Raw genomic sequence first — 288,358 nt, 5'->3', positions numbered from 1 at the left:
AGATTGAACAGTATCAAATACATGAGATTTTAATGTCAAAATCATATCTAAGTCTCTATAAATTTTAAGGTGAGAGAGTGTTATTCCATTAATGCAGGATATAGAATAACCAAAGAAGATAGACAGGGCAATAAAACCAATAGGTCAGAACAGGGAGTTGTTCTGACCACTGACACAGAATACACACGTACCAGTGTACAAGTCAGGTGACGGTGTCTATTGTGTTCTCTTCAGCCGTGCTTAAAACTTTCCTGATGTCTTAATAACAGAAGCAGGGGAGGATAAGAAAAACCCCAAATCTTTCCAAGATTGTTCTGAAAGAGAGCTCTGTAAATCTTGAACTTTAACGTAGTTTGCAATGACAGGTGTCTGCAGGCCCACTCAAATAACTGTGGACAGACACCTTAATTAGATTACAAATGTGAAATGTACACAGTGTGGAATGTATCTCGTAACTTTTAAAATCACCATATCAGAGTCCTGTTTCTCGTGGGAGAAGAAGATTAAGGGGTAGTCATCCCAATTTTTTCATGCTGCTTCCCCTCCTGTTCAAAGATGAGTTCTGTTTAAGAGCGGGAATACTTCTATTTGCTAACTTTCCTTTAGTAGTGGCGTTTAGCCGTTCACATTTGACAGTGGAATAGATAAGAGTATCAAAGATCCTCTTTGATAAGACCTTTAGTTCCTCAAAGACCTTCAGTTTATTTCTGGAGTTCAGGAGGATGTCTAGAAGAAGACAGCTTTCTTCTCCAACATGGATGTCTGGTGGGGCAAAAGATATCATTATCACTAACCCTGTAGTGTTTTGTCATAACACACAGAAGCCCTGATTTGAGGTGTTCAGCGGTGGTCTTCAGGAAACTGCACCCTAGAGAGGTCGAGAAAGAGCACACAGGTCAGTGTGATTTTTGACTGTTTGATCTTTTTGAAATAATGTGTGCAGTCTCTAGCTGAAAATAATAGGTATGATGATAGATCTGGATGCTCCTAATAGTTTGACAAATACCTTGAAAATCAAAGTCTGTTTTTCTTTGTCACCTGTATTGTAGTAGATCACTGTGTTTGTCTAAAGACTTGCTTTCTGCTGCAGTGTAACACAATCAAGCAGAAAGATGCCGCAGTGGATCTCGTGTTTCCAAGTGCCCCAATGCGTTAAAGTAGGTCAAAAATTGCATAAGATGCCATTACTGGAAACTGCTGTAGGCTGACTCGCATATAAAAACTCAGCAGTGCAACTAGCAAATGCGCTCTGACAAACAGAAATGCAGCCATGACTTAAAATATGACAAGAGAGCGCTCTGAAATCTCCCTAGGACATGAATGGCTGTTGGAATCGTGAGATGTCTTTGCCCCTTGAGTCCATGTTCCTGCGATCTGCTGAGCCAGAGCTGCCTGCCTGCGCTTCTCAGAGGTTTCACATTGTTCTTGTCTGCAGGGAGCTCAGCCACGAGGCTCCTTAACTCATTCTGGATCGCAAAAGATGTATTCTGTATTTTCCTGCTTACCGAGCTCCTCTTAAGAACAAACATACATAGCACAGTGAAAATCATGTAAGGTTAAGAATCTGTAACAGCTCTTCCACTGACTGAACAGTTGCTGGTGATTAGTAATGACCAATGGAAGTTTATGGAGATAAGAGCAAAAGTCTTTTCGGTTTCTGCACACAGGAGCAGCCATTGCTGTTCAGTTTAATGCTCATATGCCCTGTGGAGCACTGAGCCGAGTACGGTGCTTGCGTTTTCCCTCTTTTGAAGCACTGTTCCATAGCGTCAGCCCAGAGGGGTAATACATGCCTAGGGAGCCAATTTATGTAGTATTTTACAAAAAAGTGTAAATGGAGAAGGAAAAAAATAATTCTGGAAATACATAGTATCACCTTCAAAAGCCCGTCAGTGTGTATTCTCTTTCTCGTGCATGTGCATCCTGTACCCATGAAACCAGCAACGTCTGTTGGCCCACTCTGTTTCCATGCCCTTGTACCTCCGCACTACACTGGGCAGCGCTGAGCACAGAGCATCGGACGCTTGCCTTCAGGTTTTGTATCTTTTTAAGAGTCTGCCCACTGGTGAGGGCAGTCTTCTGTGTTGTTTTTTTTTTTTTCTTACTACCGGTATTTTCATATCATCGTTTTCTAACACAATTTTAATTAGTTGAATAGAAACAAGAAAAACCTCACAGTTTGAGGGTTTGTATCCATTAGTAATCAGAGCAGGGTATGTTTGGCTGTAATTACCTTTTTGTGCAGTATATTTGTTTTAAGTGTGAACAGTTTATTAGTCATAAAATGTACCATTTGATGGATGCATTTTTCCAAAGGTTTGACATGGGGGTACTCCCCTATGAAATGAATTCATGAGACCTATTCTGAGTCCAGCAAGAATTCTTTGGACCCTGCAGTTATTTATGAATAATCTTCGGCAACCAGTACTGCTTTATTTCCCGAAATTGTTGTGTCTCTCATGATGTGCCCACGTGTTATCATGCAAATCACACATTTCCTGTATTTAAATAGACAAGTGGATGGCTCAATACCAATCATCTCAGGGACACACACAATCGTACAGTCACAGGAGCTGGAAGGGTCCTCAGTTAATGTACAAACTGATCAGGTCTCTGCCAGTGCAAAAGTTTCTGTCCCTTATTTGCTGTTCAAGGGCCAACAAAACCTGATCTGATAAATGGTCTAATATAGTTGACTCAGTCATTTGGCGATGGACTCTAGACACAATAGACCTATCAGCCAATCTTAGTCTTAATATATTGCCTTATGTCAGAAAACTGTAGGTAGGAGCTTGGCAGAACATGAATAAGGTTTGTAAGCCTAGAATGTTTCCAACTTGGCTTTAGTCATGCTAATGAGATGATGAGAAAATACCAAAGGTGAGAAGGTTCAAAAATAAATAAAAATCCTGGGCTTTCCCTGAGCTTACATCAGAATGGCCAGCCTGGCTGCAAACAGCCAGCAGCTGTATTCATTTAGATCTCATACAAGGTTATCTTATTAGCAATGGGTGTAGCTGCTCCTTCTACAGTTTGGTTAATTTACTATTAATAATACTTAATTCTTTGTTATGGTAATGTGAAAATGTTATCTTAGTATGATTATTAAAATGAAAAATTAAAAAATTATGATAATTAAAAAAAAAATGGTCTCCCTCAAAGGGTGTTTTGCAAGCACTGGATCTTTTTCAGTCTTGAAGTTTTTTGTCTGCAGATTCTCCAGAGCTGTTTGTATTTCTTAACTCACCCATGTATTTAAAAAAGTTAATTTTTTTTTCCACCTTCAGAGGTTCGCCACCTATTAGGTTTAAGTGTTTAGCTGAATCACTTATTTTTTTTCCCCAGTTAATGCCATAAGGATTTCACAGACTTCATACTCTCCCCGTCATGATTATTCTGTATTACGCTGATTGTACGTTCAGAATTTTGTCCTCTTCCTGGTGAGAGGCTACTTTCCCCGGGAGTGGCTCCCTGAATTTCATGAATCCAGGCAGGGAGTCCATCAGGGAGTCCATACAAGGAGAAGTCCTGAGCACTGCTGTGGCAGGCTTTAAAAGGAGAATAGGTTAAAGCCTATTGGGGTCTTGCCACTTTTAATTATTTTTAAATAAAAATAAACTCCCATTCTAGCAGCTGAACGCTGCTGACCTACAGCACGCTTCAAACTCTGGAACTTCCTATAAATTCCTAAAATAATTCTAATGGATGCTTGCGCCGGGGCTTGTTTGGAGCGTGGCTGGTGGCAGCCGGCCCCGCTGCGGGCAGGGGAAGGGGCTCTCCTGCCACCTCACCTGCCGGCCCTGCCGTGCCGCCGGACGCCGTTCCTGCGGGGCCGCCATGAGCTCCTGAGGCCGTTTTTCTCCTTTTGCCGCAGCACGGGGCCTTGCGCGCAGCGGCGGCCCTCACAGAGACGGGGCACCGCGCTGCGGCCTCCTCTGCTACTCCTTTCTGTTGATTTTTCAATGGAAATTAAACTGGACGTCAAAAAATGTATGTTAAAACCCCTCGCTGCCCGCCCCCACCCCGCACCTGCCCGGCCCCGCCCCCGGCGCGCGCGGCGGCCGTTAGCCCTGAGGGATCGGGGAGGAGGCGGCCGTTGGCCCTGAGGGAGCGGGCGAGGGGCTCTCCCGAGCGGCCACCGCCGCCTCCCCGCCGGACCGACAAGGGCAGCGCAGGTAACGGGGGGCGGCGGGGGAAAGGGAGGGCTGGCCTAGCTGGGGGGGTGGCGGAGCGCCCGGCGGTACGGGAGCTGCCCCCCGCCGGGGCCGCGGCCTCGGGCATAGGAAGGGGCCGAGCAGGCCAAAGCCTGAGTGTACTTGGTAGAGCTGGGGGAGAAGGTGGTCTGTCGGTGGTTACAGGTAGTGCGGTGTGTTTTGACCTTATTCTCTGCAGGTGTGGGGAAGATGTGCAAAGTGAGTATAGCTACGTGATTCCACAGGTGTGAAAACTCTGGGAAATGAGTGCAAAAACAACTTTGAAAGTGTTAAGGCAGTGGCAGGTGGCATTATGTTGCATTGGGTGGTTGGAGTACGATGTGGCTGTCCTGCCTTCCTTAGGTCAACAGCCTGATACGCCTTTATGTTTCTTTATTGCCTGGGGTTCTCCACTGGACCTTGCTCTGTGGGGAGGACAGAGGTGCCTGCAAGCCAGCCTTCCCCAGGGGCTGCAGGAGCTCTCTCATCCTCGTGCTGCTCAGAGCAGACTGAGCTGGTGAGCATGTATTTGTGTGTCACTGAAACAGGAGCAAAACAGATAGAAGCAAATAGGGGAACCTGGCAAATGCAAGATACATCCTAAAGAGAGGGATATAGGTTTTTGGAAAGGAGAATAATTCGGCTGGTTTGGTCATAAGTCACCGTTCTCCAACAGTAGATTTAAAGCACAAGAACTGTCTCTTAACAAAATACATGAACATGCAAACACCTCTTTTTCTGATGCTTACCTAAGGTGTGGCCTTAAAACATGCCTGCGACTGTGGAAGCTCCACTTCTTTTTTCTTTAAAAAAAAAAAAAAAAAAAGTCTTACCTTTGCCATAGAGAAGCTTTCTGTGGGGTGCAACATGGGCAATTACAGTGTGGGAGCTATCTGCGGTGAGTTCACACCCTTCCTTACCTTGCAGTAACTTGTACTTGTCCATGCCCTAGACCTAGTCCTGTTACTGAGAACTCTGAATGCTGTTTAATTGCATTCTGGAAAGCCGGAGGCTTAAATTTTACACAGGGAAATGCTAGGACATTTTCCCATCATCTGTGTGGTTTACTCATTTGGAATGTTTTTTAACTCCTAAATGTGCCAAGAAATTTATGTCTTTGTGGTCCTTATTTATTAAAAATAACTATCTTGTTGATGCCAGCAGCTGCTGCAAAAATATAGTCTGCTGCTTTTACATAGTATGGTATTAAACAGGATTTTTGTTATTTAGAATTTGAAAAACAATGTTCAATTAATGATGATAGATTAATTAAATGTAATATCTGTGTACTGTCATTGCTGCATAACTTGGACTTTAATGTCAAGATGATGAAAACTTGCGTTAGGACAGGCGATTTGAACCAAAGGAGTATTGGTTTCATGTATTCTAGAACAATGGTGCTTAGATAACTTTGCCGTTTTGTAACTGTTTGCTGCCTTATGCTGGAAGAACATGAACCCTTCTGTTTGCCAGTACTTCTTCCTTTTGATGTCATCTCATTGTTGCAGGGTTACATCACTTCCTGCTCAGCTATGCCTGGTACAATGGCTTTTAGTTACGGTTCATGGATCTGTAAGTTCTCTGACTGACTGGTGAGGGATTCTCAAAATGGAAGAAAATCAAGCCTGTGATCTGTCGTCTAGGTGGCAGCTGTAAGAACCAATAGGCAGGAATGCAAATCCTTCCACAACTTCTGTTTTCTTAGTGTGACAGATGAGTACTGTTTATCCTGTGAAATATACAGGAACAATTTCTTAGGTTTTGTTACCCTTGACCAGCGGTTTCAGCAAGGAGACAATCCTAATGACGTTAGGCTTTTGAGCCTTTTCTGTTGCTCCTACCGTAGATCATTTAATAGGAATTCGATATTAAGTAGGACCCCAAGAGCAAAGATGTGTTGTTCAGACGAAGGACAGGCACACTGCAGTAAAGCTGAACTGTGTTTGGGAGCAACCTACACGAATCACACGCAGTCAGGGACGTTTCTCGTGACAGTGGACTTCCACAATGAAGTATTGTTCAAATTTATCTCCTTTCCTACACTTGGGGTTGAGACAAAGTTTAATGAATAATAAACCTACACAAATTTGGTGGTTTTATTTCTCTGGTTTCCCTGAATGTTTTGAGATCTTTTTGCTTTCTAACAGAATGTGTGTAATTCTGCAAAATACAATTTTAAAGAGTTTGTTAGCCAAGGAAAAAATTTCTTGTCTTAATGTTTCTGTTGTTGGTGTTAGCACAGAGCACCTTAATGCTGCAACTGTTGCCATTCCTTTTGTTTTTTTAGAAAACATGCAGATTTATGGGAAGAAAAGTATAAAAGAGTTTGTATGATACTATCTTATTGGACAGACAAAGAAATTCTAACCAAAAGCATTTATCATTTCAGAGAGCTATTTGCAGACTTCTCCATTCTTAGAGAACCATGCTTAGTACTTCCTTAGAAGAAAAAGAACAAAAGGGCTTTTATGCTTTAACATTTTCTCAGTTTCTGTGTTGGGTTCTTTAGGGGGAGATCCCCAGGTGAAAACAGGGCACAAAGAAATAAAGTAGCTTACAACAAAACCCTGTCATTTTAGATTCTTTAGAGGACAGTATTTATTCCAGCCAGCTTTACCATTAGTTCAGTGTTCCAGAATCCTTCTGGCAGCAACTTACATAGCACTGACACAAAAGGACATACAGTTTTTTACCTTTTTTTTTTTTTTTTAAACTAGCAATATCTGTATTAGTGAGATAACGACTGTACCCTCTAATTTCTTCAGTTGTGTTTCTTGCCCGTAAAAACCACGCAACAGGAGTTTTAGCTAGTTATTTGGGGCTAACTGGAGCCTGCCAAATTTATTTGTAAAAATGCCATCCTAAATATGCCAACGCATTTTAAATGAAAGGGATCTGTTCTAGAGTGTCTATTTATTACACAAGAATGAATTTACAGTTTTGCAAGTTGTTTCCTATTGTCTTTTAACCTTTACTTTCAGCTGGTTTGAGATTAAAAACACTGAGTCATGGGTCTTCTGTGCACGTGGGGAGCAAGAAGTACTGTGAAATTACTTGTGTTTTTGGTTTTGGTGGAGTTGGAAAACCCATACAGACAATGAAAAGAGACAGTATTTTATGTTCCCTAAATGCTTATCATTTGGATTCTTGTTAACAAAGTATGGGAGAGGGGGTTGGAAGGATGTATGTTCAGAGCCTATAAACGTTTGAAGGGGTTTAGCATGAGACACAAGAGTAGCACACAGAGTACTGGAATACAGTGTGCTGAGGAGAACGCTCTGAACTCCTGCCTCGAAACCTGACTGTTAATAGAAAGACCTAGCACTTTTAAGAGAATAGAATGAAAAAGCCTGTGTCAAACATGCATTCAAGTTGATGTGCACATTGGTTAGCTGTTTCTGAGGCTTTTTCTTAGGTGCAGATTGGGTGCAGGTCTTGATGAGACAGGGACAATAATATTCCTAAACATTTTGTGAGTTTGTCAAAATGTAACAATTTCAGCAGCCTGGCATCTTTCCCTTGATAATGACATACTAAGTTTCTGAGTGGTAAATTAACCAATGAGGCCACAATTGCTAGATTTTTATATTTATTTTCAAAACACCAAAGGATGCAATATTTCATGGACATGAAATTGTAAAGTAGGGCGTTTCCTTTTTTTTTTTTTTTTTTTTTAAAATGCGGTACATGTACTGTCAACATCAACCTTGAACAACTTTTTTCCACAATGTTTTTCTGAAAAACAAGCTCAGTCCCATTGCCTTGAAATTCTTTTATTCAGGTCTTCTACAGTTAAGCTTTATGTTTCTGTTCACAGACAACTGGATGTTTTTCTCCAAAGCGTACAGTTTTCACTTCAGTCAGACTTGTCTGCTCCCCACCCCCATTTTGCAATGTACAATTCCCACTTGCAGCATTTTCAGTAAACATGGGATCATTGAGTATACAGAAATAGCTTCTTCTATAAAATTTCCATTAAAAAAATAACAAGTTTTTATTTACAAAGTGTTTGCTACTACAAAGTAATATTTCCTATTGGTTCAAATATACTATTTGCTAGTGCCAGTGTTCCTATTAGGAAAGTAAAACTTTGTATATGCATTTTTCTTTATATCTTTGTCAGTGTTTAAAGCACATATGATACTACCACATTCTATTTTACACTACTCCTAGCAATGTACAATGTGGTAGTAGAAATTAACACTATTTGATCAGGACAAAAAATCAGCATAGCTTAATAGCAGTCTTTCTGCAAAAACAAAACTTTATAATTTAAAGGTATTTGGAAAGAAAGAAATCTATGGAGAATTCAAAAATACACAGCAAATTGTTTAAAAGATGAATGGGCGACTTGGACTTCCCCAAAGACACAAGGAGTTTAGCACAAGAAAAGGGAGAAAAATTTCTGTCAAAGTGTTGGTGTGACACTTTATGCCAATACATATGTTGGTGGAGGGGGAGAGTAAGATGAGCGGAATAAAAAAATTAATTAAAACTTCAAATCCCATATAGTTAGCATCCTCATAAATTGGATTTGTCAATGCGTCTTTTCTTCCCACCCACCATGTTTGCAAACCCTCCTTTGAGTTCAGCATTGAAAAAGGTCATAAAATAGCTTTGTCCATGACTGGCCTTGTTCTTTGAAAAAAAAAAAAAGAAAAAAAAAGAGGAAATATCTTATTTCATTTAAAAGTTAATGGATTTTCAAGGGGTTTCTGCATTTTAAACATGACAAAGAAGTGTCTCTACAACTTACTTCCATGTAGATGTTAAAAAGTGCTACTGTAATGGGGGCCGGATGGACCTGCCTTTTTTATCCTCTACTGCATGTTGCAGCGGCTCTGTAGCATTGGTTGATGCATGCGTCAGCATTAACTCATTGCCCAGGGACTGATCTATTGCCAGATCATCTAAGAACTGCCAACAGACATGTACTGTTATAAGAACTGTGCCTATACTTGCTGGCTGGTTACTCCCGACGCCATGTAGGGTATGTAAATACAAAGGTTGGTGCCTTGGTCCCAGGGCATGACTTACAGTCAGGACCTGAAAAAGGAGGATGAACTCACATCATCATTCTTACAGGTTTGTTCAAAGTAGGATTAATTTTTTCACAGTAGGTGCTTGCGAGATACAGTGTCATAACATTTGCATATACTTTTCTGAAGTATTTTTCATATATATAGCCTGGCTTTAGAGACAAGGGAATGTGCCAGAAACTTCTTGTGTGATGGGTTGTGATTCAGCTGGTATTTTCCTAAGGAAATTTTGGAAGATCCACTTAATCCCTGCATTAGCACAACAAAATCTACTAATTATTCAAGTTAGATTAAGATTTAACAAACCCACCAAAAAAAAATGGAGACTGATTTTGTGGACTTAACCTTTTCTGGTCAATGTTTTAACTTTCGTGGCTGTTCAGAATAATGGTATGTTACCTAAAAATGTCAATGGGAAGGGATATGGATATGTGGTGGTTTTTTCCTCTTTGACTGTCTTGGTCTTATGGGTGTGCCATTGCTGCTTCATGGAAGGCACAAGAACAAGATAGTGCTTGGTATTAATGTCTCTGTTTCACTCAGCCTGGATAATGAGAATAAGCTAAAAAAATTCCCTGTTAAAGACTCATTGTCTCTTGAAAAAAGTTTCCTATATGTACTGCATAGGTGAGTTTGATTTACACCTACAACTGGATTTAAATTTTACATAGCTTTATCCTGCTATCTCATGGTGTTAATTTATCTAAATGCTTACACCTGGAGAGCATTAAGTATTTAAGAATGGCATTTAGAGAAGTCAGAAGATTAAATGGTTGCTATGTATTCTAGCCAATACTAAGAAGAGATGCAAGTCTGGGCTACTGGGAGGTTCTTGGATCTGCTTGGAATTGTTATGGTCCTCTACAGATACCGATCTGAGCCAAGTCAGCCTGCTTTTCTTATTGAAGAAAGGAAAAATTAAGTTATTCATTTACTCTATATTGTTCCTAAGCAGGAGGCTTTCTCCTGGGATTTGGCTAGTTAGATGTTTCTTCTGCAAAATTTTGAGCAATGATTTTTGGTGTCCTGCAGCTCAGCGGGTATCCTAAATGTTGGAATCTTGGGTACTGTCAAAAAGACCTAAGCAGGAAGAAAACATTTTGGTTTTGGCTGATCTTTGGGGTAGGCCAGACAAGGTAGGAGTATTAAAGATATGGAATGAATATGCACTGTCTAAACAGCTGCAATAAACAGCCTCTTTAATTGTAACTGTCAGATTGCTTTTATGAGCAGTCCCTTACCAGTCAGGGCCAGCTGGGTTAGGTATCCATGGATGGCAACTACATGGTAATTGGGTTGAATGAGTTAGGAAGTACTTTTATGAACAGTTCTACAGTGACTTGAAAGGGAATGAACAACTGGGAGTAATGTTGGTTGTGGGGATTTTTTTGGCAATATAGCTGGGTCCAGGGGAGAACAGTTGCTCACAGCCTCTTAAAAACACTCACCAGACTAAATTCTAACAGCTAAATAGGAAAGCGATAATCTGATTTGGGAATTTATTAAGTTCCCAAAGGAATGAGAGTTTTGGGAAGTCTCATGCTATCAGGATTTGGTTATGTGAACACCTGCCAGCAGATAATTAAGTATTAGAGCTGTTAACATGCTTGCAAGGGCGGGTGTGTGATAATCAGAAATTACGAATGATTTATTGGCATATTATTTCTAGACATAGGTCAGAATTCAAAAAGTGACATATTTTAAAATACAAAAACTCAATCAGCAGGCCAATGGTCCTTAGCCTCTTCCCTGTTCATCAGTAATGCTGCACTAGGCATGTTTCCAAGTGCTGAAGGCTGAGATGCCTTCAGACACAGAACATACCAGGCCTTGGACTAACTCAACTGCAGCATTTCTTTCTTTAAAATTAATTAAGCTTGTAGTAAGCAGAAGGGTATCACCTCCAAGTATGACTATTACTAGAAGTTTTAAAATAAAAAAATCTAAAACCCTCATATAGCCTTTTCCCAGCTTCCATTATATCTGGTTATTTAAAATACTTGTGTTCATGAGAGAGTCTTGTAATGGAAAGATATAAATTAGGTGGGTCAGTCAGAAGATAACTTGCTTTGGTTTGTTTACTATCTACTATACCCTGTGGTTACTAGCTTTGTTTTAAAATTAATCCAAAACCCACATGCCTCTAACTCATTAAAAGGAAGGTCTTCTCAATAAACTGCCTGGATTATATTCAGCTGAAAAGAGACAGTTAATTATAAAAAACAGTATTGCCCCATGTTCAAATGTGATTTAAGTTTCAGCCATGCTCTTGAATTAAAATGGTGGATATGGTCAGAAGAGCGAGCACTCGACATTTGAAACCTTAACTGTGGAATTCTAAATTCAAGCATCATTTTATGTGTGAACTTGAGGGTTTTGTTTTTCTTTTGGGGAAGGAAAAAAAAAAGGATTAAAATTTGGTTATTAGGCCTTTTTACATTATGTTACTTCAGGCTGACTTAGTTGATAAGCACAAAGTTCTTCTGTGGGTATTCTGTGTACTCAGCAATTTCCAGCATCTCAAAAGGATTAGGAGTATTTGCAAGCTATAGTTTAAAAAACTAAACAAAACCCTTAACCAAAATGGAAATAGCTACAGTGTGGCTTGTAATATGTTTAATAGAAGTTTGCTAAAATCATACCTTCGGTTAAACTGGTATAATTTGCTTTAGCGTTTACTTAAATATACACACTTTCTTAGATTAGGTGGATTGCTGCCATTAATTCCAGTGATGAAATGAGAAGACTGGCGCACTTTAATGCAATTTTAAAAACCAAAATGTCAAATTTCCACATAATAGAAAAATGCTGTCTCCCACTCATGCTTTTTCATCTAGTTTGTGGTTTTTCTTAGTCAAATTAGATTTTTTTTCAAGCACTGTAAAGTAAGTCCAGAAATAAAGCTGTTTTCTGCAATATATATAAAAGCATTTACAGATGGCATTATATTGCTTGCAGCCAAGTGCCTTCTGAATGTGTAACCAAGAAAGAGTTCCAAGACACAGAAATGTGTCACACATGAAAATTTAAATGTTAACTTTGTCTTCTAGAAGCTATGATCTAGTACCAGTTGCTACTTGTTTCATACCAATGAACGTCAAGGGTATTGCGTGAGACAGGAGAGGATGATGGTAACTGAATAGAAAATGAGAAAACAAGTCTTGCTAATGACAGTTTTAGCCTGGAAAGTATCTGCTGCTGGCTTTCAGAGAGAGGGAAGGTCTGCATTTTGAAGCAACTGAGCACAATTACTGCCATTAGCTTAGTGGGAGCTGTGTGGTTGCTTAATATTCTCAATCCTCTTGTTATTCATAATTGCTCAGAGCTCAATTCAGGTGCAACAGCTGCATTTTGTGAGCTCCTGCATTTACCTGTTTTGTTTTGGTTTTGTTTTTTTTTTGGTTCTGATTTTTGTTTTTTGTTTTTTGTTTTTTTTTTTAAAACATGTCAGCTAAGATCAACAAGAATAATAGGAAGGCTGCCTGAAATCATACATGAGTTACTATGGCTGGATAAGGCTCAAAATTCTCCTAGTTCCCAGACTTTAGTGTAACCACAGGACCACAGTACTTTAGTTGAACTTCATCCTCAACTGGAACTTGGCACAAAGGATCCCAAGGAAAGAATTTCCTTTTGAAGTCTCTTCTAAATGTTCTAACTTGTTTTGGCCTTTGTATTCAACTAATACAGGAGAAGTAACTTTTAAAGTCTTGGTTCAACTGTCTAAATAAATGTTATGTGCTCCTAGATTATTACTATTTTATTTTTTTTAAAAGTTGATAGCTTGAAGTTTGCCAGAAAGCAAGTAGTTGTGCAGTCTGCTGCTTTGAAGGACGTGGACATCAATGGAAGGAAGATATCACTGAAGATCTTCCTCCTGTAAAGCAGAAAGCACACTGACTGCTAATAAAATACATTCCATTTCTGGGCAGGAAGCCATTTTTTGCCAGGTTCTTATAGTTCAAAGTGCTCCTCTTTAGCAATTGTTGAGTGTTTTTCTGTTTTTTTCTTTTTACACAGATCTTGAGTGGGAAATACGAAGAAAGTGTGAAGTTAAATCTGCCCCTAATGTGGTGGGGGCCGGGGCATAATAACTGTAGAAAATGTTCCCCTCTTAAAGGAGTTCCTTAGGATCCTGCATATATCAGGTGTCTTTGATCTGCCCTCTCCAATGAAAGCTGACATGACAGTTTTTGAAAAAACGATGGGTTTTTAAGAGTAAAAGCAATTATCTGTTTAAATGAAGTGTCATTCATGAAGCTGACAATTCCATCTGTTACCTTCTCCTCCTCTTATTTCAAAAGCGAGCCACTTCAATCAAGTGCCTTGACTCTCTCAGAAAGAATATTATTTCATATTTGTAAAGCTTTTCTTCACAGAGAGGTAGTGTTACGGATTTGGTTGAAGTGAGGTGGTGTAAATCCCTCAGTCTGCTTTTGCCTGTGAGCCATGAGCACAGGACAGTCTTAACAGTCTTGCCCAGAAGGTGAATGATGTGGTAGGCATGTAAGAATTCTTTTAATTTGTGCATTTGCAACTCATTTGTGTAAGCTAGATAGCTCTGCTTGCTCAGTCAAGAGCCGTACCTAAATAATACCTGTACCTCAAATGCAGGAGTTCCAACTATCTATGAAAAGTTTCCAAATTTTTAACGTAAACATGCAGGTGTGCTTGTTCACTCCTCGCAGTTTTAGCTGTCTTGTATGTAGTTAGTCGTGCGGTAACTCCTGTACAAGAGACAGGTGGCTTTTTAGCTGGAGCCTCAGTTTACCTCACTAGCTCAGGCTCAGTGCTTTTGGATCTTGTTGGCGTGAGTGCAGGTTTGTCTGTAAAAGATCATGTGGAGGTACCCCAGTAGAGCTGCAGTAGTGGTCACAGCAGCCAAGGGCTACAGTTTGCTGCCGCTGCTCAAGGAAGTACCAGTATTACAAGCTGCCTAATCTCGTAACTAAATAACAGAGCCAACCTCCTTGAGCTCTGACAGCTAATACACTGGTATTTAGAAACAGGTCAACTATTTACAAAAAGAAGTAACACCATTTTAAACTGGATTTGCCTACTTGTTAACTTTGAGACTAGTTAAAGTACTGGACGTTAGAACACCACGGGAAGAGTACATCTACGGTGTATTTTGCTCTGTTATTCAAGTTTTGTTTTTTTAAAAAGGTCTTTATGATTGGAGGTGATGTTAACTGTAGAACATGGAGCCTCCTGTTGCAATTCTAATTTAACAGTTCAAATGGGATTCATGTTTTGTAATTTTAACCACAAATTATTTTAAGAAGTGGTTCAATACCACTATTTTTCAAAGGCGCATCAAGGTGAGTGCAACAGAAGTTCATTTTAAGAAAGTTACTCAATCATAATCCAAACTGACCAGAATGCAAAACATGAAATGATGTATTGTTGAAATTTAATTTTTTTCCGAAGAACCTCAACCTATGACTTTAGAAGTTATGTGACCTGCCCACCCTGAATTTGAAAATACTGCCTTGAAAACATGCTGCCTGAGATCCTTAACTTAGAGGCGTTTTTTTTTTTTTTTTAAAAAAACCCCAACACATGCTATAAAATCAAAGGGATTATAAAGTTAGAACAGTAAAGGAGAAGCTACACTGGATACACTCTAATCTAGAAATACAATTTTAAAACTTTTTTGCCTTGAAAAAAGCTGGTGCAGAGAATACTGCTGTTTTCATCCTGACTGTTTAATAATGGCTAAGAATAATCACTTATTTATAATAAATTAGGTCTGCAGTATAAATGAACATATGAACCTTTCAAAAGAGACATACTATTGTTACTTTTAGAGTATCTAAAATGGGTTTAAACTATTTTAAGATTCACTTAATCACTTGCAATTTATATTACTTTAAGAATCTTCTATACAGCAAGTCGAACAGAAAAAAGCAAACATTCTAACAGCCCCTTTTCCCTAGAACAATTTCCATATAAGATAGTTTTAAATAGCTATTTTAGGGCATTCGCACGTGCGCTCTCTCCCCCTTTTTTCTAAAGGTAGCACAGCCAAAAGCCAATGCAAGAATTGGCATTTGTTGACTGACTGTTTTCTTCTCCATCTGGTAAAGATAAGGGGAAGACAGAGACTTGAGGCAGAATGTCCCAAAATGGAAGATGTTTACTTTGCCAAATCTCCAGGGACTTTGTTCTTTTCCTTGGTTATAGTTGATAAAAACCACTTTGCTCTGTGTCTGCATGTCACTCTGTGTTCAGTTACAAAAAGTTTTGAATTTCAGCTGTGGATGAATTTGTTTTGAAGCATACATTTTGCTTCACCGAACACAGTGCAAACCAAGGCAAGAAACTTAAGTAAAATCCAAACAGGAGCTCCCATTAAGAATATTTATGAGCAGCATTTTGTATATTCTGTTTTCTACTGTCCTTATTCTGGGGAGGAAGAATCCTCATCTTCATCCTCTTCATCTTCATCATTGAATGAGCATGGAGTTTCTCCTCGTGATTCAGAGTAGCGTGACGTTGCGCTGCTGGACTGCTGACTGCTAGGGGCAAGAAACTGCCCAGTTGCTAAGGCCACTTCAGCATCCAAACACAACCCTGGATTCTCACTATCAAAACAACAGAAATGTTGAAGTTTAGAGGATTTCTCATGAAGTTTTAAGCTTTCTTTTTGGCCTTAGCTTTTCCTTTAGTTAAAGAAATGCTGCTAACAAGGAAAAACCAAAAAGCTTTACGTTCAGCACAGTTAATAGCTATGCAATTGGCTAAAATACTGGAAGGTTGCATGAAAAAGATTATCAGATGGCCTTTTTTTCCTAACCAACTAGTAGAACTGCTCAAGCTGAAGAAAGCTTAAAGAAGAATAAATCCATCACAGTTTTGTCAATACACAGAAATGTTTGCAATGGGAAATTAAGTTACTAAATGCCACGAGGAAGAACTTGTTCCAGAATAATCCATAATTACATTTTTTTTAAGGCACAGGTAACTTCCAAGCAAAGTATGGTTGTTGAGGTGTTTTTTGGATAGGGTTTTTGTTGGTGGTGGTTGTTTTCTGGTTTGTTGGTTGGTTTTTAATTTAAAATTACAATTAGACTGTGTGGACTAAACTTCTTTCATGAGAGCTTAAGCAGTAGTGTATTTGGACACCAAACATTCTTTTGTATTTTTCAGGCTTTTTTCCACATGTAATTACCTATTTGTAGTCCATGCCCAGGCAGGAATTTAAAGTTAATCAGGAAAACTCTATCCTTATAATAAGGGCTTGGAAGCGATTCTATTCTTTTGAAACATAGATACAAAATAGCTAGTATGTTCAAAATGCAAAGCATGTTCATTTGACCTTTCAAATATAATTATCAAAGAAGGCAGAATAAGAGACTTTTTCACAATCCGAAATCAACCATAACAGAAAACATCTAATTCCCTGCATGTAAATGGTATAAAATAGTGAGGTTACTCAAAGTACCACAAGTATATATCACTATCCTTGAATAAAAAATTATTTTATTTACCTTGATTTAGCACCAGAAGTGCCTCCTGCTACCTCTAAATGTGAAACTGCTTGTGCTGAACTTGAAAGTAACCCTTGATTTATCCATGAAAATCCTGCAGACATATCTAGAAGAAAGCATAATTGCATTTGTCATAGTTACTTAAATTTTTTCTTCCTTTTACAATCTTAAACTTTGCATTTTCTTTGCAGTTGGGATTCCTTAGTTTAGAAGAGAAGGTACCAGTACTTGAGGTAGATGTATCCTGTTTAAATCAAGATGAAATTTTATATACACATGTATATATATATATATATATACACACACACACATATATATACACACACCAGTGTTTGTGGATGCACTAAAGCCTTGCACACCCTCACACTCAGAACTGCAGTTATTTCTATGAAGCTTTTCCCTGTGTCTGATGAGAATTCAAACTGCAGGTGACCCTGGCTAGTAGCCATATCCAATCACAGGTACCTGAAATAGTTTTGGAGTCCTTCAGGGAAACTTATTGCTACAGACTGACCCTATCAAATGCCCCAATAGCTCTAAGTGCCTTTGCTGTTGCGCTTGGTGAAGGTATAAATGGAGCTGTACTTGTCAGGATTGGAGATACTGCAATGAAGCCACCAAGGCAGTACGTGTTTCAGTCGTGTGTGTTCTGATGGCCAAAGGCAGTTTCACCTTGGTGGTCTCATAGCTGGCTGTAATGCAGCCTCCTAACCCAGTCTGACACTGACTAGAGACAGCCATCAGCTGTGGACATGAACAACCATGTCAAAGGTCTTGTGCCAAGAGTATGAAAAGTGAGAGCCTGTTGTAAGCTGCATGTGTGATGTGTGAGTCAGGCTCCTCCCTAGGGATAGGAAATTTTAGGATTAAAATGGTCTTGCAATAATGCTGAATTCCTTGAGGTAGTAATTTGTTAAAAGCCTTCTGAGGGATGTGAATGGATTACTTACAACCATCACAGTACTTGTTTTCAAATTGCCTAACAAGTAATGCCTGCCAGTTGTTTCCAGTTACATATGTTTCTGCCAAGAGAATCAGCAAAAACGAGTCCATCGACCCAATTACACTTAGGGGATTTTTTTTTTTTGGGGTGGTGGTAATGTTTTTAATTTGTTTCTTAGATAAGGCATTTCTATTGAGCTACCCAAATTCCATCTCAACACAAAGCTAAAATCAAAATCAAGTTATCAATCAGGACTGTCTAGTTTTTTTTCACAGTGCTGGCACGTGGTGCCAGCTGGATGTAACCAGGAGTTACAGTTCTTACTATTATTTTCTATGCCTAACCAAACCTCTCTCCTGTACAGCACAACAGCAGTAAAATGGGATTTTACTGATCATATTCTATCTAGAATTGTTCTATAATAGCAGATAAGAGGAATAACTAAATGTGTTTGTTACATACGCTTTCTCATTTGTCCTTCTGTGTTCTTGTTAAGCTTTGGCTCCTTCAGATTTGCCAGTCCCTAGCACAGGAACTGTTTAAAGCAGGTTGTCACAGCCACGTAAATTGGCTCACCATCACTGGGATTCCTTGATTTGTGCTGTGGGGACTTGTTAGCAGCAGGGTATTTAAATGATGTGCCACAAAGCAAGGCTGGCAAGGTTGATGTTCCTGCCAGCAGAGTCTTTGGAACATGACAGAAAACATTAATAAGTGGCAGCTTTAGGGGGATCTGTGAGGATGGAATAGATGAGAATAGCTGAATATGGACATAGCTGGATGGCTTTCATTAAGACAGCCCTAAATGCAGGTTCGTTTGTACAGAGAACGTGTTCCGACAGTCTCCTCCTGTCTTTGCAGGAGGCGGCCGAACCATTTGGAATGACTGCATTGTATTTAGATTAATAAAGTGGATTAGAGATGTATCACACTGTTGTTTCCTGGTCTTTTGAAGGGGTGTACTTGTGTGTACATGCTTAATATTCCAGAAGAATAACAAGTCACTGCTAGTAATGTTGCGTTTTACTAACAGTTTGGGATAATAGCTAGTTAGCTTTCCTTTTTGAAGAGCAATGTGAAGACTGGTTTTACTCAATAAATAGTGTAATGACAGAGGGGTTTTTTTGCAAGTGTAAAGAAACCCTATTCTCTGAAGATACATTAATGCAGGTTTAAAATGAAACAGAAATTGTAGTTTGCTTCTCGATACATGGGGACAATTGAAGACTGCAACGCTATTAAAAGATGTGGGTTCTGCTCCTTTCTCCTTTTTTACATTGGCAGTAAATTATGTGGTAAATAATTTTTAGTTGAATGAACCTGCAAGGAACAAGTCAAGATGTCTTTCAGACTCTCTTTTTGGCACCAGAGCAGCCTTATGAAGACTTGGTGTATAATTTCAAAATTGACCAAAATTAAAATCTTAGTTTTAAAACCCACAGAACAAGGGGACCGGGAAAATACAAACAAGTGTTGATAAACAAGCACATTTGATGTATCTTGAAAAGTTAAGCCATTTAAAATGTACTAATTTTAGTGAATGTAACTGAATTCTAATTTATATTGAGCAATGTTTTGACATCACAAATTTTAAGAAACTGTATCATTCTTAATTCTCTCACCTAATAAAATGAAGTATACAAAACCACATGTTCAGCTTCCTGACGACTTAACTATATTTTTCTTAGCAAAACCAAATAGCATTTTTAATATAAAGCTTGCATTTAAAAGATCCTGACATGAAGACTGAACGTTGCCAACAGAAGGGCATCAACTTTAGGAAAGTTTAAAAAAAAAAATTAAGCCAAATGTTTGAAGTTTCTAACCTCCCTGTGTGAAAAACACAGTTTTACACTACCGTAAATTTAAACAAGACCAAAGCCTGATTAGTAGAGAAGTCAGGGCAATAGCTTTGTTCCCCCTTTCCTCAAAAATGAAGGTCTGTATACAGTAATTCGTTGGGTAATACTTCCTTTACAGATTAAGTCCCTCCAGAAACTTGAGAAAATGCTGGGCTAAATTTAAGCTTTGGGGAGAGCAAGAAGAATGCAGCCTGACAATAACTAAAGGAAGTGATTATAAATTTTAGCAGCTCTAGTCAAATGATGCAACAGTGAAGGAGATCTAGGTTCGAGTCTGTCTAAGTGTGACTCATTCAAACAGTATGACTAGCGGGGGTAAAAGCCTCTGCATAGGACACTCTTGGTTTACGTAGAGAAGCTCAGTTCTCAGATGTCACCTGCTGGCCATGTGTTTTATCTAATTATCGCTGTTTTACATGTTAAGTAAGTGTGAAAATGACTGGACAGAGGAGAGCCTACCATCCATCTATTGTAAGTACACTCAGCATGTCTACATGGACAGAGATGTGGAGAATTCTTAGCAGAGCTCACCTACCTCAAGCGAAGTAAAGAGCGAATGCAGCTGGGTCACATATGGATTAACACTCAACCAGTTCAAGATGCTCTTTTTCTTTCCTTTTTCTCCTCGCCTTGGGAAGAGCTGCTTTCTTCCAGTTTGCTCCTCCACATATCCACAGTTATTCAAAATTAATACTAACCCCTGAAAACCTGTTCTTGGGTGTCAATTTAGTTATTTAAGAAATATTTTTTTTCATAATGCAGCTCACTCAGAAGTGAATTTACGTTTACAGGACAACTATGATAAACTTTCCAAAATTAACTGTAAAACAACTTGTTTAGGTACCAACCCTACTAGTTCCTACTTAACTTCAAATGTTACATAGTTATGTAGGTTATTATAATTAAATTTGCTTCAGTTGACTAATGTTATGAATTTGGTCAGAAACAATATTTAAAAGTCTCATCTAACTTACCTGTGATGTAGCCTTCTAAAGCTTTTGGCACCAGTGATTTTGCCGTTCTTAGGTCCTCATCTGAGCATTTGCCTGCCTCAAGCCCAAAGGACATTCCCATTCTCTTCAGCACCTCACTGTCATCATGAATCTCAAAAGTGTTATCAAAATTGAAGAGGTATTCAAATCTGCATGTAAAAAGTCAAAGTGAGATGGTTTTGAAAAGAGCACAGCTATGGTTTTTTTGCTTATTTTTTCCTCTTTTTTGGTATGCACTGAGGTAAGCATCTAGATTCCTCATTATCTGTAAAGGGTCCTTAAGGAAAAAAAAAAGTGCAGCAAATGCTTTTTCTCTTCTGCTTGTGTGACTGGCATGTCTACAGGGTTTAAAATGGCACTTTCTCAATTAAAGTAACTTCACCACTGCATGAAGAAAGTCTAAAATTTTCTACCTCATTACACAGATTCAAAGGGGAAGAGGGAGGCCTTACAAAACATGAACCTTCACTTGTACTAAATCCAGTACTTTTAAAGGTCACCTGCAGCCCTGTCACCAAAATAACTATTTTGGTTTTGCTTCTTTTACATTTCATTTCTGTTCTAATGTGCAACACTCCTCCTGTGAACTGACCTATTTACCTGGGTATAACTGTGCTTTTTGGATGCATTTGGATGCTGCTGGCAAAGCAGTCTGTCCAGAGTCCTGTAGTTCACAACCTACCTTTTCTGATGCAGGACTCTCAAAATGTTTTTCATTGCAAATACAAATGGAAATAGTGATATAAACTTAATAGAGCTTTAAGAAAAGCAGGGGCAGCTAGACTGGCCTTATGCTGTGATCACAGGCTATGAAAAGCCTGGACAGCACTGGTCCAGGGATTACAATATAAGGCCTTGCTACTCATGCGGTATTACTTGTAAAACCTATTGTTCATGCAGCTATATTTACTTAAGCATAACCACATTAAAAGGGAAAATAAGATGTGTCACTGTGCCTTTAATTGGTACAGTTACACTCCTGCCACCTAGACTGGGGCAGCTAAAGTCAGGTAACTATGTTTACGCAAACGGGATGGGAGACCAGTGTCATACTAAGTTACTATCAGCAAGCTGTGTAGTTAACTAATAGCTGAATTCAGCTGCTATGGTACAGGATTAAAGGCTGTATTTATTGATAGCTCTGCATTTCTCCTCCCATGTGTTGTGGTCACACGCTGGATGCTAGAAAGGAGCATAACTCCTCTTTTCCCCCCGGCAAGTTTCCAAACAAAGAAACTTACAGTCATATTTCTACAGTATAGTTTCTAGCAACCTGCAGCCTCTGACATAGGAAGTCCCTACACTTGTACCTTTGCCGTTAATAGCTATTTCAGGCATTTCTTTCAGGGATTGGACATGACCCCTTTTTGAACCTACATAAACTTTTGGCATGAACAACATCAAATGCTATGATTTGCATAGAGTAACCATTACAAACCCACTTGTATTTTTTTGTCTAAAACCTGTCACATGGTATCTTCTCTTAATGTCTCTTAATTTTAACTTCAGTAAGCAACTGTGTACAGCTGTTCTCTATGCACACTCCCCATGTCATCCATGATTTTACAGACACCTGTGAATCCACTGTTCTCTCCTTTTTAGGCCGAAGAATCCATCTGTTCCTTCTGCGAAAGCCTTTTTATAGCTTCAGGCATTCTCTGTGCCCTCCTCTGTCTCTCTCCTGGTAATGCTATACTCTTTCCAAGAACAAGACAGCATGCAGTATTCCAGATACAAAAGCACTATACATACCTTGTTTTACATTGTATTTCTTACTGTTTTTCCTAGTAACTCCTAGCATTATTTTGGCCGTTATTGAGAAATCAACTTTTGTTCTCAGAGTCATCTACTAGGCTGCCATCTTATTACTCAGTGCCAAAAGCTAGGTCCAGAGGCCAATACTGTGTATGCAAAGTTTGGGTACGGCTTCTGTCCCTTCCCATGGTAAGTGCAAATTTGATCAACAGTGAATTTAATCTGGATTTTCTGCTCTTGCAGGCAATTCTTTCGCCAAGGGTACAAGAGCCTACTTCCTACGCATTTTCTCTAACATAGCACTGTATCTCCAAACACCCGCATTTCCTATTAGATGTTCTAATTTTCCAAGTTTCTGCTACATCTGTTGTGTCTGAATGCTTGTTTAAAACGAGGTATTCTGGTTCCTTTTTTTTTCTTTTTCCTAAGACATATAGCATTTACATAGAAGCACCATATACTCTAAATAAATTTTTCCTGTTCAGGTACCTCATCTTTTCAACATATTTTTTAACTTCTTTTTTATCTAAAGTCTCTGCTTTTCCTTACTCCGGCTTCAGAAATGTCATTCCCAGTACGCTGCTTGGCACCCATCTGCCTTCTCAAATACTAACCAAAACTTGCCCAATAACCTCTTTGTTTTACATGTGAGAAACTTTATTCTGTTTTGGCTAGATAAAGCCTGTTCTTGCAAAGGAAAAAACTTAGAAGCCACAAACCTATGTTCCTCATGATGCTAAATCCCCCTTAAATGTACCATTTTTCCAAGCAATTCTTTTCTTTTTGGAAGATCCTCTGTAAATACAATTTTGATAGCTAATGCTGTGAGCTTATCTGTTCACTGGACCTTCTAAAATCACCTGCTCTTGCATCATGAATACAGAACAACCAATGTTTTATATAAATGTTATTTGTGAGAAGAAAGGAAAACGACAGTCCATTACAACAGTGGGTTATTAACTGAGGCTGAAACCAAGTGAAGGACGGGCACTCAAGTTGACCAGTAATGGGGTTAGGCAGCACAAACACTCTCCAATAAACTACAGAATTTGAATTCTTCAAACTGAGTGACCACTTTTGCCAACTGCCTTATTGAGCAGATCAATGTAACAGTGCTTTAAACACTAGCAGTTTCTGGCACTGTTTGTCTACATACTGCTGCTGCGACTAATCAGTTGCACAAATAACCACAGTGGAAAGCTTGCTTAATTTGGGATCTACACTTAATGATCTCCAGATGACAGTAATATTGAAGCTGGGTTTTATAAACTGAAATATCAACAACTTAAATAATTTTGGTGTGCTTATTTTTAGTAGTAGTGTTTTCTTACAGTTTGAGATTGCAGAAGTGTGTTGCACTTCACTAGATCCCAAATGCCAGTTTATTCTCTCGCTTCAAAGCAACTGTTCTGAAGTTTCAGTATGGAATTGTTAACTTTTTAACAACTTCAAAAGTAAATATAGAACATTGTTTAGAAGTGCTGTAAGAACTGTAGAGTATGCCTACAAAATAAGGGTATGGTTAAGCTAAATCAATATTGATCCTAAAAATCCCAACTTGCTGAACCACAGTGCTGATGGGAGTATTCCAAAAGTTTTGTCACAGAATGTACTGGACTTCAGTCCAATTTTCTACAAAGGTTCAACTTTTAATGGTATTGCTTTTTTGCATGTTGGTGCTTAGGTCACTAAAGACCTTGTCTATTTTTGTTGTATGTTAAATTGACTTGAATCCATATGGGATTTGTTATCACAGAGATTTGAGAGCTGTAATCTACAGTATTAAGGCAAAGCCAGCTATTTTCAGCTAATAAACGAGTTGTGATCTGATTAACAGTTAACATAATAGCACCTCATACTTTCAGCCATATTTTCACAGGATGAAGAGCATGAGCACCCAAAAAGTACAGAAATGGAGATTTTCACATTACTATGAGTGCAACTCTAGCAGTTTGCTTACAAAGACAGTATTTCAGATTTCTGTAAAATTTCCTTCCTTTTTTTCCTTCAAAGAGCTAGATGCAACCTTTTTGCTATTAAAAGACACTTTCAAAGTTGTTATCACCTCCAAAATGTTACTTCTGTGTTACATGGTTCACCTTGTGTTTCTGGCTAAATACATTTATGGCATATTAGGAATAAGAATTCAGAAGCACTACCACGTGGCTTCATTAAAAGCTAGCACTGTCCTAGTATATAATTTCATTCAGTTATTTCTTCTGTGCGGTGAGTCCTCTTTGAAACATCAGTCTGAAGTGCCTTTTCTAACAGTGAAAGTTGGCCTGTTTTATCTAGTGATTGTAAAGCAGTGTTGATAAACTTATTGCTGTTACTACTGTGGTTGCATTAAATATTAAAAAACTAAACAATACACACCCCTGATGTGACAGCAGCATATTTAAATTTAAATACATAATTTCTTTTAGTAATCTAGAAAAATTTATCTAACTTGTTCAAAGAAAAATTCCAGTCCACAAAGAACATAAAATTCTAAAAATCGATTCCATAACACTCACTTATCACTTGATATGCTGCAGTCTATAACTGTTCTTTTGCTTGTGTTGACTATTAAGAAAGGCAGCTGTATTGTTGAGTTCAAAGCTGGAGGGCCTTGATTTCGTTGTTCATTTTGCTGATTTCTTTGTACCAAGTTTTTGAATGCTATTTGCTGTAGAAAGAAAGAGAGAAAGAAAAGGAAAGAAAAAGAAAGAAAAAATGATCACTGACAATAAAAGAGAAGACATCAGTGTTTCCAGGGAGTGGCACTTCATAGCTTTTATTTACCAACTCTCAATACCTCCAGTAATTTTCTGTCAAAAAGTTGTGGCCTGACTTTGTGTTTGCACTAGCGACGCTCACCAGGAACAGAAGTTAAACACAAATTTTTCACACATATCCTAATGGCTATGCACCCCTCACAATCCCTGGAGAAGAAACAAGAACGGAGCAATAAAGCTTGGTGGAGAATGATTCCCCGTTCCTTTGGAAAACACATTGGAGCCACAGGCCTTCTCTAGTATTTTATATACATAATTGCCTCAGACTAGGAGCTAGTTACACTGAAACAAAAATTAACAGTATTCCCCCACTTCCCATGATCCATAGTCTCTTCCCCTTCTCATCCCACACCCTCTTTTCCTCTCTCCAAAGAGTGAGTTTTGAAACTCTCCTCTGCAAGTTTTTAAACAGGTGCCGTTCAACACACCACTCGCTCTCTACTGAACTCTTCTGACTGCATATGTATGAAACGTGTGGTTTTAGGAAAAGTAATTTGAGGGATTGGAGGTCAGTGTTCTTATGTACTTTGACTCACTACTTATTCCACTTATGGGGGCGATGGACAGACAGAATCACAAAGGACTGGCAAACCAGTTGACAATTAACGTAATCAAGGAAATAATGACAGTTGTTGATAGTAAGGGAGTGCAACTCTGTCATTTTCAGACTAATAGTTAAGAGGGCCTCGGCTGCCTTATTTTCCCCAGGATAATTTCATGTTACTCTTGTAGAAGCTGCCAATTTATTAGGTCAGACAGAATAAGAATTGTGCCCTAAGTAGTAAAACAGGTTTTGCTAACAAAAAAAATGAGAAGCATCAGATATTTAAAAGTGTCAGTGCATATCTAATTATATGAAAATTGTATCAATATAGTTACACCAGAAAAAAAAAGCCTTACTGCCTGTAACCTCTTAAAACGGTTTGATCACATTTAAATTACTCAAAGTCTGCACAGACCAAGACACTTAATAAGAATATGTAGCTGTGTTTAAAAATGTTACTTTATAAGCAAAGATGCATTTGAAATATATTTCTGCAATCAAAGCCAAAACTCGAGTCATCTCAAAGGTGCATGTCAGAATGTAAAAGAGCTGGATTTGCCAGCCTTCCATTCTTAGGATCCAAAAATGTCTGTCCTCCCCAAAACAACTCCGTACGTATTTATACAAGTTCAGCTGTAAATTTCATACTTTAGAATCAGAGAGAAATTTTCCAGTAGGAACTACTCAGAGAAGGTAACTGGGGGGACTTGGAGTCAACGAAGGGGACTCGTGAGTTGTTCCCATTCCCGCTAATAATGACAAAGCTTCAGCAGAACCCTCGCAAAAGCTTGTGGCACCCAGACGCAGCATGCTGTTTTACAAGAGGCAGAAGTGAACCAGAAAGTGAGGGTAAAGAGGTGTCCCCGCCCCAAATCCAGAAAGGTCCCAAGCATGAAACTTTTCTCCCTAGTATATCATAACTGCTAAGTACATCTAGAAAGAACTTCAGACATTCTAACATGTCAGATTTGCACTTGATAATTTAATTTATAGAAAAAATAATTAAATATACCTGCAGCAGCAGTTCCTGTAGTTGCGCTCGCTTCTGTTTTATCCTTTCAATCCGCTTCTGTTTTTCTATCTTAAAATATAAATGTAAATGCATCAAGATAATTAGTTACCGTGTTTGTTACACTGTGCCAAACTGTTAGAGCTAAATCGTGTGCTAGCACTGTTACAAAAATCCATACTTTCTTTGTAAAGGGTGGTGAATTCCACGGCATGTTAAGTAAATGGCACAAGTCATTTTGGCCCTACCCCTTTGACATGTATTTTCTTCTTTTTCAAACAGACTAATCACAGCCACATGAGTTTCTCCACAAAACAGCTCTGAAAAGCTGTAATTTCTTTCTTTGTCAACAATTTAACTTCAGTAAAGAATCACTTATTACAAGAGGCTGCATTATTTCCCCACCCATTCCTCCTCTTTTATATTGTGCACTGAGAGCCGATTAGCACCAAATTAAACACTTGCTTGAAGGGCTGCTTCGAGTTGGTGCTTGTTTTTCCCTCCAGCCTTCCACTCTTTTGGAATTGTGATGTCCCTTCTGCTGTTCCAGCTGCAAGCTACTGGACATAAATGTGTGGACACTGGGCTCAGGATCATCACCTCCCTCTTTCCAGTGACCTCCACTTTTTGTTTGGACTACTCATTTAAGCCTTGATTAAACTAACAAGATTTCAGCAACAAAAAGGGGGTAGAAGTAACATTTTCTACACGAACACAGAATCCGTTTCTTGTAACAGTTTTGTTAATGCCAGTTTATGGGGCAAAGCTGTCTTCAACCTGGGCGTGCAGTGTTTGGGACAGCAACGGTACTGGATGCCGAATGACACTGCAGATATAACCAGCAGTATTTTAAATAGTGTTCTGAGACAACGCTAAAGAACTGGACAGTAGTCATCATGTTTAGAAGGTGCTTTTCCTCATCATCTTGTTGGCGCCAGCACCGTATGACTGCTCCCAAAATTATTAAACTCTTAAATTACCTTTTAATTCAACCACTGAAACTTAATGATGCAGTCTTTTAAAACTTAGCTGGCCTAACCCCTCCTGTTTTATTTACAGTGTTGCTTTGTGGCGGTGTGTCCCCCCTGCCCACTTTAATGTTTAAAATGCTTCCTTCAGAGCACAGTAAATGACTTTCTTTGCTGGGACAAATATATAACTCTTAAAACAGATATAATTTAGACACGGTTTCCATGTAACAAGCTTTTTTGTACTCATTTCTCATTTTTGTACTGGTAATCTTATTATGGTATTACACTGTAAGAAGAGTTGGCACTTTATACAGCGGTAAAAGCAAAATTAATTCTGATTTTCATACCATGAAAATGCAGCTTTATTTTCTAGTCTTTTCTCTATGTCATAGGAAGCAACATTTTAAGAAAATATGCCTGGCTTCCATTCTGTGTGTATGTAATTAGAGCCTGAAACAATGAATAGCATATGATCACTGTAGACGACACAATGGAATTCAAGTTCTGTATTTGTTAAATAACCTACACTGAAGATAATGCATTCACATGAATGCATGTAAAATGTAGATTTATCCTTTTTAAAAAAAAAAAAAAAAAGAATCCTGGAGTATAATGGTTGAGCATATACATACTCCTTGGGCGGATGTATTTTCCAAGTTGCTGTAATGGACAAGGACAGTAAAAGCTTTTTTCTTACCACATCTAGAAAGACGATGTAAATGAACCTGCACAAAAAAAATTGTTCTCTACCAGAGAGGCAGCCCACCCACCTTTTAGGGTATTTAATGTCCCAAGTATCACAAATGTAATACATATTAAGGCGTATTTACAGACAGTCATTACAACATGCTGCAGTAAATACAGTAACTTGTGCTTTTTATTTAAAGAGCATTTGGCCTGAAGGATAAGCAACATTTGTGCAGATAAATTCTGGCATCCCTGCAAAAACATGGTAACTCTTAGGCTGCTGGAAAAATAATGGAAATAACCAATGAGTAGAACTTCATTTTTTCCCTTGCCAGTTCATCACTACTATTTAACATCCTAGCGGGAATTATTTTTCAATTAATTTCCTTTGAATGGCATTTCCAAATACAGACATTAATAGAAAATTGGTCTCCTTTCAAATGTATCACGTTTTTGTCTGGTTAATTCAGGCTACTGCGGACTTTAGTCTTAAAAGTAATCCCCGATTTAATCAATGTCCATTTTGGTAAGGTAAACAGTTTTTTTTTTAAACTTCATGTAATATATACTAATGTAACATATACTGAGTAAAACTGAACTAAGCATAAACAAACATATCCTTTCCGTTTATTCAAATATCAAAAGTTGTATTTTCATAGTGTGCAAGAATCAAAACCAATCAGGTTCAAATTAAGAAAAAACCCCTCATCTGAAGTAGAGCAGCTCCACTCTCACAACCTGTGAACTGCGCAGAATTTCCCATCTACCCCACTTTACCTCTAGATTCTGACATTCCTGAGCTGAGTTTGTAGGAAGGCCGATCCATCTGATTTCCTTCTTCTCTTTTGAAATTATGTTCATTGCCATCAGGACATTAAGGGCATCGTAAACTCTCCGTCTAATATTTTTCTGATCATAAGCCTGCTAAGAAAACAATGGAGCAGTAATTACAACAAAAGAATTTGAAAAGAAAAAAAAAGACTGAACACATCCTTCATAGATATGTAGGCGATAAAAAGCCAAAATGGCAGTTCAGGTCAGAACGGTATTAAAAGAGGGTGCCTTCATCCATGCCACTACCTGGGTACCACGCAGTGGTATTTCCTTTGGTTGCAAATGGCAGCTTCAGACCTGCCTGAAGCCTCTGCAGTAAATTCCCATCATGGCAAGTGTGTTACAGGTGAAAAGCCTGACAAGACCACATGTGGTGGGTACAAGGGTAACCTTTTTTTAAAGATATCTTTTGGCAGACTTCTCTATTTTGTTTATAACTTTGACAGAGTTCAATTCTTCATTTTAATTCTAGATTTTTAAATTTCAGAGGGTAAGTCTTCATATTTGGGAAGTAGTAAAGTAAGTGAAGGAGAGTATGGAGCGTGGCACGACAGTGCAGAAACAGAAGGGACAGAATTCTGTGATAAACCAGACAATTTTGTAATGGTACAACAAATTTCGACACATATTTGCTTACCGAATCTGTAGCTAGGTGGCTGTTAGAATTTGTGAATTCTGATACCAGCTCATCAGCGACTTCATTGTATGAAGTTGTTCCTTTACGTTGAACTTTTTCACATACTTTCATTGAAAAATGCCTCAGACCCTTCCCATTTTTATCTCCTTTTTTGCTTCTCTTACTAGAAGGAGAAAAGTAATTATTTTAACACACTGAATGTTAATAAGATACTTTGTTACATAGCAAAAGGTCTACCTATTGCAACAGGAATCAGGACTCATGTCATTATATACTACCTAAATGAAAAATAAAACTGTTCTGCTTTTTAGAATCAGTTTCTTGTTTCTTACAAGTTGGCAAAAAAGTACACTGGAACCCTTTCCCCTCCTTTGGCGATTCCTACACTGACAGTATGTGAACACATGCTACTGGGCAGATGCTTGAAAAACTGGATTTGTAATTCACCTACAGGGAGTTTCACAAAAGAGCAACCAAAAAAAGGGAGAAAATCTCACAGGCTGTTTATGTGCCTGGAAGCCAGATTTACAGGGAACTCTCATGTTTCTGCTTAAAATAGAAAGGCAGAGACACCCTATTGACAATACAGCAGAAGATACCTTAGTTCTCCTCACAACCAAGTTTAATGTCTGTGACTGAGACACAAGAATCTCTTTTGTGAAGAGTAAGTACATATTCATTGGGTTTTATGGTGCCAAATTACTAACTGGCAACTGCCAGGATTATTTTCCATTCACTTTCTTCCTCCAGAAATGCAAGAGCTTAGATAATGGTAATGGAAAAACCAGAAGCAATTGGTTTTATCACACAAGCTAGATTTGGATGCATATTTCAACAGAAGCCTTTAAAAAGCTCAGCTGTGTTGGCTTTGGGTTTGTTGTTGGTTTTTTTGTTGTTTTTTTGTTTGTTTTTTTTAATTACCATTTTACAAGTTGTTTTTATAATATGTTTCAGGGAGATCTATTATTTAACAGAAACAGGCCTAGTTCTGTCAACAGTAACAAGCTAAGGAAAACATTACAATACAAGAATGCTTTTCGAAATTTTGAATGTATTTAAGGAAACATAACACTGGAAAGAAAGGCAGAAGAAAAGGAAGAGTGAAAAGGAACACCAGAACATTAAAAAAAACCAACCCAACACTCCTAATCCCTACACAGTAATTAAATTTGACCAAGCCCTGACAGGTAAACAAATAAAACCCCCTTGAATGCACTCAAAGAACTTTTGGAAGCAAAGGTCTGTTTACAAGTATTTGTCACACCGAAAACTAGAACAATCCTGTTTCTGAAGATGTGTTGTGTTTTTCACAACTCCCAGTGTCATCTGTAACAGCAAATTTATTTATCAGGAAGTGACAGAGCAAAGAATGAATGTGAATTATAACTACAAGGAATAACAGACAACATAGCCTTTACACAGGGGGTGAAAACTGCTGAAAGTGGGAACTGGACACACATTTCTCTGAAGGGCAGATCTGAAGAAGTAAAATGAGTATGACTGTATACATAAAATGTATATGTTCAATAATACTCACCTTTCTGAAAAATCTGATTCTATAAATTCTCGAGTCCGCTTTCTGTCCCTAAGAAAAGACAATTCAAACTTAGATGAAAATAACATTATATATTTAGACCAACAAAATCAAGGTATTTGGGGCCTAGCTAGGTACTAGTGTTTGCTGTTACCTGCTCTGAAAGGGGACAATAGCACACACGCAGCCTGACAAAATTTGAGAGGTGGTGGTTAGGACTCTGGAGGTTGTCTGAGCTCGCTGACAGACAAGTTCTATTCCCAACTTTACCTTGCTTTGCTCGTATGATTTTAAGGAAGTCACTTCATCTGGAACTATAGGAAGTGCTGATGTGAGTTAGATAACCAAATCCTATCAAAAAGGAGAAGCTGGGCTCCTTTGAAAATTCCTATTAAAAATTCCTCCATGTGGAAGAAAAACACCTTTAAACAGTGCATAAGATATATTCTATATTTTCAGGACATTGAATGTTTTGGTATCTTTAAACAAAAAACAAGGTAAAACACTAAACATGTTCATATTAGAGCTGATGCACACAGAGCTGAAGAGAGACACTCTGAAGAAGTAGTTGACGTTATTTTGCAGAGGATTAGCAGTCACCAGTTGTTGCTCGTTTCCTTATCATTCTGTTTATTAGCTACAGCAAGCTGACTTCAGAAGCTGTATTCCAAAATCGTCTTCTATTCTTGCAGCTAATACAATGCACAGTGCTTGAGAACTATCAGTTAATTACTTCATATGGTTACCCTGCAATTTCAAAACCAGGGCTCACAGCCGATACTTACGCAGCTAAAAACCTGACACTGTTATGAAGGGAGCTGAACAAAACCGATGGATTTGCGGGCCTGTGCCGTGAGAGCCGCGTGTTTGGCTGCGCGACCCCGAACCCTCCGGTAGGCGCTTCCTCGCCGCCACGGCGGGGCCTGTCCTGGGCGACCCCTGTCCATGGTGCTAACCCGCCCGGGCGGCCTCGGGCCCGCGGGGGGCTGGGGAGGGGCTGCGGCGGCAGCGGATGGAGACCCCCGGTCTGTCAGCCGGACTGACGGGGGCTGAATGGAGCCCCGAGAATGAACATGCTCTTGTCTCATTTGATTTGGGAGACAATTTGGCATCTGTGTGAAAACGGGTAAAGCAAGGAGTCTGGACTTGCAGTCCTCCAGAACTGTCTTCAGCAAGGGGCTCGCCGCTTAGGTTCAGCCGTACCACAGACCCTTCCTCACTTTTCTTCGGATGAAAATATGATCTGTCATATGAACTACTGCAGGGATCAATACTGATTGGCCAGTCTGGAGAACATCTTGCTCCTTCTTATTGGCGAAACAATACTTAGGCTCATTGGAAATACTGTGTCTAGATTTTGACAGTATACAAACAAAAGGATGGTGCTTCTCCTTGGCTGTGGTTGCTGCACTGCAACTAGGCTTCTCTCTGGGAATCTTCATCGCCTGGGTTTGGATGAAGCTTAAGGAAGCTAATGGGCATTGATTCTCCGCTTTAGCAGGCTGGGAACAGACACTATAGCTTTTCCATCCTCTGGGTACTGAAAGAACTTCTGCCTGGCCTCCACATGACACAAATTTTGCAGAAATAATCTTTGACAACTCCTTTTTCAAATTAAATCAGAACGAAACGTACTTAAAAGATATTTGAGGAGATAAACACATACTCAGCAAAAAAATCAAACTTAAAAACTGCTCAGCTGGGCAGGCAGTTTACTGACTCTATGGCGGGAATAGAGCAACTGGGAAGTACAAGCCTATGACTGTCCTTGTGTACAGCACAGAATGAGCAAAGTCAAGGTACAAACGTTATACTCAGAGCAGATCCTCAAACATCTTTAAATAAAACAAAAATCTTACCCTGGTACCCAGCCAGAAGCTTCTGTTATGTGTGTCTGTGTGACCATTGTTGGAGCTGGGTTATATGGACTCCCAATCAGAACACTCCCTGAATTGGTCAGTCTTTGTGATGTGCTTATGATCTATGGCATTTAGAAATAAAAACATACAGTTGTCTTAAGAAAACAGAGGTTACCACAGCCCAAAACTCATACTAAGCATGGTACTAAGAAAGTAGTAATAATTCTGTAGCAGATGCAAGCTGCAGTCAAAGTACACAGTGGAGATGTCATCACAAGATCTTCATACATGAAAGTAATTACAATGCTGTTAAGTTTTCCACTAATTGTACCATGTTACTGTGTAATTCATAGGGGCAAGATCTAGACAAACAGAAATAATTAGTAGGTATGGCAGATAGGGTCTGTGCCTATACACATTTAATTGTTTCTTCAAGAGTACATCTAGGCAATTTCTTGATCACTGTAATCAAAAAGCCTCCTTTCCAATGGATTTGTCTCTTGGAATTGTCTGTCTTTGGTACCAAAGACAATCTGAGGTACAGGCAAAGTATTCCCTACAGTTTCTAGCATTCACAAGATCTCAAAGCACTCCAGGACATTGTACCTATGGAATTAAATGTAAAGCCTGTACAGAATAGACAGAATTTACATTTATTCAAACCTGGTGAAATGTATGCATAATGGTTGTTAACACTAAGACACCTGGTTTCAACTTTTAAATCGTATCGACGTTCACTCTTTAAAGTAGGTCACCAGAAGAATTTAGATAGTATTTAAAAATGAAGTAGTATTAAGTAGTTATTCTTTAAAATAAAACACGTTATGCTATTTTGATTACAGTATGGTAAGATTCATATCAAGGCTTCTTGGACTATGCTTTTTACTCATATACCTTATTTTGCTTTTTTAAACTTTACTTTTACTTTACTCCATTTGTTAGTGACATTTTGAGTACCTACTGAATTAAACTTTGCAGTTTCCTTTACTTCTTAATTTACCCAACACCCATGTAAGTATAGAGCAGATAATTTGTTTGGTATCCATAAATATTTTTTAAACAAGTAGAAAAAAAATGGTATCTGAAGAATTTTCTACTTCCTTAGCTTACTGAGCATTACTTCACATCCCTCCTGACAACACACTGTGATTGCACATATGTATTTTTTATCTTAAAGACATAGATTTATCTTATTTATTTTTGCAAGTGGATAGCTTGACAGAAACAAGTGAAAACAGAAATTTAGGAAAACCAAAAGAGGTGCAAGTTAGATATTTACTGGTTGGTACTGGAGAACAAAAGATCCCTGGCTGGCTGCTTTACACACGGCATGCAGGCACAGGAAAGGGATCAACTTTTGTCAACTTACTGCTACATTGGCTTAAAGCCAGAAACATTTTGTGATAGAATGATTAATTTTTAAAAGCTTGCTTAAGTTCAGCCCTGGTGTAACATCAGTATGTATGTAATGCAATGTTTCAATTAAACATCAATCCAATCCAGTAACTTTTTACATCCATTTCTTCCAACACTATCAATAATGTTTATTTGCAGTAAGCGTATGGTTCTGCCAGCATAAGGCAGGCACGTGCCAGGGAGAAAAGATTTTAAATATTTTGAAAACTGAAATGCATTTCAGCACATTCCCTCCTCTCTGAGGTTTCACATCGCTCTACTGATGTCTTGCAAATCACAGATCAAGCGTGTCATTAAAGGGTATTTTATGTGCAATCTCCCGGTAATTTTCCTGTGACACGTGAAGCTGGCACCGCCACCTCCGGGCGTCCCCACGCCGACCCGTCCGGTCTCCTCCTGTCCCGCGGTGCCACCTGCTGGCGGCGGCACCGGAGCGGAACCCACCGCCGGCAGCTCCCGGAGAAAGCTGCGCGCCCTCGGGGTACACAAACCGGTGTAACTTCACTTCCACTTCTACTTTTACCAGTGAACGTCTGCTTTCACAAAAAAATGCTACACGGAGTATTTTGAGAGGACTAATTCCACCTTCTCTTAACGGCAAACAGTTTTTTCCAGTGTGCCTGAAGTAATCACAGGAATTCCCTACGCAACATAAAGCAGGAAAAGAAAACCTCACCCTACTTTAGCAAATAGAGCATCTGTAGGATGTGTTTAATCCCTGTAATTAACCACCAGCATTTTATCAGTGATATTTATGCTGTTAAATTTACACCTACAGACTGAATCTAAAGAAATTGTAACAAACACCCATATGCAAGAACGCAGCCCCAAAAACCTGTGCTGACATCACTGTTTGCGCAGCCGTACCCCAGGGGATTCCAACTGACTCCGGGGGGGCCGTGTGCTGCTGTGAAGGGCCCGGAGCAGCCACGGGGGCTGGAACCTGCAGTGGTTAAACACAGCCCAAACCCCCTGGCGGCAGCAGGATGCTGCCAAGGCGGGTGCGATGCCAAAGGAGTGCTAACATACACACTATTGAGAACTTGGGAACAATTCCCTTTTAAATGGTCTGGGGCACAACACAGCTGTACGCTGGGTGTCTTAGGAGGCCTAACACCTTAGGAGGAGGTGTTAATGGCTATTTAATAATAAAATGTTTTCTGAATATAGATCTATCCTTACAAAGCAGCAAATAAAATAATAAAAAAGAATTTAAAAAAATTCAAATAAGAATACAAAAGAAAAATAAATCAAATGCATGTCTCACACCACGCAGTAGCTTTTCCAACTTCTACCTGCTATAGAACCTCAACTGTAACTGGGGCTCACGTAAACCAAAAACAGGGCCTTGAGAAGCCACTCGTAAGAGCAGGAACCGCATTAGCTGACTGCTCCCCCCGTTCTTGGCTATTATTTATTGCCCTCACAAGATACATCTTTTGTGGTGGAACCGTTCCAGTGAAACGCTGCAGGGCACGTGCTCTGGCAACACCTGCATGAGTACCGATGCACTGAGGAACACGATTCCCTGGTAGATGGGGCACTAGCCTGTGGCTAGTACTTCAGATGCAGAGCTCTGCACAGCGGAGATGCAGCTCGGGGCAGAGGGGGCTGGCTGCAATGCTTGTGCCCATCTGTCCAACTGGGATAAAAGCCATTGAAGAACAGGAATAAGTGCCGATGTGAAAAAGACCCACCACAATTACTTGGCAAGTAGGCACCAGGTTACTAGAAGCAGTTCACTGTATTGCCTATTTAGTTCTTTGGCCACTAGAAATCTGAAAATTTTTCTCAAACCCAGATCCAAAATCCTTGAAACAGCAATATGCTCTCACATACAGGAAAAGACAGTTTTAAGAAGAGTAGCTTCAACAAGTTAAATATCTAGTAACACATCCAAGACATTTAGTCTTTGGCAATGCTGGAGATTTACTGGTGAGAACATGACTCAAAATATTCAGAGAGTCCCAATAACACTCTTCGTGAGAGTTTTCTTTTCTTAATACCGTTTTGAATAATAGTTAAAATGTCAACTGGTAAAGTTGTTTCAGTTTCTATTTCAAGCCAGGAAACGAGTGTCCCCTAAGGTCACCCACAAGACGGCTGTTGGGAGTGGCGATTCCAGCACGTGGAGCTGCTGCACCCACAGGTCAGGGCCTCTGCAGCCAGGTGGGGCCCCGCAGCAGCCCCCGCGGCTGAGGCGGGAAGCGGCAGGTTCCCAGCACTGATCACATCTTGGTTTTTCATGTTTCCACATCACATCAACAGGAAGTCAGGCAGGTAGTTACATAAGGCCGCGTTACCGGAATTGCAAAACTTACCATTTGGGGTCCAACATTCACATTGATTGGTCCTAACGTTTTTGGCAAAATCTTAGTTGGGGAGTTGGTGCTGGAAACTGGTAACGTGATTATTGAAATATTACCTGAAGAGACCAGTAAAAAGAGAATTTTAAATTACTTCCTTAGTAACCTATGAATAACAGTTTGGCAAATTTTCACATTTTAACGTATTGGAATCAGGTTAGCTTTTTTGTCTCATAAACTGCAAATACACCCTCCTCACACAACTGCCTCCAGACCTTTTAGCAGATGTCAAAGACACCTCACAAAGCTACACCTTCACTATTTTACCTTTAAAATTACGTGTTAGTATTTTTTCCAGAAACAATTTCTTCTTGCCTAAGACAGAAAGCACACAGCCTGCCATAAAAGTTAAAATGAGTATGCTTCTAGAGAGAAATCAGCATACAAATGCTATTTATTATAATCATGAGTACACATACAAAATGTGTATCCATCTATCTTCATAGCCTTAACCATTTTTCACCTGACTATACTAAAATGTTGTACAAACACGAGTGAAGTAAGCCTGTCACAGCCTACCACTCTACACATGCCATGTACAGAGTAAACAATGCCTCTGTCACTGCACAGATGGTGTAAATAATGCCTTTGCAACTTACCGGAATTAACAGAGCAGGCAGCTGGAGGTCAAGATAAAGCCAACCGTGCCATCTCTAACCCAGCGTGTTCTCATCCCAAGATGTTTATCATCCTTCTGATCCCAAACTGCTTATGGATCTACCTCATCCTGCCTTCGCACAGAGAAGCCCAGCTCTATGCTGAGAGCCTCACAAATGCTGCTTCTCCTCCTCTATTCCAAATCTTATTTTATAATCTTGATCCAAGCAGTGAACACATTTACCTATGGACACTGTGGTGGCAGCAGCTCCTGGCTCTATGGCAGTTTCAATGTAAGAGAGCTGGGACTCAATCAGTCAAATACCTCCCCCGATTCTTATGCCCAGCCTTATTCACAACGGGGAATGACAGTGGTGGGTCTGGAGGCAGAATCAAATACAAGGAAGAGCTGCCACTGCCTCGTAATCCAGAGTCAGCTTGGGTCTAGCTGGGGTCAGGAGCCGTAAGGACAAGGATTGGCTCCTGAAGAGCCACTTACGCTCCCTGGCACTAGCAGACAGAAAATGAAGGCGTCTGAGGCGACAGGTTTCTTCGGACCAGCGCAAACACCAGCCCTCACCACTGCCCTGCCCTGCTCCCCTCCTCCCACAGCAGTTGCCCCACAGTCAGCTTAGCCCGCACAGTCCCACGCTGACCCACTCGTGTTTGACAGCTCTCTTCCCTGGTCTTTTCTCATATAACCTGTTCTCCCTCCACTGCCCGCTCTTCTCTTCTCACTTGCTCCTGAACCATAGTCATCTTTTTTCTTTTTTTTTTTTTTAAATTTCAGTACACCTATGTTCTGCCATGAGGTAACTGGAAAGTCACAAATTCAACAGCGTAACTTCTCTGCAATATGAAGCAGAAGCAACGCAATCGAGAAAAAAAGACCACTTAAAAAAGGATCTTCTGTAGCTACAGCATGGAAATAGAAAAAATGAACAGATATGAGAAATATTTACAATTTGATGTAATGTTCTGTGTAAATTCCTGTGGCATCTGGACTAACACTTCTGCTAACACTAACACTATTGCTGATTACTACTACTACTGACAGTATTAATTTTCCAAAAGGCAAATCTGTATCTGAGAACATCTTCAGAAGCAGCTTGCTTCTTCTTTATTCAATACGTTAAATAATCTATTCAGTCACCTAACTCATCTAGGGAAAAAACCTTATAAAACCCACACACTTGCAAACCCACCCCCCCAGTAGATCCTTGCTCTATTACAAAATACCTTTTGTGAGGCAGTGCCAGAGAGCACAAGACAGCAGTAATTCATGATTTACATACATTGTGTTCACATTTTGAGCTCAAAATAATTCTCTAAACTGGCCGGTTACTTGTCAATTTTACTTTTGCTACAGGATTTTGCCCAGGATTTGCCAATTTGTGCTAGCATGTTCTCATCAAAACCCCATCCACCCTCTCCTTGCAGGCTGTCATCGTCAGGGACGTGCCCGTCACTTCCCAGTACTGCTGCAGCTGAAACTTTTTGACTCCTTTTCTCCAATATCAGCTCTCATACTATTTCTCCTTGTCCCCCTTCTTACCAGGGAAAAGAAATAAATTACTTTCTCTGGTGCTGACAATATAAAGTCACGTGGCAAAGTGCAGTAAAATTCTGAAATGTCGGCATTTGGCTGACAGTTCTTTCACCATAGGGCTACATCACAGATTTGTCTCCAGCGACACTTCCTGGTCTGCAAGAGGCAACAGTAACGTCACATTTCACAACGTAAGATTGAGACCTCTCAGACATACTGTACCATACCATTAGCACAGTCCACTGTACGCATCTACCCACTGTCCCACATCAATCGCTGTGCACACCGTTTGTTTCTTCCTCAGCATGTGGCATGTGGGTTGTCATCTATTTGCACTGGCAATAGTTTTTAATGTGTGTACCCTCCCTGGAACACACACGCAAACTCTCTGAAAACTGTAGCTTAAAAATACAATACCCATGGCCAAAGCCACGCACGGCCACCAGATTTACTGTAGCAGCCCTGGAAAAAACATTAAAAGCTACTGCTGAACCATGCCTTCGTTCACAAGGCTACCTAGATAAATGTATACAATCACCATTAGGGCAACTCTAGTAATTACAAGGGTCATTCAAATTACTTAATCTTGATTTTAACAAGACGGTTGCTTACATATGACATATGTTTAAAAGTCTTTTTTGGCTACAGTTACTGTCAGTAAGAAAGATCTTCATCTTCTAATCCCTGCACAAACGCCCCATTTGGCAGCAGCAGCAGCAAAGTGATCTTAAGAGTTGATCAAGTTTTCAAAGAAATGCTTCCCTGTCCTTGTCGTTCCTTTTAAATTTCTTTATGGTTAAATATAAATATGCGAATGCATAGACTTTAAAACACAGATAGGGACCGGTTTCTTTTTATGAGCGAGGTCTCACTCATCCACCACATACAGAAGGAAAGAGCGACCAAATTTGTCATGATTAGAGTTCATTCTGTGTGTTTGTCAGCAGTTGAAAAAAATAGTAAACAAAAAGTTTTATCACTTATGAAAAAAATACTCCCTCCCTCCTGTTTTCTTTTTTTTTTTAAAAATAGTATCATAGTCCAGATACTTGTGTGACCTCAACTGCTCCAAATATTTAGTGGTGGAAACACCACCTTCCCATCTCTCTTCACAGCAAACATGACAGTTGGCTCAGTGAGTTGCTGCAAAAAGTTAATGTGTTTCCAAGTAGGCCACATGAGGACCCCAACCTGAAGAGACAGATTTTGCAGTCAATATCACCAGCGTCACTACTCTCCTCTAAACAAAGAGAAATCCAACTTCCAAGAGCATCCTGTCCTGCCCGTGGCCCTCACGCAGCAGCAGCCGAGGTCCATGGGACTCGGGCCTCTGAAGCACCTGGAGGTGGCCAGGACCCATCCCAGCGCAACCAAAACATCACCACAAACTGGAAACTGCCGACACAAGTACAACCAGCTCTGAGAGCGGGCACTTGTTTGCTAAGGTGACTAGCTGTATTTTACACCAACTTTTCACCAAACAGTGCACTGCTGTTTGCTGCAGAGCTAGCAATTTCTGAAGTTTTGACGGCAAGGTGGTATTACAAGCCAGCAAGCGTCAAGAGGAAAAATTTCTTCAAGTCTTATTTATAAAACAGCATAGAAGAAGTCGAAGGAGGAAGGAGATGTCACGCTGTTTGTAGATCATCTAAAAAATATTCAGAGACTTGTAAAAAATATTCAGCAGATTTCTGTATTCAACTTTAAGCAGAAATATAGAAATATCACAAAACTAATTACATATACTTTACCACATAACAACTGTAAAGGCTTTAAACATGAACAAATTCCAAATAAATGCCAAGTGTTAATAACGCCCATCATTTGGGGAAAAAAAGATTACACTGATTTACGTTCCACTGAAAAACAGCAGTGCGTACAGTTGTAAGCTGAACACAATGAGACCCATCAGCCTCCTAGTCACGGTAATCTTACTGCAGGGATGAAAAAGGTCAGCAGAGATGGATCAAACTAGAATGATTTGTATAATAATACTCAATTCTTATATAATGTTTCTCAGCAGTGCTTTGGAAGCACAAAGGAGGTCAGTGTCATTATTCCATTTTACCTACAGAAAACCAAGCACGTGGGAAAGAAACCCACTTACAACTCTCATAGAGAGGCTTTAACTGCAATATATAGAAACCCACCACAAACGGAGCACATTCGTCACTGATGCAAATTCAAAATAAAAATCTGTCGGTGAACATATGTATGTTTCTCTTAGAACAAAACCCCTTTGCTTCTACATAAATTAGTTTTCCATCCCTCGGTCACCACTATTGCTGTTTCTCATGGAGAAAAACCAGCCTTGCTATTCTTTCATACTTAGAAAAACATGATCACTACATAACTATTATTCTTCCTGGCATTTGTGAAATATTTTTACTTGCACACACAAAGAAAAAGTCAATTTAAGTGATCTTCAGCTTCAAGCAGTCACAGAACAGTTATTCATGTTTATGTACACGTATGCTCACATGCACACACTAACTAGCCATCCCACAAAACTAACTTTAAATGGTTACATGGCATCCTAAATAGCTTAACTTCACACAACAACGTGGAGTCCTACACGAATATGAAGCTAAAGAGGTTTCAGTGATTTTTCCCTGTATAACTAAATCTGTTAGGGCTGCAGCTTGGCTGCAAAGATAATCAGAAACAATGTCAATCGGAGAACCTATAGAATCTGTCACGGCCAGTCTGAAGGAAACCATAGCTGACAGGAAGCACAGACCAACCAGCTGGGGTCACACACAATGTGTATGTCAACAAAAAAAGTCTTTGAATTTTTAGACAAAACACCAGGGAAGTGCTGGTAACTTGGATTTCATATTGTGAGCTCTGAAACAAATGTCCATATTTTTTAAAGCGTATCAATGAACAGTCATTTTAAATAATACAGCCTATGGCTTGATGGTAATGGACGGTAAAGAAAACAGTTTAGAGCTGGGAAATATCGGGAAGTCCATTAGGGTATTTTGCAATAGCATGTGATGTTTCCTCAGGATCCTCTATTACATTAAATTGATCTCCAAGATCAGGATACCGTATTATAAAAGCATATAGAAACCCCAAATTATTAACATGCTATTAATAGGCATGTATTTTCGTGGTACATTTCTTCATTTGTTTATTGCACAAACTTACTTGGCTATAAACTTAACTTTAAAAATTGCATAGTCTGTAGATGCACACACATATCTAGAAATATATGAAACCAAAGACCTCTGTAGAAAAGGAAAAACAAAATCACAGAATCACACACAGAATGGTGCGGTACATGGAACAATGGGCATTTTGGGGCTGAATCTGTTCCTGTGTCCAGTGAACTGCTCAGCTACCTGCACAGCTACACTGGCACTAAGCAAAGGACAATCTAAAAGCAGCTGTGAGGTGACCAGGGACAACTTCACCGACACTGTTGCCCGAGAAGATGTCTGGCATCAAGCAAAAGATTACAACACAAGGAAAGGCAGAAAACGGTAAATATGCTAATTAAAAAAAAAGAAAGAAAAGAGAGACACCTGCCTTACTGCTTCCATTACAGTACCACAGCCAGATGGCAGTCCTGTGCACTGCGAAGTTTCTAAAACGCCAGCCCTATCAGGACTTAGTAAAAATTAGATACTGCATAAAAAAGGACGTACCTAAACAGTTTCTTGTGAAGTTCTATTAAAAGTTAAGATTCCCACCGAAAGCAATCTGTATTGCAATTTGATCTGATTAAGGGATCCTCCCTCATGGAGACTGTTGCAAGATTGGTGGTCTAAAGCTGGACTCCCTTTTCCCTCCACAGCAATAAACAGAGAATACCATGTAAATTCTTAGAATTTAAGAATATAGTAATAAAAAAGTATTAAATAAGGACAGTGTGATCTACATTATACATTTTGAGATGAGAATCAAATATGTCACTCAGTCAACCAGTTGAAAACTGTTGCTTCTTTCTTCCACACCCTATTAACTAGTAACTGTCAATTCACTGGTCATAGAAAAAAGTGGCTCAGTACCCAGTGTCTTCACTCGGATACAGACACACTGGGTCAGCCAACAGATTTTGTTTAGGAAGCAAACACAACAGTTAATCTGTGAAATGAACTCATTTTTTACGTGCAAGAGTATTCCCCATGAAAGATAACAAAATACGGTTTCAGTAACTTTTGTAATTTCTTTTACAGGCACTTAGAAATTTAGAATTCTTTAAATTTTCAGGACATTATTGAAAATTAAGCTTGTGCTTTAGGTGACTTCTCTGTGTATTTAATTGACCTGATTTACTTTTCGGAATATCCCTTACTTGCAGGTCACGTACATCAAGTACTTTTACAATAAGCTAAAAGCATGCCAAAACAAGACCTTGGAAAATAATTAAAAATGCAACTTATCAAATAAAAGTTAATCCTTACTAGACTTTTTTTCTACTTACATCAGATATATTACCTCTTCATTCCTACCAGCAGCTACGAGTTTTGAATGAAACAACCTTGTTACAGACGACAGCTTGTTTGTTTTGGAAACAAACTCTCATTGGGAGTTTTCCGTCTCAAAGTCTGGTATGCCTTTTTTTTCCCACCAAACCAAGACTTCCTGATCATTTCTACTGGTTTTGCTGTTGTTTTTGGTGAAACTGTAATAATTACAATCAAATCCCAACTTCTCAAGTTTATGAAAAACATTAACCCCTAAACCTAACTATTCTTGGTAAAATAGGTACTTAACAAGCAAACTTACAAGAATCTGCAGAGAGAATGACAGGATGCTTGGGAGGGTTGTCCAGGGGTCATCTTGTCAGAGCAGGCTGCCCAGGACCATGTCCAGATGACTTCTGAGTATCTCCAAGGATGGAGACTCCACAACTGCTCTGGGCAACCTCTGCCAGTGGTCAGTCACCCTCACAGTAAAAAAGTGTTTCCTGATGTTCAGAGGGAACCTCCTGTGTTTCAGTCAGTGCCCACGCCTCTGGTCCTGCCACTGGGCACCACTGGAAATTCCCTGGCTCCATCCTCTATGCACCTTCCCTTCAGGTATTTATATACATTGATAAGTTCCCCCCTGAGCCTTCTGCAGACGACAGTCCCAACTCTCTGAGCCTTTCCTTGCATGAGAGATGCTGCAGTCCCTTGATGATCTCCACAGCCCTTGGCTGTACCCTCTCCGCTATGTCTGTGTCCCTCTTGCACTGAGGAGTCCCATAACTGGACCCAGCACTCCAGCAGTGGCCTCACCAGGGCCGAGTGGAGGGGACCTGCTGTCACCTCCCCTCCCCGTACCGCCCAGGACACCATTACCCTTCCTCCTGGCAGGGCCCGTGGCTGGCTCATGGTCACCTTGCTCCTCACCAGCAGCCCCAGGCCCCTTTCTGGAGCCTGTACTGGTGCAGGGGCCGTTTCCCCCGCCATGGCTCTCCCCAGCCCGCTGGGGTCCCCCCGGACAGCAGCAGGCCACTCTGTGGCCCCTCATCCCGGCCATTCCCAGTGCCGCTCCCTGTCACACCACTGGCGCTCCGCTCCCGCCGCTCGCCTTCAGTCAGGGGCTCGGACCCTGCGCTCCCCCCCCGGCCTTGGACGGCGGCGCCGGGCGGCCCCCGCCCCCCCGGAGTACCACGGCGTTAAGCTTAAACCAGGCAGGCCGAGAGCGGGGCTCCTGGGCGGCGATGGCGGCCCCCCCTTGTCACCCGGGGGCGGCAGCAATGGCACAGGCGCGGCGGGCCCGGGGCGGCCGGAGCGGGCCGCGGCATCAAACCTGCCTTAACAAAGGCTGTCCTGTCCACCGGTGCAGACTGTCATCCACGGGGATATTCCCAAATTTACACCGACAATGTTAATTCAGGCGGTCCCACACAGCGGTACGGCCAAGGGGGCGCCTGGAAACTGAAGGAGTTGGAAGAGATTTTGCTGAGGCTACAGAGTCCTGATGGAAGAACGGCCAGTGTCTCTTGGGGGCAAAGCAAAGACACAAACCCCAAACCCACCGCTGGTTTGCCTCACGGACAGACTGCTTTGCTGGAGCAGGGCCAGGTCCCCCCCTGCCCCCATGCAGGGTGACCAGCAATGGCCCCTCGCCGAGGGCCACCCGGCTCCATCTCCACAGGGCAAGCACGAGCCTTTCACATCTGCACGTGCTTTCAAATCGGAGTTCTCTGCATATCTTGTTTTGTTCCAAGGAATATTCAGGACACGCTGTCCCTTCACCTGTCACTGCAGAAGGTAACGAATTAATGCACTTCAGGTGTGTTCAATTAGAGTGCTTACCTGGTGGCACCACATCTCGTTGAATTTACAGCTGAGAAGCTCCTTGACTACCTGATTGCAAACCTTGATTTTATTACAGAGCTTCATACCTAGGCACCTCTGACACTCAGTGGCTCAGGTAGCCTTAGGACTACTCCTCAAACTAGAAGGGAGCCCTCAAAGCCGCAGACATCCAAGGGATGCACCGAGGGCAGGTGAAGTGGCTCTATGGGACAAGTGACCAAGTGGTAATACAGGTGTGCCCTCTGCCTGGAATCAGCAGGAGATTTGATTTTCCATTTTTATAATCTCTATGAACAGGATTACAAGACTGGAAGTGTTTAATTTACTGACTGGGAATGTCTCCCAAACAGATTAAATTTTAAATTCTCCTGCTTACACATGCGACTTTTCAAACATGAACTCTACAGTATGTCTGATTTAATTCATTCACAGCTTGAAACAATCACCCAAAAACTGTAACTGAACTGTCACTATACAACTCACTTACAAACCTAATTGTACCTGTTTGAGAACTAACTTGAAATATTATACTTTATAATATTAAATTATTATTATTAAGTTAAAATTATTCTTAATAATCTATTTTAATGGGCCAACTCCACAAAGACATTTTGCCACTTAAACCAGGATTTTGCCTAAATAATGGAGTACCTTAGTTGTTGTCAACTAACTTCATTAGGCACCAAAGTTCTGCCTACAACCAGGAGTGTGTCGGTCTTGTTAGCATGGACCATACCAGGAGTTTCTCCCAACGGGCACAATCCATGATAAAACACTAGTAGAATACCCAACACATCTGTACAGGTCTCTCCCCAAGGCTAAGCACAGACTCCGGTCTCCAAAACCTGTGAGGAACATCCCTTCTGTATTCAGTAACCGAAGAGTATTCATTCACTAAAGAACGAGAACCAGGGCCAATTTCTTCTGCCTGGGAGAATTAAAATGCAGGTCTCCTACAGGAATAGTTTTAATCACTAGTCTGCCAGGCATTTTCAGATAAGGAAATGAAGCACAGTCAGCCCAGTTTGCCACAGCTGAACAGTTTTGACTGTAACAATAAGAATCTATTACGTGAAAGACTGAGTGAAAACACGAGTGAAAATGACTTTCAGAAAGGAGATACCCAGACTGTGCTGCGTGGACTACTTAAAATATTTTACCAAATGCCTTGGAACAAGCGGTCCCTGGCATTAGACGAGTACCCTGGCCATTAGTCAAGAGCCATCCGCACGTGGCATTCCCTTTCAGATCCACTGAGTATTCATTTCAAGAAGAGGAGAAAGAAGCTCCAAATGGAGATCCTTTAGCCAAAAAAGCCTGTTGCCTATGTGCAAAACATGTAGGAAAGTAAATTGGCTGTTGAACGGGAATTGTTCACTAAACAAAGTGAACAACATTCTGAGTTAATGCTCTGCTGAGCACTGTGAATTTCTTCTATGCACACCTAGAAAGAAAAATCTAGCTCCCTTCAAAATTAGGCAGCAAGTCTTTTCATAAGGATTACAAATGTGGAGGTATGTGCTCTGATTCTACAATCATCACATTTAAAAGATGAAATTCCTTAGTAAATTTGTATTGCATTTAGATACACCAGGTGCCAGAAATGCTTCTTTTTCCCAGTCATTATCTATACAAGGAATAAAAAAAATACTGTAAGTATTCTAAAAAGCCTGCATCAAAAAAACTACAGCAAGACCATAGTATTCACTACCAAGCGCAGGAAACAAGCAAGCAATAAGAAAACTGAACACCCAAATAAACCAAACAACCTGCCAACCTACTTAGGAACAGTAATTCAGATTTAAAAATCATCAGAAGTGACACAGCATGTACTTTAAGACTTACAGATTAGATTGCAATACCTAAGCAGTCTGTGAGCATTAGCTTCTCCTGTAGCAAAATAAACCTGGAAAATATCCAGAGGTTGTGTATGGACACTACAGGTCATGGTGGGAAAGATAAATGGAGCCTGATCAAACCCACGCTGGAACAGCAGCAACAGAGTAACTGCTTCAGATGGTCCGGGGGAGAAACTTGGGGAGAATGAGATTCTGAAAGGTAAGCCTCTGACCAGAAAAAAAAGCAGAAAAAGTAATTTTAGAGCACAAAGGTCAAGTGAGCTATTTTGATTATGCATTTTTAGTGTTGAAAAGCCAGAAGACTTCCCCTAGCTAACTATATATACTGGTGCTAATGCTACAGAATGAGACTGCAGCTCTATGAGTACATAAAGAGCAATAGCTGATTCATTAAGTATTTCAAGACATTGTCTTGAAATTTGAAACAGCATCCTCAAAGATCCAGGCTGCAGTCCACTCTTATTAGGCAAAGTGGCAGAGCTGTGGGTTTACCTAGAACAGTCCAGCATTTTTCAAAATTAAACCCAGTGAAACCAGGATTACACAATAGATTTCATAGTATAATAAAAGATTAGAGTTCATAAAAAAAAAAAAAAAAAGGAAGAAAAAAAATTTGCAAGGAATTTTCTATGTGCTCATGGCTTAGCACTGGAATCTGAATAGTGTTCCTTTAATGTGATATTGGTACGAAATTAGTAAGTTTGTACTAGAAGCAAACAAGTAAACGCACACCACAAATAATTATCTTTTTGGAACAAAAAAAATTAAATTAAATGCAACTTTTCTAAACATAAATTTTTAGCACTTGGAATCTGATGCTTTCAAAAGATCCTTATTTGAGCAAAGGGCCTCTCTCACTCTTGAACATATAAATTCATCATGCTTCAGTCTAAGAATACTGTGAAGGCACATTATGAACTTCAATGCCGGATAAAACAATAAAAACTGTATTAATTGGGAAGTTCACAAAGCTGTGTGAAGAGATAGTGGATCTGAATGCCTGTTTGGAGTTTCTTCTCCCCTCAATTTGCAGAGTTCAACAGTAAACATGCCAGAAGAAGTAACGGATACTTCAGACTGAAAGGAGGAGACAGCTTAGGCACTGGCATTCAAGTTTTTCCAGCTTCTGATTAAATATTTTTGATGAAATATTTTGAGAATATCTGATTCTCCAAGCCAGTGTGAACAAGAGGTTATACTTCAACAGAGATGTCAGTGAGTTTTAATTATACCTCAAGGTTAAAAAAAAAATGAAAATAATTAGAGCATAACATTTTAGAAAATACAGAAGAATGGAGGTAAATAATACATCTATCAGCCCAGAAGGAAAATCTAATAAAGACTGGGACCAGGATGACTGAGGTATTACTACTAACAGTAATGTTCTATACTTCATAAAGTTATTCGAGTCAGTTATTCTCTGAACAAATCAATAGCTTGCCTCAGAAATTATTTGAAAACGTTGCATGTATTTTAGTCTTTTTCTGTAGTATCATGACACAATCACAAAATAATGAAACACAAAGGGCAATTATCTCACCAATGCACAATAAATTAATTCTTAAAGGCCTAAAATGAATCTGTAATGTTCTGCATAGTCAAGAAAACTAGGAAGATACCGTAGCTCTAGACCTTGTCTGTTTAGTGTCTCTCATTTTTTCAGACTCCGAAGTCTGATGCACCTAAACTGTCATAATGAGCCAAAAATCATTCCTCCAGCTGGTAGATGCATTTGTTTATTGCAGTAGATAACAGCAAATCTGTATTTCCTCAGAAAGGTTGATTGAAGCATTTCCTGAATTGTAACTCCTCAAGTTTTGTAATACTGATAAGGGGCTGCAGTTTTATTTTATTGGAATCCTATAGCTGTTCTGACTGCCACCACACTCGTTTAGTCAAAAGTGATTAATCTAGAAATGCCAAGATGAACAGGATATGACAAAATATAATTATTATTGTAAATTATCCAGAATGCTTATAAAAGTACCACAAGATATCACTGACCATGAAGTCTGGCTTAACCTTCTCTCCCATTTGGACAACAAAAGAGTCTGGGAAGTTTAAAGGTGGGGTGGAAATCAGGAAATTCAGCACATTATTCACCATCAAGGAAAGAAAAAAAGGGCTTATTTTATCCTCTAATTATTTTTACTACAGTCTCCTTTTCCCTCTGAAAACCTGAAGACCAGCAACACTTGCATGTCAGTTACAAAACATCTACCAGTGCAGGTGTACGAAATAAATTTTGAACATCTAAGTTCTGAGTCTCCCAAAACCGAACCAACCATATGCAGTGAAATCAGCAATAATACTGATTTAGTAAACATAAGAGAGAAATAAGTCTTAACGTATCCTCCTTTTCTATGTATACAAATAGAATTCTCTTACCTTTTGTTGGACTCTGGTTCTGATCTATAAATCCTTTCAAGTCTCCATTTGTGGAAGTCACACCAACCTGAACAAAACATTTTTGAAGTCTTAAAATATGATAAACCTTTCTATGTTTTCTAGTACACAACTAGCAGTATTATGAAAGTAATCTGCTCTGCATTTCTGAAACATCATAATCCTATGGATAGCAGTCTAACAAAAGCATGAGATTCAAAGCAAAGAATCCAAGACATTTACTGTGTATATATGAAGACAAACTCTAATTTTTAAGTTCTTACATAAAAAAACCCCTGAATATTCTGATACTGTGCTATACACGACGCAAGCAGCACATTCTGGCTGTTGCGGTGTAAGTCACTGGCCCCTCCAAGTCAGACAGAGCAACTGCCACCAATAGCACAGCAGAAATCTGCCTGATGTCCAGTACTGTCAGTGCTAAGCTACACGGTCTACAGGTCTGAGGAGGTGTGACTCTTGATGCATTTTAAATACATTCCCTAGGCTTCAGAGATAAACTGATTTACACTGAGGGTCAATTACCAGAGACATGGGGAATTTAACTTATAAACAGAACAGTGCACCTCAGATTTTGGCATGTACACAAAGCATAGAAAGGTGGAGTTTGTATAGAAAAATGCAAGATCACTGCTCCTGGATAAGGGAGAGAAGAGATGGAAAGTCCCTCAGACCCCAGCTAACAAGGGATGGGCCCAGCAACAGCAAGCGATGATAAGGCATTCTGCAGTTTCAGAGCATTATGCTTGCACCACCTTAGTAACCCCTGCTCAACAAAGCATTTTGGTTTGCTTCCAAGACGGAAGCTGTGATAAGCACTGACTGAGCTCCATTGGAGCAGTAGGCAATTAAAATAAATACTACAAAATCTCTTTTGAAAATATTATAAAATGTGAGTACTTTGTAAACAATTGGGACAAAGGGTTCAGGTATCCAAGTTAAGAAAAACCAATCATACAATCAAGGATCAAATATTTGCTTTATTTTACAGAAATATGGAATAATAATGGAACATATGCTAGGGCCGCTCATAGAATTTTAATCATATCAAATTAGAGAATCATTTGACTGCAGGCAAATTAAATGTTAGCAACATAACACTAAAATAGACTACACAAGAACAAAAAGTACCTATTACAAGCATTCAGTCACTTGGTTCCGCTAGAGAGCTTGTGTTTGGCAAGTAGTTTTTGAAGGGGAAAATCTGCACACAGCATTGTGACAGATGCTTTTGAAACTACTTTTATTGAGATTGTTTTCACCATCAGAAGCAACATACAAACATTAATTGTTGCTGCCCTGCCCTGATCATGAAATAATCTAAATGAGCGAAGTTACGTGCTTCCGTAAACAAGCCCATAGAGATGTTCAATATAGTTCATCAATTTATCTCAAGTGTTGTCTGTATCAGACTTCCTCTTTCCTATCACACCCAACTAGATGGTCATATACTATTTCCAATGGGCAAAGAAGTGCTTTGGTCATTGCAGGCTACAGTATCAGCACAAGTTGCTTTTGAAACAGAGCAAGTCTGCCTCATTTTTTCCTCCCCGTTTTCCCTTTTTCCCCCGCAGGTGGCAGCGGTGCAGAGGCAATGCAGCAGGGCTGGGGAGGACCGAACAGGAACGCCTGGATTTGAGCAGGGGAAAGAGCAGGAAGACATGAAAACAAACGCAAAACATCTCCTATCGCTTTTTGGTAGCAGGTCCGTACAGAAAACGGCAGCATTCTATATTCTTCCCCCGAATGCTTGGGCAGAAAGGAATGCTCATGTTAGGGTTCCTTACACTAAAAATGTATTCTTGAGGAGATCTTTAAAATAGAGGTCGGAAAGGGGAGTAAATTGCATAGCATATAGCATTGAAAGGGCATTATGACTGCAAAGTCAAGATGAAGAGCCAGCACTCTTGGATCATACTACTGCTGCCTTTGCACAATAAATAACAGTACCAGCTTCTCCCTAGGACCTCTGCCTCTGCGAGAAATGGAGAAACACAAATAGGGGAAAATTTTAATTCAGAGAATGAACAGGGAGCCACAGGGATAAATATCAGGTATTAGATATAAGGGCCTTAACTTGTTCCAAGAGAAAGGGTATGAATTAGGATTCCCATGAACACCTTCAAAGACAGCACTGCAATTGTTCACAATTGAACCTTTAGCGCTAGATTTACAACTGTACATTTCCCTATTGATTCATATTGGTGCTTCAGTTAAACACTGAAGATGATATACATATGCACCGTCAGCCCAAGATGACTCTCCAGCCATTAAGAAAATTCAAACATTTACATTTAATTCTCTGAAAGATTTAGATTATTTAACTGGTTCAGTATCTAAGGAAGTATAACAAAGTACTTGAGTCCTTTTTTTTTGTGTGTATCCTGTACTTCAGTGGTCCAAATGATATAAAATTACATCAAAATTTGAGTTTGTATAGAAATATGTATTTTCATTATGATGGTCCCAGTAACACATTTATAAAAGGCATCCAATGAACAGGATAACTTCTCTCAATTTTATAATCTTTGTATCTAAATTTAGAAGAGCTTGAAAACAAACTTGAATTTCATGAGAACTTAAATGAGAAGTGCAGCAGATCTAAAGGGATTTGTTAATCTAACAGAAAAATTATCATAACTAAGTCCTCAGAAGCAGCAAAGTGTGATGCAATATTACAATACTGCAGCAGAACGAGAACTTTATAGTATTGCATTTTGATGTCACAAAGGTTCCAGGCCATGTTGTTAGCTGGAGACTGTACCACCCACAACTTCGGGGAATCTTGTCATTTAACCACTCCTAAACTGAAACCAGCCAACAATCCAATGCTTACATAGGTATCATTTATTACTTCTTGTAAGGCTCGCCTGATATTTCTGCTTTATAACACTGTCCCAGAGTGTCTGGATTACTGGGTATGGCAGGAGCTGGACTCTTGCTTCTGTGCATCTGCAGCAAGATTAATCCAGCCATGAAGAAAGATGAAATAAGCACTTTGCAGGCTTTTGCATCCTAATAAATATTTTCATCAAGTTTTTTCCCCTCTCCTGGCAGGTGACTAAGAAGTTTCCAAATGGGATAAGGGGAAAGAAAAAAAGAATCACAACGAGAGTCTTGGATGGGGCAAACCGTCAACGAGCTGCTCTTGTAGCTTATCAGCCTTCTCCATTGCTTGACATACTGTTCAGATAGCAAGTCTCCACCTGCAATCCTTCCATTTCCTTACAGAAATTAACTTTCCAATTAACATGAAAAGATTTTGTTCTCTCTGCCCTAGAATTAATCCAGGTTATAGCATGCAGAAGTTATAAATGGGTAGGGAATCCACTAACCGGTGTTTTCTTATACCCACAAGCCCTAACAGACTCATTTGTAGACGTAGTGTAGTAGTATCACTTACAGAAACAACTCAGGATCAAAAAAGGGCACTCAGGATCAAAAAAGGGCACTCTCACCATAAACTAAAAGAAATCTGCGTGGACTATCACTGCAGAACAACTAGTGTCCTTTACATTGTTTTTCAAGAGTTTCCTGTGTAAGATAGGTGTTAGGGCTTGTATAAGGCCCTCTTGATCAACTCAAGCAGTTAAACTGTTTTCTGCCACATTGACGTGTGAAAGGAGAGCTATTACAGCCATTTAACTGACCTCATCTATGACAAGACAACCACCCTCGGAGAAGCGGTGACAAATAACTTCACAAGCATGAGTATATAAATTCAGATCAGATAATCAAAACTAACAGTCTTATTCAAATAATCTGCTCGAGTCATATTATTTACTTTGTCCTAAAAATAAGTTACCATGAGTATTTACTCATTTTTCCTCTTTCTAAATACTGTTTTGGTGTCTTCTTACCTGAAGGAAAGATGGGAACGGAAGTGCAAAACAGGCAAGAAAAATACATGTTACGATATAAGCAAAGAATGAAACAACCCATTATGACAGGGTGATTTAAATTACATCTGGGTACAATGTGTTTGGTAAGCATGTAAACATCTCATCTCCAAGAGAATCTGTAACTTTTATTCAACATTTTATTATTCATAGCTGGTTTTGGTTGGATTTATTTTCTAAGGAAGGCCAAATTACCCATAAGCGATATTCCACAAGCAGATACTAGAAAGTGCCCTGCATTTACAGAAAGCAAGCAGTGAGCCCAGTCTTGATAATTCTCCCATCATGTACTCAAAAATTAGCAAGGAAAAACAGTGATGGTGAACGTTATTCATCTTACATAAACGTTCAATCTGTGGAAACATTTTTGCTATGCGCTTGAAGTGCAAGCTTTCTTGGAGACAACATTGCTCAACACAGCTTATGGATGTGAGATGCAAAGACATTTTAGCCTAAACTCACAGCACTTCGCTTTTGCGATGCATCAGGTGCACAAACATCCGTAGACTACTGCATCCCAGTTGAGGGGCAGTGATTTCAGACCACAGACGTGACAGTTTCTTGAGGTGTGCATGTCTGATGAAAAATATGGGCCCTTTAGAGTTTCCCAGATGTCCAAATTCCAGCACTTTAAAGTTCCCTTTCCTTGACGCTTCAATAGGAAGCAAAAAAATGGAAATACTTCTGCAGAGAAGCTTTCCCTCAACTCACTCGGCACATCATTAAAATGTTTCAGATAGCATAACAGACAAACACTAACCTTACATTTGAAACAGGTTTCAGACTGCAGAAACCCATAGCCATATGCTAAACCCTGGAACTCTGCAAATTCAGAAGCATTTTTGGGCCTTCTAATAGCGATAGAAAACACTAGCGCTGACACTGTTGGCCCAAGTGTGCAGTTCTGAGTAACAAAGGTTGCGAAATCCTAAAGAAGTGCTACAACTAAGGACAGAAAGCATATGACCATCCTTGTTTTTACACATTTATTTTGCAAATCCTTTGAACAGGTATATTTAACAAACGTGGAAACTGAGTTCTACTCATTTGCAAAACACAGTAACTGATTTTTTAAAAATAAACCCACAAACATTAGCTAAATAGCTAGATTTGCATAGTTTAATATGCAAATTTTCAAAACAATAAAATATTTATTCTATAAAATAACTATAGCCTTGTGTTAAAGTGAACAACAAAAAACCATATTTCTATACTCAGCACAAGAGTAGGTTGCCCAGACTGAATGGCATGTGCCTATCCTCAGAGGTTTTCAAAACCCAAAGCCCTGAGCAGTCCTGAACAAAGCACCAAGTAACTGGTTTCTGAATTCAAGTATCAAAGAGCTTTATGCAAAGCACCACAGTAGATGGCCTCCTGAGGTCCCTTCTAACTTACGTCACTCTATGACTATCACACAACACTCCATGGATGTTATTGGCATTGGTATTTATCCTTTGACTGCACGGAACAAAAGGTCAAAACTACATATGATTTGGATTTGTGCAGCTGCTCCACAGACATCCATAGAATCACCTATTTATACTACAGTTGAATACAGCTTATGAAATAAAGAAGTCAAAGGGTTTTGCATATACACATCAATTTATTTTCTGGCTTGGTCAGCTTGAATCAAACAGTCAGACATAAGACTTCTGAAAGCCTTACCTGGACCTACATATCAAATGCAATTATTAATAAAGGCAACAGAAAAGAAATTTCAAAGACTTGAGAATTAATTTAGCCAAACTATGCCCTTGGCATCAATCTAACCAAATAGGCACAAAAGCTTTTGCAGTTACTGAACAGCCAGCCATCCTAGGGCTACCCACAATTTTACTGTGGGGTACTTTGTTAGTCATGTTGCTTCTTAAACCTATTGAGATTTAATTAGACTGCAGGATGCCCTATCAAAGGCAGTCAACTTTGGGCCCAGGGCTCAAAGTCACACTCAACTCACTGACCACCAAGCTTAATCCAAACTGTTCTCTATACAAATTGTGTACCTCAGGAAGCACAGCTAATTAGGCAGAAAATTAATGTCAGGATGTTAGACGTTTCATAAGCTTCCTCATAACTAAGGATAGAGAAGTCACATATAGAGCCTCTAGACACCACACTACAGGCTTGTTAAAGGGGCAGATGAAGAAACAGGAAGACCCTCAGCCTTCTAGAAACCAAGAGCGTACCAACACGAGTAAGGAACTATGCTGTCTTTCTGTTCTTTCTTGAGTTTTGAGACTCAGACTCAGTAGAAGGATTTTACTGTGATGCAAAGGTGAGATGCTACAACAAAATGCAAAGTGCTCTGATAAGTTTGAAACAATGTTAGAGGAATCACAGTATATCTCAAGTTGGAAGGGACCCATAAGGATCAATACGGAAACAGCATAAAGCATTGCCCCAGTTACCAACCTGACCTATAGCTGAATAAACTTCACATCCTTAAAGAGCTTCTAACCAGTTTAAATTTATCAAAATACTGCAGAAGATGATGGGGAACATATTTGTGGTACACAAAAATCAGACAAGATTTTTGAATTTGAAGTTCTTTGTGTTTGATTTCTTATATGGACAAATACAAGAAATCAAAGACCTTCAAATTCTGAAAGCCAGAAGTGCCAATATAAAAAGTAATACAAGTTGTAGAATTATACTTACATTTTTTGCCGTCATGTCAGACAATATTGCTTTATATTCCGTAAAACCATAAGATATCCCTTTTCATGTTCACAGAATCTTTAAAATGAACATCCTGTAAGAAAGTTAATAGAATATCTTAGTTAAAATGTATTTTCAGTTACCTCTCTAGCTGAAACCCTGCATCTCCAGAGGACAGACTTTTTTTTTTTTTTGCTTTTTGATAAAATCAGTCACCACAATAGTCAGGTTCTGTATGCATAGTAAAAATGTACATTGCTTGGATTAGTCAGAGATGTAATCTTATATATAAAGGGCCAACTTACATAGAGGCCTAACTATATTAATGTGCTAGAGAAGCATGTCATGCCATTACTAAAGTCTTGTAATTAAAACCATGCAATCATTTGCAGATTGACTCTAAAAACTGGAAGTGAATTAATTCTCTCCATCGTCTCTTTAGCCTCCAAGAACAGAGAGAGCTTCTAATTCCATCACTGCAGACATCCAAAGATCTTGGTAGAAAGTAGGAAATACTACGAAATGCATATACACAGCAAACATTAAGTACTTTTAGGAAACATCCAAGAAAAAACATTCCAGTTCAAACTAATCTTAATAATATTTTCAGGCTTTTTTATTAATCCTATGTAATTAGAATTATAATATTATAATTCCAGGAAAAGACAAACATTTTGGTATACTGAAAAATACTAAAAGCAATTTCTTTTTTAAATCAAAGCTTCCAGAAGTCTTACAGGAAACAGAAGAAAACAAGTTACAAATCAATGCTGGCAGCACAAATCATTTTAAAGACAGAATTAACTTCACAAAGCTTTTAAGTACTTTGAAAGTACTTTATAAGTAGTACTAGCTGTTAAAGAATGAACTACAAAAGACATCTGAATTGCACTTGGATGTATAAGAGAGGAAGAACTGTTCACACTTTCAAGTGTGGAATCAATTCAGCAAAATCTTTTGGAAGACACCTGAACTAGTTACTAAACATGAGTCACAACCATTTTCCGTAGAACTCACCAACTACAAAAGCCAGGTGCAATTCATGCAATCTCCTCTGTATTCTAACCTACACAAAGTTCGAGAACAGCCAGTATCTTCACCTCCCTTCTAGAAAACTGACAAAAATTGTTTCAGTAGTGTGCATAGCTAATAGGGAGCTCTACCATCACTGCATTATTGTTTTGGGCAATCCAGAATAATTTTAAATTCTAGGATGTTTGTATAGATGTCTTGGTTTATTCACACATCACATCAATTAAACTGTTATTAGAGTTAGTGGTAAAACATTTTATTCAACTTAGATGTGTTCTCCATTCCCTTTTGAATGAGTTGTATTGATCTTCCTTAGTGCCTCAATTTATCATAGCCATAATTAAGCAGCCACTCCAGCACATGAACACCACACAATTCTACCATGAAAACTTGTTTTAGTTTCACAACAAAATATCTGAGAAAATAAGAAGTGTTTTTCTCTGCCTTCAGAGAGGACACTAGAGAGAGGAATATATTCACACCCTGGGTAAAGAGGCTACTGGATCTGTGCAGCAATCCTGAAACCCAAAGAAGAGCCACAGAAAAACCATAAAGCTATGCTGGTCTTGGTAAAGAGCAAATACTGAACCCCTGCATCATGTCTGAAAATTACGATCTATGTGCCTCTTCTTTTTCCACCTTCCTCCTCCTTCCACACAAACTCTCCAAATACATCATCTGGAGCTCTCGCCAAAATTCATGATGCAGTTTGACCTCCCTCTCTTGCTTCAAGAGGCTTTACAAGTAATTTACTCAAATAAAACATAGTTAAGAACACATTTGCTAAGCAGCTTTAACCCATTTACAGATAAGCAAACTAGTTTCATCTTTGACAAGTTATTTGCTGTCAGGCTTAGCGATCCAGAAGGTATTGGCTATAAACCATTGCAGTCCTTTGCCACAATGCTCTCCAGCCAGTATGAACAGTTGGTATTCTTCCAGCTTTATGAACACATTTTCTCAAGCTCGAGAAGCCAGACTTTGTGACCCCACCATCTGCCATGACCTCTTGTCAGGTTCAGACAAAAGAACCTACACAGATGGCCTCAAAATGGAGATTCTCTTCACTCCCGATTGCTGTTTGACAGCTTGCACCACACAGATAGAGAAACATAAAACTCAACCTTTTTGTTCTTTAGCTAGTTTCTACTGAAACGAACCTGCATAAAGACAGGTTTAGAGCCCCAAGCACACAAGGCACAAAGATTGCTTTATTCGAACTAAGGTTGTCCCTTCATAATCTAAGAATTGGTTTATAATCCACTCCCATAATTTTGCCTTTTGGCCAAATACCATACAGTACAGGGAGCCAACCCAACTGTCTGACTTCGTAAACTTTGAGCTGCAGTTTCTTCTAGAACATATGTTGCCTAATCACTTATACCAATGACATTAAAAAGCCAGTTTGAGCATTAAATTAACAAAACCCCAGATAATCAAGCTCTAATTACAACAAAACAGTACAACAGTGTTTATCTGTACCTATTCTTGTTACAAGTTAAAAGCCAGATCTATTCTGAAGTTTCAGTGATACTGAAGCTGAATCCCAGTACAAGAAACAATGTAAATCAGAAAACAGTTATCTGCTGAAAAATACTATATTCCTTCACAGGTTTATTTTCTGTGGTCCCAAGTCTTACTTTTAAATTATCCCTTTAAGATACACACATTTGCTAAAACCTAATAGTAGAAAAGAATAAAGCCCCTTACCATAACACTCTATTTTCTGCCCCCGAAAAATTAAGCTTTACCAAACCTATCCTGGTTTTCTTCAGCTTTCTCAAATTCTTATCAGTACTTCGCATATCACACATTCATGTAGACCAGCACCACACAAAGATTCTCCCCAGTCCCAGTGGCCACTTCCACTTCACAACAGAAAATGCAATTTATGTAAGTATTACATCGGTATCAAGCATCTACAAATTAAGACAACTATTGGACAGTTACCTAAATTGTTATGATGAAAAGTCCTCACGGAACACAGAAAAAACTGCAGAGATATCTTAGTATACTAGAATGATTTTTATCATCGCCAAGGAGGTTTTTCTCATTTACTTGATCAAGAGTATGGCAAAGTGAAAATTATTCCAATTAACTGCGTCAGCTAAGAGGAAAGAAAATGTCATCAGTTTCAAGAAAAAGAAACTCGTGTAATGCCAGCCTTTCCACTAGAAATTAGTTTATATTCTTCGCATCCCTCTCCATAGTACTAACTTTCAAGCTACAGTACTACAAGGCTGTAGTACTACAAGACAGCAGTAACAAAAAAGATTCCTTATTAATCAGTAAAAGCTCAGTTTTAAACCACTAATTTATGCAGAGCATCTACATGGATTAGACCACCTGTTATACATATGTTGCTTCATTGTGTCTCAGTTTTCATACCAGTAAAATTTCAAAATTACAAAGTACTTTTCAGAAGTCCACCTGCTCCCAGGAAGTGTTTCCTCATCTTGTTCCTAAAAAAACATTTCAACATCCAACTCCTTTTCGAAGCAACTGAGACAAAAAAGGACCAATTTTAGTGGAAATATCTGTATGTACTAGACAGATTAATTTCTTGGTACCCCAAGAAACATAAATACAACTTTGTTATCAAATTTCTGAAATTTAAATTACAGATTTTGCATCTCTATCAGAAGATTCTATTGATTTGTCAACTTTTTTTCCTGAATCCTCTTCAGATGACTTAGTCCCAGTTTTATCCTTTATTTACATATACAAGAAATAAACTTGGCCTACAAAATGCAAAAGGCAGGAATACACATGTCCACATAACATCCAGCTTGTCACTTAATGAAGAACTTCAAAAAGCCAACCAAGGTGTGTATTCAACAAGTTGCATACAGAGAGTGGGAAATAAGTCACCATCTTCAGTTATCACACAGTAATTTTTATTTTGAGGATAATATTAGAAAGTAGCTCTTAGGAATCATTTGAAAGGAATTCCCACCATGATATGCATGATGACGGTCTTGCAGGTACAAGTTATTTTTCCAGCTTTAACTGTGTGCAACTCCATACCTTCAAAAAAGCCCTAGTGGATAACAGATGCTATCATTAGACAGACTGAACAAAGGAAATCTAGGTGACTTGACTGCTAAATTATATGACAAGTTTTTAACAAAATAATATAACTTGAAAAGAGTAGTGAGTTTAAAAGCTTATTTTTTTTTTACATGACTTAAAAGACTGCAACTTATGAATCCAAAGTACAGAAGTTTTCACTACTACATGACACAAAACCGAAATGAGCATCACTACTTTAAACCAAGATGCAAACGGCAGATATAACTACCTGAACGTAATCTGAAAGTGAAGATCTCATCTTGTAGTTTGTGGGAACCAGCCGACACACAAGAAATCAGAAGGAACAAAACCAAGTAAGTACCTAAAATTGACCAGGTTCTCCCAAGTTATTGTGATTGAGCAAAACACCAAGGTATCATCAGAACAAATTAACCAACAGCTCCTGACAACAGCAGTAATTATGACTCAAGTTTACATGGTACTAAGAACCCAGAAAAACAGACAAGGCCTACATGCAAGTTCAGTTAGTATAAACTGTAGCACTTAAGCTATATAACGGACAACCAACATTGAGTGTGGTTTGCTAAAAGCATGTCAGGGGAAATGTCCCTTTATGAACCTCATGCAGCATATATTGAGGCAACAAATGAATCGGATCTTTTCAATACTCTCAGACTCGATCCCAAACGCAACATCCCCATTACTCCCACTATTTGCTATATTTACTCACTGTTGTACATGTACATGACTAGCAAAAGCACTGTTGATGAAGGCTACTGAATATCTTGAATCCCAGGGATGAAAACAGGTCTGAGTGGACAAGTAACAAGAACACACAACACAGGAATAAAATCCAAAGCTGTAATCAAACTCTCCCCTAGATGAAAGTGCCCAAAGTCTCCATGCGCTTAACTGCACTGCTGAGGCTCAAGTTCTGCTGCTTGTCCAGTCCCGACAGTGATGAGACCCAAATCCCATCAACCTGGAACTAGCTATTCCTTCCCTCAAGGGACTCAGTTTCTTAGGCATGCTCTTATGCCCAATGTCATGCAAGTACTAGTGGTAAACTGTATGTCTAAGAATAGGAGCAGCACTCCTGGCTTATTTCAAAATCAATGAGGTGAAGCACATCCCTTATTGCTTAAATAAGGAGGACGTTACATTAAACATGTAGAATAATTCCCAAGTACTTGAACCTTTGAAGGCTCTTTTTAATTCCCCAGACCAGCTTACTGTCAGTCAAGATAAAGTACGTAGGGCTTGACAGTGGATAACACTCACACAGCACTTAAAAAAGTAAGATGATCTAAAATTCCTTTTGAGTTTTGCAGACAACTTTTATCAACACAGATACGCACAGATACACTTGGAATTAACAGAAATTTAGCTGCAATTCTTTTAAGTAGACAATCTATTTTATAAGCTCAACTTTTGTTCTCTAACTAGGTTTCTAGCCCAGGGTTTTTTCCATAGCTGACTACTATACAGGGCACAACATTTGGGACTCTACTGCTTCAGTGGGAAGAGGCAGGTACAACTTCCTTTCAGAGTAAAGAGCACGCTGTATTTTCACGAACATATTTTTGCCTTGAGAAATTTAATTTTAGCAACAGACTGACATTTGAAAAAAATTTAGTGATCTATATGACTGACTGTAAAATACCTTGGTAAGACAGTCTTTATGCATTGCCAATATTACATTAGCTCCTCTTTCAATTAAGCTCAGCTGAAAAGAGCATCTTTTCAACTACTGAGACTTCAAAACAAGCTTCTTGCTACCTCCAGCTCATATACTGTACGATATATCAAAGAATGCTCTAAATATGGATCTGGTCTTGTAATGAGTTTTAATGTTGAGAATTTAAAATTTCCAGAGTTATCAGTACATTGGCAAATACATGGAACTGTTTAGCCATCCTGTTGAGATACAATTTTGTCTACATCCCGCAGCTGGAGGGATCTTAACATCCACTTAGCTGAAGATAATTTTACATTTGGATTTGATTAAAGATGACCAAGTTATATAGGGATAAAGAACTTGATAATGGAGAGAGGCTTAGTAATAACAATTTCCCACACTTTCCTTATAATTTGCTAGAAGATTTGTTCTAGTTTAAACCCATTATTAACTCCACTCTTGCATGAAGATCATGACAGTATTCACTGAAGGGTAAAGGTTACAAAAAATTTCATACTTCTTTAGTTATAATTCAGTACTAAGGCAAAAAGGGAGTTTTCTAGTGATGCGCAAGCTCTCAAATACTGATTGCAGCACACAAAATTATCTAAAGGGTGCAATTCCATAAAACAATTTGCACTGATGTAAAATCCTACCACTGCTATCATTGCTAAAAGGGATCTTCCACTTTTCCTTACTCTTTCCACTTTCCATTCCTTCCCCAGGCTACACGCTTTCGACAACTCCAATTTCCACCTGACCCCCTCAGTGAGCCAATTTAGTTCTGATACTGTCAGAGTAGCAACAAAGGGGCTGAAAGGGGGAAGAAAGTTTTCCACATGCTGCAACCCAGTGACCGCTCAGATGACCACCAAGGCCTGTGCACGGGACAGGACTAACCCTTCAAATTTAGCAAGCTTTTTGATCAGTTCCATGTGGTTTGCAGAAGCACACCATGACTCTGCTTCTGAAAAAAAGCATTTGTGATCTCCTGAAAATTTACTTACGGGTTGAAATGCCACACAAGGCTGGATATGGTTTGTTTGTAAAAGACTACTCCATACTTTTTAGGAGTTCACTGGAGTGTGTGCAAGCTTTAAAAATCCATCAGGAAGAAGTGGGATGTTTTGTCTTCAGATCATAGCTTTCCCAATTTCTTATGCAGCAAGAAGCAGGATGAATAATTTGCTTTTGACAGACAGCAGAAGCCTGCTGTTACAATCAATACACAGCTTGAAATTTTATCAGTTATATGTATGAAGTTACTGATTTTTTAAAAATTGTTTAAATGTATTTGCAATTTTAGGTTGAATTTTAAATAAACTGAAGCTTATGACAATTGGATTGCACATTTAAGAGAACAGAAATATATTTCTCGAGTTTCTCAAGTCTCAAGGTCAAGTTTATAATGAAATGAAAAGTTACCTAACTCTTTCCTTACAATAAATGGGGAGCCCATGCACACAAAGGTTTTTGATTTCACCCTGGGACATAACCTCACTTTCACTTGCTGTTCCTAATCTCATTCATAATTATTGGTCATGTTACTGCCATAATTTCTATTTCAGGACAACTACATTAATTGTGGTAATTACAACTATTGCTCATATGGGAAAGGTTTAATACTTGGATGACCGTTATGGTTTACAAGTGACTTTTAATATGTTAATGCATTGGCATTCACAAGCCTTAATGAGCATATACTGTCACATTTGCTTTAAGACTTTAATTCCCACAAATACCATTATTATAGCTGCTACCAAGTTGAAGAATTCATCCATACAACTTCACTAAAAGTTCATAGACTTAAAGACAGCATGCACCTGTAGCAACCTGCCAATTTAATTCTGAACATATCACTTTATTTTTTCTTGATTTTTTCCACTTACATCTTGGGCTGAAATTCCCAACAACAAAATAGTGAATGAAAACCGTCACTTATTCACGCAGAACACATCTGCTAACACCTACCATGAGGAAATGTATTATGATTCCTTTCAAAGCAACCGCTTCATGCGCCCTGCAGACAATATAGTCACCTGACAGAGGTTAGTACGGGACTCTGTTGAACAAAAGAACTACAGAGATTGTAAAACAGAACTGAATCATTTGCTATTCCCACCCAAATGGAGACAAACCTGGCAGAAACAGGAACCTGATGAAACAGGACAAACCTGACTTGCCAAACTAAGCATGCCCTAACTTCCACAGAAAAAAAAGAAATTAAGCTACAAGACCAGAATTACATTCACCAATGGACTTTGGTGTATAGACGTTAACAAAAATTCCACGTTCAGGAGACAGGCACTCCATTCACTGTTAGGAAAGAATCAGCTATCTAGGAACAGGAGAAGCCTAATCGCAACTACCATCACTGCTTCCTCTTACCACTGTTTGCGTAAAACCTGATGGTCAGGGCATGTCTCACTGACTGAAATAACGTAAAACCAGTCAAAAGAAAAGGAACATCACCTTTATAAAATCCACTTATAAAATGGATTATTTCTAGAAGCTATGTTAACCAACAGCATGCTTAGAAATTTTGTGAAAAACGTGGCTGTTCATGTCTATCAAATATCCCAAGGATTGAAAAACAGGAAGATCACAGTGCCAGGACCATTCTGGATAGTGCCTTCAAGGATATCTCTAAAGGAGCCCCCTCAGCAATTCATGCTTAAGTGATTTGGGAAGTCAACAATATCAAGTTGTCTTCTACCTCTCTTTTAAACGTTATCACTAAATCAGAAAAAATGAAATTGTGCCAACACCTGAACTTCTGCAGTTCACAACCAAGCCTACTAACAAAAACAAAAGCTAATCTTTTTCCAGCTTAGTTTCAGTCTCTGTTGTGACAGCCAACACTAAACATGAGCTGGCTAAAGCATTATTTTATAACCAAGTCACCGCTGAAAAAATATGAAAATTTCTATAGGTTTCAGTAAAGACAAATACTCTCAAAAGTGGCTTCAGTAGGCTGTGGATTTTGCAAACTGTGTTCTGAAAGGCAAAGAGTTTCTTCAACAGTACTAAGTGAATAGCTAGCTCTAGGAGAAGTTATTTCCAAATATCATGCCTTTTTCTTTAATTACTGTTCTGTATTTCACTAGAAATATGATATGCTAGAAAGCTGTGCTTTTTGTTACAGATTCCACTACTGCATATTTTAGGATATACTAGTATACGCGTTATTAGCAGATATCATATATAGCAGTCTTGCAAACTGAACTATCATAGGCATTTGATTTGCTTAGACTGATTTGTATAGTATTAATATTGGAAAGTATCAAAGTAAACTTGAACAGTCTGTAAAGACCTTTACTGGAAACTGTCACTGCACACAGGAAATCAGAAGATGGAGCAATAAAGTTCCTTTAATGAAACCATAAGTGTAAGATCACTCACTACTGCCCCACCTTCTTGCAAAAGAGCTGTAGTCTACAAATCAGTAATGGGGTGAAAAAAGAATTAATTTCATTTTAATACCGGATGTTACAAAAAAACACGTGAAGAATCAAATCAGGAAGTTGTTATAGATCTGTCACTCCCTACCATACCTGCACGTTTTTACAGTATTTCTGAGCATATACCTAGTTTTTCAGATCCCGCAACAGCCGTTTATACTATCAGCTTTGATATAGTATGTGTACTATTACCACACCAAGATGTTTGGATTGTTTTCCGCTGAATGCCTAAAATTTTATGATAAACTTGTCTGATTCCAGTGGCTTCTTGGCTTTGCACACAAGAATCCACAAGTTTATTTCCTCACACCAGACTAGACAGTTTATTTTCTCTATTTTAAGATTCATTGTTGATTCATTAGTAGTCCTGTCCTGTGAATATAATTGGAAAGGTAGATGAAAAATTCTTAATCATTACGCCAAAAAAGTATGCAGAAAAAGCCAACAACTGAAGAAATTGTTGCTTATTAAAGAAAACCCTAAGAATAATATTTTAAAGTAGCACATCAGAAGAAATTAAATTCCAAGAACTGAATTAGGCTAGCTATAACTAAAAAGCTCATTCTGATCCACATTAGGACACAGAAGTTCAGATATTACTATCTGGACAGTATGGGCTGCAGCTTTCCTCCCCTAACCACATCAGGTCACTATTCTTCTCTCATTTTAGAGATGTGCACTAAACTTGCCTGCAGGCACAGTGAAGAGGTCTGCACACTTAAACCAAGTATCATTATAAATTCTTGAAAGGGATGGAAAGTTGGAATTTTGGTTCCTATTTTTTCGCTAAACCTATAACAACACCTTTAGCCAAACCAACTGAAAGATCTTCACTGTGAGGGTTCTCACAACTGTCCAGGAAGTATGTCCAGATGCGCAAGAGGCCCCTACGGTAGTGTCCAACATAAACGAGAACAGAGGAAGATAAAGAATTCTCCTGTAGTATTGACATCCCTTGCAAAACAGCACTCTGCCTTTTGTCCAGCTGAATTGTTGGGTCTATCCCCTTTACACTGGATAGCTGCTGTCAAGAGGCTGCATTCAAAACTGTACCTTATCAGTTTGTAAAGCAAGGTTGCCAGTCAGAACCCTCTGCAGCAACAAAGCGCATTCCTGACAGTGGTATGTGTCTTCTGTTAATTACATCAATATAGTACAAGTCAAATGGTTTCATTTTGTTGTTACAATAGTGATTTCTGTACAAACAGGGCGTGGTTAAAAAAAGCCCAATAATTTATCAGTGAAATAAGATCACCCTATCCACCCATAAGAGAATCTTGCTAATATTTAATAACTTTCATTTTTTTCCTTAGAATAGAATTAAATCATTTCACCTATTACTCTTTCTTCTTCTAGAGGCACTAGACTCACTCCACAACAAGAAAGTTTTCAAAGGACCAGAATTTATCTTTTTTTTTTTCCTCTTATGACCACTTTCCTGTCAAGTCTTTTTTTCTATAATGCAAACTTCTCCTTACTCTTTCATGTTTACTCAAAGTGATGTAGTTAGCACCTTATATGCTTTTTTGAACAGAAGTTCCTGAAATTCAGTAATTTGCTAGGTACATCTTTGAGTACACCTAGCATTGTCACAAATACGGGCTGCGAAATACACTTCTGCATTTGTTCTATAACACTGTCATTAGTCTTTGCCCCATGTATACAAATCACACATTTTTTTGTGTAAGGGAGGACATAATACAATCAAATGAACTGAAGTTATTTTGGGAAGGGTAAAGAGATAGAGAGAAATTTATTAATTTCCCTTTTAATAGCATCGAGTTATACTACTGTAAAATTATTTTTTAATCAAAGATTATATTAAGTTGCAATTAGTTACACCACACAACCTCCAATGTTTTGCTGTTCTCTGTCAGCATAGTTAAGCTACATCAATGACAACAGCTGAAAAAAAAATATATCAGCTGTTAAAAGTATTAACGAAGTCATGAAAATAATTGAACTGATTTCCAAATTATGAAAACTGACCTAGTAATAATTTTTAAATTATTTTTACACAGTGTATTAAATCATACTGAACTATTCAATTTCTCTGTCAATTAAAACATTTACAGCAAAAATGAAAACCCAAGTCCTTTCTACAGAGGAAAGCACCACAACCTCTGATATACAGCTCAGCATCATGCCCTCACCCAGCGAGGGAGCACGCTCTCAGATGCGGTTTTCTTCCCCATTTCAAGGAAGTTTGCTTATTCCGCATTTTCCTCCTATTGTTTGCGTTCTCCATCCCGAAAGGCGGTATTTATATTTGGATTCACCCCTGCCGCCGAACCCTTTACGGTTGAGAGCGAGGGAAGGCCCGTAGCTCGGGAGGGGGGGGAGGAGGGGGGAACAGGAAGAGCCATTCCATTAAGTTTTGTTGTTGTCGCTGCCGGCCCAGCCCTCCCCCGGCCCAGCCCGTCAGTCACCCGCCACGCTACCAACTTCACCCTACACTTTGCTCCCCCGCTCCCTTGTTGAACCGTGACTCCTCACGGCGGGGGCCGGTCGCCCACCACCCCCGCCCCGCTCCCGTCCCCCTGCCCCGCCGCGGCCGCCCACACCCGCCGCGCCGCCGGCCCAGGCCCGCCGCGCTACCCACAATGGAGGAGCGGGCGACCCGGCGGCGCGCAGGGCGCCTGTCACCCGCCAGCCGGGCGCGCCGCCGCCCCGCGGCCGCCCGCAGGTGTCAGGCACCGGCTCGCCTCCCTCCCGGGGCGCGGCGGCGACGAGACCGAGCCGCCAGACGGCGCGGGGGGGGTGGGGTGGGGGGAGGCGGCCGTTAAACGGCGCGGGGCGGGGGAAGCGGCGCCCCGGCCCGCCGGGAAGAAAGGCGCTGCCCCTCCCTCACCGCCCTCCTCCCCCCCCCCGGCTCCCCGCTCACCCGCAGGCCCGGCGGCGGCGAGGGAAGAGGCGGAGGGAAGGCGGCGGCGCGGGCCGGGCCTAGACAGCGGCGCTGAGGCGACGAGGCGGCGGCTGCCCCTCAGCAGCAGCCTCTCCGCGCCGCGCCGCTCCGCCCGGCCCCGCTGCGCCGACGACGCCTCTCGGCCGGGCCGGCGCCGCGCACCCGCCGCCGGCAAGGAGGCCCCGCAGACGGGAGCGCACCAGGGCCGGTCCGCCAGCCCCAGCAGCGCCTCCAGGCCGGCCGCCGCCGCCCCCCCGCTCCCGGCCCCACTCGCCGCCTCGCTCCGCCGCCGCGCCGCGCGCTGCCCGGGTCCTTCTCCCCCGCACAAGCTTGGCGGCGTCTGGCGAGCGGGCGCGCCCATTGGCCGCCACACCGCGTGAGGTCAGGCGGCCTCCCCGCGCTATTGGCTCGATCCCGTGTGTGTACACACGCCGCCCGCCAATCCGCGGGGCGACGGGGAGGGGGGCGGGGCGGAAGGGCGGGGCCGGCCCAGACACGCGGCCGCCACCTCCCCTCAGGGCCCCCGGGCGGGCGGCGGGGGCGAAGGGCCATCAGGTGCCGGCTGGCAGCGGGGACCGGGCGCCGGTCCGCGCCCGCTGACAGCTCGAGCTGGCCGCCCCTGCCCTCTCCGGCGCCGCCCTCCTGAGGCGGGGCGCTGCAGGTCGTTATAAAGTATATAGATTCGTATTTATATACACGGGACGGCGCCGCAGCGTCTGCGGGCACAGGCCCTGCCGGGCTCCGCTTATCGGAGAGGAGCCGGGGGCCTGGGAATGCAAAGTTCGGCGCGGGCTTGGCCGCCTCAGGTGAGCGCCCGCCCCTGCCCTGGCGCGGAGGGCGCAGCTGAGCGGCCGCGGCCTGGCGGCGGCAGCGGCCGGACAGGGAACGGCGAACGCCGGGCACGGTTTGCTCCGTTACCGTGGCCCGCAGCGGCTCCGTAACTTCCCTCCCGTGAAACAAAGGGGCTCTTGGCGAACAAAGAGGGGACGGTGGTGGCGAGGGGCTACCGCACACCGCAGCCCCGACGCCAGTGAGAGCCCGGCCACCGCCGGGAAACGGAGTCCGAGCTGCAGGGCCCGTTGTTGAGACTTCAAAAAGTAGTTACTGTCTTTTAAAAAAAACTGATTTCAACAAAGCAGGATAACGTATTCTTATAGACAGAATATGAACAGTAAACACTCGTGGAAGTAAATAAAATAAAAAATAATATAAAATCAGCACTAGTTCCATTCCAAGCAATGATGTAACGTTAGTTAAAGAAAGTCTTTCTCCTGTACAGCGAGGCACACATCCAAGACGTGCAGTAACCCATCTTTCAATACCCCGTAACACAAAGTCACCTTAATGCCGCTAAGCAAACTGAGCAAAACAAGGTTTATGTGGATGCAGAAACACAATTTATATGTTTTAGAAACCTCTAGACCATACACAGAGTAGACCAAGTATGTTAAACTGCTCTGTAAAGCAAGAAAAACACATTAAATGCTCTAGAAAGACATATGTGAGAAACATCAAAAAACAGGTGTTCAGCCTGTAAAACAGAGTTCTCAAAGGACTAAGGAAAAAAACTAGTAAGCAAGAACAGTATGTTTACTTCAGTGGGATAGTTCACAACTGAAAATCTAGCATGTGCCCAGGAACTTTCTGACTTTGTGGTTTCTTTTCATCCTCTATAAAATACTTTCATCACGTGCAACGAGACCTTTACCAATATTTGCAGTGTTATGCAAGATACCTTCATGAAAGCATTAAAAAAAAAATGGCAAACTATAGCGTATTCTCTTGGAGACCCCTCTTCACAGGTAGAGTCAAACAGCTAACATAAAGGCAACTGAGAAATGCCCTGACAGGCACAGAAGGCATATGCTGCCTTAAAGGAGGAAGCAAAACAGAGGCAAGCCAGGTTGGCTGGTTTATTGCACTGTTCAGTAAGTTACCTGAGCTAAACAAATACTTGAACTCAAACCCAGCCTAAATAAAGACACTTATGCTTCAAATATCTCTTTTTAGTTCATTGGTTTATTTACTTTTCTGGAAGAAACACCGATGAACTGAAGTCAGATACTATAACTGATCATGAGCATGAAAAACAGGCATTTTAACCATTAAGGAAAGGAGAAAAAACAGAAAAGGTCACTATTGTCGTTTGCTTTCAACAGCAAACTGCAGAATGAGATGACTATATATCCACACTATTGAGTTTGAAGCTGCTGCTGAAACAATGATCAGTTTGAATGAGGGCAAGTACGCTACTTCTGTAACGCTCTAAACCAATATATAGTCTTTCAGAACTTACACAAATCCCAAGCTGTATCCCAGAATGAGGGCTGCACTGGAAAGCATCTTGGAATTGTTTTTTTAGTCAAGCTAAGGCATGGGTTTAGTGGCTTCTTACAGTAAAACCCACACTGCAGGAAGTTCTCATGTCTCCTTCCAGAAAGGGTCAGTGGTCTAGCTTTGGAACACCTTTCTCCCTCTGGACCCTTTCAGATCCCTTTCAGATCCTCCACCTTCCCCTTTCACAACACATCACTTTTCAATATTTGCTAGTTTCATTGCGTTCTTGCAAGCTCACAGCCCTTTGCTGTGATAATCTATACAGCCACTAACCCAAAACAGTCCCCCCACCTCTTTTCTCCTTCTGAACTTGCCCCTAGTCCCTATAAAACCTTTAACTAAAAAGCTGTCCAACTTCTGGGTCAAAGCGCTACCCTATTCCCAACTCAACCTGCAGTACTGACACACTTGTTTGTTCGAAGAGGGGATCACATTGTTGTCTGTACTTTTTCGCCTGGACCAGTAAAAGCACAAACCCTCTCTATTCCACGCCCTGCTGACTGGCAAGAAATGATTTCTTACCTTTTTCCACAAGGCTGCTGTTCAGCTGGTGCGCCTCTGTGCTGTGCCCTGACCATGGAAATAGCAGGACTAGTTGGAAGGATCTTGCTACAGAGATTATACAAAAAAGAAGCTAGCAGGCTGAAACAGCAACTCAGTATTTTCCTTTTTTACTTTCTTCTGACAGGGAAGCAAGTATAAATGCTCTTGTCAAAAACAGATGAGAGTGTCTGAATTAATTTTACATAAAATTAGCTGTTACAGGAGAGAAGAAAACACTACTTAAATGAAAACAGTACTCAAAAATCTTGGCAAAGTTCATTACAGTGAGATTTTAAACATAGCTGACTTGATTCTCTTAGTTATGTAAGAAAACGCATACAACGTCTGCCGAGTATTTTCAACTGTCTGAAGACTATTTTATCTGCCTTTTCTCTTGACATGCAATAATTAATCCTACAGTAGTGAGATCCCTCCAGAATTAGAGGGATTTTTCATGCCATGTAGTCCCCGCATATATAATAAGACCATGTGTCATTATGAATGATACAACTTTCAAACTGGTTCAGAAATTATCTACCATCAGCACCATGTGTATCTGGGAAGGCAGGATGCCCAGAGATCATTAACACATCTCTCAAATGAATTTCCAATCTTCACATGCCTGACGAGGTGCATTCCTACACAACCCTAAGTAAAACATTCACAGTCTCAACATGGTGGTATCTCTTATAATGATAAAACTCCAAACTAGTTAATATTTATAATTTTTGTAGTGTTACCTTTACTATCAAATATAAATAGCAAATGTAATAAAATGTATCAAATGATAGCAAATGTAAAATCGTATATACTTTTCAAACTGATGAAAAACACCCCGAGTCAAAAATCTAAATATAACTAAACAGGGCAGCAGCAAAAGCAGTCCTATTTTAAATAAAAGTTAGTATGAGTAAGGTTCTACAATGGTCTTAATGCCCTTCTGTGTAGCAAAAATTGAGACAGCAAAGCACCTATAGTATATCTAATTGCTTAAAGCTCATTTCAAATTCATTATCAATTAACACGTACCATTTTAAGATATCAGCACACTAAAAATTTCCTGGGAAGATAAAGTCGATTTTTCTTGTAACAGATAAGCAAAAGAGCCGTATTGCTCAGTAACCAAACTCCTTCAAGATGTCTATTATTCTGTTCAGCCTTTGGGCAACTACCCGTCACAAGCTGTGGCAGATGCTCAAACCTGCAAAGGCTGCTCCATCTTGGTAGACTTAAAGACACCCTGTGTTTATTTCAGACTTACTCACTATTTGAACCTCTCCACAATAGAACACACAACCCTGCAGATCATTTGAAAGGCTCAAGTACAGTAAGGCCTTTTTGCATCCTTTATTTGCAGTGAAGTTTCTCTCCTGTAGATTTGAGACTAGTGAAAGGGAAAGAGGTTAAATTTCCTACTTCATATTAAACAGTGACAGTGGTAAACAGTTATCCAGAATAGGTCCTCTAGGACACTATCTAGAGCAAGAGGATTATATAACGTCTTCAGTATCTCCCACCTTTCTAGCTGTGCTATGGCCAGGATGAAAACCACCACCAGGTAAAGTTGCAGTGAAAAGGCCCATGGCTCGCTGAGCTACCTTCAGCAGTGATTTGAACAAAATCAGATTCAGGTCCCATCACATCTCCATCTGGGAACACTGCGGGAACCCTAATCAAGCCTAGCAAAACCACCAGACTATTAACTGAACATAGATAAAGGAACCTCCATCAAGAGAGTAACAAGTGGACATTATCCCTAGGCAGACTTTGAAGAAACTGAACTCCTTCAGTGAGAACAAAGTGTAGAAACCAGCGACTGAGGCCACAAACTTCTCCGAATGCCAGACTGAAAGCCTTTTTGTTTGGTCTAGTAGAACCTTCTTGCCAATAAGCATTTTCTTTAGCAGTGAGGTTGAGATGACAGAAAATCACAAGCTGAACATGGGTGTTGAAGCAAAGCAACTGTTCCATGTATCCTGTAACTACAGGTTCTTACCTTACAGCAGGAGGAGGAGTGGAGGGAACCTCATCAATGGACTTCATATTATAGAGTCTTGGCACCTGGACAGCTATATTTTTTGGTCCAAAAAGAGGAAAAAAATGAAGTACCTGTAGAGCTATCAACCATATAGATTGTGTAGTCTGCCATATTACTAGAAATGAGCAAACAGACCTGAACTGCTCAGGTTCAGGATTCCCATTAAAGTAGGTTTAGGAGAAAGTGATCTCTGCAAGGATATCCAGAGGAAAAAAAAAAACACAACGTGCCAAGATGTAGCACAGGCTGAAGGACAGAAAGTAACAGAAGAATGAGAAAAACGGTATGTTAAGCTAAGGGTGACAGACAACTGAGGTCTAGTTTGAAGAACTAGATGCTCCAACTCATGGCGGATGACTGTTAGGAAACTGAGGGAATGGCGTATGGTTTGACCTTCCATGATTCAACACGAGAAAAAGTGAATGATAGTTCTTCGGCCCTCTTCAATAATGTTATATCTATAAACATTTCTTGTCTCCAGTGTCTGTGGAACACAATCACCCACAGCGTGAATTTGATACTATTCTGAAATGAAAGCGTTTAATAATTTTACATTTTTGAAACTGATTTACACATAATCCTGACAAAATTAGAGTAAGATTAGTGATAAACAAATGCATAAGAATAATTAACTACACATTTATTTAATTATAATTTATTTAAAAATATAAAAGTAATTCATTGCTTCAAAAATAGACTTTTGACCCCCTTTTAACTAACAACAATAAGATTTAACAATGGGCTTGAAAATACTAATGTTACAGATTTTTACAAGTTAGATAGCATACCTGTAACTACTGTTAATGTATTTGTATTAGCCATGCCACATAATAAAATTTTTGGTCTTTATAAAATTTAAACAATTTCAGCTACAAGCTAGCTTTGAACCATCAGGTACAAAAATCCTGGAATTTTATTTTTTTAAAATGGAGTAGTGAAAGCTTATTTGCTTTTGCATTTCATCTTAATTTACTGCACAAAAATGTCATCAGAGACCTGGGTTAAATGCTTCCTTAGAAAGTCAACCAAAAGGTGGGTAACAGGCTACTGATAAGAACATCTCTTTGTACGCAATTAAGTTCATCACAACTCACCCCCCAACAATCATTTTACGTTTCTTAGAAATGCCTAGGGAATTATATGTGCCTTTTATTAACATACCAAAGATTTTAAAGATCAGAAAGGAGGTAAGTTCCTCAGTAGAAAACCCATCATAGGAAAAAACTCCCCATCTCTAGTACGCTGTAGGATTCAAGCAGCTGGGCCACCCAAGGGAGGTCACTGAAGGGACACAAATGCTGCAGCTGGCCCACAGCTGTCATAGGGATGATATGAAGGTTCATTATGGTATGGTAAGTAACCTAGCAGCAGGAGGGTAATAAATTTCAGTTATGGTCTTTACTGTCCTTTTAATGTCAGGGTTTTATAAATAAGCATTAAAAAAAATTTAATTCTTCTATAATTAAAATGCCAATTTCTACCAGTGCAGGGAGCGCTTCATTGCTTGTAGCCAGATACCCATAGCAGGTTTGTATTCCTCCGAGTCCTTCTGGGGCTCAAAAACTGCTTCTATTCGCCTTAGTTTCTTTAGTTGCTCTTTGTCAGTCCAAAATCCTATAAACAGAAAGTTCATTCTCAAGCTCAACTGCAAATATGTTATTTTTGAGTTGTTTTAATTTATTTCCAAGAGATCCACAGAAGAAACACAGTAAGAAATCACGACAGCTTTTCTTTACTCAACCAACAACTTTCTCAGAGGGAAGCATATTTTTAACATTGTGAAACTCCTTTCCAATAGCATCCACTTGTTTGGAATCCTGACAACAGCACATCTGCTTAACTGGGATGGTGTCCAAGGAACAGCTCTGGTGCGCTGAAGTTCCCTTTGGTTTCATCCACACCGTGCTTTCAGCTGCCAGGTCCCTCTCAAAGAAGAAGGGCCACAGAAACAAAGACTTCGCTCTAGTTGCTTTCCTACTGTCTTAAAAATTGCATAAATGGCAGAAAACAGCTGGAATTACATATTCAGATTAATTTATGTTATTGAATCATTCTTGTCTGTCAAGGGTTGCAGCTTTCTTACAGTTTTAATTGCTGAATAAATCTTACCTGAGCCTATAGTTTTTATCTTCCAGTTGTGTTTATGTATCAAAGCAATTTAATTATCGGAAATACATTTTGTAGGTGTGTATTATGCGAAACCCTTGACAGTTTGTAGTTTTAAGTCTGGTTAATTATACACAACAATTCTGTGTGAGTAGAGCTGGATTTTTTTTTTCGCTGTAATTTATTTTGTACTTCCATTGCATTTATTTCTGCGAAAACCTTAAAGAATAAAGACTCAGTTCACAGATGACAGGACACAGCTTCGGTAGGAATGACACAGCTGCTTCCTTGTCACGTGCTCCATCCCCACCGAGCACCACGCTCCGGGCAGCATGCATGTGGGAAGGGATGCAGCGTCTGGGGCAAGAAGGAGGGATGCAGCAAGACTGGGTTCACCTCTTCCTTCTCCAGTAGGAGAAATGTACTGGTGTATGGTACGCTCCTAAGTGTAAATGAATCTTACAAACATACATGCAGATACTTTTCACATTAAACTCGCTATAGCTATTCATTTATGTAAAATTAAAAAAAGCATACAATTGCTCAGCAAGTTGGGACATGATGTCAGAAATACAAATAAGGTCCTTGATTTGGTTGATGCATGACGTTATTTGTTTCTTTGGACCATCAAATACAAGTACGTGGGTACAAAGCACTATACAGAGAAACATAAACACTACTTACCTTGGATTCCCACAAAAATGGCTAACGTTTGGGGAGTTTTTACAATTATTTGAAGTTATGCACTTTTTTTCTGATTTTTTTCCTTATTTACAAACATGCATTATGAAGGGAAAACCAAAACCCTTTTAAATGTATACATACCTGAAGCAAGGCCTGCTAGAAAAGCTGCACCAAGACTAGACATGTCTGCATTTGCAGGTTTTTCTATTTTCTTATTGATTAAATCTGAAGTCATCTGCATGACAAAACTATTATTACTGACACCTCCATCAGCTCTATAGGGAGAAGGGAAGAAAAAGTTGAAAGAAAAAATGCATTTAGTTCAAATGCTTATCACAAAATTTCAGAAAACAACTACTGGGGTTTCACACCTATGCAAAAATCTTGCTGTTGCTCATGCACAAATGCATTTTCATTTTATGGGCAAATTTAGAGGCCAGAACAAGGTGCCTAGACACAAAAAAAAAAAAAAAAAAGAATGTGTATAAACTAGGGGAGCAATGGTAGACAGACACCGGACGGACACATTATCAGAAGCTTTGAAAGCTCTGTCTTCTAAAACTATACATCACCCTGGTTGAAATGTTAGTGTTTATAACGGAACCTTCACATAGTTATCACCACAATATGATAATATTCAAAGCCATTACATTAAACAAACCCTTTAAAGTCTTCTCAGATCTGGAAAAGTACTTTTTTCATTACCCAAGCCACAACACTACCTAATCTTTGTACTAGTTAGTTAAAATGCCTTCACAGTTGCTTCTTTTTGTGAGGAAGATGAGAATGAGCTTTCCATCTATCTATTTTCCTAATTGCATGGAGAAAACTAGAACTTACCAATGCCGATCTTTAATTATCTGAGAGTGATTACTAGTGGTGCAAAGTAATCACTCTTGCAAACAAAAAAATAACTGTAATAAAAAGCAATCTTTGAGTTGTCATAGATTGGTTTGTTATGCTGTTGGACTCCAATACCAGCCAGGTATGGAGCTGTCACTCTATCAAATGTCGTTCAGTAAAGACATCTACTGCTTATTACTACAGAAGGTGTTGGATAAGAAAACTTCATTGTTGCTTAGAAATCTTCAATTCAGATACTCCAGCTGAAATATTCTATACCACGTGATGCCTCAGAAAACTTTCGCATAAATGTTTTGTCTGTTTCTGAAAGTAGTATCAGGAGACACTGCCTGACTGGTGATGTTACAGGGCTTTGCTTGTTTGTACATACAGTTAAGCAGGGTTACCACCTCTACACTACAGCATCAACACCTTTAACTGACAAAGTCACTTTCTTGATGCCAGTGACATGCATTTTACTACTCCTGCAAAAATTAAGACAACCATTTGATTCAGTTACAAGGGGAAAAAAAGAAAGAAAATTTCCAAATACTCAAGTTTTAAATTTAGCTAAATTTTGCTGCTAGATACTTTGAACATTCAATCCGTACAGTACATCTTCTAGCTCAAAGCTCCTACATGCCATTTGACTGGGGACGTGCTATTTCACAGAACAAGCAAGAAGGTGACATTCCAGGACTCCAGGGACCACCAGGATCACCCTTGTAAAGGCTGCTGCAGACTGCTACAACACAGGACACGAGGACAAAAACTGAGGGTTCCTGCTCTGTGCTTTCCTTGATGTTGTTGAGACAAGCGAAGAGAAATAACAGGAATGTAGAGGACTAATGAAAACAATGACTTTGTAGGAACCAGAGACAAGGAAGAAAGGAGGGATACAGGACAATAGCTAAAAAGGGAATGAAAATATTTATGCGATAAAAACAACAATAAAAAAAAATCAAAGGTAATGGAGAGATACTAAAGATGTGCAGACAAAAGGATGGGAGCACAGCTTACAACCCTACTGAAAAACCCATTAAGCGTATCTCATTATCTTCTCATGCTTAATCCACAAGCTGACTTGCTACTAATCGTAGTTAACTATTATAGTCACTATATGAAACAGTAATTTTATATTAATAAAACAGAACATGATCACACAATTTAAAGTCGACATTACAGTGTAAATGGGATCAGAATTCTAGTGTTCCCCAGGCAGTACTTCCACACTTTCCATTTTTCAGTTTGACTGAAATTTCATGAAATTTTGGATGTAATTTTCTATGTAAAAAAGCTTCATAAAGAATAAAAAAATTCAATACTTTTCATCTTTTCCTCTTCATTAAACACCCAAGCCTGTCTTGTTCCTCCACCTTTGCCTACTCTTTAGCAGTACGTGATGGAAGACAGACACTTTTACCTTCTCCTACTTTGTACTTTCACTTTTCTTCCACTACTCAAAAGTCTGATTTCTCAACTGTCTACATGCCTGACAGTCTACTTCTTCCTTCACACTGGTATCAAGAAAAAAGCCACAAGAGGGACAGGAATGCTCTCCTCTCTCCTCTTGACTGTGGTATCGCTGTGACCCCTGGCTGCCAGAAGGAGAAATTCTGGAGAGCTTTCTCAGCATGACAGGGCTTGAGGTGGTCCAAATGGAGTACCTACTGAAACGTACAGCCTAAGTTTTCCAGCAACTCATAATTCAGATATATTTTTCCAAGACGTTGTGAAAAGCATATTCTAGGGATCGCAGTTAACTCGCAAATTTGATTTGCTTCTTCAGAGACTGAAGCAAAACCAATGTCTTAACAATTGGATTATAAATATATTCTTCCTCTTTCCCTCACAAATAGATCCAGTTTTAACTGACGTCTTAAAAAAATATTCAGTCTGCAAAAAAAATTCAGTGTCAAAGAACGATAACAAAGCATAGAATGACCTCTGTAGAAAGCATTGCTATATACGCTCTAGTGCTACCTGAAAACATGAATTTGCTTTTTTAAAAAAAAAATTATAATTAGAGCAATTCATTACTTACCTACTGACAATCACCAATGCCAATGGTTTAATAACTGACTAGTTATTAATATATAATAACTGGCTATATATATATAGTAATAAAATAACTGGCTAGTCTCTACTGCCACTTTTAAAGTTACATTAACATTTGACTTGGTAGTCATCCATTTCTTAGCAGCAGAATTTTTACAGTAAGATCAAACACATAAAGTTCACACCTATTTAAATCAAACTCCCATGTATCAAATTTAAGAGTTACATGGAACTTACCGAATAGTTTGAAGAGGAAGGCGTACCGTCTTCACAATGATATCATAAAGCTGTTTGTTTCTTTAAAAAAATATTTAGTTGAATTAAGCATTATATATTCCATAAAGCGTTTCCAGTATCTACATAGTCAGAAAATAAAATACAAGGCAAAAAATGCCTCAGTTGTGTCAGAACTGCTGCAATAGCTAACAAGTCTCCAAAATGCATAAATAAATTTAAAAAAAAAAATCACAAACCAGAAACTGGTCTTTGTTATACATCACTACAAAGGCACAAGTATGGCTAAGTCACGGCGCATTCTATAGCAAGTCACTATAGGAAGCACATTTATTCCCACCTGAAACTGATGATAGGTTTCTACAGACAAGATGCGATTATCAATGTAACAAGGGGTTTAGAGCAAGGAAAGCAGGCTGACAGAGGGTAAATCTGAGTTTATCCATCTGTTCTTTAAAGACAACCTCTGAAGGCTGTACACTTGACTTGTTCTGAAACCATTTCATTTAATGGGAGAAAATCTAAACACAAAAGATCTCTGCCCTTTTCTAGTTAGGTATTTGAATGAGATGAGATTCTCAACATCTCTGTTTTCAAGAGACCCATGCTTCAGTTCAGGAATTACTGCATCTAACGTGTGCCCAAAGCAGAGCTGTTGACTAGATGGAAGGAATCGTACCAGAGTTCCCTAACTGGCCACAGTGCAGTGTGAGCCAGGCTCAAACCATATTCATCTTGAGTTCAAGGCAGGCTGGGCAGGTTTGCAAGGCAGAACCAACCTGTTCCATAGACAGCTACTGATGTGATATAGTGACTAGCAGTAGTATCTCCAACCTTGACAATTAGATCTGGAAGTTGTTATCCCTTCACACCTTTAAAGATGTTTAAAGTGCCTATTACTAGGTTTTATAAAACACCAAAAATTAAAAAACTTTAGCTAAAGAGCCAATAGAAAACTTCCAGCTTCAGGGATACTTTAAACACAGCTGGAGTGGGGTATATCTTCTGACAAAACACTGTAAGGAGAGTGAGGACAAAGTTTAAACAGAAAACATTTTTAGAACACGCAGAAAACAATGTAATTTAAGAATCCATATATGGTTACTTAATAACAAAAACTCTCAACTAATAAATATACACAAGTTTATTTGTAAGGTGTTAAAGAAGAATGCAAATAAAACTCCTTTTCAATGTAACAGTGATGGTAACAGTATATTTCACAAACTGCAGAAGTCCATGTATGCATTTAACACTGCTAGTCAAAATAAAAGCAAACATAAGTAAATAGAAGCAAGATAATTAAGTAAGCAGTACCTGAAAGCTACAGATTCCAAAATGGCTCGTACAAGATGGTTTCTGGTAGTGGAAGGTTTGAGGCCCATGAAAGAGGCACATAAATACGGGTCATTCACAGAAATCTGCAGAAAAGATTTCACCATGAGTTCAGTGAATTGTATTTGTATGCTTTTGAGAAAGGAGTCAAATAGTAAGGAAAAAATTAACTTACGACAATTACAGGCAGCATAGTGAAAGAAGAAAATTGAAAACAATATGTAAGATGTAGATAGTGTTATTTTAGCTAACTCAGTGAACAGTTTAAATAGCTTCTGTCAACAGGAAAAAAGTTTAAGTTACTTCTTCCAAATCTGAAATACTAAATAGCACTAATCTTTATGACTTCTCTTTAAAATACATATACACTTTAAGTATCTAGGACAGGCTGTTCTCTAGCAAGGTTTCACAAACACACTTTTTTTTTTAAACACTCTTGAACTGGTGAAAAAAAGATGAATTGACTTTTAAAAAAGTAACACACTGAAAAAGATGGTAATACTTTTTATTAGTTTATACTACAGCCTGTTTCCAATGACACTGATAAACAGAGTCCAACTGAAATTCTAATGGTCACCAAGTTGTCTATTTATTTTTTTTTTGCAGGAGAACCAGAGGATTAAATGATGAATCTCCTCTCCACCCCTCTCTCACAATATTTTGTGAGCTTTTTCACAAAATATTAGTTTGCTGGTCCATACCTGGTTTGTAACAACATTAAATCTTATTTTCAGTGTAGACAGTCATTTTTAAATTGAAACAATCCTTTCCAGTTGTACTGTGCCAAATGTCAATTATGACAACACTTACCAGTAGTTTGAATTTCATGCTTATAAAATATACACACATATTTATAAAGTAAATTAAGAAAATGCTAACATGTTAAAAAAAAAATACACATGGATAGGTACATACAGCCAAAAGGAAAACTGCCATTTTGCAAAAGTTCCTAAATAGAAGATGCTTCTGCATTACAGTAAAAAAAAAAAAAAAAAAAAATTTCTTTTTTTTCCATATACAGGTTCCCTTTCCATTCTAAGAATGGAACTTGTCCAGTCCAGTAGCATAATAAAGATGCAGGCTTCCAAGTTCACAGATCTTCATATACAAGATAATAAAATAAAAAGCATAGACTCATATTCCACATTAAGGGTGAGCATCTTGAAAGAATCGTTACAAAAAAGAAAAAAGTAGCAGTGCATATATACACACACACCCCCAATGAAGAGTCCTAAGTTTCTGCTGTTACTACTAACCACAGCAAATTAAGCCTGGAAACCCATGTTTCTAGCAGAATGAGTAAGGGGAAAAATGACTAATGCACATATTCGCTCAATTTCAACTGTACTTTCACAACGCTCCTCTCAGTGCCTTTCATCACAGCAGTAGAATCCAGTAAGAAAGAAACTTGTTCTTATTGCCTCAATATAGACGGGCAGAGAAACATTTTACTCCATGTAGGAAGTCAACGTATGGGCTTCATAAGAACCCTCCCTAACCACTATCCTTGTGAGGTCTGAGAAACACTACCATACAATCAATTTGTGTTACCATCTAGCCAGTGAAGCTAAGCAGACACGTTACAGTCCCAGAACTGTTCAACTCTGTTCACGTCCCTTTTCATAGCATTTAATCCGTTCACTTTATAAATTGATACAGATTCTGTTACTGTGAGTCTACTAGCTAAGCACCTTTCACCGAAACAAGCAAGGCTTTTAAAAGGTAAAAAGAAATTCATATTTGTGAATACTATTAGTGGTAAATAGATGTCACAGTTAAAGAGAAATCCATTCAGTTTTCTAAGTACAGCTTTTAAATCTGGGCTGCGAGTTATTAGAATTAGGGAAAAAGAGAATGAATCAGTGTTTACTAAGAAGCTCACTGGGGTTCTTTCTGGAGACAGTGTCAAGAAAGCAAGGGGGAGACAAACCCACAAAGCAAAACAAAAACCAACCAAAAAAAGGTTTTACCAACATCTCTAGAACTTGAATATTAATAGAATTGAAGGTTCAAAAAAGATTTAGACTAACATTTATATACCTCAGGATTCCTGTCTGCAAATATTGAAATTTGGCATGGCTCAACATTTGCTTATTGACAGCACAGTTACTCAAAGTAAATGCTAAATGGAAGCATCTGAGCATAATCAAGCTTTATACCCCTAAAAATAATTATTAGGTCAGCTGTTTGAGAGAAGGTAGATGGGCTACTTGCAGAAGAAATGAAATTTTTCTTTGCCTTGTTCCATTAACATACAGGCCTTACACACAGGTAAGGTTAAAAATGTTAAATTTCTTTAGAAAAAACACTAGTCCTGGGAATGATCAAACCAAGTACAGTAGACCAATGAAGATTAAAATAAAACACACTTTTGGACCAACACAGAGATGAGCTGTCAAAAACATTCCGAGTAGCCCTAAAATGTATGCACTCAAACTAACAAATTGCTATCTAAGACTTCTAAGAGAAAAAGAAGGTGGTGATTTTTGAGAAAAAGAAAAAAAAAAGAAAGAATATGATTTCATTTTAATGGCTTTTCTGTGTTTGGGTAACACAATAACTTTTGAACACTTGACAGGTTCAAACATACGTCTATACATCTCAAAGAACCAGCTGATGGCAGACATTCAACACCCATAGCACAGCAACAGTTTTCCCTTCATCTTGCCTGGTCCATCCATCCAATACAGTTCATAATGCTAATATTCCAAATGACAACTTGGAGACCTGGGCTACACCACAGAGTTTCTCCTGGACAGCAATACTGAAGAAAAAAACCAAAGTTTTGTGGAGACATGGATATTTTCATATTGACAACTGACATGCTACTGAAAGCGTGCTTTAGTCAGATTATCTCATATTTCTTAGGAAGGTGGCATAACTAGATGAAAAAGTTTTGGGGCTCTGCACAGTCCCTAAGCTAGCAATGGCTACATGAGCAAATCATTCTGTATGAAGGTTTGACTAAGAGCTCTGACTTGCAGCTCTGTCATATTTTGACGTGACAAATTATAAACTATTATTACCAACTGTCAAACCCATACTGGAAGCAACTGCTTTGTAGCTGAATAGGCAGTATGTCAGCTCCCCAGCTATCACAGTTTGTCATTTAACTTGATGCATTAACTGGAATTCTCATAAATTCCAATCCAGACTAATATGCTAGACTGAACTGCAGTATCACTATCACCCTTGTTGCTGCCTCTGCACAGGGACAGTAACTCACATCTGTAATGAAACTCAAGAGGGATCATGAATCAGAGGTGGAAAGGACAGACGTGAGGATACACAAGTCTCTAGTGTAAAACAGAAAGCAAGTAGAAAGAACACAGAGCTTCTGTCCCAGAGGGGATCAAGTAATTGCAGGAAGTTCCTCAAATAGAGAGGAAGGTAAAAGCAATCTACTGGGAAATGGAGGGGACTAAAGTGGAGAACAAATGCCAGGAACTCCTTACTATACACACTGTGCTCAGCAACAAGGTACAAACCCTATTTTAAAGGGAAAAATGATATCCAGATTTTAATCTGAATTAGAAAGAAGTGTCTAAATATTACTGTCTTTGCTTTTCATAACACCAGGACTTGCAATCTTGCTCACATTTAAGTACGGTTAAGTATTCTGATGAATTGCAACCTACATCTTGAAAAGAGGCAGAATAAAATGAATTATTTTAGAACAGTGCTAAGCATGTGGCAGAAAAGCTACGGGATAAGTTTTTGCCTCTGTAGGCACTGCCTGAGATGCTGCGGGCAAGCCATTTAGTTCATCTGTCCCCCAGGTGTCTCCATCTGCAAAATGGAAGTAATTTTCCTATTTTGTAGGGGTTTTCTCATGGGGGGAGTGTAGCATTTAAGCATTCTTATATGACGGTGATCTTCATACGTTGTGGTGAGGGACAGAGAATAAGAACCTGAGTAGTACAGAATATATACTGTGATAAGATGAACATTACTATATTTAAACACGTAAAATTTAAAATTTTAACTTTGTTATTAAAAATATATTCTCAGTTACATTAATAACAATAATTTTACCTGAAAACCTGGAACAAAACAAACGCCTTGAGAATCAACAATACTCCGTGCCATTTTTTCTGTTTCATCTACATTGGTGAAAAGATCTGTAAAGATGCATAAGTCATATGCTTTTATTATTTACTTCAATGTCTTCATATATTACTAAGAGACAAAAATCTAGAGTTAGACTATTTCCTTTTGTAATGTTCTCAGAATAAGTATTCCAGGGGAAATGTTTACTTCTCCTGTATTTCATGTCAATCAGTCACATTAAAAAAAATAAAATCTATTCAAATGAATAGGATTTAACAGATAAGAGAGGATCCTTTTATATTATAGTCTTTTAATCTTCAAATCCTGTAAGAGGTCATTTGCTTTCCAAATAGACATAAATGGGAATGGAGCTAACAACGGCACCCTAAGTATGATAAAAACCTAGATTTGCAAAACATAAAAAATGTTTTTCCTCCCAAAGATGTTACTATCAGCACAAGCACCAAATTACTACAGAGTTGTGGAATTCTCTGGTGAGCTACATTTCAGGAAAACGTTTCCCAGGTAACCCAAAGTTTGAGACACTAAATTCCTTTTTTGCACTCCAGTGTACTAAATTTCTAAGTAAACCAAGTAAATAGTTTATTAGAATACTCAGAAATGTCATCCTATAAACAATCAGTGGTTTTGAACATCAACTATTAAAGAGATAGTATTTTTCTTAGTCTTTTATTAACCTGGAACACAAGTCTTTTCATTACATAATAGTCATGGCCAAAAGGCACAGTACTTCTATGTGAAACAACATACACAACACCTTTACATTTAATAATAAAGTTCTTCACATTATTTTCATATAACTCAAGCCTGTTATTAATTCTGAGATGTGCAGCTAGAGATCTCTCAAAAGCATTACAACGACTGTTTGTGGAACACTGCCTTTACAATCATGCTACCTAGATTTAATCGGTACTCCGTGCTTCTCCTCAACTGAAAATTCAAGTCCAAATACCCTGAAAACAGCACACATCTAACTTTAGACAGGTCTCCTTTACAACGTTTCTATTCAAGTCTGGATACCAGGTTAAAAAACAAAAAACAAAAGAAAGCATCAGAATGTTTGTCATGCTCAAGAGAAAGCAAGCAAGGAGTAAAATGTTTCAGGAAAATAAAAGCCAACATAGGTAGGAGGGTGTGAGAAGCAGATCCTGATGAGACGATCGTGCACATCAAACTCCCTGCAGTAAACATGCTTAGCAGAGAACCTAGTAATGAGACTGTGCATCTTCCACTGTCCAAAACATGTGGGCTACTTTCTTCAACTACAGGTAATAAAACCAAGCCAAATAACATAACTGAAACCCCATAAACTAGCTTCTTGAGTAGTAACATATTTAACCCCCTATAAAATTAAAGAGCTACTTACTTATATCCTGAGCCCATCTTATGGCAGTGCCAATGTCTGACATACAGCCTTCAGTTAAATAAACAACTTCTTCCCCAATCTTCCAACCAATCAGTGGATACAGACCTAAATTATTTTCCATGAAACAAAACAAAATACCTAGGTAAATTAATTGTTTCCAGAAAAACATATACAAGCACCCCCCACAATAAACCCAACCAAAAAAAAAAAAAGGTAGTTTTTATTCAATTCCTTTGCAGAATTAAAGCTAAAAAACCATCACTGATAGAGGTTAAACATTGATTAAAAATTTAGTAATGGAATTACAAGAAACTCTAACAACAGTTTGTTAAACCAAAGTTAACCTAAAAAAAAAATTCACTATCAAATTACAAAAAAAACCAAACCCCTCTAAGCTAAAGAGAAGAGCTATCTGCACTTTTTTTTAAATGATAAGATATTGTATACACTTAAAAATTTATCAACATTTACCTATTTGTTTTCAATCTATTTTTCACCAATGGTTTTAAAAAGTCAGAATTTACTTCCCCAAAACATAAAACATGAAGGCCTGGATTTCAGATGGAAAGCACAAACACTAAACCAGGCATTCACCAAAAAAAAGGCAACACAAACTTAGAACACAGATCATATTTACAGAAGAGGATGAAAGTGATATACTTTTTTATTGCTTTTTCAATATGCAATGCTTCTTCACATAAAAGGCGAAAAAAGTAACCAAGTTTCACAATTTGCCCATCCTTGTCCCCAACAAAGGCTACTACCAGTTAACTACAGCGTTTTACCTGTATGTTTGCCTAGTACAAACAACAAAAGAAATATCCAAACTCATTAAAATATATTTGGTGACATACTTTGTCTCTAACTACGAAAGATTAGCACTTCTACGGTTTACATGATGGGATTTGCAGGAAGTTATGATTTCCACCAAATAGTTTCGGCTTTGCAGTGACTCAAAAAAAAAAAAAATTCAATGACTCTGAAATTTTTTTTACTTATCTCTCAGAAGCAGGGCAGAAATACACAGAGCAAACACTGTTGGTTTATTTGTACAGCATCTCTCAAAGAGCTGTCTGCTTGAACATACTATTACATTAGAAATAAACAGCTAATAATGAGGCTAAACCTGATGATTTGCTCTCCCCTTTGCTCCCCCCTCCACCCCCCCAATACGTTGAAATCTTAACAAAGAAAAGAGAGACATACGACTTAAAACTGACAATGTGAACACAAAGACCTTCTTGTTTGATATCGGTATTAGCAAGGACATAACACAAAAGTCCTGCAGAATACTGCTTTTAATGCCAAAGCAAAAAGACTTTGTTATCTAGCTGAACAGTAGAAGTTCTCTAGCACTGCAGCTTGAAAAATGGTTTTTGAGGTCACTCGATAAGAACCTAAGCGTTCAGTGGCCACTGCAATAAAAACTTCGCCCAACCCAAGTACTGTAACTGTGGAAGTGAAAAAAAGTACCCAGATCTTACGGGACACTGGCCAGGACTTGGAGATCATGGGTAACACAACAAAGGTAAAAGAGTCCCAATAACTATAGGACCAGAAAAGCACCAGAAGGATCTAGAGAGTCTCTCTAGTTTCTCAAGGTGACTTTGCTGATATAATCGGTGTCTCTCACACAATCATCTCCAGTTTGCTTACCCATGTCCAAAAAAGTGGCATGGTAGTACTAGTGCAACTGCAGAAACTTGGTTAGTGCTGGAGGCACCCTGGTGCTTACAAGGGAAAGCAATTAGCAGTACCTATTTAGATTAAAGTTTGTATTTGACTCCTGAAAGGAAAAGGTGATATACATATCTCCAGATCCTTGGTGCAGGTCTCCCTTACGATCTTTATTTTCTACTAAAGGTGAAGCTGCAAAGCAGCAAGACCAAACAATTCCTTGAGCCAAAAGTCCTAGAGAAGGACAGTTAATTAGGGACAGAGAAGTCCATCAGGTGGCCTTCCTAAAGATGCTCACACTAGAAACTCTAGTAGTGTAAAATCACCTACCTCTAAGGAACGGATCAACATGACACTTGGCATGAACACAGTTCTTATGAACTCTTAGACTGACAGAGAGGTAGAATTAAAATCTATAAAACATGTTTCCACCACTGAACTGTGAGAAGCGCTGATCTCAAAGGAACTTTTTTTTTTTTTTGAAATTGTCACATATAGCAACTAAATGTAGATCAGAAACTAGAACAGCAGCTAATGAACAGCTTGCACAAGGATGCTGCAGGGATTCATCTTGCAGTCTTAAATACATATGTCAGCTTTAAAGATTGAACACATTACACTTCATGCCCAGGGCACTGAGAAAGCTAGACACCTAAATTGTCCTACTAAACATACCACACATCAGCCAAAGAACATAGGGGAAAATAATTTTAATATAAATAACAGCCTAAAGCAGTAAAAGTTTCACAGCATTGCCTTAGAGATTTCAACTCCTATCAGATCAAACCAGCCATATATTTTCTTTAAAAAAAAAAAAAAAAGGAAAAATCTTACAGCATGTTTTTGCCATTACATTTCCACAGACTACATATGTCTGATTTCTTAAGTAAAATTATCATCATAATGACATCATTAATTAGCCTAAAAAGCATTTGCATTCATAGGGAATTCAGTGTCCATGCTATCGAGTTTTGACACATCTCCTGTATTTGCCAAGGCCCTTCCAGACTTCAGCTGGTAAAAGTCTCCTCAGCACACTGCTGTCCTCCCTCCTCAGCCCCACCCCTCCCATTTTAAACTGCAGGCTTCCTGAAATTAGTAACTCTTTAAAAATATGACAGACAGAGAAAGACTCTGCAGGCAAATTTACTTCAGTATTGTCTGTTGCTCTCTTGACAAATACCCACCTATGGCAAATTAACAAGCTTGACAGACCACAAATGTTCGTAACAACAAAGTTTTAAAAACTAAAAACACATTGGGGAGCCCATTTCTAGTATTTTAAAAGAAAACTAATAATTGCTAATCCTGCATTAACAGCAATCCACTGCAACATGTTGATGTGAGAAGCCAGAGGACCAATTCCCTTTTTCTCCATTCCTGCACTGTATTATACTGCTAGGAAAAAGAACAGGTTAAAAAAAAAAAAAAAAGAGGAGGGATGCAGGTAGCAGACATAATTACTAGTGATGTTACTTAAGTTCTCTTCTTGAGAAGCATATTTCTGGATAACCAAGATCTACGTTTGTAATGAAAAAATTACAGTCTTCTGTTCTGAAAATGCTTTCAAGCTGTTTTTTCTACAGCTGAAGACAGAAGGAAAAGCAAAGCACTGTTTTATCCCTGTTTGTACCTCATCATTAACAGATGTCACGTAACGTGAAATACTCTAAACCAAAATTTCACTATCTTACCTCTCCTTGATGCAAAGAGATGCTCTCCAGTATTCACGTTCCAGAAACCACCTGTTCCCATGGTCAGTTTAACATCTCCTGGGTGAAAGCAGCACTCTCCAAACATAGCTGACTGCTGGTCAGCTACCTGCCGTAGGTACCAACACAAACAACGTGATGAGTTAGCTACCAGCTACCAATCTACAATGCTGCTGGACTTCAAAATATTGCAAACGCTTCAGAGTTCTGAATACAAATAACCATTCAGAAAGGAACTGAACATTAAGAGAGGACTCATACAATTTCTGAAGTATTTTCAGGCCATTCCAACAGTCTGATTTATCATTAGAATCAAATTACACCAGGTTTGGACATAATGTGAAGGTCTGTAGTATTGCTTGCAATACTGGAAAATGTGTTACGGAAACAAAATAAATATTTTATGTTTTGGTATTTGACAGGGATAAATGGGGCATTTGCAATCCCAGGAAGCAGAACAGACTAGCTTGGCTTGAATTCCTCTTCCCCCAAACGCAAAGTTGAAGTTTTGATGTCTCACCTTCCTTTTTCTCTGCTGCCCCTCCCGTACCAAATTATTCCATGCTCACTTTTTCAATAATGATGATGGTTCTTAAATGCATTTACTTATGCTTGTGCCTTGGCCAAACAGTAAATTTACAGATAAATTGAGCCTAAAATTCTTTAAAAATAGTAGGAGAAATTCATGTTAGCTAGATGACATTTTTTCCATGTAGCTCAATTCAAGCAGATTTTTCTGCAAGTCATCACTTTACAAAAACAATGGGGTTTTTCTTATCCAAATCCTAACTACTGAGGCAAGAACATGTTATTCTCCATTTATGTTTACTGAAAAAAGAAATAGAAGTTACCACAAGTGGATCTGTTAACAAATACTCTCACATTTGTGTAGAGTCTTACTGAAGTCAAGCCAGGATGGAAGCCATTGCACAACTTTATATAGAAAAACTGATTTTAAAGCCAGAGAGAGACGTTACCAGAGCTTAGAGCAGAACCAAGCTCTGTTGAGCTCTACGTTCAGTGCTTAATCATTTTGTCATCTAACTTTACTGGACCTCAACCTTTAGAAATCCCTTCCTGTTCCTCTCTCCTCTTTTCCCCCTAAGGTTGCAAACCGAGTTTTTGGATAAAAATTTAACAACCAATTCTAATGTAGTTAAGTCGTAGAGAAGGAAGGGAGAATACTTACTAAACAAGCAAGTATTAAATCCAAGCTAGATAAAAAGAATACAGAAATGAAAAGAAATACACAGATTTAAGTATGAAAACATTTTCACTCACCACCGCCATTATTGGAATAGGTACCCCAAATATTTCAGAGTCAGCTGATCCAAAGTTGAAGCTTGAAACAAATATTATGGAGAAACATCATAACACTAAATTGACCTTTTTGTTAAAATGAAATCTAAACATACAAGGCCTGCGTCTGCATCACAGATGAAAGGTAATGCCACTGATTTATTTTAAAGAATGCATTAAAAACTATTGCTTTAAGAAATACTGGTAATAAAGATAAAGTTTTGGATGTAGTGTTAAAAAAATACATCTGCATATAAAACAAAATATTTTTTTAATGTGTATTTATATATTACTTTGCCTGTGTAGATTATGAAATATTTTTCTAAAGGCAACTGATTTAACAAGTATCATATTCTTTTAAATATGCCTTCATAGTTACCTTGTGTCTTTCACTGGAGGATAAATAGACATTGGAATGGAAAGTAAATTACACAAAGTGGGATTCCAACATTTCTGAAATAATATGGGAAAAGTAAAAGTGTCAGCAACTCTCTCAGAAGCACAATAAATAGCAACATTTTTTCGGAACAGCACATACGGTAAAGGGTTCAAAAACGCCTGTAGCACTGGCATTTGAGTAATCTGTAGCATACACAGAACCTATAATAAAAAAAAGAGAACGAAGTAAGATTTTAGATATCTGAATATTTAAGAACAATTTTAAACATTTTTTTCTTTAAACATCTCAGTGACTCCCATGAAATATAAACTGAATGTCTATAAGCAAAGTCATAATAATACAACGAACACACAAACTTCACCTGCCACTCCCTATAATGTGTAAACGTTAATTACCTTATTTTACCCCCATGAAACCGGCTAGATGAGAGCAGGTACCTTTCACACCATATACCACACCACACTGACTGCATCACTCTCTATCATCATCTACCCAATTGTGTATGCATTAGTCCTCTGGACAGAAACTTGTAATTCTTCCACATTTGTAACAATTCTTTGTTCTTTCTTTCACAGGTATTTTTCTTCAGTCAAGGCCAATTAGTTTTGGTAGTCCTCTTTTAATTTTAAATGCTTAAAAGGTTCATTACATTGAATAATTACTTCCCTTTCTGACTAACCCTCCAGGTAGGCCCAAAGAATAATTAATTCAGAAGTGGGTTTTTTTTGAAACAGTAAATATATTACCACACTCATCAATTACCAAAAAAAAAAAAAAAGGACAAATTGTCAAAAAAGTATCTGCATTCTAGGATATATCAATGACAGTCATGAACATCATTACTTCGATTCTGGTACGTTTTATTAATATTTAAGAGGAACTGTAACATTCACCTTTAGTCAATCTATACAATAACCACGTGTCAACTGTTCCAAAGCAGCAGTTATTTTTTCTGGCAGCTTCTTCAGCCTGGGAACAAATAAACACACACACACAAAAAAAAAGTATTTACAGCTGGGTAAAATAAAGAGGAACACAGTACCTGAATCCTTTTCTCATTTTCTTTGTGATAAGTGATAGAACCTTAAGACAGGAAACTTTATAGTCATAATTCTAAGAGTGGTGAATAAAGAAAATGAAGTCCTGCATACTGCACTTAAATAAAAAATTAACAGAAACAGAAGAAATAAGTGTATTTTTAAAATATGTGCTTGAGAACAAAAAAGGCAGAGCCATTGTTTTTTGGCTTATGTCATCTGTAAAGAGTTCAAGATGTTATTTTCTTTGGGATTTTATTCCCTTTTAAAATGGGAAATTCAGGTTCCATCTAATTTCTACGAACTGATACTGTGTACAGCTACAGAATTCAGAAAAAGGACATACAAACCTATTCACCCAAAACATGACTGAATACGTTATTCTCTGTAATTAAGAGCCATGAAATTTTTAGCTTCTTGGTTTGACAGTGGCTGACAAAACGTGGGAGAACATTCACCTCGCACTGAAAACTCATCAGCTGTATTAACCTTGAATTCTATAATCCGCCAAATTCACACCTCACATTTTCAATAGGTGCAACCAAGACATGCCAGTAAAGAATTATACTTGACCTCAATAGTTAGTTTTGTGACAGAAAATACCAGACAAAACTCAAAAGATTTTGGGGTTTCTTTACACAGGGTAGAAATGGATGATAACCATTTTCTCAAAAATCATTTGAAAATTGTCATAGAAAATAAGATGACTCCAGTTTGTAAATACAATAGGAAGAAAGAAGGAAAATGGTAAGGATTAGAGCAAAGAATACAGCAACAAAATAGCTCAGTGCTCATTAGTGCATTAAATTATTCCAGCACAACTTATTTTAACGTGTATTTTCCAATTTACACTACAACAAAACGCAAAATAAACCACAGTGTTTTGTTTTTCAGTATGATCTTATTTATGAAACTGTCAACACTGGAATAATGCGCAGTGGAAAGATAAGAACACTGGTTGAAAAGAAATACAACTGTCACGCAAAACCAAAGTGCAAACAACTTTAAAACAAAGTACAATTACTAACTGTGTAATTATACGAAGTGAAATAAGGTGATTTCATTATGTTACTCATGCATGAAGAAGAGTTTTTACTACCACACATTTCCAGAATCAGAGGAAAAAGTTGTATAAACATGAGTAGATATTTAGGTAGACACGCTTTGAACATTAACACAGATAAAAGTCTTTCATTTTGGTTCTTCTGAGGAAAAGAACAAGCAAGACAAAACTGAAGCAGTTACAACCAACCTAAGTCACTAGCCATTATTATGATTTAAAGCTATTATTTTCCCTTTCCAGCTTACCTCATGGATGTTTTTAAAAACCCATGACAACTTCATAGAAGTTTGTTGTGTTGAAAAAGTAAGAAAACTTGGTGCCAAATATCGATCATTCCCAGTCAAGAAATGAAGCACTGTAAAAATAACATGGATTACCTGTTTCAAAAGAAAACAGTTACTTCATTTTTAATCTCTCCCTTTAAAGGTTTCCAATCAATTATCTTTAAAGGATGACAACAGAGATGAAAGCTGCTGACATGAGATTATATTCAGAAAGCTAAAATTCTGTTAGAGAATCCTTACACAGGATTTCAACAGATAGTCTTCCCACAACAAATACCACAGCAAAGAGCAGCTGCACTGAGCAAGTCTGTTTTCCTGACTTCTGCTGGTAGACTGATAGGAACTGCTCCGCATTATGAACACAGGTCACCTATGTGAGCACAATGCACGATGTGTTGACAGCGTTAACATATTTCCAATGAAAGTTCTCCTAGAGTAGACAGGCTCAATCACATTCTACTAGATTAACCAAAATTTAATCGTTAATCAAGTTTCCATTCACAAAAGATCACAGTGACAAACCCAAGAATTCAACTTCTTACTGTGAGCGTGCTAGTTAGTTTCCACTTAGAGGAAAAGTAACTTCAGTTTTTCCACTTAGAGCAAATCTTTTCTAAAGTTATGAAGCACAAGCCATGAGCAGCATAAAATGTACCTTCTATAGATAATCTGAGCAAAGAGCACATTAAAAAAACAAAACACACCAACAAAAAAAAACCCCAAACCACTGCCAACCAAGAACTACCTATCCAATAATTATGCTCTAGCAGTGTTAACGGGCAATATTTAACACAACAAAGAGACTAAAGAGTAAGAAAATGAGTGCTAGACCTACAGATATCTTTCCCCATAATTAGTTACCTTTAGGCTATTAGTACTGCATTTTTTTTGGTACTATCTTCCATGCTAATCTTGCTCAGTTAAATGTTTTTAGGCCATAGCACATCATATTAACATGTTAACAGGAAACTTGCAGTATTGCATATATTGCCCTTACTTTTCATAAAAATGAAATGGTTCTAGTATGTCCATACAGTATCTAGCTTAGCACAATTTTACCTTCAGCAGAAGGGACTTATTCCAGGAATTCACAAGTTCAGCACTTCTTAAGTCTTGCCAACTTATGAAATTATGAAAAGGTTTCCCTGTCCTCCTGAAAAACAGTATTTGAACATCGCCATTTAAAACAACAGGACATACAGTGCCCCAAAAATCCAACATCATTCAGCATTTCCAATCAGGACACTTAACACTAGGTCAATTCCTAAAACAAGTGCATGTCCTCTGGAGGATTTGAGGAATTAGTAACAGGCATGCAGACATTTTGAGTATGAGACTTCTTACCAGAATTAAAAAATACGTATGTATTCATCTCTTCCAAAGTATTAAGAACAAACCAAAAAGGACGTACACTTAAAACTGTTCTAAACTGCTGTAAGGTGTGGCTGTGCAAACACAAGAGAACACGAGTAACTGACATTTGTTGCTTTCAGGTGGTGACTTGACATTTCTACATTCTTCCATGCAGTTTATGAATACAAATTCATTTTAAACTACACACAATATACATACTTGTGCCATGTAATGAAAGTTGCTCTCTGTGTTGAGATGCCAAGACCAGCAATTTGCCTCATGTGAAGTCCCGCAGCTGAAAATCAAAAACAAACCATACCAAAAAAAGCATTTATTAGAAGAAACAAAAAAAATTACAACTTTTCCAATATAACTATAAAACCTATGGAATACTTAGGAAATTAATAATTTAAGAGACTATAAATCTCTACAGACTGGCCAACTAAGTGGCTAGAACAGTGAAACGTTACAGAACTGTATTCTACAAAAACATTTGTGTCACACTGGCTCTTTACACCTTCTGAAAAGCCTGTTGATACTTCAACAATCTCAGAGACAGGCAGGCAGGTTACATATGCCTATATAAACAATTAAAATGTGCATTTCACATGGAAGAATGTGAAGGAAAGCACAAACAGAAAAAGCATCTTTATAAAATTATGGAAAGAAATTCCCCAAAGAAACAAAACTATATTGATTCTATAGGCAGTAAAGAGATTAATGTCAATATGCCATGATTTTTTACATCACTTTGATGATATGTCTCACCTTAAAAATTATATTCCTTAATCAATCTTTCAAAATTCACAAGACCAAATCTGCTTAAACTATGTATCGCTGAATACAAAGTATACTTCAAATTCAGAAGTATGAAGATGTAAATTTGGGTATGCACCAATTTTGCTGTTAAACTTTACCTTCAAATAACTGTTACAGTCTTAATACATGTAACGGTAAATAATTAAATACATCCACAGCTATTTTCAAAGCAGCTCTGTTCAGCTTCCCAAATACTGCCACACATGCTTCCAGAAGCAAAATTATGTGAAAAAAACATACATTAAGAAATGCCACTTAAACGCCAGCCTATTATTTTGTCCAAAGTACTGCTACTCTGAAGGGCGCTCAATCCCACTACTTGACCAAATCACAGGTTAAGTAGGTCCTGCTCATGCATGTTCTTATATTAACTTTCATGAGCAAAGTCACTCATTTGCGTAAGCATATACTGCAGACTTTATGACCGACAGCCTCTGAGTGACAATTACAGAAGGGGTTTCACAGAGAAAGGGCATGTCTTGCTCTGCTGACCTCTCCACGTGCTTCCGCACCTTCCCTTGCACTGGTCTTTGCATTCATACAGGCAGTGGTATCAAGGCCCTTAATCACCTGAAAATTAAATCAGTGCTTTCGCAAGGCTACCTGCTCCAACCGCCTGCACAAGTGCTGATGGGAGCAGGAGCGTATGGGAGGAGGACCTGAGAGCAAGTGGCTTGAGAACAGCAGTATTTCTTTTTCAGTAGCAGCTGGGTCTAAGCTGAAGGCAAAGCCAGACCAGTACTACAGCAGCTCACTACAGATTAGTGGCATGCGTTGCGTTACTCCTCCCCATCTCCACAACCTGCGTGCTCCCACCACTTTCCCTGTGTCAACTGCCATGCTTTCTACTCCCTATGTGAGTAGAGCTAACTTCCATTAAAGAGAAAAAAGTAGAACACAAACACAGACATTTTTCAGCTAAGCTGTCTCCTGGAAGGCTTGAACCAGTACCAGAGGGAGAGGGAGGGCTGGGACCATGCAGCCAGATGCAGGTTCCACCTTTAGGTAGTACTGAACTACATCAGCTCATCCACTCGTGCACAAACTCACAAGTTTTAGCTCCACAAGCCCTGTAAACTGAAGTGCTCCTATGCCTTCTTTCTGCTTTCAGCAAGTCATTCCTGCCCCGGTACCACACCCTCTCTTGCGCTGGCACAAATATTCGTGAAGCTCTGCTGGCACAAACAACTGCACAGGGACTTGACTCAGGAGACTGCTCTGGACTTGAAACAACCCTGTAAAAAGGAGGGTGGGACTGCTGCTTGTGACAGCAGTGTGGGCTTACGCTCACTTACGTTACACAGGCGCTTAAAAACGACTTGCTGACAGCACACACAGCTTGGCCACAAAAAAAAGCTTCCCCTTTTAAAACTAGCTGAAAAATCTTGCTTCCTGATTTGCCCCACAGAATGGGAGTGGAGGAAACTAGCAAAGTCTTTAGGGGTTGAGGTGGCATCGCTATTCTTGTGACAGAAAAATTGTGGTTGCTGAGAAAACAGACCAAGAGACCAAAATAATCATCTGCAGCTTACACCTGGTAATGGTTACTTTCCCTGTCCCCTGGGCTGCCTTCCAAAGGAAGGGACAAGAGCAGTTTTGCCTTGAGCCAGGCTCGGAGGCAGAGCAACACTTGGAGACCAAACTGCAAGAGGAGCTGAACAGGAGGAGCTGAATGAAAGAGTATGATGCACACACACGACAAGGAGGCTGGGGCACTGCAAGAAAGCGACCTGGGGTGCAGCTGGCAGGTCCATGGCATCAGTGTGGCATAGAAAGTGATCCATACTGGATCTGGAGCTGGTATAATGGGAAAGCTGTGGGTGTTGCTGAGAGTAAGCATGTGGCTAGAGCAGCATCCAGAAAAGGGGGAAAAAAAACCCATCAGAAGTTTGGCAGAAAAGGGAGTTGTGTTTTAGTGCATGGAATAGCAGGAAATTTTAGGCTAAAGTACAAGTAGAGAAAAACTATAATACAGAAATCATATGGTAAGAACTGTTTGTAGTTTGAATGGGGAAAGTGGGAAGGTCGTGTTGTAATCAAGCGAGTGCAACTATGCAGCATCCTAACTTCATTCTCTCGTAGACTTACATCCATGCACACACAAAGCGGCAGTAGAATAGCAGGGAAACAGAGGAGGAAACAAGCCTACTCTCTGTTTGTACACAGAGGCATCTGGAGGAAGGAAGACATACACTAGGGAAGGATACATGTACACAAAGCCGGAGCAACAAGGAGCTGTCACCAACATGTAAATCAAGTATGAACGCTGCTTCTGGTTCTACTTCAATCCTCAGCTGGCCCCACAAAAAAAAGGGATTTACATAATGATCAAATAGGCCTTAAAGTATGCTGTAAACCTGTGCCTGTTATGAATTTTCAATACTTCTTTTTAAATAAACAAAAATAACCTTATTACCTAATTAACTAACTTTACTAATTTTGATGAATAATCTATTACTTTTTCAAACTTTATAAGCCATTACCTTGTACAGCCTCTTTTATTACACCAACAAACTGACTCCACAGCACTTCAGGATCTAATTCAACCCAGCCAGGACGAGGATAAAGCGATTCCACCTGTTAATGGAAGATGCACAGCATCATTATGATTCCTAGCTCACAGAAACGTGCATTCTTGTGAAAGTTTATGCAAATAAGTTCGGGTTTGCCTTTTTTTTTTTGTTCTTAATTTTCTGAATGTACTGCAACAGACAAAACAACAGTGTTTGTCACTTTTAGAACATGGTTGAAAGCGGGTGTGTGATCTCTAGAAGGCTTCCTCAGTTCAGAGAGAATAAAGAAGCCCAAACCCCAAGGAACAGGGAAACCCATAAACCCCCTCTGAGGCTCCAAACTGGAACCCAGGTTTCCCAGAGAGCCTTTTGGCTGCACTGCTAAACTCGGACACCGATGCCCCCGAGCAGCTCACCGGCAGCACAGCACAGCAAACCTGGGAGCATCTGCCAGCCGGGTGCCCAGTGAAGGGTCAGCTCCACTGAGGGGAACATCCCCCTCCACCTCTGAAAACCCACCAGGTGTCTTACACTTCCCCTCACCGCAATCTTTTCACTGCAACAGCTAACAACAAAAAAGTTAATTCTGGAGATTGTCTTGATCCCAAAATCAAGAGCCATGGAAACCAAAAGCAGCCTGAAACTCACGTTCCAAAGTTATCACTTTTTTTTTTCTTTTACACAGCGCATAATGGGACGTGTGTAAATGCAAGCCCTACTCAAGCCTCCGCTACGCCCTAACTAACAAAAGTCGTTTTCTTCGGAGAGGGATTAGTCAGGGAGCGACTTAAGCCAAGGTAACAGGGCCCACCGGGCGGCAGCAAACGCCGAGAGGCGAGTGGGGAGCACAATGGCGGTGTCCCCGCGGGGCTCACCGCCGGCCTGGGGGGCTCCTTTCACCCCGGCCGCTCGGGGGGCCCTGGGGAAGCCGCCGCCCCCCACGGCTCAGGGGGTGCCCAGGCGCCGAGAAAAGCCCGGGTGAGCCCCGACCCGCCGCCCGCTGGGACCCGCACGGCTCCGGGACCCGCGGGTCGAAACGGCCCGGCGCTCGGGGGAGCGCGGGCACGCCCGGCCCCGGCTCGACAGCGCCCTGAGGCGAACGCCACCTCAGGCTGCCCCTCGCCCGCCCGGTCCCGGCGAGGCCGCCGCCCTCCGCGGACTCACCTTCCTACAGCTGGAGCCTCTGACCGCGGCCGCCCAGTCGTAGACGTGGCACTTCACCACCGTGCTGCCCACGTCCACCCCCACCACGTACCGCCCGGGGGCCGCGCTACCGCCGCTCTCCTGCTGCCCGCACGGCATCGCGGAGTGCGGCGGGGCGGCCGCCGCCCGCCAGAAAACCACCGCCCCGCCGCGGGGTGGGCGCCCGGCCGGCCTATGGGCGCGGGGAGCGCGGCGGCCGGAGGCGGGCCTCGGCACCGCCTCCACAGGCCGCGGCCTGGAGAGGGCGACGGGCGGGCGGCCCCTGGGCCTGGCGGGGCCGGTGGCACCTGCGGCCTCACGGAGGAGAAAGGGGGGGGGCGGGTTTCCCGGCAGCGACGGCGCCTGCTGAGGGCCCTCAGGGCAAAACCACCGAACCAAAACTTATTTACTCTGTGCAGTTTCTATATAACTTTAGCGAATACTCGTAAAAGGCTTTTAAACACCAAAACGTTAAAGCGTTTCTACAAGACAGAATTGGAATGTTTGTCACAGTGCCAGTGCTGCCTCAGAGCCGCCATCCCACCGAAAGCCCGTTCTCCATCCAGCCGTACCGCACAAGAGTCTTGAGCCGCGTGGGTCTGGGAACAACCAACAACGAGTGTGGTTTGCTGACAGCATATCACAGGAAATGTGCCTTAAGAACCTCACGCAGCATATATTGAGGCAACAAATGAATCAGATCCTTTCAAAACTCTCGCACTTGATCCCAAACGCAACATCCCCATTACTCCCACTATTCGCTGTATTTACTCACTGTCATACATATTACACATGACTAGCAAAAGCACTGCTGATGGAGGCTGCTGAATATACTGAATATCTTGAATCCCAGGGATGAAAAGAGGTCTGAGTGGAGGTACAAGGGACAAGAACACATAACACGAATTAAATCAAAGCTGTAATCAAACTGTCCCCTAGTTGAAAGTCCAGGATTTGACACTGAAAAGTGGCGAGTGTCAGTGAACAAATTACAGGTAATTATAAGAAATCTTCATCTGCAGCAATTCTCTTGTGCCATCATTCTCCTTCAGAGAGGGAGCCACGATTAAAATTACTGTTGGAACAGAGTTAGTGACAGCCCTGTCCCCATATCGCCCTTAGATGGGGTGGTGGTTTTTAAACAGGAATGACCAGAAACACTCTTAAGTTAAGCAGTAAGTTTCGGGATGCTCATCCCCAAACTACTATCAGTAGAATCTCATTTTAACCCCGATTTAATTAGAAGAATTTGTCAATTAGTTTTAACTCCTCATTTAATTAGAGCAGGAAAAGCAAAAAATACAGAGAGAGTATTTTCCCCTTGCACTTCTGTTTGTCCCCTCTTGCAAAAAATTGCATTATGAACAATGAAAGGGTATTATGTGGGATAACAGCCTGACGTTATCGGATCTTTAAACCAGGAAAGTGAAAGCTGCATAAGGAGAGGTGCCCCCCTCGCCCGGGCAGCCACAGAGGTCACTGGGACAAAGGTTCGAATCACGGGGCTCCGAAGGCATGTGAAAGAGAAAGCCAAGGAATGGCTGCTTTAACTCTCCTCCCAAAGGAACGACTCATTAAGAAGTCATCATCTCTTTGACTTTTATATTCTCTTTGACTACAACTTGAAAAGTTATAATCTCTTGACATACAGCTAACAGATGTATGTCAGAGAAAGGTATGAAGTACTTCATATCCGATTCAGACTATTTTTCTTCAAAGCAATTCAATTATTCTGTTAGTTTCAGTAAATAATAATTATTTAGAACTCCTGAAGAAAGCTCCCAAAATAAGACTCAACATGTGTAACTGGTGTAAAAAGACAAAAACTTCTCCAAACATTCAAAAACTAAGAAGCCTTAAGTAAAATTGGGAAAATGCATCGAGACATCTTTCATCTTTTTACAGTATCAATACAAGCGGGGCCCATCTCACTGTAAGATGAAACAAAACTTCCAAAAGAAAATGGAGGTACAGGTTACTTTTTTCTTCTAGAAGCTCTTAATGTAATAAATACATACCCGTTCTATAGCATGGAAGTTACCATAAGCTGATTTCTTTATGCAAACCGATTTCTTTATGCAAATCTTAAACTCTGTTTAAAATGTTAATAGGAGCTTAGATGCATCTTGAAAAGGAACACCAAATGTATGTTGGAAAAAGATAACGTGAACCAACTTGCATAGTTGCAGTCCATGCGTAAATCTCAGTTATACAGCATGTATTTAAATTGCTCAATTGATGAGAGGCTTATGAAATACAAATTTTATATTATTGTTCTGTTTGCAATGTGATAAAAACAATGCAACAAAGGAGGCAAGAGGTTTTCAGACATGCACAGCTTGTCCATACATGACTTACCTGGCATTAGCTAATGTTATTTTGTCATAAATAATATAATTCCCACCCAGGCACTCTTTGTATACCCAAAACCTCTGTCACCCTCAGAGAAAAATCTTATCACCAACATGGGTAAAAATCCCAAGTTCATTTTAGCACAGACCAGAAACATTCAATTAAAAGTGAAGATGTACCGACACCCTCCAAAGGCTGATAACCAGCCTGTGTAACCTCTGCTACCACCCTCGTCTTCCCTTTGGAGTGGGAGCGTGCATGTGCCACTTCCACTGCTCAGGAGGCAGAGAATTCACACACCTGGGGTCACATACCCATTAACGCAGCAGCCACGTCCCATGCTTCTGCATCTTCTCTGCTGAAATCCTCAGTTTCCTTTGTCTCTGGAAAGCATGACTGGTCTTATCTTTTCCTGGAATATCAAACCAAATGAAGGAGTGGAGGCACTCCAGGGACTTGGATCAATGCTGTAGCAAAGGAAAGGAGTTATTATGAAGTAAAACCAACCAAATGGCAGAACATCAGGGACAAGATCATCCATGACTGGCAGAAATGGCAAAACCCACACCACAAGTAGTTCATATTGAATATTTATAAGCAATGTCACCACGTTCAGCATGTTTCAGTCAGCAATAAGTACACTTTAGAGGATGCCAAACAAGAGGGGTTTGCCCCAGTTATCCAGGTTAAAACAGGCCTTGAGAGATGGGGGTGCTACAGACCCAGCAGACCTAATAACTAGAAAGAAAACATTATATTGATATTTTCTAGCACCAGATTATTAATTAAAATTTCCAATTTATTAATTAAACTGTATTTGGAATAGGTAACTTATTTTTTCTTTCAAATAGAAGTATTCTCAGGTACATTTCTGTGGTGCGACCGATACATAGGAGCCTCTTTGCTCACCCCAGGCTTCCAGTAAGGATCAAACTTGCCACTGGCAGTGCTAACAGGATTCCAGCTACCGGAATCTAGGACAGCAAGACCCAAAACTTGGAATGCATGTTTTCCTCTTTAACTTCCCTTCCTTAGCCGTATTTTGTCAAGATGCGTCTACCCTTCTGCTGCCTCATCAAGCTCTAATTTACCATTTTAACTACTTCCCTAGCTCTACCATTTTAACAAGTTTTAACATTATGAAAGCATTGACCTCAGAGTCCTTTGTCAGTTTGCATTCAAATAAGAAAGAGCCCACTGATTTCTGTTTCTCCATTGGTTGGTGCAGCCCACACACGTCATTCATTAAGCCTTGCCTAAAAACTTAACAGACAGCCCAAAATGAAAGTGATGACCTTTTGGCAAATTTTGCTGCAATAATTTACCATATGACCATTCTCAGCAGTTCCTCCTGTACTCCTGCCAGAATTTACCACTCTCCTTGAAGTCGACAGAACCACGTACAATGACATCAGTTAATCTAGCATTTTAGCTCCAGGGGTGATATGAGTTTTAGGCAGCAATGGGATGTTTCTTAAGCAGTTCCATTCTTGCTAAATCATCCCGCCCTCACACTGCGAACTGTTGTACCAACACAGCTGTTCTCGTGGCTCCACGGCAAACTATCAGGCTGAAAAATAACATGGGGGAGAGTTTCAATCAGATTAATTCCTTGATATGGTTCATAATGTGGCGATAGAGTTTGGCACGATCCAGTGGGAACAAGTAATAGGAGACTGGTTAAGCCAGCATTTTCACTAGAGAATTGCACATCAAAACTGTGCCCACATACGTGAGATTTCGCATCGTGCCTGAGGTACAAGCAGTCCTTCCCTTCTGCCAGCTCTGTGACAGAGGTAACCTTTGACAGAGAATGAGGTGGACTTTAGGACAACCACGTTTTAAGCCAAGAATTTATTTACCAAAACAAGTGAAGTGAAAACTGGCATACGTATTCTGTTAATGTTTCATTATTTGCCCATGCTTTTAACCCACACTACATAAGAACTACATTCAGAGATGTGCAATGTGTATATACAAGAAAATGTCCATCATCCTCCGGATGTCTCTTGAGGAATTATGATGTGAACTAAATATGACATAACTATGAACAGCTTTGTGAAAATAAAGAGATTGAGTCCCAAACCCATATATATATATATATGTGTGTGTGTGTGTGTGTGTACATACACATGTGATGAATGGTCATTTGTACATAGAAAATCTAGGGCTGAACAGCTCTTTAAAAGAACACTGATTTCAAAGTCTGGAAATTCACAGGAAAAAAAAAATCTTAAAGAGAGGAAAGTGGCCATCAATGAAGCTTAAGTAGAACAAGAGAATGGATATGCTAGAGGCTAAAGGGATGAAAAAGCACTTAAGAACCATTGTTTCAGTAAGACCTAGCCACTTTAAAAGAGTAATTAAAAAAGCAAGGGGAAGAAAAAAGAAAATTAAACAGAGAAAAATCTAGAAGAACGAACCATCTCAGTATAGGCTCAGTAAACTCAGAGGTTCCAGCAGCCTATACTGCTCTCCATTACCCTGCTGAGTTAAGCCTTAATGACTGACAAAACATTGCATTTCAGCTGTTTCAAAAAGATATGTACCAGAAGAAACATCAGGAGCTATTAGTAAATGTCACGTTTTATCCCAAATTAGTGCTAAATGTAAAACATGCATAGGTTACACTGAAATAGATCACTCTGTACCCTCAACATGCTAAAAGTTGCCAACTTTGATTTTTATTGCTATTGTTACTGGCACAGAAATTACATTTTGGCTTTTTATTGACAGCCTTTGTCTTTCTTGCCATTACTCAAAATACAGGACTGAGGGCGATTATCAACTTTCACAAAGGAACGCCGATGCAGTCATGCTTACTGACCAAGTATTGCCAGAAAAAGCAGTAAGCTTTAATGAAAAATGCTTTCTCTTCCCCTTTCAAATAACAGGAATCAGGTTTACTGTTTGCACTTGATGGCACTGCGACTCCTTCTGTTCTCTTTGATTTGCATTGTCTTTCAAAGCAGAAATGAAACAGGAAATTTGTAAACTACAGAAAAAGAGTAAACAACCTCTTAACAACTGGAAGCAATAAGGAACTGTTGTGGGAACCACAGATTCTTTTGTTAATAAAACAGGAGCTACTTACCTCACGATATCCGATTCTTCGAAATACATATCAGTTACAGTCTCAACATTCATGGGTCCTCATGCACCTGAATTTGGATTCTTTTGGCCAAGAGTGTGTATTCAGACTGCCCTTATGCCCTTGGTGTCACTGTGTCCCCTTTCCAGAGACAGAAAGAGAAGAACATAACTGTCTCTCAGTAGTAAGGAAGGCTGATTATGGAATACATATGGAGATCACATCTCAAATAAAAAGACTAAAAAAGTCCCTTACTGTAAATAACTATTCCTTCTTTGAGATTCCTCACTCTCAGGGGTCATCCATATAGTAGTTCAGATGAACTAAACTAAATTGAACAAAAGTCACTTATTTTTTGAATAGGAGTGTCCACGCAAGATTTATTACACACAAACTGGTAAATTTTAAAAAGTTATCCCTTTACTTAATTTAATTTTCTTTAGTGCTATATATTAAGACAGGAAAAGTAACAAGGCAGAACTTGCCATGCAGGATAACTGCAGTACTTGAGAAGTCCACTGACTTAATTTGAAGACAGCTTACGAAATGCAAGATTGTATCTTGGTATCTTCATGTTGAGTAATATGACCTGAATGTATGTACCAACCAGACTGTTCTATACAGAATATTGTTGCACAAAGGTGCAGCAGCTGGTCATGTTAAGAGTGTACTCCATTCTTTATACTAGTTGCTTTAAACAAGCTAATTCATACCATAATCTACGAGAAGGGAAATAACATCTCTCTACATGAAAAGCTGGTGCTGCAGATGGCAAAAGACAGATCCTAACAAAGGTCATAACTCACAACCAAAGATACTAAGAATTAACTGGCATGACTACAGCCTTCATTACGCTTTAAAAGGGAAAACCACATACAGTTTGAACATAATCTTATAGATAAGAGAACTCTGCACATGGCATATATACACAATACAGAGGTGAAGTTTATTTACCCACTCTAAAATAAGGGTAAAATCTAGTAACATTAATTTGGCAATTCTGAATTTAAAAAACCCTGCTATTTTTGGAGATGAGAAAATTTAATTATGAAGTGTAACTTGCCATTTGTCTCTTGAAGACATTCAAACACATTATACTGGTTTTAGTGCAGATTGTCATTATGCTTCACTTAGAAGCCTCGTTACAAGCGACGTAACTATTCTTTACTGTGGCAAAAATCTCAGCACAATGTTTTGCTCCAGGTACAGAAAAAGGCTTCCCATTGGGGTGTCAAATACTTCCAGGTACCCATGGCTCCTATTTTTCAGCTGTTTCTACACCCTGTTAAGAACGAACCACTAGGACTGAATTTGCTGGGAAGTAATCTTACTGCCTTTTCTCTAGCTTTTTTTTATTATTATTTTTCAAATCTAATGGGTGACAGAGGCCAAAGAAATTTTGGAAGATGAGTATCTAGTTACCGACAACGTTTTTAACAAGCTTCCTATCTTTAATTGAGTAGTAGTTGAAAGCCATCAAGAAACAGCTCAGAGGTGGGCAGTTGCTGCTTCTGAGAATCACAGAAATTGGTCTTCATGAGATTTAATTTATATCTTAAAATTTTGGTTTGGAGCATACAGAAGTTCCCATATAGTATTTGAAAATAAAACAGTGAAAATAAGTAATGTTTCTTGTTTCAATATTTAATCCAAGCAGACACAGACACAATTTATAAAATTATTCTATTGCATTAAAGTTTTATATAGCATTTAACTTTTACGAATGTTTTTCCTTCAGTGTATCATATATTCATATTTTAAAATATCTTTGCACAGTCCTTTGTGCAACTACATGCTAAAAATCTGCAAATGCACACTTAACACTAAACAGCACAAAAAATACATTCTGTATCCATTCATATGCAAATTTAAAACATTTCACTTGGCAGATAAACAATGAAAAGTTATTTTAAAAAAATCAGAAACTACAAAAACGCGCACATAAAAGTCTTCCCTTTTGGATTTTTAGTAAAATACTGCTCTGTATAAGATCTAATGAAAAACTCCAGTGCTTACAAAATACTTTATATCTATGAGAAAAACAAATGCTTAAATTTATATCTGTATGAATTAAACATAATCACTTTGTTAAAATATAAAAACCGAAATCATAGGGGACATGGCATAGGTCAATGCAGATGTTACATCTACCGGGACATGTAAAACTGTAATTAACTGGGCACCAGGCAGTCAGTATCATAGACTATATAAACTAAAAACCAGGGACTAATACAATATGCAGCAGCTACAGAATTAAGTATTTAACCAGCTACATATAATAAATATAGCGATTCTACTTGAAGAGGGAGAGAAAGTCTAAGTCTGAAGTAATTAATTAATAACAAAAATTGCTGTGTTTACTGGTGTTAAGAATACAGTGTCCTTCATAACTTTGTTTCTAAAAAATCTGCATAAATTGTCTATCCAGATATGTCAAAATTCTGTAATTTCAAGGAAATTCAGAATTCCAACAGAAACTACAATATGTTTATCAATCATCAACTGCTTAGTCTTTTATGATGACACTTGTGGTAAAGTTTAAAGGAGACTAGAGTCTGGGAGATTAGGCGATGCAAGAATCTAATGCAGCCTCATTTCCATCACAGGAATTTCTAGACAGATCTTTGATGATCAGATAATTCATAGAGTCTATGGGGGAATAACATCTGTGTCTCACAACTAAATTTCACATAAACACTTCTAAAATATTGGTGTGTCAGCATCGCATCAGTCTCGCATTGCTAACGACAACAAATCACCAAAACATAAAACTTTCCTTTCACACAATATGGCTTCAAACTCTTGAGAATAGGTGTCTATAAATAGAAAAACAAAACCAAGGTATTTTAAGACTTAATATAGAATATTCTACAAGGTTTGTGATGCTAAGTAAAACAAAATGAAATTTCTTAACCTTGTTTTTACCTCTGTGATCCTTTTTATAGGGCTTGCTGCTATTCTAACAAATACTGCTGAAGCAACAACTAGTTTCAGAGAAATCAATATAAAAAAAATCCCATAACATGGTAACAACGTGAAACTTGGTACTAGACCAAGAAACAGAGGCAAAGAACAAGGTAGGGGAACTGAAAGAAAGTCTACAGACTTGCAGATCCAACAGAGGCAACAAAATGAATCACTAAAGTATGCTTTATTTCTAAGCTTCCTGGGCCTTAGAAGAAAAGTATTTTTTCTGGAACAGATTAGAATAAAGAAGAAAAATGAAGTTTAATCAACATCAGTAAACAGCACCAATTGAGGCTTCGAATTTTCTCTTAGACTGAACATTTCTTAAAAGAACGGAACACATGGGTTAAAAACAGTACAGGGACCTTTCAGCCTTCTTTTTCTCCTATATGAACTAAGAATGATGGAGTTACATCTTTTACAACATAGCTCCCTTCAAAAATGAAAGTCAACTTTTTGTCTGAAATGGACTCTAATTAAACGTTACTTTGACAGCCATAATACACAAACGGACACCTTTAAACTCTGCCCATTTTTATAATTTAGAAAAAAATGAGGATATCACTAGCATTTTAGGGGGATATGCAGATCTGCAGTAGATATCTGTTATTTTATCATCAGAAAACAATGAAATTGATAATGCTGCTAGTTTAAAAAAATTAAACATACTTTACCAAAGAGGTCTACTTCACAGATGTATTTTTTTTATTCAATACATCCTATAAATTGGTCTCCTGGAACAGATTCTGCATCAGCAACCACTTTTTGCCACTCTAGTACTAGAGATACAGTAATACCTACATTTTGAAAGTTGTAAAGTTGTTGCCCTCTGGTACAAATCCTAGCAGTTCATAGTTACAGCGAATTTGGCAGTTCCGCTGTAGTTAGGTTTGTAGTCACACTGATTCAACTCAGAATGACCTGGAGAGCCAATATGAAAACTGCATTTAAATAATTTTTCCTTTCTGCCTTATTATGCTATTTAAAAATAAGCTAGAATACAAAGTGTCATACTAAGCAATGTTTGATGCCCAACTTATTACCGCACCATATCCCTCCCAAAAAGCACAGCAATTCTGAATTAAGGTTGCCACTGTTATTGCTGCTTACCCGGTATAGTCTGTAAGCCACTGTTCAGAAACCTAGGCACAATGGATGGCATGGTAACCTTAACTCAGCATTTCCTGGCTTTTGCTAATTTAAGTCAAAATAATTAAGTTTTAACATAATTTTTATAGTCTTCGTAACAACTTGAAAATAATAGCAAATAAAATGGATTTAATTCTATATTATACTTAAAGTGGCTGGTCTTTTTAATAGAGATTTCTGATTTTTTTAAATGATAGAACATAACAGTGGGGGAAGAGTTAAAGATAAAATACACCTAGCTACCATATTTATTCTGAAGATTTTGGTGCGCCAAAATTGACAGCCAGCTTTCTTGGCTTTCGCTTGCTGGAAGTGTTTGGTGTTGATTTGTTATGAGGAGCACTTGGAGTAGCCACATTGTCTTGAAATGAAACAGTGGATTGAGCAGCTTGAGGAGATTTTAAAGGAGCTGAAGAGCTATCTTGCTGAATGTGGTCAGAAGACACTGGCTGTTCATTCTTTAGTGGTGCAGCTTGAGGGGAACTCTGAAACTCCTTGAGCTCAAAGTTTTTCTTGCTAGCAGCCCTTTTTTTAGTTACCTTTAAATTAAATAAATATTATTTAACAGAATGCATTCTCAAAAAACTGCAAATATTCCACTTTCAGAAAACATGCATATAATGTTTTACAATAATTTTCTAATACTAAACAGTGCTTCACAGTGGGGGTGTTGTCGCATTCATCATCTAGGCACTTTTTTTACAAAACCAGAATATTAAGACAAACCTGCCAATCTTACCTGTAGAGGTATAAACTGGTTGTGAGAACCAACTGGTATAGTTCCCGCAAGAGACACATTTCCTGGATAGGAGCCAGCATAATAATGTTTAGGCACTGGAGTTCCCCAGGACACCGCACCAAACATGTGAGATGATGGAGGCATTATATTAGCTGCGAAAATAAGTAACTTTTAGCTCTCCTTCCTCAAAAAAGGGATACCAACTCCCCAAGACCTCAAAAGCACTCCAGCTACGTTTGTCCGCATGCTGTTTCTCTTCCCAATAAAGCCTCATATTCTTCATACTTACTTGAAAATAGATAAGTATTTATTTATTATCAAAAAAAATCCCAAACAAACCATTTTGCTTTTACAGAACTACACGTAGATGACAGCAGTTAAGAGCACTAAGTCACAGCATCTGCGTTTCAGAGCACACTTAACTTAAGATCTTCACGTCCTTAGCTGAGTCAACTGTATTAGTAGAAGGCTGTGAGTTTAGGCCATTCTTTTAAAACAAGTCAACAATACAGAGACCCTGGGGAAAAGAGATGTAGCAGCTGCTGTATAGGATGCTACGATGGTGCTGACTCATTAATTACTAGCTGTGAATGTGAGCTTTATTAGAATACAAAACAGATGGGAACCAGAAACACCAGGATTTTCAGCAATTTTTGTGGGGTTACTTACCAGGCTAATGTTTGGCAGCGTACAACAGGATTGTGATGCAGTACTTCAATAAAACTTGATAATAGGCAAATAAAAACACTAATGCATGGATAACCATTAACTATACGGGGAAAAAAAAAATCCATGTAGAAAATCAAGAAAGATTGCTTACAAATTCTGGACTGGGACTATCAGCTTTGAACTAATTACTATTGTTTTGAAGGAGGAAAAAAAACAACTCAAAAACCAACTAAGACTGAATGGACAAATACAATCTTGAGGAAAAGAAATAATTGGTAAAGACGCAATTCTTTGCATTGAATTAATTTGCATATTGATGAGAAGAGGTTAATGAACTGTTTTCAAAGCAGTTCAGACAAACAACTACATAAACAAAGACCAAAAATGGAGCTTTCTGGAAGACATTAATTTCCATATAAAGAACTATTACAATTGCAGGATATCACAACAATATTTGAAATGTGTACTAGCCAAGTACTTACCAGGGGGTTGTGCAAATACTGGAGGAATAGATCCAGGTGGTACAGGAACCCCCAGAGGTTGGTAATTTGGAAACACTGGTGGAGGTGGAGGCAAAGGGAAGTTTATTCCTATAGAACTCTATGATGAAGGAAACGGAGGATTACAAACAGATGCAATGCAATAGAGACAAAGATTTTAGAAGATTCTTTGCATCCTCACCAAACGCTGTAAAGCAAAAAGTGCAGCTTTCTCCTTTGCTTCAGCTTCAGAATGACACTGTGGTCCGTGAACCAACAAACCATTCGATAATTTTATGTGACAAACTGTCATGGTCTAGAAAAACGAGATAAGATTTTTTGAAGGCATTTGTACTGCAGACAGACAAACTATGAGACACAAACAGAGGCCTGGTTTATTTGTTTTCAAAAAGAGGCAAGAAAAGGAGCTTGGGTTGATTTTTAGATAGATTTCAGTGCTCAGTCCAAATGCTTAATATAGGACAGTTGAAACAAAGTTTAGAACTTTAACTTTTGCAGAGAAAGCTTTTTACCTGTGGTGTTTTTAGGAAAGAGAAATCTGGTTGTGACATTCCAACAAGAGAACAAATACGAGAAAGTTCAGACACAGTAGACAGTGCAGGCTGTGGGCAAGCAAAAGGGTGACCTCCAGTTTCTAGTGCTGGTGTGTTCTGAGGGCCTCCAGTACTATGAGGCTTGTTCATATAAGCAGCTGATGAAAGAAGAAAAAAAAAAAAAAAAAAAAAAAGCTGTATCACAAACATTTCCTCCACTGAAAGGATAGCAACTTTGTTATTAGCAGAAAAAAAAAAATCATTTTCTTTTCCTGGTATTTTCATATCTGATTAACAAAAACCAGGAGATGATATATAGAGACTTTTTGATCTGAGTAAAGAATTAGAACTGAAGAAGATGGACACGTTATTACTAATCAGTAATTACTATCAGAAATTCAGTACTATATTGTTAACTATGTTCTAAAATGTCCCTACAAGGTGAAGCTCTGAACTATGAGATGATGTCTAAACATACCCATTTTTTTTGTTTGTCTATATTGCAAGGCAGCTCCATGGCAATCCTGTCTACTAGGGGGAGCAGGAACATCATGAACTTGGGATTTCACTTCATTCTTTGTTTCCAGGTCAGAGCTATCTATCTTCAAAATCTCTTTGAGCATCTGTGTTCCTTTCTTTAAAAATAAAATAAACCATTCAGGGACATGAAGGCATTCAGATAACACTACTTTCTTACTTAAATCTGAAAATCATAATCAGTAACAAAATCTGAAATTTTGTTTTACTATCAGTTACATTTTATCAAAGCACAGATAACAGCATCTTAGCATAAACAAGTGTGTTTGTTAATTTTCTTTGAGAATAGCTAATTAAAAGCTCATCAATATGTTTAAAAAGGCAGTATGAGGTTTCATGGAGTTTCTTTAAATAGAAGCATTGATGCTACGACAGCAGATGCTAAATTGCAATGTAATGATTCCTGCAGTATACAGACCATAGCAAATGATTGTGGTGACAGATGTTCTTCATTTGTAGCTCTTGCTTCCTTGGAATAAGTCTGCACTTCATTTTCTTTGGAAATTTTCAAAGAAGCTAAAAGGCTTTCAAGTCCATTGTCCTTCTTAATATAAATTAAAAAAAAAAGGTACATTAGCTTAGTATACCACAAGCAGATGCAAGAGGCAGGGTATATTAGTTTGAGATTAATTTTATGCTTATTCAGGATTTTTTTTTCCCCTCTTAGCTTAGGCATATCACAGTCTTGTCTGCACAGATTGTGAACAGGTATCCAGAGATTGTTTTTATCAAGTTTTGCATACCAAAAAGATGCAAGTATTGACCACTAGAGAACTGATTTAAAGAAAGATTGAGGTTATACAGGTTTGCCTTGTATCTGTTATAAACATGAATTTGCACACAACTGACCAGGAATAATTACAACAAAGTGCACTGGAAACTGAAGTTATTCAAAAAGCACAAGAAAATCAACTATCTAGATCCTACCTTTCCACCTGTACAGGGACCATCAACTGCAGCCTTCTGAATTACAGGCATGTTGGGACTTTCATTCCTCTTCAGAAGTTTGACATTGTACTTATTCACACCTGCAAAATTCTGAAATAAACTGCAGCATTTATTATTGAATACTAATACTCCACTACTCATTATAACACATCATATTAGAAATGCATCTGCAAATAGCTTTCACAAGCTAATATTCTTAGAGGATTTCAGCTTACTGAAAACCTAGCGCTTGTGTTTCCCATTACAGCATATCTTTTAGAGTCCGAGAGGAATAGGAAAATCATTTGGTATCATCATTACACGTCTTACACACTTCCATTTTCTGTCTATAAAATCTCTAGAGAAAAAAAAACAACCTCCAAAATAAAATTTACCCAGTAAAAGAATCAAATAAGATGCAAGTTAAAGAGAAATATGTAAAATGATGAATTACATCAGAGTAAAATGAAAAGAAAAGAATACATTTACTCAGTACAGAACAGATTACCTGTTTGTTTGATATTTTATTATGTGGCTGACTTTCACCTCTTGTAACTTTGGAATCTTCTTTAACTACAAAAAAAAAGCATTATTTTGAAATGCTCTTAAAAACCATAACAACAATCAGGACTCAAAAAAAATTAATAACTCCATAAAAGTACACAGAGTTGAATTAATTTGAAAGGGTGCATCAAATATTTAATTCCTACTTTATCGGTCATTTGGTGTATGCTTTTCTTGTAGGACAAAATAAAATGAAGGATATGCAATAATACATCTAGTCTTATATTCTACAAATGTGATCACAAGCAAATTTTCAAAGCCAAGTTGTGGAGTTTTTTTTGTTTTGGTTTTGTATCAGATGGGTGAAAAATCAACATAATGCAGAACAGCTTGATTAAAAAGCTCAGGACTAAGTGTGGAATAACCTGATATGCACACCAGGAACATTATTTCACAATAACAAGTGCAGTGTAGTATTTATATAACTATAATTATTTTCTGTTGATAACTACAAAAAATTAAATAGCCATTTCAATAAAGATCAAATAAAGCAAGTAGTTCTCAACACAGTTTCTAATTATAGTACTTACATTTTTTATATGGCTCCTGTTTTCTTTGCTGACCTTTAAAGCTGCTGTCATTGAATCCTGGCTTATAGAACTGATTGCCAGTTCCCAGCTTGATTTCCTGAGGTAGAACTGCACCCTAGGATTTCAAACATCAAAGCTTAACGAGAAAACTATGTATCTATCATTTACATAGAAGTCCCTTATGACTACCTCTTTCCAGTGCTACGCATACCCTGCGTAACAGTATTTTCATCCAGAGGATTTATACGTAACATTGACTAGAAAGTTTTCTGATGTAATGAACTCATGTATATAATTAAGTACCTTCATATTTTGAACCCAGGGATCTATTTAAAGTTTATATACTAACCTTCTCGTGCATGTTTTGCTGGATGTGGTGAGACTTCCCAGAACTCTGCAATGATTGCCATATGCTGCAGAATTCATCATCTTGCTTGCTCTGTGCCTGACAAAATAAGAAACAGCACCCCCAACAAATTCAGCAGCTATAAACTCAACTTTTAAACAGCTAATCATAAACAAAGACATTCCAAAAATCCTAAGGTCCGAGTTTAACAGTCTTCAGCTGGCAGAAATTTTCATACTGACACTTAGTAGAACTTGCAGGTATCTGATTGATGAAATAGGTTACTGCGGTGGGTTGTATTTACATAACAACTTTTCCTAAGAATCACTATTAAACTGAAATGAGCTTAGCTTGTTTTGAGGTTGGTTTTGTTTTGTTATTAACAGAAGTTTCTAACATTGGAAAGATCACTGAGTATAATTAAACACAGATGATAATTCAAAATGGTTTCAAAAGCATGCTCTCACACTGGTAGCATTCTTAAATTTTATTATTAACGCGTTATTTTGTAAGGCCTTATCAATCAGGCTCAATTGCTTCACAACATTACAGGTACGTAAAAAACACTTCTGAAAATCTAGAGTCTAAACTAGGATAACACAGGGTATTATACTCATTCAAGTACTGGGACGAGTTCTGCTCCAGTCTGTATCCGGACTAAAACATCTGATGGACTAAAACAAAGCTATCTATTAATCATGCAAAAAGGATTCCCACTCTAAATAGGGGCCAAAATGAATACTGAAACATTTGGGTCCAATACTAAACAAGTCAGAATACTCACTTTATTTTTCTGATTGCCACTCAGAAATGATCCCTTTTGGGGTGAGTTAGAGTTGCCCTGATTTTCAGCCCTGAGATTGTAATGCTGTCTTCCATTCAGTTGCTAAATCATTAAGAGAAAAAAAAAAACAATCAAAAAAAAAAACCAAACCCAGAAGTGTTTAATTGCCTTAAGCTACTTTCCAAAAGAATTTGTATAGACTTCAAAAACGTGAGACAATTCTTCTCAAACACACCTGCAGCAACATGAAGTTACCACTAAGCTATTTTTCTTTAAAGAATTAATTTATTAAAAAATAAAGTTTAATTAAACCAATGAAAACCCCAATTCACCTGTAATTTTTCCTCCTGTACTGTATTTTCAAACAAAGTAAATCATAATCAAGAACCAAAACTGACACAGAAATCATGTCTGAGCATGGAACAGCTTGGCCCACAGGAAGCATTACTTGGAACAGAGCTTTAAGGAAATAATTGCATCTCTGCCCAAACAAACTTTTTGTTGACACCAAATGTGGTGTCAACTGCTTTGAACTAAATATTTGTGTCTTAGCAATGCAACTGGAGCAACTCAAAGTGAAACAACTGTCAATAAGGAACTTTTGGTGCCTTTCATTATTGGATTAACTCATTTCTCCAAGATAAAGATTATCGTACTTCTAATATACTGGCATAAAAATTAAATTTTGTTTGTACCAATGAAGATAACCATGGTCATAATTCAGCTTCTATAGAAAAACATTGTTGTACAAATGAAAGAAAAGTCTTACTTGAGTAGGAACAAAAAGAGAGCGAGGAGAATGGTTGAGGCCTCCGAGATGCACTTTTTGCGAGCATACAGATGACAGATCAGATGCATAAGAATTGTAGTTATTCACAGCTGGCTGAGGTTTAACTATGGCCGTCAGTTTTTGATTTCCCATTTCTGACCGACTACCATGAGAAAGGTTAATTAAGGCACTTGATGGCAGACGATAACCTCTGGCGGGTGAGCACCTTAAGAAAAGCAAATTACATAGTTGTTTCATGTCATTTAATTATTGACATTTCAATATATCCGATTTAACAACACTGTTGCCTCTATACCAAAAGATAATGATTCCAGTTTGAACAGCAGAGGCTGAAAACTGTATCCATTATTGAAATCTAGTACCATTACAAACAATGTTAATCCCACTGTGCTCCCCTTTGGCCTCTGTCTGTCAAACCCACAAAACAACAGTAATTACTAATACTCTTGCGTTTATATTGGCCTTTCAGTGCTGAGCTTAAAGAAATTTTAAAGATGAGTGAATTGTTATAGCATAGTTCTGTAAAAAATTATGAACCAGGAAATAATTTTCTTTTCTTTTTCTGAGAAGAAAAATGAAGCCAGTAGCAGAATTACAAACTGAAGTTAAGCAGCATTTAGTCAGTTTTATATCTACCTTTATGATTCTGAATACTGAAAGTTATCTGTGTTACAGGACATGCTCTTGCAAGGGATAGGATTGCGCTATGCTTGCTAAACACAGGGAATATGTAAGATTCTCCTCTAATTTCTGTCATAAAACCCCCTTAATTTATCTAACAGTAAAATGAAGCCTGCCTGGTAAATCAGTGCACTTAGAAGTTTACCTGCTTACTTAAATACAGAAAAGTTATCATACTTTTTAAAACAAAAGCATTAACCATGCCTCCACATCCTGAAGAACAGTATAGGTCTTTTATTGTGGGTGGAATTTAGTGCCTAAGTATCAATTACTGACAGCTCAGGGTCCCTCCTTCAGAGGAGCAGATGATTACTGAGTATTTTTAATCTAGATATTAAAAACATGATAACAACCTGTTTTCTACATATTCATTTTAGAAAGACATTTGTATCTAGTGCTTTATTCTGCTGGTTCATATTTGCTTTCTACAAAACAGAAACTCCTGAATATGCAAAAAACCAACCCAAAAGAGCATTTCCAAAATATAGTAGCTCTATAAAAATTATCCCTACTCAACAAGAAAAAAGAAACACAAGAGAAATAAAAATTGCCCAACACTGAGAAACAAATTTTTAAAAAGAGGCATTAAAAATACTCATCCAAACCAAAGGCAACAATTTCACACAATCTATACCAACAAACGAGATGACTATGAACCCCCCTGCACAAACCTTATAGTTAGGCCTCCAAGGAATTCTTCATCAAACAAAACTTCAAAGAGCACATCTGTTTCTCTACTGGCTATAGATAATGAAATAAAATGTCATCCTAGGTACGTAACAGTAGCTGTTTTCATCTAAACTATGTAAATATCTATATTAGTTATGCAATAAATAATGAAAAGACCAAAACCGAACTAATTAGCAACAAAACATTCTTTATGCCTTAAATGTGTTATTTCATTAACAGCAATTAATAAATTATTCTCAAAGTCATACATGCCTGTCCTTTTAGATACACTTTTAACGGAAATGTACCATGCATAACAACTTATCAACCTGCATTAACAGAACTTCAGTTTATAGCAGTATGTCACAGTTGTCAGGAATTGCCAGAAAAGAGATTCAAGCCATCTTTACATTTAGGCAGTCAGAAACTGACAGCTTTAACATTACCTTCTTGCATAACTATAGACTAATACTCTTCTAAAATTATACTAGTATATAATCATTATGTAGAAAAGAATAACTCTTAAAAAGCTGCACTCAAGTCTAGTCTATTCAAGATTCTGCTGGATGCAAACTGGATGAGAAAGCAACTACTTAAATGTCAGGTAAAAAAACAATTTCTATTACTAGATCTCAAACTGTTACACCCAATTATGACTCGGTAAATCCTTTTCTTCACCTGAAATAGATTTATGGATAATCTTCTCAAAGAAGGTATAAATCCATGACATTTAAAAGAAATGGATTATCACAGAGTAAAAACTAAATTAGAAATAAAATAATTTGAGACAAATCATATTTGATAAAATTTGTTGTTCAAAGTATTAAGGCTAATATTTTTGCTTTTATCTCTGCTTCTCTTATCTTTGCTTATCTTCCCATAACATCATTTGTTCCTTTTTTGCAGCCTGTGTTCTCTCTCATTGATCTCTCTTGACTTCTTCATATCAAGATGGAAAAAGGGTAATTTCTTATTCAAAGTACAGCTGTGTAACAAATGAAATTAAAATACAATACCTGTAGGTTTAATTCCAAACAGTAAATATGTCACTAGCAGCTTTAAGCTGCATATGCTTTGTAGGTGAGAAATTTCTGTGCGCTCACAACCATTATACAAAACACTTCTCTGAAGCCTGCTTTCACATCACTAGCTGAGCTGTTATATAGCTATAATGCTACAATTATGAAGAAAATATTACCTCCTTTTATGCCTATAATGGTACCTCGAAGACCAACTGGAACGGAAAAGTTTTCTCTCACATTCACAACACGGTCAAACAGCCTATACTCTGCGTCTCGATCTGGAACAACCCCATTCTGCTGTTCTAATGGCTGACAATAACCAAAAGACTATGTTAATATTTGCAAAAAAATAGGGAATACAATGAAAATGCATTTATAACAATATCTGAAACACACTATAAAACAAACTTTCTGAAAAAAATTGTTTAAGAACAAAGAATCTTCCTTTCCCAGACACAAAGCAAACTTTCATTTTTTTCTTGCAAGTTTCTGGTTCTGCCTGAGAACAGTGATCCAAGACAGACCAAGGGGATCAATTTAGACAAAATAAAATCATTAAGTGTAACGTGACTGTATCAGTAACATGGGTATCTGAAATACAGGCAAGATGACCAGTTGGTCATATGCCAAGAACCGAACAAAAAACAAAGAGGGAAGAAGAGACAAATTAGTTTTATTTTGCCTTCATTACACAGCCAATAAGAACAACAGAAGCATGAAGGACTGGAGGCAGAAAATAACTGAAAGTCAGTATAACAGATGACCAAGACTGTAGTTAGAAATTCCTTTTGAGACAAGCTACTGTTCTCAAATTGATTTTCTAGAAGACATCATAAAACTTTTTCTTCCATCAATACTGTCCTAAAATCCCACTCTTAGAAAGTTGGTAAGTTTAGGTAAAATAAATATGATCTTGACAGCTTAACTTTAAAAAAAAAAACCCAAACCAAACCTTTTCATATCACTTACTCTGTACAGCAAATGGGGTTTCACAGTTACTCGCACCTTCTTGTTGCTCTTCCTCTGCTAAAGGAAAGGAACAGAAAGTCATTTCAAACTAGCGTAGGAACAAAGACTGGGTTTCAGGCACAACAAAACACCTGGAAAGATAATGTAGAATTATTTCTTTTAGATAAAGGTATACAGCTTTCATGAAGTCTTTAGGATGACTAAGTCCAGTTTTTAAAACACAACTGATTTCTTACCAGAGCGCTTTTGCATTGTTTGGCTAATGACTGAATTCACACCAATTTTATTATCACGTCCTAGCAAATAATTTCAAAGAAACGAGCCCATTATTTCATGTGCCTTTGCCTTCCACTTTTGCTTTAGTAATTTCCTTGGCCCTTTTTTTGATCTGTGGCCTTCAGAAAACAACTTTCTAGTTTTCCTCAGACCAAAGAGAAACTGTAAGGGAAGAACGGCTCGTATTGCACTTAGAAACACCACTTCAGTATTTCAGAACATATACTGACACCTGTTCCTTTTTGAAATCACCAAAAAGCAGAGTTCAGAGTATGGGCTAATGCTGCTGAATTGCCTCAAAAAGTAAATTAAAAAGATTAATAATAAGCTCTTCTGAATTTCTGGGACAATTCACATTAAAAATTCAGATATTACATTACATTCTGTATTCTTTTTCTTTGGAATGACAAGTGATCTTCAATTGTCTTATTCTAATTCAAGAACTTGGAAAATAATGAGCAGCTGCTTTTCGGTTGACCCCTGCTCACAATGATGCCAAGCTGCATACCTTGCATTTCTCTATTTCTTCTTCAATTTTCTCAACAATGGCTGCATCCAAAATTTGCAAGTCACAAGATGAGCGAGACAAAGCAGACACAGGATGTGCCTTTAACCATGCAACAATTTCTTGAACTTTCTCAGCTCTAAATAAAGAGATACATGAATTAAAACTTTCAACTGGATAAACTAAGTATTTTACCACGTTACCCGATTTAATCGATCAACTATTATGATACAGGCATAATGCTTGTATACATTCATAAAGTAATAGAATTTAAGAGTTCTGCATGAGTCTACAATAGAGGTTAGGAAAAAAACCAAACAACTAACTGAATTGGGCAATACTGTTTCAAAACTAACCTGAAGTTTTGCCGCAGCCAAAAGCAAACGAAATTAAAAAATGAAATTATTTTAAAAAGTATTCAGTAAATTATGTTTGCATCCAACCAACTAACCACGTCCAGCTGCGATTAAAGATTCTGTAACCAGTTGCTTCTCACAACACAGTAAGAAAGAACTTCGGGGTACGCCTCTCTGGTAAAATGGAGCACAAACCTGTGATTCTTATAATAGAAGAGTCCCACAATGGTATATCAGCCTGGTAAGAGTCGTAGGAGTGCAGCATCATGCAGACTTACTAACTCAAGCCCATGAATAGGGCTTACTAGCTAATAATAAAAGCTTTTTTTTTTTTTTTTTAATGTTACTATACTGTATCTGGAACCAAGGCTGCTCCTTGTCTCCCATGAAACTGACTGAACATATACTGAAAATGTGCCAAGTACTTTAAATTCTGTACACTTTATTTTTCCAATTCAAAGTGATTTTAAGCAATTAAAATAATTATTGCTTATTTTCCAGAATGATCTTTTGATGTCTTTGTGACTATTCATAACTACTCTTACTGAAGGTTACGTTAAAAGCAAGAATTATGAAGTAGCCATCGAAAATTTGGTTTCTCATTTATTGGACTTGAGATGGGAGACTGACAGAGACTTGAACTCCACAACTGGAATGTCCACCGTTCTGATAATTTTTTCAGAGTCATCACTGAACAACCTTGCTGCTCAAGGAACAGCAAGGTTTCAGTTACATAACAGCCACTATAAGATCATCACCAATTTCACAATGTTGTCAGCCTTTATTCTACTTATTCTAAGGCGGGGGGGGAGGGGAAGAAAAAAAAAAAAAAAAAAGAGAAAGATGGCTTACCCATTCTCATCCTCTCCAGGCCAAATGTCATCTTCATAGAAGATATCTTCCTGGCTGTTCTTGGCTATATAATTAAATAGTTCAGGGACCCTAAAAATGAATAAATGGAAGACAAACTTAGTTTCACTTCCGTATAGACCACAAAAAAGCCTCATCAAAACAAACTTTGATGAGCTTCAAAATTTATGGAGCCCAGATAGATTATTTTTTACTTAATTTAGTGTCATACTGTTCATTTGGCAAGGGTAAGCTGATTTCCTCTATCCCAAAATATACTTCTCCTTGAAAGGAAGGACTGTTGGAAGGAGAATACTGGAGTAGAAGAAATTCCACAAAGCAATCCCCAGAAGCAAACTCATCAGTTTTTAGAAGATCTGTGTCCAGAGGACAAAATCCAAAGGCCAATATGAAGGTGGATAATTTGGATGAAGTTCATATCCAACATTTACCTTTCTAAATACTCAGCAAGTAGTTGTTCTACTGCAGAAGAATACATCCATTCATTTCCAACTTTCTTAGTATAGCCAGGAACTTCTTCATTTTTCTTATTGAACTTCAGGTTTAGCCCCACATTTGCTTTGTGATCTCCATGAGGACTGGAAATAAGAAAAAGTTTATTAACTTGGAATAATATATGTGTGTACAAACATTAAAAAAACAACAAACAGACAGATAAACATACATCCTCAGCCTTAAACCACAGAAAAATTAAATTCACTGTATTGTTCACTTGTTAGAATTGCAACAGCTGTAAATGTTACAGGACATAAACTGTGCTATGCAGCTGTCCACATGCATGCCCATACCTTATTGCAAAGGAAGGTAGGAAATATTTTATTTCTTCCTTAATTGAGATCTAATAAGCCAAAATCTACCTGGCATTTACCAAGAAGTAGAAGGATGTCCTTGAACAATCAGTGGGGAACAAATGCACATGTTAAATCACAAGAAGATGCTCATGCATCAATCACTTCTTTAGTGAACTATCCTAGGAAACCACAATTCTGACATTCAATGAACTATAGGGATTGCCTCCCTTTTATATTATAAGCAGTTTAGTCTTAACTAGTTCTTCAAAGAAAATTACAGGTACAATCATTATCCCTTTATACTAGCAGTAACGATAAGTACAATGAAGTTAGATCCCAACTCCACTTTTTATTCTCAGTGTGGCAAAGTCAGTTCAAACTCCTGCTTTAATTATGCAAGTAGTTAACCAGGAAAGCCAATTTATGTCTTTCTATGATTCTAAAAGCAACAGAACAAGTCTCCAGTAAACAAAAATTAAAAAGAAGTTTATGACAGGAGAGAAAAACACTGCATATGAGTTTAGTTTACAGCACATATACTTTAAAGAAAGCTTCACATCACAAAACAGTTATACATCTGATAAGAACAGCACTTAAATATAGCAGAAATTCTGTAGAGTTGTATTAGAATTCAGAAGCTTCTCTACAGTCAAAATTCACAAAGAGAACTTACTTTTTCTTTGATCCTCTTCCAATAAAGATACTCCCTGTAAATCTGGAGACAAGATATCCACTTACTCCAAGACGGCTGGCCAAAATATATGCAGGATTGTATTTCACAGAATATTTCTTTAAAACAAACAAACAAAAAATATTGGCAATTCCCAAAGGATAAGGATTTTTACACAAAGGGCAAATGAATAATATGGAAGCATCCCTTAAAGACATTTACCATTGCAAAATATATTTGACACCTTGTTTAAGCTTTTACTAGAAAACCAAAAGCACTTACATGCTGGTTCTGTATTAAGGGATCAAGCTGGGGTTCACATGGAATATTGAAAACTACACGAATTCTACCTTCTGTGATCACATCACGTGAATCTTGAACCTTGGACAGAAACATAACATATTAAAAATGTTACGTAGAAAGAGAAGTCTTTGGATACTAGACCTTGTAGTCTACTTTATCAACAGTTTTGCCGCAATAGGCGCAAAGATGCTTTGGGATTTATCACCTTGCCATGACCTGTACACTGCTTCCTCATAGAGGCAACCAAACACAAATCACAGGAATCCATGACTGAAAATGGTCCAAAATGGGAACTCTCTCTATTGCAAATTATCCCAGATAATTAATAAAAATAATCCTGCATTGGAGTTATGCTACCTTTTTCCTGTTATGCCAGCAAAATTGGTCGGGAAAGCCGAAGAATCCCCTTCCTCCTCTGACTAAACCATCAAGGAATCTTTGCTTTAAAATTTTAGCTAGCAAATGACCACTACTGCCACAATATCTTAGATTATTTTGGGCTTGCAAATAAAGAAATTTAGGGAAAAAAAAAAATATTATTGGAACTAACTTCTCCCATGCAGCCGTAGTAAGGAGAACCCAGCATAAAGGCTGTACTTCCAGGAGGAAACAAGTCATCCAAAGTTTTGATGTTTGAAAAACGAGAGTCAAAGGCTTTGATATCCTACATGAAAAAGACAAAATTGATAATGTTAAATATCATTCAGTTCCAGCAGAATTTTAAAAAAGCATCTATTTATATGGACTTTTTAATTAACATTATCTGAGTCTGAAATAATTAATTGAAAGCAAAGAAGTTAATGCTGTATTACAAATGCTGTTAGCACAAGCAGCTATGCTACCTCATAGAGCAACGCTACTGTAACTCCATACAAAGTACCACCATTAAAAGATGACAAAACGCTTTTTTTCAGTAAAGATCTCTAAACTGTGCAAGAGCCCCACGTTTTGTGACAAAATACTTGCCTAAGTACACTGTGGTTTTTTATACAATAAATTACATTAAGATGCTTATTTTTGTTCATTCTTTTGTTTTAAAGGCACATATGCCCTTTTCCTCCCAGTCCGTACTCCCGCCCCAATGAAGTAAGGAGCCATGTGCAAGAACATACTGCACTTGTGTGTTTACCTTGACAATAGTTTGGTAAACAAAAGGAAGAGCTTGTTTTGACCACTGCTTCTCCAAATAAACTTCTCCATTTTGGTTCAGTTGGTATCTATTACCGGTGAGTAACTGAGCATACACAACTATTGATGTTTCATGAATAATTATTCCTTTTCTTCTCTGGTAGCTGAATACAAAATAGAACATTTAGATTGATTACAATAAACAGAACTGAACCAAGACGGTGGAATTAATTTCTTGAAATTAAAAACAGAAAGCAAAAAAAACCCCAACCAAACAACTTCTCTTAACAAAAGGATTCTAGTAGTTTGCTTCCTGTTTTATTAAAAATACCCAGAATAAATGGCTTAACAAGTCATTTATCTATTGTTGCACAGCTATCATCACATAGCTAAGTATGTTAATTTAAATTTGACCTTTACAGTGTGAAGGGTTAGAGGTAATTAACGCAGTTAACTCAAGTGACAGATAATAAAATGGCAAGCTGCTGTAACTCAGTTGTCTTCCACTGGGCACTCACACTTTAGAAGAGCAAGAGCTGTATTCAAATTTAACAATGCTAAGCTAATAAAGTTGTAACTTGATACTGTGTGACTCCATTCTATATGCTTCCTACAACCAGAGATTACTAAAACCAGAACGGAAAATTGAGTGAGAGAGTAAATACTGAAACTGATTCATTTGAGAATTCTTTTGTAACAGCATCTAACTTTAAACACCTTGGAGACTAACACCATGTATTCTGAAATTTCAACATAAGCTCGTTTATGCTGGTTTTATTTTTTTTAATTCCAGCAGACTCATTAACCTTTATCATCAAGTATGCAGCAGTTCTTCTCTGCTACTTAGGTGTATAATGCAGCAATAAAACACAGCTAAGCTATAAAACGCAAAGTTACACTTTAATTTTCAAAGTTACTTACTGCTCTGAAATGCCTTGAACTTCTTTTAACCACATGCTTTGCTCCTTATCTCCAACGTATGCCACTTTAGTTGGGGGCACTGCATTTCCCATGTAAAGCTTCTGTGTGCCATGTGGTTCTTCCAAATAAAACCTTGAGAATATTATGACAGATACGAATTTAACTGAGTAAGATTAATCTAGACATAACTAATCGTGAGCAAAATTTAAAATAGTTAGAAATTACTTGTTAAGGACATGGAAAACTTGCAGCACCATTTTCTCTACTCCTTCCACAACAGGACATGCAGCATATCTTTTACAAAAAATACCAGTGCACGTGCTGAAAGGAAGATTTTATAGAAAAGTTCTCTTTCTCATTATCCTGCGTGGATTTCTGTGTATGCCTTCTTCCCCTCAAAGTTAAGGATGAGCTCCCCCAAACTTCTACATCTATAGCAAAATGCTGAAGAACTAGACTTCTGCAGAAATAACCAAACCTCAGAATAACGTTAAACAAAGCTTCTTCCACCTTCGATACCTCTGGACTAATTTGCTGTTAGCAAGTATTACCATAAAACCCGAACTGTTGTACAACATAAGGAATTTATTTTGAATAAAACAATAAAGATGACAAACAGCTATCTATGAAGTGTCACTCACTTAGTTTCTCCATCTGACACAGCAACAACTCTGGCTTCTTCAAGGTGTGGCCAGTTAACAAAAACACGCTTTCCAAGTACCAAGCTGGCAACATTTTCTACCATCTGAAAAAACAAAGAAGTTACTAATTGTTTAAAATATTAAAAGATTTTTGTTAAAATATTTTCAAACTGTTTTTGCAGTAACATCTACTCTAGTTAAAGAACAGGTCTTCATACAGAATAAAAAGCTCAGTATATTAAATTCTGTTTTGAAACATATTACATAATCTCCAATTAGAAATGGAGAATCCTATTTCATTTTTCAGGACAAAGTAATGTATTCCAAACATGGCTCTTTACATGTAGCACATGTTAGTTTTAAGACCTGGTTTGATTTGCATTCCTGGAATAGGGTTACTATGTCCTTTTTTTGTTAAATCACTTAGAACTATTTGTGCCTCTGGGACACTATAATCAAATTGACAATTTGAGATTAGTGGAATATTCTGTACCATAAATTTTACTTTTGTATCTCACTGAAATAAAGAAACAGCACTTATGTCCACGACTTTACTAGCACCTGTAATTTTAGTCTCACATCATGTTCTATTTTTTCCATGATTTTCTGCTATTTTTTAACCTATTATTTTGGCTTATTTAATTCCCTTTGCTGTGTATCTTCAATATTCACTCACTCTATCTCTCTACTGTAAAATACTATCTTACAGTTTTCCTCCTTTCTCCTTTCCTGGTTTTCTTTAATTATTTATCTCCAAAACTTTTTTTGTTTTTCTGGATTTGTCTTTTGCTACCTGATGTTTTTAATTATGAAATAGAGTTGGCTTTTAAAGGATTTAGAAAAAATATTTTGTTTCCTAATGTCTCCATCAATGACTAATTCCTAATGCCTCTATCAAACAGTCTCATGTAATTGGAAGGTGTAAGTCCGGTTTGTTGATGAAAGGGAATGATTAAAAAGGAAAAAGTGTCTGCATAACTCATCTACACAAAAGACAAGGAGCACTGGTCTGGAGACTCTGCTTCCTTGCATTTATACCAATTCCAACTATTAATTAGTCAGGAGTGAGTCTCACCAACTCCTTACCTGAGAACACCTGAGAGCTACCAGAGAGAAATGCCAGAAACTCTACTAAGGAGACTTTCTGAAGCCAGAACAAATTTAAATCTTTGAGCAGATTCCCAAAATTCTAGACTGTTCACCGCAAAAATTTAGTGGTTTAATCCTAATGAATTTTATTTTTTACTATTGACTCCAATAGTCAACAAAAGCTTTCAGTGTGAACTAATACACTAATACTAGCTAAATAAAGTTTTAAAAAAATCTAAAGATTATCTTTTGAATTAACTATTCAACATATTTAACTGCTCTATTTTAAGAAATGCTTGGGTTTTAAATTTTTTTAAACTTTTTCAGTACTACTCTAAATGTTTTCCCCTATAATATACTATTGAGAAGATATACATAACCACCATCTCAAATCTGTCTCTTTAACAAACTCAGTCTTTTTATGACAAGGTTTTTTGTCTGTTTTGTTTTGTTTTTCTGTTCGAAACTGAATGCTTACCTGTTCTTTTGAGTTCTCATCAGCTATGATTTCTAACATCATGTTCTCTCCATGGCTGCTTTGCTGAAACACCTGTACACCACTTTTTTTAAGATAGAACTGGGTAAAAACAAAACAGCACATAAACTTAATTGAACTCTTACAGTTATCTATTAAATGCAATTGAAAATGTCAGAAGAGAGAAATCTTTTACCTTATGTTTAATGTGCTTTAAAGTAGGAAATCCACAAAAATATAATGCACTCTTGTTCATTTTAGTTATCTTATTGTGGGTTATTTCTACATGCCAAGCATCCAAAGGTATTGTTTTATACCTAAAAAACAAGTAGTACAGCATTTGCTCATACAAATTGACCTCCAGCTCCAGAAACTTGTTGCTCATTCAAACATTCATTACTTGACAAACTGTTTGACTTTCCTGTAAGATGGCAATTAATGTAAGCCACTTGGAATCTACACAAAGGACTATAAAAATACATGCTATTGCTGCAAAGAGACTACTCACTAAGAAAAAGACAAAACTCCAAGCTATTTTAATTCATTGTTATTGTCAAATTCTGAATTAGCAGTGATTCCATAGTGATTCCATCTTTCATCTTCACAACTTCACTCTTCTAAACCAGCAATGGTTCCATACAGTAACACTCATCTTCACAACTGTTCATTCTTCACAGAGTGTAATCCTGCAACAGGCGTTCCTCCCCTGTTCTGCTTTATGTTTGACTACTATTAAGGTTGTGTTTCCATTTAATCTTGAAACCTCAGCCTGTGTTAAATAAAGCTGGCTTCTTTCAGTGAAAGGAAAGTGAACCACACATTTCTGTTCAACACTCTGCACTGGATCCAAATGCTTACTACTTTTTTTTTTTTTTTTAAAAAAAGTGGTCTGGAATTAGTGTGCTGATAAATCACCACTATTATCAGATATTTGTACCAGTCTCATCCTCTGTGTCATACAAAGTTTAGCAATTCTCTAGAGTGTTCTTGCTGACTTAGCATTGGCTCATCTGTTTTGCAAAGTAATAGTTGAAAAAGGGGAAAGATACTTTTATTGTGCCATGCACAAGTCACATCTAATTCAGTATCTTACATTTTTTAGTGTATATACTGGCATATACAAGCTTTGGTTAAAATGCTAATAAAAAGTTTTCTAACTACTTTTAGTCTACTCTAAAATAGTTATGCCAGTGTTACCTGGTATGACATCTTTCTATTGCAGGGAATTTCTCTGGCCATGGTGACAAGTACTGGAATTCTGCTTCTTTGTCATACCAGTACATTAAGCAAGCACTGTGAGTATTTCTTCGTTTCTCCTCTTCTTTTAGGCACTTATTACAGGCTTCCATGGCCTGCAGCAGTCGTTTCTAAATTTTAGAGAAATTAGCACATGTGAAACCAGCAACAAAAATTAGCACAAACATCTACATTGGGAATGGCACTTTTCTAGTTATACTGTTATCCTATATGCAAAAGGAAGATGTTACTATTTTACTCCTCTCCATTAATGTTTTACTGTTTGATTTGTACATAAAAGTCTTCTACCCATTTACTGGTGTTCATATGAAGAGATTTTCTGTAAAAAGACTGGGCTTTTTTTTCAAGTGTTTATTTTACTTACAGACATTCTGTATTTTTATATGTATATAGGAATAGATTTATTTTTTCTCAAAAAATGTGAAACTAAGTATCTGAATAGCTGATTAGAAGCTCGAACAAACAAGAAGAAGCACAAATTCCTTACTTAAGGCTTCTGACACTTGAAGCTAATGTTGCTTGTGGTAACTTAATCTAGCCTTACTCTCCAGGCAGCAAAATTTTTCTGTAGTCTTATCAAGTATTAATTTAAATTTCCACTTAATTGCACGTCTAACTGTTGATTAATTAAGAAGTTTAGCAGGTTTTTTATGAAGCTTTTATAGAGAGCAGACATTGAAAGAAATTACCTCATCAATAAACGGGATTAATACTACAGCTTCCCATTCTTGCTGTTTTCCATTTAGGTCAGTTTTAAAATCTGGTGGATAATATTCTATAATAGGAGAGTCTTGACTAATCATCAAATGCTAGGAGAATACAGAAGAGGGATTAAACAATATCAGAGACAATTCAGCACTAATTCTAGGAGGAGGCAGAGGAAGGCTGGTATTAAAACCAAATTCAAGGCTGTAGAAGAATTCAACATTTATCATTTAACTGTCCTAGTCTGAAATAGCTTAGCAAAGGCAAAATTTTGTATTTATTACTAACTCCACAATGTTCTAAGAATAGTAAGAAGCAGAAGTATTTAACCATACACCTAAAATTTAGAGGTAGAATATAACTAAGAGGACACGCAAAAATACTAAGAAAAAAGTTACTTCAAAATAAATCAGAGAACTAGTAAGAGACAGATAAATGCAATTTAATTCTGAATCCTACCTGGTAGCATTTAGGCAGCAGATCTTTGCTAGCTGCTGGAAGTACAGCAAGAAGCTGTTCAAACGGCATGAAAGGTTTTCCTAGTTCAAATTTGATTTTGAGTTCGCCGATGTTGCGAATATCTGACAGATAAGGTGCATAATGATATGGATAATACCTGAAGGGGAAAAACCATCTTAAGTTACTTGACTTAATTATAGCACAGCAGTGTCCATAGATCAGAAACAAACAGAAGTATATTAAATATTCCTAGGATAGATAAGGTGAAATATTGCTCAATCTTTAAGTAATTTCTCATTTGACAATTTTTCTTACCAGCTCCATGACTGAACTCCGTGGTAATAATAATGCAAAATCCATTGTATTGCCTGGACATAACATTCAGCTTGATCAGCCAAGAAGTCACTTAAAAGGAAAAGGAAAGACACTTGTTAGTTACTTAGCACCTTGTACACAGGAATGAAAACAGAGCATTCTGGGAACCTAAAACGACCACGGTTTTCTAGATTCATTTAATACTAATGGAGTTTTTCTCTCTGGTTCTCATACACTTGTTACAGAAAACTTGACTGGCAGCTCTTCTTGCATTAGCCAAAAGCATCACTGCTGCAGTACACTGCCATGTGTTCTCTGCTTTTGACATGGATGAATATTCTGTCTTGTATTAGACATATGCAGAGACTTGTCTCTGGTGTTTAAAAAAAGGAAAGAAAAAAAAGGAAGAAAAAGCATACACTTACTCAGAAACTACTTCTACACCCATTTTAGTCATGTAGTAAGTTCTTTTGTATTGCCTGAACTCAGTTTCAAATAGATCATCATCTTCTGGTTCGTCTTCCAACACAGCTGAAAAGTAGTCATGAGGAGAGAAAAAAAAAGAAAAAAAAAAAGGATTAACATTCACTTCTCAACTACAATAAGGTTTGAAGACATTCAGTTTTGAATTAATGCCTCACCCTTATTCCTCAATTCACTATTATAGGTGCTCATACCTTCCCTATACTGAAAGTAACACGAAACAATCAAACAAAATCTTTACCCAGATAAAGTCTCGAACTCTTTTTTTCCTGTAAAGACAGGCAACCCATTTTGTAGCCCAATTACAGGAACAGAGAGGAGAATATAAGCCATCAGACAATAATTTAAGAAAATGTTAAAATATATTTTAAAATTTATTCTTCTTTCAGCAACATCATCTTATATCATTTTTACATAACATTTATACATTTTTGATATTAAATTTCAAAACATAAGAAAAAGACATTTCCTACAAGCAGAATGAGTTTAAAAACATAACACAACCAAAACCCACAAAGCCATATAAAAATCTGTTAATTTGTTCACACCTATATAATAAAATACCTAGGCATACATAACATAATGTTGTTGAAAATTTGGTCATTCATCCCTTTAATTCATCACGGAAATACCGGTTGGGTAAGAAGCACTTCATAAGCTCTCGCCTCACTCCCTCTCGCCATAAGCCAGCAATGTGCAGTTCCATTTCCCAATAGTTGACTACATAACTCTTTCATTTAGATTAAGGTCATCTCTGACATGAAATTCTTACAGATCTTCCACATCTATACCCAAATTAACAGTTTTTTCTGTTATATATATATATGGAAAAATTATTTGCACTTACTTTTAGGGGTCACAACTTCACCTTCATTTTTTTCTAAAGCAGCCAAACATATAGAATTTTCCTGAGCCTATTAATTTAATATTTGAGATAAAGTAAAAATACAGAATAATATGCACATACCTCATTCACAACCATATAATCTGCAACTCAAAATGCTATGATCAAGATGCATAAATATTATTATTATTATTTAGTATAAAATGGACTATGTTTCCTTCTCCTGTAATAGCCTAAGGAAAATTATTTTATCCATGCAGATCAGACAAAGGAGCAGTCTCAAATAAAATCTCAACCACCTCTAAGAAATATCTTAATATTTGTTTTCCAAAACACAACTATTTCCAAAACTTTGCAGCACACATATAGGCATTTTTACCTACATCATGCATTGGGCTACAGCGACAGTATACAATCAAATTTTTACTCAGTACATTTTTAAGATTTCAAATTACTTTTCTGGGAAGTAAGGATACAAGAAATTGTGTTTTAGAGAGTCAAACAAGCCAAACATTCACTTCACGCTCCCACTACACACTGTGTTTTGCGTACAGCACTGAGTAGGTCTCAATAAGCAGGATCATTGGCCCTCTTCCCCTGTACCTGAGATATGCAAGCTCCTGACTGTCACTGCCATTCAAAGGATCAGTCAAGATGGCTAGCTAATACTATACAGCTCCTCCAAACTTCTGTGGCAAATAAGAAAACAACCACAAATAAAGCATACCTTACTAAAGGAAGAGCTAACATCTTGCTCTTACAACCCACAAACTGCACTAAAGAACAGGATTACGATATACAGTGACAGACTAAACTTTAAGGAATTTCCTGCTGCTAGTCTATACTCTGCTGAAGTCATATATTGAAGGACAGCCAACGGAGGTCATCATGGGGAACATGACAGTGGGGCACACTCAAGATACAGAAAAAGGTGCTGTCCTTATTAATTAGTTATATCTAGAATTGCAAGTTTAATAACCAATCTGAGATAGTTCACACCAATGACATTGCTATTTATCTAGTTATTGTCAAATGGTCGGCTGATACCAAGACAGGCATGAATGATCTATCAGTGTAGCTGAAATATATAAAACTTCTATCAGGCTATGCACTGAAAAGCAAAATTATAAAGCACAGCAAATTTGACCATAACTCACCCAGAAGTAAGTTTTGCTGCTGTTCAGGAACAGATAAATTAAAACATTAAGGTACAGGTTTACAAGATTTCAAAAGTCATGAGAACCTGACCTTGACTTAACCATTTCATCACTCACAACCAGCAATGCACACAGGCAATTCCTCAAATGTTACATTTTACTACATTTTCTGATCACAAAAAAACTCAAAATAGGTTTATGCCATTTAATTTGTCTAAAATCAAATTATTGATTTGCCAAAAGTAACATGCAATTTTGGAAATAAGAGCATATAAAAAACTAACCTTTTGTTTCTTTTGTTTATTTTTTCTGGCTTCCTCTGCTGCAATACCAGCTGCCTCGTTGAGGTATTTATTGCCTACTTTACTTTCAAACCATTTTAGGTCTACAAAGACTTCACTGAAGTGTTCACGATCAAACTGTGCAGAAAGATTAAAGTAAGTTTAGAATTATTTGAGGGGTGCCAAATTTATAGTGGTAAATTAAATGTGTCTTTTTAGTAGGTGCATTAGATAACATCTAGAGTCATTCTAACATAAACATTTTGCCCTAGAGTTACAACTAAACTAATAGATGAATATTAAAAATGTTTTTTCTTAGCAATGTACAACATATACCCAAGCCATATTATGTTTTCTTTCAGTAAAGAGTTCTTTACTTCCACACTTCACTAACAACTCTAGTAGCAGTAGAAGTACATAAGGTCTGGGTAATGAGTCTTGCACCACACACCCAACGCTTTCATAGTTCTACCCAAGAATCAGAAGACTGGGCTGAAACATGGACAGCACATGAACTTCCTTTTTCAAGTTCAGCAGAAGGCTGAGACCATTTCTATATGGCCTATACCTATCAAATAATTCAATCTTTTTCCTCCTATGTTAGGATAACATCAGACAACAACTGATTGGAACCCCTCAGTTAAATGATAAAACAGCTGGCTGAACCACTTATAAAACACAGTCATTTAACAGTTCATTGAAACTACAGCACGGTGTATTTTAGGGCACTATACTGAGGTTATATTCAACAGACTATACTGTTCTGTAGAGTGTAATTTTGAAGTTACTTACATCTGACAATCTTGTAAGATATTTTTCAAAGCGTTTTAAATTCAGATGCCCATTTTCATTTATGTAACCTATTGGAAAAATAAAGTATGTTTTTTTAAAATTAACAATTAAAAAGTTTAAATTTGAGTACCACATAGATAATAGAACACAATCTCGCTGGCTGTCTAAAGAAAGTGTAATAAATGCTAAACATTCCAACACAGCTGAAAAGGTCAATAAATATTAACTCAGGAATATTAATGTTTCTACTTTGCACAACTAAACTTAGTGCTCTTACCTCCCAGTTCTGGCAAGATGGCCATATATGTTCTATAAAGTAGCGGCAGTGCATCATGATTAATGTGTAAATGAGGTAGATGAGGAATAAAATCATTTCCTACAAGGAAACCCATTAAGATCCAATCATCTATTATCCTCTCAATATCATATTCAAAAGAAATCTTGTCCTGGGGGGGGGAGAAAAAAAAAGGAAAACAAAAACAAAAAACCCCACAGGAGCATAATTTTTATTATCGTGTTTGCATAAAAAGACCTCACACATTTTTTCAATCACAGATCCATTAGAACTTACTTTTACTGGTGAAAATTCATAATCAATATATTCTCTCATCAGCGATAAGTGCAGTAAATGAAATGTGGTTTCCTCTGGCGCACATGCTCTGTAAATTATTCAAAACATTAATTTAATTATTTATAATCACACTTTCAACATGAATATTTAATAAGTCCAAGGTTACCTAAAACCAGGTAATCTTACTAGGACTATATGTTCATAGAAGAAATAATGTATAAACATTTCTTTGAATCTATTTTAGGATTCATCTGGTTTGAGTCTACAAAATTTTGCAGTAGAATCTTCTAAACAGATGTAACTGCACTGTATGAAAAACAGCTAGCTTAGAGAAAGCAGGGCTTTCCATGTTGTATTAACTATTTCCTAAGTAATTATCCCATTGTCCAAAAAATGGACAACCTAACCTAACTTTGCACCAAATCCAATATATTTTAAGGTATTTTAGAACTAGTCTGAGTACGTACAAAGTACACAGATTCATGTCTAAACTGTCTGGGTTACATTTGCAGTCATCTGAAATGCTTCTCGTAAGAAAAGAATATGCTCAACTCGAAAATATGCTCCATATACATTACTTAGTGGCTTCAGCATTTAGTACTACAGCACCAAAAACTGACAACATGCTGTTTTTTTATGGCATAAATTTGTCAACATATATTCTGCCTTCTTTTCCTCTCTTCACTAAAACTACTTAGTACCTAAGCCAACATTACACCAAAATCAGTTAATACCTACACCAAAAGATTAATGAGCTAAGACTGATGTATTTTAAATTCTTAAAGGACTATTTCGCCTTGTAGACACTGTAACTAGCTGGGACCACCTCCAATGACAAACCAGCACAAACACCCGTCTATTCACACATACACAGTAGATTTTGGCCAAAATCTACTAGAGGAAGATCTGTGTGATACACAAGCATATACGAAGACTACCAAGACAAACTCTAAGCTACACTTGGCTGCACAGAACTTCAGACCCAATTCTGTCCCTTTTTAAATGTAATTTTCATATTGGTATTAAAGAACTTTGGCAAATGCAGGTTGATGCTCTAATACTCTGGAGACATTCTGCCCCTTATTCTTCATTGCACTGGACTTGAAGATCTGGATAAAACAAATAATTTCTCTCCATCAAGAGACTGCTGACAGATATTAATTTGCATGTATTTTTAGCATTTTCAATTTTCCAACTGTAAGTATTAATAAAAGTGACAATATTGACAGAAGGCAATTCCTGCAACTTCCAGAAGTAAATTCCTGTAATGAGCAATATTATCCAGAAATTACAACAGGAGCCAAATATGGAACAATGCTGGGGTGTGTGTGTGTGTGTGGAAATGACCCCCTGCCTTTTGATTTAATACTTTATTTAATTAACTCCTCAAAAAGTTGTCACACCTTTATTTTCTATTATTTTTTTGAAAAGGGAAACCCAACATTTTTCTTTGATTAGACTTGAGGTCATTTAAAAACATTACAATGTTACATGCCAACACTATCAACTGAATGAGTATTAGTGAGAAGTCGACTGTGGGAGACTATGAAAAGAATACTTATTTCTGATGTTTATCTTACTGTACTCGCACAAAACCTTAGAGATATAAATAAATTTTAAACAGCCAGTATCTGCATAAGACAATTACGGAAAGAATGTCAGTACAGATAATATGAAGAAAGAAGCATGACATACCAAAGCCCTAAGGATAATTTTTTTTTTAATGAGCTGCCCTGACAGCATACTTTTTCTCATGTAAACAAATCCAAATGCACAATTTAACAAGCTGGTTTCTCTAATTTCATGTATTTTCCAACACGAAACTAAACTAAGACTTCATTTAGTATGCAATCAATAAAAAAAACCCAACCTGTTTTAGTCACTTGGTACCTTTTGGACTTAATTTCATCATATATAAAATAAGAGCAAAGTTAAATCAGTTCACCTTTGAGATTTTTTACCACCAAATCTGACTTCTTCTCTTAAGAGCGCAAAGTGTGCCTCATGACTTGTTAATCCCAGCATAATCTATTACAAAGAGATATTAGAAAGGTCTTACTTCATTATTTTTTTTAAACTGTTACTCAAGATTTGAGCAGTATAAAGAAATTTTGCAGTTCTGCTTCATTACAAATTCAAAAGTTTGAAGGAATACAAAATTACATGCTTATTTAATAACATTTTAGAACCCTATGTGTTTAGGAAGACAATGAAAATATACACACTTTATAAACCCCCGTTGTTTGTATTATTTTAATTGCACATACCAAGTCAGCATCTAAGCCATAGAGACAGTGTCTTGTGTTTGGATCATGATGGGGCTTTGCTTTTTCTGATCTGATGAACTCCATAATTTTATGCTCACCTTCCCCTGGAGTCTGCACAAAAAACCCCCCCCAAATTAATCAATAAATATTTTTCTATAAAATAAAAGTTTATTTAAAATAAAATACTAACAAAATACAATGACCTCATGGCCTGATAAGTAGACTGTTACTCCTTGCCAGGATTTGTCTGTGGAAATCTTCATATTTACAAAATATTTAAGATGTTCGTGCAATCTGGCCATGAATTCAGTTCCTGAAAACAGAAATCTAAGTTAAACACAAATCTTTCTACTAGTCACTCAAAATTCCATTTACATATCAAAAGTACTAATGAAAAAAACAACAAAGAAAAATTCTGTAAGATATCAAGGGGATAACTGTTATTTCCCCAAGAGGTTTCATTTTTTCCATAGCAATCTAAAGAAACTTTTAAAACGAGACAGTATTCCAACCTTACTAAAACTTCTGTTTTCAACTTACTTGAGCCTTTATCAATTCTCTAATTTAAAAAAATGCTTTAGGATGGGAAAATTACCAAAATATAGAATCAATACAAGACACCTAAACACTTAAAATTTAAATAACTAATTATCTTACCTGGTGTAATACAGTTGGAGTCAAATCTGGCTTCTGTAGGGAGTGTTTCTCCCTTTTCTAATGCCTTTTTTATTTTGTCCTCTGCCTCTTTTGCTGATCTAAAACAAAACAGGGTTGGAGAGAGGCAGTAGAGAAAGAATCATCTTATTCAAATGTTAATATTTAAGTATAGCTTTACTGACAAAATACATAGAGCTGCTTTTCTAAAGAGTTGTGTTTTTTTTAAAAAAAAAAAAAAAAAAAAAAAGAGACGGGAAGGAGAAATTTAACTCCTGAATAGAGTTTGAACTTATTTCTGATAAAACTGGAAGGCTTAAAAATACCTTTTTTCCCCCTAGTAATGATGATAAGTAGTCATTACTTGGATATAGTTAATATTTAGATTACCAAGATGATCATTCAACGGCTAATCACAATGAAAGCAAATCAATGTTGAAACAGCAGAAATACTCGGTATCCAAGCATCTGAAAATACCACCCCAGAACAATAATGGTAATGTAGTTAAAGTAGCAAGTTTGGAATACCGTGAGGGTAGGAGGGGTGAACTAACAATTTATCATCACTAGTAATGGAGAAACAAACAAACATCATCCTATCCTTTCTTGGACAAGGATTTCACTTTTGAACCAGAAAAAGAGAAGCCACCAATGTCTTAGATTTTTTGTCCGCCTCTCAATTCTACTGCAATTTTCTATTTAGAACTCTTTCCTAATCTCTTCTTCTTCTCAACCTCCTTTTTTCTTTAAAAAAACCCAACAACCAAAAACCAAACCCACAAAAACCCCAGTAGCTTGAAAATATTTTCTCTTGCCCCTTTCTCCCAGTTTGCTTCTGTCACATTTCACTCACCATCCCTGCACTGTCTGACCACTGGCTTTCTTTCCTTAGAGCAGACTTCAAAAAAACCATATCTCCCAAAACATTAATATAATTCTTAACACTGTGAAATCTACTTGCAGCTCTGTATTTGGGCTAGCTTGCTAACTGGTATCAACAGGAAACCAGAGTTTCATTAGAAATTTAATTTCTTCTATCACTGTCAAAGAACATTCCATTACAGTTACCAAACAGGTGTACCTAGAATTAGCACTCACAAATACCAAAGACACTCATGGGTTATGAAGCCATTGGAGACATCAGTAAGAGCTCCACTGCAGATTTATTTCACAGATAATTTCATACAAAAAAAGCTACCTGTGCCCCCAAGTCCCACATGCACAGAGAAAGATTTCAGTAACAAGCAAACTCTCCTTTTTGGAATCATGATTTTATGTATTAACATTTTACAGGTAGTTACCCTCATTTAGCTAAAAATTAAAGCTACTGTCAAAGTATATTTTACTTTTTATGGCATACACTTAAGTAAATGTTTTTTAAAGTGTTTACTATCTTAAAGACAGAGCAAGAACAAATATTCTCACCTAAAACGTCTCCCACGCTGCTGATTCATTTTTGCTCTTGGAGCTACTCCATCAACTGCCATGAAGAAAACCTTCCTTGGTTTAATAATACGAAACAGTACTTCCAAATAGTGAAAAATATCAGCAAAAATCTTATCTTCTGAGATTCTGAAGTGAACATCATCATCGTTTGGATGTGAACACTGATGTATAATGCCATTCATGTCCAGGTATAAGTTGTCAAATTCTGGAATCTATAAAAGCCACAGTTAGTACCAATTTGGTGACAGCTGAAGCAATGCAATCACTGCCCAAGGCATGGCTGAGACTAATGAAGTCCAGAAACAAGCTGAGGTGGGAAGAACTCCCTGGAACCTACTCTTGCCAATGGGCTAAGAATATCTTGACTGGTTACAGGTTTGTCTGCACCTGCATTCCATTATGATGATTTTTCCAGCAAAGAAAGTCAGCTGAACAGATTCCTATCCTATCCTGACTGTTTCTGGTACTTCAGGACTTCTGTTCCCCATGCTCGGCCAATCTTCTATGTTGTATGAGGGAAAAGCAAATAAAAATCACACTTTTCAGGATAAGATAATTTTATTTCTTTTATAACCCCACACATGTCACTGATTCAATCTTGCATAGCTGCACTATAAATAATAAAGACTACAAAACCAAGTATGTAGTTGTCAACTGTATTTCAAAAGCAAAGCCAGCTAAAGAAGCTTTAGGGCTCTCCCCATGTTAACCAGTTCCTACCATAACCACTGTACGCTGCCTCTTCAGCTACGTTAAGAACCACCTGCGGGCACAGAGAGTGGCAATTATCACCAAAAGCAGTAGAGTTATCAATGATAACAACAAGTTCTTTCCAACGCTTTCCAAATGTATTTTTTTTTCCTCTATCTAGTTCTCAGTTCTTCTAACAGCCTTATCTGCAGCAGTCCAACTTTCTTTTAAAGGAATAAACCCTCCTCCGAATGTACATAAGCAACATACAGAGCACAAACTCTGTTAAACATACGAAGCAAAGGGGCTGTTATCTATCTTTTTGTTGCCAAAAACTACCAAACATGCACAAGAGCAATTTGCAGTAAAACCGGCTATTCTTTAATCCACTAATATGACTGTTCATAAAAATGCTCTTGCCATTACAACTGGAAAAAGGCACTGCTAACTTTTTGTGATTTTCTGTAGTATTTCTACTGACATATCTTTACATAATTTTGAAAGGTGTGTTGCTGGACTTGCATTTATTACCCAGATGTAAGAGAAGCACAACTCTGTTTCAGAAAGATGAATGATAAAGAGAAGAAACATGAGGCAGGATTGGGAAGGATCTCCAGTCACCTGCAATATTTAGTCTTCTCTTGTGCATATTGATCTTCAGTACAGTTAAATTCAGTAAGCAAACTGCTCTCAACATGCTCAAACACCACATCATCCACACAGGCACCAACTTTCAGGTAAGAAAAGAGCAGGGCATTGCACAGACAGTATTCTAAAGAGATGAAAACTAAAGCTTTTATATGAAAGCAACATAAATACGGAAAACAGATGACCTTTTAAGAAGCACAGCTATAGTATGATTTAAAAATAATGATGTGTTTTACATAGGGATTGCCTTTTATTCCGAGTAGTTTTTTTCTGCATTAGCAAACAAAAATTCCAACGTAGATACTAGTATGTGTCAGTCTGTACATTCAAGTGGTCTGGCAGAGAAAAGAACAGGAATACATGCTACTGTTGAAGCTCAATATCAAGATAACAATCTAGACATTTTCTTTTTTCTTTTATATAGAGTAACTATTCCACATAAGCTAATAACATCATCTAGTCTTCAGAAAGACATATCAGAGAATGACACTAGCATACGAGGTTGAGCTGTGCTTTCCGTTTATCTTAAGAGCCTTTTTCAGAAAGCATCATAGATGCTACCCCTGGTTGAAGCAGACACATACCAACTCCCTCAGCTGCCATAGTTCACCATTCTTCAGCAGAACTTCAGCTGCCACCAATTTCAGGGAGCAGCCCAGGCTTTTAACAAAACAGCTAAAAAGCCAGCATACGCTACTGCTGCCCTGCTGCACCAACAATATAAGACGCTGTTGTGAAATCCAACAAGTCATAAGCAAAGACCTAAGCTTTGAAACTAAAAGGAAGGGTTAAAACATCCAAGTTTGGAATCACTTGAGCAGAGCATCTTAGATACACTGAGGCAATAGCTATTTCATCTTTTAAAATAATATCTGTTTAGGAAAAATATATTAACACTCAAACACGCCTTCAATCATCACTGAATTCATCTCAGAACATCCTTATTCAGACTACAAAACCACATCCATAACACCAGCTGAAAATGATAACAAAAAGCCAAGAGCTTGCGACTAACAGGTGCCAAACATGACTTCTCTGAAAACAAGACTTTTTTTGCCTGACAGTTAAAAGCGTTATTTGCAGCTTTCGTTTTCCAGGCTTTAACTTACTTCTCTTTTTTGCTATCAATACAAACTGTCCGACACGCACTACAAGGAGGAGCCGCAGCAGAGCTGTAAAACCTGTCCCTCGTCATTACTGTGCCATTCCTCGTCAGCACCAGCAACTTTTCCCGAGCCCGGTAAGGAAGCAGCTCGGTCCGTCCGCTCCCCGCGGGGGGTGCAGGGTGCCGGGGGAGTACTGGGGAGCTCCAGCCGGGCCGGGGAAAGGAGAAGGAGAAGCGAGAGCCCGGCCGTGGGGCGCCGGACACCGGGCTTTCCGGGGGGCTCCGAAAGCCTCGCCCGCTCCCCACCGACCGCACACCACCATCCCCCAGTCTTCCACCGCTTCCAGCTGCGGGTCTCTGTGGGCGAGACGGCCTCGGCTCCCGCCCGACCCCGCAAGCCCACTCGGGGACCAGGCCCGCTCCGAGACGCCAGTCTGGACCCCCCCGTCCGGGGACGGGCCCTTGGCAGGCAGCGGCGCCCCGCTCCCAGCTCACCTGATGCTCCTTCAGCACCTGGCTGAGGCAGGGGTACCGCTCCGAGATCCACCGGTAGAACTTGGGGACCCCCATGGCCACCGTCCCCCGCCGCCCTCACAGCGCCGCCGGACCCAAACAACAGCGGGCCGCGCTCCGCCTCCCTTCCGGCGCGCGCGCTGACAGCCGGGCCGCCCGCGTCATCGAGCGCCGCGCAGAGCGCCCCGCGCCGACCATAGAGAGCGGCGGCGCGGGGCGGGCCCGGCGGCCTCGGGCCTAACCGGTGCCTGGGCCGCCCGGAGCGCTAGCCCCTGAAGCGTGGCCGCCCGCCCCTGTTCCGGCCAGGCGCAGCTCCCGTGACGCGCCTCGGTGCCCTCGGCCGGGCCGGCTGCGGATCTGGGTAACTGCCTTGGCGATATCTGGCGCAGCAGCTGCCGGTGAGGCTCTGTGCTGTGTAAGGGGAGAGCCTGCAAAAGGGACCGCCACAACAGGAAAGAGCATAGCAGGTTCCAGAGACCTCACTTAGGAAAAGCTTCAGATTTATGACACTGACAACACTTTTGGAACATTACCTGGTAGTTTCCCAGAGAAACAAAACCACTATAACCACCTGTAAACCTATATTACATTTACTCTGCAAAGTGTCTGGATTTCAGCTGAACTAAAACTTGTCTCATGACACAGCGTCACTGTGAGCAAAAACTAATGGGATTGTTTGTCTTCAACTGCAGAAACATAAAAATACTGTACAAAAATTCTAATGATATCCTATTGTAGGGTAAACAAGTATAATTTTCCTACCTTTCCCTACAGTTCAGATGCGTAGAGGAGTAAGCATTACTGTTAGCATACACCTTCTGAACATAATTCATTAGACTACTCTTGTCCATGTCAAAACACTTTTTCTGAAATGGAGTCTGAAAAACACTAAACACTTGCTGTAGCCACAATTTTTACAGGGGAGCGAAGAGAAGCCCATCCAGAACTCTCAGAGAGGCAGCTTTGCATCATTTCCTTCACCAGCATTTCTTAGCACAGCAGGCAAGGGCTAAGGAAACTGTTAAAACATTGTAACGCTTTACCAGTTTCTTCCTGGTATGACTGAAGATCCCAAACCCTTTTCCAGACATAGCCAGGCCGTGTGGAAGAAAGTCAAAGGAAACCAAAATTCAAGGACTACTGCTGAAAAGAAATACTAATTCTTTTTAGAAAACCCTTCTGACTATGAGGAGAAAAAGTTGAAAAAAAACCATTTTACATGAATGTAAAACTTTAATGTCAGATTTTCTAATCTACAAGTAAGCTGAATGAGAAAAATCTTTACAAAAAGATACAGTACTTTATAAAGTTGGCATGCATTCTTTCAATGTTGTGAAAATTTTTCAAATAGTAAGAGTAGTTATGTACATAAGAAACTTGCAGAGTCTAGTTTTTAAGCAGTTCCTAAGTACTGCCTTCTATATGTATACAAAACATAAGCTGTACACCTTACACACCTGGAAGTGTATTCATAACATACTTGCAAGCGTACTGTACATTTTACATAGAGTTTGGATTGATCATACGACTGTTCTCCTGCTTACAATAAGAAATCAACAGAAGTAACCAGTTATCGCTGATTAATACCTTCTCAAGGACATTATAGCTACATCACATGTAAATGGTATTGTTCCAAAGTGAACAAATCTCACATATATGGAGCCCAGCCCATATACATCTGGCAGAGCAGGTTGTCATCACTTGCTTCCTGAATAAGGTAATGAACATGCCCTTCAATGGATAAGGGTAATCCTTTTATTCTGTTTCTAGTCTTAATGACACCTTGCAGCCGTTGTTCTATATCAAGTACGTGGGTTTTGGCCTGGAAACAAAGAAAAAGGAAAAAAAAAATTAGTATTGCTACTATCCATCAACTTCCACTTCTAAAAATAAAAAAATATTTATTAGGATGTATTTTAAATCTGTATGCTAATTTAATATCAAACCCAGACATCTACACCAGTTACTCTGAAAATAAAGGATACTCACTTTTTAACATCACTCTTTAAAATGGATAGATTATTGGACAAGTTATAACTTTTGCCTTACTTGCCTTACATTTTAACAGATAAAATTTACCATAGAAGACTGAAAAAAGCTATGCAAACGAGTATTTCAAAATGCTAGAAAGCTTTATTTTGTACAATTACTTTCAAATAAATGCAAAATTTCTCCAGCTTGTTTCGTTGAATTCTGGATAAAATTAAAGATAACCAGTCTCGAAAATTTAGGCCAAAATTATAGGGTCAAAATTATAGGCAACTGAAAAATGAAGAAGTCTAATAATAGGCTGTACTGAGCAACTCAAAATGAGCTGTTCTGAGACCCACTAGTGTAGCTAGTTCATACCAATTATACTTGCATGTTTTCTTTTAAAGCTCAAGCATAACATTGGCACCTCTCCAGAAAAAACAGTTAACATATACTTCTATGTGGGTGGTCCTGTAACTAAAAGAAAGGTTATGTAGACACAGCCTAGTAATTGTTTGAAGACCAGGAGATTTTCTGTGCTCAAATAGCTCAGTTAAGTTCTTTGTTGTAACACAGCTTCAGTACTGTGGTTTGTCCTTGTCTTAGTTGCTGCATTTATCAATGTTCCTTAAATATTATCTGCTATTACACATAATTATTTTCACTAAATAGTCCTTTTAAAGCATTTTTTGTAAAGGGGAAGGAGAATAAATATTAAAGGTTGTGCGAGATATATTTTGGATGAACAATGTAGTACTTAGCAGCAGCTACGAAAGAAACGGTACATATGAAAGCCTAATTTTAATGAACTGTTGACATGTAACAAGGCATGTATTTATTCAGTAATAAACATTCACTCATGAAAAGCACAAAAATATGCATGGAAAGGACTCCAGATGTTACCATCACTCTAAATCTGGAGGACTGTGCAACAGTCAGAGTGAAGGGAAGCGGGAGCCTCACCTATCCTATTGCTTCTGTTATGTTTAGTAGCACTAATAAGAGAATTATAGGCTCTATTTTGTTTGGTTCTTTAGTAGATAAATTACATTTTCTAACAATAAAAATAGTCTCTTTATGGATAAAAATTATCAACACAGAGATAATCAATAAGAAATAACCAGAATTTTAAACGAAAGAAAAAGCAAGGAAATTAAGCTTTCAATTTGAAAATACATAACTTGCAACTATAATGGACATTTGAATACCTTATGCTATGCTTGTTTTCAACTAACCTTTTCATTGACAACTTCTCCAGTTTCATTCACCTGTGCTTTTGTATTCCCTTTAACAGGCTTACTCCATTCCACTAGAGGATCGTGGAGAAAAGTCTTTAAGACACTAAACAAATTAAAAAAAAAAAAAAAGAAAAGGATAAGATACATAGAAGATATACAAGATACATTTAATTTGCAAAACAAGAACAGTGCCAGGAGTCTAAAGTTACTGCTGAGTATTTACGTTGTTTTATATTTAACTGCATGGCATAGTACGACTGAGCTGCATGATGGGCATGTGCTGGAACTGGCGTATTCACGAGCAGTTACTGTTTCAGATGTTTAGACCATAGACAGCTTTTTCAGAGTTTACAGACAGCTTTTTCAGAGTTTGTAGCAAAACCAGTTGCCGTACCTCATTAGAGGCTCCCTTTGATCACGCATAAGCCTCATGGTGACTTCACAAGCTCTTCGGAAGAGACCTTCTGTTCCCATTGGACCCATTCCATTAACCATGTTGTGAGTGAGACGAAAAGGAACGATTTCCGGAACCTCAAAAGTTTCGCCCTTTACATTGATAAAAAAAAGAGTATGCCTTAAGCATTTTAAGCATTATTAAAGTAAAGGTTAACATTTGCATTGTTTTTAGTTTTTCCCCTATCTTTGTCAGTGGCAGTTGCTTAGCTGACAAGAGATGTTTGTTTAGATCACAGTCCTCCTCAGCTGCTAAAGGGAAATTACAGTGAATAAAGGATGGCAATGTCCAAATAACCTCTTTTTCCCCTGTTTTAATACACTAATACAGAGTATACAATTTTGTTCTAAATATATTTTGCCGCTCTGTAGTCAAAATGCTAACTTTTCTTTTATAACATGCCCGTTAGCTTAAAAAAATTTCTTTTTTTTTTTTTTTAACCAGGGGTTACGTAGGACCATTTAGGCTTACTAAAAAGAAAACAGGAGAAATAAAACTAACAGTATTCTCTACCTCATTTATCTGAATTAAGAAGGGCACATGTCCCACTCCAAAAGCATCTTTCAACAGAAACACCAAAACTCCAAATCCCACTCTGGCTGCAATTTCTGCTGTTTATTTTTACAGAACCATTGGAATTTTTGTGTGAAAAAACAAACTCTTCACAGCAGCAGAATTCTGAATGTAGTAATTACAGCTTTGTTCGGAGAGTGGTAGAGGACAGTCACAAAATACAAACACTCTAAAATTTGGGCTATTTCAGTGTATCCACAGCAGCTTGTCTGATATTGGCTAAATCAAAAAGCTGGCTTTCATTAATGCAGTATATAGAACAATCACATACTCTTTATATATCCCAGACTGCTTGTTGAGTATAAATAAGAAACAAAGTGAGAGAAATAACCCAACAGACATGTTAAAGTAAAAAAGGGGGGGGGGAAAAACCACAACAGTAGAAATTTATAACTTACATGCATGTAAAATAAAGAGCAAGTTCAGCAAGTGGCATTTCTCACCTTATTGAAGAGGCAGTTGAAATCCACATGCACACATTCACCAGTCAAAGAATCAAACAGGATATTTTCACCATGACGGTCTCCTAGACCAAGTATGTAGCCTACCATTGACATAACTGCAACAGAACGACAATAGGCTGACCTACTGTTGTACCTGCGGAAATAAGAATCAGATATGTCTCAGTCACTTCCTTGGGTTATCTGTCTTATTCAGTAGTATCATAAACGTTTAGTGAAATACACAAAGTAGATATTCTTGAGCTAGCCCAATCCCAGTCACTCACCATGAAGTAGGATCAGGAAATGTTCTAAGAAACCATTCATGAAAGAGAGGAGGATGACGAGGCAGAAGGACTTCTTTGAACATTTTTAGCTTTTCAGACAAAGGTGCTGACTTTGGAAGCATATGCTGACGCAGTTCTTTTCCGGTCATATAGATACCTGTAACAGACCTCCTCAATTAAACAAAAGAAATCCCCAAATATAAAGCCTTATACGTACTACTACAATATGGTATTTTACAGAAGATAAACATCTCCATGAAGTTGAAATAAACAAACAAATGGAAAATAACCCATAGAACATGTGGGTGGTGGGGTACTGGAAAGTAAATTAAAAAATCATAATGTGAAACAAAACAGAAAAACAAGCCATCAGTTTTACCAGTTGCCATGGGGTGGAGTAGGGGGAAACACACATACATAAAAAAACCCGCACTCCAACAAAGCCATTCATTATATTCAACTGAGAAGTTTGGAGTTTCTAACTTCCAGATGTCTGTACACATCCAGATAATGTGTGAAATTTTCCCCAAAAATTTTATTGCACTGACCAGAAAGTTGTTTTGTTAACAAGAAATTCAAAAGAAATCTGATCTTTTCCCCTAGGAAGAAAGAAAAAGTCCCCAGTCTTTTCTGTTATTCAGTCCTGTACATACATTCCCATGCTGCTGGCACTGCTGCTGAAATGATTTACATCATTGTATAAAAGAATGTATTAATTGTGATTGTGTTATCAGTTCTCATAAGGAACCTGTTTATTGCAAGCACCAATCTCTTCCATTTAAAAGTACGTCTACCACACATACGAATAATAATATATTGCAGATAGTTAAAAATACATGTGACTGCACCTTCCTAGAATTTAGTCTGATCCTTGCTGTTTGTCTCATTTACTAATAAAGATACAGGCCTTTAAAAAAATAAATTAAAATATTGCTATAATCTAGTATATTTCTTTACCTTTCTCCTTATAAAGTTTTATCAGGATATTTCTTAAACCAGCAGTATTGTTCACCCATTCAATTATGCCACATTCATCATTTAATGGAATAACCGCATAGGTTCGAATATGGAGTTCTCGCCTACGTGATTCAGCATCTTTTCTTAAGCACTATTCACAAAAGAAAAGCGAGATTAATAGATAACACAGATAGGATCAAAATGTATCAATAACATTAATCATTTGATCTATATCTATTTTCCAATCACACAATCTAGAATTTAGAATTCTAAGCTTCACTGTCTGCAGTAGGTCAAATGCAAGCAAAATGCTCATCCATTCTCCGAAGTAAATGAAAAAGAGAATTTTGCAATAAAATAGTCAAACTGCATAACTTGTACATGGCTTAAATCCCTAAAAAGCAGTATTTAAAATAATTTTTTTTTGCATTTCAGAGATGATATAATTTGCTTTAACCTCATGGAAAACATGGTACCTTAAAAAACTACTAAAACATGGTACATTTTCAGCATATTGCTGAGAGGCAAAATATAACTAAAATAAATATGGCAACACTTTTAGTATGAAAAGGTAGATTTATCTATTTCTCATTTAAAATGTTAGAAAATCCTGAACAAGAAATATGAAGCATGACAGCAGAAAGTCTGCAGTTATTTGTTTATTCTCCCGTATATTTTTGCTTGGAATAAGCAATTGTTTTGGCAAAATGATATATTTTGTTATTGTTTTCACAAGTCTGTAAGAAGTTACCAATTCTCAATTGCTGTTTGTTTCAGCTGAAATAAGATATTTTGCAAGAGTTTACTTTTCTTCCAGTAAGTTTTATCTCAAGGCAAGTGGGGTTTTTTTGCTAGGTATTCAGCATTTTGTTCTGGTCAATAAATATAATGCGTCTGATTGTCTAACTCAAACCTTATTAATAAGGGAGTTGAATTCCATGAGCCGACAGTCTTTTCTTAGATCATCTTTTGGCTTACACATCATAATGTAAGATTTCCCATCTGAACCTTTTAAGGTGATCTTTTTTGGCTTTTGAAGTGAGGCAAGAATTTCCACCTAAGGAAAAAATTAAATTAACACCTGTATCCGATCATATAAAAATAAAGCATCTAACTGTAATAAATCACTGCAAGCAATCACATTAGCACCTCCATGGTGCTACAGCATTATCAACCTCAGGCCAAAACTTTAAGTACCAAGAAGCCATTTCTGTCTCAGGTTATTACCACAGAAGCCACTCAGTTTCCACAAAAGTAATTATGAAGTTTCCTAATCACTCCTCCATTTCTAGGGAACTAAGATACATTTGCATTTGTTTAACATGAAGCTTAAAGTGAGGTGCCAACTCAAGGCTTACCGTATCGTCAAAGCCTGCAATGTAGGCCCAGCATCCAGGAAAAGGGTCATGGTTAGCATGTGTACCAGGAATTGAAGGAAGAGTTGGTATCATTACAGATTGTAAGGGAATGAGAATTTCACTAAACGTGTGCTCTTCTACTAATCTCTTAAGTGTTCTGAAATGAATATTCATGCTTAATGTTGAGCTGTTTCCATCAACCTTGAAAAACAAAAACAATTGTTCAAAACTTAACAATAAACACTTAAAATATTACTGCTATTTCACATTAACTCATGAATAGAATAATAAATGCTTATGATAATAAGAAAGATGGCAAATTACATTTCAAATTAAATGGGAATGGTCAAAAGTCCCTTTATGGCACATGCATTTTTCCACTCTGAATGTAAATACAGGATAATGGAAGAATTTATTTAGATAGCTTTAGATAATAAAAGAATTTATTTAGATAGCTTGATTGTCAAGTTCATTTGTTCATGAAAATACAACCAGCCTACTTTTATAGTAAAACACTGTGAAAGTTACTGGGCAAGAATCATACATGAAAGCACATGACAATGAGCCATTATGTACTGAAATATTTTGCAATATGCTCAATTTATAGCTATTTTCTACTCTTTTGGAATATTTTTATTAAGTAAAAAAAAAAAAATCTTTTACAAGTTAGTGTAGTTTCTGTTAAATTGCAGTAATGTAATAAATTGGCTAATGAAAGTTATCAAAAGAAACTTCTGTATAACATTTTTGAATAATCTTATTGCATGCATTAATTGTTTTACTTTTGTAAGTACCGGTTTGTTGCATAGTTCTAATAGCTTATCTGTAAGGCGTGTTGCATCTCCAATAAATTTTCCTAAAGATTCCTTCATGTGAATAGCTTTGTTTAGAATTTCCTTACATCTATTGACACGCATAGGGTAAGAGGACTGAAAAAAAGGGAAGGTTAAAATTTATTAAACAACAGTCAAATCAATTAAAGAATCCTAACACAACACAACCCTCCCTCCCCCAGTAACTAATATATTTTTTTTCCTCTACTTATTGCTTTTCATATGTAGGATAAGGATGTTTTCCAACTGAAATTTGGTACTTGAACTAGTACTAAAGTGGTACAGTTGGTGCGTCTGTGTGGAGGGGTTATTACTTTCTGAAGCCATCCTTGGGAGTCCCACAACTCCCATAAAGGCCAATATTCAAGAGTATGCCAGCGTATCCTGAATGTTGTTTCACCAGCCTTAAGAAATAGTAGGCATCAGGCTTTCCAATTTGCTTTGGAATGACCTTACTACAAGGTAAGTATTAGCACTAAGTATTATATCTATCTCATTTTAATCAAGGCACAGAGATGATTGTTTGAGTATAAAACTGGAAATACCACCACTAATAACAACAAAATCTGTTGTCCATAACTATCCAATTCATCAGCTATTTGTTATTCAAAATTTCATTTCCTAATACATCACACAAGTCAGGATTCATGTTAGCATTCTAATTTGGAACATTTAAACTGTAATATCTGAACTTTAGACTGCAATAACATTTTTTGCAGTGACAGCATTGATACCCTGTTCCACAACACTGTATGACATCAACTGAAACTCTCAATTCCTTCTTATAATCTTAAAATAAAATAGATCATATTCACATTTCTCTCCAATGAAAACAGTTTTACAAACTTAATAAAGGTGTAGCTATACTTATCAAGGTACCTTGGACACAGCAGTCATCATCCACATCGCTTGCTGTGGATAGGCTAAAAACACTTTAGCAACAATCACCATCAGAACTGCAAAGACTTCACCATGAGAATGGCAGATTCGGGAGATTAACTGAGAAAAAGCTGTCAGAAACTGGTAAGGTGCCAGGTGATTTGTGTGCTCTGTAATCACCTTATTTATTTTTGCTAAATCATTTTTCATTTGAACACGTTCTGAACGACTAGCTGAAAAACACAAGAGGACAAGATTATGTTCCTTTTTTCCATCAGAAATGTAAAGTCATTTAAATCAAGCCTACAGAAACATATTTTTTGATAATTTTCATAAATCAAAAAAAAACCCCAGGGAAAAGTAAAAGCTCCTACTGTAAAGCTCTTTTTAATATAGCATACAATGACTTAATGCATACGCTATTTAACTAACCAGAACAAGAGGAAATAAACAAGCACAGACAACAGGAACATGAAACAGACAATACTGTAAAAGCTCTCCTTAGACTGTTAAAATAAAACATCTATTACTCCTCTAAAGTGATGCAATGGCATAGAACAAAACAAAAACACTCCATGTATCTCCCCAGTAACAGGATTCTAATGTTCTTCAGTGGAGAGGAAATGAAGAAAAGTCTTTACAAGGGATGAAATTCACACATCTGCTCCTAACTCCACCCCTGCACCTGAGGGCCCAGCATAAGTAGCACATCAACATCAGAGAAAGCAGCATCTGATGTGCCTGGAGCCAAATTCAGTTGACCTAAGTGCCTAGAATCAGGTCAAGATCAAGGAGCCTCAACTGTCTGCTTCACTCCAGACCTGCAGGCAATGTTTACAATTTTCATTTGTACAAAAATCTCTCACCCAAAATGCATCTATGGTAGTTGTTTCACATGCTTTTTAAAGTTCAGTTCTACAACTGGAACCAAGACAAATTGGCAAAAAGCCCCAAAGCATAACGCTCTACTGTAGCAAGCGTATACAAACCCACTACTCATTACTCATGAGGCAACTTAGAAGTGACAGGGATTTTCCCTAAATCTGTTTATTGACTTAAGTTACCTGAGGAACAATGTTATCTCATTATATATTTTTAAAAAGTTCTGGAGGGTTTAACTAAAATAATTAATACTCTCCTACATATTAACACCCTGTAATTTAAAAGAATAATAGTATTTGTTTCCGTATAATCTCAGGCAATAAGTCTAAATAAAGAACTGTAAATATACTTCAGTATATTTACTATAAATATATTCAGAAGTATATATATTCAGAAGTATGACACAGGAAGTATGCACTGGGAAAAAGTGTTCTACCTTTATCACATTCATATGCTTTTGCTCCAAAGTCCAGCCATAAAGAGAGCATTCTTGGCATTGACTGATAGATGAACTGGTTTCCATACTGTAGAGACCTGTGATTACATGTTTAAATCACACCATGTTAATGATATATATTAGAAGCATTACAGACTTTACATCCTTATTTGTTTCACATTCCATTCTGGAGTTTAGAAATTTATGTTCAGTATTTTAATACATCTGCAACAACTAAAAGCTTACTAATATACAAGGTTTTGTTTTTATAAATCAAAACTGTCTTACACAAGACAGACAGCAATTGCTTAGTCAGAAATAAAATTAATTAGGTATAAAAACAAAAGGACGCATGCAGCTTTTTGTTTCACAATACTGCATAAAAATTTGAGTCAGTCCAAATTGCTGAAAGACAATACATTCCTATAAAATGCTTTTTCAGTATGATAGTCATCCTTCTATAGAAACTAAGCAAAGTTCCCCTAGGGTCTAACCTCCCAAAATGATGAACAATGTATCTAATCAGATCTCCTTGTTTTTCCATCTTGTTGTCAGTTACCATCGGCATCAATTTATCATAATATTTAGCAAGATAAAAGTGTCCATCTTCCCATTCTGGCAAGAAAACCGTAACATCCTGCAACAAAATAAAAAACAGATAATCACTTTTGAGGGGATGCTAAATTTAAAACTAAGAAATAAAACGGTAACAAAAAAAAAGATTCTCAAGAAACTTGTTCTAGTTACCTTTGTGTAAAGCACATGCACAAAAGTATTAACCGTAACTTTGTAGCTCCAAAATCTTAATATTGCCTCAAGTTAAATGCTTGTAGGAAAAAATGTGGGACATATATCAGAAAAGAAATAACTTAGCAAGTGGCACATCCATTCTCTAATTACACTGGCTTGTTTCCAGTGCCAATATTTAGACAGTAGAGAATTCTAAGGCTTAGTATTTTAATATAATCAATCGAAATTTCATTAGTTTCCATTATTTCATACATCTGTTAGATTTTTCTCTAAATGACTGTTACAGAAGTATTTTAATTAGTAAGCAGCAGTAAGTATTAACAGTATCAAATGCCAAAACTCGGATAGGAGACATACTACTTTTAAGGAAGTATAAAGATCTGCATCTACTACTAGTTTAGTAGGTAATATTAATCAATGCCAACCAAGTATTTCACTGGCATAGCAAGATGAAGCAGTGTAGTGCTGCGTTGTTGAAGAAAAACATACCAGTTGCTTCTTTTCGTAGTCCTTCAGAGATTGGAAGCATATTTAAAGCACAGTTTTAAGTCACTACCAGAGAGAGAGGCAACACTGAAGAGTAGTGTAATGTGTCATCAAGTTATCTTGCTGTCTATTTAGAATAGCCTACATTTTAGTGAGAAATTCTAATTTGTGCATGCATAAGAAAAAAGCCATGCTCCTGGAATTTTTATTTTTATTTTTTTACTTTAAAAGAGTTATATTAGGTATTCTTAGCTCCCACTGCTGGAAATTGTAGACTTCCCTGTACTGACATGTTATATTACAGCCAATTCAGGTAGTTAAATATTTACAAGAACTACTTCCCTCTTACACATTGATACCATTTAATCCCATTGATGTTATCCTTGGTTGACATCATCAGGAGCATAATGATAGTTTACTTGAGGGATATATTATTATTATTATTTTTCAAAACTACTGTCTTGTTAACACTACTATATCAAATTACCTTATACTTTTTCATAACTGCATTGCTTTCAAAGTTCGCAGTTTCTTCCATAAATCTGCCCACTAGCAGCATTGCCCGACCGTGGATGAGCTGATTTTTGGTATTGCACGGTGCTTTATTTTCAGGGAAACATAATTCAACTCCCTTCTGGAGAACAATGAGTGCTTGATGAACCTCACCCTGAGGGAAAGAGGAAAACGTTTTATATACTTTAAATAAGAGAGATGTAAAACTTTTATCTTACAGTCATTATTAAGGCAAAGCTATGTCCCTGAGCATGTTCTAGACCATTCTGGTTGTGGTAACTGAGTATACTACTGACTTCAAACGCTTCTTATATTCCCTTGTTATCTCAGCATTGTTGTCCCTTTAGGTTTACCGCAATAATTGCTCCCATGTTTGCTGCCTACCTCTATTAAGGTATGGAAAGGTCTACTATTAAGATAATTTAAATTTGCCTGGCCTGCTTTGACAGAGGCAGGTAATCCACCAGTTTTATACCTAGCTGCCAGAAAAGTCAACAGATACAGAAAAGCGCTGACTAGCAGTTGGAGGTAAACTGCTGTGGCTCAACTTCAATCAGAATGTTTTGATAGTCCCAGTTGACATTTTTTGGTTTACATATACTGATTGTGCGCCTTTTTTTCTTGAAGAAAACTAAAGAGTATTTTCTTGCATGTAAGAAAGTAAGTTCCATTTTTATTTTCTTTACCTTGGACCACAGCCACTTTGCTCTTTCTATGTAAAGTTCTGAGAGTGTAGATTCCCCAGCATTCAGAAGAGCATTATACGCAGTCTGGTGATGACCAGCTTTTCTTGCAACTCTGGCACTCTGGAGCCAACACTGACCAACAAGCTCACTGTAATCCTGGCTGCAGAGGTATTTTTGCAGAAAATGAAAAATTTCAGTCATGAATGCTACTTTACAATCTGAAGTAAATAACACAATGTGTTGAAACACAAATAAAATTTCTCAATAATCTATATACTACATAGCAATCATTTAAAATTATTTGTAATACATCTGTTTCACCTTTTTTCCATTTAGGCCAAGAAACAAATACTCTTTCCCCTTGTTTCTCCCTTATCTTTCCTACAGACATCACTTTTCCCTTCTGTTTTGACGGTATGCAATACTGGAGAGGACTACTTTTGTCTACAATATAAGTTTTCAGAGTTTTATCTTCTTTCTTCTAACATGCATATGGAAAACCAGAATATTACCGAGAATACAATGTAGACAAGAAATAGTCATGTTCTCACCTTTTACTGAGACTAAGCAAAGCCCTTCTCAGTGCTAAAATGGGTTCTTTGGCTCTGTAAGAGTTTTGGGTCATTTCAATACGAGCACACCAATTCAAAGAATCTCTACTGTGGTCACCATTTGGTTGCTGAAACATGGGTCCAATACTATGTTCCAACTCACACAGCATATGCAACCTGTGTCAGCAACATAAATGCAAAAAAAAATGTTAAAAATTGACTGCTGTTTGAGATGTACGCAAGTTTTACACAGCTTTTGCCATTTTCTTTCTAAAAGCTGGCCATGTAAGTAATTTCAAATAGTAGGACTTCTAAAAGCAAAAATGCAGCAAAACCAAACACACAAAATCAAGGATTTGTAAACAATTAGTTAGTTTCTCACTATTCATTTACTAAGCTGCTGAACACAGAGACAGTGAAGATCACTTGGAAAGGAAGCCAATCCTTAGAAAGTGTATTTTTATATGTTACTTTTAGCAGTAATTCCTCAAAAAGTCTGATATTTTCAGCAAATACCATTTTAGAGGCAATATATTGTTACTTAAACACCCCCTTTACAATAAACTTATTCCATATATTTAAAAATACCATTATTATTAGCTGTCACTGTACAGCCGCAAAGCTGAGCACTTATAAATGCCTAAGTTCTGATTTGCAGAGTCTAAGTCTAGTGGGTATATCTGATAGAGAAGCAGTGACTGTTTGAAGGCTTTCCAGTAGCCCAGATCAACAGCTAAATCAAACTATTTTGAAACACTTCTTTCTCAATACTCAAATTCCATTTCCTAAATAACAATGAAAAAATTACCAACGCAAAATAGAACTAAGAAGTAATTAAGAAATATATACTTCAACTGGCTAGTTTCATGCAGTAGCTTACCATAAGGATACATTTACAGTGCATAGGAAGCATTAAGACTTTTTCACTAAAAAAGGCTATTCACTTGTTAGTCTACTACAGCCAACTTCAAAATTTATTAAAAAAGAAAAAGTAAAACTACTGAAAGGGATGGGTTTCAATTTTTACAGCTTTTTGTTGATAAAAGAAGGGAGTGCTTCTATGCCACCATACGGATTGAAAGCAATGCTCTTAAAGTAGTAAGGCCAGTAACTCCGTTAACTTAAGTATGGAATTAAATTGTTGAAACTTGCTTGATGATTTTGAAAGACGATATCCAACAGTTTTATTGTGAATATTTTTCATGAGGGATAAGTATAAATTCCTAATTAATCAAAGATTTCCAGTTGGCCAACTATAACAACAACCAAAAAAAAAGAAAAAAAAAGAGAGGTGACAGAAAATGCACATTGGTACCATTTTTTATGGAAATGGAAAATTCTTGCTGCTGCATACTTGGTTATGTGATTCTGGGTTTGAAGGTAGTGACATGAAAGTCAGAAACCTGATAATATGTTCGTATCCTCGCTGATAGGATCCTCTTTCAAAGCTTGCTGCAGAAAGGGGTACAATCTGTTCTGCTCGAACAACCTTGAGTGTTTCATAAAAATCTGCTTCATTTTTCTTCTTGGCTGATAATAATAAATGTCCTAGTCTGACGCTCCAAGTAGTAGACTTCACATCTTTGGGGAGAAAAGAAAGCCTCTCAAACTCTGTTTCTTAAAGCAGCTTAATCCGCACATACTAATTTGTCTTAACATAGTGCTGGAAAGATAAGGTTTTTCTCAGAACTAATTAACTGAATTTTAGAAATACTGTATAATTCCACCCCACAATCTACCCTCCAAAACAAACACAGAAGAAATTTGGCCTTACACTCTCTTGAAATTTTTTACTCAAAGACTACACAGTTTACAATCAAACACATTTGTGAAAAGTCTAGAAGACTGTTAGAACCAACCCTCTCCCCAGCAAAACCTAAAATTAAAAAATTACAGTAGCTGACCTTTGATTCAAGATGATCAGACTCGTACAGAAATGCAAGGAACTATTCATATTTTGATATCATGATAACTTACCTGAAGCCAAATAATTTTCCAGTAAATCCCATCGTGACAGTTTCCAGGCTGCTTCCACTCTGTAAGTGTTCAATTCAGAAATCCATTCAGATCTGTTAAAAGAAAACGAAGGCATTAAAAGCCTATGCTGAAACTCAATTTATTTCCTTTCCCCCCTCAGTATGTTAGTTCTGTATTATATTAGCAAATGTTCTTTATATAAAACTTCTCTTATTTGAAAAGAAGCAACATAAGCTTCAATATAAGCTTTCATAAAATTCAATAAAACCAAGTGATATGCCTTGATAACAAATAATAGCTGTACAACTTGATTCCACAAATTCAATTTCTGACTAGTGTATTTAACTTCTATGGCACATTAAAAAAATTACCACGGAATAGTTTGGGTTGGAAGGGAGCTTTAAAGGTCATCTAGTCCAAACCCCTACAGTAAGCAGGGACATCTTAACTAGATCACGTTGCTCAGAGCCTCATCAAGCCTGGCCTTGAATGTTCCCAGGGATGGGGCATCTACCATCTCTCTGGGCAACCTGTGCCAGTGTCTCACCACCCTCATTGTACAAAATATCTTCCTTACATGTGGTCTAAATCTGCTCTCTTTTAGTTTAAAACCATCACCCCTTGTCCATCTTTCAATCCATTTACCCTATTAGGCTACAGAATAGCTATGGAACAAGTAACATGCAAGACAATGAATGAAAGATTCTATTTAACAAATTAAACCACGTATTAACACTGCACACAGTGCAGAGTAGTACTAACACTTCTGAAAGTCTTGAAATATATTTATACACAAAGCCCTTAAAAGTTTCCTAGTTTCACATGGCTAATGGGATATGCTTGATAAGCCTCAAATGCTTGATAGTGCAGGAAAAATGGCTACTGAGACAGAGTTGTAACACAAGAGCTTCATATTACTCAAATAAACGTTGTATTAGGTGCTGATAGTACCTGTTTGCAAGCACTCCATTGACTTGAGTAATTACAGTAGATAACTGACCAAGGCCTAACATGGACTTCACTACACCATGATAATGAATAATCTAGAAATAGAGAAAAAAAACCAAACAACAAATGAAAAAACTACACACATACATTCATGAAATTCATGGCAGTCTGAAGAAGGAAAGATATCCATTTGGATGCTTTTTATAAGGCGAAAAGGCATAACCATTTGCATCATAAGCTAAACGAACACTCAAAATTTAAAAAGTCTACGATTACCAAAGAACTTAAATCACCATAGGCAATTTTTGAAACGCGCCTCACCACAAGTGTAGTTTGATGATTTATTAATACCCATATCAGAGCTGTGAAAAAAAATTTGATTTAAAGAAATGAAGAACAACAAGAAGGAAAAAGTCACAGGAAGGAAATAACCCCAAAACCCAAAGCAATTTCACTCTTCATAAAAATGTTTTCCATGCTCTGGGAATGAAGTAGGGCCATCAATATACCTGTTATCAGCTGTGTTAGATAACCTCTGCTTCACAGGGAAGTGCAAGAAACCACAGGGATATCCTAGCCTGGGAAACTTTTTACCAATTTCCATTAGAAGAGTATTTCAAATATAGAAAAGGTAATACATGTCTTCAACTTGCTTTCTGCATTTACCGTCACATCTCTGGATATTCACTTTGGCATATGAAAAGCACGATGGTTTTCCAGTACTGCTTAGCTTTACAGTAACTTATATGTTCCAAATAAAGGAAGGGAAAGGGGAACGGAAGACAAATATTTATGTTTTCTTTAATCAATTTCCAATTGCTCTTATATTATGAACATTTTCCCTGGAAGTCAATAATCAAAAAAAGTAAGTCAGAATTACTTTGAATACAACCTGTGGTAACTTGCTTTAATAGTTCTTTTGGCATGTACCAGTACTCATGAATACTTAAGCAATCCAATTCCAGGCCTTCCCAAGCAAAGGCCTGGGCATAAGCACCCAACTATTAACCCAAGCGTGCAAATTACATTATAAACCAAATAAGAGATTGGTTTCAGTTCAGAAGTCACTTCCAAGAGCAATAATTATTCAGCAACTGCCACAGTAAACTCCTATGTTCCCATTTTACTTAAATATCTTGAAGAGGTATTTTTGGCTTGGTCTTTGGTTAGTTAAGAAGATTTTAAAAAATAATATATTTTTATATATATATTTAAAAAAATAAAAGTAAAAATTGCCCTGTATTTACCTGATCAGGTTCCAGTTGGATAGCCCTGTCATAACAGGCTGTCGCATCTCTTAACAAGCCAATACTTTCATGTTCTAAGATTTGTTCTTTGAGAGATGGTTCTGCTTTCCGAATTGCACTCACTCCAGCTACTCCATCTGGCTCATGCATAGCAGCATACAATTTCTTTATTCAAACAGAATTGGAAATGGACATTAAAAATAACTTGAAGACAACAAGTGGATATTTTACACATAACATGCTCAGAATCACGCATTTTCTTGAAAATGGAGAACAAACTACTCTGTAGGACTTCTTGGCATTAAGCTTTCACAGAAAATGTCAGTTTTGCTGGGCTACTTGAGCCCTACTTTTGCTTAGTATACTGTAATACTCATGATCTCATAGTATAGAAAGAATGACACATCAAGTTACCTAAAACAATCTGTATAAAGGGCAAAATAAATATCCTATTATTACATTACAAAGTTGTATAATATGAAGCTGAAGATTACTTAAGGTGGAAAATCAACACACTAAGTTTCTCAAATTTGAAATGTCACTGAGGAATATAAACCATAAGGAACCATAAACAGGCTCATCCCACAGGTTAAATACTTCTTGAAAATAATTTAAATTATTTTCGACACCTTTAGCATTAGCTCTTTCTCTACTTTAGAATAAGCCACTTAGCTTTCCTTCAAATGTTTTGGCTTTTTTTTTTTTTTTTTTTTAGAGTTGGCTGTGTTTTCTCTGAGAAAAGGCACAGAGTTAACTAAAAGCAATAAATGCTATACTTTCAACAAAATCACATTTAACTCTTTTCAGGATTTTTCAGTCTTTCACTATACACTAGATACCTACTCCCTTCTTTTCATATAGGAAGCATGCCAAGGAAAGGGAAGTACTAAATATTGCTGAAAGGCAGACAACTAAACACTTGTATCCAAAAACAAGAGCCTGACTACATCTTTTCTTCTTCCCATCTCAAAGAAGAATTTGACAAAGCTTAATTCATCTATATCTATTTTAAAATTAAACAAACAAAAAACAGTAAGAACTTCAGAACCTGAAGAAATCCAAGATGCTCCTGAATATTTTGTTTCTTCTCTGTGATGAATGATTCAAAGTGCATCACAGCCCTTGTGTACGCCTTGGAGCGAAAGGAAGCCACAGCTAGCGTATCCTGAGGTATGAGGTCTAGAAAACGTGTCACATTTTGGTATTCTCCATAGTCCTCACTTGATGCTATAGAAAAAAAAATTAAAAAAAGATTTAAAGAGTCTGTCCATTGAGGTTTCATTTATAAGAATTACCTTATGCATAAAGATTCAGCTATTGCATAAAGATTTCACAATTTAGTGAGATAATCTGACTAATTTAAGAAAACGTTTTTCTCTTCTGTCAACAACGATTTATTTAAAACAATACTGGTGAACTTCCTACACCTTGCAAGACAGCATACAATATGTTAAACTGAACCTTTAGAAAACTACCAAGAAAACAACATTACATTTTTTAATTTTTAATCAGCATTTCTTACAATAGGTATCCAAAACAATAGGTTTGGGGTGGGAGGGGATGGAAATCACAATACGATAGTAAGAAATTTATAAAGCAGACTAACATGGTAACACTGCATTCTTAAATGGTTATAACGTAAAGTGGCAAATTTAAATACTTATTTGAATAATGCAAATGCCACTTTAAATAAAATAAGCATCACTCACTTTTTAGATCACCTCTCTCTTTGCTAGACTTGCCAGTATTTTTCTCAGCAATAAGCACTTGAAACTTATGTCTAGCCCACTGAGTTAGATGATCAAGCATGGAGAACACCGTCTGTGTGCTCAGCTGACTTAGATCAGAGGCACTGTCTTCAAGTCTCCTAGCAGACTGGTCATCGTGTTTCAGAACAGCCATAATCTCCACGTAAACCTACACAAACATCAATATGATAAAAGGCAGAAGAGCCACACAGGCATCAAAATAGTAGGAGAAAGCAATTAACACAAAAATCAAACTAAAATAATAGATATCTCAATTGTATATTTTTATAATTTTTGGGCTTATTTGCAAGCTTTGTTTTTATCCCATCTTAAGAGGAAGAAATGGCAGACCAAGTAGCAGTTGTTGTCAGTAGCTTCCATACAGGGAGAAAGCCTTTGAAAAGCAAACCCTTGGATTCAGAATAACCATCACAATTCCTAGAACTTTAGGTTTCAAAACGCAACAAATGCTACTGTTCTTGTGCTGCAAATACAATACTTCCAGATTTGATAAAAGTCATCTACTGGCTACCAGATCACAGATCTACTTTTTGCTTATATTTAAGTAAATACCATGTTGAAAAACCTGCTGCCTGTTTTAGACTGCAGAATATGAATTAACATACATAACAGATGCTTACTGTGGACGTACTAGTTCACACAAGAAAAATCATCACGTACCTCTACGCACCCACAAGGTATCTTAGATGTGAAATTTCAGATTAATAGAATTTAAGTAGTATTTTTCAGTCTCTTCAACTTCTGCTAAAGCAAACTGAATGAAAGCAGACCGGATGATTCTTTTCTCTCCTATCCCTGCTTTGCTACAAGACATCTAGGAACCGTGCTCTGCACTAATCTTGTAGCTAAACTGTTTTTCCACTTAAATTTAAAGTGTATGCAAGGGAGAGAAAAAGTTATGGGTCTGCATTCTTGGAAGTATTCAAGTTCAATTTATTCCTTGTCTGTGTTGAACTCTCTTCCTCTTTGTAAAACTCCAGATCTTGATGCTACTGCAGTCATAATTAACTGCCTAATATCTTGTCCCTACTGAAGAAATACACAGAAATCCACAGAAGAGCAGCTCAACACAAACTTTTATGAGTATATTCAAAACTCTGGCAGAAAATGTATGTTATTAATACAGGAGAAGGAGTTTAACACCTATACAATTTGTTCATGTAGTTCTACAGTAATTCTGCACAGCTGAACAGCTCTTGGGGAGAACAGCTCCTGAACATTCCTATGAAGAATGCTACCTTTATATACATCTCACCTCTTGTTGATCCTCTTGACTGCATCCCAACAAAACATATACAAGGATGTGTGGAAGCAGATAAATTGTCACTTTATAGTCATTCTTCATCATAATACTGCAGCAATCAAAAACTTTTCTGGCAAGATCATGCCGCACCTATAGAAAAAATATTAACTCCAGGAAAAGGATCATTACAAAAGGGCAAATGCCTGAACAATTAATAGGTTTCTTTTTATTGACAAATAAAATTATTTGATGGAGTAGAATTTGTAAGATACTTGCATCCCACAGAAGGTTTATCAGACCTAAACCTGCAACAGGGATGCCAGACAGAAGCTGCTATTACATGTGTCAGTTGCTGAGATCACAAAAAGACAGGCAAGCATTGCTTACATGTTCCACTTCTCTATGTTTTCTACACCACTGTGAACTTGCACTGCCCATAGAAAAAAACCTTAAGGCCCAGAGTCTACTACTGCACTCAGTCTCCCTTCTGCCCTTAAAAGCCTGCAAAGAGTAGGCATTCATGAAGACATTCAATTCTTCTGTCTGAAACAGAGGACACTGTAGCTACTGAGCTATTGTGACTAAATTAACTTCTTGAAGTGGTTAATTTAGAAGTGAAACTTTCAGTGGGTCACTTATACGTTGGAAAGGAAGAAAGAGACAAGTACTTTTTATTGTACTGAGACTGCGGAGCTATGATGAAATGAAAGAAATCTTTCAGAAATTGAGAAGGTAAATTTGAGGTTTTCCAGAAGCATTCCAGATGCTTTTCAGGAGCATTTGTCAGTGCCTTCAGCTATACAGAATTCTCTGGACAAGGGCAAAACTTCCTAGACTCCTGGCTTTGACATTCCCTGTGAAGCCTATCCAAAAAGCAAAAGCGCTGGGGAAGGCAAGGTGCATGGCTACCTTGATGACGCAAAAAGTCTTCAGGTACGTGCTTTAGCAGGCCTATAGGGAATAGGCATATTCCCCCATCCATCTCTGGCTTTAAGAAACCAAAATGTGGTTCAAGAACTGTGTTGTATACACCAATATAGAGAGCAGATTATTCTCTTACCTTTGTTATAAGATAACCTGCCCAAGTTGCTGACCATTCTGCAAAATTATCACCTAATTTGCTTAAGTAAATTGGCTTCTTCATCTTAGACCAATTTACAGCCTTTTGGTAACTCTTGTACCTGTAATTTTGAAATATCCATTTAATAAAACTAACTTTTTAATTTAATTTAATAAAAAACAATAGCACGTTGTTAATTATGAAATTCCCTAACTGGAATCATATTAGGTTTCATCTTCTGAATCTTTTAAAAAAGAATTAAGAGAATACTTTCAGTAGTCAACATATTTTATTATAGAGCTTCTTAAAACGAAACATGAAATACAAACAAGCTAACATGTTACCAGAATTTTTAAGTATACTTCAAAGTGCTGTTCAAATCAGTCTTACAAAATGCAGTTTGATAAATATTTGAGTACTATGTTTTTGACAGGAAAACCCCAGGACATATATGAAAGCCAAGAAATGTCAAAAAGTTTATCTTCTAAAAAGGTAAAGCTTATCACAGATAAGTACGATTGTCTTCATGAAGAAACAGAAAGGCAACATTGTTGATTATTTCAAATTAAGGTGCATACAGCATTTGAAGTTTTCTTCACATTATTTCTATCATTAACTCCACAAAATAAAAACTCAAATTAAAATCCAATGAGCTCCTCCTACATCTAAAAACAGTAGCAGTAAAGGGATATTAACGGATTTGAGTACAAACTCAAATCCTAGTGAGAATTTTTAGATATGAAAGAAAACAGAAATGAAAGTATAAGACAATGCTCTAGGGACAAACAGGCAGGTCTGAGCAACATCAGAGCTCAGAATTTTGCTTGTTAAGATTTATTGAGAATTATGTTCAAGGAAGTGTTAATTCAGCTTTACATAGAAAGACCTTATTTGAATTTTGTATATAAACATATCACTCTTCACAGAAGAGGAACAGTCAGAAAAACGAGTGAAGTTATTGCTAGGCTGGAGAACAAAAAAAGTTTTCAAAGCTGTTATGAAAATAAGTTACTTAAGTTGTCATATACCGTGTATTTAAGTGAGGTTCCAAGATCTCCTGCACGTGCTCAGGAAACCTCCTCCAAAGCCTGGAGCCTGGGCAGTCTGTGTTTGTCTCTCTACAGTCATAGATAGATAGTAATTCCTGAAAAGGCATGGTTTACATGACCAAGTTAGCACTGAAAATATTTCATGACCACAGTAGAAATAAAACCTGGTGTATATACAGAAGTAATGAAATAGAAGTTACAGAATATTTAATTCCAAAATTGTAACTGCAAAAATTTCATCCAACATTGTTAATTGCCTATTACTAGGCAGTGGTGATTTCAACTAACTGTTGATTCCCCAGATTCTCCAATTGGTGTTTGGACCACGTTATCCCATATTCTTCACATCTGACGATAAACCAGGACTAGAAATTAGTCTGGTTCCCCATAAGCTTTCTTATTCCGCTGACTACATGGGGCTACTTATTTTCTCCTGGAGCAAAGAATTGTCCTGAGGTTTTCACAAAGATATTAAACAACAACAAACAAAAAAACCAAACCAATCAACCAGGCTCATTTTCAGTTGCTTCTTAAAAGTGTAAGCAGAAATCCTCCTAGGAATACTTAGTGCTTTTCACTTCTGCCTATGGAACCCGCACCATTTCTAAGTTTCAGGATTACTCCTTGAATCACTATATATGGACTATTAGTTAACTCTGAAATATCAGATCTCTCCTGAAATGTCAAGACACAAAAGCAAGATGATCTTGTATTTGACAACTCTCCAGAACTCTAAATAAGCACTAAGGAGTTTAAAAACATAATAAAAAAATCACTATCCTGAATAACCTTTTACCTTGTAATTTAAAGCTGTATAGGATGAACTTTCAAATACTTAAACATGTACTTCAAAATGTACATTTATATTGCATAATTCTGTATTCAGTGTAATAGGAAATAATTTGTGAAGAAAAAATAGGACCTAATCATGTATCTTACCTGAATTGCATATGCTGCAGAATCCTGAGCACGAACATTATCAGCGTAAGCAAGGAATGCTCTGGTCAGTTCCATTAATAATCCATAGGCAAAATTTGGATCCTCCACACCAGCCTCAATCACAAACAGAATGCCAGTTTAATTAAAACAAACAGAGCAATAGCTGTATATTTAATCTCCAAATGATCACTTTGAAGCCTGATTCTAAACTGTTTCAGATGAGAAAGCAAGTATAGATGCTCAAAAGGTCTAAAGATAAGAGGTTTTCTACTCCCAAGTACTTTAAAAAAAAACCCTTAATGCTAAACAAAACACTACAGCAACACGTCTTACCACAAACGTGAAGTGTTTTCCCTGAGTTTCACTTGTTGAAAAATCAAGCCTGCCAGGATCTATGGCTCCCAGTTCACCTAAACATTCTCCACAAAGTAGACGGGCTTGAGAATTTGCATCCTGGCAGCCGATTAGAAGTACAGTTACCAACTGGGAGATGACTGGCTCCACTGTTTCACTGTCTGTTACATACTTTATCAATTTTTCCTATGAAGTTGAAAAATAAAGATGAATTATGATGAATTATTCTATAACCATGTTTATGGTAAATAATCTCAGAAATTTTCCATCTATAACTCATTCTTCGTATTTCATTTACCTGTGACTTTAGGTTAGTGATTCAAATACTATCATTCCGTAACTATAGCCCAATCGCCCTAAATTGCTTGTTACCCTCGGAAGGACTAAACAAATTAATATGAATGAGGGATTTGGGCCTCAATTAATAATGCTGTCGTGGCTAATATTTTATTTCATTATCATACACCTCTCTACTAACTTCATTTTCTTTCCCTGTCTTACTGAGAACCTCTCTTCTTTTCTACATAATCTTTTTCACTTATCTGTCCCTTTTCTTGATGTGTTCTGATATTTTCTTCAAATTTCTTTCATGCAGCTGTTGTCATACCTTCTGGTTTCGCTCCCATTTGTATCCTTATTATTTCCTATTTGTTGACCATTTCTTCACTCTCAGTCTTACAAAGCCCAGAGTTTCAAGTCCTTTAATCAATGCCCATCACGTTAATTGGACTTCTTTTCTTTTTCATTTTGGCCCAGCTTTTATTCCCCAGCTCCACATTTAGTACAAATACAGAATTTTTTTCTCTTAATAATGTGAAGATGCTTGCCATTGTTACGTTTAATGAAAACTGAAACCACAGCCAACATATCAGAGCAAATAGTTCCACAAGCTGTGGAACTAATTAAGTTTGATTTGTCTCAATTATTTTGCTAGACTTCTAACAAAGCAAGACATGGCAAGATTTTGCTGACCTGAGCTGCAAGAATTACCGATTGGCCTGGAATATAAACAATGATTGTTTGTTCTCTTAGCTAGGATTTTTTCTAATTTCTGACTGAAGAGTGTCACACAATCTTTAGCTACTACGGGGACAGATTTTTTTAATATAGGTCACATACAGCCCTCTGGGCTAATAACCACACAGATTTGTGAAGCAGTACCTTTGGGACTTGCACATGGCTATAAAGTTGTTTCATATTTTTTGAGGGTAGAAGGCAAAGAAGGAAGAGAAAAAAAAAATCCAAATGTGTGAGACAGTCACACATATCGATTCTTTCAGCTGTAACACTCACAAAAATGCTGGCTTTAATGTGTTAGTCTCCTAACGCAAAAGCCATACATGTTCTAACAGTCAAGACCACACAATAGATTGCCGAAATGGACTTTTTAGATACATCTTTCCTCAGAGTTGAGAAAAATAACAAATATACCACTAGCCTTGCTGAATCGGCATCACACAGATTAGGATTTGAAAGTCCTCTTACAAGGAAACATGATGAAAAAGAATCCCTTCTCCCCATTACATTAAGCTAGCTTAATAAATTGAGGAGAACAACACAGTTCATGTGAACACCCAGTAACAGTAATGAGTTACAGGTTGTTCATCCAGATGCTACTTTGATTATGTTTAATGCTACTGAAAGAGATTTTCTATACCTGATTTCTATATAATGTTTCTTTCAAGCTGGTAAGTGCATGAATACGAACGTCCACATTCTCATGCTGAATAGCTCTCATAGACAGCTGAAGTGTTGTCTGCAAGTCAGTGCTTTTGGAGGACTCCTGAACAAGACATGACATAAGAAGTTCAAGTTAAATAAAACAGGAACGTGGTTAAGCAGCATCTCAAAGAACACAAGTGAGAACACACAAACAACTACCTTTCTGGCTACGTTCTCATCTATATACATATACCACTGTCTTTCTGTTTATTTTTTAAAATGTGTTCCTAAAAAAGGTGCTATATTTACACTTTTGGGTAAATAAAAATTATTAAATCAGAAAAAATGCTTTGCTTTGAGTACCTCATTATCTAAAATCAAATTAATTTTTACATTTGTTACCTCATTCCCACTAAACAATCGCTACTTCCCATCTGTTACCTAACCATTCTGAGGGCAAGCAAAAGAAACGGACCATAAAGTACTCCCAAAACCACATAAACTTCATTATCTTTAAAGAGAATACGGAAGAGGGATCAAATTAGCTTCTCTTGAAACACATTCATCGCTATAGCTAATACTGCTGACGTTTAATCTTATAATCTCTTTAGTCTCAAAAAGATGAAAAGTCAGCGTTCAGGAGATGGTATAGAAACAAGCATGTTAAACGTGAGCATATTTCACTCCTAAAGAAGAACCCACTTGAAAATATTCCTGCAGTACACAAATTCTGTTTTGTTGTGGAAGCAGATAAATACTATTTCCACTTAACAATAAACTTTAGATGTTTTGAATTCATTTGATACATTAAAAATAAACAAATAAATAAAAGAAGCTGTACCTTTCTGTATTCCTGAAGGACAACCTGAATTTCTTTTAGCTCTGGAAGGTCAGGCAGAAAATATATTTCATGTAAAAAGTCTTGTACTGCATCCCTAAAAGTTAGAAAAAAAAATATTGCAAAGAACATAGCAAACATTAGTTGGATCAGAAAAATCTTAAAAACCCATTAAAAGAAAGCAGTTAAATGTAATGACTAGAATAACAGAGGCTTCAAAAGCAGAAAAAATAAATTCCATGAATTTTTTTATCTAATTAAATATACCTATGAAACAAATTGTTTCTCTTGTTACTCAACTAAGCCACAGGTATTCCTCTATACTTTAAATGACTTTCTCTTTTAAAGACAGTTCTATCCAAAGCTTTCAGAGTTGCCATTCACCTCCTACCAGGTTTGGCCCTCATAATTTTGGACACTGGCCAAAGGGTGAGAATAATCCCATTTGATGTGAATCCAGTTCCAATTTTCCTCATAAGAAAAGAAAACATACAACCAAGAAAAGGATTTTGTGTTCCTAACATGAAGGAATCTCTTTCAATTTTGCTACTATGGACTTCTACAAGAGCCTTATTATTCCTATTGTCACCTTTTATTTTGAATACTGTTGGTATGACACAGTGCAAGAAAAATGAAAGCCAGAAAAATGAAAAGTAGTCAAGATACAAACTGTCATCCTTGATAAAAAAATAATTATAATTTTAAGCTACAAAACATAAGATGAAAAAGAATTAAGACTCGACATTGTCTTCAAAAAGGTTAAGTCACAAAAATTTAAGCCTTTTGTATTAGACTTTGATTTTATTTTCAGTTGTGAAGAGGAGTTGTGAAAGCCTCTTCCTTTCCTCATGAAGAGGATGTATGAAATCTTACTCAACATTAAATTCTGTGCAATCTATAATTATAACTCTAATTATTGAAAGAAACAAATAAAGAACTCCTTTCCTCCCTATTTCCAACTCCATACACTTCCCTCTAGCTTAGAGCAAGTGTTAGCAATTATTGTTATTCTTTCTGTGTGCCCTGTAGAGGGAAGTAATTTTCCATACCAGCAGAAAAAAAATACAGAATCGGAAAACCTGACAGGGGAAAGTGTCTGAATGGGTGGTAACTTGGCCATAGCATCATATATTTTTATAAGGACAATAAAAAAAACACCTTCTCAGATGAGGTTATCACTTGTCAAATTTCAAAATCTCGTTGCAATTTAGATAAGTGGGAATTTTATGGAACAACATACTATTTTGCTGAAAAACAAGTTTTCTCATTTCAGTGCCGGACAACTTTAATTTAGGGTTATGCCCATTCCTGTTTAACCCATATAACTGAAAATACTTTGTACATTACCTATTTTCAACTATTAGAAAGTAAAATACTGCTGTAGTTTCCTTTGGCTGGATATGTATAAGGGGCAATAATGCAACTATCACATGACTAAGCAAGGAGCCAAGGTATGAATGGTCCAGACTTCGAACAAAACAATCCCAGGCTCTAAACAAGAAAAGACAACAAAACAACAATAATCAATGATTCTTCTCTGCATAAAGACATTTTAGGTAAGTCATGAGAAGCATATTAAGTTATTTCAGCTCTGTGGTTTAGATTATTGTCTACAAGAAAACCCCAGTGTATTCAAGGACAGAAATGGCAGGTATGTCACTATTTGGGTACACTATCAGTTCACCTGCAACACAGTTCTGGAAAGTCGTCCTTGTATCTTAGAGCTGTTCTCAGTGTAGTCATCATCTTCACTCTCACTGAACTGATGTGTTTGGGACCCATGAGCTTCATTAAAGCCATAAGACTGTTTAAAGCCTAGACACAGAGAAAAGTCATTTTAGGCTATTAGATATTCAGTAAAACATATAAAAGCCATATTTTCTAACAAAACCAGACTACCCTGGTTTAAGAAATCATGCCCTATAAGACATGAAATTCAGACTGATGTTTCAATAAAGAATTTGAGGGTTAGAGGAATGATTTGGGGGTTAGAGACATGACTGACTATATGTCCAAACTTTTGGAAGCTGAAAAGAGCAGGTTTTTGAAATACAGAGAAAACAAACAAACTTGCATTAAAACAAAACACCACCACATCAACAACAGATTTGACATACATCTTCTGGCAAAAGTCATTGGTAAGTTTCAGGGAACAGGTAATAGCTTAGTTGTCAATGGGGCTGATGAAAGACAGAAGAGAAATACCGAAATGCAGAAAAAGGAGGAGATATTTCAGTCACAGTAACACTGTACCAAACAAGGTAGCACAATGCCCAGCATGACAGATCAGTGACACAGGAAGAAACCTGAGCTTGAGGAAAGGTCATGCAAGGGGAAACTCACCAAGAACAAACAACAGAACAAGAAAAGATAGAAACAATAGCAAGTGCAGCAGAAGAAATGCTATACAAGGGGAAAGATGCAGAAAGCGTGATGACATGGGGCTATGAAAACAAGAGCATCTCAACACGAATATCTGAAAAGCAAAAAGCTTGAAAGAACACCAGAGAAAATGCAGTCCATCAATGTAAAGGTTATACACATTCTAGCACTGAGAAATCCCCCTCCAGAGATCATCTGCACTACCTCTGTGAGGTTGCTAAAAGCCCTGTCTTGTGGTTAGAAGCACTGCCTGCACAGAGCTGAATTTTCAGACTTTGTCTCAAGTTGTGAGCTCTGATTTCTCTAAATTCTCCCTACTGTAAAGCTGAAAGGAGCTGTTCTGTGAGAAGCAAAACCAATAAAGCCCAGTTTCTCTTGGATTTGCATCTTATTTTCTTTAGTTTTGCCTTTTGGTGTCCTTATAACCTTGCTCCCTGTAGTAACTCCAGTTTTCCCCCAAATTCCCTCACCTTCCACTTTGTTTCTTTCACACATATAAAACATACACTTGGATTCCTCCTCTATAATTACTGGTTGATTAACTTTTTACACATACCATGCCTGACTGAAATACGTACATTAGTTGACCATTAAAAAAACGAAACAAAAACTTCTGAGCTTACACAGAAGTCCTACCCACAGTGAGACCACCAGTTTTCAAGAATCGTGTCAGAACCTTAGTATTTTTGAGACTTCAATGACAGTTGCACATAAGTAAGTCTGGAATATCAAAATAGTCCTTGCTTATCTTTAATATTCAAAATTAAGTTTACGCACCATTTTTTTATCCTCAATGCCAACGCTGGAACTCAGTAACTGCATATTAAAAAAAGCCAAGATGCCAAGCAATTTAGGTTGCAGATAATCAGCCTGTGGAGAAGGAAGGGGGAGGAGGAGAAAAAAAAAAAAAAAAAAAGTAAAAACCCAAATAATCTTACTATTAACACATTTCTATGCTTAAGAAATTAAAAAGCAAGTATGAAATGCTAATTATGAAAGCCAAATTAGAAGAATCCCAAATACATACACTGTTCCTTAAGGAATATCAGTGTTAGTGAAGGACCTCCCTATTATGCCGTGGGGTTTTTTGTTTTGGAAAGACTTTGCGGTGTGTGTGTGGTGGTGGTGTGTTGTTTGTTTGTTTGTGGGGGTTTTGTGTTTGTTTTTTTTATGCATACTCAGTATGTATCTCCCTATTACAGGAATACTTAATATGAAATGCCAGCCTTTCCTCCACTTTTTGCCTGAAATAAGTGATGTTCAGACAATGTCAAATCGTCTTCACCCTCAAACTGGAGAAAAGTATTATTTAACAAAACTGAAGATGAATATTTTCACATCCTTACCATTTGTTCAGGAGATGTTATTTCTCTAGGTCCCTGATAGGGATCATCATGAGATGCAAATGAAGCCAATATTGACAAACCATTGAAGACTTGTTGATAGTGTTCTCCTATACGCAGCAATAATTCATTATGCAGTCCCTGGTAGTCCTGTCTCAGCAAGCTGCCCAGCTCTATCTCAGTCTCATTCTATAATCAAACAGCAAACAGAAACCAAGTCTTCATTTCACCACAATGAAACTAGCACAGAGAGACAGAAGGCATTCGACTCTGCTTGATTTACCACAGAAATCAAAGAAAAAGCTTCTAGTTTTAGAGTTTTTTAAGTTCCCAAAATAACTTGCAACAGTTCCTCAGAGCCAAAGGAACAGATTATAAATAACAAGAACAAAACTTCTGCACATACAATTTCCCCACCTATGCTTTGCAATACCTTAACTTAAATAAAGCAGAAAGCTCACTATCAGTTGTTGCTCCTAATCTACATGTATAATACAGCAAACGCCAATGTACCTTGAGGTAATGAAGCGCCCGCTCAAGCTCATCCTTGGAGCAGGAACAGACCAAATGAGAGAAGATGTATTTGAAGTTGTTGATTAAAATCTCTCTTCGGTTTACATTCAACTGTTTTGCTATGGTTCGAATAAGTGTTGAAGCTGCAGGACTAGCCTTGGCTGCAAGGTCAGGAAGCAAAACTTGTAGGGTCCGCTGGTAAATTAAGAACAACACTTAATAGAAAAAACAAACAAAAAACCCCTCCAAAAACCTAGGGTTCAGCTTTTTTCTATTTGTGTCAGTACAACACCACACCTCTGGTCATACACATGACCAAAGGTATGAATAATGGAAATACCTAGTAAAAATGCAGATAAAATAAAAATAATTACTTAAGGAGTTCATCTAATCAATACTGAGAAACATGCAAACAAGTAGCGAGCTAGCATTTTCTGTGTCCGTCCAGATTCACCACAAAAGGAAATCTTAAATGAAAAAAAACTGAACACACCCACACACATCAACACTCCCCCAACTGACTATCAACTAGAACACTGCTTACTGAACGGCTTTGCATTTCACATCTACCAAAAAGCAAAATAAGAGTACAAAACTACTTAGGCTTCAAGTAAAACAGATATCTAACCATATCAAGAACAGATCTATCCACAGAACAAGAGTTTTCTTCATTTGAAACAAGAAAGCAGACACTGTGCAAAAATCACACCTTGTAAAGTATCCCTCCAAGTGCCCTAAATCATTAATAGAGATATACCTGATGAGTACTCTAGACCTTAAGTTATTTTATTGTCTGTCACACTTGAATTAGCACTATAGCCATCAGTGTAACTTGATAAAACTGTTCCTCTGTATTTGAACTCCCAGTTGCAGCAGTCTCAAAGTATTCTATACTATAACAAGCAACAGCAACTAGAGAAAAAAAAATTTCAGATCTGTGACCTTCACAGAAAAATTGTGGACTAAAATAGAAATCCACAAGCACACACACACACAAAAAAAAAAAGCAATCAAGAGTAAAAAGGACTGACCAACTTACTGAGAGAAAGCGATTTAGATCTGGAAAATCAAATACATTGGCAATCTCAGATAACATGTCCAGAGCCATTTCTCTCTGGTGAGCAGCTGTTTGTTTCTGTAGCTCATTACCCTGGCACGGACCACTCAATACTGCCATCTGGCTGGAGTGCAGGGATTCCACTAGAAACTAAGCATGAAGAAATTCAGTATTATTTCCTCCTTTTTTTGCTCCCTAAAAATAAACACAAGAGTTTCACTGCGCTTTCTATGCATCTGTTTTTCCTTTCTCATTTATTGCACATAGATCTATGATTATTACTTTGTGATAGAACTGGATTATCATCCACTTAATAATTTAATTTAATTTTGCAACCCTGGATTCAGACATTGCATTATTTTAAAAAATATTCAGAATTAGAAAAGTCTGCTTTTGATAATTTTCTTTTAAACAGAACTTCTGTCTTTAGGCAATGGGTATAAAAAAAGAACAAATCAATCACGTCTTATGTATACGCATATGTATTATGCCTATGAAACATTGACTTCAATTCCAATTTTAAATCATAGCTTCTCATGGCAATGGTACCACACAATGCAAGAAACTACATAGCTCCTCTGTTTCAGAATGACAGCATCTAGGGAATAAAAAAGAAAAGCAATACCGTTGAGGGGAGAAGATCATGACAAAGTTAAAGATTTCCCATTCCTCCTGAATGTTTGTGGGGGGTTTTTTGTTTTGTTTTTTAAATAATCTCTTTCTTGTCCTATGAGATTTCACCTTGTAAAATACTGTAATTTTTACCTTTAATACCATTTTCAAAACACACAAAGAGAACCTAAACATATTTCTTTCTAAACCACCAACTCTTTTCTTTTTACCTGACAGATAGGCTTCTTGTACTGACTGAAAAAAGCTTGTAGTTTTATGGACTTAGCTGCTGCCAGGGATCGAATTTCCGAGTATGCTGCTCCAGCCACAGAAGCTGACTTGGACAACAAACAGTGTAACAAATGCAAGAGGGCAAATGGTACCAAGTCTCCTTTTGATGCCCTTACAAAAAAGCAGAAGAAAAAGAATTAAAAAGGAAAAGAGAATCATTGCATTAATAAAATGACTTAAGAATATACAATTACTGTAAGGCAAAAGGACTCATAATTGTATTTGCATAGCTTATCTGTACTTCCTATGACACAGCAGAAGAAAATGAGGAATATTCCGTATGAATCAATAGCTTAGTACAGTTGCAAAGGACTCTGGACAAAGGCTAACCTTCAAATAAGTAATTTAATCTTACATTTACACTTGAACAAAAAGTTACTTTGCATCACAAACTGACCCTACCTAGCAAATTTCAAGATACTATTAAAAATACCTTCCAATATCTCCTGTTGTGAGAATCAAGGTATCTTTAAGTTCATTATTTCTTGATATTTTGGCATTTGTGTAGGCTTCTTTCATTCTTGAAACAAACAGCTGGAACAGATGAAAACAAAATAAATGTAGTGTTTGACATTAGTAAAACAAAAAAAAACATAATAAGTTAGTAAACCCCCCTCCCCCAAATAAATATGAGTTTTATCACCTCTTTTATCAATCCTTCTTCAGAGCCTAAGGATTCTAGTATGTTCTTTATGCAGTCACTAAAAGCCACTCGTACATCTTTGTCTGGATCTTCCATTAGATTTAATAAAGACTCAACAAGAATTTTCACACTGGACTCATCAGTGTTAAAATCCAGATGTTTGCAAAGATGAGGTATATTTTCTATAAATGCTGGGTGGCATGGGTTGGAGGAGGAAAGAAAAATATATTTTTAATGCTTTTTAAAAATCTATTGGAGTGCACAAAACAGTGATGCAAGTAAGCCATAAAGCACACTGTATTTTTTTACAAAAGAGTAAATATTGTCAAACCAGACAAGCTATTTAAAATTCAGATTTTACCCAGTATTACATTTCTAGATAAAGCCATAGACCAAAATCATGCCATAGACCAAAATTATGCCAAGGTAGCTTATAAAGAATATCAATGACAACATCAAACATTAGCAGTGATATCAACTGAAATACAACATTTCAAACACCTTTATAGCTATAAAAAAAGCAATGTAGAAAAAAAGGAATGGAGAAAGGTACAGAAGTAGTGACTTTGTATCTCATACAGAAGTGCAAAATGTTAACAAAGTTAAAGTCACATACCTAGCTTTACTGAACTGGATACTTTATTCTCAAGGAGAATAAGAAATGGCTTGAAAACACAGGCTTGCACAGAACAAGTTTTTTCATGAGCAGAGGTCACAGTAAGGCTGCTACATAAAATATCATAGGTAACGTGCTTAATAGCAGAGTCTGCTAAGGGAGGTTGTACACTGAATGTACCAGAAAGACAGCAAGACAACTTCCCAACTATAGCAGCACAAGCCTCCTTGACTAGCTCAGACTCATCTTTGATTTGATTTCTGAAATGGAAACAAAAATTAAACAATTTTAATAGATCATTTACCTAGAAATTTGTATTTCTACATCGTCTAAATTCTCTAACTACACTGAAAGCATTATTAAGACAATTTAAAGATCTGTTTCACTAAACTTTTCTTCTGTTTAGATTACCCTCAAGTTCTATTTGAGATGGCACTGGGCATGGCGAGTCTGGCATGTTATAAAGAAACTGAAGACTAGACACAATAGGACAGAAGACACCAAGATTTATATACAAAAGGCAGAGAAACTGGAAAGATTTTAAGGGACGTATGAAGAAATATCACTTATATTTACTTCAAAGATATCTCCTTTCCCCTCCTTAATTAAATTGTTAATTAGAAATGGTGTCTTCAACTAGTGAAGTAACTTGTATTGTAACCGACATGGTAAGCGAACACTATTCTAGCATACAGACATCATCACTTACAGATATCCCGTTGATATCTTACGATTTCTGAAATTGAGATCTAGCAAATTCTGGATGAAATAGAAATTTGTATTTATTTTGGTGCTTATACTACATTTCTTATTTCTTCTTGCATGAAGACAGAAAAGCAGCATTAATACATACAAAAGAGCTTTGGGAATCATACTGCAGGACCGCACACTTGATGGATGAAGTAGGAGAGAGAATCCTTTAACGCAAGTAGCCCGAATTACTTCGTGGGGACTTTGTAGTGCCCAATGATAAATGGATTTTCTCCAATCCAGACGAATGTTTCTTGGGAAGAGAGACAGAAGGAATACACAGTGTGACTGAGTTTGGGGTGCTAAAGAGAAAAACAAAATAAAGAAGATAATTACTTGATTTAAACTTTGAATATCATCAATCATCATAAGAGGGCAAAGAAAATTTTATTTGAGAAGAATCATTCCAGAGAGATACTGAGTTTTATATACTTCAACATACTTACAGAAACTCTGTGCCGTTTTTTCACTCAAAATTACAGGATCAAAGCCAAAAGCAGATGGCTTAAAAGAAAAATCATCAGGATGGCTGTAAATCCAGGGCAGAGACAGAAATCCACATAAGTTATCAAGAACCTGATCACTCAGTGGAATTTTCACTAGGGGGGGAAAACAAAAGTCAAATCAACAAAAACCCTGATAGTTTTATAGCTCTGTATAGTTTATAAATCAGATACACATCTTATGTTCTTAATTTGCTACAAAGTGTTATTTTTTCTATCAACAAAGATTAGCATCACCATTCCCACATGTTGATATCCTACATTTTAGACATATAATAATAATGTAGTGCTACATCAAAATAATCTAAAAATTTCAGTAAACAATTGACAGAATGTAATACATGAGCAGCAGAATCAATATAACTTCCATATCTCTGGATTTTTACGGAGACTCTCAAGTGGACTTTGGGATGGCTAGCAAACTGAACTCATAGTAACACTTTAGTTTTTCGTAAAGTCTGTCCTCCATCCTACTAGCTACTTTAAAAAGAAACATACAAGTACTTAATATTTTTGGAACACATCCTCCGTGCCACATTTGTTGAAGCTGGTCGGAAGCGTTGAAATCTTTGAGTGAAACCAAGATAGTAAGACATCCTGCCTCTGTGTGCTTTATAGAGAAAACTGCTAAAAGTTCATTTCATTCTTATGCATATTCACTATCCCCATGTAGTCTCTTGTTCAGATAAAAACCAACAGAAGTACAGACAAAGACTAGCAAATCTTGTTCAAAAAGGAATGCAAAGGAAGCTCTCTAGACAGAGAGGAATGCTCTTGGTTTTTATTTAACCTTTTTTGTACAGAAATTGGAGTTCTAACATTCAGTACCTCTACCACAACAGACCAATTTAGTCAATGCATTCCTAATTTACAAATCCAATAAAAGACATGCTAGTTGAAAGGATTTCTCACCTTGTGCATACAGCAAAGCATCAAAGATTTTGACTATTCTGTCAATCACTTGTTCTAGGTTAACAATCTGCGTAGCAGCTGCTAACAGGTTTCTGCAGGCTTCTACTACTCTTGTGATGAAATCAGAGGAAATCCACGTGAACTGTGTATTCACCACTGAACCTGAGGAGCTTGGAGTACTCTTATATGTGTCAGAGTTACATGGATGAGTTACTTTATGATCTAGGCTGGTAAAATAAAAGTCATATCATCAATGCAACATCTAATATTGTATTGCTTGTAAGCAAAGCTACTATGAAAATGTACTTCTTCAAAACATCCAGGACTTATCTAACACTTGTCCTGATATATGGGCAAACATTAAAGTAATCCACACAAATCATAATAACAATTACAAGAAACTACCGATTTCACGGTTTCACCTTGGTACCTTTACCTGTTAGAATTTGTTGGGGGCGAACAATGAACTATGCACAAAGCAGCTAGTTGCAGAATTACAGCAATCCCTTCTACAGTCTGAAGAACATCCGCTGGCAGAATTTCTTTCTCAAGGATAAATATTAAGGATGCGGCTTTCTTTGTGATGGCATTCCATAGAGTGCTCTTCAATTTCATGTTTACGGGACTAAGTCTGCAATTTGACCATATTAATTATTTTCCAACACATACTTTTTTTTTTTAAGAAAAGATAAATCATCATAGCAAGAACAGAGCTAATCGATGTTGGATACAAGATTAGGAAAATACCAAACGAAGTTTTAGCTTAAACATGCTCTTCAGGAGAGCAAGATACTAACTCTGAAGTTAAGTGTGATGCAAATCAGACTTATCTGAAAGGCTATAAAGGTATAATTCTACAATCCTTGGAAGGTCATGGTGACCAAGGTGGTTCCCAATGACTATAAAAAGGCAAACATTCCACCCATCTTCAAGAAAGGCAAAAAAAGAGGATTCAAGGAACTATAGGCCTGCTAGCCTAACCTCAGTCCCTGGGAAAGTTATGGAAAAAGTCTTCCTTAAACTCATTTCTAGCTACATAAGGGACAAGACAGCGACTGGGAATAGCCTGCATATATTTACCCAGGGCAAATCATGACAGACTAAGTTGATTCCTTTCTACAATGAGACAGGTAGCTCTATGAATAAAAGGAATGCTGCTTATTTGAAGGACCTCAACTGGCTGGAAAATTAGGCTAATGAAAACCTCATGAAGGTCAACAGAGACATATGAAAAGTCCTGCACCTGGCACTAAAAACCCATGCAACACAACAGGCTGAGGGCTGACTGCCTAGCAAGCAGCTTTGGAGAAAATGACCCAACCAACGGACTTGTGGAAAAGTTGAATGTAAAAGTGGCATGACCTTGTTGCAAAGAAGGTCAACTATATACTGGGCTGTATTATCAAGAGCGAAGGCTGATCATGAGCCCAAACCTGCAGTACAGCATTTTTTGAGTGCCCAAATACAAGAAAGAGATCAACATGTTGGAGCAAGTCCAAGATAATCAGGGAGCTGAAGCACAGCACAAGCAGAGGCTGAGAGAACTGGCTTCGTTCATCTGAGAACAACCTGACTTAACTAGACCTGCTTTAAGCATGTCCAGCACAACAGCATAGTTACATATATAACTCTCTCATTCTGTATATATTTTCTCAGCTTTTCTGTTTTCAGTGTGTAAAAATGAAAATAATTTGCATTGAACATATTAAAAAATACAGTCTCTAACTAAAGCTTGGCTTAGAAATCATCTGTAGATTCTGATCCTTCAAAATATCATTTCATCATTTAGATCTTTTCCCAGAAGATCTTTCAAGGTGGTTGTTATGAAGAAACTGCCTCAAAAATATTGTCATTTGTTATTATTAACTAGCCAAATCACTATAAAAGTACTTATTGAATAAGTGCCATACACTACTGGTGTAGGTGATTTCTTTGGATGCTTTGTTTGTAGGCTTAGTCGTCGTTTTTTCTCTGGAACTTCATCACTGCTGCTGCTCCACCCATCAGTGTCAGAAGTATCTAGCTGGTTCTGATGAAGCTCCTGAAAGATTTCTTCCGTTTGTGTTTTTAATGCTGTATAAAGTGGACTCACTAGATACTGGGATGGAAAAACAGCAGAGGTACCATGATGCATACTATGCCTTACTTCTCAAAGACTTGATATTAAAATATAAACATTCAAAATATTATGGTAACAACCTTCTTAAACCTTTCTGAACAAAAATCTTAATTATAAGATGAAAATTCTCATAAGCAATGAAATTTCCTGTGTTCCTACCAGAGAGAATACAGCTAGTACAGCTGTTTCCCAGTTCTTGCCATAACACCTTGCTACCAAAGCCACCAAGACAGCATAAGTTTAAGAGACAATACATATGATATGCCTGTAAGTGTATGGGGTAGAGGGAACACTCAGCGTATTAACACCTCATCATTAACACCTCATTATGTTTTTTAAACTAAAAGAGAATAGATTTAGATTGAACATACAAAAATAGGTTTTTTTACAATGAGTGTGGTGAAACACTGGCACAGGTTGCCCAGAGAGGTAGGTGATGCCCCATCCCTGGGAACTTTCAAGGTCAGGTTGGACCGGGCTCTGAGCAACGTGATCTAGTTGAAGATGTCCCTGCTCACTGCGGGGGGGAGTGAACTAGATGACCTTTAAAGGTCCCTTCCAACCCAAACTGTTTTATCATTCTATTTTAATTCAAACCTTTCTGCCTGCCTGTCCCAAACAAATATGACTAAAAGCATATGGTTAGAAAGTAAGAACAGCTCAGATGAAGGGAAATTACTTGTAAAGCTGCCCTTGTATGTGTGTACACTGTGCCCTAGCCGCATTTTATACTATGATTACAGACAGATCCTTGTGCCTACATAGCTTCTCAATAGTTTAATACATCTGGAAAACACAGGGTCCAGCTACATCCAACTAATTAAAGAACTCTGACTTCTACAAATACATGAAATAGCTGAGAAACAAGGAGTATCAATCTAATTATGCAACTAAAACAGTACTTCCTAGATTTTCTTCATTGTACACACGTAGGTTTTTGTACATTATCTATTCACATGAAAAATACAGTTTTTAAAATTAACCTACCTCTTGTTCTTCCTGAGTTCCAAGCACATTCACAAAAATTCCACATATGGTACTGATACGGACTTTTCTTACTTGTAATGCAGATTCATAGCCAGTTGGAACAAACTCCAGAAAATACTGCAGCATATGGCAAAAAGCGGCTTTCAGCTTTTCAGACTGAAGACACCTAAACACATCACCTTCAAACAATGCACAGAGCTTCTCTAGTAGCATATTCAAGTAGACAGGTTCAATATTTTTGTAAGAATCTGCTTCAAACGGCAACAATGTCCTCACCAACAGTAAGAATTGTTCTCCAAACAGTTCTGATTGTTCAGTATCCATTTCAAGTGCTGACTGTAGAATTCCAAAAAAGACTGTGAAAAAAACGCTGGCCAGCTGTTCTGGAGGTCCTCCTAAATGAATTAATTTTACTAAAAACTTCACTGCCAAAGCTTTAACTTTTGGACTGCCATACTCCAACAGGGAGCAGCCTATCCCCCAGAGAATAATATCTTGTCTTACAAAAAACACATCTGCAACAATATCTGTCAGAATAGACATTAATATAACTTCCAAACATTCTACGTTGGGCATACCCATCAGCTGTAACGGTGCCAATCTTAAATATCCCACATTGTCACTTGTATTGCTTGAAAATCTCTTTACAGTCACTGGCCAGAGCAGTACATCTCCCCAGAGATGCTTTTGTGCATCTCTTTCATGCAGGAAGATTAAGTCTTGGAAAAGCTGTAGCAAGTCTTTTGTTAGTACTTCAAAAATGGAGCAACTCTTCATTTTAAACAGAGACAGTAAAGAGCAAATGACGTCACAGATGTTCTTGTGCAACGTGTTGCAGTTTGGAGTTGCAGCAATTCGGAGAAGCCTTGTTATGATCCAGTTACTAAATTCTAGGACAATAAAAAAGAAACAACAAATGGAAAATTATTAAGATAAAAACCAAAACCTCCTATTATGAGCACCTGCCTGAGGTTGCTCATCAGCATAACAAAAGACAACTCCTTGAGATAAATGCAAGTAGGCTTAGCCAACAGAGAGCTTTCACTGGGACATTTCTTCAGCAGATCTTATTGAAAAAAGAGGGAAAGGGGAGGCAGGGCTCTATGCCAGGGGAGGGAATGGGGAAAAAAAAAAGACAGACATTTTATATGGGTAGTTCCTGAAATTTTCCACAGTTAAAAACACCCTCAGCCAATGAATATGCGTACAAGATATCTCATCAACATGAACCGGGTAATACCACTAGGCAATGGTAACGAATAAGATCAAACTGTCCTGATAAGTTTCCATTATCACAACTGCAAATCAATTCACAACATTAAAGGTCTATCACATTTTTCACTTACTTATAAATATGTAACAAAACTTAAAAATCTGCCTTTTCCCTATTTTTGTTCTTTTGTAAGATCTCATTGTCAAAAAGTGTAAATCCTGAAAATATCAGGCTTCAACATAAACATTTTCAACAAACTCACCAATGCAACTGCATTCGTTTTCCTCCTGATTTCCATCCACGCTTACAAACATAAGCGGGGAAGATTTCATGATATGTTGAATAAAATCAAGCAACATTACAGAACTTGGCTGTGAATCTGATTTCTTAATCAGTTCCAAAGCAACTTTAAAAGAAAAGGAGACACATTTCTGAATTAGCATTGCAATAAATCAACTTCACAATTTTTTTTAATACCTAAAGAGAAAGAAGAAATTTATTATATAAAATACCATGATATAGCATTAAAACTGTATAGTTAGCAATTGGGAGTGTGCTTTATTAATCCATTATAATGATTTTGTGCATATTATAAACTCACTGTGTGACAGCAAACTGTATGAAGAAAAATATAAATTACTCAGCTTAAATATTATGCATTAACACTTAGTTAGTATTATATCCAACTGTTTGATGAGTGAAGAATAGCGAATAGTTAGCATTTTAATTTTTAATCGCACAATTTTCCCTAGGTTATGAACTTGGTAGAAAAAAGCCCTAACTAAGAATTGTTCTAAATCTCCAAGAAATAGAATTTTTTAAATGGTAAGGTCATCTTACTGAATCAGAAAGTTTAGCAAAATACCAAACATATCTAATGCTGCTGTATAGCTCCACTGAAACAGGTATCTGAATCACATCAGATTTATCCAAATTCCACGTGGCTAGTTAGCATAAGAAGGAAACTATCTCAGATTCAGATCACAATTAACCAGAAAAGCTATATTATTACCATTCTTATGGTAATAATAAAGTAGAACACTTATGTATTCAAAAGTAGTATCTAAAGCAGATTAGCTTTTTACTTTTATAGCCTTTCCTTTCAGGACTATAACAGAATTAACAAACACGTCATCTGGAGAGTAACATGGGTATGATACTTAAATTTATCAATTCACTAGACAAAATATCAGTCTTACTGAGACAGCCACATGAAATTATACCTTGGAAACAGTAAGTTACCCATCCTGTGATTCTCCTTGATGCAAATGTACAGATAACTACAAATTATAATTTTGTAGTATATGGATTTCTTAATTACAGAACTGTTGTTGAAGTACTGTAATAATTGGAACCTTAACATAATTTAAGGAGTACTAAAATAAGGCTTTGTTTGAGTTCTAAAATTAAAAATAAAGCCGTTTACATCGAAGTATTTCAATTCTGAAAAACCCTGTGCGTATTAAGACTTGCAAGCTATATTACTCAATGAACAATCACATTACATGATACAACTGATTTTCAATATTGCAAGCATTTATATTCATAAAACTGACGTAAGTTACTTCACATCATAACAGCAAATACTTCATTGTGGAAGTTATTAAAAAATAAGTCATAAGTAGTATTGCATTCAACTACTACATCTGGTGAAATGAGAGTTGTAACTTTTTTTTGGCAGGAACTGCTTAACGCATAAAGCAGGTAATAATTTTAAGAGATAAGGATGTAATACTTACCAACATCTACATCTGTAAGAATTCTGTCAATGAACTGGCAGAGTATTTGTCTTGGTTTCCGCACAGCTGCATTGTATTCTTCTGGACTGGCACTAAAATTAAAAGTACATTATTTTGACGTTATCCTTTTTAAAATAGAAAATAATTATTTGAAGTTTAACACAATGTTAAACACTAATTTTTTTTTCTTCTGGAAGTCTTAAAAAAGAAATACAAATTGATTTCCTGTTTTAGTGACCAGCCTGTTCCTCTTTCTCTTTATTCTTCAGACGTAAAAAGTTTTATGAAGTACTGAAGATCATTTAGTTTTGTTATGCAATTATGTTTGCTATATATTAAAGCCACATCTGGCAGATTAAGGGATTTATCCACACGCTCTACCAAGCAACAAACCAGCTTTGGTGCAGAAAAAAATTAAATTAAGAACTCGGTCCACTTTTGTAATTAACCAAAATGATTGAACTGATTAGCTACCAACACCCTGCATGAGAGGTGTCAATAGCAACTTCTCAGGTGACTAAGATGGCACCTAGCTCTCATCAGGTCAAGTCTCCAACATACAATTAGACTTCCACATCAACTATCTGCCTACCACAAAACAAAGCCGCAGTCTTGATGCTGCCATTAAAACTTTATAGCCAAACGTTTTCCAAGGTCTTTTAATTCTCAGTGAAACTGCTGTCCCAAAAGAAGGGATAAGTCATTTACCCAAAACCACAACGCAAGTCCCCAGGATGTGGAGTGTTATGCAGGACAACACTCCTCTCCCGTCAGGTTCTACCAGCACCACCTACGAGGGAGGATGCAACCCAGGCAGGTGGAGGGAGAAGGCGGCCCATAAGGGCCCTCCGATGAGGGGAGGGCATAGGCCCAGCCTCAGGGGACCTCGCACAGTGGGGGGGGAAGGAACGTACTTTTCCACCTCCCCACGCCATACACTGATACTGAGGCCGGCCACGCTTACCCCCCCCCCCCCCCCCCCCCCCCCACACACACACACACACACACACGGGGGCGAGGTATGTCCTACCTGGCCAGCTCCCGCAGGGCCGGGATCATGGAGGCCATCTCCAGGCCCTGCTCGGCCATGGCTCCCGCTTTGAAACAGGCCGCGCGCCGCCGAGGCGGGAACGGCGTGACGGCGTCCGGCAGGATCCAAAACTCCTACGCCCTGCAGCTGGCGGGTGCGCCCCCCTGCGGCGCGGCTCGGCTTTAACCGCTTCGCCACCAGAGACCAGCGAGGTCGCGGCGCCTCAGCGCTCGCTTCCGAGTGGCCGCCCCAGTAGGGCTCTCCTCCGCCGGGCAGGTCACAGGCAGGTGACAACCACGCAGGGGCCTAGCCGCGGCCGTTTCCCGGTACTGGCACTGAGGGGGCTGCCGGGAGAGCCAGCCAGAGTCCGGACACGACGGGCGCCTCAGCGGGGTGCAGACCGCAGCTCCCGGGAACTCGCGGGGCACAGCCGGGGAGAGAAGAGCAGCACTTTTGAGGGCGGTTTAAACCGAGTCGAGGGGAGCGGTCCCGGTCTGAGGGGCGGCGAGGAGGAGCCCCCGGTGCTAGCTGAGAGACTCCCGCCAGAGCGCTCCCCGCAGCTCACGGATACCCCAAAACCAACCGTGACGGCGCTCCTCTCAGGGAGAGCGATCCCGCGGGCCCCACAGAGCGGCCCCCGCCTCCGCCCGCCCCTGCCGCCCTGCCATTGGCCGCCGGCGCTGCCCGTCCGCCCGCCCCGTCCTGCCCTGCCGGCAGCAGGTGGCGGCGGCCCCGGCGGGCGGTGCGGCACTGGGGGAGGAGGTGGTCAGCGGGCAGGTAGGTAGGGAGCGAGCGAGGCGGCGGTTGCGGCCGGTTCTTGGTGTCTTCCCTCCGGTCCCTCCGTGGGGAGGGAGCGGCGAGCCCGGCTCCCTTGGCTGGTGGGAGGGCGCGTTCTGGCGGGTGCGGGGGCTCTGTGCCCTGCCTGTAGGTAGCGGTGAGGAGCGGGGTTAAGCAATGTTACCGTTACTATTTTGCTTTTAGCGTGTGTTGTTTTCTTTTTACGTCCCTTTGAGGGAGCGAGCGCGTTTAAAATGCATAAAGCGCGAAAGGTTTTGAGAAAGAAGCCGAAGAGCTGGTCCGGCATCCCGCGGCGTGCGGAGCGTTGCGCGCTGCCCCGCGGAAGGTGCGCGTTAGTGGCCGGGCGGGGATGCGCTGGTGAGGCTAAGCTTGTGACCCGCCTGTGGGCACTGCCTGTGTAGCAAGTTTGCAAGACCTCAGAGTATAAAAGGATAAAATAAGGGAGTTTGTGTGTAGATAGTAATAGCAGGGGGGTGGTGTGAAGGGAAATTGAAGTCTGAGCTTTGTTTTTCACATTAGGATAGGAGGTATAGCTCTTTCTGCATTTGTTCTTGAACTTTGTCTTAGCGTTGTTTCCGGGCTGAAATAAAATCCTCTCGGAGGCTTCTAATTCTGTTGCCTGTTTCCACTGTGCTAGGGCTGTGTCTCTCGCATGTAAAACAGCCCACAAAGTGGGTGCATGTGTGTATTTCAATTACTGATTCATTTCAGATGATTGCTTTTGGGAATCTATTATTAATTTTTCATTCGTAGATGGTTATTTTTTTCCTGCAAAACATGGGTATGCTGTTTCATTAAAAATTCTGCTGACCTTTCAGAGGTTGCTAACATGGGAAGGACATGGAATACTTTGAGAAACTTTGCAAAACGTAACTGGGTTTTATCTTAGTTTGTTTTTCAACATATATTGCAATGTTTTCTACTAGCTAACTTTATAAAATATTTGTCTTTCAAGAGTCGTTCCTGGAGAGAAAGCAGAAACTGTGTAGCTTTACATGTTTGTTAAGTAGAACTTTAATGGTCCAGGAAGACCAAGTGTATCTGTGTTTTCTTATCAGTATTATTCTTAACACAAAATTTTTCTACACAACTTCAATTAAAAAAAAAATCTATTTATTGTGGAGCAGCATTCTGAGTGTAAACTTACAAGCCTGAGACAACAATCACACTAGGAAAGGTGTAAATTGCAATACTTTCTAATTTGATGTAGAGTTAAAATTCCTGTGTCATCCCTGATAAGACAGATGGCAAGATATCAGTTGGGATCTTAGGAGAGTTTGAGCAGGCTATAATATTCTTTAGCTTTCAATCCTAAGAAATACAATAAACTTATTGACTCATAGGGTGATATTTTTGTTATTAGTAAAAGATAAGTGGGGCACACAAAGTGATTAATGAAAAAAAGAAGTACTTTTGCCTGGAAGTCTGAGTCAACAGTGAGATCATATTAATATAGGTATTGTAGAAGTGTTTCCATTTGTCATAGGTAGAATGCTGTATAAATTTGTGGTGCAGTTTCTCTAAGAATTTACCAAGCATGTAATTCATGTTTTTTTTCTTTTTTGTAATAAGTATAGAATCATAGAATGGCTCGGGTTGGAAGGGACCTTAAAGATCATCTAGTTCCAACCCCCCTGCCATGGGCAGGGGTATCTCCCACTAGACCAGGCTGCTCAAAGCCTCATCCAGCCTGGCGTTGAACGCTTCCAGAGATGGGGCAAAGACAGCTTCTCTGGGCAGCCTGTTCCAGTGCCTCACCACCTTTACTGTAAAGAATTTCTTCCTGATATCCAATCTAAATCCACCCTCTTTCAGTTTGAAACCATTACCCTGTGTCCTGTCATTACACTCCCTGATGAAGAGTCCCTCCCCATCCTTCCTGTAGGCCCCAGTACTAAGTACTTATAGCAATTCACTAAAGAGAGATCTCCTGCTCCTGATCCCTCACTGGGAGTGAAGTTAGGAGACTTTTTTCCTTCCTGGTTGCAAAGCCCCATCTACTGCCTTCTGACCCTATTGTCAAGTTCTTCCAGCTACCGCAGTTTTATAAGACTGCCCATAACAACAACTTCATTGTGCTGCAAGGATGTAAGAAATCTGCTAGATGTTTCACATAAAAACATTTTTATGGGCACTCGCAAAACTTAGCCCTCCCCAAACCCTCCAAAGAAACACCAACTGAAACACCTGACTTTGTTCCTTGCTTTTCTTGAACACATGATTAGCAGCTCAATAAACACTTAATTCATCTCCTTGTTTCTTCCTCATCCCATTATTTTATACTTTTATATCTCTTGAGTCTCAGGAGGAGGAGTAGGTGTATTATCATCCAGCTGGAGAGAGACACTCGCTGCTAATGAAAACAGTGTGCCTTGAGACTGTTCTGTGCTTTCTCTTCCGATGCAGAATTCATGTTGGTGAAATGAGTCTTAGGTGTGCGGAGCCTGTACTTTGCAGACAGAACCCAGGGAGAAATTCATGCAGACAGAGAGAGCTGAGTATCACATCCAGTGTATGTGACAGTACCAAGGTTTCTGCTGAAGCTGATGTTACTTCTGTCCCAACTTTGTCAGTCCTTTGGCTTTATAGTTGCATGATTCTTCCACACTCAGGCCTCCATCTTCTTTGGCTTTCATTGCTGCTTTACTACACACCTCTGCAGGTCAATATTTTTAAGAGACTGAGTGACTTTGCCTTGGACCAGCAAGTCACAGAGCACAAGAGCATGTTAATTGTACTTTTCTTCCCTCTGTTGTTTAATTCTGAGGTGGAATTATTGTTCTTGGGGCTCATCCACTCTGTGGATGTATGTGAGATGTTCCCCCATGTGGTTAGCATGACTGCAGTTAAATATCAGCTGTCTCTTGCAAGTAGGCACAAGCGATTATAAAGACATTTAAATGCACGTGTGTATTCCTTGAACTGTGAAATATGAACATTATACAGGCTGATACAGTGGCCAGCAGCCAAGATGGTGCATGAAGGTCCTCTGAACTGTACTGAGTAGTTTCATGTAATATCAAGGTGTGCTTATGGTTTATGATTGGCGTGGCTGATGTAATAATGCCCAATGGCCTGTATGATTACTTGAGGACTAATTTCCATATATAGTCACGAAGGTGGTTGTCAGAGTAGTTGCCTGACCTTTGAACACCTTGCATTGTTCCTGTACACCATAAAAACGTGTTTTCCAGCATGCGCTGTTTTTATCTACTCCTCTGTAGCTTAGTCAATTTGGCTGGAGTGAAGGAGCACAGATTAAAATTATATCTTGTCCTGAATATTGTTTGATGATTTAAATAAAATAAAGGTGAAAAATTGAAACAGGTGGTAAATGGTGGTGAGGACCACAGGCAAGCCAGCAATCTAAAAGCAGGATATGTACATTCAATGGTTTAATTGGCTCTGGAAATGACTACTTTTTTTTTTTTTTTTTAAACTTGTAGCAACAGTGATGCTTAAAAATCCCTTAATAAAATGCAAGACTGTACTAGTCATGGTAGAAGAAAATTGTCCAGTGTTTCAATTTAGAATGCATTTAAACTATATTTGAAAGTACTAGCTGTTGTAATTAAATAGGTTCTTCTTTTATTAAAATATTTCAATGAAAATCTGAATAATTGTAGTAGCCACAATTTTCATAGTGGAAAATTGTTGTTTTCTGAGAGAATTTTAATGTGAGGAGAAATAATTTTCCATCTGGTTCTGTATTCCATACAGATTAAGACTAAAATAGAGTTTATGCATGGGAATATTGATAAAAGTTCTGCTAAACATCAACTTTCTTCATTTCACAGCTTACTATAGAAATCAACACAATGGAGAAGGGAGAAAGGGAATTCATGGTTTTTGTCATTTTACCCTCTTTTTTTTAGAAGTCAAATAAATTAAATCTATGTATGTTGGAACAGTATTCATTATCTTTTGGAGGAACATATGTTCCTTGGTGAGTATTTTCCCAGTACTTGTAGCTTTCACTACTCTGAAGATTATGTCAATGGAATGGACATCACCTTAACAGCATATAATATGGAAGTACCTAAACTAAAAATCTTTTACCAGTACCCTTACATTTAACACTTCGCGTAAAGTTTGTGTGTAACGTTTAGTTGCCACCCTTCTCATTGCAGTAATAAATTAACTAAAATACTTTCATAGCATTCACTATGATGTATGAAATACTTCACATCCAGAATAACTGTTGCCATAAAAACTCCAAAAATCACTATGTCTACATAAATGGGTTGAACAAATGTAGAACAGGAGTACTAGGGAGTAAAAGGATCTGATCCTAGCAAGCAAGTTTATTACTGGAGAAGGCTCTGGTGTACTGTGACAAACAATAAGGAAACAATCAATTGTAAATGTAGTGCTGGGAAAAGATACCTAGCTAAACAACTTAAAATGCTTTTGAATCTGAAACCCAGGTTTTAAGCTATTCTGTGTAAGATGTTGTCTCACTAGCTCATTTCAGCCTTGACATTCACTGAGCAAACAGTTGACATGTTGCAATACACAAAGGGATATTAACAATGAAATCAACAGGCATTAGTCAGATGAAGTTCAATATGGATCAGGAGTTCCAGGTTACAGTCACGTACTGCCACTTTATTAAGGGTTTTTTAAGCATTGCTGTTGCTACACCTTTAAAAAAGGGCTGCAAACTGAAACAGTAAGGGTGACTTCTCTATTCTCCAGTGTGTTGTGTGTGTGATAAAACTACAATTACATGATTTCAGCTTTGATTCAGCTGATCACATGCAGGAAATATTAAATGTCATTCATGACCATATTATATACCTTATTATTTGTTTTGGTAATTCTAAATGTAAATTACTTGATTAATTTCTAGATTTTTATGTGGGGGCGTGTGCTTAGTTACTGGTATTACATACAGGTGTCCAAAGAGAATAAAGGTAGTACATTACAATAGCTCATCAGAGAGACTGATATTGCTAAGCCTCAGAAATAAATTATGCATAAAGCAGATTGTGTGCTTCTACGTGCATGCTTTTGGTGAGAAAAGGATTATCAACTCACTTTCAGGGCTCTCTTGCAGATGTTTCCTTAATAATAATAGGCACTAGCGGAAAAAAAAGAAATTAATGCTGCTTCCAGTATTACCCGGTTTAATTCACTTAGTGTATTCATCCGTTCATCTTGTTAATAATCATTGGTAGAATGGTCTGATTAAAAGCATTGACGTGTAGTAAAGCTGAAATATTAGGCTGTATGTTATCAGCAAGGTTATATTTACTTGAATGCTAATTTAAAGGATTTGTCTCAGTGTGAGCTTCAGGAGCTAGCTGTTTCTTTTTAAACTGGATGTTCCCTCATAGGTTTTTGTTTACCAAAATTTTTGTAGTTTGGAATGCTTTTGTCTTGCTGATTTAACAAGCTTCTCTTCTAGCTCCACGTCTGTCTTTCTCCCATTTTGTTTCCACATGTCCTACCGTTTCTCTTTGAACTGGTTTATCCCCTTATGACAAAGCGAAACTAGACTCTGTTCTTTCATATACTAAAGGTAGGTCAATATAGAGTAGTATGAAATTCTCCTTTTCCATAGAGCTGTTTTACTTTTGCAGTGCGTCTAGTCCTTCCAAGCTTGATTTATAGAATCAAGATATATTTAATTGAAACTGTTGTGGATTTTGCCATTGATATAGCTGGCTTCAGGACTTGACTGATTCTAAATCTGTTTTTTCCCCTTAGGTAACATACTGTATTCAGTGACAAAACAATTCATAACTGAATATAAAGATGTATTTTGCTTTACTTGTCATCACCTGTATCAGCCATTTCATTGTATGAATATTTTTCACATCTCAAATTAGCAAAACGTTATGGCACATAAATAAATCTAAATCTTATCAATAATTTAATTGATTTTTTAAAGGAAAGTTATCATGTGCTTAGAGTTGTATCCACAGATAACTACTTCACTAATTCAAGGCCCATTGGACAAATCCTTCTTTTTTTTTTTTTAGCAGAGATTTAAAAAATATAATAATTAAAACTAATGTGCACTCCCCCAAAAATTTCCAGAATCTTTGAGACCGTCCATTTGGCCTGAAATTTAAACCTCCGGGTTGGCTTCTTCAGCATGGGCAAAATGGTTTGATCAGGTCCTACCAAAGCTGCTCCTAAGGGAGGCTTGACAGCAACATGAGACTAGTTGTTTGTCATGCCAGAGCAAATCCCTACTTCTGGCACGCCGTGTTATGTTTGTTTTCATGGGGTGGCTTGCACTCTGAAGTGGCTGCCCTCCTGTTGTGGTGAAAGACAGCTACTGGGTCAGCCATGCTGGGCTTTTTAATGAAGTTCTGTCTGATAGACTGACTGCCTTGGGAAAAGTAGTAATTATAAAATGATCTATAGTAATAGATGCACATATTTCTGTTGCATTCCAAAATTTCTGCATGCTTTCCCTCCTGAAATAATTTTTGTGGTGGTTAATCTATGGAACAAACTCTTCTGTCGTATAGTTTAAGCTATCATTCTGCTTTTTACTAAGTAAATTAAGATCAAGGCGTTTAAACTCAATAGGATTAATCCATATCAGTCCTTCTCAACCAAATAAGCATATGTTGGATGAGTAATTGGGTGCTACTGCAGTCTCTGTGCTACCTAAGAAGTGCTTCATTAAGATGTCATTTCAGTTGTATTGCTTTCAGCTGGACTCCTCAACCAGAGGGAGATAGGCCAGTAGGAGTGGGCATGAAAGTACGGAAGGTATGCATAGTGTTGGCTTGGTACCACAATAAATATTTCTGTGCCATGTTTAGAAATTTAAAACTAGGGATTTAAATATAGATTACTGTTTAATGCTCAAGAACATTGATTTTGTAGAGTTGGAAATATAAGTTATTTTTAATGTTGTCACTGTGTAAAGTGACAGTCAGCAACGTGACAGGGTTATTCAATTTTTGTGAAGGTCAGTGGGAGGAGGATGAGCTCCTTGGTGCAGTCTTGTAGTTAACTTAAAATCCAAAATGTTTGTTTACTTAAAATATTATGTGAAATAAAATGTTTGTCTTCCAAGATCTACTCTAGAGACCTTTTTTTGCCCTTGTAAAAGCGCTGATTTATCAACAAGCTGATTTGTCTGATAGTTGATCACACTTGACCATTTTGTCATGAAAGAGGCAGTTTTTAGCTACATATTTCACTTGCTGAACATGTGGAAATCTGCTCTCAGAGTCCTAACAAGTGTTAGGACTTAAAAGTGGTGTAAGAAATATTAATATTTTACTTTGAAAGTGTCACAGTTTGGAAAGGCTTTGGATTGTTATTTGGCAATTTTGGAAGACTAGCATTTAATGCAGGCTATGAGAGCAAATAATTGTCACGTTACTGTGGGATATTCTAAAATGGCTAGCACAAAGCAAATAAAAATGCATATTAAACTTAAGAATACTCAGAATTCATGTTTAGCTAAGCAAAAAGACTCCTTACAAAGGTAATCTGTGTGACCAGTTTACAGGATTTTTGTGTGTAGTAGGTATTGAGCCCTGTAGTTATCAGTCTGTAGATAACTGCATAAGCATATCTTTCTCACTTTATGGGACTTTAGGTCATTAATTTTAAAGCAACAAGTAATTTTTTAGAACGATCATTTTTAGGTTTGCAAGGGTTATTACTAGCCTAGAACTGTTTTGTAAGATGAATGTTTTTGATACTTGAAAAAACAAAACAACATTTCTAGTTAATAAAATCATGCACATCTTTATGCATTGTTTTGCATAGTTGCAACGAATGATTTAAATGCTTAGGGATGCCTGCTTTTGTTGGCAGCTCAAACTATTAAAAAAAAAATCAAAGAATTTGTCTAAACCCAAGATTTTTGTAAACTTTTTTTTTATTTTGATTTCTGATGTTTGTAAGAAAGATGGTAAAGTTTTCACGTAAGCATCAGAAACAACTTTATATTTTTAAATGAAAACTATCTCTTAATAATATGAATTCTAAGGCTGAGGTTTTGAATAATTTAGTTACAAAAAAAAAAGGCTCAGAAATTTTTTTTCCTCTGCAAAATGTGATTAGAAATGACAGTTGGCAACAACAACTGTAGATGTTTTCTTCTGGCCTAATTATTCAGAACTACAGTACCAGCAAATGAACTTCATGTGTGCCCCAGATAGTCTTCTAATTTAGAAGCTACAAACAATACTCTATTTAGTTTTAGTTACTCAGATTTACTAATGCGCTCCTTTTACCCTCAACACTTAGGCAAACATAGCTCCTTCAGGCTGTGAACGGGCAGGTGGGTAGCATTTATGCATCGGCAGATTCTGCGGAGACTGAGATTTTGAAATGCTGCCAGCTGCTTTTGCCATGTATTGTAGAAGACCCTCCTTTTTCCTCTAGCTTGACCAATGAAAAAAGAAAAGCAAAAATAACCTATGAATTTTCCATGACAGAAAATCCTGGCTTGCTTGTAGTATAGTAGCTGATCAGTCTAATCTTCTAATAATCTTTTGAACCATGTAGAGTTGAACAAGGAATTAGTAGGTGACAGAAGGCCCTGCTGCCATCTGATAATTAATGAAAACTGAAAAATAGCCTGGCAACACACATCTATTTGGTACTACTTAGTAATTGCAGTTAGCTGGAATATGAAGAATACGTGGATGTATATTGAATTGCTGAGGGCAGGAGAATGAATGTGCATTTCTGTTGTTACTCCTAATGATCTTCACATGATTAACTTCTGGGGTGACCTTAAAACGTAGTTCATTAGTAGGAGTTAGCCTGTGTCTCTCTGCTGGAGTTTTAGTATTTGTAGCAAGCTGAGGTTTACTACTTCAGACTACCAGAGGACAGGAGCACAGAAAGATAAAGGCAGTAGTTTTCTTGGAGTGTTGCAGTTGCACTGTTTTAAAATCTCCCTCCCCTTCTGCCTCTTAGTCTGTCTGTTCGCTGATAGCTGTGTTCATAGTTTTGCTTAAGTCACATGCTAACTAAATGTTGTTTTCATGCTTGGAGAAGAGAAAAATGGCTCATAATGTTCCAGTGGGCTTAAGAAAAAGGTATGTTTCTGAAGTTATGAGTGCCATAGAAGGATAAATTCCTTAGCAAAGAACACTGAGTACAGTATGTCCTACCTCTCATGCAGCACCGAATCTCAAAAAAATAGAGGCTTGGGGCAAAAATTGACAGCCTTGCAGAAGATATTGTAAATATATCCATGATATTGTAACAGATTAAACAACTGAAGGTGAGTACACTTTAATTGTAGGAGATGAAATTTAAAATCCAGCAAACTGAAAAACAGTGAAGCATCTAACATGAAATTTTAATTTGCTAATAGCAGCAGCACAATTTTTGCTGTGAAATTGATAATAACGTTGTGCTAGAAGCTAGTAGATAGTGAAAAGCTGTGCTATTTGTTGTATTTTAATGTTTCTGATTACTTTTGTCTCCTTATTATAAATACTGAGGTGGAGATAACATTGCAACTATCTGACTTAAATTGCACTATCACTTTTAGGAACGTACTACTTGAATTGTAATTCAGAGGCAGACCAGAAGATGGTGAGTCAGTGACTTCCACAAATATCATTGGTTCTCATAATTTGACTGAGCTTTCCATGAAAACTGAAGATGGTCTCAAAAGTCAGTTTGTGGAGTTGAGAAATTATGTGAGGAACTGTTTAATTTTAAAACAAATTTCTAGTCATTCCAGTGACAGAGACAAACTTGACAAGTTAACTAGAGAATAATGTGAAGGAACTGGAAACAGAAGGCAGATGTCATTCCATATGACTAATTTTAAAACCCTTTGACATTTTTTTTTCTAGTTGGTTAGGGTCTGACTTGTGATTGTTTTTGAAAAGTTTTGGTTATGACTGTTGCTTCTGGTTAGCTTTTCTGTTTAGCAATTAACTAGCAGTGCTGTAGTTTAATAAAGAAGTACAAGAATAATTAAAGTGTAACCCCCAAGTTGTGAATCTTATTTCTAGAGTACTGGGACACCCAGAAAGCCCCTCTGCCACCGTGAGCTCTGAGCGTGAGTTTTGCCGTGTGCACAGACAAAGTTCTTACTGATGGAAATGTTTCAATAAGAACTTCAGGATTTGTTTCCTAATTAAGATATATATCAGAGAATATTCATATGGGAAATTCTTATAAAAATAATGCAATTTTTATTTGTTATTGTAGTTGCATGCCAACAAAAGCTCTATGTGCATAAACCTAGACAGAGAAAGAAAGAGATTAAGTATCATTTGCCGGTGTGTCTTTTAACTCACTCCCTTTTGCTGTTGTAAACTTGATATGTAATGTCAGCCTAGGCACAAGGGAATGACTTGAGGATGGAGTGCCTGAATCAACTTGCTTTTATTAGTGTAGCCTTTCCATTTATATTTTAGTGTGGTTTGCTTTAATGAAATGTCAGAGAAACCAAGTTTGGACTTAAAAAAAAAAAATAAAATAAAAAAATTCTACAGAGCGGTGTCTGGTAATCAGGCGGGTTTTATGACAAACTGTTGCCTGGTTTCTCATTAATTTTTTTGTATGTTAATGATAGACTCTTTCCATCTAACATGCATTTGCATGATAAAACTGTGGTGATGCTTTGGCCTTTGTAGGCATTCATCCTGCCACAATTTCTGGGTTTGGCACCCTGTGCCAAAACTGCCAAAACCCTGTGGCTGTGGTGTTGGTTCAGCCCGTATTTTTTCCTTGTTTTTGGTGGCAGCATACAAGGCACCACCTTCCAGTGCTAATTGGAAAGCGTGATCATTGCTAACTCTGGCCTTCCGGAGACAGCGCAGTTGACTCATCCCTGGGTGGATGCATCCAGAATTGATACGCAGGCAAAGACACTCATATGGGTAAAGGAGGTGTATAGGGCACAAGGTCAGTGAGGGAAGGGTAGCTTTGTAGTATAGGAAAAGCAGGAGAGGTGCTTGATGGGGACTTGCAGAAGTTCTCCGGGACGGAGGGTCTAGCACATTTGTGTACAGGGAAGCCAAATGACTAGTCAGCATAGGAAATAGGTTTTAGTATAATAAACCGATTTTGGGGGAGTATCACATGATCCATCCAGAGGGCAAATGATATTGCTGGTGAGAGGAGATAAGAAAAGGTTTTCGAGTATATTAAATTGATTGAACTTGCTGATAGAAAGGCAAATCTGGTTTCTGTTCAAGGCTCAGTCAAATGCTTCCTGGACCAGTATAAACATTATGGTGTTTACACTTGTCAAGAAGTTTCTTCCAAGTCACCTTAATCTGTCCTGAGCTCCATCCTAACTGTTAATACCTTACTAATTAATTTGAATGTAACTCTGCAATCATGGATTACTTGTCTACAGACATTGCCAAGTGTAAAACGGAAAAGCAAGATTTTTGCTTTCAGAACATTGCTTTTAACTGTTTAATTTATATCCAAAAACTCAACTTCAGGTTCTTGGATAAAAAGATGAGATGGTGGGGTTGCTTCACTTCTGTTACCATTATTATTTTGAGTTACAGTGGGCAGGCTCGATAGCGTTCTTGAGCTAAGGAAAACACGTTCATGCTTAAATGAATAAAGCTTTTCATTGCAAATAATTGAGACCTCAATTGTGAGTAGAAGCAGACTTGACTGTAACTATGTTATATGTCTGAAGCACAGAGGTAAAAATGGATCTCTCCAGTGTAAGCCACATAGTGCTCAAAAATGGGCTGCAAGTTTCATGAGTTTTATACCAAGACTTTCCTTTGTGAGTTTCCTTTGTGAGAGTGTGAATTTCCTTTGTGAGCACTAGTTTTGACTGTATCAGTAAAAGGTAAAAATTACTGTAGATTCTGCACAGTATGTTGTAAGCTAAAGAAACACTAAAAATTACTTACATTGGGAAGGTTAATACCACACCCACAAAGATCACATCTATTGCAATTCTAGTGGTTTCTACAAACGTACATTTTCTAATAGGCTAGAGGAGACACTTGTTCTAGGGTTTGCTCAAAAAGGGAAGGTCTTCTGTGTGATCTCATGTCTCCCAGGTGAATTCCCTAGTCCCACGCCTCCTGACACTGTTTTTCTGTGTTCTTTCCTGTCCTTGTGTACCATTAACAGCACGCAGGTTTTATTGCTGGATGCAAGAGTTTCTTATTGCAAAATTAAAATGTTAGCAAGTATGTCTATGACTTTCCACGTGTGTAATGAACTGTAGAACTGAGACCTTGAGGAACCTTTCTGTTTACACTAACACCTGCATTTCTGTAGCAGCAGTAAGCAAGAGCTGCTTTTATCTCTTTTGGAAGGAATATCATTGCAGTTGCATTATATTTGAGTTATTTGTTTCTAAAGTTTTTCACTAATTTATGGCATGATTATTAGAGATGCTGAAAATACATAAATTTAGCTGACTCCACTTGAAGTTGCTGTAACATAACTGAAAAACTTGTCCTTAATAACTGTGGTACCTTTGCTGTGGTAATATCTGATAAGTTGCATTGTGAGCTTCTAGAATATGTTTTGTACCTGAGTGCAAAAGTAACTAATCTTCTTCAGACCAACTGTAAGGCTTAGTTAGGGTGTTTCAGAGCTGAATTGCTGTGGGTTGGTGGTACATCTTCCTAGCTTCTGACATCATCCAGGCATTTGAACTTGTGCAACTTTAGCTCTGTCTCCAAGCTGTTTGCCGGCAAATACTAGGCTCCAACTTTTTTAAAGGGCATAATAGGACCATCCTTTTCTACTGTAGATTGTGGCAATTTTATTCTTGTTTACTCTATTTCATTTCCACGAGAACATAAGCTTCTTTTATTCGCAAGGAGTTCTGAAAACACTTTTTAGTTGAAACAGTCTCTTATTAGTGGATACTTGGTATGTTTATGTTAAACGTTAAGTCCTTATGCCTTTTGTGTTCTTTATCCTGAATAAATATTTATGTTGTTGAGGAATGAAAGAAATATTTTAAATATTTGTAATTGATCATGAAAGATGTTGAGATAGCATAAAGGGTAATTAAGATTTATGGTTTGAGTGTATTCAAATTCCTCCTGTGCTTTCATTTTCCTTATGTGTCTGCATTTCTCTTGACAGCTTGGATACCATGTGTGTGGTGTTATTGAACTTTCACCAAGGCAAAGGTGGTGCATAATAAAACCGAGAGCAAGTGCCAATTTAGCAGATTCACTATATCCAACCTTTACTTTGTATCAGAGTTCTTTGAATTTACCCCTGTTAGAGATTCTGTAGGGAAACTTTATTTTTTGTGTCCTTTTATTTGTTGCTTCTTATGGCACAACTGTTTAGTATTTTATGTTGTATGCTTTGATTCTGTAATCCCAAATTTATTGGAAAACTAATATGTTGTATTTAAATGACATAAAATAGGCAGAGAGTTCAGAGTACTTAATCTTGAAGTTTTCATCAAGTAAAACATAAAGGCCATATCAAAACTGGCATGATTTTTCTTCAGATTAAGGGGTATATTGTTTTTGCAGACAATCCGATTTTTGTATTCTGAAAAACAGAAGTGTTGTCTTTTAGAAATAGATCTATCAGAAACATCTTGTTTTTATATTTCTAATACTGATTTGTCTGGTATTCTCAAGTCCTACAGGAAAGCTACTTGTTGCATGGAAGCAGCTTTGTGCATATATATTTTTTTTATTATTATTTTTAATCTGGAAATTATTTGCTAACAGGTAGGGAACCCAGGACGCACTGTATTGGAGAAATACACAAATTTAACTTCATTGCTGTTCTGTGTTACTTGTGAAAATGATCTAAAAACAGCTAGTGTGTAAAGAATGACTGTATTTTATAAACATCAGAAAATACAATTAGAAAGCAGTAACTCGTGCACGCAGCTCTGCAGGGCTAGTGGTATTGACTTGTATCAGCTCAGCATCCTGTTTTCACAGAGAATGTCACTATTTCAGATTTGCTTTTAATGATGTGCTTGTTAATACCACAGCTTGTTGTATTAAAACAAATGAGACCAGGAGAAGTGGGGCAGTGTCTGTGATCTGTTGTGGGACTTTGAAGATGTGAGTTGACTCCCTACTTTCCCCTTGGTCTTTGGAACCAGAGGGTAAGGTGCTGTGCCTTCTCTTGGCAGCTGCAAGGAGCAGTTGCAGAGGTGAATTCTTACATACCACCTGCTATTCTAGACTACAGCACACTTACTGCAAATGAAATGGAAGAGTACAGCCTCAAAGAATCCTTGACACAACAGATTCAAGCAGGATTTTTATGAGTTTTATAAATCAGGCAACATCTGGGTTAATGTTGGATGAGCAGGCATCGCTTTGCCTGTGGATATGAGATAGACAGATTTCATGCCCCTGTTCCAGAACAGAGGGGATAAAACACTTTTAGCCCTCTGCTGGAGGCAGGTGAAATCTGTAGAACTCTTAGAAAAATAACTAATTAACCAAACCAGAACAGGTCACACATGGTCTGAGAAATCAGTTTGGGCAAATTCAGCCCAAAGTGTTGGTGTAGCTAAACTGCAAACAGGTTAGGTTTGCAGAATGTTTCAGGAAAGGTACTTCTATGAGCTCTGCATGCAATAGGATTTTTTCAAAATTACTTTCCTAGATGTGGTCCTTCTGGCATAGGTAAGCTTTCCATTGATGTTTTTTATTAGCAGTGCTGAATGTAACAATACAAAGCTCAGGCAGTCTGAGATCCTCCTGAATGATGCATGTGAAGGAAACTACGTGAAACTGATACTGTTGATGAATTTGCATGGCTATTCTGTATACTCAGCAGCCAAAGGAAGCTGGAGGCATTTTGTTTGGGTGATAAAGGTATCTTTCTAAAGTAAACATGTATCTGCTTTATAACAGAAGTGCTCTTCATCCTGATTTAAGCCTGATGAAATTGTTCTGTATTTATACATAGTAAGTGAAGTCAGATTAGGCCCATGACCAGCCTAACAGTCAGGTATCTCAGCTTATTGTTTTACTGTTTATTCTTGAGTCACCCATGTTTATCTTAAAGGCATAGTGGAAAATATTGATTTTATTATTCACCAGAGTTACTGTACTATGTTGAATAAATTCCTATAGAGTGAATAATTAACTTTGATGTAGATCTTCTATTCCTCCTTACAAAAGATACGTATTTCATACGCTTAAAATTTATCACTCTGCCTAGTTTGATAGTCTTCCTCTAGCAAAGATCAGTGCGTATGGTTTTGGAAGAAGTTAAACAATAACCCTGTTTTTCCCCTCTTAAATTGTACCTTGTTCACTGTGTAATGCTGTACATAGAAGACTGAGGAAAATTCCATAGATTATCAGTTTATATGTTTGAAGCATAACCGTTCTTCATTGTTATCCTCTAACTTCTAGTCATCAAATACTTTTGATGCTCATAAATGTATCCAGCCACATTTATGAGCCCAGGTTGAGAAACAGACCCTCTGACTCTTTCAGGTAGTAAAACTTCAGACTGACTGTATGATATTTAAAGAACTTTCCACTTCATACTATTCTGTTAATAACTGTACCTGATATCATAATTATACCCTGCCTATTCCTTCAAAAATTAGCAATGTGCTTCAGCAGTTGCAATCTCTTTTATTTTTTTTATGTATAGAGGTATATGTATTTATATAGCTAATTACTTTGACCTTTTGGTGCTCTCCTCTTTTAAAGGTTTACAGGCATCCTCTTTGCTGCATTAGGAGTGGATCTATTTTTGTATCTTTCTTTATAAGACTCAGTGCTCATCATTGATTGATTGATTCTATGTTGAGAGGACTGTATAGACTTCTTTCACTTTGGATAACATGAAGTGTAATTCTCTCCTATTTGTCTCCTGCAGCTTTTTCACAGATATGGGAAAGATAAGCTATCTTTCCATATCCAATACCAGTGTAAACTATAATAATAAAAGATTTATAAAGTCACTGAAGCCCACTGATTAATCATTTTGTCATAAAGATTAAAAGACTTACCACAGTAAGTTAAAAAGTTAATCTCCAGTAGGTTATTTTTTTTTTAAAGTTTATTGCCACTGCTGTTTTATTACAGACCACTAGTGAAACGCTTAAAATAATTTGTCCTTTCACATTGCTAAAGGGCTGATGTAGTTATCCCCTAATCATATTTATCCTTGCGAGTCAAGAATAATCTTGGCCAAAGTAAAAACATCTTTCAGTGTAAACCGGGGGAGAAACCTCCCCAAAAACCAAACAGCAAACAAAAACTTTGGAAGTTTTATCTTCCTGAAAAGACAACAGAAACCTCTGTGTGTGTATTCATGTAAAGCTGTCATTCTGTGTATCAATGGCAATTAGTTCCATTACTCAAATTTTTATAATATACAAGTCTTTTCACTGTTGTTTTATTAGCATTTCCTCAGTTAAAATACAGCAGTGTTTTCTCTTCTCTTCTTACAGATTAAAGGGAACATCTGATGCATAGCCTTGACTTAAAGTTCTTTTTCTGTGTCTTATACCTTATAATGCATTCTTTGCTCTCTGAGACAGCATAGAACTCCTAGTTTAATCTGATGAGAGCTTAAAAGACCAGTGGTGCATGAAAGCCACCTTTTTCCCACCACATTGGCCTGAAGAATCCCAGATAAGATAACACAGGAATGCTGCAGGTTAAACTATGGGGCTTGTGGGGCTCGGTTTGCATTAAAATCTACAGCAGTTTGATTCAGAGCGCAATAAAAGAAGCAGAATTTTAATGTTTTATAATTGTAGATAGTACATATTAATAACCAGCTGATTATTGACATAAAAGCAGGTAATTCTTCTGCACAGCCTGTATTTGCAAATTATGCTAGATTGGCTGTTATTAGGAAAAACAGATTTAGGGATGAAGCAGCAATAGAGTGGTACTTGCAGCAGCGACAGAGGAGGTGTGTCCCTAATGCCAGAGAAAAAGAACAGCAACAAAAGAAAATGAGCTCTTGAGTCAGCATGTGTAACGTCCATTGTCGTTGCGGAAGCAGCTGCATGTGGAAACAAGGCAAATAGAATTTGAAATGAAGAGCTGGTAAAGAAATTGCTATTTATCTGCAGGGATGGAGAAAACTATTGGGCCTGATTGCCAATTAACTGTGCTGTTTTTTCTGACAGCTCTGATAATGGGTCAAAACAGCGGCAGGAGCTGCTGTTTGGCCTGCTGGCTATGTCCGTCCTGGTTGCTCAGCCACAGATACTCCTCTGCACGCAAAGAAACACACCAATAGTATCAACAGTAGTTTGTGTCTGTATTAGTGTTGGATGTGGAAGTTTCCAGGAGATTCCAGTGAATTGTGTTTAGATACAAAAAGCCTTCCAGGAGTATCCCTAGCCTGCCTTCTACGTGAATATTGTTGGTTCATGTTAAGCATATTGGTGAGGACTTAAATGAGGATCGAAGGCACTTTCTCAGCATAAAAACAGTGTTTGTATCTACCCTGTCCTGGGGCAGCAGGAATCGGTTTAATGTAAGCATATACCACAGAAAATCTAAGTGTCTTATGAACAGTACCAGACTACAGAGAAATATGTTCTCTTTCAGCAGGTAGTCATAGTTTCAATAGACATGTACTTAAGGCTTAATGTTAAATGTTGTCAGAATTGTCTGTGGACTGAGTCAACTTGGGTGGTGATAAACCTGCGTGTGCAAGGTATTTATTAGCTTAGATAGAAGGTCCGTGTTTCTGCATTGAAATTCTGAAATGTCTGACTAGTTTAGGTGTTGTCTCTGCTCAAACTTGATCTCTCCTGAATGCCAGAACCATGATTGCAGCACTTCTGCCATTTAATTGACTAGCTAATTTACCCTCTAATTATATAATAGGGTATTTAAGACTGTCTCTTTAGACCAGAGGTATTACTTTATTTATCTGCTTCATTCAAGAATAGATGTTTCTACTGTGTTCCTGAAATAATTAACATCTTAGAAAACAGCAGCCTTTGACTTCCAGAAATAGAATATGTTGGAAAATGTGGATTATGAATCATAAAAGGGGAGGAGTGAAACTGATTGCAGTGCAACTTTGCAGAAATTTTTTTTGATAAAATCTGACTCATGGTAATGGTAAACAGTTAAAAACATTACAGTATGACAGAAGTGGTGTTGTCTTTTGCACCTGTGTGACTAAATATTCCACTTACACTTTGACATACTCTTTCTGTATTTCAGAGGACTGTCTTCTGTCTTTTTGCAACCTCACAGTCCTTTAAATTTCTTGGGTAATTTGGATTTAAATGTGGGGTTTTTTTCTCCAGTTTTTCCATAGTTCGTTATTTCTTTATTACTAATTGCCACATCAGATTTCCAATCAAGGTACTTGCACTTTCAGAAATATCTGTGTGTAAGGTAATTTTTTCCTAAAGATATATTTTAACTGTTTTTCTTTTGAGTATGAAGACTGGCACATGCTGCTAGTAAGCTTAGCAAAATGGATGAGTAGGATTTTAAATCTAGTACTTAAATAAGATTGAGTGACATGAAGGAAAAATACTTAACTTGCCACCCACACTCAAAGCCATATCCTATGTGACCCACAGGAACAGTCCCAGTGAAGACAGAGAAAATACTAACTCAAGTAAAGTAGACAGGATCTCATTAAAGTAACACACTGTTGTTTAAGAACTCTTTTTATATAGAATTATGGAAGAAAGCTAAATTACTATGGAAACTTTATATACCAAACTACTGCATTTAAAGAAGCAGAAACATTTGCTGAGATGAGAATCAGTTACATTGTGCACGTAACTTGATTTTTCTCTTTCTTACACAGCAGTGTAAATGTGCTGCAGCTAGGGCCCAAATAAATATTTTTACTTTTGCACTTTGAGAGAGCAGCACAAGCATTTATTTATCTACACTTACGCTGCTGTGTAAGAAAGAGAAAATGCTGTTGAGGGAATAAAAATCATCCTGTTGAAAAATGCCTACCAATCTAAACATGCATATGGTTACAGTTAAGATGACCTCTAAAAATCTGAGGCTTTCATTTAGTAACTCTTATTTATATAGAATATGAATATAAACGATGAAAAGGATATCATTCTGGGTTCAACAAAAGGCAAAATAATATGAAGAGGAATGCCGGAATACATAGGTTTGCATTGGTAGGTTTGAGTAAAATTATCAATTAAAATTATCCTGATCAAGGTCTAATTTCTTGCTACCTGAAATCTCCATCCAGCAGCATTCTTTCCAACATACTATCCAAATATGTTGAATAACTATGTTTCTTAACAATTTAATATTTGCAAGTCAATCTTTAATCCAGATTTTTTTTTCTTTTTTGGCCAATTTGTATCATGTCTCCTTTTTCTCTGAAAGATCCCGTGTAAATAGGAGGACATTAGGACGTTGACAGCCTTAGGCATTGGATGGCAGTGTGTAACTGGAGGTAGCTACACAAGAAAGAAAGGCTGACCCTGTGCTCTTCATTCTCCAAGCAAAGGGGGGCAACCTGTGAAGGCCATGCAAAACCAACAGCTCGTGCTGTGCTTCTTGTTTCATAGGTAGGCAGGGAGAGCCGATTTGTAATAAACCAATGTTCTACCCGGTTGGAGAGTATGTTGGGCTGTGTTGTCAATATAATACAGAAGTGCGATACCTTTCTTGGTTTAATAATCTCCATCAGTGATGTCACCACTTATAACTTTGAAATCAGGAGATGCTTCATTGATTAATGTAGTGAGGCAGCGCTACACCAGTTTGTGGCTGACCACAGCCAATTTATTTTATATTACAGCTGTTTTCACAGTAGGGTAGGTGCAGTCCACATCAGCAGTACTGTATGCGTTCATTCCTTGGGCATTCCTTAGCAAAGCTCCAGGAAATTTGTCTGACTCTCCTTGGCACAATCCCCCAGCAGACGGCAGCTGCTGGTATGCCCTGTTGCCTCTTCTCTCATGTGCTGGTGACCTGTGTGATTGCTTCACTTGTATTTTCTCTTGTTTTCAGATTGTGAAGGATTCAAAGAAAACTGATGCAGCCAGAAAGGGGAAGAAATTATTTTCTAACAGAAATTCAGATTAAACATTACCGATCTCCTTTATTATTAACCAAATTCTGATTCCGTTATTACAATCTTACACAGACCTGTGAAGGATCCTGTTGTCGCAGGCATTGTACAAACACCTAGTTACGGGGCAGTCCCTGCACTGGGAAGTTTTGTAACAGAATTAATCAGGATGTCCAAAGGTACAGTCTTGCCCAAGGGCGTCCAGCAGGTCCATGGTAAAACCAGTTGTTGAATTCGGGAGTTCAGTTTCCCCTTCCAGTGTCTTGTCCAGTGGGTAATAGTACAGTTCTGTTGATATGCATGGGTTTTTTGGGGAGAAGCAGCTGCATAAAGCAGATCTGAATATAATTATTATAAGCAAATAATAACCTATTCTTAATACAGGAATATTTTTCTTGCTCTGAAGCAAAAACACTGAACCAGAAGCAACTAAACAAGAAGGGAGAACATACACAAAGTGTAGGACAACTTTGAAAATACTACTGTAAGGTGGATTTTTGTCACTTCTGGTTTATAAAGTAAAAGCAAAGACAAAATTTGTACTTTCTGGTAGGCACAGCACCACCTGTAGCACATTGTGCTCTCTACAGCCAAGTGCTGCTCAGACTTGGCACAGGCAGGTGGGTGTTGCCACACGCTTACCTTGTGTGTACCAATGGCACGTGTGCAGTGGAAAATGGCAAATGCTATTATAAGCTTGTGTATTGAGACAATTGCATGAAGCTTCTTGACAAACTTGCACCTACTAACAAGGGCCTGAATCATCCTGTCATAGTAAAGCTTCAATAAGAGGAAATGGGCGAGGATATGGCACAGGGGTTTATCAGCCCTTGCGAAGGTGCCCTCTGTTTTGTGTTCCTTTTTTATGGAGTTGGGTAGAGTAGGTAGATTCACACTGAGACTGCCATCTTTGTGCCCAGTAAAAGCCTTTATTTGACTCTTTGACAGTGTCATGAAACAGGCTTGTCAGGAGGTTGTAGAGAGATGGGGGTTGGTCTCTTCTCCCAAGTAACAGGCGATAGGACAAGAGGAAATGGCCTCAAGTTGTGCCAGGGGAGGTTTAGACTGGATATTAGGAAAAATTTTTACACTGAAAAGGGTTATTAAGCATCGGAACAGGCTGCCCAGGGAAGTGGTTGAGGCACCATCCCTGGAGATATTTAAGAGACAGGTAGACATGGTGCTTAGAGATATAGTTTAGATTAGTGATGGTTTTTGTTACGTTGATGGTTGGACTAGTTGATCTGAAAGGTCTCTTCCAAACTAGGCAATTCTATGATTTTATGACTCCTGCAGCAGCTGTGGAAAGGCTCATCGGTGTTCACCCACTGACTGTAGATAAGTGCTTGAGAGCGTCCCAGTGAGGTTTACTACTGTGCAAGTGTTGGATTGGTCAGTCCTTTGCAGGACTAGATCCTAGCACTAACCACCAATTGGCAACGATACTGCATTGCACTTAGAAATTTTTTTTAAACTGTTCATTGAAATGATGATTTTAATGTTGGAAAATTTTAATTTTAAGCCGATGATTTTAATGTTGGAAAAGCACTCACGCAATGGAGCTAGATTGTTGGTCAGTGCTTATTCTATGCAAATGAAAACATCAGGTGTATGAAAACAGGTGCTGCTATTGTGAATTCTCAGTCACTGTTACAATGAAAAGAATTGCTGGGTGTTTGATGTACGTTAAAGTGTTCTTTGTAATGTTTTAAGCATGCCAAGCCTGGAAATGTCATACAGGTCCTGTACCTGATATTGAAAAGATCAGTAACTTGTATGTGCTTGGAATTAAAGCCTTATATGTTTCCTGTTTATTAGGTGTAAGCAATTGAGGACAACACTTCTTGCTGTCCAAAGATGGAAAACAACATAACTACTATCTCTCGTGAAGAGCTTGAAGAACTAAGAGAAGCATTCAGTAAAATAGGTATGTTTTAAATAAGAAAATAATAGGATGCCATTAACATTGCAAAGCCACGTAGGATTTGTGGAAGAAGTCTTTATGGATCACTTTGTTGTGATAGGGCCATGTTCCTTCTATGTTGCCAGTAATATCTAAGAAAATAAGAATGTTTATATGAACCCCTTTATTTTCATTGAAACTATGTGCGTTTATTAATTTCTTTCAACTTCATCAATGAAAATAGATACATTTTCTTGCTGGGCAGTTGCATTATTTGTGCCATTGTATATGCAGCATGGTAGGCCTCAATATTCAGTTTTTTTTAACTCCTTAAATATGAAAACAAAATTAATTGAACTATTGTTAAATATATTTTCATGTTAGATTACTGACACTTTGGGTTTGCTTTACTTGCATGTTTGGTGAATTTCTCTTTTTGTTTATTAGAGTGGATTTTATGTTTTAAGTAGAGCTAAACTTGGAGATTTTTTTGGACTTGCTTTTGTAGCTAGCAGATGTTAATAAATAGCTACAATTTTGTATGCTTGACAGGATGTTTGCAGATTAATCAGAGAATAAACAGAAAGAGCGAGAAATTATATAGCAACTAACCCCTTTTTCCAGATTATAATACAATACTGTTGTGAATGTTAAAGTTCACATTTGCTTCATTTCTTGTTTGCAGCACTTCTGAGGGCGGAAAGTGTAACTGGGGGACCAGGGTCACTTTAGGTAAAAAGTCTTAAATATTAGGAGTCTCCAGCTTTGTAAAGAGTATTGGATAGCTGTATGTTAGAAATCTGTAAGACCACGAGTAGTATGGAAAAGGTAAAGGAAGAGAGAATTATTCAGTTTCTGTCAATACAGGTATCACGTGATGCCCTGTAGAGAGACAGAAAGCTTAGAATAAAAAGAAGTAACTAATCTTCATGATAAATGGTAAAACCATAAACCCATTGACTTTGGTATGTTGTTGAGACCAAAAAAGAGTGGAAATGCTAAAGGAATAAGGTTCATCCATGGAAGATAATTCATGAGTTGTTATTAAACAGTAGTCTTGATATAGTCTGTAGCTCAAGAAGTCTATAGCCTGCGGGAGCTGGAAAAACAGACCAAAGAAAAAGAGTCCTGTGTACATGTAACTGGGAGGTGTTAGGATGGGTAGATAACTCACTGGTGGTGTCTGACAGTGTTTCTAGTTGTTTAGTTTTCACCGTCTGCATTCCTTCTTTTTCTCCCTTTCCCTTCTGCATGTTTCCACATTTCTGCTCGGAGAATCGTCTGTGTGGCTCCTACTCACTGAAAAACATTTTCTTCCTTACTATATTGTGCTTTCTGTAAAACATAAAAATTAAGCATCATTTAGCTTTTTCTTATTCATTTTTACATTTTCAGTGTCTTTATGGATAAATTGCTTGCAGCTGTGTTGGTAAACTGAGAGAAAAGGCATGTATTTAACTCTCTGCTTGTCATCATGGAAACTTACCCTCAGTGAAAGATGAACCTCGAGAAATAAAATAGCTGGTAATCTGAGTGAACTTGTGAGCATGTCCTCTGCTTTTTAGACCATCCCTGTTATTGTGTGGGTTGTTAAATGCCTGCAAGCCAGACAGTGGATGGATTAATACATACGCAGACATGAAGTTTGTCTGTGTAGTGATTTGTGAATTGTTGGTAGTATCAAAAACACAGATACATATGTTTTTTTTAAACAGATGTTTTTAGCCTTTTGTCAGCAGTGAAAATCTGAAGCTGTATAGAAGCTACATAGTGTATATGGATTACAGGGAAATTACTGTATAGCAATTAATTATGTGTAGAGATGAAAGCATGTTTCTCTGCTTGCTGTTCTATAATGTGATGTGTATTCATCCACTCTGGTATTACTGGCCGAGTTCTGATACTAGGGACAATATGGAGAGAAGTCTTTTAACTAGTAAATGAAAAATACAAAAGTGGGAGCACCTTGACAAGTCAGAAAAGTGGCCACGTCATCTTGCTTCTGTTTCTGACTGACTGTGTAGAATTGGGAAAATACTATTGATTTGTATTTTTCAAGAGCTTTAGTATGATCATGAAGGAGACTGAAAGTTGTTGTCAAACATGGAAAATATTAGCATTAAATACATAAAATGATGGGCATTGTATCCAGCACTAGTTATGCTGGATATGATTTCTTGTGTTTGATTGAGCTTCATCTATACTGTATATGGACTATAGATTTTTCTGCTTTTAAAAGTACTTCTTCCCATTGCATAGACATTGCACTACAGGTAAGGCTATTTTAATGCACATTCTCAAATTCTGCTTGTATAGATATGTGTATACATATATAGGGAAATATGCATAGATATCAAAAAATTAGGAACGGTTAATGTGTTTTATTCATTTATGTATGACATTGGATAAAAATATACCATAGATTTGTAAAATGGTGCTTTTTTATACTAAGACAAGAATTCATGACTGCTCTCTGCACACAGGTTGGCCTAAGGTGGAAGTACAAAGGGTATTTTTATAATTTTTACTGTGCTGCTGCATTATTCATCATGAGTAACACAAATTATACTGAATTTGTCTTAATTTATTTTTACGTGACACAGCCATTCATTTCTTTCCACAATTGTGGAGCTATACCATACCTCATATGGAAAAAAAATCATTCTAATACATTGCTGTACATGGATGTTCCTGACGTGGTCTTGGGAGCTACGTGTAAGTGAAGGTAGCAGTACAAATAGCTCCCAAAAAAGCTAGTTAATAGATTAAGGAAGGTCACCTTCAATAAACAGATGCAGATCATCCCAGATTTGTTCTTCACAGGTAAGCCTAACCACATCAAAAATTTTGAAGAACAGAAAATGTCTGTCAGATACTAGGATAAGAAACAAAATGCAGAGTCAGGTAGAGTTCCTGTGTAAGTAGTTTTTCTTGTATAACTGTGCTCTTCTAATAACAGCTTGCATCAGATTTGAGTTCACTGATTGCAAATGGTATAATATCAACAATAGGAATATAATAACTGATCTCCCTTTCACTTGAAGGTTTATAGAGAATTTTGTTGGGAGTCTTGTAAGTTGCAAGTTTTAAGCTTTTTTTAAATTTGCCATCTTGTTATAGCTATGCTTTGGGGTTATAAGAGAGTTCCTGAGAAAAAACATAACAAGATGGCGAAACTTCTATCCAGTTGTGTGTCTAATCCACAAGTGTTGCTTCATGCTTACTTATCTATGTCAGAAGAAATACTTGTCTCCTAGAGTTGTATTTCTCATACTTTATTTATTCTCAACACTTACTGTACTTGGTTCTTCACATAAGCATAAAAAAACCTTGTTGCTTTCATTTTACAGATATTGATAACAGCGGGTATGTCAGTGATTATGAGCTTCAAGACCTGTTTAAAGAAGCAAGTCTGCCCTTGCCTGGTTACAAAGTCCGGGAGATTGTAGAAAAAATCATTGCAGTGACAGACAGCAACAAGGACGGGAGAATCAACTTTGAAGAGTTTGTCTCTGTAAGACATTCCCTTTGGATGTTTCTCTACTGTCTGATATCTGTTGAGAACTATGACAGAAAACTAAGCTAAGTCTTACAACTAAGTACTGCTTTGATACAAATAACTAATATTTTGAGAATGGGAAAGTTTTCTGTGACAATCTACAATATGCTATATAATTATTTTCCAGTTTCACTCTCCCATTTAATTTAGATCTCATTTGGGCAGCATGTGAGAGCACAATATTTTCAATCAGTCCTACTTTCTATTTTCTCAAAGATGAGGGCATGGATTACATATTTTAGGAACTGTTGGGTCAGCCCTTGCCCTGTCAAAAGAGTAGATACCGGCTTCTGAATTCTCTTAGTGATAAACTAATGCCTGCACTACTGTGCTTCATCTCTGTACTAAAGGCCTTTTTTTTTTTTTTTTTTTTTACTGGGAGTGGGGTACATTTTTTCACTTTTAATGAAGAAATTTGAAAGACATACTGTTTTTCAAGATGGATCACTGACTAGTTTATTTAAGAGAAGCAAAAACTTTTCAGGTTGTTGGTGTGTTGTATGCGTTTGGGGATGCTTAGTTTCTGCTTAGTTTCTGCTTACAGCTTACAGTAAGTTATAGCTTAGTACTGCTGCTAACTGGAGCAGGTTGCCTGTTGAACTAGTTATTGGTCTTTCTTTCCAATATTCTAATTTGCAGTGGTTCATAGGTGAGATGCAAATATTTGCATCAAGGTATTGAACTGTATCTGTTACTTATACTATATTGTCAGTTTTGAGACCCCTACAGTATTTGGGCAAATTTAGGACATACCGGTATATCCAATGTGGCTTACATTGCAGGCAGGTGGAAAATGGTGTCAGCTTGCTTAAGGGTATGTGTAGCTGTCACGTTGTGACATTTTACTGTAAAGTATACGATGAAGGTAAGAGCAAGAAATCTGCTATTGTTATTGAAAATTTGTGTATCTTTAGTTGTTTACTTCAGTTTACCGAAATATCTGTGGAAAAATTGGATTGTTGTGCATCTGCTTTTTTAGATAGCATGGCTTAATAAAGGTAGCACTTGAGGTACTTGCTGAGAAATAATATATTAGATATCCAGTATGCAAGTTTCATGAAGGGATTTAAAATAGTTTTACCCATACAGTAAATTTTTTTGCAGAACAGGAGTCAATGTAAATGTCCAAGGCTGGCAGTCAGGTTAATTATTGACTCTGGGGTAGTTACATGAGTTGTCACTTAGTTATTTGAAGGTACGCTCAATCACATAATGCTCTCTATTTTTCTTATTCCAGATAATTCAGGAATTGAAAAGCAAAGATGTTAGCAAATCTTTCCGAAAATCAATAAACAAAAAGCAAGGTATTACAGCAATTGGAGGAACATCAGCAATATCTAGTGAGGGGACACAGCACTCTTATGCAGGTAAGAAATAATTAAATACAAGCAAATTTTGCATGGAGGAAGACACTATAAATTTGCACTAAAGCCATAGAAAATAAACTACTGGAAAAAGCTGCTGTTGAAAGCAAATTAACATAGAGAAAGCATGTTGAGATGCATGTACTACATACATAAATTGTTTGTGTACGTACGCTTACCACACAAGGTAAGTGTGGGTGGTAGTTTATTAAAATGTAGGCTGTTTGGTTGTTGGTTTAATGCTGCACTCAGAGGCAAGTTAGGCATCTTTGCCAGAGCAAAAAATGAAAGCAAGCACTGACAGCATGGTGGGGGGGTGGAACTAATGGTCCCTTTGGCATACTTCTAGTAATGCTAGTCAAGGTTTTGGCTTCATTACATGCTAATCTACTCTTATTCCTATATTCAGATAAAAATGAATCCTCATTTTCATTTCCAGTGTTAACTAAAATGAAAAAAAAAAAATCCACATATCATTTTTGGATGGAATGTCCACCTCAGCTGTCTCTGTGCCATTACAGAATTGTTCACTCCCCTCTAATTTTTGCATTGCCATCTCATACTTGAGAAGTTGCTTTTAATATTTGATCTCTGTTTCTTTCTCCCTCTCCCTGCTGCGTGTCATTTAAGTTGGTAATTGTGCCTAATTGCATTGCAGCTCTTGGTCAGAATGTTAACTACCTTGTAGGATCATATTTCAATAAGCAGTATTGCAGCTTTTTTGATTGACTCAAGTCTGGGATTTGCTGTGGTTCCAGAAGTGTGTTAAGATTCTATATATGAGGAAGATTCACTTCAGTTAGCTAAAGCTAAAGCTAACCCTCTCTCTAGGTATTACCCTTATAGCACCAGCTGCACTTGCTGTATCCCCAAAGCAGGGGATATGTTCCATCTCAAAGGATGCCTGCAGGGGGGACACCATCAGAGCTAATTGTTTAGACTCCCTTTCATTTTTGGTGGAGAGAAACTGACGCCACTAGACTGTAATCCATCTGACCTGGCCATCTTGTTTATGACAAGATGAAGTGTGCACTAAAATTTCACGTTTCTTCCCCCTGACAATGAAAGAAATGTAATGAGTCAGGTGTCTTTTATGCTTCTTGAGGTAAGTGAAGGTGAATACCACCTGTACGGTCTGGGAATTTGGATATTGATACTTGATGGACTGTTGTCCCAATAAGCTTTCTTAGATACATAGTATTAAATTCTACACTAAATATGAAAGAAAATTTAAAACTGAGATACTAAACTTTTTAAGTTTCTCAAAGCTAAATATAGCACAGTAATCCAGATGATAGTCTCAAAAATACTTCCAGTCTCTGAAGTCCTTGTAGAAGGCAGAATGAAATGGTACGTTTTAAACCAAGGGTGCATAGATTGAGATGTTGCATATTTCAGACCACTAATTTCCCTCTTTTCATTGTAGTTACTGAGAAACTGAAGTCAGCCATGATGACCCATTATCTTGCAATGATTTTTATGTTGTCCTTCAGAAAATCACCAGATGTTTAGAGGGTGCTGTAGGAGAAAGATCAGTCTGTACTTTTCACTTTTTGTGTGCTATCCCACGGGTCTGATTCTTTTCATAACTGGCCCCTGTGAAACTAAGGGGTTTTGTTGCAGATGAACCTCTTTGACCCAAGTCTGATGTTTAGTAGTATGTGTTCGTTAAAATGATAATAGATTATTTTAATGCTGTTTTTCTTTTCAGAGGAAGAAAAAGTTGCTTTTGTTAATTGGATAAATAAAGCTCTACAAGATGACCCAGACTGTAAGCACCTCCTACCTATGAACCCATCAGATGCCAGTCTTTTTAAATCCCTTGCAGATGGCATTCTTCTTTGGTAAGTCCAGGGCTGCGAGAAAGAAAAGAAATTAATCTCAAAGGTTAAATGCTGATCACAGTGAACTGGAAAACTTCATAGGCTTTAACAATAGGACTCCACTCTTAAATATTTCAACCAATATGTAGGATGGAAAAAAAATCTGTTTGCCCGTAGAAATGTTATGTTTAGCAAATTTTTTATGTGACTCTGAGCGACTCCACATATATTATGAAGTGGGTTTCCACTTCAGATCCATAATTACACACATGAGATATGTGCAGACTGTTTATAAAGGAGATAATTACACCGTTCATATATTCATCATCTGAAAATAATCAGAAATCTTTGCTATTTCAAGTATTTTTAAAAGTTACTACATCATAGGATGGAAGGAACAGAAATCAGAATTAAATTTGTGGCAAAACAGAGAGCATATAGTAGGTCCCTTGACTTTAGTTAGTTAAAGTCGACTAACAGTACATATTCACACACCATGGTAACAAGTGATTAGCTTATTAGTATTGATGTGAATTAGGCTTTGAGATCCTTGTAGATGCAAGATACTGTAGAAATGCAGTGCAGAGATATATTGGCTATATTGCAAAGACTTTCACTAGAAACTATTTAACTGTCTTTAGTTTCCAGTTTTAATCTTCTCAAGAACTTTTTTTTCCACAGTACAGGCATGCCCTGTTACTTAAATATAAAACCCGGTTGCTCAAGTTTCTTACAATTATGTATTATCTGGAGGTTTCTCAATGAATGTGCAATTATTTAACAGGGAGAGGAGTTTAGAGGATGAGGTGGTCTTTTTTTTTTTTTTAATCTTGTCAGAAATATTTACAGCTAATTTAAAGTGTTAGGAGTTTATAATCAAATAATGCATTTTCTGAGAAATGAAAGTTTGAGTAAACTCTGACTTTTCTTCCTTAGCAAAATGATCAACTTTTCACAACCGGATACAATTGATGAAAGGGCTATTAATAAGAAGAAACTCACTCCTTTCACTATTTCTGTAAGTATTGCACAGTTAGGAACTTGCCACAAATGAAAAAGTAAAATATTTTTCTATAGCTTTGTTTTAATGACAGTTCTCCTGGTGGAGTGCAAAGAAAACAAAAAAAGGTGCTATGTATTAAAAAATGTCAAAGCATGAAATTCTATTTTCTAATAAACTCTGCTGAATTCTCCTGTTTCTTAGATGATATACAGGAATACTTGCGTTTTTCGTGCTTTCCTTAGTTCTTTCCCTCTTCACTATTCTTATTTTGCTTTACTAAGACTTCTGAGTGGATGGTCGGGCCGTATTTTAGCAATGCAGAAAGTATCTGCATAGCTGTATACTATATAGTAGGATGATGCATTTTCAATAGTGGAAAGTGGCTTGGACAGAAGATGGCAAGCTCTATTTTTAATTGTGTGTGAAGTCATGAAAATATTTGAGAGAAACAGTTTTTAAGACCTCAGTTTGGGTATAAGAAAACAAGTCTGGAAGAGAAAAGTAGATCCATAAGTTACCAGCCTAATGAGAAAAAAAACCAATCCTGAATAGAAACATCGGTTAATTGGCAGATTTTTAATGTCAGCTGTTACATTAAAATATGAAAAGTTAAAACATACCATATTCTAAATCCTCCAAGTGGGTTTTGTAATACCTACTTATTTAAAGAAGATGAATCAGCAAAGATGATAATACATGTGTTGTCTCTCTAGATAGTTAAAATATGACACAAAAAAATAAAGAGTAATATTTGCAAGAGCTGCCAGGTATTTTTTCTTGGAATATTTCATCTGTGACAATCATTAGCTCTACTTTGAGTGTCAGGATGTTGAATTGCCATGATTTTCTTATGCTATCTGTTCACTTACAGTTTAACAATTGCTTGAATAAATGTATAAGATCCAAATGGGATTACAGTGATGTTAGTAGCCTCCTGCACAGGGCAGAATTCCATATGAGCATGTTTTTCCACAGGATCAAGCCCCTGATATTTTGAGCAATACTGTTTAATTTGTGTATGTGATTCAAGTTACAAAAAATACTTTGATTAGGGTATTCCTCGGCGATCCAAGCTGCTGAAGGTGGTCCATGATTTTTTGGTGGGTCCATATTAAACTCTGTGAATAACGTTTTCCATTAAATTTTGGTAAGATACATGGTGGTTCACAAAAAACTGTGTGCAGAGTGCCATTTTTCCCCTGGGAGCCATTGAACTAATGCATTATTTCCTCTAACTTCTGAAACTTATAAAATTTAATATGAATAAATTTACTAAGAATTATGATCGCATAATGATCGTTCAATAATGATATTCCAAATAGGAAAACCTAAACCTGGCTCTGAACTCAGCATCTGCTATTGGCTGTACAGTTGTCAATATTGGATCACAAGACTTGCAAGAAGGAAAACCACACTTGGTATTAGGACTCTTGTGGCAGATCATTAAAGTTGGTCTTTTTGCTGATATTGAGATCTCCAGAAACGAAGGTAAGAGTAATGCCAGATATAGCAATGTCCACAATTTTTAATTAACTGAGATCGCAAAAGCAATGATTTCAGCTTTCTTTCAAACTTGCTTTTAGCTCTTATCGCCTTGCTAAATGAAGGGGAAGAACTAGATCAGTTAATGAAGCTTTCCCCAGAAGAGCTCTTGCTGCGCTGGGTGAACTACCATCTGGCCAATGCAGGGTGGCAGAAAATCAGTAACTTCAGCCAAGACATTAAGGTATGTAGTTATCGCTCTGATAATAGAACATAATGGTATTTAAACACGCTATGTGTAGAAACAAATGAGCCAAATCAGAAGCATTTAGAAAAATAGTAGCCATATGCTTTTTCTGGCTATAGGTTCATCTTGCATTTTTCAGTACTTGAAAGAGCATCGTTTTGATCTCTCATATCCTGTTCAGTGGCTCGTATCATGCATTATCACATCAGTGTAAAACAAATATTTCCGACAAGCTCATATTCAGGGAAGTTCTAATGTTACACGGGACAATGAACACTACCGTATCAGTTACCTTTTTCCTGTCCATCCTTCCTGGCTCCTGGATCCACAGAAACCCATCTTTTATTTCTTTTGTTGTTTTAAGGAAGAAGTGTATGGCTTTAGAGCTCCTGCCAGTGCATGTTTGCTAGCGATGATTGCCCTTCACACCTAGCATTCTACACGAGTAGGAAACCTCTTGAGGAAAGAACAGTTATTCAGAGGGCTGTCTGGAATAGCTACTGATTCTTGATCTAAGGAGAGAGCAGCCCTCCTCAGTCCCTGTGCTTTGCTGGTGTGACAATTTACTGACACAATGGGACTGAAAGCCATACTGGTTCCTTGGGGCATATGGCAGACCTGCATAATTCTTCTCTCCTCAGTCATTCTGCATGAGTACTGTAGTAACTGCAGTTAAAGAGAGAAAAACCCAACTTTTAAAAACTAAAAGCCAAGGAGGAAGATTCTCTATGCTGATAAGACCTCTTTTCAATGAAGAAAAACACGTCATCAGTTGCTAGTTGTATATTTTGAAATGCCAACAAGAAGGCTATTATTAAAGCAAACCTCAACAAAGGTTTTACATGAACACTGCTACTATGATGAAAATATTACATGCTGTTTAAGAAAAGTATTAAATACTTCTAAAACTATCAGGTTTTTGTTTTATTTTCCTAGTTTCTTCATGGGGAAAAAAAAACCAGATAAACATAATTTCTTTTGTCACTATAGATTCATCCTAAAAAAGCCACTTTGCTCTCCATTTTTAATTCCAATTACCTCATTGATTAAGAAAGAGAATTTTTTATAAAACAGTCTATTTGAAAAGGATAGTGAATGAATAAGATCCATATTGGACTTTGGGGTTTGTTTTTTTGTTTTTGTGGGTAACCTATATAAATTTGCCTTAAATATCTTAATTAAAGATGTCGAGTTCATCCAGCAGAATAAATTTAACTAACATTGTCTGGAATAATTAGCAAACATTCATTTTCTCTCTTATCTGGCTAAGTAAGTTCTATGTGAAATACCATAGTAAAATGTCTGTATGACCTCATCTACATTCTCTGAAATTAGGTTGCCATATTTTTTACTTGTGTGGCTTTTGAATTGGACTGTAAGAGCAGTAAATGGCTACGAAAGGCTATATACTTGCTCATTTTTTAAAAAATTATTGCACTGCTTGTTTTAGGATTCAAGAGCATACTACCATCTGTTAAATCAGATTGCACCCAAAGGAGATGACCCTGATGAATTGCCTATTAAAATTGACTTTTCAGGATTTCATGTAAGTATCCAGAAACATAAAATTAGACTGGAATTATCCAAGACCTCTGTGTATGTATCCAACATCCTGGTTACAAGGCTGTCCCAGAATCCCCTTTTGTTTTGTAACACATACAAAAACTCAGTCAGATTCCTCAATGTCACAAAAGCTTAAATGGGTAAAAACTTGAGTAAAGTTCCAGGGTGCTGCTGAAACAGGATAACGCATCCTACAGTCTAAAATTTGGAGCTATGTTTTACTTGGAGTAGTGTCTAACTGTTTTTTATTTTCACTTGGGTCCTCCAACATGAATATTACAACATCCTGCTTCAGTTCTGCTCTTCTGGAATTCAGACAAGGAGAAAGTGTAGACTTCACAAACCTTGTGATCCTTTCTCAAACCAAATAGTATTCAGAAATAACACGCGAGCCCTTCCAATAACCAGCAGAAAAGGAAACTGTGGCAACCATCAAGTTTTAAGTTGTAAAAGGATAGAGGGTCTAAACCCAGCCTAGGTAGATGTGAAAACACTTTTTTTCTAAGCTGCTAAATAATGCTTGTTGGAAGGATTATTCTGAAGAATGTATTTGATCCAAAACTGGACTGCCTGCCTAAAATACAGATATCCATCTATTAATCAGAATTTTAAGTAGAGTCTTGTTATTCATTATGATAATGAAAACCCGTGTGCAATACTATGTTTGCATGCAAGCCTTAGTCCTCTCAAACTCCTTCATGAGGAGGGCTCTGTTTTGTTTGTTTGCTTTTGTTTTGGGGTATTTTTGGGGAGTGAGGAAAGGATAGTAATTTTTTTTTCGCCTGTAATTTCCTACAGTTCATATGATCATGTTCTGTAGTGGGTTATAAACCACAATATTAATAACATATAACAACTTCTTGTTCTAGAGCAAGTTTCTGGTTGAGTGTACCAACGATGAATTACTGACTGTTATTGAATTCTGATAGTAATTAAATTACTAACTCATTTCCCTATATATAGTTACTCTTAGTTTTGTGAAGATTAAAGGCAAAAAGTACATGCTACGAGGTTTTGAAGACTGATTTATTCTATGTAGATTAATAATAAGGATGAACAAACAAAATAACACATAGGTTACCAACTTAAGATGATTCAGAGGCAAAAATATTAAAAGGAAAGCAAGGTAGTGGATTGTCACATTCTGGAGCATTCAGAGTCTTATGGAGGATTTGGGGCATCATCTGTAATTACTAGGGTTAAGAATATCCTTTTAAAGCAGTGATGGTGAATCTATTGCATATCCAGCAGAATATGCAGTGCAGGAATCAACAGTCTGGAAATGGAAATATAATCACTACACCTCTGGTTGCTACTGCTGTTGCTGTGATTTGTGAGGGTTGCTGTGCAGGCAGCGACAGAAGCAAAGGACTAAAAGAAAGTGTAAGGAAGGTGGGGAGAGGGTAATTGTTACAGTCTGTAAGAGGTAGCTCAGGCACTGGGGGCATGAGGGAGACACTGGCGTGGGTCGTTTAAAGATTTGCCAAACTGAAGATTCAGTAAAGAATGAAAACATGCTAGTATTCATTACAAATTAATTTATTTTTTTTTCTTTTAGGATAAAAATGACTTGAGGAGGGCTGAATACATGCTCCAACAGGCAGATAAATTGGGCTGCAGACAGTTTGTAACTCCAGCTGATGTGGTTGCAGGCAACCCTAAACTCAATTTGGCTTTTGTTGCAAATCTCTTTAATACATATCCAGCCCTAAACAAGCCTGACAATTCATCTTACGATCTCAATTTATTAGAAGGTACTCAACTTGCTAAGCATATAGGAGATAAGAATATTCGTGATTTCTGTTTAAGTATTCCTTCTAGGTTGTGATATAGGATCCCTGTGTGATGGTGCCTGTGTTAAGAGCTTTCTCAGTAGCTTTCCATATAAGCCTGCAGTAGAAGTCCCCGTTACTGTCAATATTATTCACTTGTGTTAGCCTGACCAAAGGCTATTCCTGAATAACCATCTATCATTCATTTGCAGAAGCAAAAACTGTCCTTCTGCTCCCTTTCTAGTTTTCTGTGCTTCTTTCCATACTATTGGTATCTTAGCTGATGCATAAATTCTAGCTTTCCCTAATTTGCAGTGCTATACTATGCAACTGTAATAGTCCCTTAAAGTACTTTTCACATATTGTGTTTATGTATATGTGTGTGTGTGTGGATTAGTTTGTTGCCTTTTAAAGTAGGAAACATTGAGGGGGGGGGAAGCTTATGTATCAGCAATCTATATTAATCTATTGCATCAGCAACCTATAGAGATCCTAGCATATCAGCAAGTTTGGACTTCAACTGTACCATTCCAATCCCTAATGCTAAAGATGGAGGCATAATGGGTAGCAATCTTTGGCTGTTACCTTTCCTGTGGACCGGCTAATCTAGGATAATGAAACGGCTCCTGCCAGTGTGTTTCACAGTTGTTCACTGATCTCAAAGGAATGGTGAGAATCAGGGGTGCCACACTCGGGAGAATCATCAGCAATGTTCACACATTCCTCTGCACTGCCTACTCCTGCCTTCCTCTTACTGTTCCTATCAGGTTTCCTTTCCATCTAGGTGAGTCCATCTTCCTTTGCTCCTCTTTTTTTTCATAATTTGTCTGCTCTGCTGCATCCCTATGTCACAAATCTTGTATCCCGCAGACCACTCCTGTCCCAGGCTTCCTGCTCTTCTAGTTTCAGCTGGGTGTCCCCTGCGGTAGAGGTATCAGAGCACAGGAGCTAGTATTCCCTTTTCAGCTGTGATATCCCTAGTCACTGCAGTCCCTGCTATCCAGGATAAATGATTGAAGGAAAGGCCTGCTCTTCCTCAGCTGCAATTTTGTTAGAAATGTACGCTCTTGGAAATGTATACAGGAGCTGTGTGGAGGTGGACTATGTTCAGTTCAGCTACTCTGTTCTGAACTTAAAGTTGCAGGTGTGATTCGAAATACTGAAAACTTGGTCAAATTTAGAAGAATTTTCATTGGCATGGCAAAAAACAGCTGAACTACATTCTGAACTTCCCTAAAACATTTCGAAGAGATCAAAGTCAGTTTGTAAAAAGTTACAATCACCCAAATGCTAGATTTTGTAATGATAAATACTGGCCAAATTTAACACGCTGTTTATAATATATGTATTTTAGAGATGGATAATCATGCCGGTGTTATCTATTCAAAGGCATTAGCCCCCCAAATAATAACTTCTGTGGTGTAATGTAGATCTAAACCATCAAAATAGTTATTTCAGCCAAAAGATGATGTCGTTAATAAGTTTTTCTGTTAATTTGTTTTATTTTTCCATAAAATCCTGTGGGTTTACTGGTGTTTTCTCAAGGTAGTGATATAAAATATAAGACATTAATTTCTTTATAGTTTCACCATGGATTGTCTGTTGAAATCTGACTCATAATTTATAATGCTTTCCTATTTTGCTTCATGAAATCCAGATTTGACCCCTCCTAATGTAGGTACTGTATTTAGTACTTTTCTGTACTCATAAAAGTGTTTATTCTGCAATTTTTCTTCTTTTTTTTTTCTAGTGTTTTAATCATCTCTGTCCTTTTCTGGTTGATTTTTGCATTGTTCTTGTATTTTTCTATTGCTTTAATATGCCATCATAAGTAAAACAGAAGAAGAAAATCCCCACAGGTCTAACATGATGCATGTAAAATGGGTGCAGGACTTGCAATAAGTCAAATGCCATATAGATCCTTCTGTGGGTTTAACCAGTAGGGGCCTTCCATGACCCAAGATGTAAAGCTCTAGGCATGTGTGGGTGAGTACAGCTTTCTGAAAGTCTCCCATTTTCCTGCATAAATTCCATCTTTTCAGTGACTCTTCCACCCAACGAGTATGATGTGGCTGTTCTCTTTCGTTTAAGACAACACACACTGTGCATAAATTGACATCTGCTCTGACAATGCTTGAAAAGTCTGGTGATGTGCGCTTGTATGCAGAGAGCACATCCCTCAGGTACCCACATAGCAAAATGAACGTTTGGTATTACGTGGAGATGGAGGGCGGGAGTCCTGACCTCAGTCAATGCATGACCTTTAACTGGGTGTTGCTGTTGCTCTGAGGAACCTCTCGCTTGTGGGGAAGGCAGCAGAGTTTGGAGTCTACGTCACACAGAAAGCTGAGTTCTTGCGGGGAAGAAGAGGAAGGACTTCTGTCCACCCATGTTTCCTCCAGTGTAGATGTCCTCTGCTGCTGGTGCTTAGTCTGCTGGCAGCCTTTCAAGGCAGTTACCAGGAGAGGGTTAACTACTCCCACTGAGGCCAGTGGAACATAGGGTGCAAACTGCATCTTGAGCTCATAGGTATTTGGAGCCCCTTTAGGTTCTTGACCCCATCCCTATGGCTACTCCCCACTCAGTTCCATAGTATAATGATCTCAAAGAAAGAGATGGCAATAAATATAAAGGATACTACCAAATTTGCTCCTCTCTCTTTTGTGTAGCTCTGCCCCCTTTCTGCAGTTTTCCAATGATTTTGGCTATCTGCTGCACCACTCAGCAGAAGATATGCACCTGATAGGATCACAAGGTATACTTTGAATAAAAGAATAGAGAGAAAAAAATTGGTCAGTTCTCAGCCATCTGGAAAACTTATGAACGCTTGTGTTGCATGATAAAGGGATTGTTGAGAGTGGCATATTAAATGGAGTATGCTGGGTTTAATTCCTGGATTCCCAGTATCCGAAAGGGTGCTGCCCAACTTGCATGCTCTCGCTTGACTACTTTGGATACTTTCGACAGTGTTAAGCATGCGTTTTAAAATTCTTAGTCTGAGTGCAGTTGCTGAGTATCTGTTTTTTTAACTACGCTTTGTCTAGTAAGAGTTCATTAAATAATCTTGTTTCTGTCTTTGCAATGGGCAAGTGTGCCTAAAAGCACTTTGCAGTCAGTATTTTGGGTATCGCAAACCAACTCAAAGCTCAGTAAGCCTAAAAACTTCAAAGAAGAAAAAAGCAAAAGGGACTTGCTTCAAAATATTATAACCTCTTAAGCGACTCTTTATAAACTTAAATTATTTTTATTGTATCTTTTTTTTTTTGTGGAAAAATAGGGATGTTTTTAATGACTTTGTTTTGTATTGTCTTTTAAACTTTGTTGTGGTAAGAAGTATGTGAAACAAAGCTGACTGCCTGAAGACCTTGCAGGGTATTATTTTTCTTTGTTTCGGCATGTATTCATTAGTGACTTTGGTAATTTTTACATGTAAATATTTGAAACAAATACTAGTTTAAATTGCATATGAAAGACCTCATAATTTAGAAAGAAAATATATCAGTAGGATGAATATAATCTATTTCATAATAATTGGAAATGAAAGTAACTGGTAAGATGGCTGGAACTTTTAAAATAAAATTTATTCTGTTGGAGAATGTCAATTATAGCTGAAATTTCTTAATTTTTATATAAATATAGTTTGAAGTCCAGAGCTTTTTTGGAAAAAGGGAAGAGACCTAGATTAAAATTGTAACCTCTATCTAAAAATTGATGTTATGACATAAGTCTGTTTCATGGAAAAATAATATTACGGAGGTTTTCTTTCTATTGTAGTGATAAATACATGTTTATAGAGTAGCTTCAGTTTGGAAAAACATTCGTTGTCCTGTAGTCAATATAGAACTGCAGTACTAAATGAGGTAGTTTTCATACTACATAAGCCTCACTAGACAAACTCAGTACCATTATCCTCTGAGGAACAAACGAAAATAGCAAAGAAAGCTCTTACTCAGATTTTTACGTGTTTGAGGACTGAGAAGTCTGTTCTTTCATTGTTTGGGGATGTTTTCTCCCTCCTCAATGTCCTTTCCGTTTTCCTAACGGTGGATTATCAGCCCAGGGGAACAAAGTGATGAGGTTATTCCAAGCTCACGTATTCAGGCTAAATATTTTCTTAAGTGCTTTTCTTTGATATAAGAGAAAACAGCTTATGCAGCACTCATTTGCGTGCAACTGGACACAGATACATTGCTAAAATTTAGGAAATGTTGTATGTAGAAAATTAATGTATTACTGCAAACTGTAACTTTATAGGGAAAGAAGGTTAGTTTAGGAACTCAGGATTACAACAGATAAAAACAATCTAAGTCAGGAAAGTGAATGGCTGTGTTTTGGGGTTTTTTTCCTACTGAATTTTCTGTATTTCTCATAATCAGAGTTGCTAGTTAAAACCCCAAGAATAACTGGTCCCTTTGGCAGAATATAAATAGCTTCGCAAATTTAATCAATACAGTACTGCCTTGCTAAGTCTCCAGTTTTAAACACTAAAAAAGTGAGGTCTAGTGCTTTGGGGAGGACCTTCACAAATGAATGGTGGGAACTCCTGTGTGGAGAGAAGTGGAGCTGTTGTTTCTGGAGTTTGATGCAGTTGCAATAATTGTGTTAGCACTAACTTTTAATAAAAATATGCCATTTCAAACACATTTAAAGATACTGTTGAATGCAATTTCCACTAATCTTGGTTTTAGGAAATTACTGCTAATCATCACTCTTTTCTCCATGATATATTAATTATCTAAAATATAACCGACAAACTGTCTATTTCTGTATTTTTACCAAATTGTATTTACACAGAAAAATGTAGTCTAATCGTACTCCTTGTAGTGCCTCTGACCTTGTCCCCAGAACTGAGGGACTCTGATAGAATTCCTTCCACTTATTGGCCAGTAGGGACTACTGTTGGGGAAGGATGAACTCATATTTGGGGGGGGGGGGGGGGCGGGAACAGGTGTATGAGAGTCATTTAAACGTTGCTTATTAAAGTCTTTTCTCCAATAATTCATATAGAATTATATTTGTCAATGTAGGAGAAAGTAAGGAAGAAAGAACTTTCAGAAACTGGATGAATTCACTGGGTGTAAGCCCATATGTTAATCACTTATACAGGTAAGGCTTTTTTTTTTTTTTTAAACAATAATTTGATTTCCCTTGAACAACAGGGGAAGAAAGATGGGAAGAAGAAAGGGAAGTTGTATTTCTACTAGAACAGTGATTTCCAGGTTTCCACACAACGTGATAGGAACTTCAAAACTGGTCTGTAGAACCTCATTAAGCAGTATCTGAGTCCAGAATTCTACTTATGATCTAGAGATACTACAAAATCTAACAGGTTTTGATGGGCTTCTCTCACTTGTACTTTGAATTATGTTTTTTGAAAGGTTGAGATAATTGTGTTATATAATGCATGATTTTTACTTTCTCTCATGGCAGATGAAATGACCACAAACCTATTAAAACAGTAATGTAATTCTAAACTGTAAGAGAGGATAGATGCCTGCTGAGTAGACTGTAAGAATCTATGCAGTGTGGTATTCCCTCAAAACGATGGCCTTTTTAGGTGCTTCTGATAATTTTCAAATCGTGACAGCAGTTGATTCAAATCCTATCAATAAAAGATGGGATATAGGGAGCAATTGGGAACATCTGCTTCTGTGTATACTTGCAGTTAGGTTTCATTTATTTCTGTTTTCTGACCTCTGTAAAGTGATACTATCTGTAGATAGCTTAACAGGGAGAATTTCATTTAGCAAGCAGCTGAAGGGAATTAGGGAATTATCAGGAATGCAATGTATAATGGGAAAATAATACTTTTCCTAATACCCTTTTTTTCACAAGATAAGTACAGTGGTTTAGATTATTCTCTAGCAAAATACATCTGTATGTGCAGATAAAGCGTGAATGTTTAATATCTTGGAAAGTTCTGAGGAAATTAAAACAAGATCAATAAATGAAAACTCTTTAGCTAGGTGTTTTATCCGTGCCTACCCTGTGAAAACAATTATTTAATTAAAAGTTGGGAAAACCAGTGACTGTGCTTAATTCACCAAGATTTGTTAAAATAATGAAATTAAATGTACAATTTAATGTAAATAATCACAGAAATCAAGCAATATGATATAGGCCAGTTTCTTCACAGAATGACACAAATTTTTATTTGTGACTGGAATTTTTCAGCAACTTAATTCAAGAATTCTCAAGTACTTAACATTTTCATTGTGAACATGAGCTCTTGTACTAAAAAACACTGTTCTACTCTGGTTTAGTGACCTCTCTGATGCTTTAATAATCTTCCAACTGTATGATATGACTCGTGTGCCAGTTGACTGGAACCACGTCAACAAACCTCCTTATCCATTACTTGGTGGTAATATGAAAAAGGTGGGTAGATACTCCGTCATACTGTCCGTTTCACTGTCTCCCTTCCTGCTGTTTGTAGTAATCTGGGTTGTCTAGATTTGCATGCTACTGAGACAGTCCTGGGGAAAAAAAGAATATAAAAATCTTCCAGGTATTATCCCAAGGAATAAATAGTAGTTACAGCATATATTACTCTAGTTTCTAGATGTGGACATCTTTTGGCAATATTTAATTTAGGGTCTAGTTAGGGTATACAAGTAAAAGTTTTAGGCCTGACACAGCTATCGTTGCTTGATGCTCTTATATTGTGAGGTGTTTCCTCACAGAGCAAATTTATGTGCTGCCTGGAGAATTTGTGCAAGACTTGCAGAGTCCAAGCTTTCAGTTAGTTTTGTGATCATTATGAAAACAGAAATGTAGAGGAAAAAAAATACTGTCTGTTTAACACACTTCAATATTTTTCCAAATTCAGTTTTGATGTAAGTATATATTAATTCGTTGACTGTCGTGGAAGTGACCTTGGTTTTCTCAAGTGTGAAAAAAGATTGTCGTTGGAATCTTGCATGCTTTCACTTATAGTAAAAACTGTGTTATTTTAATCACAGTGTAGAAAGGCTAGAAATCTTTCTCTAGCTCCAAATCTCACCATAGGTAACAGTAAGCCAAAGTAATTCAAAACACATAGACTGTAAGTCCGTATTATAGAAATACTAAGGTGTTATTATTTGCACACAACATTTATTTTTAGATTGAGAATTGCAATTATGCAGTAGAACTCGGGAAGACAAAAGCCAAATTCTCACTGGTTGGTATTGCTGGACACGATCTAAATGAGGGTAATCCAACTCTGACTTTGGCTTTGGTATGGCAGCTGATGAGAAGGTAAGTTAGGCACAGCATATGATAGATGTGTCTATATATGTATCTGTCCATGTGTGTTTATGTGTCTGTATATCAAGAAAAATTAAAGCTAGTGTTCAGCTCACTTAACAGGTATTTTAGAGAGCCATCTCTAAATACCCCTCTTCTCTAAGATAAACTTTTATACCTTTTTTGTAGTTTTGCATACTGTGTAATGGTTGAAACCACAATAGTGTGTATGTGTACACATCCATTTATAGAGACAATTAAAACCTTACATACTAAAAACTGTGATTAAAACTATAAATCCTGCAGCAAGTAAAAAGAGCAGTTTATTTCATGTTGATTCCATGTATCTTTCTGTAAGTAGAGAGTAATTTCAATATTTGTAAAATCAAAAAAAAGAAAGATAAATAGGAAGAGGTGATGTATGCTATGAAAGTTAAAATGGGAAGAAATTTTTAGGCCATCACAGCTATAGTAATGTAATTATCATAAAATCAAATAATATTATAATCAAATTATCATAAAGTAAAAAAATGTAATTATCAAAACAAAATCTTGCTAGTGTACTGAGCAGGAAAAAAAATATTATAAAATTATTTCAATAAAGAGTATTTTATTGCAAACATTTTCCACAAGTTAATTTTCTTACACCTACCCCAAAACACTTAGTGCTTTTTGTTTCTCAGACTTAGGATTCAGTTTTCAAGGTGACTTGTACTTAAGCTCATGAAGTAAAATTAGTTATGATGTGCTGAGTAAAACAAATATATGAAGAAGATGTAACAGTGAATATTTTGAGTTTTGGGATGTTATTTTATTCTTGCAACAACTGAAGAAGTGATTTAAAGTACTGAATAGTTTGTAAGGTAAGGGTACTTTATGAAGATGAGTACTCGGCATTGTTTCTTTGCTGAGGTAACATTTTACTTTTGCTTGTAGGTTTGTACTGTTAACGACTCACTAACTCAGACTCTTTTCTTCATTAAAGGTACACTTTGAACGTACTATCAGACCTTGGAGAGGGGGAAAAAGTAAATGATGAAATTATTATTAAGTGGGTGAATCAGACACTTGCAAAAGCAAATAAGAAAACTTCAATTACAAGTTTCAAGGTAATCAAATTAATTTACTTTTCTTTTTTCCACATGTAATCAGATCTGGGATTTTTAACTTGATCTGTTAACAATTTGGCTTTAACAGTGGCTCTGCCGTCAGCTAGCGTAATTGTATAAGGAGATATTTCTGACAGTCTGTGATTCTTCAAAAGTATTTTACAAATCTATTAATAAGAAAAAAACCTCTAATTGCTGCTGTAAGATTCAAAACAAAACAATAAAAAGGCTAAATTTTGAAAGGGCCTTCTGTCTGAAGTTACCAATGTTTGGGCATGGTGTGTCACGTATCTTCCAGATTTTTGGATATAGGCACTGTCATGCTTGTACAAACATGAAGAACAATTTTGGAATTACTGGGAGGGGGGAATCGCTATTTTTAAAAACAGCTGGTCAAAAAGATGTACTCGTGTGTGACAGAGCCAGGAGAGGGAGCCCAAGTTAACCAGCGACATTTTTTGTCTTCACCGGCACTGCTGATGTGCAGCAGACCTGTACAAAACAGGAGCTTTTCCCATTTAGCAGATAGGAACAAATTGATAAAGGAAGCTTTTCTTTCGCATTGTTAAAGGGTTAAACATGAAAGAAGTCATATGTATGTTAGGTGTGTCGTGCTGTGTGAATCTCTTTCCTTAGAAATGGTAGATTAATAATTGCACTTGCATGCAAATACAACATTCTTACGTAGGTTCATTGTGTACTCTGAAACAGTTCTGCCTGTGTTCACAACAGAAACACAAGAACCTAGCAAGTTAAATATTTGAGAGCTCACTGTGTTATTAAATTCAATTAGATAAGCATTAGGCAAAAAGTAATATCAAATAATTTTATAGAACAAAATATTTATTTTTTTACTCTAGAAGATAACTTAGGTCTTTATCTTCTTAAAAGGGATTGCTGCTTCTCTTATTTCTACATAAATTGTAATAATGGTGGTATATATATGTTGAAAGTAGGAGGAGAATCTGTCCCAACATCTTGCTTTTGGTATGCCTATGGTTTTGGCACGGGGGGAGGCACTGGTGTATTTTAAGGTAATTCAGTTGATGGTAGACCAATACAGATAAGGAGCTACTGATGTAAAGTGACATTATTCAGTATGCCTTTTTTTACTACTGATTTTTGACAGCATTCACGTATATGTTGTCTTTCACAGTTTGAGTTTTTGTCTGTATTTTGAGGTTACTGCAGCGAGCAGATTGTGTAGCAGAGAAAGCAGAGGTCCCTGATGTTTATTGTGGACTATAAAAGCAAAGTTCTATTGAATTGCTGTTAGTTCAAACAATGAAAATGACAAAAGCGTGGGCTTTGTCTTATGGTCTTGGGGAGATACTCTGTGCATTCAATGTCTTCAAGCTATTACTATTTTCAAGTGTATAATTAATGTGGTGGCTGTATGGGACTTCACTGAATTAGAAATCACACTTCTGGCCTGGTGGCGACGGCAGCTGTGTCGTGTGGCTTTGTTCCTGTGGGGGCTCAGCACCTCAGTCAGCCTCGCTGGCACTGTCCTCTGACTGCTGGTTTGGCACCATCAGCTGCTTATCTGCCCTAACAGCTGGGCAAAAATATTCTAGTCTTAAAACAGCAATAGTACTTGCTGTTTTAAGAATAGAAGGAAACACATGTCTGCGTATTAAATACAAAATACAGACTGCTTGTATTAGCTCAGAATACCATCTAGGTTGAAAAAGTATAAAAAGGATGAGCCATAAACTACTGCAGAAAATAGTTCCATTACAAGAAAAGGAGAAAAATAAAAGTAGTTGGGGAATGTGGATACCTTTTTGTTGTCTTGAAAGTCTGGTCCTTGGACTTCTTTCAAAGTTCCTTCCTTCCTTAGGGAAGGAGGGGAGTTTCGTTCATTAAATAAATTTAAACCATTTGTGTAATAAGAATAATAATATCAGCATTGAGTGTGAACCTTATAATTTTGATTGTGGAAAAGAACAATAGACCTCATAAAGAGGGAGAAAAACCTTCACACAATAAAGTAACAAAGCACGCTGCTATCTTTCAATAGGCATGTAAGATGTGCTGCTGGGTTTTTGTATTGTGAAAAGAGAATAATCAAAGCAAATTCCTTATACTAATCTTTTGAGTCTTCTCTTTTAGGACAAATCAATTAGCACTAGTTTACCTGTCTTAGATTTAATAGATGCCATTGCACCAAAAGCAGTTCGTCCAGAAATGGTCAAGAGAGAAGATCTTTCTTACCAAGACAAATTGAATAATGCTAAGTAAGTTTTAAATGAATGCTTTCTATTTTCCTAAAGTGCAGGAGATGCATGGATTTATGGTGTAATGAATGATTTACAGAGAGATATTCCACTAATACTAGTTGATTTGTTTCAAATAGATTATAAATTCTAATATTCTAGAGCTACTTTTCTAGCATATTTAAAATATGAACTCAGATTCATGGCTGGTAAGACCTACCAGCACTCCACTGCAACTAGTTTATTAATAGCCTGCCACAATCCATATTGTTTTTGACAAAAAAGCGTTGATAACCAGTAGCAAAATGTCAGCCAATACAATTACTACTACATGCTTGCTTCACAATAATGTCCGTTTTCTCATAGAGTGTAAATACTGACTGAAGAGGCACATCCTGCTATTAAAATCTGTTGTTCTTGTTGTGAATCCTGGCACACTAGTAGATGCAAGAAAAATAACAATATTTATTTTCCCTTGTTTTCAAGGTATGCCATTTCAGTTGCTCGAAAAATCGGTGCTCGTATATATGCTCTCCCAGATGATCTGGTTGAAGTGAAGCCAAAAATGGTGATGACAGTGTTTGCATGTTTGATGGGAAGAGGACTGAACAGAATAAAATAATGAAGAGATGTAATACAACTTTCTGCCATGTTAAGCACGACGAATGCCTCACAGTTTACAGAGTTCTGAAGCTTAGTATAAAATGAGAAAATTCGTATGCATAAATATACTCATTAATTACATCTTAATAATGAGTTAAACTTTTATTGACTTTCATAACACGTTGATTATTTATGGGTAGTATTGTTCAGAACACGTTCATTACCAAATTAACATCACAAATTTGTATTGCTTTAAAAAAATCCCACACCGTATTAATCAAGCTTCATTTGTATTAGTTTCCGTAGCATTGTAAGAATCTGCTTCATTTTACTTGTTGTTTCAGGACCTATTGTGAAACATTGTTTGATTATTATTATTTTTTTTGTTGGGTGTTAATTGCATGTAGTCACACAAGTCTCAAGGTGCATTCCAGTCCTATCATATTACTCCAAACCGCACAGAAGTTATCATCCTTGCCTTATTCTTTGAGAGCTTAACTCCTGTTGAAGCCAATGAGAGTCTCGCCATTGACTTCAGTGAGAGGAAGTGAAGGCCTATGATAATGTCTGGAAGCTAATGAATATTGCTGAAGCTGATAAACCTTTCTGTGGGAATAACCTTCAAATATACGTAGTAGTTTTGTTCTGTTACTGAGCAGGAACTTTTGCTGTCTGTATCTTAAGAAAAAAAAAAAAGGAAATAGTAAGCAGAAATGTGATCATGTCATTATTAGGTCTGCATACGCATTAGCTTTTGCAGTTGGACTAAAAATCTGATTTTTTTTTTAATTTTTCATAAAATATTGTATAAGAAAACAATAAAGAGCTGGCTAGTCCAGTTTGGGGTTTCACATTAATATATTGCACTTCCTTATAGCTTACTTCTTTTGATTTTCCTAAAGTATGTATTGTGTGCAGAGGTTTTTGTCTGGAAAGACTGGTACATTGTCTGGATGAGATGAAGGCCATGGTTGTTATTAATTTTAAAGTAAGTATTTGTACTCCTTTCTTTGCAGCTGTAACTTTTCACCAAACATTCTGGAGCTGGATATTTAATGAAGTTATTACCAGAAGCCAAACAATAAAAAAGAAAGAAAACTAAATAAAAATTAAAGATTTTTTTTTTAAATATGAAGCTGCTACTTTCTCAGCTTCTGAAAACAGTCCTAAGTGTGGCAAAACCCAAGAATCATCATGAGTGAACTGTTGGACTAAGCTTTACATCTTCAGTATCTTGCAAAACATATGAACAGAAAGAAGATGTATCTATTTAGTTTCTAATTTATACAAGGGGATACAGGGAGGTGAGAGAATTAAGTGCTTGGATTTAGATCCGTTTGTGTCTGTTTACTGGTTTGTATTGTCTGGACAAGAATAAATTATTAATATTTGATAGTTAGCTGGTTTCTATTCCGTTTCAAACGGTGACTGGCTGTTGTACAGAATTTGAGTTCTGTGCCCTGATTCTGTAGTTGAATCAAAGTCCTCATTCAAGATAGGCTAAATGAAGCTTACTTCACCTCTATACCGCAACAATAAATTATCTTGAGATACGCAATTCTGAAGTACTGTATTTACTTGCACAGGCATTTCCTGTTGTGTAAACTAGGGCTGTAGTCTTTTGTTCCCTTTAGGGAAAAATGTGCTACAAATGTGTCTCATTATTATATATCCAGAATTACTTTAAACTTGCTTTGATCACATTGAAATGGGTTTTCAGGGGCAGCCATCTCCTGCTTCTCAGCGTGGAAGTTTGACAGATAAGCTAGGAGCTACATGTTGAAGGATAAGTGACGGCTAACACCATCTGAAAAGAGCTGTCTTCTGAGAATAATGTCTCTAATGTTAACCAAACAAGATCTTTCTAAAGAAAATTCAAAAAACACTGAGTCAGACTTCTGTCTTACGTTAATCCTTACAGCTCAGCTGAAGTCACTAAAGCTATGGACTTGTTGTGTGCTTCCACATACTCCAAACATAGGCTAAGGAAATCAGTGGTAAATTCTTGTATAGCATACAAAAAATCAGTTTGTGCCTGGTAGCTCCTGTAACATATAAATGGCTTTTTGAAGTTTAAGGACAAGATGGCACGTGATTTTAATATGAAAACAGGAAAACAAATAGATATGGTTTCTAGAAGTAGTCACAGAAGAGGAAAGCAAATGAAAGATGTTCTAACAGGTGTTTGGAAGTTGGCGCTGTAAGCGGACACTTCTGGCAGCAGAGAGTAGCAGCTAGGAGAAAGTCAGATTCAAGGGGAAAGGCAGGAATGGGGACAACCAGTAGCCAGGTGCTGGCGATGCGCTGCGGTCCGTCTTCTCGACGCCCCACCGCGCGGGGAGCGGACGAGCTCCCCTCACCGCTGCTGACGGGCGCGGGCCCCGTGCCCGCCCGACCCCGGCCCCCAGACGCTGTCTGGGGGGAGGTGAATTGCGGGGGGAGCGGCAGACGCCTGTGGCGGGACTGCGTCCTCGGCCGGTGGGTCGCCCCAGCGCCCAGCGGCGCTCCTCCCCGTTGCCCCTCGCCGTGGAGACGCCGCCATCGGAGCCTGCGCAGTGCGGCGGGGAGCGGTGGCCCTCCGCCCTGCCCTGCCCTGCCGGCCCGCGGCGCTGACAGCGCCGGGGGTGGCCGCCCTGCGCCCTCCGGGGTGGCAGCGGGCACCGGGGGTCGCGCCGCGCCGCGCCACCGCCCCGCCCGCGCTCTGATGGGCCTGGCGGAGCCGGCGCCATGGCCGCCTTGTACCAGAGCGCGGACCCGTCCGCCTCGGCCTCGCCGAACAAGCTGCTGGCGCTGAAGGACGTGCGGCAGGTGAAGGAGGAGACCACCCTGGACGAGAAGCTCTTCCTGCTGGCCTGCGACAAAGGTACCGGCCCCGCCGCCCGGCGCGGCCCGGCCCGGCCCCGCCTGCCGCGCCCTCGAGGAGAGGAGGCCTCGGCCGCTCGGTCCGAGGGCCCGAACCCCGGCCCGGCGGCTTGGGCGGGGGCCGCGGTGAATCCTGCGCACCGGGGGGGCGCGGCGGCGGCCGTGGGGCACGGCGGCGGCCGGCCTCGCCTCAGCGGCCGCCTGAGGAGCCGCCGGGCGCCGGGAAGGGGGGCGTTGGGCAGCTCCTCCTGCGTTTGTGAGGGGGTCGGTTTGTGTCGGAGGAGTTTCTAAGATATGTGCTTCGGTCACTGTTAAAGAGTCTGTGAGTATATAGTTGTTGTGAAACAGGGGGCTTATCTAGGCATCCCCCAAACGAGTGAGTTTCCTGTGATTTGCCCCCGTGATCGTGGATAGAAAGAGATTTTCCTTTCTAAAATACGCTACTTACTTTAGGAATATATTTAGTTACCCTTAAGTAGAGAAACAGTCTTAAATCAAAATTATGTTAACACTTCTGAAGTGTTGGACTCAAAGGCAGGCCTTTAATCACGCACCGAATGGTTACGTGTGCTTTAGGACATGAGGACGGCTGCAGAAGCTGGTGTGCGTACGGGCAGAGCTGGCCGTGTGTTTAGGTTAGTTCCCAGCCGTAGGAGTGTTTCTGGGTGACGTTACCCAGCAGCCGGGGAGGTTTGTGCTGGTGCTCTCTTGCTGTTAGACAGCCGTGCTGCTGGTGGTCTGTCCTGAAGATAGACTGAGCCACACAGCTCTCTCTCTAAGTGTAAACAGAGGCTCAGGGAGCTAAAAGGATGCACAATGAAAAATGTTTTTTTAAAAAAAAAAAAAGAAAAAAAATGTATATAACAGCTGGTTTAGTAGTCTTATAGACTCTGTATATATTCTACTGTACGTATTCTACGTATACTTAAGTATTCTACGCTACGGTCTGTCTTTGTCTTGGTCTTCTATGTTGCAAAATAATTTGTTACCCTAGAAACAAAAATAATTTCAATGCTTTTGTCTTTGGCAAGAAGAATCAATTAAACAGGAGAAGCAGGGCAGCCTGGTGTGTTTATACTTCGGTCAAATAGGAAAATATAGCTTACGTACATCTCACTGTAGTTAGCTTTCCTTGCTCATCAAACTTGCTAGCTTGAATTTTATAACATTGCAGCATCATGTCACACCTGCTTTGATGATATATAGCTAAAATTGGAGTGATACAGAGAAGGCTAACACGGCTTCTGCTCAGGGAAGATGCAAACCTGTTTGTAGCATTGTAGAGAGGGCTTCTCTAAGCTTATGGCGTTTTTGAACTGAGAAACCTCTGATGTAGTTGAACGTAACATTTCCTGTGTCTCACAGGTTATGTATGAGCTGTTGCCCCAGTCTTGAAGAGTACTTTTGTGTGTGTTTGTTTTTAGGACTGGAACTAAAGGGGTGGATTAAAGTACCTATCTTAGTGCTTTCCTGAGACAGGCCTCCCGAAATATCTTTAGTTTCTTCCCTGATGAGAGAATGCTTATGTATCTCGACGACTTGATTGTCTGACATATTCAGTGTCTGTTGTCAGCTATGGAATGTTGTCATCTTTGATTGATAGTAGCTCATACTTAAAACGTTTGCATGCTTTTAGTGCTTTATGATAATACATAAGTGACATTCATACATTATTTGTGCAGGTGACTATTACATGGTTAAGAAACTCTTAGAGGAAAACAGTTCGGGCGAAATGAACATAAATTGTGTGGATGTGCTTGGACGAAATGCTGTTACCATAACCATTGAAAATGAAAACTTGGACATACTACAGCTTCTTTTGGATTATGGCTGCCAGGTATACAACACATAAGTTACTGAAATTTTTCAGTGTAGTGATCAATCTGTGTATTCTACTCTTTATGTATCTTCTCTGTCAGAATTTGGAGGGAAATAAAATGTGTCTTCATAAGCAGCTCAGTTCTTTCTCCGTTTAGTAATTGTCAAAATGTTTTCTTCTTACTAAAGTACTTTTCTAGTGGGATTTAATTGGCATGGCAAATGTATAGTAACATTTTCAGTAATATTAACGAGTCTGAATTTTATTTTAAATGTTATTTCTGTTGCAGAGATAATGTATACATTATCTTCAAGCAAAATAAACAGTATATAGTTAAAATGCATCATATTAGAAGTATAGAATGCAGCGATCTCTTTGGCCGTGGAGTCTAATAACTTTTAAAATGGTAGCACAGTTAGAAAAATGCACATTATATTAGATAATTTCAAGTTTAGGCAAGCATGTGTTTCTGCAGTGCTTTCTTGTTAAACTTGATCTGTGCTTGATGGCAGAGGCCGTTTCATACCAATAACACTTCCTTAACTATATGCAACATCTCTGCCGTTTCTGGGAGAGTTGTAGCTATGATGGCTTAAGTATGTAAACAGGGAAAACTAGTGTCTTTTGTTAGGTTGTTTGATATTGGATGGGAAAAAAACAACAAGCTTTCTCCTCCCTGGACCTCCTTTTTAGTGGTGATAATAAAAGCTGTGTCTCTTCCTTTTATTTTTAAAGAAAAAATTTGAATTTTCTCAAGTGAATGAAAAGAATAATATCAACTGTAGGGAAAATGAAAAGCTGCTTAGCTCAACTTAAGAGAAGTTTCAGAAGTAGTTACCAGTCCAGGAAAAAAAGCTTATGTTCCTAGCTTTACCGCAGAACTATGAATGCGGGGCTGGAGTATCCCATACGCACAAGTTGTGTTACACAGACACTTGCTTTTAACGTTTTTAGTAACGTGGTAAACTGTCCCTTATAATTGATTTTTGCAAGTATCCTGCATCATCTTTGCTTGAAAGTAATTTCTGCGATTGGTTCTTCTGCTGTTTGTGCAATAAAACAAATTGTCAGTAATGCTATGCTAACTCCTAGAATGACAACCTGAATTTCTATCCTGATCATGTGCACGGTGATAATACAGAATATCGTTGATTAAAAGAAAAAAATAATAAAAATGCAGTTTGGCTTCGGATTGACTCTTTACGCTGTTTTAGTTACTGCTGTTTTCACATATGACTTCTTTTCTTTCCTTAGTCATCAGATGCACTTTTGGTGGCTATTGACTCGGAAGTGGTGGGAGCTGTTGACATTCTCCTTAATCACCGGCCAAAAAGATCCTCCAGACCAACCATTGTAGTTGAGTGTTCTTAATCCTTGATTTTTGGTTGGGGAGTGGGGGTCTGTGCTATTGCATTCAGGGTAACTAGTATTTAGAACAATGGTCTTAAATGAAATTGTGTATCTGTAAGGTGATAGAATCTGGACATTAGGGATTATTTTTATAGCCTCTTTTTTCTTAAAGGGTAGGATACATTATTTTGCTTTACTGTCTAAGGAATTCAGTGGCTTTATACATACCAAAGGCTAACAGATGCCTAGTTAGTGCAGAAGAGAAAAAAAAATAATAGAGTGCTTATAAGTCTTTTCTCGTAGACTGTCTGCAAGGTAATTAGCAGCCTTGACATGTAACGGGTATATTCATGTATTGAAGCTTCGTAGATTTTTAAAGCAAATCTATAGTCCTTGAAACCTTGAAAAACCCCTAAAGTTTACCTTCGCAATGCTTGAGTACCAAAGAACTTTTAAAAGTTCACAAGTAGAGGTGGAGGGAGAGAAGGAATAAAGTGTTGTGTAACAGAGGATGGTACAGTCAGGATATTATTTCTGCACTTAGATAGTAAATATAATAATTTTTTCTCAGACTAGAGCAAAATACACTTTTTAATATCATGCATGTATATTGGAGAAGGTGGGCACTGAATATCACATTTTCTATGTAAATAAACCAGAAACATTTCTGTGCCCATTTTTTTTCTTCCAGTATTTATCTGTGAGATTTTGAATGTTGTTACAAATTTTTCCTTTTTTTTCACGTTGTGAAACATAGGAAAATATTTTGAAGGACAGACTCATCGTTGAACAGTCAAAAAACCCTTACACGTACACACTGTAGTAGAACTCTATGTAATAAATTTAGCACTTCCTACATTTTATTCCAGAAACTAATGGAACGTATTCAGAACCCAGAGTACTCAACAACTATGGATGTGGCACCTGTCATTTTAGCTGCTCATCGTAACAACTATGAAATTCTCACCATGCTATTAAAGCAAGACATATCATTACCCAAACCTCATGCTGTAGGCTGTGAATGCACACTGTGTACTGCAAAGAACAAAAAAGATAGTCTACGACATTCCAGGTAAGACTTACCAGTCATAGACAATAATAATAAAAAAAAAATCTTGTCTTAATTCTCTGGTATCGCTTGGGTCAGATTCAGTATATTTCCTTTTTCTCTTTAAGGTGACGTTTATGAGTGGATTCGTTTAATATGTTGTAGACTTTAATTGTGAAAGATGGTAGTTCTTGGGGATGGTTTGTGCTTGAAAAGGCTGCTGGGAGGCAGTGGCTTTTTTTTTAATTTTGGTTTTATATTTTTAGTCCCTGCGCATATTAAGCTCAGTGCCTTTCCTTTCTACCAGTTGTGTGTCAAACATCCTGTCTATCTTTGGCTTGGGAGCATAGGAACTATGCAAATAAAATTTTTCTTAAGTTAGTTAATACTTGGCGGTTTTTTGAGCCATAATGAGGAGGTGGATAATTCTGTATCCTGTTTCCAAAAGTATTTTTGTAGCATGGATTGATGATGCAAACTAAAGACAATTTTTTTCTTTTTTTTTCCTTCAATATTTTTGAAAGTAGAAAGCTTTTTAATAAAGGTTCAAATAAAGAGAGGGTTTTACCAGTCTTGACAATATTTTGTCTGATTAACCTGACAAGATATTTGAGGGTTGAATACAATTTAATATGTGAGAGCTGGGGTGAAAAATCACAGAGCTCAAAGATAAGTGGACTGCATTTACAATATACAACTAGTTATTACATAATTACTTCAGTATGTACCCAAAGGACTGAAAAATAAGGGAAGTGAAAGGGTAATTGTTACTGGTATTCAGCTACTACAGGCCACATTCTGGTACCTGTAATTGCAACATCTGTCTGATAACCCTTGTCATTATCTTCAGTATGAGAAGAGGTGTCAGGGTATCTCAAGCAAACAAACAATAGAAACATTTGAGGTAACAGCTCTTGGTTTAAAATAGAACTGCTGACAGCCTTTGTTTCAGTGTTCATGAGTGAACTTCCCTTTGCAAGAGGAAAACATCCCTTCAGATGCTTTCCCTGTGTTTTGTTTGTTTTTTTTTTTTTGTATTGCACATTGAAGCTCCCTACTGTTTTTAATTTAGTTTGTTAAAATAGAAGCTTCCCTTAAATGCTTTATTTGCCTTTCTTATTTCCACTTGAAGAACCACAGGAGCTACTGTGTAACACTTAAAATGTCAAAATTTTACCAATAATGTTACCTTAACTGATGGCCTTCTGCTGATGTAGCTGAAGCAGTGAGGAAAACAGGAGGGAACCAGCTTGACCAATTTTTGATACTTAGAATAGCAGTGATTCTAAGTGTATGAAGGACAGTGTTTTCCATGACATATCGCATTTAATGCTTGTAGTGTCTGATTCTAAGAAACCCAATTGTTTTGTCTTTCAGATGACTGTTTTATGCAAACCTTTGGAGTAGGTTTTGATTTGAAACTGCTAATCAAATGAAACCTCTTCATTTTGCTTGCTATTCTTTTGTCGCAGGTTTCGTCTTGACATTTATCGGTGTTTGGCCAGTCCTGCTTTAATCATGTTGACAGAGGAGGATCCGATCCTGCGAGCTTTTGAACTCAGTGCGGACTTGAAAGAATTAAGCCTTGTTGAGGTTGAATTCAGGTAGGAATTGAAAACACAAACCAACTTTAATACTTTTATGAATTTACATGTATAGAAATGTGTATGCTTTAGAAAAGGTTTATTCTTAATTTTTTTTGTAATTGGAATGTTTAAACTGATAATTAGACATAATAACAAGTTATACAACATAATTTATTCTTCATTAGCAATCACTTTGACAGTTTAATTACTTTAAATCCTTTTAGGTGTAGACAGTTCAATGTGTATAGTGGCACCAGCTGTTCAAATTTCAGCTCTATTGTGGAAAAATAATTAGAAATGATGCTAAATGCTGACTTATTTCAGGATCGCACACCTATTATCATATCAATATCTCATTAGTACTCTGCACTTTTTTTTTTCCCCACATTAGGGTAGACGTATGCAACACGTTGTTTATACTGACCTGACCTGTGTTGGAAGTTGTTTTGGGTATCATTTCTTAATTATGCTCCTTATATTATAAGACCCTGAACAGCGTGTGTGTGTGTATATAATATCCATATGTGTGTGATTTTGTGCTGAAAATGCCCTGTTTAATGAACAAATGTTCAGTATAATTTTATGTTTAAACTATGCAGGTTTCTACATTTTGAAACTTAGCAGCACAAAAGCATGTATTTTTTTGTGAGAATATGAAAGCAAATGTTCATATGGGGTAAAATTCTACTTTCCCAAACAACACATGAGCTTTCTGGTTTTGTAGCTGATTTTATTTCTTTTTCTTTCTGTTGCATTTTGGTGACACAACTTGGCACTAACAGGCACTGTGTGCCAGGTGAGACAAGCAAATAGTGTCGTTTCTTTTCTTAATGTTTGATATATTAATAAATAGTATTCAGTGAATAGACTTTAATTTTTAGATGATGGGAATAAAGCAATACTCCAAACAACTTCATTTCCAAGTGGAAAGTCCAAATGATTAATTACCAGTGTCGTGTTTTGTGACTACTACACTTTCTTATTTTCTGGAAATAGTTCTAAGCTTTAACTCTTTATATGGAAGTTATAAGGTAGGAGTTTGTATACTGTAAGTCTGTTACTCAATTTTTCTCTACGTAGTGGAATTGCAGACTAAACTGAAGTGTAATTGTCATGTTACATGGCGACACCTACTCAGAATGCTTGGATCTTGACATATGACTGTTGGTTTGTTTGTTTTGTTTTTTTCATTTGTCTTAGCATAACATAACAATCCCAACCAAAAATGGATAGTTGGTGATTTAATAGAAAATATGTTAGCAGTGTAATAGAACGTGCTGTTTCTGTGTCTTTCAGAAATGATTATGAGGAGCTAGCTCAACAGTGCAAAACCTTTGCTAAAGATTTGCTTGCTCAAGCACGGAATTCACGGGAGCTGGAAGTTATTCTGAATCACACATCTAGCGATGAACCTGTAGACAAGCGAGGATTGTTGGAAGAGAGGATGAACTTAAGTCGCTTAAAACTTGCAATCAAGTATAATCAAAAAGAGGTCAGTCTTTGCAGTAATTTGATAGGCTTTCCATATCTTATTTTGCTAGTAATTCATTTAATTTGTTGTTTTGCCTCTAGACATAGAAATGGAAATAAATTTGCAAGAGTTATGGAAGAGATGGTAATATTCAGAACATCTGCATGTGAAACAGGGAAATGATACTGCAAGATGCTGTTTCTTCAGTATTCACTGTGGAGAAGAATGTAGTATTTTCTGTATTGGAGTATAGACTACTGCTCTTTTATGAACAGTTCTTGTAGTGGTAATTATTTGTTCAGATCCTCATTAAATCCTTGCCTAGGAAAGAGTGGATCCTTAGGTGCCATACATGATTTATCATCTTCCCACGTGTCATTACCTGTTCAGCTTTGTCTCAGGCCTTGTCTGTGCTATTTGCAATTATGTTAGACTTGTTAAACTGAATAGCATCTCTGTTCCAGAATAGTAGCACTTTTTTATGCTGTCAGTATGGAACTTATTTTGTGCAGTAGGTCATAGTTGTCTTTATCCGTTGACAAATTATAACTCTGGTTTTGCTGTACGAGAAGGCAAATGGGCATTTGTGGGATTCTGGTGTAAGAACCGGGGCCAGAGAGAAAGTTTCCATTCCGTGCAAAATCCATTTTCAGTTAGCATTTGCAGAAGGCATTATAAATTCTGTCTGTTTTACATATCTAGGCCTAAACTGTTTGTGAAACTGTTAAAATACATAATGTTTAAAAGTCATAAGCCATAGTTATGCAATGTCCTAGAACCAGCACTTACACATTTCTGGTATGTGTTAAACAAGCGTACTGAAGTATCTCAAATGTTCTGGTTTTGAGCATAGCTTGTTTTTACCACGGGTTGGAGAATAACAACATTTTTTGGTGGTATGAGGAAAGTATCTTTGCAGAATATGTTTTATTCCTGGCAAGTTAGCTATACAGACAAATTTTTGTGATGTTTTTTGAAATGTGATAACATCATCAAGGTTCTTTTTGTTGATATTTTTTTAAATTAAATGCCAGACCATCTTCTAGTGAAATATATTCTTTTGTAACTCCATGCAAATAAGCACCTGAAATTTGAAACTACCTTTGCATAATCTATGTAACCTTCAGACAAAAATTATCTTCTTTTGAGGGACTTATACAACGTAATTTACTCTGATTTAAGATTAACGCTGCTGAATAGAGCCATAATGATTTTAAGAACTGAGATGTATAAAACTGCTTGGCCACTTTAGTCCTCATTTTACAAGGTGTTGTGTTTTACAGCATGGATAGTATTTTACAATAACAGTATCTTATTCTTCACATAAGATCACTGTATTTTCTAACAGACAATTAAACTGAGGTTATTTATATGCTAGATTTCTAAATAATTAGAAATCAAATTCATTCTTAACCTGAAAACCATTAAAAGTCTAGTATGTGTAATTCAGGTTTAGTTTCAGGCTTTAGAAGGAAATTAAAATAATGGATGTTTTTAATCATAATGGGTCAATAGCACTTTTCTTCTCTTATGAGATAATTATTTCAACTTTATATTCTTGCCTTTTCCTGTTTATTGGTGACTGCACATAGTTTGAAAATGAATTTTAATAATGCAAATGAGTAATCTGTCTTAAGAAACCTGAGACTGATCTTTTGTTTCTTTTTTCTTTTTTTTTCCTCCCAGTTTGTTGCTCAGTCTAACTGCCAGCAGTTTCTAAACACTGTATGGTTTGGACAGATGGCAGGCTATCGACGCAAGCACACATGCAAGAAAATTTTGACCGTTTTGATGGTTGGCATTTTCTGGCCGGTTCTATCTCTGTGTTACTTGTTAGCTCCTAAATCTCGAGTAGGTCGAATAATTCACACTCCTTTTATGAAGTTTATTATTCACGGAGCTTCATATTTCACATTTCTATTATTACTTAATTTGTACTCCCTTGTCTACAATGAGAATAAGAAGAATACAATGGGACCAGCCCTTGAGAGAATAGACTATCTTCTGATAATATGGCTAATTGGTAGGTATTATTTAAGTAGATTGGATGACAATTGCTGATGTTGATAGAACAATGATTTGTACTACCTTCTTATGAAATTAACATGTTACTCATTGCTTGACCAAAGTTCACTCTTTGGAGGATAGTGTTACTGGAAAAAAAAAAACAACCAACCAACCAACCACACACGTTTTGAGGAAGGATGTGAAATATTAGAACAATCTCTAGTTATCACAGAAAGTGAAGTATCAGAAACAGAATGTTGTAGGATCTAACAGAGGAGGAATGTGAATTTTTCTTCAGAAGGGCTGGTAGCATTGAGAGTGATGCACAAGTGAGATTCAGTTGTGCAATAACAAATTCGTGTAAAAGCTTTGTATCATCCTAGGTAATTTAAAATTCTGATCTTAAAAAAAAAAAGAAAAGAAAGAAAAATAACATGAAGGCAAAGCAAGCGTGTGTTTCTCAGATTAACAGTTTTGTAACAGATAAGAGACTGTCATTGACTCATTTTCTTTGGTGCTAAGTGGAGGAATAAAATTAATTCAGGCATCGCTGTAGATTTTTTTCAATAACTTTTCATAAATAGGTAGTATTATTTAGTATGTAGGTGGTTTAATCATTGTGAGTCAAACTTGTTTTGTTTTTTTGTCAGCCAATAATCCACAAAACTTTTAATATCTTCCAGCTCTCTCTTACAAGAAGCGTGTGGACAATGTTCTTAGACATTTGGTTTAACTTTTAGGTTGCCCTGTGTGGAGTCAGCAGTTGAACTTGATCATCCTTGTGGGTCCCTTCCCACTCAGGATATTCTATGATTCTATGAATTCTATAAAAAAGTAGTAGGAATGATCTAAGCTTCTTAATTACTTGTGTGTCCATATATGGAATTATGCTAGAATCTGAATGTGTACTAGTGAAGTTATTGTTTCTTTGAAAATCTAGCTAAGATCTTTATGTAATCATAAAGTGGATTAAAAGTATTTGTGCATTGTATGCAAGTTAATTATTATTTTTCTGGGTTGTAAGTAGTTGGAGTAAGCATGTAGTTACATTAAATCAATTCCTACACTGTTTTCATTTCTATTTGAATATGCTCTAGCTAGGTAGAACAGGAGGATTCTGTACATTTTTGTTCAACTAATCCAACTTTAAACAATTGCTAAAATTTAGGGTTCTGCAAAATCTCTTCCATAGTTGTAAACGTGAATTTTTATAGCATTCTGTTCAGCTCAGGGACAGGACTTTGAATATATACAGAATTGCCATCAACAATAAGTAACAACTCGATATTTCATGACCAATTCTGTAATGCTTGATTTGAAAAGTAATTAATAATACAATTTGTACTTGTTGCAGAGTTGGCATATTGTTTAAAGAAAAAAGTATATGTTATGTATGTTTGTCTTGTATGTGTATCTTAGTCTAATAAATTGAAAGTGTGCATTTTTACCTCCTCCTTGTTTTAAAACACAGAAACAAGTATAACTTTCCCATATTATAACTTTCCGGTTTTGTATGTCATTATCATAACTGTACCTGAAAGGACCTATGTTAATTCTGGCTGATGCAGTAGAGGGAGCACAGGTACAATTTTTGTTGAGTACTCATGAACTTTTGTTTCAGTTGGAAATTCATAAAATCTTTTAACATATTTTTGGTTGGTATGTGTTCCTTTTTGCATTAAAATTGTGTAGATAAATTAATGGAAACTTTTACCTTACTGTAAGATAATTAGATATGTATCATTTGGTTGATTGGACTTTTAAAAAGAAGTGGTATAGTTGAAAACATCACAGTTTTTATCTAAGTAGTTGTGGGTATTTTATTTTAGGGTTTTTTTTTTTGTAATGGTGGTTCCTTTCATTGTTTAGCTGTATTAAAACTGTTGAGTAGTTCATGCAGATTTTACAAATACCCAGTACCCCACACACAAACGCATGCAGGTCTTAAAAGAAACTTGAAAGCTTTAAGTGTAGCACATGAGTCAGTGTTACAGACCCCTCCTTTGTTTTGAGATTTGATGTCTGATTTTATAAATTCTTTTGTTCCATCAAATCTAATTAGGTGTAGGTGTCATTAAGTGGTCTTGGAAATTTTAATGAAAGGCCATAGAAACATTTTATTTTCTTCATGTAGTATTTTAACATGTGGATTTCAGATAGGATTGAAAACTGACCTATAAGTAACATAAATCATTAAAATCAGGTTATTTTTGATGTTATTGAATCTTAAGATTTTTTTAAATAGTAATAGCATTTATAGCCTAAATGCCTGTTTTGTAATCACATATTATACTGTGTTCTTACAAATATTCAGTAAGTTGAAAAGAATGTAGAAAAGGTGCGACAAAATCAGCTGCAATAAAGACAACCAAGTAAGAAGGATTTATCTACATTATTGTCTTCCATAGTCCCATTAAAATACCTTCTAAAAATCAATGTCAAAATGGCCACAGCAGAATTTCTAACACTTAAAATTAGCAGCTAGTTTTGTGTTCTACTAGATTAACTTTCAAAATAATGAATCCAGTAATTCTCTTTTCAAAGTTATTGAGCCTCAATCATACAAGTGTCTTCCCCAGCAAAAATAAAGCAACAGAACTCAAATTCTTTTGCGTGTAAATAAGAGCAATTGTAGCTTCTTCTAATTCTCCAACTCCTTTTACTGATTCTGTAACAAATTTAGTGTACAATACATGGTGATCACACAGAAGGGCAGAGGGGTTCTGGTTTAGAAATATTTTCTTAATAACCAGGAAGAAGAGATATTTATGTGTATTCTAACAAACAGTGCACAGCACTTCCAACATTGGAAGGCATAATAGCTGACCGAACAAATAAAGTCATGCATAAGTACCAGATATATTTTTTTTTTTCCATTCACTGGATCTTGCTCTTCCTGGGACAAAGCATTAGAGAAGTGCAAAGTTCTAAAAGCTGAACCAACTTTTAACAGTTTTTAAGAACCATTTATACACATGCTGCTTTTCTTGTCCTAAATATATTAGCGTACATTTGAAGTACTGAAAAAAAAATTAAATAACTGATTATTCGTAGAAATCAAAGGTGCCATTATATTTCATCTAGCAGTTTTATAAAAATGTCAAGTCTGTAAGAGACACTCAGTTAATAAAATTCTCAGCAACTGTATTTTTCTGTATAGCCAGACATGATTATCAATGGTATTAATTTTACTATCAAGATCTTGAATATTCAAATGTTTGTTGCTCTAAGTTAAACTTCTGCTTTTTGCAATCTTAAGTCATGGTCTCTTTTCTCTGCTAATATTATTTAATATCAGTTAGGGTAGGAGAAGTTTCTAATTTTTTTTCTAATCTTTTCAGTAGCAGTTACTGAGCTGATTATTCTTTAAAATAAATTTTGTAATACCTACACACTTCCAAAAAATACTTGATACTTCATATAGTAATGTAATGCTTTCTATAGTGCTTTTGGGTAAAGGTGAATACTTTTCATTAAGAAAAAGCATTTGTATTCTAGCCTTCCACCTTTATTTAAATTTGACCTTTTCCTGACCAAATTTTTTGTCCTATACATTTCCTCTCGTGCTCTTTTTTTATTGGAGAATGTGTTTCTTAGTTGGAAAGGAGGCTTGAAAAGGTTAAACATCCCGTTGCCTTATGATAAATGCTTGTAATCCAATGCAGTGCTTTTAGTAAATTTACTTGATTACTCCACTTCTTTCACTTTGCTAAAATATCATTTAAAAAAGCCAGTCAAAAGTGCTCTAGTTGTAGAAGAATATCTATTCAGTGCAATGGCTTGACTTCCCTGTCTTCTTTTTTTTTTGCTGCAGGAATGGTGTGGTCAGATGTTAAAAGACTCTGGTATGATGGTTTGGAAGACTTCTTAGAAGAATCCCGTAATCAGCTTAGTTTTGTCATGAATTCCCTGTATTTGGCAACTTTTGCTCTCAAAGTGGTTGCCCATAACAAGGTGAGCATCCATCTTCATAGATCCAAAGCTCCTCTGGGACTGACCAGGCAAATATAATTTTAGTACACTGCTGCAAAATATGTGATGATATGTTACACGTGGTATGTTAGTAGTAGTATGTTGTAGTTAAGTGTATAACATTAGTGTATAACATTAGTGGCGTGGGCTTTTTTTTTTTTTTTTTTTTTTTGTGGTAAGGAAAAAAGCCCTGAGACCGAAGAGGACCCTTGTCTTTTCTCTGTGAAAAGCCATCTGGATTTGATGGAAGATAAAAGTTTTGAAAATGATCATTCCTATTCTGTTGCATGTGTCATTAGCCATACAGCATATGGCAAGCTGCCAGACCTATTGAAAAGGAATTTTTTAGCAAAATTCAAGCCAGTGCAGTAGCATCATTATTTTGAATTGCAAACTGTGAGTTGACAGCTGTCTGGCAGTTGGGAGGGAAATAAACTGGTTCAGTTCTTTCCAACTTGGTGTTTGGCATGTTTCCCTATCCTTGCATTGATTCAGAAGCTGGTAATCATTTGGAAAAGAAAGCTCCGTTTCTTGGAAAAAATAGAGAGAGGATGCCACGTTGGGCTGCCTTCCCAACCATTTGCTTTGCAACTGGCACATATTTGTAGTAGTAGTTCCTTTGCTGAGATAAGAGCCCTTTGCTACTAATTTAAATTATAACCTTTTTGAACGTGCAAGACTCCTGTCCTATTTTTATAGTTTATAAATTATTTAGAAAACCAAATAAAAAAGCTTGTTTCATGGTTTAGGTCTATATTGTAGGCAGTGAAGCTGTACGAAATAAAGGAAGAGTCTATGTAGCAGAAGGATTTGTACACATGCAATTGGAATGTATAAAAACATGATTATCCCTTTTTCTTGCCATATTTGTGCAGCACGCTTTCAGGCAAGTTATTTTAAAGCAGCTTTGAGTTCCTTAGTTTTTGGATGTCCATTTTGAGACAGCAGAAGCTGGTGATGTAAATGCAGAATGTTTTCAGTCAAGCTGAAAGTTAGGGATCTGTGGATGTTCCATGAATAGTTGAATCATACTTAGTGGATATACTTAAGTGTGTGTTTATTCATAAAATCCACTGAAGGAACACCAGGTCCTAAGTATTTCTAAATCTTTATAAAACTGGTTAAAACCAGCTGTCACCACATTGCAATTGCACGTGTGCGTTAGTTTTCTTTGCAGCATTTTAATGTTTTTGACTGAGGCCTATTACGCTAGACAATGCATGTGTTTATAAAGTACGCAAGTCCCTGTTTCAACAAGTAGTGCAAAACGGTAGAAGGGAAGGCAGAACAGAGGCATATATGGTTTGCTGAGCAAGTGAGTGGCCGAGTTAGGTGTCGAATTTAAATCATCTGATTTCTGACACCCCTTGGAATGGCTTTTAAAATGCTTTTGTCTAAAAAGAGTGAGATATCTGAAAGAGATAAGTCATCTATGAATTGTATGTGTTAATTTATTTTATGTTATTGCCTGTTTTGGAGGCAGAAGTAGGGAACGCTGGATGGGTGCGTTTCTGTATTTATAGTGTCATTGATCTCAGTTTGTCCTTTTTATACTGCAGTTTCACAATTATGCTGAAAGGAAGGACTGGGATGCATTCCATCCTACCCTAGTGGCAGAAGGTCTTTTTGCTTTCGCTAATGTTCTTAGTTACCTGCGTCTCTTCTTCATGTACACAACCAGCTCTATTCTGGGACCACTCCAGGTGAATATCACTACTGCTTGAGAAAATATTACACTTAATCTTAATTTGCAGCAAAGAGTCTTATTGAAAAGAGAAAAAGAAAAAATTGAAGTAAGAAAGTCATAGAAGTAAAAAGTAGAAGTAATATTTAATTGAAGTTTGGGTTTTTAATCTATTATGTAAAAACATACTGATTTAGATGGAAAAAGGTAAGGAAAAGAACAAAGATGTAGTGTAGTTCACTTTCTTATAATATTTTTTCCATGGTAACTGTACCCGTGCTCTCTTTTAGTTTTCATCTGTTATTAGCTTAACATACAGCATAAGTGTCTGCAGTTTGAAAACCATAAGGATCAGGTTCTTCCTATGTAGTTCTATGCAAATAATCATCCTAACTTATTATCTCTAAAAGATAGAGGGAGGAGTGTAGCAAGAGTAATCAAAAACCTTTCTTTTTACATCTGTGATCTCACTGAAGTTGCATGTTGAGTTGAATTGTGCAGATTGCTTTGGTTTGAAAAATATAAATCTCTCGAGTATTGAAATAGTCATCTGTTTATAGCCAGTTATAAGAAGGGAGAATAGGTTTCTTCTTACTTGGAATTTGCTGGAGCCTTCCAGTGACTAATAATGACAGTTATAAACACGTTTTACTTATGTAAAACATTTAATTCATTCATCTGGAAGATGGTAGGGAGAGGCATTAACAGTTTTGTCAAAGATCAAATATGAGAAAAAACTTCTTTGCGGTGAGGGTGACAGAGCACTGGAACAGGCTGCCCAGGGAGGTTGTGGAGTCCCCTTCTCTGGAGACTTTCAAGACCCACCTGGATGCAGCCCTGAGGGATGTGCTCTAGGCAATCCTGCTTTAGCAGGGGAGTTGGACTAGATGATCTCTAGAGGTCCCTTCCAACTCTGAAAAATTCCGTGATTCCATGTTGTAATGCTGGAACAATCCAGACCACAACAATTTCTAACCTTTGTTAGTTGGTTTCATTTTTTAGCACAGGCCCTCTCGTCTTAGGCTTGGTGCTATTCATCGTGATAAACGTCAGATAAACCGAGTGGACCCGAGGGTGCAATATGACACTATACAGAAGGTCAAGTACCTTTGAGGGCAGGGGTGGGAGCCTGGACTATTGTTAGACATCACATTTAGGATGCAATTACCTCCCTCAATCCTTTTTAGATGAAAAGAAGGAAGAAAGGTTCCTTCTAAAAAAATTACTGTGAGTAGAGGTCACCTCTTATTCCACTAGCAACATTTTTTTTTCCCTTCTGTGGTTTTTCTGTTCAGCTTGAGTCCTCGGCACTGTCTGATTTTTATTTTTTTTACTTTGCCGGTGAAAAGCCCTTACAAACTAAAGCACCTGTTATTGAAGGCATAGCTTACTGAAAAAAGCTTTGCATAGGTATACTTCCAGCTTCTCTGGCCTTCCTTCCTGGGAGATTTGATAAGAAATCAGATCAGACAAGTCTCTGCTCTCTTGTACTGTTGATTTTTTTTTTTATATTTATTTATTTTCCCCCTGATAGTGGTAGGATTTAGTTAATATAGCTGTCTGACAACACCATCACTGGGTTTGCAAGTGTCTGTTGAATAAAAAGACACTTGGAATAAATAGGGTGGTCATCTAGCGATTATACTGATGGAATTCGTCCTAATAGGTCAAATCAGTGCTTTGTCCTCTCTTCTTATGAACAGGACTAGTTTAAGAGTTTTATGGCAAGAGGATGATCTGAAAAGATCCTGCAAGAAACATTATCAGAAACTAAGCATAAAGGCTGAATAAATATTTGAAGCAGTATTTTTTTTTAAAATCTCTTTCTCTGCAACTAGAGCTATACCAAAGGATGTTCTGAACTAAATAATTTTGGCTCAGATCACTAGCTCTTTTAACAAGGCTGTAGGATCTAACTGAAAACCTCCATCTTGAAGGTTCAGCTCATTTTAATGAGTTAGAGTACTTAATCTTGCTGCGCGAATAATTATCTTTTAGAATGTTTTTGTTTCATACAGAACAGTCCTTCTTTGGAAAGAAAAATAATCACTAGTTAAATTGGCCTTTTAAAAATCATTGTAAAAAATGCTTTAAAAAGAATATTCATAGTTCTTGTAACCACTTTAATATTATTGGAAGATGCCTGTTTCTCCTTTCAGGCTTCTGTTTATTTTACTTTTTACCCTTTTCTCCCTAGCTGTGACTATGTTGCTGTTAATTATTTTTTTTTCTTTTATACATTTTTAAATGGAAATGTACTTGCATACTTTGAAAAAAGTACTAAAGTCTTGATGTTGCAGTAAGCGTTAGGCTTGTTATACAAATTGGTTGAAGTCTCTCCACATTTTAAAGAGATTCACTGTTTAATGTGCATATTTAGGTATGTACTAGATCTTTCACAAGTTTTTTATTAGGAGGCTATGTTATGAAATTTTCCAAGTAAATAAAAACAGTCAACAGTCATGCCATTCAGTGGCACACTGAAGCTTATGTTATTACTGTTGGCCAGTACATCTTGTGCGACAACTCTTACAGTATTTTCTGAAAGTAGGTCACAAAGTTCAAATGGTGGTAATCAAATATGGCATGGAAACCCAACAGTGTGGGGGCGGGGGCAAGGCAGCTACTATGTTCTCTTGGCAATTAAAGTTATTTTTAAGCATTCAGTTACTTTACTTACCGATTAATAAAACCTATTTTAATACCGATTTGTAAGTTGGCTATGTGATGGGTTTTTATTATTAACTGAAAATAGAATATTCCCCTAGATTAGATCGTTAGATTTTAAATGCTTAGAAATTCTAAATACTCTGAAAGGAATAGCATGACTATATGAAGAAAGCAACTGGTATTTGGGCTGTGTTGTTACACTCTATTCCAAACAAAATAGTTCTGGGTGGTTTGCACTTTTTGTGCATTTCTGTTTCATCTGTTTTGTGTCTCTCTTGCCTGTGACCAGGTAAATATTTTGTTGTTGTTTGTTTGGGTTTGGTTTTTTTTGTTTGTTTTTTTTTTTTTTTTAAAAAAAGGATAGGTGTGATGAAACAGTATGATGGGGATGACATTCATCCTTTGACCAAACAATGTAATTACTGCATAGCTCTGCCAGCAGTTGCAGATTCTCCATGTCTGTGGCAAACTGCAAAGAATCAGAGAGAATGTGCTGTGCAACAGGGCTACTCAGTGAGTTTCCAGCAGTGTGGGAGGGAGCAGGAGCTGGCACTTATCTCCCAGTAAACTTCTGTTTGCAAAACCTGATCAGTCATACAATTCTGGACTATGATTTGGTACAGATTGCAATTCATGTAGGATTTGGCTTTCCACACACCGGTTTACATGGAGGATTAAATTTACCTGAAGCCGTTTTATATATTTGCATTCTTTATAATAATATATTGTGCTTACAAGAAAAGCAAGTCAAGGGCTTTGGAAAAATCTGCACTGGAAAAATGCACAAGCATTTTTTATTTTTATTTTTTTTTAAAGATGCTGTATTTGTACTGTTGCAAGCTTCTGTATAGGATATTTTGAAATGGAAGCCAATGATCTGAATTTAGTGTCACATCTTCTATACTTCACACCCTTCAATTTTTATGTGCTTACACACACGTTTTATAAATTTAGAATCTTACATAAAACATACAATAAATTTATTCTGCGTTCTGCAGATGGGCTTTGGTCTACTAATTTTTTATTAGTGATGAATTATGATTCCAAATGGTTTCATTAATTCAGTGTCCTTATTAAGTGTTTTCTTAAATTTCTATGATGGTATTTATGCTCAAATGCATTTCATTTTCTGCTTTTATTATTGACTTGTGAGTTCCTTATTACCATTGCTATTACAAATAAAGAGTAAGGTGTACATACTATTGCTTATGGTTAATTGAAAGATATAAACTTATCAGGTGACAATAAAACTACTTTATTCTTCTTTTGAACATCTAGAATTTTTCATTGAAAAATGATACAAGGGTAACCCCTGTTTCCGAGGTCTGTTTGGCATATTAAATTTTTAGTTAAACGTTTAAAATGTAAATAGATATATTTCTCTTGATGATAGGCTGAAGGATAGAATACAAACAAAAATAACTACATGTTTTACTAAGATTGGAAATAAATCTATTTCACAGATTTCAATGGGGCAGATGCTACAAGATTTTGGAAAATTTCTGGGCATGTTTCTTCTTGTCTTGTTCTCATTCACAATTGGATTGACACAACTTTATGATAAAGGATTTACTGTAAATGGAGAAAAGGACTGTGCGGGGATTTTCTGTGAACAACAGAGCAATGACACATTCCATTCGTGAGTTTGATATCTATGAAATAGCTGAATTGTTCTAGTCCTTAATTCCTAGTAATGAAACAACTGGAATTTTTCATTGAACTTGAGTTTACATTAAGTAAACTAACTTTAAATGTTTGCTTTACCTAACCAGTTTTTTTTTTTCTTCTTTTTGTAGGTTTATTGGCACATGTTTTGCTCTGTTCTGGTACATGTTCTCCCTGGCACACGTAGCAATCTTTGTCACACGTTTTAGCTATGGTGAAGAATTACAGTCTTTTGTGGGTGCTGTTATTGTTGGTACCTACAATGTGGTGGTTGTGATAGTATTAACTAAACTCCTTGTGGCAATGCTTCACAAAAGTTTTCAGCTGATAGCAGTAAGTGCTTTCTGATTAATTACCAATAATTGCTATCTGCATCTTTGGACGTTATACAAATTTCTTCCTACAGCATGCAGACTAATCTACAGACCTCCACGGGTGAACTCTGTCTCTGAGCTCACAAGGGGAGTCTTTCCTTCAAATACAAACTTTTAAATTACTTTGATCCAAATAAAACGGGTTCTTTGCATGTTGAACATGTGCAAGGCTTTGGCCTTCTAGGAATTGAAGACTTTCTTGATACAGTGGCTGTTCAAGTCAAGATGCTATTCTTGATAAGGTGTGGCCCTTGGGCATTTGATAGGGGGTTTATACCCTCATATCTAGATTTCGTATTTACTCTAGAGTATGTAGTGAATCGGAGAGATATGTTTTGTATTTTAATTATTTTATATTAGTATATTAAAACAAATTTATTAAAATACTATATAATATCTATATTAAAATACTATGTAATCAAAGTTAAATAATGGTCAGTTTTTAAGGTATGAGAAAATAAAACTTATGAAATAGACTGCTAATATTTTTGCTTCTGATCTCTGTTAATGTTTCTCATGCTTTAGAATCATGAAGATAAAGAATGGAAGTTTGCTCGTGCCAAGCTTTGGCTTAGCTACTTTGATGACAAATGCACACTACCTCCACCTTTCAATGTTATTCCCTCTCCCAAGACTATCTGTTATCTTTTCAACAGTCTCAGTAAATGGATCTGCTCTCATACATCAAGTGGCAAAGTGAAACGTCAGAACAGCCTAAAGGTAAGAACTGATTGGGAAAGCCGTAGGCTCTGAAGCTGGAAAGGTGCTGCTTGTTAAAATGAATCAGCAAATTGTGGCATGAAGCTGCCTGTCGCATGGTGAGTGCCGCTAGGATAAATAGGAACTATAGAATAATGTGTGTTGCATCCAAATATAAGTAAGTGTTACCTATTTCAACTTAAGTAAGATTCTATTAACTTTCACTTTTGGGAATTTCATTTCCCTTCCCTCCAACCCCTAATTCCCCCAGAAATAGTCTGGAAAAAATGCTTTGATTGAAAACTCTCAGAAACCTCAAGGAAGTATGTGCTAATCTCAAAAATGGTGAGGTTACAGTATTCTTTGGGGAAGGTAATTGGTTTTAAATGTATTAGAGAAGTGTCAGAATAAATAACCAAAAATGATCACTGAAGCCTCTCATTGCTGGGGGGAGGGATATTTTTTTGTTAAATAAATATTTTTATTGTACCCTGTAATTTTGCACGTTAATTTTGCGTCTTCTTGCTGACAAAAATAGTATTAAATAAACTAAATTCAAAGACTTTATGGAATGTGCACTGAGAAACATTCAGGATTATGGAACTCTTAATTGGTTACAGGACGATTACCAAGACAGGTAGATCAAAAATCTTCAGTTTTGCTGGTACAGCAGATCATAATTTAATTTAAATTTTGCTGGCGATTTACATGCATTGTACGTTTGTGCACATCAGGATGTATCTATAAAATAGCTTTGTTATTTTGCTTATATTTATTCTCTGTATAATTGAGCTTTAGGGCTCAAAAATCACTTTTCTGTAGTAAGTGTGTAATGTTTGTTTAAAGGAATGGAGAAATCTGAAGCAAAAGAGAGATGAGAATTATCAAAAGGTGATGTGTTGCTTAGTCCACCGTTACTTGACTTCCATGAGGCAGAAGATGCAAAGCACGGATCAGGCAACTGTGGAAAACTTAAATGAACTGCGGCAAGACTTGTCAAAATTCCGAAATGAAATGAGAGACCTGCTTGGCTTTCGAACTTCTAAATATGCTATGTTTTATCCAAGAAACTAAGGCCTAACTTTTAAATGAAAAGTGTGTACTTTTAGATACCCGTAGGTGAAAGTGTTGACCTAATTCTGTTGCCAGACCAAATAGAAAAGAAGGTTATTGCACAATATGCCATTTGAAAATGCGTTTGCATGAGTTGCAGTTAGATGCGGAAGTGGTGGTAATAAATGCAAAACCAGATATAGTAATTTTCTTAAGCTTTTCATCTTAGTGTGTATATAAAATTTGTACATAGGAATTTTTTTAGTGTTCCTCAGATAGCGGCTGTCAGGTGTCAGAGCTTCATAACTAGCACAATGTGTTTATTTCTTCTATTTTTGCTGTTCGTTCCTTTTTGATACTTGTTTTTCAAGTTGTGGGAGAAGATAGGCTTTTTAAAACAAATATCCAGCCTATGTTTATTTTTAATAGAAAAGTCAGATATAGAATAATAGAAAATTTCCGGCACAGTTGGAAATTGTGTTTGACTGTAGGTTACAGTGCATGCAAAGACTGTATGGCTCTGAAAGAGGCAGTTCTAGTGCCAAGTTTTATATGTTAACATTGGCTTTATACTCACATTTACAGAATACAAAAAAATCAAATCATCAAGACACTTTCTTTTCGTAGGAACATTGACATTTTGAACTCAAAATAGACCAACCATTTATTGAATGTTTATGGTTACATGTAAGACAATCAGTTCCTGCTTGGATTTTCAGCCGTGCCTCAAAAGTACGTTTTACTATACGTGTTAAGATTGGGAACAGAATTTTAAAACTAACCTGTGAACTTTTAATGTTCAATATCTTGGGGTTTTAAAATCTGGACAATAAATTATTTGAATTATTAAAACCTGTGATTTAACAAAAATGAGGTGGAGCACACGAGTGCTACTGTTTGCAATGCTGAACAATTCCTGTGAAACACTGTACACTTCTTTCTGTGAGAACATATATTGTATTTGGTCATTGGACAGATGTAGTTTAGAAGGACCTGCTTTAGACAGGTTCTACATCTCCTACTTTTAAACTCGTCTTTCTTTTTTCTTTTTCACCACAGTTGTTGCCAAGCTAAACATTTTTCTTGTATGTCAGGAATACTATGTTTTGTGAAAACCACATGTGATTTGACTTTGCTTACAATGGACAGTAAGGGCTTCGTGGATTTTGTGTGCTAGAGGGTCCTATATGGCTTTATATGCTTATATATAATTCAAGTTGACAAATTATAATTGAGAAATGTGAGATTCCTGTATTTTTAATTATGAAACAAGTATATTTATGACAGCTAAAGGATTGATTGACAATTTTACTGTTATGATGGTGCTCTTCTAAAATGGTCTTATGTCCAGAAGGCGCAGGTAGCCATAGTGGTCTTTGACTACAGTTGATTTTGGTAGGTTGATAGAGTAGAGGCTTACATGAATGTTTACTCTTTTGAAGGAATTCTTATAAAACTCTTTCTTGTAAAGGTAATATATTTTCTGTACTATGAAATTATGTATATCTGAACTAGGGTTTAATACTTTGCTTCCAGACATATTCTGATAAGTCTGTTGGCTTTTCATGTGAATAAGAAGCTAACCTCTTGTGTTCAAAGCAAAAAGCATCACTGAATTTTGTATTTGGACTCAGATCTCATGTTTGAATAAAACACCAACATAAGAACTATGTGCTGTGTATGCTATGTATATCCAAGAACGGAAGCAGAAAAATAAAAGCTCCTTGAAAAATATGGTTGTATTAATATTAGTTGCATTTGAAACGCATTGTATCAGGTGCCATACTGGAAGTAAGTTCTTTGTTATGTTACGATAATAAGTTTAAGGAAGGTAGCTGGTAGCAATGTGTTATTACCTTCTTTCCTTGTGGAACTATCCTGTGAAGTTAGTTTAAATGGCTTCATGCAGTGCCATGAAGTGACACCTGAGCTAGTTCCAAACAAGGTAGATTGGATTCTAGATGCAGTGTTAGCTGCCTGGCACTTGGCTCAAGGGGATTAGTTCTTCTAGGAAGCTGGATGTGTTTACCTGGATGTAGCAGTTTGCTAATGTTGCTATTTCTAATTGCTTTTGGTATGTTAATCAGAGCCATTCGGTCATTGTCACCTGGCACTGTGTTCTTCTACAGTGTAGACATGTCCTTAGGAAGAACTGACTTATTTCAAGGCACTTTGACATCGGTGGGATTGGATCTGGAGGTTGTAGAGTTTTTATTTGTCCCTGAAATACCTACCTGTAAAGTGACAGATAGCAGAGAGAGAGAAGTTTGTTCTCTGTAGTACCTCAGTTGTATGACACTCTGCATCTCTGCCTTGGTTGAAAGCTGTTGCAGTCTTCCTATCTACTTGGCTACTAACTGATACAGGGTGCTTGGTACTATTTACTCAATCTTGTCATATCGTTTGGATTTTCCTAGTTCACATGTATTAAACATGCTATTGCTTTCTTATTTGACAATTTAATACTGGCTGTTCCAGAAGCAGTCTGCAGACGGTAGGGCTCTGAGATCTCCCTTATGCGCACTCACAGAACAGTGCTGGACATGCAGAAAGACAATTTTAGGTGTTTGTGATACTTCTTTAAACTGGGATGTCAAAAGAAAGAAGAGTTTGGAGAAGCTGGAGTTTACTTGGCTGTAGAATTCAGAATATCTTTGCACAAATTTTAGTGCAAGTCATGAAAGGATTAAGTGGGTTTTTTGAGACTACTGAAAAATGTTGATCTTTTTCCTTTCATGTTAATGTGTGTTTTGTCTTACAGCTAACTTTGCCTTGATGAATGAAAAATCATGGAGATGGATGGAAATTTTCATGCAACCTCCACTGGCAGCAGAAAGGTCAAAACTATTCATTACCGAAAGTCTGCTTCCTTTATGCTCTTGCTAAACTATTGTTTTGATTATTGTTGCTGTTGAAATGATTTCAGAAATTGTACTATGGTTAGATAATTTTGATGCTGTTTGTTTGCAGGTTGGATTTTAAATGTCTGAAGTTTGCAGTCACTACATCTGCTTTTAAAAACTTGTAATAGTTGTTACCTGTGTCTTGCAACTGATTCTTACTTGAGAAAAATGTCACTGCTCCATGTTTCTTTAAGTACTGGCTCCTGTTTCCTGTTGCAGGGCTACTGCTGTCAGTGCTTTGATTTGAGAAAGAAACTGGTCTAAAGGGAGTGTTGAGAAGAGCAGACAGGAGCTTTGCCTACCTACCATTTGGGAGAGGAGGAGCAGGCTGCCAGACTCTTCTCGCCTCACTGAAAAAAGTTGCGTGACAGATGGTCATGTCATCATAAATAAAAATAGATTATTGTAGTTCAAGACAGTTCCGAGCACGATTTCCACATAGCTTCTCCCCAGGCTGCCGCTGAGAAATGCGGAGAGCACTGTGCATAAAACCCCTCAATCTGCATAGGAATCAATACTGGAAAATTAAAATTTAAAATTTTTCAAATTACATAAATGACGTCTGCTTTGCAAACAAATGTTGCTGCTGTTTCCATAGAGAAATGGTTTGGTTGAGTCAGCAAGGCAAAGGCCTGGCAAGCTGTACAGTGTCGTTACAACACTGAGCTGTTCCACTGAGCTGCCAGCACAGCCTTTCTCTACCTTTGTGCCTCCCACTGATTCTTTGTCTCCTGCCTTGCTGCCAGCTCGGGCTTCGGGACAGACGCTGCTGTGCTGCTGAGTTGCACTCTGGCAGCACCTCTTGGGATTACCTACGAGAATTAATAACATTTTGCTACTGAACTAAGCAGTAAGGACTGTGTATTTCATCACCGTTTCCCACCCATGGTTACAGAACTCTGCAATGGTATTTATATATGAGGAAAACAAGTACTTAAAGGGATCTTCGATTTTGTTCCATCCACGTCATTTTCATTAGCGTTCAAGTTTTACCCAGTTTCAAAAGCGTGTATTTTATATCTGCTTTTGAACAAAATGTTCTTCAAGTTCTCAGTGTTAATCTTTACTTATAATCTGTTTCTGTTCATCTTTGGTTATAGATTTTCAGTTTCAGAGTAACAAATAACTGTATACAACAGACAGACCTGACAAAGATCTCTTAATGTTATAATATTGCCTGACTGCTTCCAGTCTTTTCCTTCCTTTATTCTCAAAATAGCTACGTGTTCAACCTTTTGTATATAGGAATGAAATGAATTAGAGAGATATGCTACTATTTACACTACTGGTTCCAAACTGGGCATTGCTGTATTGTCTGTCCTTTCACAGTAGAGACAAAAATTTAAACTATTTGCATGTGTACTTTGCCATCACTAAATTAATTCTTACCTTTCTCCTCCCTAATTACCTGATGGAACTCAATAGTGACATTTTCTAACTAGAATGTATTCGTCAGCAGAGAAAAGCATGGTGCTGTTTTACGGTTGTCTGATTCTTTGAAGAGTAAATCCAGTTCCTACTCAAATCAATGTTTCACTGACTTCAATGGAAGAAAAATCAGGCCCTTAATCAGCAAGGAAGTGTAGTGTCAGTCATGCTATGCAAGACCCCAAGCATCAAAAGCACGTAAATGATCAAAAAAGAGTTTCTAGCTTTAGCCTGTCCCACTTTATACATAATGAATAACTAGTTGGTGTATGATTTAATCTTAAAATACCTTTATTAAGCACAGATAATAATGCAGGAATCCATGTAATAGAACAACTTTAGAAAAAAAGCTAAGTTAAAATGAGTTACTATAAATATTGCACTTAGAATTCTTATTTTACATACACAACTCCTTAAAAAAATTGGACAATTATAAATTAACAGCTTCCAAGTAACTGGAATTTGGTATGTTTGAGATCAGATGGCTGTGCTGCAAATCTTCAGCTTTAAGACTTAGGAGGATCTGTTCTCGTCTTGGTAGGTCCGTGTACTGGATACCACTTTGTGCCAGGGTGTGCTTAGGTGGGTGGAAGAACCGTTGAGCGTGTTGACAGTCAGTTGTATTTTCATGATTTATACTAAGTGAAAATTATTTTTCAAGAGAGATGATAGAATGCAGCTGCAGAGTTTAGTTTTAACATGTTTTGTTTTTCAAGGCATTTAGGATCTTTGAGTTCTTAGTCTTAAAACTCATGACAAAGCTGTTGGGAAAGACTTTTCCTCTACCGTCTTCTTCTACCTGGCCCATGATGATGTAGTTTAAACCTACAAAGGAGAGTGTGTGATTACAAGACAGAACTTGGGGACGTAATTTGGTAAGTATAGTTCTTCATCTGTGGTCTCTATTCATTTGCAGTCTGTTACCGATGCCTTCTAACACTTTTTTTTCCCTTCCTATCTAAAGCCTATACTTCCTTACCCACCTTTGCCGTGCTTGTTACGCGATAAAGTAGTTATGTAAAAATCAAGTAGATTTATAGCTAAGCATCTACTACGTAATTAAATATATAGGAGATATTCATTAAATGTAGACCATCTGAAAGACATCAGAAATGCAACATAAACACTGGATAACTTAGCTAGTAACACCCGAAGTGGAATGCGTCTCATTCATTTTGAATATTTTCTCATTTGCTTAGCTTGTAGGATAATGCACTTGAGTCTTTTCATTCCCTTTTCCTCCCCCAAAGACATAAACGTTTTTTAGATATATAGAGAGGCAGTCAGGCAAGCGAGGTGGGCTTAATGTGTGATAAGCCCTTGCTTTGGAGAAATCAGATGGATTTGGATGTTTTTATGGCTTAGAAGGGTTAGGGGTTTGCAAGGCTGGAAGGAGTTGTGTTATAGGGGTATAAGTAGAAAAGTTTAGATATTAAGTAATGGCTATTCAATAATTCATAGCGATTTAGGAAGAGAAACAGAAGTGTGTGGTTTGGAGCCAGCAGGATTTTCTGCCTAAAAGGGAACAATTTGTTCCACCAAGGATATTATTGTTTCCCAGACAGGTGTCTAGTTTCCAGAGAACTAAAGGTAAAAGCAAAAGCTCATTTCTAACAAGGATTTTTCACTTTGGTACTGCCCACTTTGAATTAATGTGCTTAAATACCGGTAGTATCCTGAATGTTATCAGGGTTTTTTTGATGCTTATTAAATTATTTTGACTGTTTCCTGCCATGGTTCCATTTATGTTCTCCTGTTCTACCTGCTTACTCAGGAGGCAGAGCTGAAAACTATTTTATTTTTTATGTAGTTACTTCAATGAAACATAGTCTCAGTATTTCTTATACCACCATATAGGTAACCTTGTTAGATTTAACTGGAAATTATCTTTTTTGATGTACTCTGTATAATACTGTTTAAGATAGCTATAGAAGTACTGGCTGTTTGCAGATATAGATTGGGCTTAACACTACTAGTGTTTCTACAGTAAAGATGTAAATACATACAGGAGCGAAGCAGCAGGTAAACATGTTGATTTTTGTCATTTGCTGTGACCTACTGCTCTTCTAGGTTTAGCGTGCTTTTGTTTTTCCCTTCTAAATAACTGTGTATGAAAACTAGCTCCAAAATACATACACCCAAAAGCAAAATCTAACTGACCGTCAATTGAGAGAACCAAATCAGATTTTACTTTATATCATGTGGGTTTAAAAAAAAAAAAAAAGAAAACCTTTTCAAACTCCTTTGCCCTAAGTGAGTCTAATCCTTTATAAGTAAAACTGAAAAATGCAATACAAACCTGGATAACAAGTTATTTTTATCTTAAATTGTTTATAATATTAGTGGTTCATTATAGAAATTACTGTAATTTTACTGATTTTTGTGGTCATATTTCAAATAGCAGTTTTCAAAACTGTTGTCTTTTTTAAACACACAAAACGTTTTTTTTGTACTTACCTCTTCTGATGAGAGGACACTGCTTACATACAACAATAATCTTGGCACTCATACTCTTGCCAGCTTGCTGAATTGCTAAATTTCCCTCCTTATATACATTAATGGTTGATATTGTTGCATGCAGACTGCCAGCCCGCGTTATTGCTGTGATCACAGTTCCAGTTATTACTAGAAGAAAAGACATTTGACACATTTTTATTATTTTTAGACATAAATTTTGAGGCATCATGAAAACTGACTAAGTATAATAGTCCATAATGAGGAAACAAACAATACTGGAAACAGTTCCTAAAAGCGTGGGTATCACCTGTAATAGATAACTCACTACTGACAAGTTTTGGTGGCACCAAATATAAAACTGTTTCTAGAATGTATCAGTCTTTTGCAAGCCCAGTTCTAGGTTTTTATAATTGCAATTAAACGGTACAATTTTATACTACTTTTAATGACTAATTTTAAAACAGTTGGAGAAGTTGAAGTGAAAACGTTCTAGCTAAAAGCTGAATTGCCAGCACTGACACTCTCAAATGAGTAGCAGGGAATAGTTAATGACCTGGGAGCTAGATTTTGATCTCGCGGAGGCCTGATACTGATACAAATTTGCTGATTTCAGCTAAATTTAGACTACAGATTAGACCACCGTATCTCCCAAAGACCTCTCAGTATGAAAATAAAGATACCATTTTTTTCCCTAGGATGACTAGATTAACTTGTAGGCCATCTTAATTTATCAAAAGGGAAACAGTAAATGGTATTAGCAATTTTTTTCTTCTCGATTCACCTTTTGTAAATAAGTTATTCTATCTTAGGATCAACTAGATCTTCAGTTATCCAGTATGACCAGCTGGATTTATTTTACAAATCTGCATAATCCACATTTTGGGTTAGGCGTTTGTAAATTTGGACATTATCTTCCTTTAATCAAGAGCTTTTAATTAAATGGGAATGTTCAAGTTCAAGCAAAAGAGAACTGCAGATGTTAAAACACTGGGTGTTGCACTTGTATTTCTAGAAACAATAAAAATGAAATGCATGATGAAAGAGAAACAGCTTTTCTTTTCTAAATTCATAAAGTCAGCAAATAAGCTTGGAATAAATCATATTCTACAAACAGCACACTTTCTGTTATTACCTTAGGATACACTTGCATTCACAGTAGCATATAAAATATTCTTACTCTTAACTCCTGCCATGGAAACGACTGAAAAATTTCAAGTATTTGACAAAGGTGAGAGTGAATGTGATGTATTATCCTGATGCTAAAGGAAAAAGAACAAGTTCTATGTAGTCTCATTTGCCATCAGCCACAAGAGCTGAGGCGTGGTCAGTAAGAGGAGACCATTTATTTATGTATTTATTTTCTACCAGCTTCTTCTGGTGCTGGGCCAGCCTATACTGGTTGCAAATTAAAGCAGGCTGGTGGTCAAGAGTGGTACGGGGTCGTGCTGCAGCGACTCCATTCTGCTTTAGGGCACAGCCACAGCCCTCAACTGTTTATCTAGTGAAAAGCTGCCCCCGCTTTCCTGAAACAGCAGATTGCCTCTAATCTCATGGGATTAGCTAGAAAATTAGAGAGAGTTAGATTAAAACAAACAAATAAAAGGGGGGGTGGAGGTGGTGGAAACGTTGTCCCATCAAAGGCATGTTCCAGGGGCTTAAAAAAGCCTCTAGTATTAATATGGGAAGATACTCTGAGACATAACTGAATAAATCAGCAGTGACAATGCCATCCAAATATACAGCAAATACCGCTTTTCCTGAGTGAATTGTGTCTGCATACAGAAAGCAGGGCTTGTCAGCTTCCATGACTTCCTATTTCTTTTAAAAGTATTTTGGAAGTCTATAAACTGAATTGTGGAATACTCAGCAGGCACAGCACAAAATGTGTATTGGCTGGTTACAAACAAATGAGATGACAATACAGTGATTGACTCTGTACTTCCCTGTAGTGGGTTGTCTTGCTTTTCAGCTTGAGAAGGTATGTTTGTTTCAGACGTATATGCAGTGCCTATTTTGGAATATCTCCAAGAAAGTATTGAGTAAAACACAATAATGTTCGATACACACGTAAAATGGTATAAAAACATGGCCTATATATTAATGATAGCTCAGAACTACATCTGGTAAAATTCTTATGAGTCTAAAAACACAGTGCCAAGTGAATAGTTAAAAAGAAACAAACTTTGCTGCCTTACCGAAGTTGCTTGAACAATAATTGCTTTCGAGAGTCCCACTCCTCTTACACTTCTGCTGGCACAGGGCAACTGTGGGTTTCACAACTTTTTGAAGAGAAAAAAGTAAATTGAAATAGAAATGAAGTACCTGATACAAATGCAAAGCAGTACGTTTAAGAAAAAAGAAGAAATATGAATAATCCTGATGTATACATTAGCTAGATCTGGCATTGCAAGGGTTGAACACCACGATAACAATATTCGTTTTCTCTGCCATCGCCTCCAATCATCGTCTTTTCGCATCTCAGCTACGTTAGAATGGGATGTTACAGAAAATTTACATTTTATTGCAGTATGATCTTACATATTTAACTTATTTAGTGTTGTTGCCTGTTGTCATACAGCCCTAGTAGTGCACTTAAAGTATCCTAACATTATATTACGGTAACACTGCAGAGGAAGGGGATGGCCTTTTATCTGAAATTACTGTACTGTGATGGAAGAGATCAGAGTTCAAATTCCTGACTTTTTTTGCTGAATTTTTCACATATCTTCATGACATGTAGTACTGTATAATTTTTACTGCTGGCATTTTGAAACACAACATAGTGTTTGAAGTATCTCTTTAATATTAGGGTTGGACATTTCCTTTCTGAAATGGAATGCCTTGTTTATAAACAAGTGAATATACACTTCGGGGTTTTCTTCCTCCTTGGGTGGATGTTAATAGTCTCTGTACTTTACTCAGCTAAGCCTTTCTACATAATGTCTTGAGATGCAGTATTTTTAAGGCTTTTATGTCCTTTTCATATTTGTTTGGAATTGGTCAATGACATCATGTTTATTGGAAATGCGGAGTTGAGACCGACAGATTAAAAAATGCCAAACCCCTACATAGACTTGATTTCCAGGAAAAACTGAATTAGTTATGAAGAATGTCTTTATGGTTTTTTTCCTTTCTTTAGAATGGTGTGTTTTGCAGAAGTTTTATCCAGCCTATACTTTCTGAAAAAGAATTTAGGACTAATTTTCCAATCAGTAATTTACACTTGTACTTCTCTTTTAATTGAATAGACTGATTCTTTTTCTAAATTTGCAAGTTTCTGAGGTTCATCTGAATGGCATTAAAATGACTTTGTCTTCAGTGTTACGCCATGACTGTCAGAAGATCTGCATACTCATTATTTTGCCTTTCAGATTCAAACTTTAAATATGGTATCCCATATTTTTCACTGTTTTGGGTTTGTTTGTTCTTTTTTTTTTTTTAAATCTTCACATGATTGGTATTCAGTGAGACTCTTTAGAAAGTTAAATGCCTCCCACAAGGAAAAGTGCAAGTTATTACGTCTATGGAGGTGTACCTAGTCATATTCTACATGACGTAGCCTCAGTCGTACAGTCAGATCTACACGGTGATGGGAGTGAAACTCCCGCTGCCATCGCTTCCACTGCCTTGATGTGCCTGCACAGTTCTTTCCTACCAGTGTGTATTTCTAAAAGTATTTTTAATTTTATGCTGAGTTGCTTTTTATAAAGTGACTTCTTTGTAGAATACAATGTAGAAATAATATGGTATATTCATCTCCTAGAACTTTGAACTAAGTGATAATTTTTCAAATTGTTATTTTAAATTACAGTTAGCGCTTGGCGGGGTGCCATGCCACTTAATTAGTTTTCGTGTCTCACAGTGTCAGTTGCTAGGTCAGGCAAGTCCTATCTCAGCGCTATATGCAGCACACCAAAACCGAAGGATTTAATGTTCCTCGAGTCTTTCAATTCAGTGTCCGTAGTAGGAAGATTAAGAAATGTAGCGGGCAGATGAGTCACAGGTGCAGGCCAGTATGGTAGCTGCGAAAAATTTATTGAGGTCCTCTGATTTTTCTAAATTTAAAACTGGGATTATGCATTACAAAATACTCATTTGGTCCTCTCAGGTTTGTTTTTTTTCTTTGTGTACTAACACTTCAAGTTTTACTTTTGAGTTTAGTAAATTTTGGTTGGTGACTAACTTTGCTATGATTTGTCAGTAGAAGCTGCCTGTTTGTACAGACAAGTAAGGTACTTTACCAAAATATGAACTGGAGAAGATCTGAATTAAAAGTTTAGTTGACTACCATTTTACATGTAGCCATATTGACAGACAAATGCATGACTTGATCCACTGAAATAAGAAAATAAAATCCTTAACCATATGTACTGGATTAATCTTGATTTTATTAATGTATTATGTAACATTTATTTATTTCTTCAAATACTAATATTTTTATGTAAGATGGAGACTGAGGTCTTGAAAGTGCCTACCAAAGCTAAATATTTTATTAATGCCTGGAGTTCTGTGCAAGTTTGAACAGATCTGACTTGCAAGATAATAAGCTAGGTCTATTTCAACTGGACACTTCTGAATGCAAATGACTGATCAGAAATTTGACCTAACTGTAGAGGTTTGGTGTGCTTTGGTTTGTTTTTAAGATCAGAAATCTCTACACCATGCATAATTGATCAGACATTGAAAGGACTTCTTATTTCTGTCGGCCTGACAAGTCCTTTTGAACACCTGCCCTCTGTTGTCCTCTCTCGGATGACTTTGCACTGGTTTTATTTTCTAACACTGACGTTGTCATACAAGTCGATTCAGAATTAATTAAAGTACACCTCTTTTGCATGTGCACACCCAAACAGCTCACAGAGCAAAACTCAATGGCAAAACCCTGAACGCAGATCCAGCGTCAGGTATCAGACAGCCTGGATTAGTTGAGACCAAGTGTTTCAACTAACAACTTCGTTAAGAAGTGCTTTATAGTGAAGAAGAGCTGAATTATTCATTATTAGAGTAGCAGTCACATCAGAATGATTTACAGTTCATTATGATTTCATTTTTATAATATTTATTTTCATCTATTTTAAATACCTTTCATTATCAGTATTTAAGCACCACAGCTTCTTAGTTTCCTGCTGACAGGCCATGGCTGTCCTGACTTTTGAAGTGTTTTAAGTACAAATCAGGTTATGTGTTGCAAAAACATCATAAATAATTTGGTTTTCTGCTGTAACTATATCTTAAATCTTTCTCACTCAGGTTATAGAAATTGTAAGAATTTATCCCTTCAATATCTCAGTAATGAGGTAGTTTTGGCAATACCTTCAGAGAAATCCTCTAATCTTTTGTATATGCTGTCTAGTCTTAAATATAAAAGGAAACGTATTTTTAGTGTGACACATTTCTTTAAGTTCCAATCCCTGAATTTTTTAAGATAAAAATAATTCTAGGAGAGTGTCATGTTGTCAGGATGTCGACAGAATCTGAAGAGGGCTCAGGTGGCTTCCATAGCAATTTTGCTTGATCTTAATAACTATATGAAGAAAAATATGCTGAGATTTTTACATATTAACTTATACAGAAGAAGGAGTTTCTTTAAATAAAACTATTTCCTGAAATAATTAGAACTTCTTATATAACAGAATTTTGGTCATCTATTCTTCTATGAAATTTGTTAATTAACTGTCAAAAATTGAGAAGAGAGAGGAAAATTCTCTCAGCTGGAGTGAGTTACTGTTACACTGAACTCTCGCCTGGACAGATTTCTTTTAATAATGTTAAGTAGATTCTCCCTTGAGTATATTAAGATTCTCCCTTGAGTATATTAAGATACTCCCTTGAGTATATTCATGTTAATTCATTCTGTCAACATTTGAAATACTAATAAACCATAAACCTGTCATTTTTAATATACTTTCTACTACACTTTTCCGTAACTCTCTCCTTGTCCTGGTATAATTTATTTTTCTAAGAAATAAAATTAAAGGTAGTAAAACTTACTTGAAGTAGCAGGGACTGTTGTAGTAGTAGGCAGAACTGTAGTTGTGGGTAACTTTTTTGGTCTAAATTTATAATGGCCAATAAAACCATCAGCTGTTAAGCTTAAATCAGACAGAAACTGAACAAGCAACTCATTTCTCTCAGAGAGAATAGGCCTGAAATAGGAAAAAAAAATTTAAAATATTTTCATTGTTTTGAATGTCAAAGACAAAAAGCATTAACAGCATTCTTAAAAAAAAAAAAAAAAGAGTGCGCTTCACTTGAATTATTGTTCTGAATGCAGTATCTGCCCCCAGACTAATACTGCAGTGCATGTTTCTTTGCTAGCATGTTAGACACTGGTGTTATGAAACTCATTCTGATGAATCGTCTAAACCTCTGATTCCTGAAGGTGGTGTCAATGAGTATCTTTAAATTCTTCTGTGTGACTTCATTGCAGGCTTCATTTCGATGGAATGGAAGGGGCTAGATTAACACAGTGGGAAAATATATTAAACAAATACTCGGTATGTAGTGGAGGTAAGTAAATGTGGGGTTTTTTAATTTGTTTTTGTTTAATGAAAAAACTTATTACACATTTGGAATGCCTTAAAATAGATTTCTGTAATTCTTTGGAAAAAAACCTCAAAAATAAGATCTTTTGGGTTATTATTTCTGTGGGCTTAGTTTTTGTCAGTGATCGGATATTCAATTACCAAGGCCTTGAAGAGCTAAAGGAGTTATTTTCTTAGGATCTGAAACGTCATGAACAAGCACTGTTCAGTGTATTAGTTCCAGTTCTTAACCTGCGTAGTCCCTACTATGACACTGACTGCCTCTGGATGTGGACGTAGTACATGAGACTTCATTCAAGGCTACTGTTGGAGAAAATCGCACGGAACGCGAGTCTAGCCAAAGCAGCACTTCTCTCATTCTTTTGGGCTTTCCATAGACCTTGTCTCAGTATTCATTAATAATTATTAACAAAAATTTTTCAAGCAAAACCACAGTTTCTGAAAAGAGGAAGAAAAACAAATATAGGGGCAAAACAATCTTGGTGAGGAGAGGGAAGAAAACAGAAAGTGGTTTTAAGTTGTAGTTTTACTAAAATGACTGTGTTGTTTCTTCCCAGGCAGTCTGACAGAGCTCATGAGCAGGAGTTCTTCAATCAGGCCTTTGAAGTAAGAACTTGTGATCATCTCCCACTTTTTTGGCAGGTGTTTCAGAAATCAGTTTACTCTGGTGGCTGAGTCTGACCTGACCGAAAGTAAGTGCCTGGTTGTCTGGAATTCCATAGATGCACAGATGCCATGGTAGCTGCACAGATTACGCTGTAGGAGGGCACTTGATCATCAGCTGCCCGAGAGCTTTGTTCTGCTTCCTGAACACCAGGGCTGCAACAGCAGCTCTGAAAAATCTGACCTGCTGCGTATCCTGTCTTTTAAAAAAACGCTTTTTTTCTGAGAGGCAAGGGGTTTTTTTGGGTAATTGGTTCTCGTAATAAATTGTGATTATTATGCATATCATTCATTTACATATATAGTAGTTGTATTTAGGAATCGGGTATGTGGTTACGCTGTTTGTTTGCTGGTTTGCAGTTGGATCTGAATTCATCTCTCCAACCACCAAATGACCAAATGAGTTCAAGGCATCCGCTTTACTCGTACTTCTGATGTATACTGTTTCTGTTACAGAACGCCATGTTACATTATCTGTATCTGCTGGTTAATGAGTTCCACCTTGCATAATTAGTGTCAGACACACAACCGATACTCTTTATAGAAGGCTTGCTTCACAATTCAGTTTACACACCATGATTTCTGGTTCTTTTACACCATTGGTCTTGGCCTGACTGTTTTTCTGAACCCAGCTGATAAATTTTTATAGGAATTCTGCAAATATAATGGAAAATCCCCAGGAGCCATATTTTCCCCCTTTCACTGGATATATAAGCTGCCTATATACAGCTCTGCAAGGGAAAGCGACTGTGTTCAAGCTCTATATTGGATCTCCGGTTAGGAAGCAATGCTATCCTAAAACTGGCTTTCAGACACTTCTAACATTCTGTAACAGGAAATCTCATCTCTAAGCTATGTGGCCTGGGTCTGAGCCCAGTCTTCTGCCCTTATTTGCCTGTTGCACAAAGTCCATACTAAAATGTCTGCATTTTGAAGCCCACTAGTGTTTCGCAGACCAATTTACAGCTTTGATATGCTGTGGGGATAGACGCCGAGCCACAGTTGAGAGGCAGTTTACAAAGCTACTCCTGGTTGCTTCTCTGGGACTCACTGGCACCTCTTCCTTTAGCACTGGCCTGTCAGCCAAGACCAGATCCTGACAGTGCAAAACGTACTGGCACAGCTGGGCTGGGTTTTAGCTGGAAAGAGAAAGGCAGCTAAGTCCCAGGGACTGGAGGCCCCCAGCCTCATCTGTAAGGAGTGTTGTTCACCGCTGCCTTCTGAGAACCAAGGGAAGGACGAGTTCTTGTGGAGTTCAGTTCTTACCTCAGTTGGAAAAGGTCTGAAATGTCACAACTTACAATATAGAGTGAGTCAAACTAGACTCTCATCATTAAGCTTCTGGCTTAAGCTCTGTTCAACTAGGAAGCAAGTCCATTTGCTCCAGCCCTTTGGATCCAACTTGCACACAACAAAACACTTATGGTAGGAACTGAAGGTGTTTGTACGGAACATCACTAGGTAAGTGTTTCTAATACGAGATTCTGTTAAGTTTTGGGGTTTTTTTACAGTAGCTTGAAGGTAAATACCTTACTGTTCTACAGTAACAGTTGAGTTGTAAGGGATGGATCTGCAAAGTCACGAGGAGGTTCTCATGCTATGCTCATCAGTGGAATACCTGTCTACCTGGTGATAAAGTATTAAGTAATGTAACTAACTTCTGTCATCTGCTGGTCTCTTTTTTTATTCTGTCTAAAGAGGGAGGAGTGCTTGCAATATAATTCTTTTTGGGAGGGTGTTTTTACTTCAGATGATGGTTAATTTTTTTATCTAATATATAGAGATCCTCACAAAATTCAGGTCAAAGAAACATATCACCCATTTGGAGACCTGTTCAGTCCATCTGCAGTCCCTCCAAGTGCCACAGCACTGCAAGGAAACAATTCATCTTAGTTTCCGGGTAAAACTCTAAGCTATGAAGTATGAAACCACTTTGCCATGAATACCTATGTGAGGCAAAAATAGAGAAATTCTGACTGTCATTTGGCAAAGAGGTGGAAGTGAAGGTCTGAGATTTCTAACCCGCCTCCTTGTCTTGAGGACTCAATACTAATACTAACTCTGCCTTGCATAGTCTCCCTCCATCTCACAGTCTTTGGGTTGGAGGCAATATGGAAAGATAGTTTACTTTTGTTAGTCAGGTTTTTCATGAAAACAAGGAAGTGATTATGCATGTAACTACAGCTACAATTTAGCCTCTTGTATCATTTTAGTGGCCTGAATTACCTATCACTTAAAGAAGAATCTTACCTGTAAGACTCTATGTTGTTGGTATCTTTTTTTATAGAGCAGCTTTTTAAACTTTACTACAAGAAGAGTGCCTGCAAATAAATTAATCTAAGCCTGAAAAGAAATGTCTTTAGATAAAAAGCTTCAAACTGGGGAAAAAAAAAACATCCAAAATAAAAAAAGTTTAACTCCAGACCAAAAGCTTAAGGTGGCTGAAGGAAACTGAAGTTAATATATTGCAGGTGCAACCCTACCCTTAAATAAATTCTTGCCAAATTTCTAATAAATTTCTGTAGGCCTAAGCTCACTCTATTTCTAACACTGTCATGCTACTGCCTAGCTGCTGCATGGATAAGAAAAATCTTTTAAAAGACTCTTTATTTTTAGAGTCCTACAGAATGTCTGCCTCCCCTCTCGTCTCCTGAGGGTATACTACATAACCCTAAAAACCCCACCAAATGAAAAACACAAAAAAACCCCCCACAGTAAATCTCAGCCTAGCAAGCTGTGCTTAGAAAGACTGAGCCATCCACCTCCTCCCTCTGCACCACAATTAATTGCACTGTAGCTGCCACTTCTGAGATGTAAGTCTCATCACACACCTCCATGAATTTATTTTTTTTTAATAGCTTGTATTTTTTGAAACACAATGCATCCTCTTCATCTTCTAAAGCTACTCAGCTTTAAGAAGCCTGATGGAAGAGGAACAATGGGAAAGGAGAGCTAAAAATTGCTAGCCTCACCCGAAAAACTTTACACTTTTGGGGGAATAATTACAATCTACTCTTGCTAGACCTGATGATATAGTTACAGTGACATTGGCTGGGCTGGGGGTGGTTTTTGGGGGTGTGGGAGGCTTGGTATGGGTTGTTTTTTGGGGGATGGGGGAGTTGTGGTTGGGGGGGCTTGTTGAGGAGGTTTAGGGGCAGCAATTTGATAGCAAAGCTGGTGAAAGCCTGCTGTTCTGCCCAGTGCACGCAGGAAAGCAGTCTGTGCCGTGAGAGAACGTGCTTTGGCACAGACGGAAGCGATGGTAAGCAGCGATGCAAGAAGCAGCCAGGGAACCAGCGGAAGGGAAGTGGCTGAGGGGAAAATGAGTCAGATAAAGTGAGTAACGAGCCAAGGGGCTACAGAGTTCAGCTGGATCCTTGTACTTCAGTATCTATAACCAAAACACGTATTAAGTGATGTTAGTGTTCGGCTACCATTAATATTGGTGTTACACCAGTATCAACAGCATTAGTATTGGTGTTATTAGACAGTGCTCTAAAGAGGTTTGAGGGACAGGACAGAACACGGGTTGGAGCCAGAGCTAGTCACAGAGGGAGGGAGAAGAGGGAAAACCTAGGGAGAGACAAGATACTAAGCAACTCCTGGAAGTTCAACTGGAGGTAGAAAATGTCATTATTTAATTTAAAAAAGAATAAAAATCTTTCAGAAGCCTAGTACAGAACTGTTAGCAAAATGACACACCGTGGTAGTGAAGTTCGTAATTCAAGAAGGTTACTTACGCTGGTGGACTGTCTCCGCAGTACTTCCCAATTCTTTTAGCATCATTGATTTCCCCACCATTAAACACTGCGACATAATCGTATCTGCAGTAGTTGTCTCTCTCCACGTCAAACTTCTCAAACTTTAACTCTATTAGCTGCAGGTAAAGTGTAAATAACTCATTAAGGTTTTGATATGTAGAATTTATTAGTGCTTTTTATAGTAAGTGACCTCTTCAGATGTACTAATTGATTTTTCTTTCCATAAAGGAAAAGTCCATAATGCGCCTAATTGTGGAGTAAAGTATTTTAATCCGTGTGATTTCTCTCCAATAGTTCAACATATGACTCTAATATTCTATAAAACATTTTGTTCTCAAATGCAATATTGCATATGCAAGTAGCTTCTGATAAAGTTATTTTTACAAGTGGATGAAAACAGGATAGTAGGTGTTAGGTGTTACGCTGCCTTTAAAATAACTGTAACAAATAAATAAACCCCAACCACAGAAAAGGTGCTTTTAGTGTCATTGTATCATTCAAGATATACTAAAGAAAAAGCAAGGGTAAAAAAAGTTGGTAAGAGCCATTTCACTGACTTCATTAAGAGCGGGGTTTGAATCACTGTGGTTGACAATGCTGTTTACTTGATGCAGGAATAAAAAGGTCAGAGACAAAAATATTGATAGAAAGAAAATTAGTAAATAGCAAGACTAAAACCAAGAGAAAGTCAGTAGTTAAAGGAATTGTGGTGCCATGCACCATTTCCATAAATGTTGGGGCTTTACAAGTCACAAGTGAGAACTTTATGCATGTGGTACTTCCAGTACCATCGCTGTTATCTCAACATGACTTGTATTTATGGACTTCTGCTTAAGAAAGAAAAACAAGACAAGAAAACAGAAACAGTATTTACGACTCTGAAATGAAGTCCTGCCATATGATTCTGTCAGTTTGTGTAGCAAGGAAGGAAAACGCAACACAACTGCACGATTGAAACAGAGGTAACACATGCATTTAGGTTGCTTCTTTATATGAAGCACAACAGTATTTAAATCACCTTCCCATAAATAGCACAAATGAGGCTTGAATGACAACACTGAATTGTGTTGATTGTAGATATGCAGGATTTCTCTCTAAAGGTCTGTCTCAAACAAAGATGACATTAAATCTTTTAAGACTGTACAGAGAAAAAGAAGTCGTTTGTACGTCGCATACACTTTATCTGATTTACTGCCATAGTAAAAAGGATCTTATTCTATGTTCATAGTAATGGCAGCCTGTCTTAGCTTTGCCTGGATATGCTTTTGCACTATTCAGATGTGTAAGGCATCATTTAGTTTCCCATAAAGTATGAGTAACCCAGGGGGACTTGGTTTCAGAGATGAGTAACGGGCTTGTTTCAAAAACCGTGTTGTCATGATGAAGAAATGCGCTTTAAGTGGAAGTACCCATCTGAATAATACACTTGTGATCGAAAAAGATGGTATAGAAAGAAGTAATGCAACTGGGAGCAAAAATACTAAATTCTTCCATGTGCAGGCAAAGCAGCAGGCCATAATATCTACTTTACTATTGTTCATAAGTGCACTTTGCACAAATAACAAGTATTTAATGATAGAATAGAAGCTCTTCAGCATCCTGAGAAGCTCCTCCATCTTCTGTAATAAATTAAGTAATTACTGGTTTGTATTAGAAGCAAAAGAGTGCCTTGTTTTATTGCTCACAAACTTGTGAAAGGGAAGTACAGACAACGGCACCTGAACTTTGGCAAATGGAAGTGTGAGCAGCTTTTCATGTGCGCTTGGAGAGAGATGCTTATTCACTACTTCCTCAAAAATGTTTTTTGTCACTGTCAAAATTTGCCTCATTTGCATGCAAACAACCACTATTGCAGTACACGAAAAATATACATTCAGAAACTTATAGATTTATGGAGCAGGATCTTCAAAAGGCAAGGGATATAACGCCATTATTTTTATGCTTATATAGCCTTTCTTAAATCTTCTCTACAAGCTTAGGAAGAGTTTTTAGGCTTATCTAGAGATATTTGTAAAAAAATGAAGTAATCTGCAGTTTACAGATAAGGTTTTAAAAATCACTGCCTATCTATAGGATTGTTAAATGACCTGTATCTAGCAAGCAAGGAATGTGGATTAAGAGGAGTACAGGAAAGACTAAGCTGTCATACTGTTTCAGTTCAAGGGAGAAAATATCTTGGTAAATGGAAAGTATGAAAGATCTGAAGAATATATTTATCTGGGGCAGCTTTTTTATTTGGAGGATTATGGTCATGAGCACAAGATTAAGAGGAAAGTCATCTTTACATGTAGAGGAATTTAAAAAGCTGGACACGGGTAAGAAAAGCAACCTACCAAATATGCTCGTTGAGCAAAACATTCAGTCATTGTAGACCCCCTGCCAAGGTACAGAGCAGGTGGCTCAGCAACAACCAGAAAATGTGAAGCTAGGATTGAGATTAGCCCTGCAGTATAGGGAACACACTTGTGTTTGCCGTGTGTGGCAAACAGTGGCCAGCGAGCTCTCTTGGTCTGCCGTCACATCTCTTCACGTCTTAATGAAGTGCTAACATATGCTCTGATGGCATCTGGCTAATTAAGCAAGCATGTTATGAGATGGAGCCTTCAAAATGTGAAATAAACCAAACTTTATGAAATGTACATTGAAAATCCCTGTGTGGGACACATCTGAATACAATCCCTGTCTGTAAGCAGAATAAAATAATTTCTGCTTTTAATAAATTCAACCATCTCTGCCAGAGTACCTCAATAACAAACTGCAGCAACACTGAAAATGCTACAAGTGTTGTTAGACTTACGCCTAGCATCAGACATCATCATGTTTCGTCCTGAGATGATCACCTTAAAACTTAATTTGCATGATGTTTTGTTAATTAACAAAATAATCTTCAAAAAAATCTATTCTAAAAGCCTCACCAGTCACAGATGCTTTAAAACGTTTAATTTAGGGGAATGTATCAATGCACAGAAGGGGACACACCATGCTGAGAGAGCACAGGAGCTACTGGAATGAGCCAGGCAGTACATGAGAGGACGGCGGGTATCGCTGGGACGCAGGGGCGCCTGCACTCCTCGCTTTACACGGCTTTACCCAACTTTACATTTCAGGCAGGCAGCATTTTTGTTGTTTCAGTGCCAAGGCCGGCAGCGTGCCGTGCGAGAGGCTGTTGCTGAGATGTTAGTCCCTGCGGCCATGGAAGCTGGGCCGTGCCAGCGGGGCGATGGCAGCGCCTTACCTGGTTCTTCGGGGCGACGATGTGCCAGGAGCAGGTGACTCCCGCTGGGTAGTCTCGCTCTGGCCAGTTGGGCGTTTGGAAGGACCCTGACGGCTTCTCCAGTCGTCCCCCACAGTACTGGTCCCCTGCAAGTACAGGCACCATGCTGACCAGAGGGCACAGGGAGGCAGGTAACCCACCTCACGCGTTTGTCTTACGGCAGAGGCCTCGCTGAGGGAGACGTGGCCGGTCCCAGGTGGTTCCAGCCACCTCTGCCACAGCCCCACGGAGGACACGGCTGAGCCCTTCGGCTCAGCTGGTGGCACCTCTGGGAAAACATATTCCCAAAGAAAATGCCAGACGTAGAGGAAGAGAGGGGTAAAAAAATCGTGAGAAGCATTCCTGCGAACACCAGGGGCGGAGGAGGACGAGCCAGCAGTGCTGGAGCAGCACCTCCACAGCCCCAGGGTGCTGTGCCGCGGCTGACGGGTGCTCCTGAAGGAACTGCGGCCTGTGGAGAGCCTGACAGAGAGGCGGGTTCCTCCATATCAGCTCCTCCCAGTCCCAAATTACAAATCTGTATCAGGTATGTAATCCTTATTTATAATAAGATTATGAACGTTCTTTATTATTAACTCTGTCACATCATAGATGTTTAATATATCTTTCAAGAAGTTATTAGTACAGGGATACACCTGGAAGGACTAATAAATTACCCATCACCTGCACTGCCTCTGCCCAACAGCCTGTCTAGTTTGGTATGGTGCTGATAGCAAAAGCCTTGAAGAAGAGTCCCTCAGCAGGGTGATAAATGTTTAATTTATCCCCTAACCTCCCAGCCTCTTGCAGTTCGTGGCCTTCCCAAGCACAAGACAATGCCTTTATGTTTAATAATACCTAACAAATTTTTCTTTCCTATGTTTTTCTAATTGTTTTTAAACCAGTGTAGAAGCTGAGAGTCCACAATGTGCCCTGGCACGGCCCTCCACCACTCAACAGCTCACTGAGAAAAATCACCCGCTCCTTTCCTTTGCAGCCACTTGCTCGTCTGGGTTTTGTATTAGAAGGACAGTGACTGTGGTCCCCATTCGCTTCTTCTGTACCCATCATGGCTTCACAGCCCTTCTCCTACACTCCCCTTGACCTTCTCTTTTCCAGCATGAAGAGGTCCACGCTGTGCAGCTGGTCTTTGTGTAGAAGATGTTCCTTAACTCTATCATACTTCTTGTCTCTGATTGCTTCTAATAGTTTTATTATATCCTGTTCTGAGATGGGAACATCAGAATGGCACGCAGTATTAATTCAGCATTAGAGATTTGTAGTGGAATAAATTTTTGTTGTTGTTTTGTCTTTATTCCCTTTTCAAATAATTATTAAGCTTGGGGGTTTTTTGATACCTATAGAGCGCTGGATTGATGCTCGACTATTGTTTTCATAAATTATCTATTTTAAACCTAAGATCTCATTCCTAAGCAGTAACAGTCAATTCAGAGCCCACTGTACTGTACATAAAGTTAGGGTGTTTTCTCCTTATTTGCAACAGTTATCTAGATGGAATTTCATCTGCCATTTTATTGACTAACCATTACCATACTGCTACTAGGTGCAGTTCTTCCGCAAACTCTTACAATAGTTAGCCCTTCTCTTTACTACTTTGATTAACTATGATGGTTAAACAGTTATACTTTGCTGTTTGCTATGTAAAATAATTAATGAATGCGCTGAACAGCACAATCCCCAATATCTCTGGCATCACATCTTTTTAAGCATTAATATGACCCTCCATAGAGTTGTATGGTTATATTTGTCTTCAGCACGTACATAATTGTTAATTACCTCTTTCATGTGGTTCTGCTGCAGAAAACTTTGCAATGAATCCACTTCCAGCAGTATTAGCATCTGAAGTCATCTGCACCAACATTTTATTGCTGTTGGATACAAGGGCACCTGGTTTCACAGTACCACAGAACCTGCCGATGCGTTGTCCATTGGCATGGCCGTTGTATATATCCACAAAATCATAGCGGCACAAGTTGTCACTTTCCAGGTCTAAATATCTAAAAGAAAGAACCACCACTTTTCCTTCTGGGACCTGCAGAGAGAGAGGAAAGGAAGGAGGGAGAGATATATCTTGAAGTGTGACTGATACCACACATTTATCTGATCCCACTATTTGCATATTTGCATATCCTTCACTTCTCACCAGGTAAGCTCTTTTTGTCAACTATACTCCAGGCAGAGTGGTTTTTAAAGTTGTATTGAACGAATCATAAAAACAAAGCTCTGGCCACCTCTGTTGTCATTATCTTCCTCCTGATCCCCAGTATCGTCTAGCCAGGCTCACATAGTTGATTACATACCATCACCACCCAGTTCAGCTTGGCATGTTTCTCTTATTTTCTGCTGAAAGTATGCAATCAGCCATGCAGCTCCCTGCCACCAAGGTGAGGAGGATGAGATTAATATGGTTTAAAAAAAAAAAAAATGGAACAAGCAATTTACAATTTTGAGCAACTGAAATGGCCTCTCTTATCGTGCTGATTTGTGTCATAAAGTTTCATCGTTTGAAGGATTATTTTTTTTTATTTACAGACACACAACTTACATTTATAAATAAAACTGCAAACTTAATGGCTAATGCTAATATTGAGCTAACCCTAATATTGAGCTATTGGAGTGGTACGTTTAGCTTGATGGCTGCAGTGAAAGAATTATATTTGGAAAGAATATGTCAAAGTATAAACAGAGAGTTCAAAAGAACCATTAGTGGGTGTCCTCAATACAGAAAAGAGTTTTGTTTTCTGAAACATCTGAGGAAACATAAAACAGGGCAAATCTTCTTACATGTCTGCATCTGTGGACATTGCAAAAGAGGCAAGAGTACTGAGAATGATGTAAATTAAGAGAGCATAATAGTTTACAAGGAGGAGAATGTTTCCTGGGATAGAGTTGCAAGCTTTTAAGAGAATAAGCAGCATACTGAGAAGTTAAAAACTATTCTAACAAAGCACTCAATGCTTTAAATATAACAGGACAGGAAGAAGGAAAACAGTATTTTAAAGTATAGAGGGACCCCAGGCAGGCAGAGTGGAATTATCTGCATTCAATTCATAGCCTGGCAGAGTGGCTACCTATTAAAATAATTGCAGCTGTTCTATTTTACTGAGACACTGCTATTGTTTTCTGCTTTAAACATATAACACACACTTAATATATCTGCAGTAAGTCCATATTTAAGCCACTTTCTTTTAAGAGTTCATGAATTTTTTTCCTTCCTTACCAGTGACTCATTTTAAAACACCAGTTTGAGATAAACTCCAACTAAACTGTTCCTATATGAAATTGTCAAACAGTGTTTGAATTCCATGAGTTTCAACGGTTAAAAATGCCTTGTCAGATATAGATGGAAGTGCTATAGATGGAAGCGACCACTTAACCCACAGAAGTTACTAATACACGCAGCAGCTGTAGATGTAGTGAAAAATGTGCTGTAGATATGTGAAGGTTACTCACTCTGGCGGCTGCTTTTATGTCTGGTGCTGATACTGATGCTGCAGAAGGACAGACTTTTGCCAGGAGCTGTTTTCAACTGCCTGGGCCCCACATACACACTGGCTGACCAGCCCCACTGCAGTTCCTCTCCCTGAGGTAGCATTTCAGAGTATTTTCCTTTAATCCTGCTTCAAAGTTCTCTCAAAAATGCATTCAGTTCCCCTGTGCTGACGTACATCACTACTACTAGTACTACTACATGAAAACCACAAAACTCATCTACTCTTACCCAGAAATTCCAAAGCACAATGACTATGTTTTAGAAAACTTTAAAGCCAGATGTCAGGTTTAAAACTCACGCTACGGAAAGGAGCAAGCCCTATAGCTGGTATCAGAAAAGAACCCACATGTATATTTAGTCAGCATAAGGCAAATACAGCTGCCTAGTCATATTGTAAGATATCCCATGAAAGCAGTATGACTCCTTGAATCACTGCTCTCATAACTAAATCTCTTATTATTGCATTCGCTTCTCTTCTGGTCTGAGTCACTAAGAAGCATTAAGACATGGTCATTTTAACAGAAAAGGAGCTAAAAGGAATTTGGTATTCCTGTCAGAAGACCTGAATGTTATTTATGGCTGTACTACAAACTCTATGTGACCAGACAAATCAGTTCAAAAATGCTGGCTGTGAAGGTAGTCAGATAAAATCAGATTTAGGCAGTTAAATTTAAGCAGCCTTTTTTCCAGAAGTATGTATATAAATTAATATATACTCTTTTGGGGTGGAATGCTCGTTATTTGTAAGTTTGAACAACTGGTACAACAGGATCTAAATAAACTTTAAAGGTTATCACGTTTTAAAACAGACTGAGCTGTTAAGCCTATGGTTAAGGTTGTCCAACATTTTCCACTGCCGTGTCTTACAGCTTTGCTACAACTTACCCACCTTAAAGAAGTTTCCCCTTTCTCTTCCACTGTTTCTGAATGCTGAGCACAAGTGGCTCTATCATATTAGATTAAATGGTTTTGTCAGTACTTATAGATTTTTCCCTACTTTCTCAGCTTGAATTGCTTCTTTGAAGACACCTACTCCCTCCCCGAGTTTGAAGAAGGAAGTTGAAATGTGAGAGGTGGCTGGTTCTGGGGTAAGAAAAGGTCTTTTTGCTGTCCTGGTAGAAATGCATTCAGATTTAGCCAAGCAGTTATCCCTCAGTGATGCTGATGGGTGCTCACTGACAGCTCTGATCCACGAGCACATTGAACCAGCGCTGTGCTGCTCCCACCGGCCTCACAGCGCCCAGTCCTACCCTCAAGAATTTCGTACTCTTGTGCCGCCCCAAGCGGGGCACAGGGAACTGGGACCTGGGACTGCCCCGTGCTCAGGAGGAGAGGACGCTGGCAAAGCAGCCAAACCCCGAACTGCCAGCCAACCATTCACTCGGGCTTGGCTTTTCTGTTTCATGAGGTAAGTAATTCAGTGCACCGTGGTATGCTTCCTTCTCCTCTCTCCACCACTATGTTATGCGATACTACACCACATTATCGAATTATATTTCATTATAGTTTTTAATCTCTCTAGCTTCTATTACTTCAGTCTACTTGATCTCAGTCAAGACTGCTCCCCATAGATGTACTGAGTTTCCAAGTTTTGTTTCATGACAGCTTGTAAGAAAATGTGTAGGGAAAACTCAGCCACCTGGTCATGAATGTTTAACAAGGAGCCTACTCCAGTTTTTAGTTGTCAGAATAATCTTTGCTCACATTTAGCTGAATTTGGGGAGATCAGTCATTTACAGAAATATGTGAACTGGGACCCTTAGTCACAGTCACTGCTTCCTGCCATTACTTTACAAAATAATGTCATTGCTTATTAAAATAATATTTTTCATTATTCACAAAAATATCAAATTTGTTCCAGCATGTTAAATTAACTATAAGTTTGTGGTCTGACCAGATGACATGCAAGACTGCAGCCGCTCCAGTTTGCAGCTACTCCCAAGGAATCCCACCCTAAACACAGGCGTCTTCACAAAACAATACTTTTATTTTATTTCTACCATTTCCCTTTTTTAAATGTTGAAAACTAATGTGCTAAAATCTGCCAATATTTATCCTAGGATACTAAAATATTGCTCCATGAGACACACAGGGGAGAAAGCAAGGGCCAGCATGACTCAGTATTGTTGTTTACTTTGAGCCACATCCGAGTCTGCTGATGCAGTAAGATGATGGGATACCTCAGAAGAAGAACTGGAAGGAATTGCAGCTCTTAAAAAAAAAAAAAAAAAAAAAAAAAAGAGAGAGAGAGAGAGGGAGGGGAGGAGTCAAAGGAAGAGTATGTGATGCTTCCCCTGCAGGGTGTGCCTTATTTTTCTGTTTTATCCATCCAGCTGGTATCTTTCAACACCAGAGGCACTTTAGCTTCTGCCTCTCCTTGTCACGCTGAGGGTGACTGACCCATACTTGCCCTTTGCTTCCCTTCTTCCTTTAACTCTGTGAACTTCTTTAGGATCAGAAATTATGACGCTGAACTCCTGTGAAGCGATGCCTTACTCCTATTGAAGGCTAGAGGAAAATTGCACTCCCTGAATTTTTAGGGGGACTTTTTCTAGAGCATAATTCCCTCAAATCATAGCCATAGACTATTAACCTCTCTCAAAAGAGCATGATTATATTATATATACAACCCACCACAAAATAAGGTTCCTAGATTTATTTTTTTTTTTGGTTACCAATCGTTGCAGGCATTTCATATACTGTTAATCAAAGTTCACTTACATTTAAAGTAGTTAAGCTGTTTTTCTGTTGTTGTTCTGACTGGACACAAAGCCCTCTTCATCACTGTGCCCCTCTCCGTTTCTGGGGAGGATTCCCAAACTGTCATACTTCTCAAAATTACTTGGTTTAGATTATTTGCTTTGAAAATAATCTTTTTTTTGGTGGGGAAAACCCATAAGTGCTAGCTTTCTGAGAAAATATTTTGCCTATTTTTTAAACCTATATTGTATATGGATTTAATATATTTTGGTGTATATGTTTAACACTAAAATGGTGATTTTATGTTTTGCCATAGCAGCCTAGGTAGACTTGAAAAATACATCAGCTACCTGCAAGCCAAACATATTATTTCTCTCTACTGAAAATTAATGTTAAAAGGTATCTGGAGTTACATGCTGGGAAGAACCACCGTTCCTGCCTAGTCACTTGTTCCCTAGCTCCATCCTCTCCAGCCACAAAGGAACAAGTTTTTTAGAAATTCGTATTAGCTTGCTCTCCCTGACAAAGGCACTAGATTCTGTTCAGCTGTTTCTTTTCTGGTAATACAGCCACGTGTAAAGATCTGTTCTTTACTGGAAGGGCAGTTTCACAATGATATGGGAAAATGAATGCTTAAAATGTAGAGAAAATGATTTAAAATATCCCACTCCCCTGGGGCAGGTTCCCAACTCCCCTGATGATAAGTAAATTTTTCAAACCTTGCTTATTGTCAGCAAACCTGCTGGAACATGGCTCCTGAACCTATAAAAATATAACCTTACGTAACTCTGACAGTCTTCAGTATTATTGTTGCACATAAAGCTGTTAAAAGTTTTATGGGAACTACGCGGTCTGCCAGAAAAACACAGAACAGCAGTCCAGATTCTTGGACTATGTGACACGTTCATGGGAGGTGACGGCCAAGAAGGATTAGAGAGTATTAAAAGTAAATGTATATGACATATTTTAGATAAAGCTATATACTCTACTATAGGAAAGGAAATAGCCGTAGAAATGACTTCTTAGCAAAGCCAGCTAAAAGCTGCTGGGTAGTCTGCCAAGGTTGTAATATAACCACAAGCATGTGCTGAACACTTCTTAGAGCTCTTAGAATAGAAAAGCTGTTTTCTTTAGCCAGCTGAAAAAGTCCCAGTCTCTTGAAATAACTGAACCATAATTGAGCTAGAGAGACTCTTCTAGCTTTAGCAAACCAGTTGGAAAGATTTCAGCTGATACCTGAACGCTACATTGCTTTACCTGTATTACCTATAACGTTGTGGTTGGACTCAATGATCTCAGAGGTCCCTTCCAACCACTAAGATTCTGTGATTCTGTTTTCTAAACCTATTTTCTTCTAAAGAATGAATTAGCTGTCACTCTGCCTCTCTGCGGATTTATTTCTTCTACAGAGGACGAGATCCTGTAGTTGCGAAAACAGCAGCTTCGTGCCTCTCGTGACCCAGATGCAAAAGGAATCAATGTCTCTTCCAGTCTTGCAGACTTGTCAGATCCTGCATTAGGCAGAGTGTTTTCAGGAAGGTGTTCACAGCCCTTGGCTAGAACGGACAGGCAAAAAGTCTTAGTCATCTTCTGCGATCAGATGCTAAATGAGGAAGCCTAACGCATATTTCTTCATGGCAGTGTAACTGCCTTTCTTACTTGGGTGCTACTGCAAGCTATTCTGAGCCTCAGCAGTATCTGGTGAAAGGACTTTGTTGTACAAATTCAGGTGAACCAGACCCTTGAGTGTACCACTTTCCCTCAGTTAGGTAAATCATCCTCTTTTTGAAGAGGCTGCAGGCTTCTTCTGGCAAGTTTTGTAGTCCTTGCCTTCCCTACATCCTTCTTGCACATCCGAAAGACAGGGTGTTCTACACAGTTGATGGGGGGAAAAAAATTGGCTTGGCTTAGTGAACCAAGACAAGCAAGACCCCTCTTGTCTAACAGGGGTTAAATGTGGTGGGGCACAAGAAAGCCTGGACCACTACAGTTGTGCAGCCTAACTCTGGCTTTGGGTGAGCTACAGAGGATGGGTATGCAGCAGTCGAAAAGCAGGAGTGAACGGCAGCACAGCAGGAAAGTGGGAGTCAGGATGATGATGAAATGCCAGAAGCCATCGAGTTCCTCCCATGGTCAATAAGGCCTGAGTGCAGACACGGCTCTGCTACAGCTTTGTGGTAACGCTGTTCACAATGTTCAGGCTAACAGGGATGCTCGCATCTTGTCGGCAACAGCCACATTAAGTCTGCAATGAAACCACTCTGTACGGACTTTTTAAACACAATCAGTTGTTCTCTTCTCCCTCTACCCCCAATATATGATGAAGGGCAGGTCCATGGGATACTTCAGTAATTGCTTCTTCAGTTGCTTCTACAGTGCTGCCTGTAATTTGCATTTTTTAATCATAAAAACTTTATGCTGTTATAATCAAAATTATTATTTCCCTCCAAATTCAGTGTTGAATGTTTGAAGATGTGATACTGAGTTAAATATTGGTAAGCTAGCTTTGGAGGGTTTTTTTCCCTTTTATGTAAGGCATAGGTGTATGATTCCAAACGCAATTTGCATCTGCTCTTCAGATTGTAAGGTGGGCCACGCTAATTGCTGTAATCTCAGCCCCTCGACAGCAGGAAGCAAGTTTGTTTATGAGCATACGCTGTATTTCACATCATACTCTTCTAGATAAAGTCAGTCACAGATTAAAGGTAACCTCTAGCTTGGTCCTAATAATAACAATGCAACATAAAAGAGCAGAAAGCAACTGTTTCAGATTCACTGGTATCCTTCAGATAAAATGATTAAAATTACATCACTCGTTTGGTACGAGAGTCGTTTTAACCGAACACCGTAAACAGATCAATGTCTCCTGCTTTGCGTCAGCATCTCTATAGTAGCAGGAGACAATTATCCTGTGCCATCCCGTTCTACTGCCAACACCTAACCTGCAACAGTCTCCGAACTGAACTTGTCTTTAGTGATCCCGTCAACACACAGACTCGTTTATTTTCTTATGCTTTTTTATGCTGCTTTTTTCTTTTTTCTGTAAAGCCCATAGTCTAGGCCTGAATGTCGCAGGAATTCTTAGTGAACTGTGCCTATGAAATGGAGAGGAAATTCGGTGGGAAATCTTGGAGGGCTTAATTGGTGCAGATGTGAGGAAAAGTAATCATTCATTCCAATGCCTTTCTCTGAGTCTCTGGATAAGGACACATCCAGCACTGAAGCGTTTAGTCCTAGTTGTTTAATGGCATTTGCTCTCCATGAATACCATGCCTCTGCCCTACAGTCCCACTTCCGCATCAAAATATCAATTGTACCGCATGCTTTTGCACAGTCATTTACAACTGTAACAACGCTTTCCTATGGCTTTCTCAGCCTGCTGTATGACATACTCCAGATGTCCTGGCTGGCAGAACACTGTTATTAGCACACCACAAGCAAACCTGCCTGAATTTTTTGTTTTTGCTTGAAAGTTTTTCTGTGTCTTCTTGCCAACAAATTTTGGTTTTCATTACCTACACCTCAAAGCTTTAATCCAATTTGATCTACCTAGCTATTGCTTTCTGCAATCACTGAAAGGGTAAATGTTGGCTTTCAAGCCGGTTAAATTAAAACAATTAGAGGTGTATCTATGGAAGTCAATGAAAATTTGCTTCTGACATTAGGCGAGGTCAGCTCTATTTCAGCCACTATTATCACATTACAGAAACCCTAAAAAGCTCCAGATAGTTGAACTGCTCTGAGTTACCGACTTCATTGTTGCACATAAGTTATCCCATATAAAACACTGGCATTAACAACAAACAGCTCTTCATTGTCTGCAGCACTGATTTTGTGATATTAAAAATTCTTACTGTGATTTTCCAAGTACATTTGCTGTTTGGAGGGTAGACTCCAGGAAATCCTTCACTCCCAATAAACCCTGACTCTCCAGATACAACTCCTCCACATGCAAATGTAGGCCTGAGAATAATAGGAAAAATAGTGCTTAATTTTTAAATATATTTCATTTATTCTTTATATAATAGTAAAGAGGCACGGACTGTCTTATACTTAAAAACACAACTTAAATACTTAAAAACATTGCTAACTTTAAACATTTGTTTCATTACTTACACAATTTCATTACTGACATAGAATGTGCAATTTAACGCGCAAGCTTAGGTGCAGAGAAAGTTTAACTACTTGGACCTTAAATCTGTGTTTACAGACTTATCCTTCCTTCCTTTTTTAATTCGTAAGGTGTGGTGGTGTGATACATCATTGCAAATTGCTATTATAATGAAAAAAAATTATCAGGAAGTCAGTAGTAATTACTTTTTATAGTATATATAATAGTAGTTAAAAATAGCACAGTAATAAAAGTAACTTTTAATTCCATTCTATGCTTTGAATTTAGATACTTAATAAGTAAGTCGCTATGTAAGTTTTCTACACCACAGGAGCACAATCCACCACGTGCACAAGTCCCACTACTCCAGTCGGGTGATGAATCGTCTGTCCTGACGTTACCGGTGCGAGGACATGGAGGGCTAAAAAACGTCAGGTGTCCGCTCCCTGCTCCGGCCACCCTGGGCTGGGCTGCGGGGGCACGGGGGGGCCCTGGAGAACCCCCGCGTGGAACCACAGCCTTGCTGAGGAGGGTGAGTGAACACCCTACTGAACTATAGATACTGGGATATATATATCATATCTTACCTTGTATATTTATTATTATATCCTATATAATATTATTTGGAACTAGATGATCTTTAAGGTCCCTTCCAACCTGAACCCTTCTATGATGTATTATACCATATTGTATTATAATGTTGTTACGTTACTTGTTGTGTTACACGGGGCTGCCGCTCTCGCAGGGGGCAGTTTCGGTGGGAAAAGCCCCCTCCCGCGCCGCCCTCGGATGCTGCGCGGTGCTACGAAACACCCGCGGCTGCTGCCCGGGGGCAGCGGAGGCGTCCGCACACCGCAGGGCCGCGCGGCGGGCGCCGCTCCGGCGGAGGGAGGGAGGGAGAAGCGCGTGGCGGCGCTGCGCGGGCGCGGAGGGAGAGGCGGGGGGGAGGCGCGGTACCTGTGCGGCGGGGCGGCGGGGCGCGCTGTCGCCGCCAGCAGCAGCAGCGGGAGCAGCGGCGGCGGCCGCGGGGCGGCGGGCGGCATCTCCGGGCGGCGGCGGCGGCTGGGGCAGGGCTGGGGCCGCTCCTCCGGCTGCCGCCTGCTCCTCCCGTGTGCGCCGGGGCCGGGGGAGGAGGCAAAGGCTTCCGCGGCCCCCCGCCCCCGGGGCAGGGCAGTGCCGGGCAGGGGCAGTGCCGCCCGTCCCCCTCCCTCCCTCCCTCCCTCCGCGGGGCGCGGCGCGGTGCTGCGCGGCCGCGGAGCGTCGGGCGCTCCCGGCTGCCCCTTCCTCCGGGTGTGCCCAGCCCCGCCCCGGGGTCTCCCGGGGGAGGAGGGCGGTGGCGCTGCAGCCTCGGGCCCCGGGGGCGCCCCCGGCGCCGCGTATTTTGCGCCCGCAGGGGCTGAAGGGGCGCGCAGCGGGGTGGCCCCGAACCCCGCAGCCTCCTGTCCTCAGGTGGCACAGTGGAGGTGTTTGTCCCGGCCATGAATGAACTCAGTGTCAGCGTTGGTGCAGTCGTGTGCAGCTTCGCCAATGCTCAGAAAATAGTAACGCTACTTTAAAATTTCTTCTTTATTTAAATTCTAAAGTAAACTGAGAATGCTTCGTTTTGTTTACCAATTGGTAATCTTGACTCATTTTAGTAGCCTTTTCACTCTGGCTATGAAAGATACTCTTTAAAGGGCTGTGGCAGAGCGCACAGTAATGAACTCAATACTTGTGTGTGTGTAGGATTTGGGCCAAAGTTGTTCGACTGAGAAAAGAAATGAAAAGTTAAGTCAGTATTCTTATTGGACACAAGAAAACTTGGTATTTTAAAAACTGTTAACTGAAACCCCG

General features: G+C 37.7%; 7 protein-coding genes across 29 annotated transcripts; 2 read left to right on the top strand and 5 right to left on the bottom strand.

Moving 5' to 3' along the window:
* Window positions 1-7,909: 7,909 nt before the first annotated feature.
* Window positions 7,910-68,550, bottom strand: TFDP2 (transcription factor Dp-2). Of its 5 annotated transcripts, none has more exons than XM_063338086.1 (13): window positions 68,228-68,550; window positions 56,140-56,233; window positions 49,565-49,631; window positions 36,867-36,970; window positions 33,130-33,251; window positions 31,274-31,321; window positions 29,737-29,899; window positions 29,043-29,189; window positions 26,611-26,679; window positions 24,794-24,945; window positions 20,505-20,671; window positions 16,726-16,831; window positions 7,910-15,819 (listed from the first exon to the last, which is right to left on the bottom strand). In XM_063338086.1, the coding sequence occupies exons 2-13, from the start codon at window positions 56,152-56,154 to the stop codon at window positions 15,636-15,638; spliced, it is 1,344 nt and encodes a 447-aa protein (XP_063194156.1). In that variant the 5' UTR covers window positions 56,155-56,233; window positions 68,228-68,550; the 3' UTR covers window positions 7,910-15,635. The 5 variants fall into 5 exon arrangements, with proteins under 5 accessions (XP_063194156.1, XP_063194159.1, XP_063194158.1 ...); XM_063338089.1 differs by having other exon boundaries at window positions 29,043-29,186; XM_063338088.1 differs by lacking the exon at window positions 68,228-68,550 and adding an exon at window positions 67,946-68,066.
* A 5,277-nt stretch (window positions 68,551-73,827) lies between these two features.
* Window positions 73,828-100,421, bottom strand: GK5 (glycerol kinase 5). 2 transcript variants are annotated; one of them, XM_063339993.1, is made up of 16 exons: window positions 99,182-100,418; window positions 97,988-98,081; window positions 94,905-94,980; window positions 94,392-94,485; window positions 93,294-93,425; window positions 91,842-91,917; window positions 91,087-91,148; window positions 90,928-91,001; window positions 90,531-90,591; window positions 89,232-89,358; window positions 85,861-85,965; window positions 84,459-84,544; window positions 80,406-80,509; window positions 79,095-79,154; window positions 76,098-76,231; window positions 73,828-74,780 (listed from the first exon to the last, which is right to left on the bottom strand). In XM_063339993.1, exons 1-16 carry the CDS (start codon window positions 99,317-99,319, stop codon window positions 74,644-74,646), a joined length of 1,560 nt encoding a protein of 519 aa, XP_063196063.1. In that variant the 5' UTR covers window positions 99,320-100,418; the 3' UTR covers window positions 73,828-74,643. The 2 variants fall into 2 exon arrangements, with proteins under 2 accessions (XP_063196063.1, XP_063196064.1); XM_063339994.1 differs by lacking the exon at window positions 73,828-74,780 and having other exon boundaries at window positions 79,095-79,213; window positions 99,182-100,421.
* XRN1 (5'-3' exoribonuclease 1) lies at window positions 97,988-141,347 on the bottom strand. 14 transcript variants are annotated; one of them, XR_010071771.1, is made up of 46 exons: window positions 141,213-141,347; window positions 138,254-138,486; window positions 136,832-136,929; window positions 136,378-136,487; window positions 136,175-136,285; window positions 135,853-135,935; window positions 133,908-133,995; window positions 133,614-133,782; window positions 133,337-133,404; window positions 132,548-132,682; window positions 131,110-131,176; window positions 130,205-130,310; window positions 129,780-129,869; window positions 129,465-129,621; window positions 128,990-129,109; window positions 128,241-128,410; window positions 127,240-127,360; window positions 127,047-127,145; window positions 125,480-125,583; window positions 124,839-124,970; window positions 123,919-124,081; window positions 123,340-123,453; window positions 122,769-122,867; window positions 122,490-122,605; window positions 121,457-121,603; window positions 121,008-121,097; window positions 119,803-119,938; window positions 119,019-119,075; window positions 118,226-118,358; window positions 117,030-117,099; window positions 115,657-115,882; window positions 114,888-114,989; window positions 114,107-114,202; window positions 113,758-113,872; window positions 113,172-113,236; window positions 112,664-112,774; window positions 112,155-112,280; window positions 111,678-111,834; window positions 111,179-111,357; window positions 110,848-110,961; window positions 110,649-110,766; window positions 109,498-109,649; window positions 109,002-109,297; window positions 104,646-104,783; window positions 101,866-101,963; window positions 97,988-98,081 (listed from the first exon to the last, which is right to left on the bottom strand). XR_010071771.1 is itself a non-coding variant. In XM_063339982.1 (43 exons), exons 1-43 carry the CDS (start codon window positions 141,285-141,287, stop codon window positions 109,007-109,009), a joined length of 5,313 nt encoding a protein of 1,770 aa, XP_063196052.1. In that variant the 5' UTR covers window positions 141,288-141,347; the 3' UTR covers window positions 106,251-109,006. The 14 variants fall into 14 exon arrangements, 8 of the variants coding, with proteins under 8 accessions (XP_063196056.1, XP_063196052.1, XP_063196054.1 ...); XR_010071775.1 differs by lacking the exon at window positions 109,002-109,297 and adding an exon at window positions 102,059-103,121; XR_010071774.1 differs by lacking the exon at window positions 109,002-109,297 and adding an exon at window positions 102,877-103,121 and having other exon boundaries at window positions 101,866-102,289.
* A 1,127-nt stretch (window positions 141,348-142,474) lies between these two features.
* ATR (ATR serine/threonine kinase) lies at window positions 142,475-184,575 on the bottom strand. 2 transcript variants are annotated; one of them, XM_063337816.1, is made up of 47 exons: window positions 184,321-184,575; window positions 183,291-183,382; window positions 181,814-181,957; window positions 180,339-181,228; window positions 179,143-179,330; window positions 177,669-177,863; window positions 177,233-177,459; window positions 176,264-176,416; window positions 175,921-176,119; window positions 175,068-175,327; window positions 174,452-174,642; window positions 174,242-174,342; window positions 173,748-173,919; window positions 172,888-173,055; window positions 171,849-172,043; window positions 171,339-171,524; window positions 170,770-170,862; window positions 169,295-169,425; window positions 168,958-169,101; window positions 167,614-167,707; window positions 166,768-166,893; window positions 165,090-165,296; window positions 164,757-164,870; window positions 163,797-163,912; window positions 162,769-162,889; window positions 161,721-161,858; window positions 160,406-160,613; window positions 159,745-159,923; window positions 158,697-158,861; window positions 157,453-157,544; window positions 156,502-156,593; window positions 155,928-156,105; window positions 154,525-154,701; window positions 153,974-154,133; window positions 153,262-153,441; window positions 152,033-152,175; window positions 151,539-151,636; window positions 150,221-150,453; window positions 149,303-149,437; window positions 148,509-148,709; window positions 148,064-148,207; window positions 147,151-147,301; window positions 146,194-146,350; window positions 145,910-146,063; window positions 144,834-144,985; window positions 144,437-144,542; window positions 142,475-143,052 (listed from the first exon to the last, which is right to left on the bottom strand). In XM_063337816.1, the coding sequence occupies exons 1-47, from the start codon at window positions 184,377-184,379 to the stop codon at window positions 142,879-142,881; spliced, it is 7,983 nt and encodes a 2,660-aa protein (XP_063193886.1). In that variant the 5' UTR covers window positions 184,380-184,575; the 3' UTR covers window positions 142,475-142,878. The 2 variants fall into 2 exon arrangements, with proteins under 2 accessions (XP_063193886.1, XP_063193887.1); XM_063337817.1 differs by lacking the exon at window positions 165,090-165,296.
* Window positions 184,576-184,660: 85 nt separating this feature from the next.
* Window positions 184,661-232,458, top strand: PLS1 (plastin 1). 3 transcript variants are annotated; one of them, XM_063337818.1, is made up of 16 exons: window positions 184,661-185,097; window positions 206,875-206,983; window positions 210,310-210,473; window positions 211,756-211,885; window positions 213,594-213,726; window positions 214,642-214,723; window positions 216,031-216,196; window positions 216,292-216,434; window positions 217,888-217,983; window positions 219,559-219,754; window positions 224,800-224,878; window positions 226,036-226,150; window positions 226,878-227,011; window positions 227,985-228,108; window positions 230,224-230,348; window positions 230,814-232,458. In XM_063337818.1, exons 2-16 carry the CDS (start codon window positions 206,914-206,916, stop codon window positions 230,947-230,949), a joined length of 1,893 nt encoding a protein of 630 aa, XP_063193888.1. In that variant the 5' UTR covers window positions 184,661-185,097; window positions 206,875-206,913; the 3' UTR covers window positions 230,950-232,458. The 3 variants fall into 3 exon arrangements, with proteins under 3 accessions (XP_063193888.1, XP_063193890.1, XP_063193891.1); XM_063337820.1 differs by lacking the exon at window positions 184,661-185,097 and adding an exon at window positions 199,548-199,679; XM_063337821.1 differs by lacking the exon at window positions 184,661-185,097 and adding an exon at window positions 200,475-200,501.
* Window positions 232,459-233,424: 966 nt separating this feature from the next.
* Window positions 233,425-256,924, top strand: TRPC1 (transient receptor potential cation channel subfamily C member 1). Of its 2 annotated transcripts, XM_063338978.1 has the most exons (13): window positions 233,430-233,793; window positions 235,475-235,629; window positions 236,866-236,967; window positions 237,831-238,033; window positions 239,482-239,613; window positions 240,892-241,087; window positions 242,753-243,089; window positions 246,888-247,027; window positions 248,605-248,748; window positions 252,863-253,038; window positions 253,196-253,397; window positions 253,964-254,158; window positions 254,984-256,924. In XM_063338978.1, the coding sequence occupies exons 1-13, from the start codon at window positions 233,658-233,660 to the stop codon at window positions 255,209-255,211; spliced, it is 2,346 nt and encodes a 781-aa protein (XP_063195048.1). In that variant the 5' UTR covers window positions 233,430-233,657; the 3' UTR covers window positions 255,212-256,924. The 2 variants fall into 2 exon arrangements, with proteins under 2 accessions (XP_063195049.1, XP_063195048.1); XM_063338979.1 differs by lacking the exon at window positions 248,605-248,748 and having other exon boundaries at window positions 233,425-233,793.
* Window positions 256,925-259,816: 2,892 nt separating this feature from the next.
* On the bottom strand, window positions 259,817-287,739 carry PCOLCE2 (procollagen C-endopeptidase enhancer 2). The gene is made up of 9 exons (XM_063339886.1): window positions 287,483-287,739; window positions 286,269-286,377; window positions 277,998-278,253; window positions 276,183-276,307; window positions 272,927-273,063; window positions 267,970-268,124; window positions 264,174-264,257; window positions 261,979-262,146; window positions 259,817-260,346 (listed from the first exon to the last, which is right to left on the bottom strand). The coding sequence occupies exons 1-9, from the start codon at window positions 287,566-287,568 to the stop codon at window positions 260,216-260,218; spliced, it is 1,251 nt and encodes a 416-aa protein (XP_063195956.1). The 5' UTR covers window positions 287,569-287,739; the 3' UTR covers window positions 259,817-260,215.
* Window positions 287,740-288,358: the final 619 nt, after the last annotated feature.

The sequence above is a fragment of the Chroicocephalus ridibundus genome, chromosome 6, assembly GCF_963924245.1.
Source record: "Chroicocephalus ridibundus chromosome 6, bChrRid1.1, whole genome shotgun sequence".
Lineage (NCBI taxonomy): Eukaryota > Metazoa > Chordata > Aves > Charadriiformes > Laridae > Chroicocephalus > Chroicocephalus ridibundus.
The sequence above is the reverse complement of the archived record's forward strand: the minus strand, read 5'-3'. Positions and strand labels throughout refer to the sequence as shown.

Coding starts and splice junctions, on each gene's coding strand:
- XRN1 (XM_063339982.1), bottom strand. CDS start 141,287: ATGGGGGTCCCCAAGTTCTACCGGTGGATCTCGGAGCGGTACCCCTGC. Junction 132,683..133,336: donor ATCTTACAAGATTGTCAGAT/GTAAGTAACTTC, acceptor CTTTCTGCACAG/TTTGATCGTGAACACTTCAG. Junction 119,939..121,007: donor CCTGGAGAGGATGAGAATGG/GTAAGCCATCTT, acceptor CTCTTTATTTAG/AGCTGAGAAAGTTCAAGAAA.
- PLS1 (XM_063337818.1), top strand. CDS start 206,914: ATGGAAAACAACATAACTACTATCTCTCGTGAAGAGCTTGAAGAACTA. Junction 206,984..210,309: donor AGAAGCATTCAGTAAAATAG/GTATGTTTTAAA, acceptor TTCATTTTACAG/ATATTGATAACAGCGGGTAT. Junction 213,727..214,641: donor GCAGATGGCATTCTTCTTTG/GTAAGTCCAGGG, acceptor TTTCTTCCTTAG/CAAAATGATCAACTTTTCAC.
- PCOLCE2 (XM_063339886.1), bottom strand. CDS start 287,568: ATGCCGCCCGCCGCCCCGCGGCCGCCGCCGCTGCTCCCGCTGCTGCTG. Junction 286,378..287,482: donor CCCGCCGCCCCGCCGCACAG/GTACCGCGCCTC, acceptor TATTATTCTCAG/GCCTACATTTGCATGTGGAG. Junction 273,064..276,182: donor TCGTCGCCCCGAAGAACCAG/GTAAGGCGCTGC, acceptor CTTTACCTGCAG/CTAATAGAGTTAAAGTTTGA.
- ATR (XM_063337816.1), bottom strand. CDS start 184,379: ATGGCCGAGCAGGGCCTGGAGATGGCCTCCATGATCCCGGCCCTGCGG. Junction 163,913..164,756: donor CTGCAGCATATGCAATTCAG/GTAAGATACATG, acceptor ATGCCTTTTCAG/GAATTACTATCTATCTATGA. Junction 143,053..144,436: donor GAGAAGTTGTCAATGAAAAG/GTTAGTTGAAAA, acceptor CTTTGTTTCCAG/GCCAAAACCCACGTACTTGA.
- GK5 (XM_063339993.1), bottom strand. CDS start 99,319: ATGCCGTGCGGGCAGCAGGAGAGCGGCGGTAGCGCGGCCCCCGGGCGG. Junction 89,359..90,530: donor CTATTCCAATAATGGCGGTG/GTGAGTGAAAAT, acceptor TACCTACGGCAG/GTAGCTGACCAGCAGTCAGC. Junction 76,232..79,094: donor CTTCCTCTTCAAACTATTCG/GTAAGTTCCATG, acceptor TTCTCCCTATAG/AGCTGATGGAGGTGTCAGTA.
- TRPC1 (XM_063338978.1), top strand. CDS start 233,658: ATGGCCGCCTTGTACCAGAGCGCGGACCCGTCCGCCTCGGCCTCGCCG. Junction 235,630..236,865: donor TTTTGGATTATGGCTGCCAG/GTATACAACACA, acceptor TTCTTTCCTTAG/TCATCAGATGCACTTTTGGT. Junction 241,088..242,752: donor TCAAGTATAATCAAAAAGAG/GTCAGTCTTTGC, acceptor TTTTCCTCCCAG/TTTGTTGCTCAGTCTAACTG.
- TFDP2 (XM_063338086.1), bottom strand. Junction 36,971..49,564: donor GAACCAGAGTCCAACAAAAG/GTAAGAGAATTC, acceptor TGGTCTCTTCAG/GTAATATTTCAATAATCACG. Junction 26,680..29,042: donor AGGAATGTCAGAATCTAGAG/GTAAAGTGGGGT, acceptor TTATATTTTAAG/ATAGAAAAACAGAAGCGGAT.